Below are 288358 nucleotides of genomic sequence, written 5' to 3'. Positions count from 1 at the left end.
AGGATGGAGGAGACATCAGATGCCTGTCCTCTGATTTTGGGCAGAACTGAGACAGAACGACTATACTAGAAGCCCACTCAAAGGCAACACAGGCCCATCATGGCACTTCTTATTCCCACAGTGCCTTGAATTCCCACTCAAATGATTCTTCCCATAATGCTCTGCGTCCCTACTCAACCAATGAAAAGAGTCTGGGTGGTACAACAGAGGCTATGAAGCACAAAACCCATAGGAGATGATATGGAAGGAACCTTGTATTATAAAACCTTCCTCTGAGAGCATTCCATTGGCTTCCTCCTTGAGATCCCTCTTTTAGGTGAATCTTGCTACTTTCCCTTCCCTTTCCCTTTCCAAATAAACTTGCTCCATCAATCTTTTATTTTCCTGCACAGGAAAATATAGAGAAAGCATAGGGTCAAAGGCTTGAAGTTGCACAAAGAACAAAAGGAAATAAGAATAAAAAATGATGTAAAACAAGCATGAACACTTGTCAGAAACAAGACAAATTTTATCTCTGCAAGCAGAAAGTACATCCTGTACTCAGGGAAAAAAAATGTAAGAGAAATTACAAAACATTGAAGATACAGAAAGAATTTGGGTGGAGAGGTCATTCAAGTCCTGCAGTAACTGTCTAGCAATTGCAAAGCCCTGAGTTCAAACTCCAAAGCCACCAAAAAGAAAAAGAAAAAACTAAAGAAGGGATTTGAGATTTGTTGAGCTTCAAAGCAGAAGAAACAAGGAAAGTTCAGTTGCAGAAACCATGATGACATTTTGGGCAAGCATGGTCAACACACACCACAGTGGTCCTATAAGATCAACGTAGATGCTGAGGCTGTCAAATGGTAAAGTGTGATACTTCCCACACATTTATGGTGATTGTGTTGTAAACCAACCCACTGCACATGAATTATCATACTACATGATGCATATTAATGATGACAAATGACTATGTTACTGGCTTACGTATTTTCACTACACAATATTTCTTTTATTTTTTGGTAGTCCTAGCACTTGCTGGGCAAGTGCTTTTACCACTTGAGTCACACCCCCAGCCATTTTGGTCTTAGTTATTTTTTAAGATAGGATTTTGCTTTTGTTGGGGCTGGCCTCAGACCTTGACCCTCCCAATCTCTACCTCTGGAGTATCTGGGATTGCAGGTATGAGCCACAATGCCCATCCCATCCGTATTTTTTTTTTTCAAATTTTTATTATCAAACTGATGTACAGAGAGGTTACAGTTTCATACGTTAGGCATTAGATACACTTCTTGTACTGTTTGTTACCTTGTCCCTCATACCCTCCCTCCCCCCTCCCCCTTTCCCTTTCCCCCACTGAGGTATTCAGTTCACTTACACCAAACAGTTTTGCAAGTATTGCTTTTGTAGTTGTTTGTCTTTTTTTACCCTGTGTCTCTCAATTTTGGTATTCCCTTTCAACTTCCTAGTTCTAATACCAGTATACACGGTTTCCAGACCTTTGAAGAAGAGAACGCCCCTGCCCATCCGTATTTTTAAGTGTACTCCTACTTACAAAAAGAGAATTGTGTTGTGACCCAGTGTAACTCTGGCAGCAATCTGTGTATCTCATCACCTCAGGTCAGCCACATCTTCATTTTCTTTTTGGTAGTTGGAATTGAACCAAGGGCCCCAGGCATGTCAGGCAAAGCCCTCTATCACTTCAGCTCAATTCGCAACCCCACTATGTTTCTTGTTTGCATCAAGCAATCACATAGAGCCAGTCACTGATAAGGTCTCCTGCCTGTAATGCTAGTTATTCAGAATCTGAAATCTGGAGAATCTTGGTCCAAAGCCAGCCTGGGCAGAAAAGCCCACACTGAAAAGTCAGTGAGAAAATCCTGACACTTCCAGACAAATGAGGATGGTTAGTCACCTTGCATACCACTCTCAGGAAACTTGCATGAGGGAAAAATGAATGGGGGAAAAAAGACCTAGAGAAGACTCAGACTGAGAGATTAGCAATATAGAAGGCTATCTGGGTGCCATGGCTCACAATTGTAATACAAGCTGTTCAATGCAGCCCGAGTAGAAAAGCTTGCTAGACTCTATCTCCAATGTAGGGCTGGCGGGAAGGGAGAGAGGAAAGGATGAAAAGAGAGAAGAGGGTAAGTGGAGAGAGGAGGGCATGAGAAGAGAAGGGAGTGGATGGTGTGAGAATAGTCTTTTCTAACCAAGTGTATGGCTTAAAATTTCCTGCTTTGGTCTGGTGGCTTGGCTCCTGTTAAGGAAAAGAGGAAATGCTTTGGGATAAAGAAGGATTTTTGAAATGTAAGGTTTTGTCTTAAACTGTTTTTATTTTTCAAGATGGAATTAAGACATACTTAAGACTGTTCAAGAAACAGCAGAGGGTGCAGGTATATTTTGAGATTATATGTAAACTGTTAATCTTATTTCAAAATCACCATATATAAACACATTTTACTCTATTCAAACTAGCCAATCATGAACAGATTGTGAAGTTGAGCTCAATTAATTTGAGCAAAGGGGTAGGGCCTGTTTCATTAGGGATAAATAGGGGAGGGGCAGCTGCCTGCACTGTGTGCTTGTTTGTCAGATTTTTGGCTGATGATGTAACCTTCTGCAGAAGAAAATTTTACCTTTCTGAGACAATTCTTTATTTTTTGTGTCTACAGTTGTGACTTCAGTGGTTCTTGGAGAGCATATTTATAACAAAGGAACAGGAAGAAGGGGCAGCATGAAGTGGAGGGGAGGATGCAAGCTTTAGACTGGCAAGTATGGGACTAGACATACATTAAAAAATAATAATTCTACTTTTTCTGAAGTGGTTCCCTTGTTGAGATGGTATGTGCAAGCAGAAAAATGAACTAATTGGACAACTGTACACTGCCACACTTAGCAATGAAGGCAGAAAGCAACCTTTGGTGACTGCAGTTCTTGCTGAATGGTGGCTTCCATGTTGGTCAGGAGGCAAGGCAAGGTAAGGCCGGCTCTGTGTCTGACCTCAGCAGGCTGCGGGCTGTTCCCAGGAGCTGCTGGCCAGCAGCCTCATCTACCTGGACATGCGCCCACATTGTTATCCATTCCCTTTTCCATTCAAACCAAGACAAAATAAAATGTTCCAGACACCTGGCTCCTGTGCGCTTGAACTGACATCAGCAAACTTTTCCTGGCTCACTGCCCACCTGGGAGGAGTGGTGGATGGAGCAATGTCCACACACTGGGCCACAGAGGAGTCAGACAACACTGCTGAATGATCTGCTCTGAAGCCCAGCAGAATCATCTAGAAAAGCAACATTACAACATTAAATAGGCTAATAGATAACATATAACATAAATCATTGGGAGCAGGACCTCCTGACTTCTTCTTTCCCCAGAATTTGTTGTTTATACTGTTACTACATTTACATTGTTACAGCTGGTAAATCACAGGACAGGCCCAGTTATAATTTCCCCAGTTGTTTTAGTTTAGCTTTACACAAAAACCTGTTCAATGTTTATTCTCCCCTCTCTGGCCCTCTCTGCCGCTCCCCTCCCCTCCCCTCCCCTCCCCTCTCCTTCCTCTCTCAGGCCTGGCTGCTGTTGCTAGTCACTTAGATCTCAGCCTCTGGAGTAGCTAGGATCATAGGTATGAGTCATTAGTGTCCAGCTTATAGGAACTCTTTTTATTTTTTCTTTTTGTGCTGGTCCTGAGACTTGAACTCAGAACCTAAGTACTGTCCTGAAACTTCTTTTGCTCAAGGCTAGTACTCTTGAGCCACTTGTAGCTTTTTTGATAGTTTATTGGAGATAAGAGTCTCATGGACTTTCCTGCTCAGCATGGCTTTGAGCCATGATCCTTAGATCTCAGCCTCCTGAATAGCTAGGATTCCAGGTGTGAGTTGCCAGCACCCAGTTTATAGCCACTCTTGGCAGAGAAATCTCAACAGCTGGAGTTAGAGGCAGGGCTGGGTAGATTGTCAGCCAATGAGTCAAAGTGTGGGGTGCCAAGTTTGAGTCCCAGTCTCAGACCTAAAACAAAGAGAGGGAAAGGGAGAGGGAAGGAGAGAGAGAGAGACAGAGAGACAGAGAGAGACAGAGAGACAGAGAGACAGAGAGAGAGAGAGACAGAGAGAGAGAGAGAGAGAGAGAGAGGTCTCATCAGGAAATCCGAGGAACTCCAGCACCCTCTCTGATGAAAATGTATTTGTGAGGAGGAGAGGAGTAAAAGTGAAATACTCAAGCCACAGAGCATGCTATATCTCCAAACATTACTTTTCTTTCCTTGAGTTATTTCTTCTTATTTTGTACATGCAAACTCTAGTTGATGAAAACATGCCATTTTGCCCTAGTTGAAGAATACCATATAGACCAGAAAACACTGATCTTTGATTATTATCATATTATGAAATATTTGAAGTACAGAAGGAAAACTATCTGTTCTCTTTCAGAAAAATGTGATGGAAATAAGGAGAGAAATAATAAAAATAAGCAGTAACTAATATGATTAGAAAAGAAGAAATTAGGTCTGGATTTCAGAGAGCTATATCAATGGGTAATTAATCTGACAAAACAGATACTTAATACAATATCATCTTACTGAAACTACTTCAAAATTAAACCATATTACACTATATCTCTGTAAAGTGGTTAGACAGTCCATAAGCTAAAGGTATGGAGTTTGATGGATTCTTATAATCAAACCATTTGAAGATAAGAATGGAATTTTGTTATCAAATACAATTTCTTGGCTCTTGTCCTGTTACAGAGAGTTCTTAAATCGCCAAAGCAATTTGCACACTTAGTCAGCCTTCCTTCCTTCCTTCCTTCCTTCCTTCCTTCCTTCCTTCCTTCCTTCCTTCCTTCCTTCCTCTCTTCTTCCTTCCTTTCATGAGTCCCAGTAGTGGGGCTTAAACTCAGGACCTGAGTGCTCTTCCTAGTGTTTTTTTTTAAGGCTGGCAATCTACCATTTCAGCTACATTTCCACTTCTGGATTTTTGGTGAGTAATTGGAGACAATAGTCTCATGCTCTTCCTTTGAACCGTGATCCTGAGATCCTGAGTAGCTAATATCATAGGAGTGTGCCACTGGGGCCCAGCCACACTTAGTTTGTTTTTGTCAGTCATGGGGCTTCAACTCTGGGCCTGGATGCTGTCCCTGAGCTCTTCAGCTCAAGGCTAGCACTCTACCACTTTGAGCCACCATTTCAGCCACATTTCTACTTCTGTTTTTTGTTTTTTTGTTTGTTTTGTTTTGTTTTTTGCCAGTCCTGGGGCTTGGACTCAGAGTCTAAGCACTGTCCCTGGCATTATTTTGCTCAAGGCTAGCATTCTGCCACTTGAGCCACAGTGCCACTTCTGGCCGTTTTCCATACATGTGGTGCTGGGGAATTGAACCCATGGCTTCATGTATACGAGGCAAGCACTCTTGCCAGTAGGCCATATTCCCAGACCCATCCACTTCTGGTTTTCTGGTGGTTAATTGGAGATAAGAATCTCATGGACTTTCCTATTGGGCTGGCTTTGAACTATGATCCTCAGATCTCAGCCTCCTGAATAGCTGGGATTATAGGCATGAGTCACCAGCACCAGCCACACTTAGTTTTTATCAACTTAAAATTCACAATTTTGATACAGGAATCCCTTCTAAATTTCAAAACTTATAAACACTTTACAAAGCATACAAACAGAAACCATGTTGTGTAAAGCTCACAAGCCAACAGAAATACATTTATAAATGTAGTCATTTCAGAGAGCCTGACATAGTTTGGGGCATGATGCCCTTGATATCTGCTGTTCCCTTTCCTACAATGGTTCCCTGAGTGCTCAGTCTTTGTGCTTCCTCCAGGGTTAGGGAACCTGCATTCAACTGGACGATTACTCAAGTGAACACAGATCAAATCTGTTTCTAATTTGATCAGAGATTTCTGCAACAAATGATCCTTTCTCCTTGGTTGTTTTCTTTCCTGGAACATTCACAAAACTCACACAACCACCCCATTGACGTGTGTAGTAGAGAATAGCCTTCCCGTGTGTTCTTTACATCACACCTGTTATTAGTAGCCAGTTGACTGAAGATCAGGTTACTCATTTTGTAGAAATAAAGGCACATTTGTTTCAGAGTCATACTAAAGAACACTTAAAAAAATAAGGAGTTGGAATAAAGATCCCAAATGAAACCAGCAACTCTAGGATCTTTCTCTCTCTCTCTCTTTTTTTTAACTTAGGTTAAAAATCCCCTTTTCTGTTTCCAGATTAATTCCTATGCCAGATAACTTGGAAATTTCAAATAAACAGCTCCTTATACTTAAATATCATTCTAGAGTTTAGTGGACATTGTAAAGTACACAATGTCTCTTTCTAGATTGTCTTGTATGCTTGAGATGCTCAAGAAATGACATGGCCCCATTTGGATTTTCAGAACATCTACTCCACATGATGTTTAAATACCCTGTTTTCCACCCTTCTGTTGGTTGTCTGTCCTGGTTATAGGTTAAAAGTGTGACTCAGTGTATGGCAAGCTAATGCTTTAGAGCCTCATGTCTAGTAGGTGCATGTGCCTGTAAAGTCACAGAGTGACAGACACTCTCTGGAATACTATTGGTAGTCTGGGTTAATGACATTTTTAGAAGTATTTGGCTTGCCTGAGGGAGGAACTGGGGTAGTACAGGAACTGAAGACATTAGTAATAATCACTGGAATGTGTTCTGTACTTATACATTTCAGGCACCACCATATATCATTTTATATGTTTTACTCCATTTCTGTCATAACTTGTAAGGTAGGTATTATTTATCATAGTAATATATTAGAGTTGAGTGTATTGACAAACATGACCTCAACCTAATTTTAGGTTTCTTTTCTTTTGCTTGTCCTGGGGCTTGATCTCAGGGCATTGGCTCTGTCCTTGAGCTTCTCTGTGCTCAAGTCTAGTGCACGACCACTTGAGCCACATCACCACTTCTGCCTTTTCTATTTATGTGGTACTGAGGAATTGAACCCATGGCTTCATGCATGCTAGGCAAGCACTCTACCACTAAGTCACATTCCCAGCCCAACTCAGGTTTCTTCACAACAGGGATATTTTGTTCTTCTTTATTATATTTTGAAATTTAGAACAATGCTTGTGTCATAATCCTCAATAAATAAATATGTGAAAAAATGTGAGAAAGAGGAAGATGGCACCGCCATAGTAGGGAGGCACCCCAACTCGCTCCAACTGAATAGTGAGCTGGGAACTTCAGTACCCAACACCCCATCAAGAACACAGCAAAACCAGCAGCCAGAAGCAGTGGAGAAACACAGGAAACGAAAAAGAACAAAAAAAGAAGAGCCTATAACTGCAGGGAGCCAGAAAATCTCCAGGGTACCCTCCCCCCACCCACCGACCCTGGCCCGAACAGGGCCAGGCTGGGAAAGGGGACCCGGCAAACAAACTGACTGCCGAAAAGTCACACCAGGAGCGCAGAGTCCAGACAACAGGATTCCACGGACCCCAGGGGGAGCGCAGACTGATCGAGACAGACGGCGGCGACGGCAAGTTCAGGACCGCACAGCCGGGATCGGACATGAGCGGCGGGGAAACCGAGTGGCGCAGAAGAGGAGAGCCGGGACCGCCACGACCAAACGACTGATCGCCACACCCCAGCACCTCATCCCCGAAGGGCCAACAGCAGCGCGAGACACACACACACAATCCAGGACCAGTAAGTTCCCCATTACCCCCTCCCCCAACGAGAGACCACCTATCAGAGACCCAAACCCTACAAAGAAGCTAGAACTCCCTCCCGCCCCCTCCCCACCCCGAGGGAACAAAGAACCCCCAAATCAGGCCGCAAAAGGTCCCTTCAGACTCTGTGAGGACACAGGAGCTAGCAGGGGAGGGGCGGAGCAGCACCAAGGCAGCAGAGGAGCCTGAACTGGCCGCACTGGCCGCGCCCCCTTCCCAACAGGGGCCTGGGAACTGGCAGGCATTGGAAGCCTCGCCTGAGGCGCTTGGGCCTCGCAGACTTTTTCAACAAAAGTCACAGGCACTGGTGGGAAATACCAGCCCATCAGGGACACCTGGGCCTGATCACACGCCCCTCTCGCAGCGGAGGCACAGTCTGTGGGAGCCAACCCGCGCCTGGGCACTTGATCCCACTGGAGCCCACACATACCGCCCCCCACAGCAAACTCGCAGGAGGGCACAAACACAGCCCAACAACCCGGGGCTTGCTCTGGTAGGCGTAACCCACACAGGTGGGCAGGGCCCCCTGGTGGCAGTGCCTGCTCTGATAGGTGCACTCGCACAAGAGGGCAGAACCCCCTCCAGAGGCAGCGCCCACTCAGTTTGGCGCATTTCGCACAAGTGGGTGGGCTGCCCCTCAACAACACCGGCCCCGGAGCGGTCCACACAGGAGGGTGAACCGCCTGAGAGGTGAGCTCCTCTGACCAAGATACAGAGTGGGAAAAAAGAATCAAAGAAGAGAAAAGCCTCCACGCCATGCTGAATCAGCGACCAGCAACCCCCCACCAGGGGCACGCTAGGGTCAGCACAACACAGCAGCAGGACACTGTCCTGCAGAGAAAGACACAGAACCTACCCACCCCCAAGTGCAGGGGGAGTGACCATCTCAGCAACAACCGAGACGGTCACGCTCACCCATTGGGCAGTAAGGTTCAACAGCCAAACTCAAACCCAGAGCCAGGACACAAGTCTCCCACTGACGGACTAGCGGGAACCAGCACAAAGCCAAACCAGGGAAGCTAACCACAGATCTCCAGATGCGCAAATCACAAAGAAATATAACAAATTACATCAAAGGGCAAGCCAACTCGCCAGCTCCAAAAAGCAGCACGACTGAAGAGGAGATGGAGAATAAAAAATCAACTGAGGCTATGTTAGCAGAAGTGATGGAAAGCCTCAGAAACAAAATCAGAAAACAATTCCAGGAGTTTAGAGTGGAAGTCTCGAAGGACATCCAGGAAGCCAAGAAAGAAACGGAAGCAAAAATGGATACAGTGCAAACCTCCATTAAAGAAGACCTTAACATCCTGAGAGGTGAAATGCATGAAAAAATAGATTTAAAATACAACTCTTTAAAGGAAGAAATTTCCACGATCAGAGCTGATCTGGCAACCATAAATAGCACTTTGACATCCATAAACTCCGCACTTGAATCCACAGCACAAAGAATTGACCATATTGAATCCAGAATCTCTCTCGGACGATGATGCAGCCGATAAGAACCAGAAAATTACCACACACCAAGAAACGGTAAAGCTGCAGGGCAAACTAAGCTAGTGGACAAAGACAAGAGATATAATCTGCGCATAATTGGAATAGAAGAAGGAGCCGAATACCAGAGCAGAGGGCTTCAACATATTTTCAATAAAGTTATTGCAGAAAACTTCCCCAATCTCACAAGGGACCCCATCCAGGTAACTGAAGCCTACAGGACACCTGGCAGACCAGACCCCAGAAAAGCCACACCAAGGCACATAATATTCAAGACTTCAGATCTCAAGAATAAAGAGCAAATTTTGAATGCAGCCAAAGCGAAGAAAGAAATTTATTACAATGGGAAGAGGATCTGAATAACAGCAGACCTCTCCACACAAACCTACCACGCATGAAGAGAATGGAAGAACACCATCCAAGTTCTACAGGCCAACAATTGCCAACCTAGAATAAAATATCCAGCGAAGCTGGAGTTCATATTCGAGGGGAAAAACCAGATCTTTCCATGGCAAAGAGGATCTAAAGGAGTATGTGAATTAAAAACCAGCCCTACAGCGAATTCTAAGAGGGGAATCCCACCCAACAGAAATTGTACAGGACACACAGACAGAAACAGAAAGAAACTACAATAGCCAGAGCCCAACAGAAAGAGCAGCTCACTAAAGACAAGGAAAAAAAAAAGAGGAAAAACAGCTCAACAAGAAAATGGAAGGAGAAAAAACACTCTTATCCTTGATCTCTTTGAATATAAAAAGTATAAACTCTCCGATAAAGAGGAGCAGACTGGCAGAATGTATCCACAAACAAAAAGTTGCCATCTGTTGTCTACAGGAGACCCACCTTACAGCAAGGGATAAAAACAGGCTCCGAATAAAAGGATGGAGCAAGATCTTCCAAGCAAACGCACCTACCAAAACAGCAGGAGTAGCCATCCTGATCTCAGACAAGCTGGACTTCTCATTAAAATCAACTAAAAAAGACAAAGAAGGTCACTACATTTTAATACAAGGAAAAATCCAGAATCAAGACATCACGGTGATAAATGTATACTCACCGAACAAAAGAGGCCCTACATGTGTCAACCAAATTCTCACAGAACTACAGAACAAGATAGACCCAAACACAATCATAGTGGGTGACTTTAATACCCCACTCTCTCCAAGATACAGATCCAACACCCAGAGGATTAGCAAGGGAGCTGAGGACCTAAGTAACACCATATCCCAAATGGATCTGACAGATCTATACAGAATCTTCCACCCTACAGAGACCCAATACACCTTCTTCTCAGCAGCCCATGGATCATACTCCAAAATAGACCATGTCTTAGCCCACACAAAGAACCTCAGCAAATACGAAAGTATTGACGTCATCCCATGTATTATATCTGACTACAGTGGATTAAAGGTAACCCTCAATAACAACGGTTACCACAGAGGCTATACACATTCTTGGAGGCTAAACCCCACACTGTTATCCAACACTTGGGCCACAGACCAAATTAAAGATGAAATCAACGAATTCATAAGCCACAATGACAATGAAAATACATCACAAAGAAACCTATGGGACACAGCTAAGGCAGTACTGAGGGGCAAGATCATTGCCCTCAGCACTCACATTAAAAGAATGGAAGCAGAGCAGGTGAATAACCTCACGAAGAAACTAAAACAACTGGAGAAACAAGAAATGATTGAACCTAAAATGACTAGGAGGAGAGAGATCACAAATATTAAAGAAGAGATAAATCTGATTGAAAATAGAAAGACCATTCAACAAATAAATAAGACTAAAAGCTGGTTCTTTGAGAAAATAAATAAAATTGACAGACCCCTTGCAAGACTTACAAAGAAAAGAAGAGAAGAGACTCATATACATAAAATCAGGGACTCCACCGGAAAAATTACAAGTACACACGATATTCAAACAATCATAAGGAACTGTTTCCAGAACTTCTACTCACTAAAAAACAATAATTTTACAGAAATGGATCAATTCTTAGAGAAGTATAAACTGCCCAAACTGAACCAAGAAGAAATAAATCAACTAAATAAACTAATAACTTACAGCGAGATACAGGGGGTAATCAAGAACCTCCCAACAAAGAAAAGCCCAGGCCCAGATGGATTCACCAATGAATTCTAGAAAATCTTTAGTGAGGAACTAATACCAATATTCCTCAAACTCTTCTGTGAAATAGAAACAGAGGGAGAATTCCCAAACTCATTCTATGAAGCTAATATACTCATTCCCAAACCAGGCAAAGACCCAACAAAAAAAAAGAGAACTACAGACCAATATCATTAATGAACACAGACGCAAAGCTCCTCAATAAAATATTAGCTAACAGGATCCAGAAACTGATCAAGAAAATTATACATCATGACCAAGTAGGCTTCATCCCACAGTCACAAGGATGGTTCAACATTCGTAAATCCATCAATGTGATTCACCACATAAACAGAACTAAAATCAAGAATCACATTGTTATCTCAGTCGATGCCCAAAAAGCCTTTGACAAAATACAACCTCCATACTTATTAAAAGCTCTGGAGAGAACAGGAGTAGATGGAACATTCCTCAAAACAATAATACAACAGACCAACTACTAACATCATATTAAATGGAGAGAAACTTAAATCATTCCCCCTAAACTCAGGAACAAGACAAGGATGCCCACTCTCCCCACTTCTTTTCAACATAGTGCTGGAATCCCTAGCCATAGCAATAAGGCAAGAGAAGGACATCAAAGGGATCCACATTGGCAAGGAAGAAATCACGTTATCCCTATTCGCAGACGACATGATCTTATATCTGAAGGACCCAAAAAACTCAGTCCCCAAACTCCTACACCTAATAAACCATTTTGGCAAAGTAGCAGGATACAGAATCAATCCAGAAAAGTCAGCAGCTTTTCTATACACCAGCTTTGTACAAGCAGAAAAGGAAATTATGGAAACAATTCCATTTACAGTAGCTGAAAAAAGAATAAAGTACCTAGGGATCAACCTAACCAAGAACGTAACGGACCTATTTAATGAGAACTATAAAAATCTAAAAAGGGAAATCAAAGAAGACACAAGGAGATGGAAAGACCTCCCATGCTCATGGGTAGGCAGAATCAATATAGTGAAAATGGCCATATTGCCCAAATTGTTATACAAATTCAATGCAATCCCTATCAAAATCCCAGTTACATTCTTCACTGAAATAGAGAAAGCAATCCATAAATTCATATGGAACAGCAAAAGACCTAGAATAGCCAAAGCAATTCTAGGCAAAAAAAGCAGTGCCGGTGGTATCACAACATCAGACTTCAAGCTCTACTATAGGGCCATCATAACAAAAACAGCCTGGTATTGGTATAAAAACAGACCGGAAAACCAATCGATTAGAATTGAAGATCCAGAAATAAAACCTCACTCTTACAGTCAGCTGATATTTGACAAAGGAGCTAAAGACATACAATAGAATAAACATAGCCTCTTCAACTACTGGTGCTGGGAGAACTGGGCAGCCATATGCAGAAAACTCAAAGTAGACCCTAGCCTATCACCATGCACCAAGATCAACTCAAAATGGATCAAAGACCTCAATATCAGACCTGAATCCTTGAAATTACTGAAGGACAGAGTAGGAAAGACACTAGAACTTATAGGCACAGGAAGGAACTTCCTGAATATAGTCCCAGGGGCACAACAAATAGGGGAGAGACTTGACAAATGGGACTACTACAAATTAAAAAGTTTCTGCACAGCTAAGGACATAGCCACCAAAATAGAAAGACAGCCAACCATATAGAAAAGGATCTTTACCAGCACAGCAACAGACAAAGGCCTAATACCTGTCATCTACAGAGAACTTAAAAAACTAAGCCCCTCCAAGCCCAATAAACCAATTAGGAAATCGGCAAAGGAGCTAAAGAGAGACTTCACAAGAGAAGAGATAAAAATGCAAAGAAACATATGAGGAAATGGTTCAACATCCCTGGAAGTAAAGGAAATGCAAATAAAAACAACCCTGAGATACTACCTCACTCCATTTAGAATGGCCTATACTCTGAACTCAGGCAACAACAAATGCTGGAGGGGGTTCGGGGAAAGAGGAACCCTTCTCCATTGTTGGTGGGAGTGCAAATTAGTATAACCACTTTGGAGAACAGTATGGAGGTTTCTCAAAAAGCTCAATATAGACCAACCCTATGACCCAGCCATACCACTCCTAGGCATCTATCCTAAACAGCAAACCCCAAGATATCAAAAAGACATTTGTACTTCCATGTTTATCGCGGCACAATTCACAATAGCCAAAATATAGAAACAACCCAGATGCCCCTCCACAGATAAATGGATCCAAAAAATATGGTACTTATACACAATGGAATACTACATAGCGATTAGGAATGGTGAAATATTGGTATTCACAGGGAAATGGTCAGAAGTTGAACAAATTATGTTGAGCGAGACAAGCCTAGAACACAGAAAACAATGGGACATAATCTCCCTGAAATATGACGGTTAAGATGGGGTGATGGAGAGACAGTAGAGACCAGGTCTGTGAAACCAAAAACTGCTTGTCAAATGGTATTTCCCACAGGATTGGGTCAGCGACCCAAGATTATGTAACTAAAACCAAACAACTACTCAACATATAAAGGTCAAAAATTGACCTCTCAGTGGAATACAATAGCTCAAAAGCTATGTATGTACGTTCATGTAAGACTACTGTTGACATATTGTTTAATGTCGACATTATATTTAAAGCCCTAGGTGAATTTTCTTGGGCGTAGGCTACTGTATATGTTCTTGGTACATTGTGTATTGTAAATATGTCTACCTGACCTAGGGAAGGGAAAGAAAAACAGGGTGTAAGATATCAAAAGAAATGTACACACTGCCCTACTATGTAACTGTACCCTTTTTGCACAACACCTTGTCAAAAATTTTTTGTTTAATTAATAAATAAATTACAAAAAAAAGTTTCACTGGACTTTTCTGCCTGGTTGGCTTCAAAGTGTGATCCTCAGATCTCAGTCTCCTGAGTAGCTAGCACAAGAGACATAAGCCACTGGCATCTAGCTACCTCTGCAAAAAAAAAAGAAAAAAAATGTATTGATCACAGAGAAAGAGACAGGACAGGACCAAGCACTAATGGCTCATGCCTTTAATACAACCTCTCAAAAGACTGAGACTTGGAAGATTGTGATTCAAAGCCAGCATGGGTACAAAAGTCATCAAGATTCATTTCCAATTAATCAGGGAAATGCTGGACTGGTGTTGTGGCTCAAGTGGTAGAGCATCAGTGATGAGTAGGAAAGCCAAGAAGAGTACAAGAGCATGACGCCCTATATTCAACCCCCTAATACTGACATTTTCAATAAATGAGTAAAATAAACTTCCATTGGTTTACTTTTTTAATATTTGGTCATGAATTACTCACTTTTATTTTATTCTCATTAAAGCAAATTTAAAATGGAAATTAGGCCTTAAAAATGCCTGAGCAAAGCTCAGTATTGGTGGCTTACAACTCTAGTCATAGTTACTCAGAAGGCTGGGATTCAGAGGTTCAAGGTTCAAGGCCATCCTAGGCACAAAAGTCTATAATACTCCACCTCCAGGAAAGGGACACTGGCAGCAGGACCCCCTTCTTGTACAGTCAATTTCACTATTTTGTTTACTTTCAAGTAAATCTGCCCCTTCTACTTAAAAAAAACAGCACAGAACAAAAGAAAACAAAACAAAAACAAACAAACCTGGACAGAGTAATGGCTCAAATGGACAGGGGCCAGCTGAGCAAGCAAGATTGTAACCCTGATAGCTTCCTCTCCCATAGCTTTAGCATGCTCCCTTCCTAAGCTACACTAGGCCCATCTAGTAAGGGTAGTAAATAATTAGCCTCCACCCCCTCTTCCTTGAGATGGCACTTCTTTAGGGCAATTATGACCATATAAGGTAACAAGATCCCCTTAGTGTGACTTTCAGGCCTAGGCAGCTGCAGGACCCCTTATCTACCTACCATTTGGGTAGCAGCCATAAATCCTAGGCCGACATGATGAAGCCCATGGTCTCCAGGTCCACACCCAGGTCCCCGTCTACAAGACCTCCTAGGTTACATATGTCACCCCCAGACAATAGACAGTACTTCTTCTCACTTTTCCTGGTGAGAAGGGGTCTTGCCGGCCCCCTTTGCTAGCAATAAACTTTTCCTTTGTTCTTCTGTACCTGGATGTCTGCATGGTTTCTGGCAATGTCTAACATATTCTATCAAAGATGAACAAGGTTGTGGCCCTGAGTTGTAAAATCAATAGCATCAAAAAGGCTTCCTGAACTAACAAAAATATCTAAACCTTAAAATAGGCTTAAAAGAAAATAGAACACATACAATCTCTTATGTTGTGAAAGTTTGGGGCAATGGCTATTACCCTAATCTTATCAGTGTACATTGACTATTTGTGGCAAAATTCCATACTATACCCACAAATATGTATAACTACTATGCATCAAATATAGATGATATATATATATTTAAAACTTCCAACAAAAATATGTTACTAGGTAACTAAAGGAGCTGTAGTTCGCATAGAATGTAACACTTATATGATGATTAGTGGTAGCATGGAGCACCACTAAGTGTGAAGTTGAAACGTAGATTTTAAACATACAAGTTGGGTGCATTTTGAGGGCAGCATTGAATAAAAAAGTAGATAATCTCAAAAACAGTATATAATTTCACTGATATGATATTCTGAAGATGACAAAGTTATAGAGTTGGAGAAAAGTTTGGACAGCCTATCTATAAAATCTGACTGGTGGCTTGCTCACCCTTGTATCCTAATTTCTCAGGAGGCTGAGATCTGAAGATTGTGGTTTGAAGCCAGCCTGGACAAGAAAGCCCCTGAGACTCTTATCTCTCTAACTATCAAAACAAGCCAGAAGTGGAGCTGTGGCTCAAATAGTAGAGCACTAGCTTTGGGCAAAAACAAAACAAAACAAAAAAACACCTCAGAGACAATATCTAAGCCCTGAGTTCGAGCCACAGGACCAGCACACACACACACACACACACACACACACACACACACACACACACACACACACTTATCACAAGCTGAAGTAAACATGTTTCTTCTTGTTAGATCTGAACCATGGAAGCTAAAGATTTTATTCCATTCTGAGAAAACTGCAACAGAATTTTGTGAAACTGGGAAACTGAGACAGCATTGCAGAATTATAAAAAGATCAGTGTCTGATACATTTTAGTAATAAAAGCATTATAGCTTACCCCCTCCCCAAATCTAATTATAAACAGGAGCATGAGGGAGGTGTCTGTGTTCCTGGAATAGTTCTGTTCCTTGAATGCAATGGAAGCTACACAAATAGAGACATGAAAAAGTGGCCCACACTATACTAAAGTCAACTGTGTGGTTTTACATCACGTGATAATTATATTTGATGTAACCATTGGGAGAAACTGGGTGAAAAGTCTCCAGACTCTAGCACGTCAAATGATTGACCTCAGAATTCAAATGATTCAGAAAACCAGCCCAGGCATAGTAACTAATGAAGGTGACCTTCTATCAATGCAGGGTACTACCTATTGATATTAACGACATCTATCTGATGGTTTGCTCTGATGGGTAAGTCAGTAGTACTGAGAGAGAGAGATATTCTACCTGTTAGTCAGAACCTCAGCTGGCTAAAAAAATTAAAAAAAAGATGCCCCAGAAGAAGAAATTATCAGAGCAAAATTAAAACAGGGACCATTCTTGAAAAAAATCCTAAGCAAGCCAAGCCAACTAGGCCTTAAAAATACTGCTAACCTTGCCTAAACTACAAACATACATGAACCCTGGATCATTTCTGGCAGATGATTGCACTAGACAATGCAAACCAAGTTTGACCTTAGCCAGTCTTAAGGCGCTAACTACTTTGATTATGCAATCAGGGTTTTCACTGACAAAATTTGTAATTGCAACTAATCAAATAATTTATTTTTCTTCTGCATTGATCCCATAAATATCTACTCTTCATAATTTATCATAGGAATACTAAACTTTTAGTGTTCCTCAATTCCTAATGTTATTCTTACGTAAAGTCTTTAAAACATTACTGTGCCTTATTTTGCTTCTCAATATTCCCTATCATTTATTTGAACTTGTTAGCATTTCCCCCACCTTAGGTCCTCGGCCCCTCCCACTAGCCCCCAGCTCCACCTAGACCTGAACTCCTTGCCCTAGAAGTATAGTTGGCCGCTCCCACTCACCATCCAGACTTACCTGCCTCTCCTCTAGCCCTAGAGTTACACAAACTACCACCTGGATTAAGTGCAGATGCCATATTGTTCCCTATGGGAGATTTGGCCCCACTAATAAACATCCTTATAAACCTTCTTTTCCGCATTGTCCCCTGGGATGGCTGGGATGGGTTCTTTCAGAACTTGTTTTCAATGGTCAGTTATATCTTTCTACATGTGAAAACTGCTTATGTATTTGCTTAGGTTGAGACAGAATACATCATAACTTTCCATTAAAATTCATGCATATGTTTTCATAGGATGGCTTCCTAAAGCACTGGGGTTTATAGAAATGAGTTAGTCACCAGGAAAATACAGAATAGAAATTTAAACAATATGCGTGTTTCCTGGCTCAGGTGGCTCATGTCTATAATCCTAGCTACTCAGGAGACTGAGAGCTGAGGATTGATTGTGGTTGGAAGCCAGATCAGGCAGGAAAGTTGGTGAGAATTTCATCTTCAATAAACTACTAAAAAGCTGAAGTAGAGCTGTGGCTCAAGTGATAGACTGCTAGCTGTGAGCAAAAAAAAACTCAAAGACAGCACCCAGGCCCTGAGTTTAAGCTATAGGACTGACACCACCACCAACAACAAAAGGGCATGTTTCTGTAGATGATATGTTCCAGGGCTGAAATCATTTGTGAAGGAAGAAAAGAGGAAGACAGGATAGCTGCTTCTGGACTTGACCTTCTCCCTCATTCACATTCTCATTCTCTGTCTTTTCCTTTTCCTGTTTTCCTGAGGTGCAAAGAAGGCTCTAGACTGTGTCGTGCTGGAATGCTTAACCACTGGCTCTGTGAGAAAAAGAATGCCCTCATGTGTTGTGTTTGCTAATTTTCATGAAGCAAATATTTCTAGTATGCTGAATTCAAGGCATTAGCATTAGCATGATGTCCCTAAGTGGAGAATGGAGGGAAGGAAAAACTCAGTCACCCTTCCTTGGCAAGCCAGAGCCAGTTCCAGCTCATCACTGGCCCCAGGCTTTAGTAATCAGCCCTTTCCCTTATCTACATCCATTCTCTAGGGTAAGGTCCACCCCAGGAGGGTTCCATGCAGATGCCCCCATCTGTTTAAAGTCTCTGCCCAGTACCTGTGTTACCTAGGTAACTGGCATACTGAGAGGCAGCCACCTCCGCACACCTAGCCATACCTCCTGGTCCCTGCCCTAGGGACAGGGGTTGCCTCTTCTTTGTGGTCATGCATCATCTTGGCCACAGACCAGAAGTTCAGGAATAAACCTTTCTCTACTTCCTGAATGCCAGGCGGTGCTCTCCTTTATTGGCTACCTACTTTAATAAACCTTATACCTAGGTGATCTTACCAAGTTCCACACATTTGAATTCCAGCCCTAAGCTGAGCACTCCCCAAAGAGGTCCTGTGTCCAATCTATCCCATTTGCTCATTTCTGTGTCTAGCTGCCAACCAGATATCTTCATTCTAATGGATGTTTGAACTTTTACAAGAACAAATAAAAACTTCTCTTATTTATATATGTATTTATTTATTTAATGCTGGTACTGCGGCTTCAACTCAAGGTCTTGCACTCTTGTTTGATGGTTTTTTTCTCAAGCATAGTACTCTACCATTTTCAAAAATTATTTATTTTCAAAATTATTTATTTATGTATTTATTTATTTTAGCTGGTCCTGGGGCTTGAACTCTGGGCCTAGGTGCTGTCCCTGAACTCTTTATTTTTATTCTTATTTTTGCCTGTACCTGGCTTCTTTTTGCTCAAGGCTAGCACTCTACCTCTTGAGCCACGGAGCCACTTCTGGCTTTTTCTGTTTATTTGGTGCTAAGGAATCTAACCCAGGGCTTCATGCATGCTAGACAAGGACTCTACCTCTAAGCCACATTCCCAGCCCCTGTCCCTGACCTGTCACAGGGCCACTTATAGCTTTTTCTGAGTAGTTTATTAGGTATGAGTCTCCTAGACTGTCTTGCCCCAGCTAGCTTTGTACCTGGATCCTCAGATCTCAGCCCCCTGAGTAGCTAGGATTACAGGCATGAGGCACCAGTGTCAAGCAAAACTTTGTATTTTAAAATTGGTCTTGAGAAGCTGAACCAGGGACCTTAACACATGTGCTGTCCTTCCAACAAAAACACTCTCCCCCTCCTTTTTTCAAATATTGTTATTATTAAGGAGTTGTACAAAGCAGTTACAGCTCCATAAGCTAGGTAACAAGTACCATGCTTCCTTTGCTTTCCCCATTTTCCTCCTCCCGTCCCTGCCCACAAGTTGCATAGTTAATCTCTTACATAGTGTATATTGAATACAATGACTGCATTTGTTCACCATTCTTCCCTTCTGTGATCCTCTTTTGCTCCTTCCCTCCCCCCTCCCCCCTCTGCAAAAAAAAAGAGACAACAATAACAACACTTAGAAACATGTTTCCATTTCCTGGTATTCATTAGGATAAACAGTACTTAAGATGTTCAGGAGTTACCCCTTGGAGATTCTCCCCTAAGTGTATTCTCCTTTAGTCTGTTTATTTGTGTGTAAATTCATAGAGCTCTGTATAATATACCATGTCCAGTTGTATTTTGGATCTGGCTTCCACATATGAAAGAAAATATATGCCCTTTGCCTCTCCAAGCTTGGCTTACCTCACTTAACATGATTTGCTCTAGGTCCATCCATGGACCTAGAACAAATGACATAATATTATTCCGATGGATTAGTAAAATTCTGTTTGTGTATATGTGCCACATTTTTGATCCACTCATCTATTAACAAAACTGTGTGTGTGTGTATGTGCACTCACACTGGTATTGAAGCTTAAGCTCAGGGCCTGGGCACTGTGTTAGCTTTTTTTACTCAAAGTTGATGCTCTACCACTTGAGCCATAGCTCTACTGTTTGTTTGTTGTTGGTTAATTAGAGGTAAAAGTCTTCCAGAGTTTATTACTCAGTTTGGTTTTGAACTGTGATCCTCAGTTCTCAGCTTCTTGAATAACTGGAACAACAAGTGTGAGCCACCAGTGTCTGGCTCAAAACAATTCTCTGAATTTCACTGTTGCTTACCTCCAAGCCTTCTGCCACTCAATGGATGGTGTTGAACTTTATCCAGTTGCTCAATTCTAAGCTCTCAGAATCATCTTTGACTCCATGTCTCTCTACACTCTAAGGCCAGCTAGCTCTTTTGGAGATCTTATGAGTTTATTCATCTAAACCATATTACCATTAAGCCCTGCTGCATGACCAAAACAGGATGGGGGGGGGGGGAGGGGGGAATGAGGGAGGAGGTAACAAACAGTACAAGAAATGTATCCAGTGCCTAACATATGGAACTGTAACCTCTCTGTACATCAGATTGATAATAAAAAATTTAAAAAAAACAGGATCTGTTTCTTGTGTTCCTTTCTTTTCTTCCATCTGTCTGTCTACAGGTAGCTATATGAGCATTAAAACTGTACATCATCGAACTTCACTTCTTATTTAATCCCCCCAACTGCTTTTGATCACATTCTGAAAGAAAGTCAAATACTGCTACCTCCTCTAAGTCTCTACTGCTTCATTTAACTCTTACTAACAAACCAGCTTCAGCTTGTTTCAACCCCGCCATTTGCTGATCTTGTTCAAGCTTATTCCAGGTTCAAGACTCTTGCATTTTATACCTTCTGCTTGGAATTATCTCCCAAGCCTCTATTCCACATTCTGCTTAGTTGGCCTCAGTGGACTTCTTACTCAAAATGACCTCATAGGTGGAGTCCTCCTTGACTGCCTCCTCCCAATGCCTCCCTTGTCCCCCTCTTCCAATCTTGTACCTCTATCTTCATTCCACACTCATTTGTATTTCAAAGCTGTCCATCTGTGCTGCTATAATAAAATGCTATCCACAGGGAAATTTTTAAACAATTGACGTTTATTTCACTCTTGATTCTGGATACTGGGATGTCGAAGATTGAATGTCCCACCTCTGGTGAGGGCCTCCTTCCTATTTCATTGTCCCATGCTGGAAGAAAAAACAATGAGAAGTTCATTCTTTAACCAGGAACCCATTCCTGCAATAGCTTACCTAAGAGGGCAGAGCCCCCATAATCTATCACCTTTCAGCATAGTTTGCTCTCTGTGTTAAGTTTTCAACATACAAGCTTTGGGTGACACAATCACACATCACATGGTGCTTGTGTCTATTTATGTATTTACTGACTTTTCTCCATGAGATCAGATTTTTTTTTTTTTTTTTTTTTTTTGCCAGTCCCGGGGCTTGGACTCAGGGCCTGAGCACTATCCCTGGCTTCCTTTTTTGCTCAGGGCTAGCACTCTACCACTTGAGCCACAGCCCCACTTGTGGCTTTTTCTGTGTATGTGGTGTTGAGGAATTAAATCCAGGGCTTCATGCATGCGAGGCAAGCACTGTACTGCTAAGCCACATTCCCAGCCCGAGGTCAGCATTTTTCATGTAGAATGCTGTGTTCTCAACACCTGGAAGGGTGCTTTGGGTAGTGTGCATTACTGAGAATGACGTGATGAATGAATAAATACAATGAGAGCAAAATTATCTATTCCCATATATATAACTTACTGGCTGCATCAGAACTTAGTGAACTGTTCCTGTAAAACCTTCTCATTTCCAATAAAACCTTATTTATAAACAGGCCATAGGCCAGATTTTAGCCTTTGGGTCGCGTTGTGCAGGTCCTGGTTTAGATTAATCTGACTGTACCATCTGGATATTTCCATTAACATGACTTTACTACCCCTACTCTCTTCATTGCCATGACTTTTCCATTCCAGGAAACTTAGGATAATAAAAGCTGCACATTCCCTTGGAAAAACTTATTTCATGAACATGACACTGTCCAGTCTTTCACTGAATGATGTTGTGACAGTCTTTTCTCCAAGATTCTTCAAACCTGTGACTTCAAATCTCCAGGCTCCTGCATTAAAAGACTTGCCTTCACTCACACCCCAAATTCCCTGTTTCAGCATACTCTTCCCTGTGGTTAGAGTGGTTACCTGAGTGTGGTGAACAACTAACATCAGTATATCAAGCTAGAATTTTCTCTTTCCCTCCCTCCCTCTTTTTTTCCTCCCTTCCTTCTTTCCTTCCTTCCTTCTTCCTTCCTTCCTTCCCTTCTGTGATGATCCTGGATTTTATACTCAGAACCTGGGTGCTGTCCCTGGGTGCTCTTTTGCTCAAAGCTAGCACTTTACCACTTGAGCAACAGTTCTACTTCCAGCGTTTTGGTGGTTAATTGGAAATAAGAATCTCACAGACTTTTCTGTCCCAGCTGGCTCCAAACCACATTTCTTCGATCTCAGCCATTTTGAGTGGCTAGGGTTACATGCTTGAGCCAGTGGCTCAAGCCATCTGGCTTGCAGTCATCATTTTTTGCTCTTTTTCTTTAAAGGATTTATTATTTATTTATTTATTTATTCAACAAATACTAAAATCTTATCACACATATACCCTCATACAAGCTACTCTTGATAGAGGTATTTAAATAAAAAAATAAGCAACTTTATTCTATGTAAATAAAATTAAGTAACTTTTTCCTCCAACCATTAATGACTTTCATGCTTACTTTTGTGAACTTCAAAATATTATATCACCAAGGATTTTGGAAGGAAAGTAAAATTGTACTCATTAAAAATCAAAGCTAAATAAAACAACAACAACAACAACAACAACAAAAATCCCCACAAACAAAAAAAGGAAAATAAAAAAAAATCAAAGCTATGCCTGTGGTGATAGTGGTTCGTGGCTGTTAATCTTAGCTACTCAGGAGGCTGAGATCTGAAGATAATGGTTCGAAGCTAGCCTGGACAGGGTGAGACTGTTATCTCCAATTAACGCCAGAAAATTGAAACTAGGGGCTGGGAATGTAGCTTAGTGGTAGAGTGCTTGCTTAGCATGTATGAAGCCCTAGGTTTGATTCCTTAGTACCACATAAACAGAACAAGCCAGAAGTGGAAGCCAGAAGTGGCGCTGTGGCTCAAGTGTTAAAGCTCTATCCTTGAACACGAGAGGTTCAATGACAGAGCCCAGGCCCTGAGTTCAACCCCCAGGACCATCAAAAAAGAAAAGAAATGTACTCATTACTGTAACTGTAACCTCTTTGTATGTCACCTTTACAATAATTAAAAAAAAAAAAAAACTGGAAGTGGCACTGTGGCTCCAAGTGTTAGAGTGCTATCCTTGAGTGAAAAAGCTCAGGGCCTGTGCCCTAAGTTTAAGCCCTACTACTAACAAAAAACAAAAGAAAATAAAAGGTGTAGCCAGTGCCAGTGGCTAATGCCTGCAATCCTAGTTACTTAGGAGAGTGACATCTGAAGATTGCATTTCAAAGCCAGCCTAGACAGGAAAGTTCATGAGACTCTTATCTCCATTAATTACCAAAAAACCATAAGTAGAGCTGTGCCAAAAGACCATAAGGAGAGCTATGGCTCTATGGCACTAGCCTTGAGAGAGAATAAAAAGCTCAGAGACTGGCACAAAAATAAATGAATGAATGAATAAATAAAGTCTTCACTATGCACTAGTGGCTAATGCCTGTAATCCTAGTCACTTAGGAGGCTGAGACCCAAGGATGACAGTTCATAGCTAGCCCAGGCAGAAAATTATGTGAGACTCTTGTCTCCAATTAACCAGCAAAATGCTAGAGACATGGCTCAAGACTGACTGCTTTGTAAGCAGATGGTTTTGAGTTCAATCCCCACACATTACCTTGAGCTTTTCCTATCTCCTTGTCTCCAGTTTTCAAGTTCACTGAACCAGCAATCTATAATTCACATTGCATACAGCCAAAAGTTTTCTGGAGGAATGCCAGGCCTGGCTGAAACAGCAACCTTTTGACCATACTATTTGAGGGGAATGCAGCCCCTCTGCAATCATCACTTATAAAGTCTCTGGGATGTATTTGCACAAAAGGCTTATTGAGAGCTGACAGGTCTGGTACAACCATTTCTTTATTCCTATGGAGAGAGCATTAGCAAAAGCAGCCGATCTGCTTGTACTATTTCTGCAGAGTGACTGTTGCATGGGCTGTGCCCCAGTGACCAACTGAATTCCCTGATGGGTGGTGACACAGCATGGTCCTGGGCAGACAGGTCAAGGTCTGAGTCAGGGCTGACATCTCCCCACTGAGGCTAGTCACTGAGCCAAATGGGGCCTCCATGTCCATCCTCAGGAGGCTGTGGTCATCAGCCCAGAACACACTGATGAGATTGATGTATGGGTCAACATTCTTCACAAATGCCAGACATTGTTTCACCAAAGCAGTGGTGAGTTGTCATTTTGGCAGATTTATAAAAGATATCCTTCAAACTCCCCCCCCCCCCCACTATCCCAAAGGCTTCCTGATAGTGTCCAGGATTTCTTTTCTCCCCCTCCCCCTCCCCCCCCCCCCCCCCCCCCGTCAATCATGATGCCTGGGGGCTGTCTCTGAGCTCTTTTGCTCAAGGCTAGTCCTCTACTACTTTGAGCCACAGTGCCACTTCCAGTTTTCTGGTGGTTCAGAGGAGATAAGAGTCTCACAGACATTCCTGCCTGAGCTGGCTTTGAACCACTATCCTCAGATCCCAGCCTCTTGAGTAGTTAGGATTACAGGCGTGAGCCACCAGTGCAAGATTTCTATCCAAGGTAACACAAACTTTATTTGTTCTCTTGTTGTTTAAACTCCAAAAATGTAAGCACCTCCCAAAAGGTAGACTTCATTAAAGTAATCTGCCTTCTAACAGATGTGGTTTGTTAAATGCCTGCTTACTCTCAGGAGGAAACAGGTGTCTGGAGGATGGATATGAAAATAGTTACTGATGCTGGACACTAGTGGCTCACAGCTGTAATTCTAGCTACTCAGGAGGCTAAGGTCTGAGGACTGTGGTTCCAAACAGTCCTACACAGCAAAGTCCCAGAGATTCTTATTGCTAATTAACCAGCAAAAAGGCAGAAGTAGAGCTATGAATCAGGTAGTAGAGTGCCAGCCAGCTTTGAGTGAAAAAGCAGAACAGAAGTATGAGGCTCTGAGGTTAAGCCCTACTACTGAAAGCAAAGAAACAAAGAAAGAAAGAAGGGAAGGAAGGAAGAAAGAAAGAAAATAGTTACTAAGAATTGGAAGAAGCTATTTCTTAAAAATTAGGATGTCTACAGAATAATAGAATTGTAATAGCCTTGAAGATTTAAAGGATTAGTGCAGGTCTTTTTTTTTTCTTTCTTTTTTTTTTTTTTTTTTTCTGATCCTGGGGCTTGAACTCAGGGCCTGGGCACTGTCCCTGAGTTTTTTGGCTCAAAGCTAGTACTATACCACTCGAGTCAAAGCTCTACTACTGGCTTTTCAGTTGTTAATTGGAGATAAGAGTTTCACTGTCCTGTCTGGGCTGGCTTTGTACTGCAATCCTTAGATCTCATGTTTCTCAGTAGCTAGGAGCTACTGAGTAGGAGCCACTGATGTTGGTTCATGGGAGCTCCTTTTATAAAACAGAACTAAACTGTGCGTCAGCAGCTCAGGCCTGTGATCCTAGATACCCAGGAGCCTGAGATATGAAGATTATGGTTCAAAGCCATCCTGGGCAGGGAAGTTTTGAGACTTTTATCTCTAATTAAGCACCAAAAAAAGCTAGAAATGGAGCTGTGGCTCAAGTGGTAGAGTGCTAACCCTAAGCAAAAGAAGCTTAGGAAAAGTACCCAGGCCCTTGAGTTCAAGCCCCAGGACTGCCCCCCCCCACCAAAAAAAGAATAAATAAAACAACAACCTCAGAGCCTGTCAAAGGTAGAGTAGGGGCCAGAGCTTCAACTGCCTTCACAGGCTCAATGGACGTTCCACAAGTCAGCAGCCTCCCTCCCTGCCCCCGTGGCCATTCCTGGGCTCTGAAGAATAGTTTGAAGCTAAGCTTCTATATTATACAGCTCAGGCAAAGTGACCTCCTGAGAGAGAAATAGAGCCACTCTCCTTACCCAGTGCCCATGTTTTATGTAAGAATGAAATAAGGGCTGGGGATATAGCCTAGCGGCAAGAGTGCCTGCCTCGGATACACGAGGCCCTAGGTTCGATTCGCCAGCACCACATATACAGAAAACGGCCAGAAGTGGTGCTGTGGCTCAAGTGGCAGAGTGCTAGCCTTGAGCCGGAAGAAGCCAGGGACAGTGCTCAGGCCCTGAGTCCAAGGCCCAGGACTGGCAAAAAAAAAAAAAAAAAAAAAAAAAAAAAGAATGAAATAAAATAACAATCATGGACATTTATTAAGATCCTATTATATTCCCAACTCTTGGCTTCATTATGTGCATCATTTAATTTAATCTCTAAGACAACCCTGTGAGGTGGGTACTAGCTTCCTTCCAATTGTACTGATGAGGAAACTGAGGCTAAGAGAAGGTAAGAAACTTGCTAAGAAGGTCAAGCTGAGGCTGGTGTGGCTCTAGGGCAGGTACTTTCTTATTTTTAGCCAATACTGGGGTTTGACTCAAAGCCTTGCACTTGCTAGAGCAGGTACTCTAACCACTAGGCCACACATTCAGGCCTCTAGGCCTGATACTCTAAACCATATCTTATATTTCCTCTCATGATGCTGTTAAGGAAGAAAACTCTGATTTGTCTGTCTGCCCCCACCTTTTTTTCTTTTCTTACAATGTTAGCTAGAAATTCTGTAGATTATAGATGTAGATTTCTATACTGGTCTAAAGCATGGAATTATATTTTAAGAAAGGAAAGGAAGAGTCTGAATTAAAACTGAAAGTTCTTTGATGGGTGTAACACGAGTGAGTGAACACCCAGTCTCAGACAGAAGATGAGATTCTATTTTCCTCCTATGTGTTGCCAGCTCTGGGTCATTTTTTTTTCTTCCCAAATATAGCATACGTTTTTCTGAATAAATAAGTTGCCCTACTAAAATTAACAAAACAACCCACCTTAAGATCTGATACTCAGATGGAAGAACTACTTTGCAAAGCAGTCTTGTGTGTGGGTTTTTGTTTTAGTACAGAAAAAAAATCTAATAGCCATTTAGGTCATCATGGAAACTTTTAAGCAGTCTCTAACAGAAAGAGAAGGAAAGAAACCAAATGAATAAGAACATTCTTTCTTCCACTTAAAAAGGTTCCAGAGAGAAGTGCAAAATGCTTGATTGTCTCACTGGCAGGAAAATATAAACCATTTTTATATTAGTCACCAGCAAATGCATCACTCACTTGCTTTATCCAGCTACAAAATCACAAAATAATATTTTAGGGCTCTGAAAAGCCTGCTTAGAGATGAGCCAAACTCCCCTTGAGATAGAAAGACAGAAAAATGGAGCAAGGGACAGGCAGGTAGCTCACGTGGGCATTAGGGGTGTCTGTCTCATTCCTGCCCATTTGTGAGGACTCTTTGTATCTTGGAGACACCAGCACTTGTCTTTCACACTGTAAATGTTTTTGCTACTCTACTGTGTGTGTGTGTGTGTGTGTGTGTATGTCAGTTGATTTTGTACCTGACACACTTTCCAGATAAGTGGTTTTCATTTATTTATATTTACATGTGTCTCCTTTATTTTTTTTAAAGAAAATCCACTGAATTCCATTAAGTCCTTTCTCATCTCTAGACTGAGCATATCCTAGGATGCCTTCTTCTTCTTCCTCCTCCTCTTCCTCCTCCCCCTCTTTCTCCTCCTCCCCTTCCTCCTCTTCCTCCCCCTCCTCTCCCTCCTCCTCTTCCTCCCCCTCCTCCCCTTCCTTCTCCCCTCCCCCCTCCCCCTCCCCCTCCCCCTCCTCCTCCTCCTCCTCCTTGTCATTCATGGGTCTTTAACTTAAGAGCTGGGCAATGTCCCTAAGCTTTGTTGCTCAAGGCATCTACTCTACCACTTAGAGACACATCTCCACTTCTGGTTTCTGATGATTAATTGGAGATAAGAGTCACAGACTTCCCTGTCAAGGCTGGCTTTGAACTATAATCCTCAGACCTCAGCATCCTGAGTAGGTAGGATTACTGGAATGAGCCACGTGTGTCCAGCCCTTAAGTTTTCTTATGTTGTCTCTTTTTTGGGTGGTGTGGGGCAGTGGTGGGGCTTGAACTCAGAGCCTTGTGCTTGCTTGGGTGGCACTCTACCACTTGGGCACCACTTTGGACTGTTTGGGGTTTTGTGTTTGTTTTACTTTGTATTGGCCTGCGGATTGGTCCCAGAATCTATGTGTGGTCCCTTAGAATTTTCACTCAAGACTGACATTGTATGGAGCCATGGCTTCCCTTTTACCTGTGTTGGTTTTAGTTTGTTTCTCTTTTCTAAGTCCTACCTCACGGGAAATGTCTCCACCTCATAGCTTTTCACCAGAATGGGACTTTCTTTAAAATGGAAGGAGGAAATTAATTTTACCACTTAAAAATGGTATGCATTTTAAAAAGTGACATTTATTTTTTTTTAAAAGATGAAAAGTTCTCACTAGTCATATCTGTAAATGATATTGTTTCCTTTGCCTGGACCTTGCTCTTCTCTTTACTTCCAGGTGAGTCTTCAGGAATGGGATCAGAATCGGTGTGGCTTTAGCTTAGTCTCTACCTCAGTACAAATCTCAGGACAAAGATTCTATGCAAGGAATGGGATTCACGTGTCACGCTTTCTTACAAGATTGCATCGTAGGGCTGGGAATATGACCTAGCGGCAAGAGTGCTTGCTTCTTATACATGAAGCCCTGGGTTCGATTCCCCAGCACCACATATATAGAAAACGGCCAGAAGTGGTGCTGTGGCTCAAGTGGCGGAGTGCTAGCCTTAAGCAAAAAGAAACAAGGGACAGTGCTCAGGCCGAGTCCAAACCTCCGGAATGACAAAAAAAAAAAAAAAGATTGCATGGTCTTCCTAAAACCAAGGATGTTCTTCTACAGCCTATGTGCCAAAGTGCAAATTGATATTATTCCAGAAGTGTGATTTTTCAGACCTCATTCCAGTCTCATCAGTTATCCCGTGAGTCCATTGTACTGAGTGGATACTCTTGAGAGTTCCTTTATATGTGTAGCTGTCTGTTACTTTTGATTCCTCTTTTCAAAAGAAGAAGTAAGGCTAAAGTTTGGGGGGAAGGTAGAGTTAAAGTAAGAGATCTCTGTGCTAGCAAAAGCTGCAGGAACATTAAACGGAAGTGACCAACTGTAGCTGGCACTGGGCTCTGAGGTGAAGGGAAGTGGGAACACCTGGCTCATGAGAGTGAATGGAAGCCTCAGAAAGTGCTTGGGAGTGAGAAAAAATAGCATAGAAAACTGGAAAATAAAAACTGATGGCTGAATGTGAACCCACATAGTAGACCTATAGAAACAAAACCCAAGCAGGCAGTAAGAAAAAATGAATTTCTTACCATCAACATGCCTCCCTCCCGCCCCCCCCCCCCGCCGTAACACTGAGAAATCAGTACTATCACACATCTAAAAAAGAGGATGGATGAGAAAATATCAGTAGGTGGGCAAGTATTTTTGTGTTAGTACTTGGGCTTGAACTCATGGCCTCCTGCTCTCACTCAGCTTTGTCAGTCATAACTGGCACTCTACTACTTAAGCCATGCCTTCAGTTCTGGCTTTTTTTTAAAACTAGGTGATTGGAGATAAGAGTCTCTCAGACTTTTCTTATTTTTTAATTTTTAAATTGTTATTATAAAGGTGATATATAGAGGGCTTACAGTTACATATAGTTCCATAAATCAGGTAATGAGTACATTTGTTTTTGGGCAATGTCACCCCTTCCCTCGCTCTCTCTCCCATCAGCACTCAAAAATTGTGTGGTTCATTTTTAACAATGTGTCTAGTTGTTGTGCCAAGTCGCAAGACCACCCCCAAGAAGACCACCGAGATTCAGACACTCCGAAATGCAAAAGCAAGGCAAGGCTTTATTTAACGAGCTGCCAACTCGGGCCTCGTCCTACCCACTGACACAGCGGAAGTTAGGAGGAAGCCCTGAGCTGTGATTACACAGGGCTTATAAAGGCAAAAAACAAGGTTACAACAATCAGGTGTGCAAGCAAGATTAGGACACAGGTACAAATCTGATTGGCTCAGGGTTTAATTCTAAAATGGGGTTCACGTGTCTGGCACTTCATTTCCCCCTTTTTCTTTTTTGGTACCTTGGGAGCCAATCATGGCTCCATTCTGTCCATTTCAATGGCTTGCATATCTAGGGGATGATATAGAGGTAAGGCATGGGCCAGTAGGGCCCAATGTAGTAACCAAAGGGCCTGTCACTATTTCTTACAAGAATAGTCTCTGTACCTCTGTTTTGCATGCCTCTAGTTTATCCTGCCTCATCTTCCCAAAAACAACTCTGGTCCCTTGATTTTAAAGGGGGGCTGATGGGTGAAGATCATCCATCTTCTGTAACTTCTACAGGCTGACTCAGGGGCGTAGACCTTACCTAGCCAGGAACCTATAACCTTAGTCTCAGTCTAACTTTCTTTTCTTGAGGCGAAGGCAAAGCGGCTGAGTTGGGTGCTTGGAGACCTCCCATGTTCCATCACGGTAGTTGTCATCCAGGGCAAAGGGGTCGGCTGGCCTGGCGTGGAAGCAATAAACCCAAGTGGCGATGCTGTCTAGGGTCCTTTCCACCGTGGTTCTAAGGATTTCAGTCCCCTGGTCTGAATAAATGGGGGGTAGGGACAGAAGCAGAATCATATAATGCCTTAAGTTGGGGCCACATTCTTGTACACGAGCTGCAAATAATCGAGTTTACACAAAAATTCAGCATTATCCAAATCAGCAAGCAATTCAGTCTGAAGGCTAGGGATAATGGGCGGGGGGTACCCGTACATTATTTCAAAAGGAGTAAAGCCAAGCTGATAGGGAGAATTTCTTACTCTAAGCAGAGCAAAAGGAAGGAGTGACACCCAGTCTGTGCCAGTCTCTAAGGCCAGTTTAGTTAAGGTCTCTTTTAGAGTCCGATTCATTCTCTCTACCTGTCCTGAACTCTGGGGTCTATAAGCACAATGCAATTTCCAATCCATCCCCAGTATAGCGGCTATTCCCTGACTTACTTTTGAGACGAAAGCCTGCCCATTGTCTGACCCAATGGTGGATGGGAAGCCATACCTGGGTAGGATTTCTTTCAGGATCTTCTTAGCCACTACATTCGCAGTCTCATGCTTTGTTGGATAGGCTTCAACCCATCCTGAAAAGGTGTCTACAAAAACTAGCAAATATTTGTAATTTTTGTGAAATCTACTTCCCAATACATGCCTGGCCTATTCCCACAGAGGCGAGCTCCTTTAGTAATCTGTTGATTGGGGGCATTGGCAAGCTGACAGGTCTTGCAATTTTTAACAATATACCTTTGCAGGCCTTTAACAGATCTCAATAAGGACACAACCTCAGGTCTACAAGCTTTCTTTACTAAACAGATGAGCTTCACTGCCAGTCAGGGCTTTGAGTAAATGCGGGGGGTGAGATTTTAATCTATCCTCTCATTTGACAAACTTACCCTTACTAACCACTATCACAGATGACTGGCAAATTCCTGCCCAGTAGACAGACATGGGCATTGGAAAGGCATACTTATGAACTATTCTTCTAGGACTTCCCGGCTTTAACTTTTGAAAGGCCAACAGTAGTGACTCTAGGATCTGACACCATTTCTGCCATCCAAGCAGTGGCTTACTGCCTCTGGATGCTCCATCACTTTTGTCCCAGGAGGAGTGACTTTCCACTGGACTTGGACTCAGGGCCTGAGTGCTGTCCCTCAGCTCTCCAGCTCAAGACTAGCACCGTACCACTTTTGAGCTCCACACCACTCCGTTCCCAGCACTCTGCTGGCTGATAAGAGACAAGTCTCTCACAGGGACCTTTCTTTGCCCGGGCTGGCTTCGAACCGCAGATTCAGATCAATGAGTCTTATAAGGGGCCACTTTACTCCAATTATAAGTAACAAGGTGGTCCACACAGAAGTAGTTTTTAAGCATGCTCTCTTACCTGGAACTTATTAAGGGTCAGTATTAGATCTCGACAAACTTGTAGGAATCACCTGTGCTTCTCTGTGGGCCTGCTGGAAACTGTTACAAAAAACCTACAAAGAAGCTGGAATGGCAATTAAACATTTTGGTAGCCATAATTTTCCTTTTCTCACTTTGCAATAATTATTTAGGACAATTTTACTTCCAAATTTCTTATCTAGAAATGTATTCTTGATTTCCAAAGCCTTTTTAACACTAACACAACATTTTAGCTTTTATCTGCATCGGAAAAACTGAAGCTCACAGGCATTCTGAAACCAGGTGCCGCCCTTTGCTTATGCAGGTTTGACACAAAAGAGACTGTTAGACTTACAAACAACACAGAGATGACAGTGCAGCATGGTACAGGACAAGACAAATGAACAGCGCTGTTTTCTTACCTTCGGAGTCTGGGATCTCGGGGTCTCTGGGGCCATCCCGGACGAGCCCCCAAATGTTGTGCCAAGTCGCAAGACCACCCCCAAGAAGACCACCAAGATTCAGACACTCCGAAATGCAAAAGCAAGGCAAGGCTTTATTTAACGAGCTGCCAACTCGGGCCTCGTCCTACCCACCGACACAGCGGAGGTTAGGAGGAAGCCCCGAGCTGTGATTACACAGGGCTTATAAAGGCAAAGAACAAGGTTACAACAATCAGGTGTGCAAGCAAGATTAGGACACAGGTACAAATCTGATTGGCTCAGGGTTTAATTCTAAAATGGGATTCACGTGTCTGGCACTTCATAGTGAGTACTACTGCTGCATTTGTTCAGCCTTTGTCCCTCCATTTCTGTGCCCCCCTCCTTGCCCTCCCAAAGACAGATAAGGGAACAAACAAGAAAGAAAACAAAACAAAAACTGCAGGAAAGGCAAAAAAAAAAAACCAACAACTTTCATTTCCATTTCCTGGAGTTCATTTGGATAAACTATTTTATATGATCAGAGGCACATTGGCATTGTGACTAGAAAGTAACTAGAAGGCCTTTGTAGACTGTCAATTAGGTCATCTCCATCTACTTCTCACAACTTGTCATATTCAACATTGGAGCACTCCACCCTGACAAACTATCATGTCCTTGCTCTTCCACATACCTTGGACATCACCTTGTATGGACCACATCCAGATACAAAGGTCTTTCAAGTATTCCAAATACTTCTCACTCTTGAGGTTTACACCAGCTGTTCCCTCCCATGGAAGCTTCTTTCTATGTGTCACTCTTTCTATCTGCCCCTGGGATCCTTCCACTCTGATCTCTCCCTGCAGAATATGAGTTTCATAAACCAGAGACACTGTGATATGTGTAGAGGCTCACCATTGCATTGTTGCTGTCGAGAACCATGCCTGGCACACAGAAGACCCTCAATAAACACTGTTGGAAAGTGGATTTGTATGGGTATTTATGTGCCTCTCCATGATTGCACCGGTTTCATAATATGATGACAGTTTTTGTTTTTGTTGTTACTGTTGACGTGGGGCTTGAACTCAGGGCCTGGGTGCTGTCCCTGAGTTTTTTCACTCAAGGCTGGCACACTACCAATTTGAGCCACAGAGCCACTTCTGGTTTTCTGGAGGTTAATTGAAGATAAGAGTCTCATGAACTTCCTTGCTTGGGCAGATCTCAGCCTCCTGAGTAGGTAGGATTAAAGGCATGAGTCACCCGTGCCCAGCAGGATATTTTTAAAGTAGTGAAAGGTACTGGGTTTTATCAATAGCATTGCAAATGTATATTCATGTATGTGCACACACATGCATTCAGACAAAACACTGAAAGTACAAAGAGGATACAGGCTAGTTGGCTTGCTTGACAAACAGAAAGCTAAAATATGAGAGCACAAATCTCACAATTAACTCCCACCATCCTCTGAGCTTCTCACCATTGCCACTGATCCCTTCCATTGACCAAAGCCGGTTCCTGCAGGCTGAGTCTTCCAAGGGCTCCTTTCCTGAAACAGTATAATCATTGCCCTAATTTCATTTTCTTCTTCTGACATACTCTCTTTTCTCTCTGAGTTATGTTCCCTTCGGGTTTATCTCACATTCCAGGAGGCAAGCCTTGCCCATTGTCATCTCATGACAGGACCTGAGTCAGCTCCCAGACCTGAGATAATGATCAACCAATCACCAAGTGAGTGATCTAGGTTGTTGGACTGCACACACTTCCTGATTCCTGCTCTTATTCCTCTTCTTGTTACATGCTAGAGCTATTGGCAATACCCAGAGGGAAGAACTTAAGTTGCTAGCTCACTGTTCTTAGTGTTGGTCACATAAACATTTTCCATTCCTGTTTCACCACCATTTGTTTCTTGGTTGTTTGGATCTTTGGGGATGAGTGGTCAGGCCTGGACTTTTGGGGACCATCTGGAGCAATGTTTCTTGCCTAGGACATCAGGATCATAGGGAGGTGAACTATAAGTGACTACAAAAAAAAATATGACAATACCCCCATCAGATCCTTTTTATGATATCAAAGAATGAGTCAGTGGATACATAGGAAGAAGTAAAACAGTAAAGACTTAGTTGAAGAAAAAGATAAGCAGAGCTCTCACTAAATGAGAGGGGTTCCCAAGGAAGGGCACCTCAGGGGTGGTTTGCGCTAGGGTTAATAAGATGTCTCTAGGAGAGAGCTACATGACCTTCAAGATCTTTGGAAAGCTTTCAATCCATATGCATTCTCAAACCTAGTCACAGGCTCCATGAAGCCTGCATGAACTTCCCATTCATTGTTTAACTACTCTGACTGGATGCTCATTCTGGTGCACACTTCTGGAGTTCCAACAGTCTATCATTCAGGTGCAAATCTTCCAGGGATGATGGGCCATGACATGATGTCCAGGGGGCCACATGCTTGACTGGTCATGGCCATAGTGATGAGATGTGTAGGGGCCTATATGCAGGGGCCTGTGTACAGAACTGCTCCAGGCCATGGTGAGGGATGTAGAACTTTATAGATGGGGGCCTTTGTCCCCATTGCCTTGCCTGAGTCTTTTTTGTTTGTTTGTTTGCTTTCATAAAGGTTGAATCCAAGAGCTTGTACAGTGGTCATAGAGTGGCCCTGAAAAAAGCATGCTGGGAGAAGCAAGAAGAAATTTTTTTCACAAAGTCAGCTAAGTGTAAAAGAACAGAGGGTGTCTCTCGGGCAGGAAAAAAAAAAAGGGACTCAGGGAACTGAAAAAATTCAGAGAGGGGCTCAGTGAGGGGCAGAAGGAAAGGATCTAGGAATGAGACTGAGAAGGTCATTTCATAGAAGGCCTGGTTTACCATGCCAGGGAAAGAAATGACCTAAAGACACCAGGCATCTATGAAGGGCTCCCAGTGACTTTCCCTAAAGAGGAGGGCTCTTCCAAGGTTCCCATCATCCTTTGGTAGTGGTCAAGTACCTCCCTTCTTCTGGTCTAAAGAACAGATAGAAACAAATGCTACCTCTGTATCTTTTCTCTTTTTGATAGTCCTGGGGCTTGAACTCAGGGCCCGGGCAATATCCCTGAGCTTCTTTTGCTCAAGGCTAGCACTCTACCACTTGAGCCACAGCACCACCTCTGGCTTTTTCTGTTTATGTGACACTTAGGAATGGAACCCAGGGCTTTGTGCATGCTAAGCCATATTCCCAGCACCCTCTGTGTCTTTTGAAAGAAAGAATATTTGGAAATGTGGAACCAGTTGTAGTTGGGGAGGTAGCATTTGCTTGTAAAGTGTGGGGGGGTTTTGCCTCTAAATTATCCCCTGATAACACACACACACACACACACACACACACACACACACACACACACACAGAGCTAAGATCTTTTATTTATGCTTTCCCACTCAACACTCTCATTTAGTTCAAAGACTCTCATCAATAAGATTAGCTGAGCTATAGGATCTCATTTGATCCTGGGTAACATGGCATAGCATTGTTGTAAGGTGAATTCAGAGAAGCCAGGCTTTGAGAGGTTAAATCTTGGAGTCTTTATTTTAAAAAGCCAGAGACTGAATGAAAAGCCAGCAACTGCATGGTAGACTCCCAGAGAGGAAAGAAAGAACAAAAATAAATACCAATAAACCAAGTCAGCTCCAATGGAGAGCTAAAGTGGGATGCCATGATGACAGGAGACAAGTCAGGAGACAAGAGACAAGACAGAAACATGGACACATGGCATGGCATAATGTCACCTGAGCTGATCTGGGCCTATATAGGGTCAGGTCAGGGGTCAGGGTCACAGGAAGCTCCCAGTCCCAGGCACTGGACCAACAGGCTTAGTATCCTATCAGCCAAACTCCGGCCCCTGTTTCCAGGGATTCAGATACTCCCATCACCTGAGAGGTGCTTCACCTTCCCCCTGGCAGGAAGACAAGATGTCAGACCCTGCCAGTTACCATGTGACCAATATGGCACCCACCATACCTGACTTCCCCACTTCAGCATCTTGGACCATTTACAAGAGGAATAATTATAGAAAGCACGAAGGATGAATCTAATGGGAGAGTGTTCATTCTTTGAGACATGACAAGGAAGAGCTCTCTCAGCAAAAGCCTTCCTGACACCCATAAACCATCATAAAACAAGCAGGGTATAGTGAGGAGAATTATGAGTAAAGGAAGACTAAAGAAGTGCACAATCTTAGGTAAGTGGGAGGGGTCTACAAGGTAGTGCATAAATGGGTCTGCCAGGAGCCCAATAGGACTTCCTGACTTTTCTCTTGCTAAGAAAAACTATTGGTTCAGTATTGTGCTACCTGAAGTGAGAGTTTATTTATATCCACAGCACCAAAACTAGGCTTCAAAAATAAGCTAATGGATAATGACACTCAGCAAATACTGTTTTATAAAGAGATGAGGGAGTCAGGTGCCAGCAGCTCACACCTGGAATCCTAGCTTCTCAGAAAGCTGAGAAGCTGAAAGTAGAACTATGGCTCAAGTGGTAGAGCACCAGCTTTGTGAGAAAAAGCTAAGGGAAGGCACCCAGGCCCTGAATTCAAGGCCCAGTACCAGCACAAGTATAATGGAGTGATTTTTGTTTAGTGTATATTGTTTGCATCTATGGAATTAACATAATGTAACCTCCTTCTACTGTTAATGCATGCCAATAAAAATTGTAATAAAAAATAAGCTAATGGGAAGGTGTATAGGTCTGCCATGCTTTCTGGTCTTGGGCTCAGGCTCTGTTCCTGAGATTTTTTTTGGTGTTTTTTGTTTTTTGTTTTGTCCTGCCGGCTGGTTGTGGAGCTTGAACTCAGGGCCTTGGTGCTGTCCCTGAACCTTTTTTCTCAAAGGACTCTACTACTCTGAGACACAGCTCTACTTCCAGTTTTGGGGCGGTTAATTGGAGATAAGAGTCTCACAGATTTTCCTGCTTAAGCCGTCTTTGTACTGCCATCCTCAGATCTAAGCTACCAGCACTGGATTTGGTCTTGGCTTTTATTGCAACTCAAGTTATTAAGGAGAGAGCCAGGAAAAAAGTATTGCATTCAGGCTTATCTCTAAATGGGGAGCTATGGAAGGGGAAGGGGGGTCGGAATAAAGAATTTGTTGGCATAAAGCAAGTTAATAGCACAGGAGTGAAATCTTTTTTTTTTTGTCAGTCCTGGGGTTGAACTCGGGGAGCTGCTTCTTCTTCTTTTTTTCCCCCCTCAAGGCTAGCACTCTACCACTTGATCCACAGCACCACTTCTGGCCTTTTCTGTTTATGTTGTACTGAGCAGGGCTTCGTGCATTCTAGGCAAGCATTCTACCAATAGGCCAAACTCCTGGTCCCAAGAAAATTTTTAGTAGGTTTCATCCTCTGAGAATAATTCTTTGCCTTCAGTAACCATATATATATATATATATATATATATATATATATATATATATATACACATACATGCATATATATACATATACATATACATACACACACATATGCCTTTAAAAGTCACTTTTCCTCCTGTCCTTTCAGTCCTGCTAGTAGCATTCTACTGGGATAAAATTCTCCAAAGCCTTGATTTCTGGTGTAATTCAGAAGTCAAAGAGGTGAGAAGAAGGGCCTCCACAGGCATTTCCTGGATTCCATTCCTGACTTCTGCTGAGATGACTGATCAAATTCATTAATTAAACACCTAATCTCTTTGGAAAACCGGTATTTAGCTGAATCCTTGGCTTCGTTTTCACGGCAGGCTATGTGGACAGGCTGTATCTTCCTGACTTTGCTTGGAAATTATCTCAGTTAAGTAACCAAGTTCATTCCTTACCAGTTCTGCTTCCACAAAATACTTAGAAATCACATGAGAAAAATATTTCAGCCCCTTGTATAATAAAGGTCGACTTTACGTCTAGTGTCTAATAATGTTCCTCATTTCCAGTTGAGGCTCCACTAGAAGCACCTTTAACAGTTCTATTTCCTACCGCATTCTGTTTGCTATGATTTGTGCCTTGTCTAAAATGACAAGTAGAAGCTTTCTCTACAGCACTCCTCACTTCTCTTTGAGCTCTCATCAGAATTGCCCTTAATAACTGTATTTTCCCTTCCATCTAAAGGCAGTTTAGACTCCTACCATTGACTTCTTGAAAACCCTTATAGCCTCTATCCATTACTCAATTCCAAAGCCACTTCTACATTTGAGATGCTTGTTATAGCTCACTTCCCTGTACTAAAGTCTCTATTCATTTGCTAGGACTGCTTAGGGTGGCAAAGAAATGAAGATACAGAGAGACAAAGACATACAGAAAAGAAGAAAGATATAGAGAATAGAGAGAATAAAAGAGACAGAGAGATAGAGAAAATAAAAACTAACAAAGTTATTCTATTATAGTCCTGGAAGCTAGATACTAAGGTATCAGTAGAGCCACATCTTTCTTTCTAACTTCGGATGGTGACTGAAAATCTGGCATTTTCCCAATCCATGCCTCTGTATTCTCATGCCATTCTCTTGTTTGTGTGTTTTTACTCAAATTTCCCTCTTTTTGTAAGGACAATCATGTGGAATTAGTATGTACTCTAATGACCTTATCATAACTTGATTCTATCTAGACAGGCTCATTTTCCAAATAAAGGTCACATCATAGGTACTAGAAGTTTAAAAAATTAACATCTTTTTTGGGGGATATGTGTGTCTCAATTAATCCCATAACACTGGATGAATGACAGCCCATAGAAAAACTTGTGCAAATGCCAACTAGATCAAGATAGAATGTGCTTTTAAGACCCATTGGGCTCCCCAGGCGATTTCCAGTCAATGTCTTTCAGAGATAGCCTTCATTCTCAATACCATAGCAATACCATAGCACAGTTTTTACTTCAGTTACTGCCATGAAGGGCAGCTAATGAGAGCCAAAAAGAGAGAGAATTTTTCCAATAACCACTTAATCTAAGAATTTGATGAGGTGTTTCCATCATGACGGAAGAAGGGTTTGTGAGACGGGATTTTGGAGCAAGCATCAGCAGAGTCTATTTACAATGAAGCATTAGGAAAGACCAGTGACACCCAGAGCCCGTGGCTCACGCCTGTCATCCTAGCTACTCAGGAGGCTGAGATCTGAGGATTGCAGTTCGAAGCCATCCGGAGCAGGAAAGGCCATGAGATTCTTATCTCCAATTAACCAATTAAACTTCTAGAAAACTAGAAGTGGTGCTGTGTGGCTTAAGTGGTAGAGTAGTAGCCTTGAGGGAGAAAGCTCAGGGACAACACCAGGCTTTGAGAAGCTCCATGACCGAAAAAAAAAAAAAAAAAAAAAAAGACCAGTGTGAAGTCAAAGGCAGCCCTTTTCATTCTTTCTTCTCTTTCTCCCTTCCTTCCTTCCTTCTTTCTTTCTTTCTTTCTTTCTTTCTTTCTTTCTTTCTTTCTTTCTTTCTTTCTTTCTTTCTTTATCAGTCCTGGGGCTTGAACTCAGGGCCTGTCTTCTTTTTGTTCTGTCACTTGATCCACAGGGCCACTTTCAGCTTTTTCTATATATGTGGTGCTGAGGAATCAAACCCAGGGCTTCATGTATGCTAGGCAAGCACTCTACCACTAGACCACATTCCCAGTCCCTAGCCCTTTACTTCCAAGGCTGGATTCAGAACCATTTATGACACAGCTTCATTGGAACATCATTTTTTCTGAAGCCCATGGAAAGGCCAGGCACTGTGCTATTTCCTCTTACACGTCTCCTTTAATTTGATCACATTAAAAACCTTTTGGGACAAATATACTGTCTCCATCTAGACAGAATCATTGAGACTGGGAGTGTTTGTTCAAGAACTACCTAATCCCTAGTTAACAAAAGCCTTCACATTTTAGAAGTCTTTTGGGCTCTCATGCTAGTGTTGCGCTCAGCAAATATTTATTTAGTGAGTAGTTATTATAGACATAGCATGGAGAATTGTACACTAATGCCACGTCCATCCCTGCTCTCTGGGAATTAGCATTGCTTTAAGAAATCACAGGAAAGATACAATTTAAAATGATGTAGATAATGCAATGATAGAGGTCAGTACAAAGTTCTACAAAAGCACAGAAGAGGGGCCTGGGAATATGGCCTAGTGGTACTTGCCTCGTATACATAAAGCCCTGGATTTGATTCCTCAGCACCACATATATATGGAAAAAGCCAGAAGTGGTACTGTGGCTCAAGTGGTAGAGTGTTAGCCTTGAGCAAAAAAGGCTCAGGCCTTTGCTCAGGCTTTGAGTTCAAGCTCCACAACTGGCAAAACAAAACAAAACAACACCAACAAAAAAACACCAACAAAAAGCACAGAAGATAAATGTTGACCCACCTAGGTCTGTGTGTGTGTGTGTGTGTGTTTGTGTGCATGTGAGGGCGCCCTTGTGTGGGTACATGCACGTGGGTATGCATATCTTGGGGTTAAAAAATGAATGAATAGGAAATGTCAGGGGGAGAAGATGAGTAGAAACAGGGAGGCATGAAACATGAGGAAAATGAAGCAGATGGGACCGGCAGGCAGTTTGTAGCTGTAGATATTTCTAAGAGATAATAGCCAGGTACCTGAGGCTCATGCTTGTAATCCTGGCTACTCAAAAGGCTGAGGTTGGGGTTCAAAGTCAGCCCAGTCAAGAAAGTCTACCACAGGAGTACAATACCAGTATTGAGTGGAAAGCTAAGGAATACCACTCAGGTTCTGAGTTCAAGCCCTAGTATTGGCACACATGTGTTCATGCACACACACACATGTATATATACATACACACATATTCGGGGTGGGGCTGACTGTTTTGGCCTGTCTTCTACACTTAATCACTTTAAAATTTTTTAAATTACTTTTGTAAGTATCAGGAGTGTGTCTACAATATATATATATATATATATATACATATACATATATATAGATATACAGAGGGGTTATGATTATTTTAAAAAACGGTCAGGTAATGAGTATATTTCTTTGTGAACAGTGTCACTCCTTCCCTCATTCTCTCCCAGTTTTTCCCTCCTATCCCCACCCACAAATTGTATAGTTCATTTTCAACATAGAGCCCAGTGAGTATCACTGCCACATTTGTTCACCCTTGGTCCCACTCTTTCTGTACCCCCCCCCACCCCCCGCCTCAAAAACAAGACTTCTATGTTAGGATGAGAAAAGGCGTTTCCTGAGGAAGAAAATTTATTGCTCATGGCTTTCTTTTTGTTTAAAGATATTGCTTTTATGGCTGGCACAAGTGTTTGAATAAAAACTAAATGCCTTCAGGCAATGTAGCTCTCCAGTTCACCCCACTCCTTAATGCTCCATGTTCAAAAGGTGTCATCTGTGCTGGGGTATAATCCTTGAGTTTATAGTATCAGTGAAGATGAGGTACCGTTTCAGGGTTTTAGGCAATGAAGGGACATTGGTCACCTTGGAATTTTTGATCGATGTTTCTAGAAACGTTTGGAAGGATGCCTTAAACAGATGAGTCTAAGGCAGAGTCATCAAAATTAAAAGGTTAAAGAAATGCAAAATAGGGCTGGGAATACGGCTTAGTGGTAAAGTCCTTGCCTTGTATACATGAAGCCTGGTTCGATTCCTCAGCACCACATATATAGAAAAAGCCAGAAGTGGTGCTGTGGCTCAAGTGGTAGAGTGCTAGCCTTGAGCAAAAATAAGCCAGGGACAGTGCTCAGGCCCTGAGTCCAAGCCCCAGGACTGGCAAAAAAAAAACAAAAACACAAAAAACAAAAAAGAAAGAAAGAAAGAAAGAAATGCAAAATATAGTTACCACCTGAGCAATGGTCATCACTGAAAACAATTTAGAAGATAAAATCACCAGCAGTGAGTGAGTCACAGGGAGAGGAGGTGAGAGGTGGTTTTCCTTTCCTTTCTTCACAACTGTGTGTGTATTGCAATTGCTGCAGTGGCTCCAATTAAAGGGCACATCATCCTGGTGCACACAGATAGGGCCATGGAAAGAGGGGCAGATACTGTGAAACTAGGCAGGAAAAGAGACACTTTGTGCTCTCTAGGAGGGACATAATTTCTCAGTTTCTTTTAGCTAAATGTATACTAGTGTGGGGAGCTTGATAATCAATATCAAATTCAGCTGTAGGTAAATGCCATCTTGGGCTACTGCCATAGAGAGAAGTTGGTGCTAATGGTTATTAAATTTGTGTATTAAATTGTTTGTTTTGTAGTATTTACACATTGGGAGTTAGAAAGTCTATGACCTGATGTCAATTGTGGGACACACCTGGATCAGAAAGAGGAAGTCAACTAACTGGCCCCGCCTGTTTCTCAGTCCTGGGGCCACCTGTGGCTAAGATGGCACCTGATGCTGAACCCAGAGGCCGTTATTGGTCCCCGGCTCTTTCGCCCTTACGGGCAGCTCATGCCTCCCCTTACAGTCCCTAGATAGGTGCATGTACACCCCTCCCCTTCCTGCTGATCTTTGATCTGATTGGCTGTTGTGCCTTATATTAGTTACATGTGTTACCCCTCAATAAACGAGATCTTGTGCTGACTTGACTCCCAGATGCGTCTGATTGTCCTCTGGTGAGGAAGGGCTGGGTGCGGGCAGTCTGTCGACCCTTTCCTTCTTGGGGTGGGGGAGGGGGCTAAAAACCCCGACAGTCAATGGCTGGTGTCATGTCTTGGGCATAAGCAATAGCCACCAATGTCCTGAAATGCAGGACCAAACCAATACTCATGGAAGGGGCCCATCTGTCAGACGCAGATTAAAGGGCTACACTCGGGCTGGGGATATAGCCTAGTGGCAAGAGTGCCTGCCTCGGATACACGAGGCCCTAGGTTCGATTCCCCAGCACCACATATACAGAAAACGGCCAGAAGCGGCGCTGTGGCTCAAGTGGCAGAGTGCTAGCCTTGAGCGGGAAGAAGCCAGGGACAGTGCTCAGGCCCTGAGTCCAAGGCCCAGGACTGGCCAAAAAAAAAAAAAAAAAAAAAGGGCTACACTCCCCCATGGAAAACCTAAGGGGTTCAATGGCATTGCCACTGTTTCAGGATTCTCAGCAAAAATTTCAACAGCATCATAAGGATGGAGGGTAGGGGAGGGAGGGAGGGATGGAGATAGAGAGACAGCAAGAAGGAGAAAGCAAAAAAGAGAGAATAAGTGTATCTATTAGAATAAAATTTAATTATAAAAATAGATAATGGGATGCTCTGCTATGGCTTGCCTAAACCTGTACTAATTATTCCCAATAAGGGAGGCCATAGAGTCCATGTTTCTTTGGGTCTGGCTCACTTCACTTAGTATAACTTTTTCCAAGTCCTTCCATTTCCTTACAAATGGAACAATGTCATTCTTTCTGATAGAGGCATAAAATTCCATTCACAAGGCCCAATAGCTATACCCTTAGAAACACATAAGATGATGCTAAGTGAAATGAACTATGTCCTTCTTCCCATTAATCTGCCTACTGTAATTTATTTCATAGATTAAAATTACTGAAACTCAGAAGAAAAACAAATCTAAAACTTCTCTACATGTATTAAGGGGACCAGAAAAGAGAAGGAAGAAAAGAAGTGGGATGGATACTTGTAGGTGGTTGGATTCCAATGGGCTTTAGAGAACATGTGCTCCATTGTTTTCCTTGCCTCAGAGAGGAGAGGGGACCAGCATCATGAGATGGATGTTTGGGGAAGGAAGAAGAATAAACAGAAATGAAATGGGCAGAATATAGGGAAACAGGAAGGAAGGAAGAAGTGGTGCTCAAGAGGAGTAATGGCATGGATCCACCTACTTGTATCTTGTCCCCAGACCTTGGTGCTCTGTAGGAAGTGAGCCAGGGAAAGGCAGGCAGGCCTTATCAACCCACAGATGACCGTTCTTTCCACATGTTCTTTGGAAATCTAAGAGGATGGCTTTCTGGGTAATAGTATTTCCTTTAAAACAACAGCCTTGATTATCAGTAGACCTGCTTATCAAGTTTTATGTGTCCTAGGGTTTCCAGGGCATTGTGGGTGAGTTCTCAAAACCAAGGAACTAGGTGCTAATACTGTCTTTGTCTTGTAGACATTTTTTTTTCTTTTTTTTTTTTTTGGCCAGTCCTGGGCCTTGGACTCAGGGCCTGAGCACTGTCCCTGGCTTCTTCCCGCTCAAGGCTAGCACTCTGCCACTTGAGCCACAGCGCCGCTTCTGGCCGTTTTTCTGTATATGTGGTGCTGGGGAATTGAACCTAGGGCCTCGTGTATCCGAGGCAGGCACTCTTGCCACTAGGCTATATCCCCAGCCCCTCTTGTAGACATTTTGAGAGCAGTTAAAGTTGTCTAAGAGAAGACCTGAGAGTTGGATGTCATTATTTTGTAAGTTCATCTTTTTAATTAAAATTTTAAATTATTATTATAAAGGTGATGTACAGAGGATTTACAATTACGTAGATCCGATAATGAGTACATTTCTTTTTAGACAGTGTCACCCCTTTCTTTGCTCTCTCCAAGTTGTCTGTGTGTGTGTGTGTGTGTGTGTGTGTGTGTGTGCGCGCGCGCTGGTGGTGGTAGGGCTTGAACCCAGGGTCTAGGCACTGTCCCTGAGCTTCTTTGGCTCATGGCTACTGTCAAACCTATCAAACGGTAGAGCTACCATTTGAGCCACAGCACCACTTCCAGATTTTCTCAGTAATTTATCGGAGATAAGAGTCTCATGGACTTTCCTGCCCAGGCTGGCTTTGAACCACACTTCTCAGATCTCAGCCTCCTCAGTAGCTAGGGTTATAGGTATGAGCCAGCTGATCTCTCCCAGTTTTCCCCCTCCCTGCCCACAAATTGTACACATTATTTTCAATGCAATGTCTAGTGAGTGCTGGAGTTGTTCACCATTTTTTTCCTTTATTTCTGTGTGTAAGTCCATTTTATCTGTGGAGTGGAGTAGTGGGTGCTGAGGACAGAACTCAGAGTCTCACATACTAAGCTAATCAGACCTTGTAACATTGAATTACATCTTGAACTTCAGAAACAGGATTTGAACAAGAACTGGCTAACTACAGTGGGTATAAGGACAGGGTGAAGTTTCTCAGCTTAGATTCACTCAGGTCCAGGCCTGGGAATGTGGAACACAGAAAGCCAGGACACTCCCCCACCCCTTCCTCATACCACCACCACCTGTTGTACCTCAGGCTTATGCACATCACCAAGACATTGGCTTGGGAAACACAATTTCACTTTTTGATCCTTCTGAGTGTCTTGCTTTGGAAACCCAGCTGTCTCCTGATGCCATTGTCACATTCTCCATCTGGTGAGTTAGTTTGCTTTTTGTCTCCTCCTCTATCTCTGGGCCCTGAGGTCACCAGGCTACTCGATAGCACCTTGGCTGGAGAATCAATGGCTAAGGAAAGGAAAAGAAGGCAAACTTAGCTCAACTCCTGTTACCTGAGGCTGTTCACTGAAACCAGTGCCAACAAAGGGAGTCTTGTATTTCCCATGAATTTAAAATGTGCCTGTCACTCACAGCCACCAAAATGTCCTGAGCTGGTGATCCTACAAAGAATGTATCATTGTGTACACAGGGGAGATTTATACAGAAATATTTTTCAGCCTGTAGTTCATGCAGTAAAGTAGCCTCTATCAGCTAATTGGCTGTGGCTGCTGCTGCCACCTTTGCTCAGGGTAGAGGCGGGTAAAGGGGAGGAGTGAAGAGCGGTCTCCTCCCCTCTCCTCCCATTGCTTCTGCCCTGCTTCCTTACCCTTTTGACCCTCTGGTTGATTTTTCTGTATGTCCTTTCCAATTGTGCGAAGGGGACATGAAAGCTTGGCCTTAACCTTGAGATGTGGTAAAAGCACTAACAAATTGTAAGCAGCTACTAATTCAATATGGACTGACTCCTGACACCCTTGGTCATTGGCAAGCTGCCTCCTAGTAGGTTTCCTAATGAAGAGGATCAGGAGACTGTTTCCCAAAAGTCTCTCTGAAAAACTTACTTTTTTTTTCCCTTTGGCTAGTCCTGGGGCTTGATCTCTGAATTTGGGCATGTCTCCTGAGCTTCTTTTGCTCAAGGCTAGGGCTCTGATACCACTTGAGCCACAAGAGTCTCATGGACTTTCCTGCCTCAGGTGGCTTCGAACCATGATCCTCAGATCTCAGTGTCTTAAGTAGTTAGGATTACAGATGTGAACGATGGGCACCCTATTCTTGTCTTTTTACTCTCCTCTCCTCCCCTTCCCTCTCCTCTCCCCACAATACCTCCCCTTCTTTCCTTCCCCTTCCTTTCCTCCTCCCCTCTGCTCCTTTCCCCTTTCCCTCTCCTGCCATCCCATCCTCCCCTTCCTTTCCTATTCCTCCTTTCTTTCCCATTTTTTTTTTTGGTGTGGGGAAGGGGAGTAGGGGGTAAAGTTGTATAGACAGCTTTTCATTATGGATTACAGGCTAGCCTCAGATTTGCCATTTTCCTCCTCAGCTTCTCAAGTGCAGAGATTACAAATGTGTACCTCCATGTCCAGCTTTCTCTCTTTTACCTTTTGTATTTGTCTGTCTGTCTATCTCATCATCATCATCATCATCATCATCATCATCATCATCATCATCATCATCTTAACATCCACTGCACAGAAGGAGGGAATATTAAAAAAAATTACAAGCTCACTAGAGGGTTTCTTTAGCAAATGCAAGGCCCTGGGCTCAAACCTACTATGGCACAAAGCGAGAGTGTGTAGCAAATTATTTATGAAAAGAACATGCAAAGGATGCTTATCTTGGCTTGCAACACAGAGATGCAGTAGAGCTTTGACCACAGCTGAGGCCAAGTTTGTCTCAGCTAAGGGCTAGTTCTATTTTATTTTTGAGGTTGAAAGTGAAACAAGAAGATGCAAGTTCCTAATTTTGACTTGATTTCTTAGGTTATTCTTAGAAAACTGTCACAGTACAGATAATTAAAATTTCCACCTTCTTTTTTTTAATCTAAAGATTTTTCAGAGGAGGGTCATTATGATGTTTTTAACTTGTGAAGGGGGTCTTAACTAGGGACTGAACTCAGGATCACAAATGCTTTACCCCTGGAGCCACACCCCTACTCCTTAGTTTTCCCTCTTATAAAGAGAGAAAATTCTCAAATGGAGAAGAGAGAATACTTTTGTTACTCTGAAGCAGAGAAATACATTGAAAGAAGTAGCACATGGAAGAAATAAGATTCTGTTTTATGTTGACATGTAAGTTAACAAGGGTTCATCTTTTGGGGGCCTCTGCCCTAAAACCTGCCTTTAGTAGAAGAGCTTCTATTAAATTTTCTGATTTTTCTCTTGCCACAGAATTGAAACCTGAGATCCAAACAAACTTCACAAACAGGTTTTAAACAGCTAGCAAGCACAGCAAGCAACCAGTTACAAATGTCCTGAGGACTACAAGGGAAGGAAGAAGCTGGACCTGTGGGGCATATGTCTGCAATCCCAGCTATTTAACAGGCTGAAATCTGAGGAGTGAGGTTCAAAACCAGCCCAGCAGCAAAGTCCATGATACTTATTTTCAATTAACCAGCAAAAAACTGGAAGTGGAGCTGTGACTCAAGTGGTAGAGTACCAGCTTTGAGTGATAAAGCTGAAGGATAGCGCCTGAGTTCAAGTAGCAGTACTGGCATACACACATACCACAACACACACACACACACACACACACACACACACACACACACACACACACACACGAGGCAGGTGTAGCAGATCAGAGGAAACACCTCTGTGTGCCAGGGAGCAGCACCAGGAGGCAGCCTGTCAACTTCCTGGGGCCTGTAGTAGTTCTCATGCGACGCGCTAGCCTAGAGCTTCCCAAACTTCAGTACACTCACAAGCCACTGGTCTCAGGATCTTGGTAAGATGCGGATTTCTGATTCAACAGGTCTGGTGTGGGGACAGGGGAGCTGAAAATCTGTGTTTCTAACATGCTTCATGGGCTGTGACCTGTGTGTTATCAAAGCCCTGAACTGAGGTTAATGCTGCACTACCACCTGCTTGAAAGCCTTCCTTTTTCTTTCTCTTCCCTTTTCCCTATGCCTTGCCTTACCTTGCATTCCCTTCCCTTCCCCTCTTTCATGCTTTGGGATTAAAGCAAGAGGCTCCTCTTCATTTGTGCTAAGATGTATTCTGTCATTGATTTCCCAGTGCCTTTACATTTGAACCCATGTTTTGTAAGTAAAGGCTGATGGGACAGTAGTCAGCATGAGCCTTGGTGTGCAGTGCAGTATGAATGGGCATGTGTACTGTGTCCTGCCACACTATTTCCACAGACAATTGGAGATGCCTTCCTTCCCTCTGGGTACAAAATTCTGGTGGGAATTGAGCTTCTCTGAAAACCCATAAGTCCTTGTGTTGTGTGACTGTGTCTTAGGAAGGTTGGGGGTGCTGACCCCTGGAGAGGCAATGTGAACCAGGGGCACTACAATTGGTTCTGAACACAGGCAGGAGTAGGGATATTCTAGGAGAAACAAATAAACAAGGAAATGGTCATGCATAGCCCTTGTGAGTGATATTCTATATTAGCCAGCCCCTTATGCTGAAAATGTTGGCACAGATGGAAAGCCAAAGTCCACTTTTCATTCATATTCATCCATCAAGAAGCAGAAAGTTTGCTAGTAGAATTTGCTGGTAAAATGTGTGAACTAAACAACAACAAAAAACTGTTAAATTGTTTCATTTAGTGTTTCCATTGTTTTGGTAGGAACAATACGTATCAGTTACAACATGCAAATTATATCATTTCAATGATCCTATGTTGCCAATTAAATGTTCATATAGTTCATATTTAGAACCAATATTGCTTAAGATGGGTGTAGTGATGTATGTCTGTAATCCCAGCCTCTTGGGAAATGGAGGCAGGAGGATCACAAGGTTAAGACCAGTTTAGTTCACATAGCAAGACCCTGTCTCACAGAAAACAAGCAAGCGAGAGAGAAAGAGGGAGGGAGAAAAGGAGGGAAGGAAGAAATAAGGAAGTGGGAAAGGAAGGAAGGAGGGAAGGAAGGAAAAAGGGAAGGAAGGAAGGGCTGACATTGCTTGATTTAAAAAATGGGCAATAAATCTATACTAGTCATTTAAAACATTTCTCCAGGGTTGCAAGTGTGGCTCAAGAGTAGAAGAGAACTTGCCTAGCAAGTGCCAGGACTTAAGTTCAACACCCAGTACTATCCTCACCTCAAATATTTCTCTGTTTACAATGACATTAAATAGCCAGTGTGAAACACTGTGACTAGTAAGGCTGAAAAGATGTACTATCCTATTATTCTAATATATCTAGTGATATTTGTGTGTGTGTGTGTGTGTGTGTGTGTGTGTGTGTATGTATGTGTGGCAGGACTAGGGTTTGAACTCAGACCTCTTAGCTCTTTCACTCAAGGCTAGTACTCTACCACGTCCAGTGTCTCACAGACTTTCCTGCCTGGGGATGGCTTCAAACTGTGATCCCCAGATCACAGCCTCCTTTGTGTCCTGCTTTTTAAGCATGATTCTCATTTCTATTTTGTTCGGTGTCACGGGATTTCTGTAGCCAGCCCTATTTTTGGAAGCTGGTCCACAGACCACATTTGAGAAGTGAGACTTTAGAGCCACATTTTGAAGCCAGACAGAATTGGGTGCCAACTATAGGCTGAACTGTCTGTTGCTATGTCTGTTGGTTTTCTTATTTGTTTGTTTTGTTTTGATGTTTGTAATCTCTCACATTCTTTAAAGAATGGGAGTGGGAGAATGCAGTCAAGAATCCAATGTATATCCTACAAAACTAGGAAGAGGGAGGGAAAAGGTGTACCAGTAGGGGAATGATGGGTGAGAATATTTAAAGGAGTGACATTGATCAAGAGGCATTATATTCATAAACTGCTTTGTTAAATGGTGTTAAATGGCAGATCCTTTGTACAACTACTTAAAGATAATTTTAAAAATAAGGTTAAAAAAGGAATGTATGAAAGAAAGGCAAAGCATTATTGCTCTGGCTTATCAGCAATGATAATTGTCTGGGCTGGGAATATAGCCTAGTGGTAGAGTGCTTGCCTCATACACATGAAGCCCTGGGTTTGATTCCTCAGCACCACATACCTAGAAAAAAGCCAGAAGTGGCACTGTGGCTCAAGTGGCAGAGTGCTAGCCTTGAGCAAAAAGAAGCCAGGGACAGTGCTTAGGCCCGGAGTTCAAGCCCAGGACTGACAAAAAAATAATTGTCTAACTTGATCAGTAACATTTTTGTTCACATACTTCAGTCTCCTCATCTATACCAAAGGGATAATTCCTTCTAGACCAAACTTCAAAAGACAACTGGCTCCTTTACATTCTTTGCCCCTTGGGATGCCTCTAGAAGAGAAGAAAGGCTCCATTTGTCCTCTGTTGTAATTGGTGACACAAGAGTCTGTGCCTGAGGGTACTCACGTTAAAAACTGGAAGACTATCCCTTTAAACTAAAACCGTGCTTGCACAACCTGTACTACATAATCTCAACATTAACATTATATAGCCTAACTACTCAGAAAGCTGAGATCTGGTGGATCCAGTTTAAAATCCAGCTGGGGAAGAAAAGTTCTTGAGAACCTTCCTATCTCAACAGAAAAAAACAAAACAAAACAAACAAACCCAAAAAACTGAGCATGATGATATGAGCCTCTCCTGCCACCTATGGAAGGAAGAATTAAATAGAAGGGTTGGTGCTCAAACTGCTCAGGGTAAGAAGATCCTAATCTCAAAAAATACCAAATCAAGTGGAGTGTCAGTGGCTCATTGCTGTAATCCTAGCTATTAGGAGGCTGAGATCTGAGCGTCACAATTCAAAGCTAGTCCAGGCAGAAAAGTCTTTAAGATTCTTATCTCCAATAAACTTCTCCTTGAAAAGCTGGAAGCCAAACTCTGGCTCAAGAGGCAGGGTGCTGGCTTTGAGCAAAAAAGGCTAAGGGACTGCAACCAGGCCTTGGCATGTGTGTATCCATGTGCATTGTGCATCTGTGTGTGCATGCGCACACACACACACAGTAACCAGAGCAAAAAGAATTGAAGTCATTGTTCAAGAGGTGGAGAAATAAGGGTGAAGTCATGAGTTCCAAACCTCAGTACTATCAAATAAATAAAAATAACTTATTGGTGAATATTGAATTGTGCTAGGTTATATTTGTTTTTGTGTGTAAGCATTAAGACAGAAGGAACTTCATATTTATGCCAGTTGAAACTAGCCTGTTTGGGAAGTTAGGCTGCGCTTAATGTCTTATGTTTGCTGACATGGAACTTTAGAATAGTGATTCTCCTTTGACTTTTAATCTTATTCTCTGGAGCTCAGTGCAGGAGACTAGCCCAAAGCCCCACCCTGCTATAAGGAAGCAGGGCCATGGAGAAAGCTTAGCTTGCATTGTAACACACGCTCAATTTAAATATCAGTGGGATGGGCTAAAGTGCCAAGAAAAAATTCTACAGTAAGCTAGATACTTATTTTCAACTGTGTGTGTGTGTGTGTGTGTGTGTGTGTGTGTGTGTGTGTGTATTGAACTCAGGGCCTGAGCATTGTCTCTTAGTTTGTTCTCTCAAAGATGCTGTTCTACCACTTAAAACCACAGCTTCATTTCCAGCTTTGTGCTGGTTAATTGGGGATAAGAGTCTCATGGACTTTGCTGCTCAGGGTAGCTTTGAACCTCAATCCTTAGATCTCAGCATCCTGAGTAGCTGGGATTACAGACATGAGCTACTGGTGCCTAACTTCAATTGTTTTTTTTACTATGATATAACCAAATAGGTCCTGTTTTGCCTTTTCTTCAAGTAAAAATGATAAACTAATGTAACCCAAAACTTCCAGATATATGAATAATTTATAGCAAGAGATCTTTATAATAGTCATAAACTTAAAAAAATGTAGGAGCTGGGTGTCAGTGGCTCATACCTATAATCCTAGCTACTCAGGAAGCTGAGATCTGAGAATCTCAGTTTGAAGCCAGCAGGGGCAGGAAAGTCCCTGAGACTCATCTCCAATTTAACCATCAGAAAACCAGAAATGGTACTGTGGCTCAAAGTGGTACAGAGCTAATCTTGAGCAAGAAAGGTCAGGGACAGTGGCCAGGCCCTGAGTTCAAGTCCCATTACTGAGAAAAAAGAAAAAGAAAAAAGAAATGTGTGTGTGTGTGTGTATAGGGACTGAGGGTTCCACTCAGTGGTAGAGAGCATGCCTAGCATATAAAAGGCCTTGGCTTCCATCCCCAATACTAGAAAAAAAAGTGTAAGTGCATCTTTATATCCATATCTCTCTGTCTGTCCATCTCTTTAGAGAGATCACCTATATTTAAAAGATAAAAGAATGGATGAAGTGATAGAGCTTGAGCCATGAGCAAAGAAGCTGGTTGAGAACACAAAGATTTGAGTTCAAGCCCCAATACTGGCACCAGAAAATATAAACAAATAAATAATAAAAGAGTAAAGAATCTGTAATTTTCAAAGTGCATTAATATCTTTTTTGTTATTGCAAAGTTGTTGTACAGAGGGGTTACAGCAATCAGATAATAAGTAATGAGTACAATTCTTTTTGAGCCATGTCTCCCCTTCTGTCATTTTCTCCTCATCTTTCACATTACCACCCATATGGTACCCAGTTCATTTTACACCTAGTGTGTAGTGAATATCACAGTTGTATTTGTTCATCCTTGTTCTACATTTTATGTCCCCTCCATTGCCCTCCCAAATACAAACAGGACAAAAGGCAAAGAACACAAAAATAGAAACAATGGCAGCTAAAGAATGTCTCTTGTTTCCTTTTCTTGGAGTTTATGTCATAGAATATTATTTTATATGATCCTCTGTACATAGCCATTGAGCCTTTGTCTACCTCTCCTGTGCATAACCTCGGCTCTGTATGTTAATGATGAGGTCTTATATAATATATCATGTCCCAGCATTATTTATTTATTTTAGTCATCCTGTGTGTTAGCTTGTAGATTTATAGGCTCATTCTAGTTACCACAAATGAGGGAAACCATGCAGCCTATGTTTCTTTAGCTCTGGCTTACTTCACTTAATATACTTTTTTCCAAGTCTTTCCATTTCCTTACAAATGGTAAAATATCATTCTTTCTGATGGATGAGTAGAATTCCATTGTGTGTCTATACGTGTGTGTGTGTGTGTGTGTGTGTGTGTGTGTGTGTGTGTGATATTTTCTTCTGAGGGACATCTAGTTTAATTCCATATCTTGGCTATGGTAAACAATGCTGCAATAAACATGGTTGTGCTGGTGGCTTTAGTGTGGCCTGGTTTGTGTTCCATCAGATAAATGCCCATGAGTGGAACTGCTGGGTCATAAGGAAGCTCTATGTTTAGTCTTTTAAGTCTTTTATTTATTTATTTATTTATTTATTTATTTATTTATTTATTTATTTATTGCCAGTCCTGGGGCTTAGACTCAGGGCCTGAGCACTGTTCCTGGCTTCTTTTTGCTCAAGGCTAGCACTCTGCCACTTGAGCCACAGTGCCACTTCTGGCCATTTTCTGTATATGTGGTACTGGGGAATTGAACCCAGGGCCTCATGTATACAAGGCAAGCACTCTTGCCACTAGGCCATATCCCCAGCCCTCTTTTAAGTCTTTTAATTTGTAACCTTCAAAGTGTATTAAATACTTAATATTGTATTTTTTTTGTCAGTCATGGAGTATGAACTCAGGACCAAGGCGCTATCTTTAGGCTTTTTCGCTCAAGGATACCTCTCTACCACCTTGAGCCACAGCACCACTTCTGATTTCCTGGTGACGAATAAAAAATAAAAAAGTCTCATGAACTTCTTTTCCTCAGCTAGCTTCTAATCGTTTTCCTTGGATCTCGGCCTTCTGAGTAGCAAGGATTATACATGTGAGTCACCAGTGCCCAGCTAATATTTAATTATTTAATCTGAGAAACTTGAATCTTCTCCAAATTATTGTTTTTCCAAATACATGTAAAATGAGATTCTTTTTTAGCAGGTGGAGAAATGGAAGACCCTTTGCCACAAACACAGCATGGGATGCAATAAATGCCTAATGAAAAGGTCACTGGAGCCATCTGCTATGCCAACCCTGTGCTCCATCCTTGAGGATATCACTGTTAAGCCAATGTTTTTAATCATGACTCCTCTGGAGTTGCTCACCTAGATCATGATTCTGGAAAAACAATTTTAGCTCTCTATGCAAGGGGTGCAGGCTTAGAGAACAGGCTAAATCTAGAGGTTGGGAAGATTAATTTCTGTACTTAGTAATTGATTCATTAAAGCCACCTATTCCTCATTGTATCGATCTTTTAGTATATTTTCAATTATTGGTTGAAAGCTTGGCAAGATGTATTCCCTAAAAGGAATTACTATAGATAGTCCTTTGGATGAAGGCTTTGGTGTAGGTAGCAAAGTGTTCAGCTGACTATTGTTTACTGTAGCTGCGTCAGAAACCGAGCTTTTATCTGGTGCCCTGTTCTGCCTCCCTCTTGTCTTTGGGCTTCCCTAGGGGCTATTTATGTGGTCACTAGAGACTAATTAATAAGTTTTTTCATTTGGGTTTCCTGGTGACTGCAGAAGAGCCTATTGATATGGGAGCCAGGTGGGTAAAGGGAGGGAAGAATTCTAAAGCCCTAAGAGAAGGTTTTAGATTTGCTTGTGCCCATGAGCTGTGATCTTCACAAGTACCTTTCCCCATTGTTTCCCCTTTCCTGCCTTAGGTGTGATAGGCAGCCACAGATAACTCTTGAGGGAAGGTTTTATTGAAGAACAGAGTGATCTGAGCATATTTAAATGTAGCAGCCAGACATAGTGGCTCTTTCCTATAGTTCCAGCACTTAAGAGGCTGAGACAGGAGGATTAGGAATTCAAGGACAGACTTGGGTTATATAGAAAACCTTGTTTCAAATACATAACTACTTATACACACATATGTATATGTGTATGTTTATATACACATATACATACATACATACATACATACATGTGAATGGTTACTTTGCCTACTTCCAGTCAGAAACACTAGGAAACTTTTCTCTGATCTTTACTTTAAGAGCCTAGAAGGGCCTCTGGAAAAAATATTCAAGAAGAGTGTGAATTCCTTTTTATTTATTTTATTTTATTTTTTTTGGCCAGTCCTGGGCCTTGGACTCAGGGCCTGAGCACTCCCTGGCCTTGGCCCCCCCCCGCCCCCCCGCCCCCCCCCGCCCCCCCCCCCCCCCCCCCCCCCCGCCGCTCAAGGCTAGCACTCTGCCACCTGAGCCACAGCACCCCTTCTGGCCATTTTCCATATATGTGATGCTGGGGAATTGAACCGAGAGCTTCATGTGTAGGAGGCAAGCGCTCATTGCCACTAGGCCATATTCCCAGCCCCTCAATTCCTTTTTATAACTGCCCCATATTTGTTTGTTTCCTCCGTGTGTGTGTGTGTGTGTGTGTGTCTGTTTGTGTGTGTCTGTGTGTGCATGTGTGTGTCTGCGTGTGTACGTGTGTGTGTGTGTGTGTGTGTGTGTGTGTGTGTGTTGGTCCTGGGGCTTCAAGTGTGGGCCTCATGCTTTTGCTCAGTTTTCTTGCTCATGGTTGGTGCTCTACGACTTGGGCCATGCCTTCAGCCCAGCATTTTGTAAGCTCATTGGAGATAGAATCTTTCAGATTTCCCTGCCTGGTCTGGCTTCAAACTTCAATCCTCAGGTCTTGTCCTCCTGAGTAGCTAAGGATTACACACAATATATTACATGCCTAAGGCATAGCAGTATTAGACTCAGAGAAGGACAAGACAGCTGACTCTTATAGACATCTTAAAGGGATAGGGACCTGGCTTCTGTGCTGAAGGGAAGTGATCCAGCTTAGAGAAGGTGGAAGGAGGAAATCCACCGAAGGCCAATGTGGTTTTGCGAGGTACATGAAGTCTCTCCAATAATAAACTCCTGTGGTGACCCTATCACCTCTTTCTGTGGAAGGTGCTGTGCAGGCCATGACCTTATCTAACATTCTTCACTGAGCATCCTCCAAATCTAAGCCAAAGGGCCAGCACCCCAGTGTGCATATATATATATATGTATATATATATCTGTACAAATAGATCTCTAGATAGCTATAGATACAGATGTGTACATATATAGATGTATATCCCAGGCTAGCTTTCTATTTACTATATATCTATTTACTATAGATCCCAGGCTGGCTATCTCGCTGACTCTGCCTCCTGAATGTTGGGATTATACACCTCCTAGCTATGCTTGAGTCTCAGTTGGGAGACCAAAGGGGACAATTTAAGGATTTGTGGTGGCCACTTTCCACCTCTCTTCTGAGTATCATCAGGTTGTGTTCCTTTCATCTTGGAGAGGCTCGGGATGGTATAAATTGTCAGCATCCTAGAGGTCATGACCATTCTTCAAGGTGAAGCAGAGCAGAGTTGTAAACTTTCCCCCACAGGGATACCTGTTCTATCCACTGACAAATAGAACTTCGGGTCCTTCTGGTTTGTCACCAGATAATTTAGCACTCTGTACTGTTGTCTCTATTCTAGGCTAGAAAAATATTTTCAAAAAGAGGAAAAGATCAGCTGACATTATTTCCAAGAAAAGTCTGGAACAAATCTCAGATGTTGTGGATTAGTTATCTGTTTCTGAATAGCAAGTACTTGTGAACCTTGATGAATTAAGCTAAGAAATCCTTATTGCCTCAGTCTCAGGGAGTCAAGCATCAGCTGCGTAGGCTGTCTCAGTCTCTTACAGGGCTGAACTCAAAGTTTGGCTAGGTTCCATTTACCTCAAGACAAATCCTGGGGCGGCTCCATCTGTGTCCGCATTCATGTGTGTGGTTCCTGGCAAGCCTTGGGTTGGCTCTGGCAGTCGTCCTAGATAGCAGCTCCTTGTCACACAGGGACCAGCTCTCAATATGGCAGTTGGCTTCCAATGGGGCAGTGAGGGAGGAAGAGAGAGCAAACAAGCTAGAAATCACTGTTTTATAAGCTAATTTTGGAAGAGACATTTTATCACTTTCGCTGTTTTCTGTTTGCTAGAAGTGAGTCAGTAGGTCCAACCCACTCCAAAAAGAGAAATGCACAAGGACACGAACAACAGGAAGAGATCACTTGATGTCTTCTCCAAGGATTAAAAAATATATATTGTTATTATATAGGTGATATACAGAGGGGTTACAGTTACATAAGTCATGTAAAGAGTACATTTCCTTTTGAACAATGTCACCCCTTCCCTCACTCCCTCCTAGATTTTCCCTCCCAGCCTCACGGCCAAGTTGTATAGTTCATTTTCAATATAGTGTCCAGTGAGTACTATTGCTGCATTTGTTCACTCTTTGTCCCTCCATTTCTGTGCCATCCCTTATCCTCCCAAAGACAAACAAGCAAACAGAACAAAAAGAAAAGAAAATGAAAACAACAACAACAAAAAAGAAATAAACCTCTTCTTTTCATTTACTGGAGTTTGTTTCAATAAATATTTATTATGATCAGATGCACATAGGCATTGTGCTTTTCTGTTCCTCTCTAAAGAGGATCCTCTTTTGGTCTCACTGTGTGTGAATGTCTAGAGACATGTATAATTCCAGTGTAACTTACATCTAGCTTCCACATATGAGAGAAAAAAATGTACCATTTGTCTTTCTGAATTTGGCTTACCTCACTTAACATGATTTGTTCTAGGTTCATCCATTTCCCTGCAAATGGCATCATGTTCTTTCTAATGGCTGTGTGAAATTCCATTGCATATAAGTACCACATTTTTTGGATCCACTCATCTATTGGAGGACATCTGGGTTGTTTCTACCACTGGGCTATTGGAAAGAGTGAAGCAATGAGCATAGTTTTTCAAGTGTCTTTATGGTATCCTGGTTTGTGATCTCGGTAGATGTTCGGAGGCTTCTTGTCACAGATTTTTTTAAAATTTATTTATTAATTGAACACAAATTTTTTGACAAGGTGTTGTGCAAAAAGGGTACAGTTACATAGTAGGGCAGTGTGTACATTTCTTGTGATATCTTACTCCCTGTTTTTCTATCCCTTCTCTAGGTCAGGTAGACATATATACAATATACAATGTATCAAGAACATATACAGTAGCCACGTGGCCATGCCCAAGAAAGTTCGCCTAGGGCTTTAAATGTAATGTCGATATTAGACCATATGTCGACAGTAGTCTTATATGAACGTACATACATAGCTTTTGAGCTATTGTATTCCCCTGAGAGGTCAATTTTTGTCACAGATATTTTTGTGTGCGTCCTGATACTGGAGCTTGAATCAGGACCTTGAGTTCTTGTTTGGCTTTTTTGTTCAGGACTAGTAGTCTACCACTTGAGCTACACCTCCACTTCTGGCATTTTGGTGGTGGTGTCTCATAGACTTTTCTGCCTGGACTGGCTTTGAACTATAATCCTCAGAGCTCAGCCTCTTGAGTAGCTAGGATTTCTGATGTGAGCCATCAATTCCTGGCATCTGTCACAGATCTCATGTACATTTTATGTAGATTCTATGTAAAGTATATGAAGAGTTTATGTAAATTCGTCTCCAAATTTAGAGTATCGAGGCTCTTTGGTAGGAAGTATGTTTAGCTGGTGTCCCTAAGAGGCAAGAGAAAGAGTCAGAAAATGGGGGTCACTATTTTTGACAGCTTCTACTACCAAAGAGGAGGAAAAAAACTTCTAATTGTGACAGAAAGTATTTCTTAGTCCCTTTATGCTGCTATAACAAAACTACCACCGTGGGTAATTTATAAATAGTATAAATTTATTCCCGCCAACTGTGGTGGGGGACACCGGTAATCCCAGAATTTAGAAGAGTATTGTGAGCTCAAAGTCATTCTGGGCTACATAGCAAGACCTCATTAAATACAAAGGCAGAGACAGAGACGGGGGAAATTGGAGGGGAAAAGAGGGAGAGGAGGAGGAAAAGAAGAAGAAACAAAAGGAGAAGAAGAACTTGGTGAGAGGAAGAAAGAAATAAAGGGAGAAAAGGAGGGGGAAAGGTTGGAGGAGAGAAGAAAGAAAAGAAAGTAGGAAGGAAATTTACTTCTCACAGTTCTAGAGTCTGAGAAGTCCAAATCCAAGGTACTGGCATGTGTCAGTTGAGGGCCTTATTGCCGGTGCCCAGATGTTGAACATTGTGTGCTACAGTAGTGGAAGGCAGAAGGGCAAAAATATCTAGTACTAGTTGCCTTTAATATCAGGGCACTCCTCCCACTTGTGAGGATAGTCCTTCTAGCTTAATCACTTCCTGAAGGTGCATCTCTTAAACTTACCACATTTGACTTTAGGTTCCAACATAGAAATCTGCATGCAGAGGTGGAGGTGTGGTGAAGGAGTATGGGTATGCATTCAAATCATAGCAGATAGAAAAATCATGTAGTACTTCTTGTACCTGGATATTGTAAATGATTATTTCTGTAGTCTTTATCATCATCTAGAATAGATATTGCTGATTCCTTTCACAGAAGGAGAAACCAAAGCCAAAAGAAGTGAATGTATGTGTAGTGGGTTAGCATAGAAGAAGGAGCAGCCCTTGTGCCACATTTGGCTTCTATTTTACTGGGCTTATATATAAAATAAAAAGGAAATCTATTGCCTAAATACACTGGGGAAGTCCGGGGATTGAGGTGTAGAGTTGATTCTATCAGACTCAACATCGTCAGGAGGCACTTCTCCTTCACTGCTTGTGTCTATTCTCATTTGTGTCTTGATTTCCTGCTCCGTGTGCTGATGGGACTTTGTCAGCAAGTTTAGACTTATAACCTTCCAGATTCTAACAACCTTGGAAAGGTGCTCGCATTCACAAAAGCCCCTGACAAATCTCATTGTGTCTTTTGGCTTTGAGTTTGGCCCACATCCGTTTCATGTCACTGGAGGAAGAATGCTCCTTTGGCTACGCCTAGAATACAACCTCACTTGAATAGATAAGTGTTGTTATAGGAATAACTCCACCTGGCTCTAGGTCACACTGGAGATAATTTCTCTAGAAATGAATATAGTTCAGTATTGATAGAGTGGATTTCCACTAATAGAATACTTTCAGGAAATGAAGTCATGGCTCCAGTGGTAGGGTACTGGCCATGAGGGAAAAAGCTAAACAAGAGCAATGGACTCTGAGGTCAAGCCCCAGTACTGACACACATAAAAAAGTTGTTGGAAATAAACCAAGATTTAGTCTAAAGAATAAAGCAAACAAAACAACAACAACAACAAAAAGAGGCAATGGTGACTCATACCTGTAATCCTAACTACTCCTGAGGTTAAGATCTGAAAATTGTGATTCAAGGTCAGCCCAGGCAGAAAAGTCTGTGAGTCTTATCTTCAATTAATCATCAAAAAGCTAGAAGAGGAAGGAGGTGGAGTCTTAAGTGGTAGAGTAACGGTCTTGAGCACAAAAGCCAAATGAAAGTACAAGGCCCTGAGTTCAAGTCCCAGTACTGACACCCTAACAAGAAAGCAAAGAAAGAGACAGAGAGAGAAAAAAAAGAAAGAAGGAAGGGAGGGAGAGAGGGAGGAAGGTGGGATGGAAGGGGAGAAAGAAAGAAAGAAAGAAAGAAAGAAAGAAAGAAAGGAAAGAAAGAAAGAAAGAAAGAAAGAGAAAGAAAGAAAGAAAGAAAGAAAGAAAGAGAAAGAAAGAAAGAAAGAAAGAAAGAAAGAAAGAAAGAAAGAAAGAAGAAAGAAAGGAAGGGAAGGAAGGAAGGAAGGAAGAGAAGGAAGGAAGGAAGGAAGGGGGGAGGGAAGGAGGGAGGGAGGGGGAGAGAGAGAGAGAGAGAGAGAAAGAAAGAAAGAAAGAAAGAAAGAAAGAAAGAAAGAAAGAAAGAAAGAAAGAGAAATGATAATCCCAGAGTTGGGTTTTATGAAGGCTGTACCTCATATCTTCCATTTTTCTTTATCTTTTTTTTTTATGCCAGTCCTGGGGCTTGAACTTGGGGCCTAAGCACTGATTCTGAGCTTTTATGCTGTTTTTGCGCTCAAGGCTAGTGCTGTATCACTTTGAGCCACAGCTCCACTTTTGGCTCTGTGTGTGTGTGTGTGTGTGTGTGTGTGTGTGTGTGTGTGTGTGTGTCTAATTGGAGATAAGAGTTCCAGGAACTTTATTGCCTGGTCTGGCTTTGAACTGTGATCTTCAGATCTCTGCCTCCTGACTGCAAAGGATTACAGGCTTAAACCACTAGTGCTCAGGTTACCTCATCTTTTTTATATGAAATAAAAACGGTCCAAATTAGCTTTTGAACTAAAATGTGGGTGGACAGCTCTTTGAGATGTACTTGCATGCTACCATAGCCTAATTAGTTGTTCCTTGCCTTCTCCAAGTTTGAGAACAGAATGGGACTGGGAGAAGAAGAGCCCTGTAGTCTGAAATGCTGTGCTTGGCCATAGCTCAAGCAAACACAACTGGTTAAATGATGAGTTTACTCTGTTTGAAGTTATGTACATGCTCTCAGGAGCCAAGGACCCATAGAGGCCTCTTGTTCTCAAAACACCTCAAGGGACAAACAGAACAACAAATCGAGTGACTGAGTTTGTTACTGTGAAATTTTCTTGATTCAGTACTTATAGGCACAGGCAATAGTATTTGGAAGGAAACAGAAAAATATGATCTAGGATAGCTTATTAAATGCCAACCCTATTATAAACATTTCTAATTTTTTTTTTTTTGCTAGTCCTGGGCCTTGGACTCAGGGCCTGAGCACTGTCCCTGGCTTCTTTTTGCTCAAGGCTAGCAATCTGCCACTTGAGCCACAGCGCCACTTCTGGCCATTTTCTATATATGTGGTGCTTGGGAATGGAACCCAGGGCTTCATGTATATGAGGCAAGCACTCTTGCCACTAGGCCATATTCCCAGCCCTCTAATTTTTTTTGAGACAATGTTTCATTCTATAAATTTTGAATCCTCCAGCCCCTGTCTCCTAAGTGCTGGGATAATGGGTGTGCCCCAAAAGCCTAGCCTCAACTTTCAACCTAAAAATAATGTCTTCCAATTAGGTAAATAAAAAGTTATCACAACCAAAAGTTAATAAAACAAAAAAAGTAAAGAGAAAAGTTAGTAAAAACAAAACAAAAGATGACCTGCTTTACTAGTTTTGAGAAAATACAAATAAAAACAGGAATATCTTTTTCTTGTGGCCAGAATGGCCAAGATTTAAAAGTTTTCAAAGCTTTTAGAAGTCTTGAGCAATGAAAGACAAATGAGAGTACAAGGCTTTGAGTTCAAGTTCCAATACTGACACTCTCTGTCAACAAAAGAGAGAGAGGGCTGGGGATATAGCCTAGTGGCAAGAGTGCCTGCCTCGGATACACGAGGCCCTAGGTTCGATTCCCCAGCACCACATATACAGAAAACGGCCAGAAGCGGTGCTGTGGCTCAAGGGGCAGAGTGCTAGCCTTGAGCGGGAAGAAGCCAGGGACAGTGCTCAGGCCCTGAGTCCAAGGCCCAGGACTGGCCAAAAAAAAAAAACAAAAGAGAGAGAGGGATACATAATGAAGAAAGAAAGGGGGAAGGAAGGAAGGAAGGAAGGAAAGAAGGAAGGAAGGGAGGGAGGGAGGGAGGGAGGGAGGGAGGGAGGGAGGGAGGGAGGGAGGGAGGGAGGGAGGGAGGGAAGAAAACAGGAGATAGAAAAAAGAAAGAAACAAGAGAAGAAATAGAGTCTTGTTGGTGAGAAATGGCAAAGAGTCTATGCCCAAATTCTAGCTCATCTCTTTTTGACAGAGCCCCAACCTTAGCTTATAAAATGCAGACTTCTCAGCACAAATGAGCCTTAAACAAACATCAACCCAATTTCTAACAGCTCAAGACTATATCCCTAAAATGACCTCAGAGTCTCTTAAAATTCCTACCTAAGAAAGCTCAGGGTTGTCAAAAGAATCCACTGTTTATTCTAGCCAACACATGACCATAGCTCCCAGACCACCCTCTCTTAGAGCATTTACTAAAAGAAAGTTTAGAATTAGGGATCTTTCCTCATCTAGGGTGCTTGTGAAATGTCCTTCCAGTTCATAGTCAACTTGCCTACTTCTAGGGAACTATTGAAAAGAGTTTTGAATGTGGAAAGATGTTCAGAGCACATGATGCTATATAACATATCTATAGGTAGATGAAATAAAGATAAGGTACAGGGAGAAGTGAGAGAGAGAAATATACCTGAAAGATGTTAAGATGTTTTCCCCCAAATGTTTTGACACACAATGCTTGATTGAGTAGTACCTTTTACCTTCTTTTTTATACTTTCTGTTCTGTTGTATTCTTCCTCAAAGCAGAGAAAAAAAAAGAAGCAATTTTATTTTATATTGACCTAGTAGATCACAATAATAAATTGGGAAGATAGGGCTAGGTAGGTCATCTCTGTCTCTGCCTCCATTTCTTTTTTTTTTTTTTAATTTGATTTATTTATTTATTTATTTATTGTGTGTGTGTGTGTGTGTGTCTCCATTTCTTACCTTGTCCAGCTCTGTGATTTTGGAGAAACAAGTTCTAACCAAATGTTATTTGAGCTGCTATTCAGCTGCTAAAGGAGACTGATTTTCTTTCTTCTACTTCTCCATATTTTTTAATTTAAAAAATGGATTATGAATTACTGCTAATGATGAAAAAGAACCAATATAATACAAAATGTACTTATGGTATTTCTAAGAAAAGTACTAGCTAACCAGAATGGAGTTTTGGAAATTCTTTTTTATGATCAGAAAATAATTTTAAGCATGAAATGTCCAAATGCCTTTTATATTTAAAGTCAGTGGAAAGCCTTTCTCTTTAGAGTTTTATTGGCTGAAAAGCTGCTTAGGAGGCTCAGAGGGTGAGGCCGCGTTATTTTTTTATTTTTTACAAAGACTAATGGGATGGAGGTGACCCTTTTCAACAGATTGCTAAATAGAGGAGCTCCAAAGCTTGGGACTGCTAAGGGTTAAATTAACTCACTGTAAAGAGGCACTGCTTCATAATTGAGCTATCACCCAGAAGTGAGTCAAATTGAGAATGAAAAGAAACTAACTTCTGATCTTGGGTTTTTATTAAAATAAGCAAAAACTTTTTTTTCCCTCAAAGCTAACACTACCACTTGAGCACCACTTCTGGCTTTTTGGTGCTGAGTTGGAGGTAAGAGTATCATGGATTTTCCTGCCTAAGCTGGTTTTGAACTGTGATCCTCAAAGCTCAGTCTTCTGAGTAGCTAGGATTCTAGGAGTGAGCCCCTGGTGCCTGGCTAAAATGAGCAAAGTGTTTATTTTGGCTTGATTTAACTGTAAGCTGGTTTTCCATCACTTTATTTGCAAAAGGGTTTTGAGTAATGCATGTCCTGTCCTGAGACATTTTCTACAACCAGTTAACTTGATGGTATCTGCCCTGTCAGAGACAGGAGAATAAACATTGAATAAATGTTGGCTAATTGAATTGTTGAATGAATATGAAGTTCAGAAGTGAGTATCCCAGACAGTTTCTGCTAATGTGCCCACCAAGAGTTCTAATACCTATGGTTCAAAACTGTTTTGTTGTTGTTGTTCTGGTACTGGGGCTTGAAATGAGGGCTTTTACTTCTCACTTGGCTTTTTCATTCAAGGCTACTTGATCCACACCTGCACTTCTGGCTTTTTGCGGATAAGAATTTCATGGGCTTTTCTGTATGGGCTGGTTTGTAATTTTCAAATCTCAGCCTCTTGAATAGCTAGGATTATAGGCATGAGCCACCAGCACCCAGCAAGTTCAAAACTTCTTGAGAAAGATAGATTGTGCATATCTCTTTATGTTGGGCCATAAAGTTAGTTTACCTAAGGGCTCTGTTTCTGGGATGTGGGTGGAGACAGTAAAGAAAAGATGAAAGATGGGATACACAGCTTCTATTTGTCTAGGGAAAAACACTAGGGAAATGCTTCTCATTGAAGCACCTTCAACACATGTAAGGGATTGGTTGGAAAGGGCATTGCATTATATATGGCATGTGTTGTAATAAGAAAGAACCAGGCTGCTGGAAAGCATCCTTTCACAGAATTGCCCATGAATCATGTGCTTACATTATTTATTTATTTATTCATTCATTCATTTATTTATTTATTTATTTTGGCCAGTCCTAGGGCTTGGACTCAGGGCCTGAGCACTGTCCCTGGCTTCTTTTTGCTCAAGGCTAGCACTCTGCCACTTGAGCCACAGTGCCACTTCTGGCCGTTTTCTGTATATGTGGTGCTGGGGAATTGAACCCAGGGCTTCATGTATACAAGGTAAGCAATCTTGCCATTAGGCCATATCCTCAGCCCATGTGCTTACATTATTTACCTGGGGCATTTGATTCCATCTTATTTTTAGGTTATGGGGGGCAGCAGGAGGAGGACATGGAGTGGGGAGTCTTATTTGGTTGTTTAAAGAATGGAGCTAGGTAAATTGAGGGGAATCCATGGGGCTGGGAGAAATGGGGGAGAATAATGAAAGGGGTGACATTGATCAAGGTGCATTGTACTCACAAACTGACATGTTGAATGGAAACCCTCTTGCACAACAACTCAAAGATAATAACAATAATAAAACACTAGTCGGCTGGTGAAGACATCGATGTGATGTTGAGTTAGTATCAGAATTGGAAATTATGGTATGGATTCATGGGTTCCAACATACATACATATAGGAATAAATACAGATTTGAACATGTGCTTGTGTGTGTGTGTGTGTGTGTGTGTGTGTGTGTGTGTGTGTGTTCTCTAGAACTTTCTACGAAGAGTCCATGGAGCAATGACTTCCAGTTAACAAGGTATACACCAAGAACCTGGATCATGGTTTCCTGAAACCATTCTCCACTAAAAGGAACCAGAGCTTTGGAAAGAGATGGAGGATGCCAGGACTAGATTAGGGGGAAAAATACAAATGAAGTCTGGAACATCTTGTACTAGAGAGTAAAGAATTGTCAGAAGAGTGAGGAGAATATAGACTGAAGGGACTCTCATTGGGTAGACCACATTGAGTATGAAAAACAGCCCCATCAATAGAGTAATAAAATAAGATTCATGAGTTCACATTGATATAAATAAGTAAATACGTAAATAAATAAATAAATAAATAAATAAAATGTTTGGTGGGCTTATATACATGCATCTATGGCTTCTCCCTAACATAATTAATGATGGTTTCCCCTTTCACAGTGGGAAAGCCTTGGGAACATTACGTTAGTCAAGGGCTTGAAATGAACCTCAGTAGACTCTGAAACTCAAATCAGTTCCTAAATATGGTGCCGTAGATCAGTAACTTGATTCCAACAGTCAAATCCAAGCCAAGGAACATTCTGTAAATGAACAAACTGAGCAACTTGCATAAACATCATGGTTATATAAGGGCAAACAAATCATGACAGATTGAAGGTGGCTAAAGAGACACGGCAATTTATTGTGATAGGTGAGTCAGGACCAGGCCCTTTTGCTCTGAAGCTCTGCATGAAGGTAATAGGGGAGGCCTGACTGACATCTGAGAAGCCCAGGGTTGTGATTTTCTGGTTTTCATAGATGAAGAGAATGTTTCTATAGGAAACACTGACTAAATATTTGGAGGTAATGAGATGTCTTATAAACAGTCTCTACCCAGAATTTCAGGAGAAATAATTTCTTTTACTGTCAATGCATAGTTTTTCTTAGTCTTCTTGCTCCTCCTCCTCATTCTTCTATTTGTGATTGCTGGGTACTGAACTCAGGAATTCCTGTGTTAGGCAAGGAACTCTAGCCCTGCTTATATGTTTGATATTGTTATCAAATAAAAATAAAACCCCAGGCAAATTGAGCAGAGATAACAGATGAAATCTTTGGAAGGAGCTAGGGGAGAGTAATAGAGAGTAATACCATGGGTACCTCAAGATGAAAGAAATGTGTCTTTGGGAAGGAAATGAGATGACATGTTGACAGAAACCAAAGGTGGGGTTGGGAGGTTGATATGAGGATGTTGGCAGATTAACAGAGAGAAGGCTGGGTGAGTAGGAAGATGAAGAAGAGAGAGGGAGGGAGAGGGAGAAAACTAATATTAATTGAATGCTCTTTCTGTATTAGATTCTAGGCTGGACATTCAAGTCCCATCTAAGCATTGTGTAAACTGTTGAGATGAGAGGTTGACATTTTAAAAATATGGGTAAAGAACTCACACAGAGTCATGCATCTAGTAAACAGAATCAAGGTTCAAATCCTAATGTGTGTGCTAATCAAAGACAATGAGATAGTAGACAAAGGGTCTCTCAGCTTAAAGAGTTTAAAGTTTTTGGTTCCTAGAGATTCAGAGGGTACAGAGGCTGAGTGAGAAATGACCGTTTGACATGAAAATTGAACCCAAGAAATAAATAATGTGAAGGGAGGTGTTAATTGAAATCTTGAGGAGACAGAAGACTAAAGCAAAGCAAAGAGAACTATGGAGAAACAGTTTCACTAATAGGTGAAAGGATACAGAAGAAGTCAAAGAGGAATTCAAAGAAGGCGTTATGGTGTAGCAGGCAGACTTTGGATACATCCCTGTCATTTCTACCCCATGCAATATGGGGGCTTGCTCCCAATCATAGGATAGAACAAAAGTTAGGAAATATCACTTCTGTGATGATGTGACAAAAAAAATTATGCCTTCCAGTGTACTGGTCTTTCTCTCTACTCTGATTTTAATAAAACATCTTTCATGGTAGACATATTCATAGGCAAATCACTAAGTCTCTCAGCCCAATAATCACTAATGAATTGGATCCTCCTGTCAACCATCAGGTGAGACTGGCAGTGGATTCCATTCCAGTAAAACTTTGTCTTGTGAGAGACCTTGACCTAGACCATGACTACCCTTCTGAGAGGTTGAATCCAGCTGAAGTGTGCCTGGCTTTTCTGACCTGCAGAGGCTGAGATAATAAATAGGCATTGCTTAAGGCTGCTAGGTTATGACATGGAGTAGCTCTTCATTATTTATGGATTCCATATTTGCAGATTCACTTGCTACAAGTTATTTACCCCTCCCCCTCAATCAATCTTTCATAGTCATATGGACAGGTATAGAGCTAGTAAAAAATGTGAGTCCCCTGAGATACAAGCCCCGTGGATTTTGGACAGGGTGAGGCATGCCTTTTTTGCTTTAACTCTCATCCTATAAACAAGTGTCCTTTTCACAGTCCACTTAATTCTTTTTTTTCTTTGGCATTTCTGTGTTTTTTTTCCCTAGTGATTTCACTGTTTAAAATGGCCTCGAGCATGGCCACAAAATGTTGTGTAGTACCTTTAAAGGCAATAAGGCTGTGAAACCTCTTTTAGTTGTTGTCTGAATGTTGGGGCTGGAATGTAGGGTCTTGTGTGTGCTCACAACGCAATCCACTACTGGGCCACACTGCCAGCCCCTGTGATGTGTCTTCTATGTAGAACAGCTTTCTTCAGGCATGAGTTATATTCAGGATGTTGTTTGTAAATTCAGTGTTCACAAACTAACTATATATGTATATATATATATTTTATCATGTAATATAATACATGTATTAATACATGTATAACATATTACTACATAATACATAAAGTATATTTAACATATTACTATATAGGAAACGTGTTATATCTAATGTATATGTTACATATTACATGCTACATATATTATGTCACACATATGTTATGTTTTATACACATGGATACATAATATACATGTTATATATGTTATGAATAGATGTTATACATGATATATATAGAAGTTGTATATAATATATATTATGTTGCATATAATACATATAAGTTATATATGTTATATGCTATATAATATTACATGTGTTAATATTATATATCATATAGTATAGTTATATATATTAACATTATATCCAGTTATACATATGAAATTGGGTGTCTTTGAACAAAAGTACCCATAAACAAAGCTGGTGGAGATGTGGCCAGAGGGGGGTCATGGGAACTTTGCCTGTATTTCCTGTGGTAGCAATGCATCAGTATTCCTTTCTGTGTGCTCTTGGTAACCGTATAGGATGTGACTGCCATGGAGAATGAGAATCAACTGTAATTTGTTAATGTAGCAATTGATCATGAATACAGAGAAAAGAAGGTAATTGAGTCTATCCATCTCAGGAGGAAGAGTTTCACAAGGAAAGCATGACTAAGTGGTAAAGGGTTGTGGGTTCCTTATAGGAATAAGGCTAGAGATATAGTGAACAACAGTTATTCATGACTGATATCTAAGTGTCTTTTTTTCGTTTACTGGTTATTTGTTTAATTGTTATTATAAAGGTTATGTAGAGAGGGATTACTGTTTCATAAGTCAGGTAATATATACATTTATTTCTGGGCAATGTCACCCCTTCCGTTGCTTTCTCGCAAGTGAAATAATTTTATAGACTATTATTGTAACACACACGTACACACACACACACACGTTCCTAGGGTTTGAACTCAGGGCCTGGTACTTGATAGACACTCTACCACTTGAGCCATGCCCCAAGCAAAGATGGTTACATATTGAAAAGGAATTATTTCGCTTGGTTAAAGAGTTATGTGGGGTGAATCAATGAAACCATCTAGGAAAATCAGCTTCATAAGCAGTCTCCTTGCTCTGGAAGGCGGTGGCAATTTCAAAAGGGTTCAAAGACCCGTGAGTGTTCAGGATGATGTAACCAGGGCAGATTTCTGAAAGGCTGCCACACCCTGATTCAGACACACAGTGAAAATGGCACAAGAGAAAGCAAGAAGCCATAGATAGGAATAGCCCCTCGGGGACACAATGTGTCTTTACAAAGCTTTTCCATGATCCAGGCTTAAACAGCTGAAAAATTGGGCTATCTTCATTTAATATTTCTTTTTAAAGTTTAACCCAATAAAGGCTTCTTTGATTTTGAGGGTAAACTAAGCTCTCAATTCATCCCTCATCTCACACCTTAGTTAATCTAATAAATGTGTCAATTCCTAAAATCCACAAGGGTTTTGCCTAATACGTAGCTTTGTTTTGCATGTGTATATGTGTTTGCAAGTTATATAAATGACACTATGCTATAAATATTGGCTTGGTTTGAATTTTTTTCAAGTCTACCCTATGATTTAAATGTTACTCTAGGAATGTGTAATTTGTTACTTCTCACAACTGTGTGGTAAACCACAGTATATATCCACTGCATTTTACCCAGCCTTTCCCTTCGTCCTGGACACTTAGCCAGCCTCCAGTTTCTACTTTTGCCGGATAATTGCAGCACAATGAATCTAACTGTCCACTTTATTAAGTAATAGTCTTCATTTGACACCAAGTCCTTCTCAGCTTTCTCTTTTGGCTTCTTCTCTTCCTTGAGTACTGTCAATATCTACCTGAGTTCTCTCAGGCCTAGATCAAGAGAACATGTGAGAACTTACTCTCTGTAAAGCAACTTTTTTCTTTCTGTATGCGTGTGCTGGTCCTAGGGTTTGAACTCAGGGCCTTGAGACCTTTTGTGCTCAAGGCTAGCGCTCTGCCACTTGAGCCAGAGCTCCACTTCCAGTGTGTGTGTGTGGGGTGTGTGTGTGTGTGTGTGTGTGTGTGTGTGTGTGTGTGTGTAACTGGATGTCAGAGTCTCATGGACTTTACTGCCCTGTCTGGTTTCGAACTGCAATCCTCAGATATCAGTCTCCTGAGTAGCTAGGATTACAAGAATGAGTCACCGGCACCTGGCTCTAAAGCAACTTTTTATGTGGCTAATCTAACAACTGTCCAGGAAGCAGAAGTGAATATCTGTTTAAGCTTTTTCTTTTTTGTAAGCCAGTGGTGATTGCTGGCTCTGTTGTTGTGGAAAGGTTACAAAAGTTTAAAAAGTAAAACCAGGAAAATACAACTGAGATTAAAATGACATTGAATTTTTTTGTGTTGTTGTTCATTTGGTTTGGGTTTTGGTGTTGTTGTTTTTTTGTTTTTATTTTTGTTTTCCTGGCTAGGACCTTGCTAATGCTAATCATGCACTTTCCCAGTAAGCTACAGCTCCATCCCTGAATACATTTTAGTTTAAAATTAAATAGATTCATGGACAGGTATGGAGGCATGGGTAAACAGTGGCACAATGCTATGAAACATGGAGACATTTTTAAAGGGGAACTGTTTACCCACACCAAAAGAATAAACAATATATTTTGAGTACAAAGTGGATTAAATGCTGAGATATATGAAAGGCAAAAATAAAAAGAGAATAAAATCCAAATGACCCTAGGAAGGCTAAAATATACGCAGTTCTCTAATACGAAGTGCTACGGTAATGATGTCCAAATAAAAGTGCTGTAAAGGGGAGTCACAAAAAGATTCTTGCTGACTCAAAGAAAGCAAGCCATAACACATGGAATCCATTTTTATTGTTGAAGTATACAGAGAGGCTATATAGTCATATTGTGTAATTACATCTTTTTATATTTTGAATCTATACCATTTGAGGAGAATTTATTCACCAAAAAAGGCCTGATACTTTCATTCTGAGCAATCCCATACACAGTAGAAAAGTCTTTAAGTGTATAAAAAATGAATTTGTGCACATCCTAATGTTTCTAAGGAAGCAAACTACTGAGGCATTTTGATAAGTCAAGGTGGCAAACATAGTACCATAACTGAATCTTCAAAATGATATTTAATCATAAAGGCTAGGGGTGGTGACTTCCTGACACATCTCAGAGTACCCCTTAGATAGGAACTCTATAAAATATCATATGGCTTCAACAGGAACTCCAGGGTTTTCTTTCAGCTATTCCCCTCCAATATTCTCATTCCCAACAGCATTTTCCGGACAGACTCTTGTTCTTTCTCAAAATCATGACCTACCTGAAGAACACATGTCATTTTGAGTAAAACCAGTACTTTTGCTCCCAATGACCCTTTAGTTCCCTTAACTGCAAAATCTACAGGAAAAGTGCAAAGCAGTTCCCAGAAGTCTGAACCAAAGCAAGAATGCTTAGAATGCAAGAGTTCAATAGCTGAGTAATGTGGACGTTTACATCAAGGGATTATTTCCTCAGGATTTGCCTAGGATTCTACTTATTCAGATGGAATTTACATAGTAACTTTTGTCTAGCACATGCAATGAAAATTAATTTGTCCTTTAAAAGATAATAAAACAGCAAATGCCTAATGCTATTGGAATAGTTTTGTAGCCCACAAAACAGCCCAAACAAAATTATTAACTCAGTAAGATGCTTCTAATTTCTATGTGGAATAGCATATCACCTGATTAGTCTTCCATAAAATACAGGTGGCTCAAGTTCTAAAGAGAGTATGAATGATGAGATTGTTGCCATGTCTGGTTGTTGTAACAAGAGCCCTACACCAGCCCCTTATTTTTCAGGTTGGCACCACTAAGGTAAACACTAGGCCCCTTGCTACTTCATAGGTTCAAAACTGCTACAAGGATCATGTGATTCACCTTCCAACAAGGGATGCCACTGTGTATTATGGAAGTGAACAAAGCAGAATGTCGAGTAAGCCATACTTAAGACAACTCTGCCTAGTGGGTAGGCATCATTTGGGCTTCCAAAGGTAGATATGGGAGAAATGGGTTGGCCCTAGGGTCTTTCAGACTAACCCATGTTGAGAGGAAGATGATCCAAATGAACACAAACTTCCACGAGCTCCTGAACTAGAAGGGATCAAAAGGGTGTAAGAGATAACTATGGAGGCTTATGGAGGAACGACAGCTGAACCATTGCACTGTATAAGCAGAGGTGGCAGGTAGGTTGGAAATAGACATGAAACAAATGAAGTCACTTGTACAAAGATGTCTACTTCAAAGAGACTGAGGGCTCAAAGTATTCCAGACAGTTCTTTCCCATAAAGTCGTCATCATGATGAGCTTAGGGTGGTGATCCTCATTCTATTTTTAGATATACCAGCTTTACTGCAACAGGTTACACTGAAGACTAAAAATGGGTCCCAGAGTAAAGCAAGACTCATAGCAACACCAGGAAACTGCTCAAGAGGAACTTACAAGGAAGGCTTGGACTCTGTATCTGGCAAAATATGTCTGCCATGCCTTGGCACACTGAGGACTTCTCTTTCTTAGCCAGCCATGTATTTAATTTCACTGTTAATAGATTCAAATACTTGTTTTGACAAAAATAAATTAGTTGGCAGCCTCATTTGTCCATTTTGTTAGAGAGACTATAATACAAAGATGGGCAGAGTGGAAAAGGTGTATTTGGTACAACACAGATCAGCTACCTCTTGGGGAGATCATAAATGTTTTCACTTTGTGACTGTTGGGTCTGTTGTTTACTCAGCTCTGCACAGTAAGGAGAAAGTAGATGCAGGCAGTAAGAAAACAAATTGGTGTGACTGTGTTTCAACAACGTTCTATTTGTAGGTACTAAAATTGGAATAATCTGCTTGTGTCAGGGAATTATTTTTTAAGTTCTGTTTTTTCCCCCACCACAAATTTGAAAAATATCTTTGGCATTTAGCATAGTTTGCCAGCTTTTTGCTAGAGCCCTCCCCACTACCAGATTTGAAATCACTTCGGCATTTTAAAGAGCACGTGAAAACTATAAAGGAACTCTTTTAGGACGTATAGCATCTACTCACATTCCATTTTAAATCTGTGATCACATGATCGCTTTTAAATGCACATGGTAGGGACATTTAGATGACTGAAGGTTACTAAATTTTTTTTTGAGTATGCTACCTTAGATGTACACCTTGGACACTCAAAGTGTAACTTCTTCAGCTTAGTTTGTGGCCTAAGCAATGACTAAAGTATGCAACACTCCTCTTGAAGTTTATGCAATATAAAGATTGTCAACATTTGTTGGAGAAATGACTTCAATCATGATAATTAAAGTAAAAATGGATGTGAGTGAGGAATTCTTGGCCTTCCATTTGAGAAGTTAACTGAGTGGCCAAGAATAAAATGGGACCTTGATGGATGATGCATCTGATTTACAGCTGTTTTAAGTGGGCTTAACATTTTAAAAAGCAGAGCTACACAGGGATCAACTTTCCAGAACAAACCCTGTGTAGTATAAATCTAAACTGATTTATCAAGGAGAAATCCAGCTAATTTATAGCAACAAATCCACTTATATTTAACAGTAGATTGCAATTTTCCTAGTCGTAAACATCCGTCTAAGGAACCAAGTGTTACTGCACCAAGGGATGACAAAAATATTGAAAAGGAAGGTCCTACTTTTCCTGCTAAGGTTCAACTAAACTCTTTGAGGCACATAATTGGCAACATAGGAAAATGCACACAACTCCATAACACACATCAAGAGTAAACAATTTCTCTTCCTGTTTTTCCCCTAAGAAATTTAGAATGGCATTAGGCAGTGCAAGGTGGAGAAAAGTAACAGCAGCCTTGTCTCTTCCAGGTAGATAGACGTCAGCCAATCCAAAGTGAAAGGCGGCCTCTTCCTCCAGCCTCCAACTGACTAGGGCTTTTCTTTCAGCTTCAGGTCAATGCTGTGAAGGATGAAGAATAATAAAAGAGAGACAGAGACAGAGATTGGAGACAGAGACAGAGAAAGGGAGAGAGACAAACAGGAAGACAGAGACAGAGAGGGAGAGAGAAAGAGAGAGAGAGATGAAGCCAGAGAAACATCCAGTAATGTTTTGCTTCTTTCTGAAAATGAATCACCCATGTGTTTTTATACCAAATAAAAACAGGTATAATACCACCTTCCCCTAATTGCCAAGCTTTTATTTAAATATGGAATGGGTTTAGCTTTATAAACTTGGTTCCACAAGCGCACGCGCGCGCGCGTGTGTGTGTGTGTGTGTGTGAGAGAGAGAGAGAGAGAGAGAGAGTGTGTTTGTGTGTGTTGGTCCTGGGGCTTGAACGCAGGGCCTGGTTGCTTTCCCTGAGCTTTTTTTTGTATGGAAGGCTAGTGCTCTACCACTGGAGCCACAGCTCCACTTCTGGCTTTTTTTTTTTTTTGAATGGTGGTTAATTGGAGATAAGGATCACAGACTTTCTTTCCCATGTTGGCTGTGAACCACAATCCACAGATCTCAGCCTCCTAAGTAGCTAGGGATTGGAGGCATGAGCTACCAGCACCTGGCTTTTGTCTTTTCTTCTTTAAGTCACTGTCTTGTAATCAGGAGGAGGAGGGATTGAGTCCACATTTCACTTGATCTAGTTTAGAAAATGTTCCCCACCTGGTGCTCTTAGGAGCAGTAATAGTGAATGCTGCCTTTAATAACATATTCCTTTCTGAAAGCTGCTCCCCCCCACCCCCGCCACCCTCTGCCCTTGAGTAGACCCAGTATTTAATGAAACTTAAGCAAGAGGATAGAACCTGACTCTCTACCTTCCTAGGGTGACTCTATATGTGACTGTCACTTTCAAGAAGATTTGTTTTTCATTTTTCTGTATGTGTGCAGTGCGTGTGATTTCTAACTTCTTTTGCTGATAAATGAGGAAAAGCATTGCCACCTTTTGAAATACACCAAACGAATAAATTTATAATTTTTAAAAAAACCCACATAATTATTTCCTGTCAGTCATTGTCTGATATGGCTACATGGATTGGCAACTCTGGTGTCTGGTGTTCCTAGAGCCCAGCAGAACTGGCACACAGAGGAACCTGGAGGGTAATGTTAGCAGACAGATGCCTACAAGGTGACTGGCATCCTCTTGGGTGACAAGGTTGCCCATGTGCTCCATTTGGAAGCTGGAGGAAGCCAGGCATCAGTCTGTTCATCCTAGTCATTTAGGAGGCTGAGATCTGAGGATTGACATTCAATGCTAGCACAGGCAGACAAATCCATGAGGCTCTTATCTCCACAAAGGGAAACTGGACACAGTGATATATACCTGTAATCCTAGCAATAATGGGAAGCCTAAAGTATGAGCTCAAACACACAGGTAGGGAAGAGAAGGGGGAAAGACTCTGTCTCAAAAATAACCAGCAAAGGGCTGGGGATATAGCCTAGTGGCAAGAGTGCCTGCCTCGGATACACGAGGCCCTAGGTTCGATTCCCCAGCACCACATATACAGAAAACGGCCAGAAGCGGTGCTGTGGCTCAAGTGGCAGAGTGCTAGCCTTGAGCGGGAAGAAGCCAGGGACAGTGCTCAGGCCCTGAGTCCAAGGCCCAGGACTGGCAAAAAAAAAAAAAACAAAAACCCAGCAAAGCCAGGTACTGGTGGCTCATGCCTGTAATCCTAGCTACTCAGGAGGCTGAGATCTGAGGACCATGGTTTGAAGCCAGCCTGGGCAACAAAGTATGTTAGACTCTTATCTTCAATTAACAAAATTGTGTGTGTGTGTGTGTGTGTGTGTGTGTGTGACTCAAATGTTAGAGCTTATCCTTGAGGAAATAAGTTCAGAGATAGTGGCCAGGCCTTGAGTTCAAGCCCCAGGATTATAACTAAACAACCAATCAGCAAAACCCAGGCTGGAGGCATGACTCAAAATGTAGATCTCCAGCCTAGTAGTTATGAAGCTTTGACTTCAAATTCTAGGACCAAGGAGGAAAAAGAAGAAAAAAGCTTGGGGACAGCAGCTACTTAAGAAGTAGAGATTGGGAGGACTCTAGTTTGAGATGACTGGTACATATTTCCTTTCATTCTTGGCCTGACTGAGGCCCTTAGAAGAGTCTGTGCCCAGATTGCAGTTCATCCACTCAGTCCTAGCTACAGAAGGTATAAAAGGCTTCCACACAAAATTTTTCCTTGTCTCTGATAGCAATGTCCCTGGAGACAATGAAGCCCATCATTGTAATACTAAAGGGATCCAAATGTCCAGGCTGAAAGTCAGGACAAAAAGAAAACAATTGCCTACTTTTGCCTCTCATTTGTGATCTCATTGTCTTGCTTAGGATGCCCATGGGCCTGATAAAGGCTAAATGTGCTCTTCTCAAAAGAGGGAAGTAACATTAACAGTTCTTAGCATTCTCATTCTCCCATGCCCAACTCTGGAATGCAGCCCAACAAGAAAGCAAAGCTCAGCTGTCTTCCCAACCCAAATGGCCTTTGACCCCCCGGGAGGAACAGGCACACTAGGTAGGCAGAGGAGTGAGTAAGCCCAAAGATGTTTCAGCAATAAGGTCTTTCACAAATAAGACTTTCACAAACCTTAGCAACTGTCGGCCCTGCTAATTGTCAAATAGGTACTGTTTTACCATGAGAGGAAATACTGTATCATGTTTGCAAAATAAGGTGTTATGGACAGAGGGATTGAGATATGCTTGCTTTGCAGAATTTCCTGTGGCCATTTGCTTGAAGCAACTGTCACCTTCATTTCTAGAAGTTGGACAAGATTGACCATTAGAAAAATAGCAATATGAATTTAAAAATCCCCTTGCAAGTTGTGCAAACATTTTCAGTTGGGAGTTAGAGGAAGTTGTTCCAAAACTTAAGTTGTAAGGTCAACATGGCAACTGCACTTGTGTTCCAGGAAATGAAAGAGGTGGCATGACAACAGACACACGTCAATTTGATCTTTGCCTCTCTTTCATTTCCAGTACAAGAACAATGCTAAACTCTAGATCCACCTAGACTCCTTGAGTCTAGTTCAATGGTCTTGTTCTCTCTGGAAGCAAGTTAGTGACCATTTTCTTCCTGAAATGAACTTGGCCATTAAATTAATTCTACTTTTTTGGATAACTTTTGTCCCTAGAAAGGTGAGAGGCAGTATGACATTCTATACAGAGACTACCTCTTTCTCAAATAAGAATCATTGGCTCTTGATCTGAATAACCAAGGTTTAAATGCCTGGTCTGGTCCATTTTTATGGCTGTAAAACTCTGGACCAGCCAGATAATCTCTCCATTCTTCCTTATTTCACTTGTCATATATGTATGTATGTATATATATATAATTGTTATTAGAAAGATGATGTCCAGAGGCATTCGTCTTTGTTCATAAGCTTAGCGTGAGGTTTCAAATCAAGATAGTGCATTGTGAGCTTGTTACATAAGGTATGGCATGTGCTGAGAACTCGATACTGTAGATATACTGTAGATATTTCTCTTTCTAAAAGGATAGGAACTGTTCAATTAGATTATTCCATAAGTTGCATGTGGACTCCTAGAGCTTTGAAACAAGCATACCTCTCCCCTGTCCATTAGAATATGAAGTTCACATGACAGTTCAGCCTTCCCTAGTCCCAGCTGATGATGTCATCCAAGTGGAGCTGCTCTCTGATAGCCCCCATGTTCTCATATCAAACTCTCAATATATTATTTTTCTCCTCATTTTTTGAAATGGAAAAGACTTGGTTGTCTCTAGTGGAGATCATACATGAAATTATATTAAACTGGCATTATTTGGGCTTTTAAGTTTCTAATTTCAGGGGTAGAGCTGGCAAGGGCTGAACATCTAAGTCAAGTTTACTCAGTCCTGGACAGCATTTTTCTTCCCCAGCTCAGCCATACAATGCTTCAGGTTATTAGAGATGGTAAATTCTTACTCCTTCTCCATCGAAGACATTTCTGGATCATTGTAAAGGCAGCTAGCTCTGAATGCAAGGAAGAAACAGAAAATAGTCAACATTTCTCCATTTTCTAAGTTCACACTATTTGGAGGCATTTGGCACTATTTAAAGAGATCCCAAATTCACATCTGAATAGATGACACCACTAAGTTGTGACTCATTTTACACTGAGTTTTGAAATAGACAATATGTATGATTTTGAACTATAATCAGAAGATTAAAAATTCCAAAGTCTTCCAGTAATCTCCTCTCTCCCAGTCATTTACAACTCTCTGACTCAATGAACATAATATTGCAAATTTTTATTTGTACCCCAAATATGAAAATGTTTTACACACAAAGGAAAATCTTTCTTAAACTGCCTAATCTTGTCTACAAACAAACATAATTAACTTTTAGGTTTCATAAGAATGAGGATTTTCTAAGACAATAAAAGGAAGAAATAAGAAAGAATGCCAGTATCAGTTTTCTGTATTGTAGGAAAACAGACAAGACAATCCATAAAGCTTTTCAGGTACATCCTACCTGACAGGAACCCAAATTGGCTAAGTGCAGGAAAAAAGAAAGTTACCTCATCAGATAATGGAATAAAAGTTTCTCATGTGATTTATGCTTCTGTCTTAGTAATTGCTCTTGGGATGCCATTGTGGTGTCATTTCTCTGTTTGTAAATTTCAAGTTTCCTATATATCATTCTTAACTAATATTTCATATTTCAACATTAGCCCCTTTCACCCCCTTCTGGAATTTCTTTTACTGGTCCTGGGGCTTGAACTCAGAGCCTGGGCAATGTCCCCGAGTCTCTCTGTGCTCAAAGCTAGCACTCTACCATTTGAGCTATAGTGCCACTTCTGGCCTTTTCTGTTTATGTGGTACTGAGGAATTGAACCCAGGGCTTCAGGCATGCTAGGCAAGCACTGTACCATTAAGCCATATTCCTGGCGCTGTGGAAAATATTTTTATCATTGACAGGGATTCGGTGATACTTTTTAATGAAACTGGAGCTCTTTTTGTACTGTGAATAATTCCACCAGCTAATTTACCCATATAGAATTTGGGGGACTAAGGTGTGTTTTGTTGAAAATGGCAGGAAAGCTGGGCACTGAAGGCTCACACCTGTAATCCTAGCTACTCAGGAGGCTGAGATCTGAGAATTATGGTTCAAAAAGAAAGTCTGTGAGACTCTTGTCTCCAATTAATCACTAGAAAACTGGAAGTGGTGCTGTTGCTCAAAGTGGTAGAGCACTAGCCTTAAGCAAAAAAAAAAAAAAAAAAAAAAAAAAAAAAAAAAAAGCTCAGTCAGTGCCCAGGCCCTGCGTTCAAGGCCCACAACCGCCACCAACAAAAAAATGGAAGAAGGCTATTACCCTACCCTGAACCTCTACTCCCCATGCCTTTTGTTGGTGGTCTAGTATGTTTACAGTAAAAATTTGGCAACTTAATGTACAAGGACAGTCAAGTAATATTGATAGCATGCTAGAAAAAGCTTGAAAAGCTGAAATGGAATCAAGGAAGGGCACTCTTCCAAGACCAGCCTTTTGGCCTTTTAACTTTGATCCTTCCAAAGAAAAAAGCAATTTGCAAAGCATTTAACCCTGCCACTCCAAAGACAGCACATGCATTGTTTCCATTTGTAGAACAAGATTGGGTGTGGATTTTCTTTCCTGGTTCAGTTCTGAGGTTCCAAAGGAAAGACAAGTTGTGCCCAATACATGGTTTAAGTCTAGTGCCAAGCACTTTAAGTGATGGTGTATGCAGGGAGAGGAAGAATGTTTTTTAAACACTGTAGAAGTCAGGTGCAGGTGTAATCCTAGCTACTCAAGAGGCTGAGATCTGAAGATTGCAGTTCAAAACCAGCCTGAGTGGAAAAGTCTGTGAGGTTCTCATCTCCAATTAACCACGCAAAGCTAGAAGTCAGATGTTACCTAAGTGGAAGAGCATTTGTCTTGCATGGAAAACCAAGGAGTAGCATGAGTTCAAGCTCCAGTACCAACCCCAAAGAAAAAGGAAAAAGAGAGAGAGAGAGAGAGAGAGAGAGAGAGAGAGAGAGAGAGAGAGAGAGAGAGAGAGAGAGAGAACAACCAAAACACTGTAGGAACAGAGCTGCACAATGGAGAAGTTTGTTCTTTGAAGCCTTTCTTGAATATATATCTTTGGTCAGACCCAGTCTGAAGCTTTTTAATAGTCATGTAGGAAATCAGAACATATTTCATCTATCAATAGAAAGAATCTGGAGGTGTGCAGCTTCTAACCACAAATCTTTAGGGGTCTGGTTTTCTGTATCAAAAATCATCCTATAGAACCTGCCCTCGTATATATGTTACAGTAGCCACTTGCAAAGCTGAAAGAAAGATGGCTAAGTAGTTTGCAGATGCAATGTTAAGGGTCCTAATATTCGATATTCAATCTCTTGTAAAAGAAGTCCAGTGCTTTTTCCTTAAATGCAAATGTGAAAATAGTTTTCAATTTTACCATCAAAACAAGGAGTCAATCAAGGGAGGGTTCTTTAGGCAAACAGCTTAGGTACTGAATCTGAAGCCTAGAATTGCTAAGAACACAGGGTACTAGTGGTTTATGCCTATAATCCTAGCTGCTCAAGAGGCTGAGATCTGAAGATTATTATTTGAAACCAGCTGGGGCAGAAAAGTCTATGAGACTATTATTTCTAACCACTAAAAGGCTAGAAAAGAAGCTGTGGCTCAAGAGGTACAGCACCAACCTTGAGGGAAAAATAATCTAAGGAGCAATGCCTAGGCCCTGAATTCAAGCCTGAGTACTGGCACTAATAAATTAATAATAAACAAATGCAACTTGCTCAGGCATATTTGTTTTTATTCATCCCTTTTAAGTAGAAGGATCACAAAGGGTGGTCCAGAGAACTGAGCTTCAGCATCACTAAGAACTTGTTAGAGGCAGGTTGAAGCCCCACTCTAAACCTACAGCATCAGAAACTTTGTGAGTGAGGACTGAAGACTGAGTTTTCATGGCTGCTCCAGCGATTCTGATGTGCAATAGAGTTTTAAGAGCTGCTACTCAGTAGCAACAACCTTATTCTTAGGCAGTCCTTAATTAATGTGGCATAAACTTACCAGGCTGTAGCATGTACCAGGCATAAGCACTGTGTTTCCTTTAGAGAAAGGTCAAGATCTTTATGGACCTTCTGAACCACTTAGACATAGGGGTTTTAGGGGGAGCAGGGAAGGAAATAATGGATTTGAGAGAAAGAAGGGGATAGGTACTCAAGTATATCAAAAATAGTAATTGTTTTATTCTGGTAGCTAAACAGAAAGAATAATAGGTCTAAGGGGAGAAAATTTATTGAAAAAAAGCCAGACAATTATCAAAAGATGATGATCTGACTTGTGATAGATTTGACTGGAAAATTATGTTCCTTCTTGATCTGTCATTTTGTAAATAGACAATCTCATGAAGACATTGTTCCTAAAACAGTAAGTCTTCAAGAAACTCAAGGAGGCCTTTCTCTCTGGGAATCTCAAGGCACAAATCATTTTGCATGCAGATAAGTGTTGAAGGGATTCCTCATACCAACATTTGGTTCCTTGATTCCCAATATCTTCCTTCCACATCTTCTTATTTGTTAGAAATTAAGAAGATTTTGTTAGAACATATAAAGATCATGTATTTGCATTTTGTTGATCTGAATGTCAGTTTTCTTGAAAGGAAGAAACAAAATATAGTAATAGAAGACTATACTAACACTAAGCTTTCTAAAGAAAATCTTTCCTTTAACTTCTAATAAAAGATCTACATTGTCGGGCACCAGTGGCTCATTCCTGTAATTCTAGATGAGATCTGAGGATTGCAGTTCAATGCCAGCCCAGACAGAAAAGTCTCTGAGACTCCTAGCTCCAATTAACCATCAGAAAACCAGAAGCGGCATTGTAGCTCAAAGCCTTGAGTGCAAAAGCACAGAGACAGTGCCCAGGCCCTAAGTTCAAGCCCCATAACTGACAAAAAAAAAAATCCACATTATAGGCAAATAGTTTAATAGATTACCTGAAATAAAAAAAATAAGAATTTAGATTATTTCAATGAACGATTGGTTTCTGTAACTGAATCAGGAAACTTCATTATTTACAATGTATTTATTTAGAATTTATAGCCATTTGGACATTGTCCAGGCATTCTGCTTTTGTAAGAGACCCTTTGAAATTTATAATAGTGTAAGTGACATCTGAAATGGAGAAGAAGCTTAATGTACTTAACAGTTTCCAATAGTATTTGTGTTACTTTATATAGTGCCAGCAAATGTAAAGACATTTCAAGGTTCAAAGGGACCTTGAAAAAAGCAGAAAAGGAAATAACTAGGTATTCTTCCACAGCAATTCTAGCCTGACTTTCTCAGGATGGAGGTAAGCTTAACGATTTATGTCCAGCAGTGAAGCAAATACTTTCTGTCCAGTGTGAAAAATAACTCAGTATTTCAGTTTATTGTCCTACTGGACATTAGCCAGTTTTGTATCTACCCCAAAAATCTTACCCAAGCATCTTCAAATAATGATTTAAGCAAATTTTCTTTATGTGTTTTTGGCTATTAGCAGTCAAATCATGATCCAAAAATATCATGTAGAAAAGTCCAGAAATAACACACAATTTAAAACAACTTTTATTACAATATACCATAACTACTCTGTTTTGTTATTAATTATTATTGTTAAACAGCTACTCTGCCTAACTTATAAAATTTTATCTTGGGTATGTGTATACAAGAGAAGGCATAATATATACAAGATTTGGTACTATCTGGTCTTAGGCATCTATGGAATGTCTTACAAATCCCATGGGGCACGGGGGTGGGGGGAGGGATGGGGGCTGCTACAGATCTAGTTTCTCACAAATGCTCTTCTAATTGACTTTAACAACAGTGGTTGGTTCTCTCATTAAATAATTCATTGGATAACATCAATGTCATGTGTTCCTTCTTTTATGACTTTGGGGAACATCATACCTCAACAATAGTAAGCAGGGATTGTTTTTTCACTATCAAAAAACTTGAAAATGGTTAAATTTAGCAATATTTCCTTATCACTTAAAAATCAGGTGTTGTTTCACATCTTGAAATGCCATAAAATTGATTCTATGAAAACCTTCCCAATTTTTACCCACTTTCATTTCTCCTCAGAAGTACAACTTAGTGAAGCTCTGTTGTCTTAGTTTACCTAGAGATCATTGGGGCTGTACCCTCTATGTGGCAGGGCATTGTTTATGTTCTTTAGTCAGGGTACCTACAATTGTGTGTGCGTACACACACACACACACGCATATACATATGCACACATATGTGTGTGTATCTGTCTGGGTGTGTATATATAATTAAATAGTGACAAATGCTTTCTTCTAGATAACAAGGATCAAGGGGAACTAGATTAGAGTAAAATAAGAGAAATTACATTTACCACAGCAGAAAAGGGAATTTTTTTAAAGTGCAGAATAAAACAGCAGGCATGCAGATTCTCCCATTCATTCCTAAAATGCGAGCCAACACCATGCCAGCTGTTAAATGAATACCAGGTCTTACTTAGCTGCTTCCGATGCTTCCCTCAGTTCTTCATCCAGTCTGCATGAGCAAAAACCATCGGGGTAGAAAAGAAATACAAAAGAAGCAAGCAGAGCATGAGAGAGTCACCGAGCAAAGCAGAGCCAAACATAAGCGGCGCATATACACTTTGAAAAGCAATCCTTGGATGCATCAAAATACACTTGGCTAAATACGGTGTCATTTCCTGCCATCAGGTGTTCATCTGTGTTTGCTTTGCAAACGCCTTCCTAAAAGTAGATGTAAAAGTTTCAAAGGGATCAGGAACATGCAGGCTATTAATCCCCAAACATCCACATCCATGTGTTGAGAAAAGTTGAAGTTAGCTTGCAGCCTGGGTCAAGTCAGGGGTAGGATCTGGTTTAGTAGGTTTGAGTAGCAAACCAGGTTGACCTCAACAGCTTTACACACAGGACAAAGACGGGAAATGGTATACAGAAGACTGACACAACAACAATCTCTTGCTCTGGTAGCATGTTGAGGTCACCCAGGAATAAAACACTGGAGGATACACACACACACACACACACACACACACACACACACACACACACACACACGGGTTCCAGCATGATTAAAGATCAGGAGATTTTTTTTTTTTACCTCACATTTCTCTTAAATGATTTTTCTTCATCGTACCTTACAAGATAAAAAAAATGGATGCCATGAGGAAAAAGAACAAACGGATGGGGGCAATGACAGGTACATGTTTTAAAGGACAGTGATTCAGAGAGAAAAAGACAGAGACAGAGGCAGAGACAAAGAGACAGAGAGACTGAGACTATCCAAATTACAATCAAATGGGCTTTGGGAGAAAACTTCTTATTATTAAATATACTCAATAATTTGTAATTCATAAATACATAGTTAATCCTCATTGTTTGTGTATTTCATATTTGCACGTTTTCCTGCTTATGATGCAACACGTTTTTGGTCACTTGTGGCCATGTGCAGTATGATACTGAATTTGAGTTGACCCTCTGCAAGTCACCAACTAAAGTTACTTAAGGAAGTTCTCTCCATCGTTTTGCTACATGCTGTAAACAAATGTCCTTATTTAGTGACATGTTTTCATCATTTCTATATCCTTTGTGTTGACAATTTTGCATAGTGCTGAAATACTGCCAAATGATCTTTGTTTTGTTTTTATTTTTTCCCCATCCTGGGGCTTGAACTCGGCCTGGGCGCTGTCCTTGAGCCTCTTTGTGCTCAAGGCTAGTGCTCTACCACTTGAGCCACAGTACCATTTCCAGCTTTTTCTATGTAGTTTTTTGGAGATAAGAGTCTCACAGACTTTCCTGCCTAGGATGGCTTCAAACTGCCATCCTCAGATCTCAGCCTCCTGAGTAGCTAGGATTATAAGCGTGAGCCACAGGCACCTGGCTTATCTAGTGGTTTTAAGAGCAAGAAGGCTGTGAGTGCCTTACAATGAATGTATATATGTTAGATAAGATTTGTTTAGCCAGAGTATGAAGCTGTTGACTGCAAGTTCTGTGTTTATGGGCAACATTATGTACCAATAATGCTAGAAACAGAGACATACAAAAGCAAAGTTATATACTGAGTAGATAATAAAAACGTTTTAAGCAGAGGCTTATGGATCCTCATACTTTATTTCCCCTAGGAAATATAGTTTATCATTCACTAATTGAGGGTTCTCAGGGAATTTTTTTTTTTTTTTTTTTTTTTTTTTTTTTTTTTTTTTTGCCAGTCCTGGGCCTTGGACTCAGGGCCTGAGCACTGTCCCTGGCTTCCTTTTGCTCAAGGCTAGCACTCTGCCACTTGAGCTACAGTGCCACTTCTGGCCATTTTCTGTATATGTGGTGCTAGGGAATCGAACCCAGGGCCTAATGTATACAAGGCAAGCTCTCTTGCCACTAGGCCATATCCCCAGCCCCTCAGGGAATTTTTTTTAATGTAATTGCCACAAATACTGGGACCCAACAGAATCAATGATTATAAATCTGATCCAAAGTTTTGTATCATGGAAGCCCTCTAGTGACAGGGCTGATAGTAACAGCCCAGCTGATATTGGTTCTGAGAAGCAGGCTTTTTTTTTTTTTTAAATATTATTCAGTAACAGAAAGAAGTTATCACTTGTAATTGGAAAATGGCAGAATGTGAACATTACGCAATGAGATCCAGTAGTGAAAATGCAGAAAGGACATCACTTGGAGATAGATTACAGAAGCTACAAGAAAACAGACATGGGAGGTGGGCACAAATATCCATTAAGCTACACTCCTTCTTCCAGATGAAAATCACTACAGAACAAACTCTTCCTCTTGAAGTAGCTTGTCCAGAAGAACTCATGTGGGAAGATGAATAAAAAGTGGCCTGGATATGTTTAATTTCTCAATTAATATTCCCCATGTTTTGGTAATTCTCCACAACAATATGGCCATACACAATATGTTTAGATGGCCATCTTGGAGCCAGGAGGCTTCCAGAATGCTTTTTTGTACAGATTCTCCTTCAGTCCTCAAAGCCACCTCATGACATATGAATTACCTTTCCAGTTTACAGATACAGAAGCTGAGCCTCAGAGAAGATTCACAGGTTGCCTGAAATCAGTCATTGAAACTGAAATCAGTCATTGAAAAGTAGGAGGGCAAGGTTCAAGTCCAATCATCAGTGGCTTCTTTCATCCTGTTGTCCTGACCACACTGTGGGAGGATTTCTGTGTTTACCTGGGAAGTGACAAGTGCTCATTCCTCTGGGACAATGTCCTTGTTTTCTTTTGCAAAGTAGGAAGTCAGCTTTTTTTTTTATTATTATTTAAAATGTAGGAGTGGATTCAGGAGATGGAGTACATGTTTTTGGGGCATAGGCCAGAGTCATCAGGTGTACAATTGAGGGAACTCCAAAATGGGAGTTACTCTGCGATTTCAATGACACAGAGCTCCCATCTGCCCGGCATAATATTTCTGTGTGTCTCTCCTTTTGTTTTTAGAATGACAAGTTTTTGTGGGAATCCTAATTGGGGAATCCATTTTATTATCTTGTAGAAGATATGAAAAACGTGTATCTGTGTGTGTTTCTATGAGCTAATGGTTAAGTCCTTTTCTATTCTAATCAAATAGAAAACCCAGACCCAGTGGGAGGGAAAAAAAGAGCATGATATGAGGAAAACAAATGGTTCTTGACAACACTGTCCTAGTTAGGAATGCTCAATGTTTATTCTGCAGTGTTTCTACTTCAACTTCCCGGTTCCATTTTTGGAACATAACCCAGATCTTCTTCACTCATATTTACCTCTCCTGGGTGGCAGCATTACCCTGTACTGCTTCCTAACCAGCCCTCCCACCACTCGTCAAACATCTCACTAACCTTGCACCTGCAGGGAATCATGGGAAGAAAAAACAAACCAAAGATTTAGAAGAAAATAGAGACAAATTATTTCGTCAAAATAGAGACAAAATAATTTCTATTTTCCAAGGGCCACACAGACTGATTACTTCACATAGTAGACAATAAAAAAAGAACCTTAAATTATTTGTGAATTTCTGCAGAGTAGGGGTCCCAAGTAACAGCAATGTTGGCTAATCTCAAAGATAGGCTTTTTTCCAAAGAAGAAGCAAAATGTAAGGTAACAAAAGGAAAAATGAGTGATTTCCAAGAGAAGATTGTACAAAAAGAAGAGCTGGAAAAGAAAAACAAACAAACAAACAGTAATCTTTAGGTTGTAAAATAATGAGCTATGTTTACTGGGTATTTGATATTTGTTTTAAAAATAAGATACCAAATCTCCACTATTCTAGAAGGGAATTCTTTTTTATTCCAATATGTACTATTTCTTAACAAATCTGCAAAACCATGAGACTTACTTGACGATGCTTTCAGGAATGTGAATGCAATCCATAGGGATCAGCCCGCTGAGTTCCGACAAGCTACTGACGTATTTGATTTTACTACTGAATTTTGAACTAAGGAAATGGGGGAAAAAAGTTCATATCACTCTTTTGCCATTGCTCTTGTTTCATTCTTAAATTAATAAATAAAAATTGTATAGATTTGTAGCTAGGTTCTGGTGGTTCATGCTTGTAATCCTAGCTACTCAGGAGGCTGAGATCAGAGGACCACTGTTCACAGCCAGCCTAGGCAGGAAAAGTCTATGAGGCTCTTATCTACCATTACACACCAAAAAAACCAGATGTGGCACTCTGGCTCAAGTGGTAGAGTACTATATGTGAACAAAGAATCTCAGGTACAGTGCCTGGGTCCTGAATTCAAGCCCCAGGACCAGCGTGTGTATGCACACACACACACAAAATGGTAGAGATTTGTTGTACACATTATAATGTTTTGAAATATGTACAGTATTGTAGAATGTCTAGATTGAAGTAGTTCACATGTATACACTACCTTATAGACTTTTTCATGCTAGTACATTTAAAAATCTACTTTTTTTCTGTGTGTGTGTGTGTGTGTTTGTGTGTGTGTGTGTGTGTGTGCCTGAGGCTTGAGTTAAGGGACTGGGAGTTGTTCCTGTGCTGCTTCTCTCTCCCACTTCCTCCTCCTTTTGGTCCTCCTCCTTTTCCTTCTTCTTTTATGCTCAAGGCTAGTGCTCTACCACTTGAGCCACAGCTCTACGTCTGGCTTTTGGGTGGTTAACTGGAGATAAAAGCCTCATGGACTTTCCTGCCTTGGCTGCCTGCAAACCTTGATCATCAGATCTCAGCCTCCTGAGTAGCTAGGAGTACAGATGTCAGCTCTTTTTTTGAGAATATAGTACTATACATCATTATTAATTTTATATCCTTTGACTATTTCTCCAACCCCATCCTCTGGTAATCATAGCCACCCATCTACTCTCTACTTATGTGTTCAAGTCTTTTGGATTCCACAGGTAGCTCTCCCTTGCTACCCACGGGGGATTGGTCCTAAGGTCCTCACAGATGTTAAAATCCAAAGCGGCTCAAATTCTTTACATAAAAATGGTCTAGTATATTCAAAGAGCTTATATTTATCTTCCTATATACTCTAAGTCATCTGTAGATTACTTTTAACACTCCATATAATTTAAATGCCACATAAATACTGTTATGCTCTACTACTATTTAAGGAAAAATGACAAAAGAAACGTTTGTGCACGTTTAGAGATTTTTTGTTTGTTTGTTGAACCTATGGATGCAGAACTCATAGGTGCATAGGGCTGTTTATAAGGAAAATCATATGACATTTGGCCCACCAGCGCTTTAGTGGTTTATATAAGTTAACATATAGGGGCTAGGAATATGGCCTAGTGGCAAGAGTGCTTGCCTCATATACACGAAGCCCTAGGTTCGATTCCCCAGCACCACATATATAGAAAATGGCCAGAAGTGGCGCTGTGGCTCAAGTGGCAGAGTGCTAGCCTTGAGCAAAAGAGAGGCCAGGGACATTGCTCAAGCCCTGGGTCCAAGGCCCAGGACTGGCAAAAAAATAAGTAAAAATAAATTAATTAATTAACTAATTAACATATATTTCTTATCACAGCCTAGTAAAACAGTGCTTTTTGGAAAAAAAAAAAAAACTTCATTATTTCTGAACACTTTATATCTTCTTGACCACCCAGCAAACCTTGTCTGAGCCCCATGCGTTTAGGTATTACTCAGATAGTACTCATTTTAAGGATAAAGAAGCTAAGCTAGGAGCTGGTGCCTCACACCTGTAATTCTAGCTATCAGAAGGCTGATATCTGAGGATCAAGATTCAAAGCTAGCCCAGGCACAGGAAAGTCTGTGAGATTCTTATCTCCAATTAACCATCAAAAAGCCAGAACTGGAGCTGTGGTTCAAGCAGCAGAGCGCCAACCTTGAGCAAAAAGGCTTAAGGACAATGCTTATGCCCTAAGTTCAAGCCAGGGTATGTGCACATGCATGTAAACACACACACACACACACACACACACACACACACACACACACACAGACACCTGGCAGCTAGAGCCTCATGGCTAAAAAGTGGAAGAACCTTGATAAACCAAGCAAATTCCAGAGTCTACACTCTAACACACCATGTACACCTTACACTGTTTCTTGACATTCTTTGACTGGGTTTTGTGGTTTACTTGATTTTTTGCTTGTTTTGTAATTAAAAACAAATTTTATGCATTCTTCCAGAATCTACCAAGGTGGGTATTACATATATATGTATGTATATATACATATATATATACATAAATATATTTGATTTCATCTGATTGTTCTAGTTTTATATATATATATATATATATATTTTTTTTTTTTTTTTTAGCTTTTCTGTTCTTTTAGTTGGAAAGTTCATTCCAAAGAGTCAAATATTCAGAACCATGCTTCAGTCATCAGATTTGGGTTCACACAGTTTGCCACAGTTTTAGATGTGTGTGAATGCAGAGACAGCAAGTTATTGATGAAACCTTTAAGCTCCTGTTTTCTTTTTCTCTAGGGAACTGGTAATTATTGAAGGAAGAATTTGACCCTATCTGTAATGATGGGAAGCCCTTCTGAAGGATGCATTTTCTTATCTGTGCAACTGAAAACTCAATTTTAGAAACTTATCACTCCATGTGAAAGGGAATTTGCTTAAAGGGACGTCACATTCTTGTATGATCTCAAAGATTGCTGGGCTTAGCTGAGCTATGTACCAACAATACTGCCTATGTGTGGTCAACTATTGTGTCTTCTAATCAGAAGCTTGTTCAAGGTTTGTGTTATCTATACCTCTATTTTTAATATCTCACTTATGGTTTGACTTCGGCCTGTGGCTTGTGACTCGTGAACCAACTTCCTGTCCATAGGTCACTTCTATCCTGGATAGAAGTGATAAGTCTAGCCTGGTAAGTCCCAAGTCAATACACATTATTAATGTCCTTTCTTCCTAGAGTTTTTAACTTCAACTCAGGTTTGGAAAAATAGTGAATGAATGAGAAGGAGGAAGAAGTGGCACAAAAGAAATGATCCTTCATTCATTTACTAGCACTTAATAGTTCTCCAATGAAGCATTTTCTCTCCTTTGTGTGTATGTGGGGGCAGGGGGAAGAGAGAGACAGAGCAAGAGGAGAAAAAGTGAGTCTTGGGGCTTGAACTCAGGGCCTCAGTACTATTTCTGACCTTTTTTGTTCACTTGAGCTATAGCTCCTCTTCTATCACAGCTCCTCTATCTTTTTGGTAGTTAATTGGAGATAGAGTTTCATAGACTTTCTTGCCTGTGTTGGCTTCAAACCCCAATCCTCAGATCTCAGCCTCCTGAGTAGCTAGAATTATAGGTGAGAGCCTCAGTGTCCAGCATTCTTAGAGCATTTCTACTAGTCCTTTTTCTACTTGGATTTCTCTCCTTCCTATTTTTATCTAGCCAGTCCTAGGGATCTTTCAAAGTTTTCCTGGAACATTAACTCTCCTGAAAGCTCTCTTAACACAGACCCTCAGTCTACTTTCCACTTTACCCCCAAACCTAGCTCACTTTGAGTTATCACACTTCCCCAAATGCTCTAGTTATACCTGGTACAATAATTGCTTAGTAGCCTGCCTGTATCCATAGCTGGGTTTGAGCTCCTAAGTTGCAACAGCTACTGATATGTGTAATTTTTTACCCACTAGCATCCACCCCACAACTTGGCTCTATAAGTAACTCATTTTTAAAAATCAATTTTCCATATACTTTCATTATGAATGTTTCCTTTATCTATTAAAAAATCTATAATAAGACCATAGAATACAGTAATTGCTTAACATGTGTTCTTTAGCTGTGTACATTTCGTTTGTTTTGCGGTACTGAGGTTGGACTTAGGGTGTCAGGCTTGCTAGGATGGCGGTCTACCACTTGAGCCATGCCTCTCGGTCCAATGCATGTCCTCTACCACTTGAGCAAAGTACCACGTCCAACTTGTCTGTTTATGTGGTGCTGAGGAATGGAACCCAGGGCTTCATGCATGCTAGGCAAGCACTTTACCACTAAGCCACATTCCCAACCCCAATTCATAATACTTTTTAAAAAGAAATTTAACATATTTTGTCAAACAGTTAATTTTTGTCGTGAAAAATGTGTTGAATCCTGTTACTTTATCATTGCAAATAGGGAATGAATATCTTAGATAAACAGAACTGTATACTGAATAAACAAGCCCTAAATTCAAGCACCAGGACCAGCACAAAATGCAGTCTCTATCTATCTATCTATCTATCTATCTATCTATCTATCTATCTATCTATCTGCGTGTGCGCATATATATGTATTTTTTTCTCAAAATGGTTACTCAGAGTCTATAACTCAAGCTTAATGACATTCAATTTTTTCAGAAGAAATGTCACAATCAAGGCTCTTGTTTTCATCTTTCGTTAGTAATTTCTTTTTTTTCTCTTTTTTAAATAAATGTACATTAATTATCCAAATTGACAGTTATATCACATTGTGATATTTTCATAGATGCATATAATATACTTTGATCAAAATCACTCCCTCTATTCTCATTCTCTCTCTCTCTCTCTCTCTCACTCTCTCTCTCTCTCTCTCTTTCTTTCTCTCTCTCTCTCTCTCTGTGCCAGTCCTGAGACTTAAATTCAGGGCCTGGGTACTGTTCCCTGAGGTTCTTTTGCTCAAGGTTAGTGCTCTACCACTTGAGCCACAGCTCAATTTCTGGCTTTTTCTGGCTGGAGATAAACAAATAAATAGAAGGTTGTTAAGAATATGAAATTGAAGCTCAGTCTCTTGAGTAGGAGTATAGGTATGAGCCACTGGAACTTGCCTTAGAGATTCTTGATAACATAGTCTAAAGTATCTTCTAAGAAAGATAGGGGCAAAACAAATTCTTCTAGATGATCTTAACTTAGAAATTCTGGCTTGTAAGACAACTTGAATATTTATAAAACCTGCAACCATACTTTTACCACTTAGAACCGTACCTTATAAAAAATTGTGTCACAGCTAGGATTGTTCTGATAAAACAGGAAGGATAGACAATGATAAATGATTTCAAAATCAATTTCAAATTAAAAAACAGAGTCTCATGTTTTTTCTGCTTGGGCTGGTTTGAACCACTCTCCTCATATCTCAGCCTCCTCAGTAGCTGGGCATCAGTTATCCAGCTCCTCCTTAACTTTTTTTTTTTTTTTTTGGTCAGTCCTGGGGCTTGGACTCAGGGCCTGAGCACTGTCCCTGGCTTCTTATTTAGCTCAAGGCTAGCACTCTACCACTTGAACCACAGCACCCCTTCTGGCTTTTTCTATGTATGTGGTGCTGAGGAATCAAACCATGGGCTTCATGCATACAAGGCAAGCACTCTACCACTAGGCCATATTCCCAGCCCCTCCTCAACTCTTCTAAAAACAGTTTTAAGGTGTCATTATTCTAGTTTCATTTATACATATGAATGCCTTCCACTGTGTCCTACCCCAAACAGATCCTCAACCTATGCTACACTCATGTTCTTCTTCTTTGGCTAGTTTTTCTTTTCCGATCTAATTGCTTTACTTCTTTATTTCTGCAAAATAAAATAATCACCTTAAAAACTATTGCCTAACTGGGCACTCATGGCTCATGCCTGTAATCCTAGCTATTCAGGAGGCTGAGATCTGCGGATCATAGTTTAAAGCCAGCTCTGGCAAGAAAGACCACGAGACTCTTATCTGTAATTAACCACCAGAAAACCAGAAATAGTCCTGTGACTCTAGGTGGTAGAGTGCTAACGTTGAGTGAAAATGCTCATGGACAGTGCCTAGGCCCTAAATTCAAGCCCCACAACCAACACACACACACACACACACACACACACACACACACACACACACAATAACAACAATAAGAACAACCAAAAGCTACTGTCGATTCTTTCTTTGTGGCATAGGCATCTTACCACTCCATATTCCATGTTAATGGGAAGTGATTTAGAAGATTCACTTTATAACAACCAGGGGAAGAATTCATTTTGAAATAATTCTCACGCTTAATTTAGGGATTTGAAAATATTTTTGGAGACTGTATGATTCTGTAGCCCTAGTCTTCTAAATGCTGGGATTATAGCCTATGCCACCACACCTGGCTAGTAAGGATTTTGAGGTGTTTTGGTTTTTTTTTTCCTTCTTTCTCTTCTTATCTCCTCCTTTTATATCTTTTCTCCTCCTTCTTCTTGCTATTACAGGAGTTTGAACTCAGGGCCTCATGCTTGCTTGCTCACCATCTCTCTATCATTTGAGCCATACCTCCAACCCAGTTTTTTGCTGGTCATTTTTGTAAATAGAGTCTTGTGGATTTTACTACCTGGCCTGCCTTCAAACCATGATATGCTGGATCTCAGCCTCCTGAGTAGGATTATAGGTATGAGTCACTGGAACATACCTTAGAGATTCTTGATTAAATAGTCCAAAGTATCTTCTAAGAAAGATAGGGGCAAAATAAATTCTTCTAAATGATCTTAACTTAGAAATTCTGGCTTGTAAGATAACTTGCACATATATAAAACTGCTACCATACTTTTACCACACTTAGAACAATACCTTATAAAAGGTCGTGTCACAGCTAGGATTGTTCTGATAAACCAGGAAGGATGAACAATGATGAATGATTTCAAATTCTTGCGCAACCTATTTTGAAAAGAGAAAAATGATGAATACCATGAAGTAATTTTTCAGTGGGAATGAAAAATACATCCCCAAATAAGAATGCACATAGTTTTAGAAAATTCTAGGAAAGCTACTGTTTTCTCATGAGAAGTTATAAAATGGCTACAAATGATTTTTAAAAATTGCTTTGCAAGAAACAATTTGAAACTTGGGTGATTCAAACCTCATTTTCCTATAGGAATAAACATGAGTATATTTAATAACATAATTATTAAATGATTATAATATGAAATTCAATAAAGATGAGAGCATATTAAAATATTATATATCATATAATATACATATAATATTTATTATTAATGTAAATATAATATAAGGGACTATTTAATAAATATAAGAGAGGGAAGCTTTTGCAGTACATAAATTTATAACCATAATTTTGCTGTGGATGCCTACCAATTTTTGTTAGTATTATCTTTCTTATTTTAAAAATGATACATTCTTAATAACAATTTAGACAACTTATTTGATCATACTAAGCCTTGATTTATCCTTCTGTATAAAGAAAATTTATCATTTTAGAAATTGTTGATTTTTCAAACATATTCCCAGCTTTAGCAATGTGATTTTTATTAACGTTTTGATAATAAAACAGAGCTTTGGATAGAGGGTGGACTCAGGGCCAATGTATACTGGGGAATAACTCTACCTCTTGGACCCACACCCCCAGCTCTTTTCACATCAGTTTGTTTTTCAGATAGGGTCTTACACTTTTGTCTAGACTAGCCTTGGACCCTGAAGCTTCTATCTCTTCCTTCCCAGGAGCTGGAATCAGAGGTGTTTACCACCACATGTCGCTCATAGAATGGACTAGTTAGATATAATAGGGTCCTTTTATTTTGTTATACCAGTTTGCCTATGTATGGCAGTAAGTGCTTTGTTCTATAAAATCAATATGAGCAGAGGTACAGTATCTTGAGAAAAGGATACAAAAAGTATTATATTACATGGGCTAGTGATTGCTTTGCATTGATAAAAAAATGTTGAAATAAGAGCATAAGCATTGTGCAAATTTCCACTGTCCCTATGCACATAAATAGCACTCAGGTCAGATGAGACCATTAAAGAATCATGGGTATTTGGGTTTGTCCACTCAGGTTGTATCCACTCAAGTGGCCACAGCATACGCATAGTTTAGAAGGAGCTGGTTGGCCAGATTCAAGGAGATATTCAGCAAAATGTGGGGGAACTTTGGAGCATCAAGTGACAGTACATGTGTGTAGGTGTGTGTGTTTACATGCCAGTACTAGGGCTTGAACATAGGGATACACACTCTTGCTTAGCTTTTTTACTCAAAGCTGGTGCTCTACCACTGAAGCCACACCTCCACTTCTAGCTATATGCTGGTTAACTGGAGATAAGTCTGTAGAGTTCAGCCTTCTCAGATGCTAAGAACTTCTTACTAGTTGTATAACATATTATTTCAAATATGCATTATTTAATGTCCTTAAACTATGGCTGCATTTTTGGTGGACTAAAAGGGTGAAAGATGGAGGCAGATACTGAGGAATCTAAAATAGTGATTAAATAAAGGAGCCCAGATACCGCCTGTCAATCATCTGGTAGCACTTCTTCATCCAGCCCAGCCCTGGCATCTTCCGTCTTGGGGTGGCACCATTCAAGTACACGATCATATAGTCTTCAGCTACCATCAACTCTAAAGTGCTTATCACATATCTGATCACAGAAAGGAAGAAAATATTTTCAATTCCCACATGAAAACATCCATCCTACTTATAATTATGTAGTATTTAAATTACAGGGTGAATGACATTTAACAAATAGTTATGCATATCTCTCTAACTCAACAATAAAGCAGTTACCCGATGTCATTTCTCAGAGAGTGAATATTGTTCATTTATTTTATAATTATCTAAGGAGAGTGTGTGTGTGTGTGTGTGTGTGTGTGTGTGTGTGTGTGTTTGCCAGTCTTGGGGCTTGAACTCAGGGCCTGGACACTATCCCTTAGCCTTTTCACTCAAGGCTAGTGCACTACCACTTGAACCATAGCCCCACTTCTGGCTTTTTGGTGGTTAATTGGAGACAAGAGTCTCACAGACTTTCCTGTCTGGGCTGTTTTTGAACCTCACTCCTCAGATTTTAGCTTCCTGCGTAGCTAGGTTTACAGGAGTGAACCATGGGGGCCTAGCTTACTCAAGTTTTTAAAAAGCAGTTACTCAGAAGAATATGTAAGCTAAAACTTGACTTTAAAAAATGCCAACAAGAGGGGCTGGGGATATAGCCTAGTGGCAAGAGTGCCTGCCTCGGATACACGAGGCCCTAGGTTCGATTCCTCAGCACCACATATACAGAAAACGGCCAGAAGCGGCGCTGTGGCTCAAGTGGCAGAGTGCTAGCCTTGAGCGGGAAGAAGCCAGGGACAGTGCTCAGGCCCTGAGTCCAAGGCCCAGGACTGGCCAAAAACAAAAACAAAAACAACAACAAAAAAAAAATGCCAACAAGAGCATCAAACATTAAGAGTAAATCACCCTGAACCTGGGTAGATGCCAGAGAAATCAGATTATCACAGCCCACAAAGAAAATGCTATCAGGGAACAAAAACAATACTATGCCCCAAGGAAATGTTATAAAAGTTTTCAATGCAGGCCAAGTTTTATTCATTTCATTTTCCATCAATTCTACCAACAGAGTTTCGTCGAAAGTTTTAGCTTTTTAAGCAACTCCCCATGGCAGAAAGTTTTCGACTCTTTATCACACACTTAGATTATCCTACATCAAACTATTTCCCAAAGACATTAATTCAGAATCGTAAGTGTCACTCACAGGAAAAGATTTTCCATGACATAGTGGTAATCTGCCCGACTGCTGTCTGGCAGAAAACAGGCGGCAAACACAATGATGGCATTTAGACCGTCCCCATAGTATCCTGGTGGACAAACAGAAAGACATTTGTAACCAACTGAAAGCTGTCACAAGAGAATATCAAACCTAAAAGATAAATCTGAAGCCTTGGGAGAGTGAGTGTTAGATATAATAGACACATCATAAAATGAATATAGTATACTGAATGCAGGTCTCTTAGCAATTAATATGTTCCATGGTTTGACTTACTCAGATGATGATACTTGTGTATACAGTATACATATATACATATATACACACATATACCCATGCATATATATCATACACACATATGTATAGGATGATTCATGTCCAGTACATAGATGTGTTAATATCAACTTATCAAAGAAGGCAAAACTGTGTGTGTGCATGCTTGCTGCTACTCTCAGCTCAAAGCAACACTTTTGAACTATGAGTCTCTAATTTATGCAATACTAATGTGTGTGTGTGTGTGCGTGTGCGCGCACGCGCACGCACGTGCTACTCCTGGGGCTTGAACTCAGGTCCTGGGCACTGTCCCTGAGCTTTTTGTTCAAGACTAGTGCTCTGCCACTTGAGCCACAGCTCGCTTTCCATCTTCTTGGTAGATAATTGTAGATAAAAGTCATACAGACTTTCCTGCGTGGGCTGGCTTCAAACTGCGATCCTCAGATCTCAGCCTCCTGAATAGCTATTATAGATGTGAGCCACCTGTGCCTGATGCTAGTTAATTTATTTTTAATTTATTTTTCTTTACTCTGATGGTTCTGTTTGAACCTCTTAGCTATTTTTAGTTTTAAACATTAGTTAATTGGGACAATTTGGACACTGAACTGCGATATAATCACTGACCCACACACTCCAGTGACCACATGCCAGTGTAAAACCCTTTGTTTTGACTTTGAGGTCTAGTCACTTGCCTGTAGTGTCCCTGGGATCTCTAGATTTGAGGACAGTGCAAAAGACACAGAGATAAAATTTAGCCAGGCCTAGAACAACTGAGCAAAGAATTCACAGCCTAGACTCTTAGAGAAAGAGTCATATTCAACAAAGCACTACCTAAATGATTTTTGTTAGGAAAAGATGTACCTCGTGGGGGTGGGGGGGGCTTTTGCAATTTACTTCCTAGTAAGAAGTGCAAGTGATGTTAAGAAAACAAGAGCTGGGCAATGCAGGGATGTGTGGCCATAAAACTCCAAGGCCTGAGGAACCTCCCCGAGTCAGATCAAAACATGAGTCCTACCTTCTGAAGACTCTGACATGATTTCAGTATTGTTCTATCTTTAAACAAACTCTGCTCCATTAGCACTCATCTTTAAACTATGTGGTAGGTAGTTATCAAATTTCACGAGTAAGTGTACATAATAAGACATATCTTTGACACAAGAAATGGCTCATATTTTCATTTGGGGGGAGTACTTGGGACTGGACCTGGGTCTGGAAAAAGCATACCACATTCAACCACAGTGGTATGCCTCCAGTCCTTATTATTTAAAAAAAAAAAATTCATTTTGCTGGGTGCCAGTGGCACATGCCTGTAATCCTAGCTACTCAGGAGGCTGAGATCTGAGGATTGTAGTTCAAAGCCAGCCTAGGCAGGAAAGTACACAAGACTCTTATTTCCAATTAACCACCAAAAAGCAGGTTGTAGAGCTGTGGCTCAAAGAAGTAGACCACTAGCCTTCAGCACAAAAAAAAATCAGGGACAATGCCCAGGCCCCGAGTTCAAATTTGCACAAAACAATAACAAAATATTCTCACTTAAGAAACTGTAATTTGGGGCTGGGAATATGGCCTAGTGGCAAGAGTGCTCGCCTCGTATACATGAAGCCCTGGGTTCGATTCCCTGGCACCACATATATAGAAAATTGCCAGAAGTGGCGCTGTGGCTCAAGTGGCAGAGTGCTATCCTTGAGCAAAAAGAAGCCAGACATGGTCATGCTCAGGCCCCGAGTCCAAACCCAGCACTGGCAAAAATAAAAAATAAAAAAATAAACTGTAATTTGTATTCTATTTGAGACTTCAGAATCATTAACTTGAATCATTAATCAAGAATTCTGAGCCTTCCCAGAACTCAACGTGTTTTCTGGTTTCAGAATTGTTACTCCCTTTGATGATTGCAGGGTGGTATAATGCTAGACAGGCATAGATTTTGTTGAAGTTAATTGCTTGAAAAGCAGGGGTGTTTTTTTGTTTTATTTTGGTTTTTGTTTTTCTGTTTTTGTCAGTTGTGGGGCCTGAACTCAGGTTCTGAGTGCAGTTTCAGAGTTCTTTCACTCAAGGCTAGCACTCTACCACACTTTGATCCATGGCTATACTTGCTGAGAAGCAGTTTAATAACACGCGTTCTACAAAGACAAGAGAGTACACCACCACAAACAAGATAGAGGAAGAGGGAAGCCAACCAAAATAAATCCAAATGTGAACCTATAAGTACTGCTAATTTGAAGTTTCTCTATGCAGTGTTTATACCACTCAGTCTAGGAGATGCCACCCACATTGCACAACCTCTTAGCACACTTATGAGAGAACATTGAGGCAGCCTTTTATGCATTTATTTTACTTTACCCATCTTTTACAATAGGTGGGTATTTGTCAATGTCTCTATAGAGAGCAAATATGAAGGAAAAAACAGACGGCTATTCTGTGTGTGTGTGTGTGTGTGTGTGTGTGTGTGTGTGTGTGTGTGTGACTGCACATGCACTCACACGTGCTGGGATGTACATGTGTACTGGGGCTTGAACTTAGGGCCTGGGCACTCTCTGAGATTTGGTGCTCAAGGCTGGTGCTCTGTCACTTGAGCCATAGATTCATTTCTTTTGTTGGTAACTGGAGATGAGAGTCTCATAGTTTTTCTGCCTGGGTTGGCTTTGAACCACCATCTTTAGATCTCAGCCTCTTGAGTAGCTACGATTTCACGCTCCTGGCTGTAATATTTTACCATTAACTTTTTTTTTTTTTTTTTGCCAGTCCTGGGGCTTGAACTCAGGGCCCGAGTACTGTCCCTGGCTTCTTTTTGCTCAAGGCTAGCACTCTACCACTTGAGCTACAGCATCACTTCTGGCTTTTTCTATATATATGTGGTGCTGAGGAATCAAACCCAGGGCATCAACTCTACCAGTAGGCCATATTCCCAGCCCCCATAAAAAAATTCTTGTTCCACTCAACAACTTCTTTTCTGAGACTTCACAACTTAGTGGAGATGAACAAAAAAAAATAGAAGAGTTAGCTAACACCATGAGGAAATGCAATTCATTGAGCCCAATAAGAAGAGAACCATTCATTTAATGGCAAAAGACATATCATGAATCTAGTCTCAATATCAGCAAAAAGACATCTTTCTCAATGGAGCTGACGAGCTACAAAGTGTCAGAAAAATTTCAAGCTCAGGACCACTAAGGTCCTTAACTGGGTTTTAATTCTTAAGATTTTTCTTTTTCTTTTCTTTTCTTTTCTTTTCTTTCTTTTTTTTTTTTTTTTGTGGTCATTGAGCTTGAATTCTGGGCCTGGGTGCTGTCCCTGAGCTCTTCAGCTTAAGGGGAGCTCTTTACCACTTAAGCACAATCACTTCTAGTTTTCTGGTGGTTAACTGGAGATAAGAGTCTCACAGACGTTCCTGCTTGGGTTGATCTTGAACCTCCATCCTCAAATCTTAGCCTCTTGAGTAGCTAGGATAACTGGCATGAGCCACCAGTGCCTGGCCTGAAGATTTTTCTTTTTAAAGGAACTTTACAACCAGTACTTCAGAGGACATCTTAAATATCATATAATTACTATGCACACTTAGGACAGCAATATTTCATTCTCTAGCATTCATGTCACTAAAGGAATATTTGGGGATGAAATAACTACCCCCATAGAGATTGTCCAAGCAAGCAATGTCTCTTCATATAAAAATTGCTGAGATTTACAAATAAAAATGGCTCTTGGTACTTTTGGGTAGACATACTTTAAGAAGAGCCTGAATGAAATAGAAGGAAGAAGAAGAAAGAATTGAAGAAAGAAAACACACAAAAAAGGATGGCTGCATAATTTTTTTCCCTCCTAAACAACCCAGGACATAGTTGTCACTATGGACATGCAACAGTTTGTAATTGCTGGCCCCGTGAAATAACTAGAATGAAGAGGACTTTTTGCATTTTGTTCCCAAGTCTTTTCTACAGTCAGTAAACCCCTAAAAGATGGAGCCTATTCAGCTGACGTTCCATGCTGGCAATAGCATAATGCATAGAGAGTATGGCCTTTCCAAGATTTATTTTCTACCAGCCTCTCTTTCCTTACTATGCAGGAAGTGCACATAGGGGTATGTGTGTATGTGCACTAGGGTATGCAAACAATCCCACCATGGAATTTTCGAGGGCCCACTGAAGCAATGATGACCAGCCTTACCTGAGGTGGCACAGAAAGCCATGGAAAGGAATGACACACAAGTGTGCTGGCCAGCAAACGTAATGGACAGAGAAGGAAAGATGCCACAGTCGCAACAAAACACAAACACACACACACCAGCCAGCAACTCTTCTCATTCTTTCCAGGATCATTTATTTGTCCAGCAACAATGGAGAGAAGATTACCTGAGTCTCCTAGAATAAAACGAGACAAGTAAAAAAAAAAAAAAAAAACAAGAAAGAAAGAAAGGAAACTTCTTGTTAACATTCTTTGGTCTGATTTTCCTTGGTTATTCAAATGTGCTCTTTGTTTTAAGTTCCAAAAAGCCAATTCTGGCCTAGACTTGACCCCATGCTATCAGTGTTGGCTGAGCAAAACCACCACCAGTGCTTTTTCCTTTTTTTTTTTTTTTAATACAGCAGATGGCAGAGACTTTGCTCCCAGATGACAGGATGTAAACAGTGGCATTGCAATGGTTTCATTTGACTGAGAAAGTCATTGAGACTCAGAAATGGTAAATGACATACCAAGGTCAGAGACCAGGAAGGGGCAACATCAGGCCTTGAACCTACACTTCTACCTGTGGACAAGGTTTCTGGCAACAGTTCACAAAAGCTGAAGATTGAATTCTTTGTTCAAACCCAGCCATGAAAGACAGCATCTGACTTGGAAGCCAACTTGTGCGATTCTTCACATCACTCCTACCTTACAGCTTACCGCACAGAACACTGTCCAACCAGCACTTCCTATGGGCTTGATGGGATAAACAACCTCACAGCAAAATATAAAGCACCAGATAAAACTTGTCTATGAGGAATCTGTTGTTGTTTTGTTGTTTTGGTGTCAGTGCCTGCGAGTTGTCCCTGAGCTGTTTTTGCTAAAAAGTAGTATTTTACCACTTGATACACAGCTCCATTTCTGGCTTTTTTTTAAAAGTAGTTTATTGGGGATTGGATTCTCACAGATATTCCTTCCCAGGGCTGCTTCAAACAGCTATCCTCAGATCTCAGCTTTCTGAGTAGCTAGGATTATAGGCGTGAGCCATCAGTGCCCAGCTTAGAGTCTGCTTTTTCAAATGCTTATCAGAAGCCAGTTTGACAAACCCAATAGCTTGGCAACTAAGATAGTCTTATAAAAGCCCAAGAAAGGAAGTGGTGCTGTGGCTCGAGTGGTAGAGCGCTATAGTCTTGAGCTGAAGTGCTCAGGTTCAGTGCTCAGGCCCGGAGTTCAAGCCCCATGGCCAACCAACCAACCAACCAACAAACAAAAAACCAAGAAAGTGGTACTGTATAAGGTTCCCATAGGGACAACAAAGCTTTGGCAAATTCAGAAGTAACATCGGAGTGATCTTTACCTACAGAGCACAAAAGCTGTCCAGCGTGTAGGACGAGCTGGTGTCTTGCTAACATGCCGAGTGGTGCAGCCAGAGGCGCATTCATGCAGCTCAGTGCCTGGAGAAGGTGAGGCAGAGCCAGGAAGAGGAGAGGCAGCCTTCTCTTTAAATCCAACTGGACAATCACACAGACAAAAGCCAAGCTCCAGACAAACAATGGAGAGGACAAAGCCAGGGAAGGGAAGGCAGGGATGGAGCTCAACAAATCTAGGTTATTCTGAGGTTCAGCTGGATTTTCACTGAAACAGACAGGCAGAAGACTGGCTTTTTCTGACCACTAATGCATTGATGATAATCATTCTATCCTGATTTGGGGGACAGGCCTTGCTCCATCCACCCAACCCCCTGGATTTCACTGCACTTGACAAAACTAGTAGGAGACTCTTCTGAAGTAGTGAGAGATAATTTCCCCTCATAATAGTAAAACTGTGGGCTTGCCATCTTTAACAAGAGGATTCTAACTGTTGAAGAATAAAAATGTATGTGTCACTGAGTAATCTAGATTTATTTTAACAGACGTTTCTGCATTTTCTGTACATTTTAGTGTAATTGCAGGCTACTTTTGGTCAGCCTTTCTTTTATTTGTTTTTATTTCCCCAAAGCAAGCAATCTAAAAATATCCAATGCATGGTAAAAGGAGGAGTGACCCATTATGAAGACTTTGGGGAGGGTTCCATTGGGTTGTGGTTGGATCATGGTTTTTGTCTTAACAAAAGAGTTGATTCTGTGATTAGTTATCTATCACTCTCAGCAAGATTTAGCTTCTCTTAAGAGGAACTATCAGCAAGAGAGGCTATATGGCCATTTCAGGTCACATAGTCAAAAGTTATAAAGAAAGGTCAATGGCCCAAGGCTCCAGCTGGCCTTGTCTATCATGGTCAGCTCCCTGGATGGTTCCATACCCTAGATGGGAGGTGGTAATCTATGGGGTACAGAGTGAAGGATCTGTGGGTGGAGGGATGTTTGACCGTGGTAACGAAACACATGCTACTAGTTTAATGCAGTGCTAAGATTCTTTATTTCCCTGTCCTTATTAAGGAAGAGAGGAAGTTGAAAGCAAGAATTGTCTTGTCAGCTTGCACTTTTTTTCTGGGACAGCTGGGTATTTAAACAGGTGTCTGAGGACTGCAGGAAAGAAATGCATGCAGCAGAAAAATCAACATGCCACTGATGCTTTCTGAAGTCGACAATGTTCAGTGTGTTGCTTGTTTACATCTGACTTTTTGGGAGTCCCCAATTAATCAAGGCTCCATATGTTTCTGGAGTCCCCAAGAAAGTACTGGAAATATCATTCCCTGCACCATCTCCTTCACACAGCAGGTAGTAGCTTTGGTTGGGTTGGAAGCTTTTAGGCATAGATGTAATGTAGCTTATAGAAAAGAAAATTATATGAAGGGAAACTAATGACCAGATTGAGTCTACAAAGTGATCCTAAAGCTTCTGAAGAGGATTCAAAAGTTATTTTGTGATTAGTAGCTTCCTGGAGTAGGGGGATCTTCCTACAGCATGGTAGTATGTACTCTATCAATTATCTAGTTGAAGCCCTCAACCTATTGATAGGAATTCCAGATGGACAATATTTACATGGGACAACTATAGCTTCTGAGAAATTTACCCAGAAAGTTGTAGCTGTCAGATATAGGCTTTGAAAAGCACTTTTACTTTTAAACATGGGAAAGGTTTTTTTCACCTAGGTAGGTTTTCAAATTTCTCAAGGAGAATGAAGTAACATATGGAACTCTCAATTGACATAACCGTAACATAAGGTCTTTGAGATACCAAACTGAACCTAGTTGAGGTTTCCAATTAAATAATATGGCACCTCCTTCCCTCCCTCCCTCTGTCTTTTCCTCCCTCCCTATTTCCTGGGCCCAACCAGAGCTTGAGTACCTCCATGAGAAATGACTCTCCTGTAGGGCTCAATAACCTTCATGTCAATTCGCTGTTCTTGCTCTCCAATCACCACCGTCCTCCATAGCCGGTTGTCTTCCCGCTCCTCTTCAGCTGTATATTCTGGAATAGACTCTGACTCTTGGCCAGAGTCTTTGTTGGCCATGGGATCTTCTGGAAATGAAGCACATAGGGCTGAAGGAGCAAGACCTCCAAAGCTGAACAACTAAATGACTCAATTACAAGTTACCTCCAGATAGAACCAACCAAATGGAGTTCCTTCCTGTGTGACTCTGTTTGTTTGCCAGTCCTGGGGCTTGAACTCTAGGTGTGGGTTACTGTCCCTGAGCTTTTGTGCTTTGAGTACAATTCTACCACTTAAGCCACAGCTCAAACCTCCAGCTCTTTGTGACTAATTGGAGGTAGGAGTCTCATGGACTTTCCTGCCTGGGCTGGCTTTGAACTATGATCCTCAGATCCCAGCCTCTTGAGTAGCTAGGATTACAGGTATAAGCCATTGGCACCCAGGCTGTGTGTGACTAGAGCCCAACATCATCCTGACAACATATGGTCTACTCTATGAAGTCTTATTTATTGATGGCTTGAGCAGTCAAATCTATTGCTAGGGCCATTCTGAAGTAGGATAGTAAGGCTAGAGATCTTTTGTGTCAGCAGTGGGTCAGTATGGGTGAAGTTGCTGCCAATTGGTCCTGGATCAGGCAGGTGAAAACTGCAGGTCTTTTTTTTCCCCTTGAGACTGGGATCCTCAAATTTTGTAGGTGACACTTTTGTTCATTGGCTGGCACTCTAGCACCTGAGCCATGCCTCCAACCCATGCAGGTCTTTATGATGGAATGAAAGGCTATTTATCAAGTCCAGATAATCTTGGTTGTGTTGCACTTCATCTGATTGCTTTTAGGGCTTTGAGCTTAGTGTCTTGATGATGCTACTAGCTTCTGCTCTAGGATTTTCACACCATTGAACTTTGTATGTTTGGACAAGAATTTTATATACTTAGTGTACCAAAACATACAACAGAAAGTTTTTTGCAGTAAATGTGGGTCAGAAATCTTAAAAAAAATTTAAATTTGTGGGTTCATAAAGCCAGAGAAAATCCCACTGAACATTCTTTAGGAAGAAAATTTCTCTTGGACCTCCAAAAATAATGAGTTTTTTTTCTTGTTCTTTTATTTTTACAAAAATAAGTAGTACTTGTTTCTATTTTCACTAGAAAAGTTTGGTTCTTCTTTCAGTGGTCAAGTAAATTGAAGGGAAATGTTATTTATGATCTTCACAATAATTCAGAGATATTATCATTCTTGTTTTTCCATTTATAGAAAGGAGACCTTTGCATTGCACTGTACTTGTTCTTCTCCTATGGCATTGTGGTAAAAATAATTGCAATATTTTCTTAAAATTATCTACCACCCTGTTCCAGGTATAGTCATAGCCAGCAAGATGAACATAAGATAAAAACGGACTCCAATTCTGGGGCTTGAAATAAAGGCTTTGAGCTCTTGCTTATTAGCATTTTCACTCACAGGTGGTCCTCTCTCACTTGAGCCACACCTCTCCTTCTAGCTTTCTTTTTTTCCATTTTAAAAAATTAATCCATATGTAGATACATATAAATACAGACACAGATACAGATACACATATAGATACAGCTGATGTTGGTTATGTGGGTTCAATTCAGGGCCCCGGACACTGTCCCTGAACTCGTTTGCTCAAGGCTAGTGCTCTACCACTTTGAGACACAGCTCCATTTCCTACTTGTAGCTTTTTGCTGGTTAACTGGAGATAGTCTTTCAGATTTGTCTACTGGGCTGACTTTGAACCTCGATCCTCATTTCTCAGCCTCCTGAGTAGCTAGAGTTATAAGCATGAGTCATCAATGCCTGGCCCATTCTTATTTACTTTATAAAGAGCTAAGTCCTTTGGGGTAAGGATCTGTGCCCAAGTTGCCTTTAATACCTATCTCCACCAACACACTCCACACCGAGCTTGGAAGCCTACTCATAATATTCAAAGCACTGGGAAGTAACTGGGTAAATAGAAGAAAGCATGGACAAGCTTCTGAAAATGTAGCTAATCTGTAAGTGAGTCATGGCATAGCGATTACATCCCAAAAGATTCTTGAATACCTCATTACCTAAGACTTAGAATAGGAAAATGAGGCTCCACTGGGAAGCAATCCTAGCCTATCTTGCCAATACCAACAGCTACCAACCACCTACAGAGCCTGGCCCATGCTGATTCCTTGTCTTCTCAGCAGTGCTTGGCAGCTTATTACGGACAGACTCAGCAACTCTGGCTTGCACTCAAGCACTATGTCACATGCACAAATCTATCCATGTGTCTTGAATCCCTTCCTGCTTCTTTTTTGCTGCTGGAGTTAGGAATCCAAGATGCTAATAGGACCCTTCCAGGGACCCCATTTCACATTTTGTCCCTGTACCCTCAGAACTGGGCTTTAGTGTTTGTCTTCTGGCACTCATGTACACACACATCCTTGCGTGCAATAAACCAACCCCTGTACCATGCTGTTACTCTCTGGTTTGCCCTAGTTTAACTCTGGTGATTTCTATGGGGTGAGAGTCAGTGTGTTTTATTTTAGTTTTCCCTGCATGCTTTTATTGAAACTGCTTCACTAAAAAATTTTTCTAGGACCAGGCGCCAGTGGCTCATGCCTATAATCCTTTGCTACTTGGGAGGCTGAGATCTGAGGATCGTGGTTTGAAGCCAGCCAGGGAAGGAAAATCTGGGAGATTCTTATCTCCAATTAATTACCAAAAAAAGAAAAGAAAAGAAAAAAAGCCAGAAGTGGAGTTGTGGCTCAAAGGGGTAGAGAGCTAACCTTGAGCAAAAAAGCTTAGGGCCTTGAGTTCCAGGTTCAGGGCTTGCACACACACATACACTTCTATACAAGCACACATACACTTCTATACAACATTTTAATAATTCTGGTTGTAAAAGTAAAATATACACCATACAAAAATAGTCAGTGGATCTTTTGTGCTGGTACTGGGGCTTGAACTCAGGTCCTCTCACTCTTGCTTAGCTTTTCCATTCAAGGATAGTGCTCCACCATTTGAGCCACAGCTCTACTTCTGTCTTTTTGGTGGTTAATTGGAGATAAAAGTGTTGTGGAATTTCCTGGCTGGGCTGGATTTAATCTACAATCATCAGATCTCAGCTTCGTGAAGTTTATAAATGTGAACCACTAGTGCCTGGCTTAGTCAATTGATCTTTGACAAATGATCCAAGGTAGAACAACGGAACCAAGAAAGTCTTTTCAACAAATGGTACTCATTTCTGTATGTCTCAGAAACCTGCACCTCTTAAAAAGTAGTCCCCAACGCTGAATACTGATGGCTCATGCCTGTAATAGTTGCTCAGGAGGCTGAGATTTGAGGAGGTGGTTCAAAGCCAGCTCAGGAAAATCCAGTAAGACTCTCACCTCCAATTAACCAGCAAAAAGCTGGAAGTGGAGCCGTGTCTCAAGTAGTAAAAGCACTGGCCTTTAGCAAAAAAAAACTAAAGGACAGGGCCCAGGTCCTGAGTTTAAACCTCAGCACACACACACACACACACACACACACACACACACACACAGCCCCCAAGAATTTCATTTTGCTGGTAACTTTTAGGTTATCACTCCCACAATGATGAAATATAGTCTTATTTATTTATTTATTATTTTTTAATTAGGGTCTTGCTAAGTAGACCAGGATGACCTTGAATTCCGGACCTTCTTGGCCTCAGCCTCTTGCATGCTGTGAATAGAAGCATGTGTCACCACACTGGACTGGAAGTTTAGTTTGACTTTCTTTTGTTATTGTTTTGCTTCAGTAAGTATCACACAGCTATATCTTCTCATGTGTGCCTATATTGAGGTAGGGTGGCTTTTTAGCAATGGAATGCTAGATCGGAGTTTACTTGTTTTTCTTTCTTTCTTATGCTATACTGGGGTTCAAACTTGTAGAACTTCATGCTTGTTAAGCAGATGTTCTGTCACTTGAACCACACCCCCAGACCTTTTTGCTGTATTTTTCAAATAGGATCTTATGGGCAGCCTGACTTGGACTGAGATCCTGCCACATATACTTCTGTGTTTCAGAAGGAAGATATACACCACTATACCCAGCTTTTTGTTAGGTAAGGTGGAGTCATGCAAACTTTTTGCCAGGGCTGGCCTTGAATTTTTTTTTTTCTATCATGGAATTTGAACTGTCCCTGAGCTCTTTTGCTCAAGGCTAGTGATCTACCACTTTGAGCCACAGCTCCATTTCTGGTTTTCTGGTGGTTGACTGGAGATAAAAGTCTCATGGATTTTCCTACCTGGGCTGGCTTTGAACCATGATCCTCAGATCTCAGTCTCCTTAGGATCTAGGATTACAGGCATGAGCCTCCAAAGCTGGGCTGGCCTTGGATTTTAATCCTCCTGATCGCTGCCTCCTGAATATCTAGAATTACCAATGTGAGTCACTCCACCTAGCCTACTGTTACTTCTTTAAGCAGTATTGCTATAAAAGTTTGAGGCTGGCTTGTTTTTAATGTTTTTATTTTTAGTGAAGTGTTATTCCTAATGTTTCCAAATGTGGGAATTGGAAAGTTGTTCTTTCTCCTTCTTTCCCTCTGACTCATACAAATTGGGGAAAGGGGGGAGCTGAGTTATTCAAGAGTAAAGGATAGGGCTGGGGATATAGCCTAGTGGCAAGAGTGCCTGCCTCGGATACACGAGGCCCTAGGTTCGATTCCCCAGCACCACATATACAGAAAACGGCCAGAAGCGGCGCTGTGGCTCAAGTGGCAGAGTGCTAGCCTTGAGCGGGAAGAAGCCAGGGACAGTGCTCGGGCCCTGAGTCCAAGGCCCAGGACTGGCCAAAAAAAAAAAAAAAAAAGAGTAAAGGATAGTACCACAGATGTGGCTGAGTGGTAGAGTGCTTGCCTAGTATAGTCAATGCTCTGGTTCAATCCCTAGCACCCACCATTAAAAACAAAAACAAACACACAAAGAACTAGGTTATATTGACTTCTTTTTTAAGGTTTTCACTTCTATCAAGAATATAAGCTAATAAGAAATAAAGATAGCTTTACTCACTCCCTTAGTGAATGTTATCCTGCTGATCTTAATAATTATTCTGCTATAACTACAAATTATCATCTTGCCAGCCTTTATTTTCTGACTATTTGCAAATATTCAGCTGTCATTTAACTCTCTATTCCCAAATGAATTATTTTTCAGTATCATATCCTCTTTACAAGGAAATGGCTTGTTTCTTTTTTTTCAATGATATGCTTTCTCCCGGCAACTGCAGATCACAATTAAACCCACTTACATAAGAAGTCAACTTGAACTTTGCTTTTGATCTTTCTGAGATGAATTAGCACACAAGCTCGCCAATGTTCTGTGTATCAGAGACCACAATGGAGAATCCATTCTTTTTTTTTTTTTTTTTTTTGCCAGTCCTAGGCGGTGAACTCAGGGCCTGAGCACTGTCCCTGGCTTCTTTTTTGCTCAAGGCTAGCACTCCGCCACTTGAGCCACAGCGCCACTTCTGGCCATTTTCTGTATATGTGGTGCTGAGGAATAGAACCCAGGGCCTCATGTATACAAGGCAAGCACTCTTGCCACGAGGCCATATTCCCAACCCCAGAATCCATTCTTGATGCTTATTATGGACTAACTAGAGATGTGATCACTATGAAAATACATTTATGAGGGGGTTGGCTTTCTATATTATAATAGTACCCAGACAATGTGAGTACCATAGACGATTTGGTTGAAGATATATTATGCATAAAGACTTCAAAATTCTTTTGGTGACAAACAGCAAGCAGGAAATTAATTTGAGAGAAAAATCTCAACATACAAAAATATCAAGCAAGTTAGGTATTGGTGGCTCACACTTGAAATCCTACCTACTCAGGAGGCTGGCATCTGGGGATCTTGGTTCAAAGCCAGCCCTGGCAGAAAAGTCCATAAGACTCTTATCTCCAATTAACCAGCAAAAAGCCAGAAGTAGAGCTGGGGTTCAAGTGGTAGAATGCTAGCCTTGAGCAAATAAAGCCCTCAAGGACAGTATCCAGGCCCTGAGTTCAAGCCCCAGGATTCACACACACACACACACACACACACACACACACACACTCACACAATATTCTTCCAGACATTAAGAACCTTGAATAAAACATAGTAAGCTTAACACTTGATTAGGTTACATGGTGCAGAATTAAATGAAACAAGACTGTAGGCTGTGGGAATACAAAATACTACAAATAAGGACATTAAATGAAGAGATGTCCTAATTATCTGGAAGTAATGTTGGAGTGCTTTATCAACTCAGAAGACTTCCATTAATGATCAATTCTAGAAACAGTAGTATCTATGGAATCAGTAAGTATCTCTTATATTATTCAGAGCAAATTAGTATTTCCTATAATATTTTTATTGGAAATATGCAGGTGAGAACTCTTTATCATTTTTCCTTTTCCCTTGTATAAGCAAAGCCTTTGCTGAAATCTGATTTATGGTTAAAAAAAAAAGAAAAATGTATTACTTTATGCTTGGCTTGAACAGCAGAAAGAGGTCATCACTTTTTCCCTAGCTTTTGGATATTTTTAAATTCCTAGAATGGATACCATCAAGCATTCAAAACAAAACAAAACTGATTTAATATGAAAGTGCTTCTCTATTGCCCTACTTTTCTGATAGCTTTCATACATTGTAAATATCAAAGGAAATCAAGCTTCAGTTATACCCATATTTTAAATTGCATTTCCCAACCATTTTGGACACAACTAACAGAGATAATTGCTTGGAAGTGAAGTTCAATTTAACATCTTTGGAACTCGAGATGAATGGTTTTTTTCCCCATGACCTTGGCCACTGAATAAAACATGCAAATGACAAGATCTCTCTTGCTTTGCTTCCGTCTGTACAGTGGAGGTGCTCACAGTGTCAAAGAAGCAGGATCACAGGGAATGGAAATGGTAAATGTGAGAACGAGCTAACACATTTAGTGTATGGATTCAACCCAAACCTAGCAAAAGGCCCTGGTTTTTCCATTGTCACTATATTTATAGAGAAGCAATACAGGTCAGGAGTCATGACATTTCCTAGTTTGTGTGTCAGGTCTGCCATTTACTGCCCATGTAACCTTAGGCAAATCACATGACCTCCCTATGCCCCATATAAAATGGGGAAATTTTATAAAAGGGACATGAGAATAAAATAGTTTTACTTCTCTGTACAACACCTTGATTGATAGTAATAAAATTGTATTTAAAAAACAGGTCTACCTCTAAAACACTTAGGACGAATCATATGCACTTATTTCATGTCTCAGAGCGTTATATTCTGTCCTTGTCTATCTCTGTTTCTTTACAAACAGAGCTCCACAGAAATACCTTTGTGTTTTCATGTTTTTTGCTTCACTGCTTGTTTATTTAGAATAGTGTCTCTGAATACACTTTTCAGTGGAAAATCAAGGTGAAGCTTAGAATCAAACTTACATTGAAATCTAGTCCCTGGAGATTAAGACCTAGAAAGAGGAGGTGTGGCCATTAAACTGTCTCTTTCCACATAACTGTGTCAACACAATGAAAAGTCGTGTCAGCAAGTGGCAGCTTTAATTACCAGCTTGCTCAGCTACCACCACTTTTGCTTGACAGTTTTACTATTTATAAAAATAAAAGGTTCACATGTGGTGACAAAGCAATCCACAGCAACAGGGAAGAGATGGGGTGGAAGGGGAGCAGCAGCTGGGCCAGGCCACAGCTGTCTTCTGGGAAATGTTAAGTCCATGGGAGTGCTGAGGGCAGCCAGAATGGATAGAGGAGCAGGGTGGGGCTGGGATGGATGGGCAGCCAGGGAAGCAGAGGCAAGTAGAAACTCAAAACCTTTTTTTCTTTTCATCTTTATTATAAAGTATAGAATCAGATATCCAGATAATTGGACTTGATCTTCTTTATCTTTGGGCTCAAAATTGAACCAAAGGCAGATAGGAAACATGAGGGTGGGGATGGGAGGGGGTTGGTGTTAAATCTGTACTGAATATGCATAGAAGTTTTAACCTTTCTATCATTATTCCCTGAACAATATGGCTGTTTACACAACATTTACCCCATACTAGATACTATAGTTAATCTAAAGATGAGTTAAAGTACATGCAGTGCTAGCATAAGGCCTGGCCTACAGTATGACAAAAGACAAAAGAGCAACAGTTAGAAATGAGCAACCTCTGTTCATACTATGAGATAGAGAGATGATTGTCTACACTGCCTGTCCTCGACACCTAGGACAGAGATACAAACAGAAAGAAGCCAGTGACACAAAAATAAGACACTTATTTGTTAAGTTGGCTAGCCTCAAGCTCAGTGACTTACCATGACCAGTGTAGTCAAAAGAATCTGCTTCGTCAGGGGTGTCAAGTTCATCAACATTGATGTCGATTTCATCTGGACTGTCCAGGTTATCATCAGAGAGAATAGAACCTTCACTTTGGTCCAGAGAGAGATTGATATTTGGCGCTGTGAGTTTGATTCTCCGAGGATGTGTGCCATTGAGATCCAGAGAATTAGGTGGTTCTATGTGAAAACAATAGCCACGTTATTAGACTACATACATGGCTTCCAGCTGAGGTGTGGACCCCACTGAAAATCTCTACTACAAAGTAGGAGCTGTAGTACAAAAAAAAAAATCAAGTAAGTCACAATTAAACACTTCAAATTTCTTTTGAGCATGCACTGGGGTTAAACACTCCTGGTATAAGGGTGTTTTTGGTGTATAGGAAGGGCTGTTGTTTTGCATACTAGGGATCGAACCCAGGACCTTGCACATGTTAGCCAAGCCCTCTACCACTAAGCTACATCTTTCACCCCAATCTGGTTTTGTTTAAAAGGATATTGAGTCAGGTGCTGATGGCTCACACCTGTAATCCTAGTTTCCTAATCAGGAAGCTGAGAACTGAGGATCGTGGTTCAAAGTCAGCCCAGGTAGGAAAGTCTGTGAGACTCTTGCTTCCAATTAACCATCAGAAAACTGGAAGTGGTGGTGTGGCTCAAAGTGGTATAGCACTAACCTGGAGCAAGAAAGCTCAAGGACAGAGCCCAGGCCCCAAGGTCAAGCCCTATGGACCACCATCAACAACAACAAAAAAGGATATTAAGCATTCTTTATATTACATTTTAAATTTTAAATATTCTAATTATTATGCATAAATTCAGTACACTCAGACATTACTCAGAGTTTAGTATCATGATATATGGTAGCAATTCCCCTAGACTAAAACACAGGCAGATAAAGCTAAAGTCCAAGAGCTCAAGCAACCCAAAGTAGGGAACATAAATATTCAAGTCGTCTCTGAAATGAACTAAACTGAGCCTGACACCTTTTTCCTCACATTTTTTCCCCCTCTTCACTTTTATCACTGTGATCACACATCGAGTGCAGAGAAAATGGTCCTCTTGGTGAAAAATGAAAATGTTTGCATGCAGAATAGCACAGAGGAAATGAGCAAATGCTTCTCTCACCGGGCCTCATGTCTGCAGAGCTGGGACTCAGCGCTCCCTCCTCAAAGGAGAGGTCCATTCCTACATCATCTGACAGGGGTCTGGAGAAAAGAGAAGAAAAAGAGTACATGGAAAATTGTATGGACTCAATTTTCACTGAGACGAAACCCTGAAGATTCTATAACATTTCTAGTGCAATTGAGATGGCCCAAATACAGATAGTGAGTCCATTTTAAATGACCTCACATTAAGATAGTTTCTGTAGTAACCACAAATGAAAACCAAGAACACCAGTTTTACCTGTGTACTCCACTTCCCCTACCGGCACATGTAAGTAAATGCATTTCAAGTAAAACTGGAGAAGACAGAAATGCAAGCACTTAACAAGCAGTAGAATTTGGAAGTATAGTTAGTATGTCTTTTAATATATATATACAAACATATATACACATGTGTGATATAATATATATGTGTGTATATTATGTATGAACATGTATGTTTGTATATGTCTTATATGTGATATAAAAATCTTTTCTATGTATGTATGCATATATGTACATATCTATGTATATGAATACATATGAACACACATGTGTATACATGTATGTATACAAATGTGTACATATACATTATAATGCATATGCACATATCTCCCCCTATGTAAATCTAGTACATCAGCTGCCATGGGAGAGGACAGCATATACTGCTAAGCCTACTTTTTAAGTTTCTAAATTAGGGACCTACCACCTTTTCCTTCAGCTCTTTAAAGATTAGAGAACAAACATGAAATGCCTTCTCCTTGCTTCCTGAGGAGCCTTGAGCTAATGCTGTTGTTTTCCTATTCTCTGGAGGTTTAAATGCTCACCATGGGCATGTATTGGTAAAGATGGCTCTGGTGACAATTTGCCATCTCTTGTCTCTACTCAGTGATGGCCTCAGGTTCATTTGCATGAGGTTACTTGGTAAGACACATGCAGAGAATAGGACAAGGTGGAGAAAATCCCGACCAAATCATATGTTCTTCTAGTAAACTGATCACTGTAGACCATGAGTTTCTCCTGATTTTTTTTTTTTTTTTGTCATTCTAGGGTTCAGGGCCTCCCACTTGCTCAGTTTGCTTCTTTGACTGACAGTCTACCACTAGAGCCATACCTCCATCCCAGCTGGTTAATTGAAGATGAAGTCTTGTGGACTTTTCTGCCTAAGCTGGCTTTGAACCATGATCCTTCTGGATCTCAGTCTCCTGAGTAGCTTAGAACCACAGACATGAGTCCCCCAATACCCAGCTATCTTCACTTATTTTTATTCCATGCCTCTTCAGTAAATCCTTAATGATCGTGGCTGGTGTTTTTCTTCTTGTTAGCTCTTATGTAATTTCAACCATCTAGGGTGATTCCTCATGATGTAGGCACTAACCTAAATTTGAACATGCTAACTTTATATTGTGAAGTTCTACATTTAGTTCTTCTCTTTCTCTGTCTCGTGAATCTTTTCTCAGTGTATGTCTGGTTCTGCCAGTTTTAGTTTGACCAACTTCTCAAAGATGCAAGTCAAATACTTTTGATATAAAAAAGCTACTGTGGTAATATAATAAACTATGTGTCTAGTGATAACTGCACTTGCTTTGTTTATTCATCAAATTATGTATTGAGTGTCTAAGTGCTGAGAATACAGAGGAACAAAGCAGACCTTCCTTCCTTTTCCTCATAGTGGAACTGAAATGATGAAGTTGAAATGTGAAAGTCAGAACTGCTTCCATGAAGAGAAGTGTCTGTGTCTTATCTGCCTACTCTACAGGACCCTTCAAGACCAGAGGACCCGGGAGTATTATGGTTTGGATCTTTAATGTCCCTAAAGGCTCCATATGCTCAAGACATGATCACCAGCCTATGAAGCTACTGGGAGGTGGTGGGGAATAGTGGGAAGAAGTGAATTAATTAACTACATGACCTTGAAAGGGGTATCAAAACAGTAGCACCCCCTTCCCCCTTCTTTGCCCCCCAAGTTGCTGAGTGAACAGGTGCCATGATATTTTGCCTCACCACAGGGACATGACCTGAAACCTGAAACTATAAACCAGAATTCTTTCCTCCTTGTAAGCTGATGATTGCAGGTATTTTGTCATAGCAACAGAGGCCTAACAGAGGGATTTCTTTTCTCTCTACAGTGTAGATGGCTTTACCACTGTGTGGTCTTACAACGAAACCTGTACCTTAGCAGTGATCCAGTGAAAAGTCTGAGAGTGTGCCTCAGGGGTAGAATATTTGCCTAAAGCCCCAATTCCAACCACAGTGCACACAAACATACACATGAGTAAGTAAGGAATCAGCATGGAAGTAAGGCAATAATACATTAGCAGGAACAAACAGCCTTTGCCATATAGGACTATGCTGTGTTTACTAGGCGAGGGGACTCAACTGCTCAGCAGTAGAGATGGTGAAGTAAGCAAAGAAAAAGCTGGGGCTAAACCCAGTCCTGAAAGACCTGGAACTCAGAGATGTGACAGTTTCTCATGTTACAGCAGTTTGTCAGGTGTTTGTTGTTTTGTTGGTGTTTTTTTGTGTGTTTTTTTTTACATTACCCTACTCTACCTAATGTGACTGAGAGCAGCTGAATTTCAAACCTTTAGTTCTGATACATACAATGAGCTATATGGCAAGTTATTTCATCTTTTTTCCTGCCTCAGTTTCCTCATCAATTAAAAGAAAGTAAGACATTCCTGAACTTAAGCACTGAAAGAAAATGATCATCTAATATTGTAGCTGTTTGCTTCCTCCATTGGATGTGAAGCATCCTGAGGGCAGGAATCATCCCTGTCTGATTCAGTATCCAGCACTCAGTACAAGCAAGTTCCTAATAACATATGTAGAACTGAAGGACTGCACTTGAAAGAATTTAGATGCACTATGTGTCATTCCTCTAGTCTTCTGCCTAAAAGTCAATCTTAATGAAACAAAGACATCAGATTCCTACTGCCTTGACAGAATACATAAAAGTCCATGACTTATCCTCAAAGTAAACAGGACAGTGATTTATATGAACAGATAAAATCAGCATCAACTTCATAGGTTTAAAAAAAATTTCTGAGTTAGAGGCCACATTGTGGAATAACCACAGGAATCCTAGATATGAGATCAGGGCTCTGAGTTACAATCAATCCCCCTATTAATACTGCTTAAATCTAAGGTTGGCCAACTGTTTTTTGTGATTTTTCAAGTGGAAATAATAAACACCCAATAGTGAAGTGATTATGGAGAAGAAATCTGATACATAGCAAAAGCCATTGCCTGAGTTTCAGTATCCTCAGTCTTCCCTCACACAAATTACCATGGTCACCATGAGTTAGGCATTTGCCCAGATAAGACATCATTTCACAGCTGCACAAATCTGAACATGCCTGGACATCCCCCCCATCCCCTCCATCTGAGGCACTGATGATCGAAAATGGAGCCATTGCTGCTCAGTATTCCTTTCAGCACAAAACAGACACCCTGTGAAGAAGGTGCTGGAAAGCTAGTGGTGGCAGTCCCTGGGGGAAGAAAAGGGCTAAAGGCTATGACTCTCTCACAAACATGTGGATATCAGCAAAGAATATGGAGGCTGGTAGGAAACGCTAAGGATGAAGCAAATCTTAGCCAGAATAGCCTAGAAACAAATCTGAGAGAAATCCCAGTCATACTTTTTGAAACTACTTCAAAAACATGCATACATTATGCTCATAAATATTTGTAGAAATGAAGTGGCCAGATAAAACAAGGTAGCTGGCAGTGTGGTGAGACAATAGTTTCATGAGCATGCTGGAAAGTCCTGAGGCTAGGTTGTTTGTCTTTTCTACCTCACCTGTAACACATATTTATTTTGGAGCTTTCTATCTACAGAATGGAGCAAAACAGAGCCAAGTGTAGGGGATGTAGACACAAGCCTGACTCTACTATGGCTGTACTAGTGACATGTCTCCATCTAGAGGACATGCCAGAATGGTTTTATGACTTCTTTGCTGGATAGTGTTGTAATAAGTGAATGGATGAGGTGACACATCATGTTGCCTTAGTGGCTAGGAATATACCACTTGCATGTGCTCCCAGTCCCCATGAGGAACAGAGGCTCCAACTAAAGCTCACTGGCTATGTGAGTAAGAAATGAATTTTTGTCCTGTATGTTTATGAGACATACTATTATCTGCCAGAGGTGAGAAATGTCCAGCCATATGAGGTCTGAGCAGTCACTTGGTTCTTGATGGAACAGACACATATGTTTCTCATTGGCTTCTAGTGGCCATCTGCCTGTATGGATAATTTCATGTGCCCAAGGTGTTATAAGTGTCCAAATGGCCCTTGACAGAATAAAGTTTGTCCACCCCTGGTATGCTGTTAGCTTTAATTATTTGCTTCACAGCGAATATCTTACTCACATTATGGTCAAGAGTTTATATCCCAATTTTGATAATCCCTTGCCTAACATTCTCAATTGAGTGCTATGTTGATGTCTTTCAGTCTAGGTTGCTAAAGAGGATCAAAGCTCAGAAAGGCATTGAATGCTTTCAAATAGTCAATGAATGAAACCTTTATGGTTTCGGTGAGAGTTGTCGATTGCTTGTTCAGTTTACTTATTATTTTTCCTTGAAATTGGCATTTGATTTATTTATTTAAATTTCTTTTTCTGAACTTCAAAAGGCTGTACAGAAGGGTTACAATTTAACGTGTCCATCTGAGTGTCCAGTGCTTCTTGATCAGAGCAACCCTTCCCATCATTCTCCCTTATCCCTCTGTTCCCTCTCCCTTGTTTCATTTGTCACTTGATTTCAGTAAAATTACTTTGAAGGAGAGGATGATATACTACTGTCCATAGACACTTAAATCGCATACCTAAAATAAATGGTCACATAAATTTAATAAAAATAACTATTAGCTTTGAGAGAGAAAGAGAGAGTAAGAGAGAACACCCTGGGATCTCTATAGCTTTCTCTCTGCCAAGAGTGAAGAGAGAGGAAGGCGTCTACATTGTGGCTGGCAAATGCAATGCCCTGAACAGTTGTCTCCATGTCCATAGCTTCAGTGCTTGTGGCTTTGGTTAGCAGCAGCCAACTACAATCTGAAAATACTCAATTGATCATTCCAGAAATAAGTAATGTGTGAGTTTTAAAGAACTGTAGTTATTGATGCTGATCAATCAAAAAACCCATGGGAAATGGAGTATCCAAAGGTAACAAACACATTTCCAGGCTCTCATACACAGAAGCTAGATCTAAAACATACCAAGATGTGATAAATCACACAGCGAGACCAAAGGAGGGTACTACTGGGGGAGGAGGACAAAAGTACAATGCCTATGTGCCTGTGCTCATATAAAATATTATCCAATAAGCTCCAAGAAAATGGAAACAAGATTTTTTTTTCTTTTCTTTTTGTTCATGTATCTGTCTTTGGGGGAGGAAGATGATAATAGGGGCACAGAAATGGAGGGACAAAAGGTGAACAAATGCAGCAGTGGTACTCGCTAGATACTTCATGGAAAATGAACTATACAACTTGTAGGCAGGGATGGGGGGAAAATGGCAAAAGAGCATGGGAAGGGATGACATTGTCCAAAAAGAAAACAGACTCTATCTGACTTAAGGTAACTGCAGCCCCACTGTACATCACCTTTAATAACAATTTAAAAATTAAAAATAAATAAAACATATAAGAAGAAATCCAGGGAAATTCCCAGGTATCACAAATGGTATTGTTAAGAAGATATTGAGAAGGTAGCATATAGGATTTCCAGACTGGACACAGGCCTTAGTGTCTCACAGCAGATGTGACCTCTAGGGTCTGGACATAAGCCATAAAACATGAACTGCTAAACAAGGCCCTGGTCCTTAAGAAACTATTCCCCTTGAAGGAAAGAAACATCAAAATGGTGAGACAAAGGATAAAAGGCAAACCAATCCAATAGCCATACTCACAAGATGATATGTTGGAAATTAACTGTACAACTCAGGGTGGGGGGAATTGGGAAGGAGGAAAGATTGGAGAAAAATGAAGGAGATAACAAGTTTGACAAGAAATGTACTCACTACCTTTACATATGTAACTGAACCCCTCTGTATATCACTTTGACAATAAATTACATTTTACAAAAAGATTAATTTGAAAGAAAATGTAGTGACTAAAGAATAATTTTTTTTAAATCAGTGGTGTATTAAACCACAATATTGAGATATGGGGTTGTCATAGCAGGTAATATCATTTAGACCTTAAGTAGCCATGCTTCTTCAAAAAAGAGACTTGGAGGCTTATGCTTATGGTCCCAGCTTTTCTGGAGGTGGAAGAGATAGGAACTTAGTAAGGTTGAGTGCCAGTGACTCATGTTTGTAATCCTAGCTACTCAGGAGGGTGAAATCTGAGGATTATGGTTTGACGCCAGCCTGGGCATGAAAGTTCATGAGACTTTTATCTCCAAAAACTGATTAAAAAGGCTGGAAATGGAGCTATAGCTCAAGTGATAGAGCTCTAGCCTTGAGCAAAAAGGCTCATGGACAGCACCCAGGCCCTGAGTTCAAGCCCCAGGACTGGTGTGCATACACACACAGACACACATGTACACACACACGCAAATTAATAAGTGTGTCACACCCATAAACCTAGCTTCTCAAGAGGCTGAGATCTGAGAATCACAGTTAGAAGTCTGACCAGGCAGATAAACCTGAGAGAGACTCTTGTCTCGAATTAACCAGTAGAAAAATGTGGAGACATGACAAGTGATAAAGCAATAGCTATTAGCAAAAAAGTTGAGCAAGAACTTGAAACTCTGAGTTCAAGCCCCAGTACCAACACATAAATTTTAAAATTAATTTTTAGAAAATAAACTGAATTTGCTAACAGTGCCACTCAACTAATTAATTAAGTCAGAAAAGAAACAGTGCTGTTAGGTGTCTTGATACTATTTATACTAACTCAGATGTGGCCCCTTAAGAGTCATGAATGCTATCCAGTGAAGATCATCCATGTAAATGGAAGACTCCAGTGTGAGACTGGATCCCACATAAGATGGTATAGAATTCTTAATAAAGAAGGCCAACAAAAGCATGACCACTGGCCTGACCACACAAAGCATGACCTATAAACACAAAACTTTTCTAAGTAGTCCAAGGTTCACTTGTTGTCCCCAGAAGAGTACAAATCAAGGCCTGTTTCTGTTTTACACTTGTGCACATCTGAATGTGGAGAAATTTGATTGCTGTAGGATTTTCTTTGCCTGAGGCCATGTTCTTTTTAATCCGAGGTGAACAGCCAAGCAGGTAGTGGCACAGACATTTCTAGATATTTATGTTTCCTGACAGGTACTACCACAGTAGCAGCCAGCCCCTTTTTAGGAGGTATAATCATTCTTCCAAAATTGACTCCTGAAGAACAGAGTTCAGAAGATGTAGGATAAGCAGGTCAAGACAGGCAGTTAGTTATTTAGATATATTTTGTCAACATGACTAAATAAATAGAAAGTTCCTTTGTGTCAGAATTACTCAAATTCTCCTGGCTTCCTCCTATGTTAAGTATGATAAGCAGGTCTGATAAAGTTACTTTGTCTAAAAATATGGATTAAAAAAAAAAAGACTTCCCCTTTCTTTGTTAAGTACATAAATTAGCTTAGAGGTTGGAAGATTGCCAGTTTGGATTCTGGTCTGATAAAGTAGCTGTGACCTATAAGGGAACAAACAGTACAGGGCCTGGAAGTTCTCGGAGTACTTATCACATTGCTCAAGGCAGGAGGCCAGCCAGACTTGAAAGGATTCCCACTGAGCTCCCAAAGCTGATACCAAGGACCAGAGGTCACACAACAGGAAACAGAGGTCCCACAACAGGAAGCAGGGGTCAAGCTCTTGAAATCCTGCTCTGGGCCACAGTTTGCTACCAACCCCACCCCCAGAGCTGATCAGCATTGTGGCCAGAAAGAGTCCTAGCAGAAGCCAGCTGGACAGGAGAGACAAGGCAGGATGGACAGAGGGAAAGGAAAGGACAGCAAAGAAGAGGGAGCCAAGCAGCCAGCATTCACCCAAATACCACCTTCACTAGGCAACTCACAATGTCCTACAAATGTCAGATAGGGAGTTCACAGAGGCAGGGACTCAATGCAAGCTTTGTTTTGGGGGTAGGGGGGCATTGAATGAAAAAAATCTGCAAGTTGAGGAAACTTACTTTCTACCCTCGAATGACCACCAAAAAAGTTCCTGAATTCAACATAAATGGTTTGGTTTTTGTTTCTCTAAGTGTCAGTTCTAGAACTTGAACTCATGACCAGGACACTGTCCCTTAGGTTTTTTTTGCTCAAAGCTAGTGCTCTACCACTTGAGTCACAGCTCCACTCTGGCTTTTGCTGATTAACTGGAGATAAGAGTCTCAAGGACTTCCCTCTCCAGGATGACTTTGAACAGTGATCCTTAGATCTCAGCCTCTTAAGTAGCTAGGATTACAAGCATGAGCTACCAGCACCCAACTCATAAGAAAACTTATGTACATAGTTCTTTACAATGACTCTTATAAACACTAAAATTTAAGGAATATTGAGAAGAAAAGACTGAATTTATTTTGTGTTTTAGATGATAATTAAATATTTTGTTACGAATGTAGGTTTGGGATTACATGAGAAACTATACCTCTGGCTGATGAGGGCACCTAATAAGAGACTGTAAAGCCAGACACCAGTGGCACACTCCTGTTATCTAGCCAGTCAGAAGGTTGAAATCTGAGATAATGGTTCGAAGCCAGCACAGGCAAGAAAGTTTATGAGACTTATCTCCAATTAGGTACCAAAATTCCAGAAGTTAAGCTGTGGCTAAAATAGCAGAGCGCTAGCCTTACGCACACAGGTCGGGGACACAGCCCCTAGAACTAGCACTATGACAACAACAACAATAAACCCTACGCCAGAACCACCTACCTACTTTACTCTTTAATTTCTGACTCACAAAGTAAGAACTGGGAGATAATAAATACATGTTGTCTTAAGCTGCTAAGTATGGAATATTTTACTGCATTGGTTGGCTAACTAATCTGTTCCTTATCCTTGTGATTTTTCTATAAATCACTATGTCAGACTGTCACTCATTCTTACTGTTCTTTCTTTCCAATCAGGTTTGTATGGTGGTCCCATAGATTGACATCATCCTCTCCCATAATGCTTTCATTTACTCTTGGAGAAATCTTTCCACCTTTATGTGTTCTGATCTTACTCCCTCTTCCTAAATTGCTAACTAAATCTGCTACCCTATTCTTTAAAGCCTTACAATATTCTCGCGGCCTCTAGGAAAAGAGTCCTGGCTCTAGAGCAGGCTCATGAGGCCTTCAAGACCTGGCCTTCAAGACCTAGCCTCCATTCTCAGCCTCCTCTCTCATTTCCTATTCCCTACTTAGCTCTGTGACCTCTACATAACTCACTTAGCCACCTCAGTCTCCAGATTTCACCCCAAACCAGGATTATCTTTAATTTCCCACAGCACCCTGAGCTAAGCTTGCATACATGCCTTTTCACATTCTGGTAGGAATCTATAGGATTTCAGGTTTCAAATCTGTCGTTTCAGGTTTCTGAAACGACAGATTTGAAACTGACCTGCCTCATCCTGTCCACACATTCCAGAAAGACCCCCACCCCCCGCCCCGCAGCATGGAGCAAGCACAAGACCAGCTCATTGCAGAAACACATAGCTATTGAACACACACACACATTTGGAGGTGTGAAGTACCCTGCTCATGTAGAATGGACTTGCTAGAATACTGAGCCATATATTGAATCTGGACCCTATTTGAGTGGGAGGTGTAACTTCAAGATAAGACTCACACTTAGCATATGTGAACCCTAAAGTTCAATCGCAAGCATGAACAAAACAGAACAAAAATTTTCTTCCAACAAATTATTCCTTTAAAAAAATATTTCAGGCTAGGAATGTGGCTTAGTGGTAGAGTGCTTGCCTCAGTACCATAAAAACAAAAAAGGCTGGAAGTGGTGCTGTGGCTCAAGTGGTAAAGTGCTAGCCTTGTGAAAAAGCAGTTCAGAGATAGTGCCCAGGCCCTGAGTTTAAGCTCCAGGACTGGCAAAAAAAAAAAAAAATTCAGCTTTATATTTTTTTTCAAACAGGGTCTTATGATGTCACCTCCGCTGGCCACTGGCCTCAAACTCACCATGGGCCTGCCTCAGCCCCTGAGATTATTAGCATGCACCACCACAACCAACTCTCAACAAATTACTTTGGATTATAAGGTAGCTTTTCTTCCAAATAAAACTTGGGGATATTCAGTCACCTATACGGAAGTGTTTTACAAAGAAATAATGCTTCTGAGCCTAATTCACTCAGCTCATCCAGTGAAGCATTGATTATGTCTCCTGCCTCAGAAATAAAAGCTATTAGAGAGACCTGGGAGTTAGTTTGGGTAAGAACAAATGAGGCTTTTAGGAGGGGAGGGAGAACAGCTGTGGATTATCATTATTCTTCAGAATGGAAGATAGTCTTCAGTGCTCGGGCAACCACTTCTATAGGATCCCCCAGAGCCCACCGAGGTCTCCCACAGACCCCATGCCCTTTGTACCCCCACCTCATCGGCTCAGCACCAACTGGGATTTATCCCACGTAAAGACCAGTTGACAGCTGCCTCCAAGCCCTACCTTCCTGTTGGAGAAATCCCACCCAGTCACAGGGAGGCCCTTCCTTCCCCAAGGCAAGGGACGATGGCTGTGCTGCCAAAGTTCTACTTCCTTCCCCTTAGGAGGTTAAGACTGTAGTTACCAAAATGCCCTGGACAATCTGGCTCTAAAATACGAGCAGCAAGAGCACTTGTGGATCTTCTTTAACAGCTGTTCTAACAGGCCTATGTGCTGACCCATGAGGCATGAGAGGTGACTTAGGTCTGTCACTGATCCAGAGTTTTCTGTAAAGATCCAGATATAAACTATTCTAGGCTTTGTGTGCATTACACTCTTGCAAGCTGGTTTAAGCAAGATTAACTTATTTTCTTACAATTTTGGAGGCTAGGTCAAAATCAAGATTTTGGTAGAATTATTTTATTCCAAGGCCTTTCTCCTTGATTTATAGATCCATTTTTGGTTATATGTACTTCTTTTGTGAATTCAGTATTCAAGAGTTTTCCTATTTTCTTTCATTGGGTTGTTAGTATGAACTTCATATGTAGGAAGAAGCCTGGGCTGGCTTTGAACTGTGATCCTCAGATCTCAGCCACCTGAGTAGCTAGAATTACAGGCATGAGCCACTGTCAGGCACCTGGCTGTTGTTGTTTTTTATGGTGCTGGGGATGGAACCCGGGACCTTGAGCACTGTGGGCAAGTGCTCTATCTCTGAGCCACATCTGAACCCACCACTGTTTTTGGTGGGATCTCTTTTTTTTTTTTTTTTGGCCAGTCCTGGGGCTTGGACTCAGGGCCTGAGCACTGTCCCTGGCTTCTTCTTGCTCAAGGCTAGCACTCTGCCACTTGAGCCACAGCGCCACTTGTGGCCGTTTTCTGTATATATGTGGTGCTGAGGAATTGAACCCAGGGCCTCATGTATATGAGGCAAGCACTCTTGCCACTAGGCCATATCCCCAGCCCCTTGGTGGGATCTCTTTAAGGCACTCTTTTCTGTCCTGTTTCATAGGTGAAGAAAGCAGGTGAGACTGGTCCAGATGAGCATGCTGCCAGCTCCTGGGGAGCAGATGGCACTGTGCATTCCAGCTCACTATTCACACTTTGGGGCTGAACATTGCTTGTGGACTATGGAAGGGTACATGCACAGTGCTCTGTCTCTTTGGTAATAAAAGCATTCCATTTTTATTTGCTGGACCTCTTTCTTACCAGGTCAATTGTTCTTTTTCTTCTTTCCTCTAACATTTAATCCCTTTATCTTTTCAGTCACACACAGTCACTGCTGGTGGGTCACCTCTTGGACATTAAGTCATCACCTCTGGACCTTAGTTTTTCCTGGAGATCAGGAAATGGCAAGATCCCAGAAGATTTCCAGAATCTACCTGCATCAGTTCCCAATAACTGCAGTTCCCCAAGAGCTGACAGGACTGAGAGGTGCAGACAGGACAAACAGAGTGGCAATTCAGACCTGGGTTCCCCAATGTCTAGGGTATATGCAAGGCAACAAAAGAGGCTAGGGTGATATATTTAAACCATCACTTCCCAAAGTCCACACCCAGAGGACCAGTTCCATGGACCTGTGCCAAGAGCTCTGTGCAAAGTATGTGTGGAAAACTCCCCACAAGGCACCCTCCCCTGTCATATGACCCTGTCATATACCCTGGAGTGGTCTGGAGAAAATATAAGTCTGTTTGAATTTTCCTTCTCATTTTGACCAAGTAATCTTTTTTCCTTATATTTTCTTTTTCTCTTCCTTCTCTCTCTCCTCCTTTTCTTTCTCCTCTTTCTTCCTCCTCAATTTTCCTCTCTTTTCTTTGTATGTATGTGTGTGTGCACGTACGCGCATGTATGCATCCATGTCTGTGTGTGTGTGTGTGTGTATGTGTGTACTGGTACTAGGGCTTGAACTCAGGACCTGAGTTCTGTCCCTTAGCTTTTTCACTCAAGGCTGGTGCTCTATTACTTGAACTACACCATTACTTCTGGCCTTTTAATAGTTAATTGGTGTAAATCTCACAGACTTACCTGGCTGGGCAGGCTTCAACCCTTAATCCTCAGATCTCAGCCTCCTGAATAGCTAAGATTATAGGCATCAATTACCAGTCTCCAACATTATTATTGCTTTTACTATAAATATTCTTAAGAGATTTGGGGACAAGCTAAATATCTACTTATTTATGAATCTGGAAAGTGAATGCACAACTCAGAAGTGATGCTTAAGACTCATCACTGAAACCTGAAAAACAATGTGTGGAAGTTGAGGGCCTGTCACCAACCATACAACAGTCAGCATTTCCTGATATACCCACAATCAAATTTGTGAAATGTTTATTATAGCTGAATTGTCTCCCCTAGTATCTCAAAATATGAGGGTATACAGTCATAGGTTTTTTTCCAGAGGTAATCAAGTTACAGTGAGTTCATTAGGATGGGCTCTAATCTAATATTATACGTATTCTGATTAGAGGAGGAAAGTTGTACACACACAAAAGGAAGGAAGACTATGAGAAGACTTGAGGATAAGGCAGCCATTTGTAAACCAAGGAATGGGGGTCTTAGAGAAAACCAACCTTGGAAACATCTTAATCTCTAAATTCTGGCCTCCACTCTCTGAGAAAATGAATTTCTATTGTTCAAGTCAGCCTATCTGTGATACTTTGTTATGGGAGTCCCAACAAATGAATATAGCATTTGTTTGCTCAGCATAGCTCAGTTCAAGAAGAACTTCTATTCTGGAAGAAGGGTAGTAGTCCTTCAGATTATGTCTTCTACCAGAAAGCCCTTCTACTGCTATGAGAGAAAGAGAGAGAGAGAGAGAGAGAGTGTGTGTGTGTGGTAGGGCCCTGAAGGCTAAGAGGAAACCCTTGTATGTACCCTGCATCATGGTGTAATCATATTCAACCAAGCTAATTTCACAAGACTTGATTAATGTCATACTCTCCCGAGGGTAGATTTGGTAATCACTGCTATGCTAACCTCAATGGGAGAACTGACTCATTTAGCCTTTTCTCATTGGTATATCTTTGATATATAAATTTGGACTCTTAGCATAGTTGCTTTTAAATCCCTGTTGTTCACAGCATTACTGTACTTCATAGGATTCTATGATTTCATCTTACACAGCATTCATTATTCTGCTTACTAGGTCACTGAGGGGAGAAAAATATTAGTATTGGGTGTAAACTTAATAGCCTAAATCCTTGGTCAAGCACAAGTGGCTCATACCTGTAAACTACTTATTCACAAGGCTGAGATATGAGGATCAAGGTCCAAAGCCACCCTGGACAGTCAAACCATAGAGACTCTTATCTTCAATTAACCAGCAAAAGCCAGAAATAGAAGTGTGGTTCAAGTGACAGAGTGCCATGCTATCCTTGAGCAGAAAAAGCCAAGCAAGAGCACAAGGCTCTGTGCTCAAGTCCCAGTACAGACACACAAAATGCTCTGAGCAATAAACTTAGTAGCCTAAGGACCACCATATACCCCTCAAGCTAGTGGGAAACAAGCATAAGCTAAAAGTCTGGCAAAGAGGTGAAATTTTTCATAAAAGACTCATTATAGGAAATCCTGTTTTTCTGCCCTTATAGCAAAGACATGTGGTTTGATTACCTCGAAACTTAAGTGTAATACACAAACTTCCTGATGGCCCACTCTGCGATGAATCAACTCTATTCCAAGCTTGTTGTCTCTTTGTTGTCAATGCTGATCAATTAGCTCAGCTTTCCTTTCATCTTCATTTTACCTGTCCTTTTGATCTCCCTCCTACTCTGCTGCTCTCTTAGATCTAAGTTTAGTTTTACAAAGAGCTTCCTTCCAATTTCATCAGCTTTCCTGAGTATTTCCTAAAGTTGGATGACATCATAAAAAAAAGAAATTTACTCATTACCTAACTTAAGTAATTGTAAACCCTCTGTATATCACTGTTATAACAACAATTTCAAATCATAGTAATAAATGAACAAATAAACGTAAAAATATAATTGTTGACTGGTGACATTTTTATTCCTTAGTTAATTCTCCTGCTTTCTGGGCCAGGATGGCTTTAAAATGGGACGTCCTCTGGGTGCTGGGGTTCACACCTGTAATCCTCAGTACTCAGGAGGCTGGGATCAGATCATTGTTTGAAGCCAGCCCAGACAGATAAGTCCCTGGGACTCTTATCCCCAATTAACCACCAAAAAAAAAAAAAAAGCAGAAGTGGAGCTATAGTTCAAGTGATAGAGTAATAGTCACGAGCAAAAATGCTCAGAGATAGCACCCAGGTGCTGAGTTCAAGGCTAAGAGCCAATAATAAACTACCAAAAAGACAGAAGCAGAGCTGGCTCAAGTGGTGGAGTGTAATCTTGAACAAAAGAAACTCAGGAACAGCACCCAGGCCCTGAGTTCAAGCCCCAGGTCTTCCATATTGGGGTTGGACAACACTACATCCTGTTTTGTGGATGCTGTGGAAAATACGTATTTTCAGTTGGGGGACTGGAAGACATTTTGAAATACCTTCATCTTCAGCCAAATCATTGGATCATCAATCTGCTTAGGGTTTCCAAATCATTTTCCCAGAGCTTTGACAGATGTAGCTTCTGGGACTACATAAAAAGTATTAAATGAGCTGGGTGCTAGTGGCTTATGCCTATAATCCTCGCTACTCAAGAGGCTGAGATCTGAGGATTGCAGTTTGAAGCCAGCCCAGGCAAGAAAGTCAGTGAGACTCTTCTTTCCAAAAACTACCAAGAAAACCAGAAGTAGAGCTGTGGCTCAAGTGGTAGAGTGCTATCCTTGAGCAAAAGAAACTTAGGGATAGCACCCACATCCTGAATTCAAGCCCCAGGATCAGCAAAACAAACAAACACACTAAAACAATAAAAAGCAAGTATTCAACCAGTCTGGGAGAGGTATTATGAAATAAATGAATCTCTGTCTTCAGAGAATCTAAAATACAGGAGGAAAAAAAAAAACACCATGAGCAGTAAACAGTGGCATTTCAGACATGGAAGTACTTCCTCCAGCTGCAACAAAGAGAGGCCATCAAATTGAAAGTATGCAGACAACAGGCAGTACTCACTCTTGCAGGTAAACCAAGGATGTAGTAAGGTAGGTGATATGCAAGCTTTCCTTTCTCCCTACTTTCTCTCTCCAGCCCCCATGTCCACAATCAATACTCATACTGTTTTTACAACCCATGAGTCAGAATCTCTAGAGCTTGTTGTGGACAGCATTTTGTCTAATCCTTGTCTTCAAATTGGGTGTTTTCTATCCCTCTCTGCAAGATATGAACCACACACTGCCAAAGAAGACAGCCAGAGGATAATATCACTCTTTATACTCATCCCGGTAGTCACAATACAGTAAATACAAAGATTTGGAGAATTGTGGTCTTGGCAGAAGTATAATTCAGAGAGCAGAGGTCACTGAACTCTGATGAACTATAACTTAAGGCTGATCATAACACAGCTTTTCACTTTTGATGAATTCCACTGCCAAATTTGGTTTCATCCTGTTTTGATGGCAAAGAGGATTTAATACTTTCTATAATTTCTTTTATATATATATTTTTTTATTATCAAACTGAATTACAGAGAGGTTACAGTTTCATACATTAGGCATTGGATACATTTCTTGTACTGTTACCTCGTCCCTCATTCCTCCCTCTTCCTCCCCCTTTTCCTTCCCCCCCCCATGAGTTGTTCAGTTCAAACAGTTTTGCAAGTATTGCTTTTGTAGTTGTTTGTCTTTTTTTACCCTGTGTCTCTCAATTTTGGTATTCACTTCCAATTTCCTAGTTCTAATACCAGTATACCCAGTTTCCAATATACTCAGATAAGATACAGAGAAAGTGTAGGTACAACCACAGGAAGGTGATACAAGAAGATCATCAATAATAGAGGCCACAGTTACATATGGCATGTTGAAAGTAGTTACATCTGTGATATAACAATCGTTTCCATAACATGGAGTTCATTTCACTTAGCACTATCCTATGTGTTCGTAAGGGTATAGCTATTGGGCTCCTGTGACCCTCTGCTGTGACTAGCCTAAACCTGTGCTAATTATTCCCTATAAGGGAGACCATAGAGTCCATGTTTCTTTGGGTCTGGCTCACTTCACTTAGTATAACTTTTTCCAAGTCCTTCCATTTCCTTACAAATGGGGCAATGTCATTCTTTCTGATAGAGGCATAAAATTCCATTGTGTATATGTACCACATTTTCCTGATCCATTCTTCTACTGAGGGGCATCTGGGTTGGTTCCAGATTCTAGCTATGACAAATTGTGCTGTGATGAATATTGTTGTGCTAGTGGTTATAGTGTGCTTATGTTTGTGGTGTTTTGGATAGATACCCAAAAGTGGGGCTGCTGGGTCATAGGGGAGTTCTATGTTTAGCCTTCTGAGGAATCTCCATACTGCTTGCCAGAGTGGCTGAACCAGTTTACATTCCCACCAACAATGAAGCAGGGTTCCCTTTTGGCCACATCCCCTCCAACAGTTGTTATTGTTAGTTTTCTTCATATATGACATTCTTACTGGGGTGAGATGGAATCTCAATGTTGTTTTGATTTGCATTTCTTTTATGGCCAGTGATGTAGAGCACTTTTTCATATGTCTCTTGGCCATTCTCATTTCCTCATCAGAGACGTCTCTTTTTAAGTCTCTAGCCCACTTGATGAGGGGACTATTGGTTCTTTGTGGTTTTGATTTGGAGGAAGGTAATTTTTTTAGTTCTGCATATATTTTAGATATGAGGTCTTTGTCCATTGAATGGCCAGTAAAGATCTTCTCCCAATCTGTGGGGTTTCTGTTTATCTTGCGAGCTATGTCCTTTGCAGTGCAGAAGCTCTGCAGTTTCATACAGTCCCATTTGCCTAACCTTTGTTTAATTTTCTACAATTTTTATATTAACGTCTATTAAGAAACTCACCAAAGCTGGGTGCTGGTGGCTTAGGCCTGTAATCCTAACTACTCAGGAAACTAAGATCTGAAGACTACAGTTCAAAGGCAGCTGGGCAGGAAAGTCGGTGAGACTCTTAATCTCCCATTAACCACCTAAAAACTGGAGGTGGCACTGTGGCTTAAAGTGGTAGAGCACTAGCCATGAACAAAAAAGATCAGGGACAGTCCCTAGGCCCAGAGTTCAATCCCCACAACCAATCAAAATAATAATAATAACAATAATAGTTTTTTGTTTGTTTGTTTTTTGGCCAGTCCTGGGCCTTGAACTCAGGGCCTGAGCACTGTCCCTGGCTTCTTTTTGCTCAAGGCTAGCACTCTGCCATTTAAGCCACAGCGCCACTTCTGGCCATTTTCTGTATATGTGGTGCTGGGGAATCGAACCCAGGGCCTCATGTATACAAGGCAAGCACTCTTGCCACTAGGCCATATCCCCAGCCCCACAATAATAGTTTTTATAAGAAACTCATCAAGGCTGGAAATTTTGTCAGAATAAATGAAACAATGCCCTGTTTTTCTCCAGGTACCTTCTCACTAGATTTTCATCTTCTACTGTCAAGCACTGGATTTGTTCAAATCTTTCCACCTCAAACACAGCTCCAGCCTTGATTACATTTCAGATGGCTACCCTCTTCCCATCTTCACTTCTTTGTCTTGATCACCATGACTAGTTCATTGCCAATCACAAAACTCAGCTCAAAATAACACTGGCTTCTACCACCAACATAGTACATTTCATCAAACTATTTTGATCCATCCTCATGGCTCTCAACCATTTAGATCAAGCCATCCTTAGCTTCTTCATTTGCTCTAGACTTTATGCAAAATCACATTTTCTTACTCTCTAAGTCCAACTGTTAGCCCTCCTGACAGTAGTTAGGTTTAGCATATTCACTCCAGTTGAAATGCTACCTCTTTCTATTGTCTCTACCTTTTCTATTAATCTTATGTTTACTCCTCTACAACAAAGAAGTAGAACAACTCTCTACCTTAAATTACCTGGAGTTCTTTGGTTCTATTACTGATTTCACTCTACTTTCGGAAAGCAATTTGTCACCAGGGGCTGGTAGCTCATGCCTGTAATCCTAGCTATACTGGAAGCTGAGATCTAAGGCTTGCAGTTCAAAAAGCCAGCCAGATAAGAGAGTCCATGAAACTTTTTTCTCCAATAAACTACCAAAAATCCAGAAGTAGAGCTGTGGGTCAAGTGGTAGAGTCCTAACCTTGAGCAAAAGAAGCTCAGGGACAGTGCCCAAGCCCCAAGTTCAAGCCCCCGTAGACACACACACACACACACACACACACACACACACACACACACACAGAGTGATTTTACTTCTTCTTCGCTACAGTGAAGTCAGAGATTGCACCTTAATGGTAGGTAACACAGGCAATATCACAGGCAATCTTAAGGGACAGCATTAAAATAAATGCCCAAGTTCTGAGAATGGAATTGTGTTTTATTTTCTCCGGATGCAAGCAAGTGTAAAGGTTGTAAAGGAATTAGGAAATGCCACCTTATCCTGAAAATAGAAGTGTGACAGACTGTTGTTGAAAGCCTTGAGACATTTAAATGCATGGACTAGATTTTGCTAAGAGCTTGTGGGAGGCCCTGAGCTGTGAGAAAATAGCACAAGTGAGGACCACTAGCTTCAAGCCCAGGTCAGCTACTGATGGAGTGATCTTTGGCCAATTATTTACTACATCTAGAGCTCCTTTTCTTGCCTGTAATTTGAAATGAATTCTAAGCCTGAAGCTGGTGGCTCATGCCTGTAATCCTAGCTTCTTACATCTGTAATCCTAGTTACTCAAGAGGCTGAGATCTGAAGATCTCAGTTCAAAACAAGCCCAGGCAGACAAACCCAAGAGACTCTGATTTCTAATTAACCACCAAAAAGCTGGAAGTGGAGATGTGGTTCAAGTGGTAGAATGCCAGCCTTGAAAGGAAAAGGCAATCAAGAATGTGAGGCCCTGAGTTCAAGCCCCGGTACCAGCAAACACACACACACACACACACACACACACACACACACACACACACACACGATTATATAATTTTTTTTCAGTTTTTATTACTTTAGCAGTTGAACCTTAGGATGCAAAAACAATCAATAAGTAAGTTGCTACCAGAATAAGATAGATTCAACTTTGGCAGTGGCCTTCAAATGGTAATGAAGCTTTGACATGGGGGGCAAGTGAGATGTTCTCCAAGTTCTTCTAAACCCCTCTTTGCCCCTACCCACCACTACAACACAATTCCTGTTAACATTAACCCAAAGATTTGACATAACAAACAAGGGCAAGCAATCCTAGGCCAGCCAAGGGAACAAACGCAGGCTTTCATTTGCTGTAAGTGACCCCAGTCTTTCGTATTGTGATTTGAGTACCTCAACCTATATACAAACCACATGCATGCGCGTGCGTACGCACGTGCACACACACACACACACACACACACACGTCTTCTAGCCAGTTAAGAAATGTAGAGCTTATATAGAACCAGAAAGTATTTTATCCTTCACACAAAAGTAGCGTCTAGTGAAGACATAAATCTTTTCAGCAGTACAAAGTCATTAAAGAAAAAAAAGAATATTCTACCAGGCACTGGTGGCTCATATCTATAATTCTAGCTTCTCAGGATCTGAGGATCATAGTTCAAAGCCATCCCAGACAGGAAAGTCTATGAGTTTCTTACCTCCAATTAACCAGAAAAAAGCCAGAAGTGAAACTATAGCTCATTTCTGTGTTAGAGCAAAGCCTTCCCGAGAGAAAGGTAAGGGAAAATGCCCTGGCCCCAAATTCAAGCCCTAGTATCAGCTCTCACATATGTGCACACACACACACACACACACACACACACACACACACACACACACAAAGAAAAACAAAATTCAAAGAGACAAGACAGTTAACTAGACTTTTTTTTTTTGGCCAGTCCTGGGGCTTGGACTCAGGGCCTGAGCACTGTCCCTGGCTTCTTTTTGCTCAAGGCTATCACTCTGCCACTTGAGCCACAGCGCCACTTGTGGCCGTTTTCTGTATATATGTGGTGCTGAGGAATTGAACCCAGGGCCTCATGTATATGAGGCAAGCACTCTTGCCACAAGGCCATATCCCCAGCCCCTTAATTAGACTTCTTAACAGTGGGTTGGAGACTGTGGCGTCTTTAAGCACCTAAGGGACTTTAGACCTTAGGGAGAAGATAAAGGGTAACTTTGCATTACAAAGCTCAATCTCTGGGGGATGTTCCGGTGTGGAGAGTTTGCTGACCACAGCCACAACTACTTTATTTGTCTTTGAGTTGTAAAGCAAGGTCTAAGCATTGTTAGAGTACAGAGTTTTCATCACACCACAAGTGCCTGATTTGCCTAGGGAGACATTTCTATTAAAAGCAGTAGAGTTTTTCTCCCAGATAAGAAATTTTTCATCAATCAAAAGAAATTCCATGGACTACTCTTTTTGTTTCTCAGCTGAATCTAGACTTTTCTATTCTGTGAAGATGAGCAATTGTGAGGTTCAATTTGATGAAAGCCTATTAAATGAAGATTTTGAAATGATTAATTGGGAAGTAGGTAGCTCACCTTTTTCTCTATAGGAGGTGGGGGCGGAGCAGCCATTTGGTTGTAATACATGCATAGCAGTTACCTATGCTGAAACCATGTTGAGTTCATATCAAAGTGGGGGCAGTTCATTGAATGAGGTTTGCTCCTTTATATCATGTCTAGTACTCTGCTCTCAGGCAGAATCTTTAACTCACTTCTGCCAGACAGGAGTCTACTTGGTATTCTAGTTTCCACCAAGGAATATAGCAATCTGTGCATTGAAATCTTGATCAAAACGAGTCAGGTGGTGATTGTTTTGAATTCCTTGGGTAAGTTAGTTTCTCAGTGAACTGTTGGTACTCTTTCTGCCTGGATTTCGAGAAGACAAAGACAACAATGTATATCTCACTGTTGAGGATGACTTATTTCTGCAGCTTAGCAAGCAGGTGAGATTCAAAGGTGACTAAATTCATTAGAAAAATAAGACAAGTGGACATTACTGGTTTCAACAATTTTCATAGATAGAAAGATAGATATATAGCTATATCTAGATATATAACAGAATACCTATATACATATATAACAGTATATATATATACATATATATATATATATATATATATATATATATCAGAGCACACACACTACCAGGACTGCTTATCAAGTCCTCCAGATTAGACATTGCAAATACTCATCAAGGCAATTGTCCAAACCAGTTTCAAAATTGTCATTTCCTTGGATTTTTCTATCTCCATTTTTGCTCTTAGACATAAAAGCGGGGGAAATGACTTCAGCTAAGCAGAATGGTGTAATTGCTAATTACCTGATGTCCAGAGGCGCCAGAGCCCTTCGGTGAGAATCAGTATCCACGAAGCGCAGCGGCGGGGAGCAGAAAGTCCCCAAGTCCCGAGGGCCCGGCCCGGCTTCGGCCTCCTCTCAATGCCTGTCCTCCCCCTCCAACTTCCCAGCAGCGACAGGCCAGGCTTGCAGATGGACACCCTCCAAGCAACCTGACCCGCACCGCACCGGACTCCCTGCAAGCCCAACCTACCGAGTGAGGACCACCCCGAGCCTGGCTAGCCCGAGGGCGAGAGGGATGCGCCGGCTTTGCCCCTCAACATCTCCCTGCTGCAGCCGCTAACTGCAAGTGCAGATTCGCCTCCATTTTCTGGTCACATGGTCCCTGGCACATCTAAATAAGGATGATCACCTGCCTCCCGGATCTCCCGGCCGCCAGCCTGCCCCTGCTGGGGACCCAGCGCCCGCTGGGCGGGGCTGCCTTTGGGGAATAGAAAACACTCTCAGCATCTCAGTCAAACAGTCAGAAAAAAAAAGTCTCCTTGGTTTTAAGTGCAAGCTCCAGAGAATAGATGCCAGCCCTGCTCCCTCAGTGAGCTTGCAAGGGATTTAGTCCTCATAAACACACACACACACACACACACACACACACACACACACACACACACACACACACACACACACTGCAGCATCACCACACATTCACATAAGAAGGCATTGTTGTTTTCATCTAATGAACAATGTCTAAAATAATAATATAATTGACTAGGGATGTATAGTCTACACAAAAAGAAGCTGGGCACTAATGGCTCACACTTGGAATCTTACCTACTCCAGAGGCTGAGATATGAGGATCGTGGTTCAAAGCCAGCCTAATGAACTACACAGGAGTCAAAGCAAAATTGTGGCTCAAAGTGTTAGAGCACCAGCCTTGAGTGAGAAAGCTAAGGGATAAAAACCTAGGCCCCGAGTTCAAGTCCCAGTCCCAGCATACACACATAATATACATACAGACACACACATCCAATTAAAGGTTCTAGAGAAAGTTAGGATGCTAGACCATGATCCAGACAGCTATGGCTTAAGCATGTGGATTCCAGAAGCAGAAGGGTCAGGTTTGAATCTAATTTTACACTGACAAGCGAGTTTGGATGAGGTAACTCAGACTGCCTTTTCACAAAATGGATAATAATAATGCTACTCAAAATTTTCAGATAAGCTAGATAAATTGAGTGAAAATAATCTTGCGACAAATGTTTGCTATTTCTAAAAACTCTGATATAATTAAGACAAATGAAATAGTAAAGAAATAGCTGCATAATAGAAAGAAACATAATAGGAAGTTTTAGGCCAAGTACTAATTAGAGATTAAAAAAAAAGTTGTGCAGGTCCTAAGGCTTGAATTCAGGGCGTGAACACTGCCCCCTGAGCTTCTTTCCTCAAGTCTAGTACTCTACTACTTGAGTCAGAGAGAGAGAGAGAGAGAGAGAGAGAGAGAGAGAGAGAGAGAGAGAGAGAGAGAGTACTGAAGCTTGAACTCATGGTCTCCTGCTCTTGCTTGTCTTTTTCACTCAAGGCTGATGCTTTATCATTGAGCTATACATCTATTCCTCTATTTCTGGCTCTTTTTTTTGCTGATTATTTGGGGATAAGAGTCTCATGGACTCTTCTGCCTAGGATGGCTTGAATGGAGATCCTCAGATCTCAGTGTCCTGAGTAGCTAGCCTCCAATGCCTGGATTCTCATGTGGTTTTGATTTTATTTTTCCAGTCCTGGGGCTTGAACTCAGGGCCTGGGAACTGTTCCTGAGCTTCTTTTGCTCAAGGTGAGAATACTACCACTTGAGCCACAGCGCCACTTACAACATTTTCTGTGTATGTGGTACTGAAGAATGGAACCCAGAGCTTCATGCATGGTAGGCAAGCACTCTACCCCTAAGCCATGAGGAAAGGACAGGGAGGTAGGAAAAGTTCACCAGTAATTTCCAGTAAGAATACCTCAGGCTGGCTGTGCCTCTCCCAGTAGTAGTTTGTCCTTCCTCTCACGATGGCCCTTTCTACCCTGAATTCTTGAAATTTGTGTTCTGGATTCTGATAATCACTTCCTTGCCAGGCCTAGGTAATACTGTATCTGGACCATTACACTATTCCTGTGCCATCCTCACACTCCACTGCCATCTTTGTAAATATTTCCTTGCTTATATATTTCAGGAATATTCCTATGCAGAATGTCATCCCTTTCCTGTTGTGTCCCTGATATATTCATTCATCCTGCTTTTTTTAGAAAGTCATACATACTTCCAGCCTTCCTCAAATACCATCCATTTTCATAGATGGCTGTCTTGTGTGGAAGCTCTAACACTAATGTTGACATTTCAAAGTTCCAGCCAATGACACATCTTAGATATTGTCACAAATGAGAAGACAACATAATACAATTGGGTTGCTTTGTAGGTGTTCCTGCTACAGGATAACTGAATTGTTCAGCCCATCAGCACGCAGGGCTCTTTCTTGCTCTAAAATCCCTTACTACAAAATATTATATCTACAAATACTTGGAAAATGAAAGTGAATTCTTTCAGGGCTTTGGCTCTCTCACTTCCATCTGACCTCTGGCCACTGGACCTGCCTTCACACAGCCCTGAGGGGGAGCTAGCCAACAGTAGCTCACAAAGGTTTGCTGTGGCAGTGAGGATGTATTTTGGGCATCAGAAGAAGTCAGTGGGCGAGGTCAGAGGTATGGCTCAGGTGGTAGGGTGTGTGTCAATGAATGTAAAGCATCTGATACAGATTTTGAATCCTTGGTCTCAGACAAAAAGAAAAGAACTCAGTGGGTGGCAAGACTGAAGTGTCAGGGGCAAGTATTTTATTGGGAACTTTGACTGTTAAACTTTATGTGCCCTTCAATGCAGCAATGGGAGAATAAGATAAATTCATCAAGAGCAAAGGTGTAGTTTATTTAAGTCTTCACCACATTCTTTTTTTTTTTTTTTGGCCAGTCCTGGGCCTTGGACTCCGGGCCTGAGCACTGTCCCTGGCTTCTTCCCGCTCAAGGCTAGCACTCCGCCACTTGAGCCACAGCGCCGCTTCTGGCCGTTTTCTGTATATGTGGTGCTGGGGAATCGAACCTAGGGCCTCGTGTATCCGAGGCAGGCACTCTTGCCACTAGGCTATATCCCCAGCCCCTCACCACATTCTTGTTTCTGGAAAGTATTAGCAGTTCATTTCTTAAATCAGTTTGCTTACCATGCTTGCTCTATCTCAAAATACAATTGGGTGGAACAAAGGAAATAAGAGATTTTTTAAAAATTGCAAGCACTTATTGAAAGTTTGCTCTGAATAGAATTAATCAGCAATGCAAAGCTGGGGGAACCTGAGACAGAGAAGAAAACACACAGAGAGACACATAGGGAAACACAGAAACAGACAGAGAGAGAGAGAGAGAGAGAAAGGGGGGAGAGGGAGTGGGAGAGGAAGAGACAGAGACAGACAGAGAGAGAAGAATTTAACTGCAAGGGCTTTTGATGAGATTTCATTATTACCACCAATTTACCAAACATAATACATCAAATGATCAACTGTAAGTACAATAAGAAATTAACACAGCATTAGAACTGTTTGGGTCTTCCATGTTTTGTTCAAGAAAATGAAAAAAAAAACAGTAAATAAACAAAGGAAACCTGGACTTTATGAAATGTTATAGTACCTGTGAGCAAGGGTAGATGTGTGGAGCTCGGACAGCATTTCAAAAAAGTGGTTTAAGGCCCAACCTGGCCAGGGAGCATATAAGACTTTTATTTCTGACTAACCAGCAAAAAGCCAGAGGTGGAGCAATGGTGTAGTATCAGCTTCAAGCAAAAAAAATCTGAGGGAGAGCACCCAGGCCCTGAGTTCAAGCCCTAGTACACACACACACACACACACACACACACACACGCACGCACGCACGCACGCGCACAAGGCTCATCAGCTCAAAGAGACAAATAATAGCTCAGCTCTTCTGAGTTCATCTTAATCAACATTAAGAGTCTTTGGTTACTTCTTCATTTGTTTTTCATTTTCCACATCTAGGTGGAAAAAAGAACCAGCTCCTGAACAAAAGTCATATACAGAAAAGGCTTGATTTCTGAAGGCCTCGTGAAACACATATGAAGGTTTAATGATGTCACTCACTGGGGAAAAGTACTCTCAATATCCTAATCAGACAGGAAATAAAAGGGGTAATTTGAAAACACAGACTACATACAAGTAGCCACAGAGGTAGGCAGTGTAGAATATGAAATATATGGTTTGAAAGTAATGTGTGTGTGTGTGTGTGTGTGTGTGTGTGTGTGTGTGTGTGTGTGTGTGCCAGACCTGGGTCTTGAATTCAGGGCCTGGGTGCTGTCCCTGAATTTTTGACTCTAGCACTTAAGCCATAGCTCTACTTCTGGCTGGTTCATTGGAGATAAGAGTCTCATGGACCTTCCTGCCTGGATTGGCTTCAAATTGCAATTTTCAGATCTCAGCCTCCTGAGTAGCTAGGATTACAGGCATAAGTCACCAACACATGGCTTGAAGGTCATTTTCATTTTACACAAAGCAGACTTGAAAAATGACTTGAAGGTCATTTTTAGTTGAGGTGAGCGTCTTACCTCCCAGAGCCAGTAAACAAGGTATATGTGCATATATGAATATATGTATGTACTCTTACATACTCAATTTTGACATAAAATTCTCCAAAAGATTACACAATAAGAACTGTCCATTTTCTTAGTCCTCTTGGGAATTATTTCCTTTCCTGGTCTTAGGCAGCTATTTTCTTGTCCCAGATCTGTGGAATGCCAGCATATTTGTATATCAATGGTCACAACTCTGTCATTTGGATGGCCAGTTTAAGATTTCTAATGGCTTGATATTTTCTTAGCATATTATTTGAGCTTCTGACTGCATTTGATGATGATTCCTGTATCAACTTGGCAAGCTTATGGTGCTTAGTTCTTTGGCCTAACTCCTGGATGTTGCTGAATAGGTACTTTTTTGTTGAAATGACTATCAGTGAAATCAGCAGACTGAGTAAAGCGAATTACCCTGCTCCATGCAGGCAGGCCTCATCTGGTCAGTGTGAGAACATCATAAGAGAGAAGTCTGCAGTTTCTTAAAGAAAGAATTCTCGTCAACATTGAAACGTTAGACACTTGTCTAACTCTCCAGCCTGCCCTGCTGCCCTCAGAATTTGGGCTCCATTTAATATTGACTTTTTCCTGACTTTCTGTGTAACATATGAACATACACACATATGTTTTGTTCCTCTGGCAAATCCTGACTAATTTAACACCATTATTCCTTTCTTTACACATCCTTCTTTTAACTAACTGTTTATGGACTAGGGATATGCTTGCTTACCATTCGTTAGGACCTGGATTCAATTCTCAGGATCAAAAGAGAAAAGAGGAAGAGAAAAAGAAAGACAGAACAAGAATAGGAAAAGGAATGGAAAAGAGAAAGATAATTCCTACAGAGACCTTAGTCACTGCTCTATAGCACATGATCATAAACAGTAGTTTCTTATATTTAAACTAACATTGGTCATTCACTATTGTGACCATCACCAATGTCTCAGTCCTTAATTAAAGTTTAACTCCTAGAAGACTATGATTGACAACAGTGTTTCCTGAATTTAAACTCAGAGTCTCATGCTTGTTAACAAGGCAAGCACTCCACTAATTAAGCCAATTAGGCCATAACTTTCAGATCTTTTCTTTGGGGGTGGGGGAGCTTTACTTATTTTTTGGATGTGTCTCACACTTTTGGCTAGGTCTGGCCTTGGACCAAGATCTTCCTATCTCTTGACTCCCACGTAGTTGGGACTATAGATATGCACCACCGTATGTCTAGTTTGCTTTTTGAGATAGGTTCTTGGCTAATGCTTTTCCCAGCCTGGCCTTGAACTGCCTTCTAAGTAGCTAGAATTATGACATGAGTCAACACACCCAGCCCTATTAGGTGTCACACTTAAGTGTGTCAGAATCATGGGAATTGCTTAAGTAAAGCTGGCTGGCTCTACCCCAGAGTTCCTGATTCCAGAGGAAGGTCAAGGTGTTGATCCTTTGCATTTCTAATAAGAGCTCAGGTGATATTGATACCTAATTTCCTGAAGGCAGTTAGAGAACTACTGGTTTTTTTTTTTTAGTTTTTTTTGGGGGGTGGGGGGTACTTGGTGCTCAGAGATTGATGCAAGGCCTCGGCATGCTAGGCAAGTGCTCTACCATTGAACTATACACCCAGCCCTGAAGCACTGTTTTAGACAACTCTGTATTCTTCCCAAAATTAATCTAAAGGAAATCTTTCACATATATTCAGAGTACATTATCTATGCAAAAGGACTAGCAATGGCAGTGGGATAGTCTCATTACCCACAGAGACTGGGTGGAAAGAGATAAGCAAAGAAATCCTGTTGAAAGAGAAGGTGCTTGTGGCACAACTGAAGACTGATTGTCATCTGTTGGGCTTCAGGGGCATGTGCCAAATAGAGACAAGAAGCCAAATAATATCTCAGCCATCTCCTGGCTGCTGGGAGCTCTTCCCTCAATCCACAGCAATGCCAGCAGGGCTGCAAGGATCCATCTGCTACTCTCTTTCTGATAACGGATGTTGGGTCTCTCTGCAAGGAAATAACTTGACAGAAAAAAGAAGGATTAGGCCAACAGAACCTGTCTGCATTTCTGAGGCTTCTTTTGACTCCTCTTGGCACTTCAATATCCTTCCACATTCCAGTATCCCTTCTCACACTCCTGCTGTTCCTTGTATTTTTGTCTGCTCCTTTCATGGGAGAATGTAATTTGCGATGTCAAAGCTCTTTTGGAGGAATCTTGTTCCACCCAACTTATATTCATGAAATTGAGTACTGCAGTAATGTTTGAATTGTCTAGCCAAGCCTCTAATTTTCTAGATGAAGAAATATAAACTGGGAATAATCCTAAAATACATAATTAGCAACCAGGCCCAGAATATAGATTCTTTGACACACCTTGGGTGTATACAGTCCTTTATACTTTCAGAAATGGAGTAGGGAAAAAACCCACCACATCTATCTTCTACTACATTTTAAAGAAAAGAGATGAATTCTGTCATTACAAAATTTATCTCATAGAGAAATGAGGATTTGAATTTCGGGGGGGTGGGGGAAGGAGGTCAGTCATAGGGCTTGAACTCGGGACCTGGACACTGTCCCTGATCTCTTCTGTTCAAGGCTAGCACTCTACCAGTTTGAGCCACAGTGCCACTTTCAGTTTTCTGGTGGTTAACTGGAGACAAGAGTCTCAAGGACTTTCCTGTCTGGGATGACTTTGAATTGCGACCCTCAAATCTCAGCCTCCTGAGTAGCTAGGCTTATAGATGTGAGCCACCAGCACTCAGCTTCTAAATATTTTCAGCAAAGTAACTAATCCATAAAGTCAGTAATGGAAACCTGACACTTGCCGTGTCTCTTGGCCACCCACCCAAAAATAGGGTACAGAGCAGATTTTCAGCAAATATATGGTGAGTGAATGAATGAATGAATAATGGAATCACTGATTTGATAAATGGCTTGCCAATTTCTCAGCCAACTATGATTTTGACCTTGTTGTATATCCTAACCAGAAAGTTAGATGCTATATAAAACTAGAAAATGCTTTGTCTAGAAGACAGGCAAGTGTGTCTTGTCAGAAAAGTGCAAACTTTAGAGGTGGGAAGCTTTTACGCATAGTGTTTACTCTGGTGAGCTAAGGAAGTTACAGAAACTTTTTGAGCCTTAGGTTCTCTCTATCATCCTAGGGTTTTGTTTTTTTTTTTTTTTTGGTGTGTGTGTGTGTGTGTGTGTGTGTGTGTGTGTGTGTGTGTGTGTGTGTGTTTACCAGTTATAGGGCTTAAACTCAGAGCCTGAATGCAATCCTTGAGCTTTTGTGTTCAAGGCCAACGCTGTACCACTTGAGCCACAACTCTATTTCTCTATTTCTGGCATTTATAGTGCTTAATTGGAGATGAGTCTCAGACTTTTCTGCCCTGGCCTGGCTTCAAACTGTGATCCTTAGATCACAGTCTCCTAAGTAGCTAGGTTTACAGGCATAAGCCACTGGTGCCTGGTTCATCCCACCTTTCTTTCTTTCTTTCTTTCTTTCTTTCTTTCTTTCTTTCTTTCTTTCTTTCTTTCTTTCTTTCTTCCTTCCTTTCTTCCTTCCTTCCTTTCTTTCTTTCTTTTTCTTTCTTTCTTTCTTTCTTTCTCTCTCTCTTTCTCTCTCTTTTTCACTCTCTCTTCTTTATCTTCCAGCATATAAGGATTAAATGAGGAAGTGTGTACAAATTGCTTTTCACACAGTAGGAGCTGAGTTAATGTTAATGCCTCTAGTTTCCTGTTTCAAAGTTATATAGGAACCAAAGTGGGTGGAGTAGAGTCAGGAAGATATGAAAGAATAGCTCTATTTTTTGCTTAAAAACATACACACAAATCATCACTTTGGTTATAGTTCTCTGGCAGCTGCTTTTACTGATAATATGTCTTGCAATAAATATAACCAAATGTGTTCTTCATATTCCATAATTCCTCATCATTTCTAAGTAAAATGCTTCTCCAGAAAATGAGTAATAAATCTAGTATTTGCTTACCCATCTGTTCTCGGTTGCCCAGTTACTGGTTCAAAGAACTCTGTCTCCTCCACTTCCAGTTCAGGGATCTTGTTTTTCTGAGAAGGCTGTGGTGAAAGCATTTCCCATTCATTGTCATGGCTGACCACCTGCAATAGAACTTCATCTGGGCTGGCCTGACCCAGGCTCTTGCTCTTCCCTGGTTGGCTGCCCTGGTTGCTGACTTCCTCTAGTGCTAAAGACTCTAGAGGCTTCATTTCTCCCAGAGTCTGCATGTGGAGGCTCTTGCCCAAACTAGGATCAAAAATCTGCTCTATAGTCTTGCCAGACAGTGCAGGCTCTGAGTCACCAACCTCACTATGGCCCAAGACCATCCAACTCTGGTCTTGTGCAGGGCTCTTGAGAGATGACCTCTCATTCTCTTTAGAAGACATGGACTCTAGTGTAAAGGAGGCTGGCTGACACGTGTCTGCGATGCTTGCTAATTGTGATCCTGCCAGCCCCGTTTCTTCAGAACCTATGTGCAAGTTTTCTAGTTTGGATGTGTTTTCATGTGCCTCATAGTCCTCTGCTTCCAGGAGTGAGTGTTGGTCATGGCTTACAAGAATATAATCCACGTGGGGTGACAGATGCTCTTCATTCTTTTCTGTGCATCGTTCTTTGTATTCTGATGTTATCTCCTCAGGCTCTGTGGTGGGAATTGTCATTTCTTTGGACTCTAATACTTCATTGCTGACAGCTGGAAATGGAAAGGGAAAGTGAAAAGGGAAAAACCAACGCTCAATGAACACATATGTAATTTGTGATCCTTTTTTTAAAAGCTATTTATTTTTGTATGCCAGTACTGGAGCTTGAATTTAGAGCCTTACACCCTTTTTGTTGTTTTGTTTTGTTTCAGCAAGGCAAAATTTACTTCTGTGCAGAAGGGTATGCCATCAGCCAAAAATCTGGAAAGCAAACACACAGAGCAGGCAGGCTGCTCCCTACTTATCACTCAAAGCATGCACTCTACTGCTTGGGCCACTCCTTTCCTTTCAGTTCTTCCTCTTCCTTTTCCTTTACCCTTTCATCTTCTCTTTCTCCTTCCTCCTCTCCTTCTTTTTTCTTCTCTTCTGGTTAAATGGAGATGATTCTAGTGGCGTTTTCTGCCCAGGCTAACTTCAAACCTATATCCTCAGAGCTCAGCCTCTTGAGTAGCTAGCATTACAGGTGTGAGCCATTGGCACCTGGTTATGATCTGTGATCTTTGCAAACATTCATCTAAAAAAAAAAAGACAATTTACCTGGGCACTGGTGGCTCACACCATCCCTGGCAAGTGTTCAAAGCCAGCCCCAGCAGGAAAGTCTGTGAGACTCTCAATTCCAATGAAGCTCTCCAAATGCCAGAAATAGAGCTGTGGCTCAAGTGGTAGAGTGGTAACCTTGAGTAAGAGAAGCTGAGGGATAGCACCAAGGCTCTGAGTTTAAGCCCCAGAACCATTTTAAAAAAAAGGCAATTTGATAAATGTTTTGATTTGCAAAGCTGTTTGATTTTCACATGCCTGACCAGGGATAGATATTAAATATCCCTGATTAAATTTTAGTGTACAGAACATGGCTATGCATGCATTTAAAAAATACAGTTCTCTCTTCTTACCTTAGTAGGAAGAGAGTGTTCTACTAATGAATGCAGAGTTTGAACAAAGCAAGTTTCTTGGGGATGGTTTCTTACCATTTGGTGGTCCCATGTCTCCACCTGCTGGTGAATCAGAATTATCTGTTTCAATATCCCAGTCAATATTTGATGGGGATGACTCTGTGTTGGAACCTGTTCTTGCTACAGGCAAAGAAATGAAGGCAGGATCTTCATGAATATGCAGCACAACGCGCTGGTGTTCAGCCTGCCTGCTTTTGACCTCAGTGTGTCTTCCCTCATTCTGATCGGGAAGGGCAGAAAGCAACATCTCAGCTGCCTCACTCCCCAGAGACACATTCTCTGGAGATCCAGCTTCCTCCATTGTCTCAGGCCTGTGGCGAGGTTCTGTGAGGTAGGATAAGTCAAAGGGAGGTGTATAAGGAGCCAGCGATTGCTTCAGACCATCTTCCTCCAAGAGAGGGTCGCCGCCATAGTGGAAGTGTTCAGGTTCTTTCATTAAGTCCTCATCGATAGTCTGGCCCATGATGTCATACTCAAAATCACCCCATGAGGCTTCAGAAGAGCAGATATCCTGCTTTCCTGCATCCCCATCCACTGGTGTTTCCAGGTGGCCTTCTGATAATGTCAACTTACTCATGTCATCTATTGTTCCCGTAGAAGTGTTGAGACCTGAGGCATCACTGAAACTGTGGTCATAGGCAGCCTCGCTCACATCCAGGCAGATGTTTGAGGCCAGCAAGGTGTCAGCAACTGCAACAGGACTCTCAGGAGCCAAAGGCTCCTCCCCAGCAAATGAGGCTCTTGCATCTGTCTGACTTTCAGGAGAAAAGTCCTCTGCTGCCCAAGAGCTGTGGCCTTCCTCAGTTGGAACCTGATCAGTCACAAAAATGTCAGTTCCCACATTTTCAATCCTTGGGATTGTTCTGTCAACAAGTTCCAAAATTGGTGCTGTGTCTGGCATGGCTTCTTCTCCTGATATTTTCAAACCTGCATTGTCTTCCTTACTCATTTCAGAAGGCTCTAGAGAACCTGCACTAAAGGCTGGCTGCAATGAGTCACTTACGTGTGCTTGGTTACTGATCAGAGGCAGAGGGATTGCCTTTTCACAATAGCATTCTGAATTGTTTGGGAAGGATTCCTGCCCAGATTCTGGCTTGGGCTCTTCATTTCTCTTTTGCTCTGTGCAACAAAACTCACTGGATTCTACCTCAGGTCCCATGTGGACACTGATGTGCAGTTCTGCCTCTTGCTTTACTTCAGAATTGTGACATATGTCAGGGCTGTTGGAAGCCTGAGAACTGCCATCCTGGTCGCAGTGAGTGAGTATATCAGGATTCTCCCCATCAGCTTTGACAGTGAAGGGCTGCTTGACATCCACCCACAAGTCAGGTGAAGCTGAGGCCAGCCGCCTACCCTGGTGGAAGTTACCATGTAAAATATCTGGGGCAAATGTACCTTGGGGACCCTCAGTATGAACAGGGCTATTCCATTCAGAGCCTGGTTTTCTCATCAACTCTGAGGGGAATCTAACATCAGAATGATTTTCTGTGGCAATATTCGAGGGTGTCATTTCACTGAGATACTTTCCTTGTTCCCACCAATTTGCTCCTTGGCACTCACTAGTTGAAACATTAGATACCACACGTTCATTTTCATCCATATGAGTAAATGCTGGGTCTTTCTGTTCCCAGACAGATAACATGGTATTCTGACATGGTTCTTGGGTGTGGGTTTCAGAAGGGAGCTCATCCCCAGCAGATGACATGAAGGTTTGCTCTCTGAAATCCTTTTCTTTAACTTGATCCAATATTACAAGCTGACTAAATTGATTAGCATCTGGGTCAGGCTGCTTTGGTTGAATGTTCCAGAGTTCTTCATGGGAATTGTCTCCAGGACTAGCCAGGAAGGGTGACTGAAATTTATCACTGAAAGGATTGGTATTGTATGTTTCCATGGATTCAGTATCACTTCTAATGGGTTCTCCCCAAGGACCCACATCTTGGTAGATTGAAGAATTCATCTCTACCCCACAGCTGGAGTCAGATGGGTTCCCTTCCAATGCACTCTCAATGGTTCTGCCTTCCGGTGGAGGGGCATTCCACCACTCCTGATTCTCAGCTGAGAAGCCAAGCATTTCCAGTTTAGAATCAACTGCGTTGTTTGGCTCACTTCTGGGAGGTATTTGCCACACATCATCTCCTGTCTTTACTGTAGATGGGGAAGAGCCCGTCTCCTTCTTTGCTGCAGTGATCTGTACATCAGGCTCAGAGTGTGGCGACTCATTCCACTGAACAGGGCTGCTCTGTTGATTGTTACAGAATGGGTTTGTGTTCTCCTTCTCTATTGGTTCTGAACTGCTTATGTAATCAGAAAACTCCTCAGACTTGGGAGCCTCTGCTGCTAAAAACTTAGATTCATTCATTGAATCCCAAGTTCTGGATGCACTCTGAGTGACTTGAGTATCAGTCAAATGGATGTCCTTCTCTACTGGCTCTTCATGGCCTACACTATCATCCTTAGAATCTGAGCTTGCGGACGTGACTCTGGCATCTTCTGGCTGTGCAATGTCACATTCATCTCTCTCCTGATGACTCATGATGGGATTTCTTTCCTGATACACACTTGAATATTCAGAATATTTTCCTGTTTCTGGGCTGGATAAAGAGGATAAGGAATCACCATCTACTGATTCAGTCCAAATCTCTGTAAATTTGGAAACCATGTGACCAAAGTTACTTTCAGAGTTATCCATTCTGTTTTCCTCTAAGTCTATCATTTCAGAAATGTCTTTTTCTTGACCCTCAATGATACTGAGTTCAGAGTCTGGGCAGATTTGTTCACTACTATCTTGATTCTCTACCTGATGCTCAGTATTAAGTCCCTGACCCCAGGAAGACAGAGCAGCTAAAGAATCATTTAGGTCAGGACTCGATGTACTTGAGTGAGTACGCTCACTAGAAACGCTGTCTCTGTCCCGATTTCCAGTCAAACTGGCTCGTGGCAGGCTTCTTGCGATACTGTCACCATCAAGATTCTTCATAATCTCAGAATCTATGTGATTGTCCCTTAGTTCACCATCCACAGGGCTGTCACAAACATCAAGGCTTTGAGGACACTCATGAGGATATTCCTTGTTCACGCTTTCTGTTTCTAGAATATTACATTCCTCAGTTTCCTTCACATCATGTTCAGATAAAGATGCATTTTTTGTTATTTCCCTATCACCAGAAGCTTCAGTAGTTTCAAGTGAATTTCTGTGATTCATGAGGGGCTCTTTATAGGCCTCATTTGTCTGAAATTTTCCAGTAGACATCTCTATTTGGGTATCGCAACAGAAGCTATCATAAGACACTTTCTCATAGCACAAATCTTCCTCTGCTTCCTCAGCCTGAGGACTACAATTAACTGAAAGAGACCTGATTTTGCCTGATTCGGTGCAGGTTTCTTGAGGTTCAGAGTTAACTGGAGAAAAGAGTGTCTGATCACCAGACCCTTTTCCAGAAACCTCCAAGTCACTCTTCAGCCTTGAGCCTATTACTTCCTCTTTATCCAGGGGCTCTGGGCTAGAGGGTCCCAGGGCTTCATCCTCTCCCTCACTTTGTCCATAGCTATGAACTACCCAGGGATCTGCATGTGAAAAATGTCCTGGATTCTCAAGCCTGGTTGTCAAGGACGTGGCATCAGCTTGGACAGTCCCTGTCCACGTGTTTTGGTTGTCAGATGGAGGAGGTGTAAGTGGAGGTGACTCGCTGATCCCAGAGGCATCTCCCAAATTTGGGATATGACTGTCTTTCCCATCTGAGGAATGATTGGGACTTTCAGGAGGAACATTGCTTTGTGCTGAATCCATAACACCTGCTGGGTCTGGTGATCTGAGTGATGACATGTCTTTATTGCTCATGACAGAATCCCATATATTGTTGGCAATGAACTGCCCACTCTTCTCACTCAGTGGGTAACATTCATTGGATGCAGGGTCCCTGGGGTGCTCCCCAGAGGTAGGAAGGTCCCAGTCTACCTGGTTTGCTTCCTGGTATTCTGTGCCCCAGGGTTCTAGCTGTTTCACTGAAAACCGGGTCTCTGGTTCTGTACTTTCCCCCATATAGCTCTCTGTTTGACCATCATTGGAAATTGCCACTCCCCCACTACAGTCATCCCAGTCCAACTCATTGTCCATGTCTGAAATGGTAGCCGTCGACTGTGTGTCCTCCAGAATGACTCTATTCCATGTGTCGAGGCTGTCAGGGGCTGCCTGCCTGGAGTTGGTGCTGCTGTTCAGAAGTGAGAGCTGGCGGTTGGCTTCATTGTACAGCTGCATCATGCTGGGGTTATCGTAACTGGATGGGCTGCTTTCCTCATCTTCCTCCAGGAAGACAGTTTTAGTGTCTGTGTGCTCCTCCGTCTTGAATGAATCTTTATCTGAGTCACCAATGGCATTTCCCTGGCAGCTGTCATCTACCTGAGGCAAAGCCCACATATCCAGGTTCCCAGGACCAGAACTGATTCGATTTCTTGGTGCCTGCTGTGGGGACATTGCAGGGACTTGAGCCTCCTCGGTGGGACAGTGGACATCTTCTGACTCATATGCTTCCTCCTTAGCACATGGCTTGTTTTCAGTTTCTTTGTCATCCCCAGCAAATGTTGGTGATGTGTAAGAGTCAGAAGTGGAATAGTTGGTGTCCAAAGGGGATGGCACAGAATCCTCTCCTACATTGGAGGCACTGTAATCAGAGCATTTATAGGAGAAGAAGGAATCTTCCCAAGGAGCCAGAGTATCTGAACTGCCTTTCTTACCACTCTCCTCAAAAAGGTTCCAGGAATCTACTGTCTTATATACCTTTTCCCTAGCTAGAGAATCCACCATGCCATTCTGATCTTCCCTTAGAGGCTTCAAATTATTCCACGTTTGTTCCAGGTTAGAAGTGGAATTTCCAGACACACAGACATTATCCCTGGAGTCATTGTTTTTCCTGCCCCATACTTTGGGAGCTGTGACATTATTTGCCTCACTTGGTGGAGTGTGGAGTAGATCCTCTGAAGAAAAAGAAAATCCACTTTTGGCCATTGCCCACTCACTGGGATCCCTCACCGAAGGTGTCTCCACAGTGGTTGGGTGAATATTCCAGGTATTTTTTAAAGACTCAGGATCGGCTTCTTTATCAAATGCACTCCAGGCAGGGAATGACATGGCAGCTGTGGGGCCAGTAGCATCGATTGGATTTCCCCAAGGCTCAGGCATGGCTGTGGGGGACCGACCAGAATGCCACAGGGCAGCGAAGTCTTCAATCAGGTGGTTTGTTCCCTCAGGAGAAGCCTGTGGCAAATGTGACTTCTCAGTGCTCAGGTTCTCCAGTGGTCCAGTTTCTTCCTCCTGGTCTTGAGTATCCTTGCTCCCTGGTTCATGCTGAGCAAATTCAGATTCCCAGGGATCTGACCCTGGGAATTCAAGATTCTGTGGTTGAAATACAGTATCGGAGGCTCTCCGATCAACTGGAGTAGGCTTATGGTCTTTCCATGATTCAGGACTCTGGAAGACAGATTCTTGTTCACTGGAACTCCAGGCATCTGCAACATTTTTAGAGTCAATGTCCAAACCACCCCACCAGCTGCTACAGCGGGTACGGGTCTGCGGTGGCATCAGGTGTCCTGCGTCCATGGTTTTTTGAGTTACATCTTCTGTATAGAGGGAGGTGGGCTCTTCTGTGGATGGTGAGTTTTCCACAAAGCTATTCATAGGAGTTGGTGGGATCCTCCTTCCCATGTTTTTCAACCTGTCTGAGGAAGGTGATTCATCTTCCATAAAACCTGTAATGCTCAAATCTCTTTCAGAGTTATCCCCAAGGCTTTCTTGTCTCTGAACAAACTCCTCATCAAATTCAACCAGGCCATCTTTACCCGACTCTGGCAAAAGGAAACCAGAGGAATAATTGGATACGTGGATCCCCATCTCATCGAGTTCTTTAGGCCCAGCAGGGAGCTGTTCTTCTGAGGAATCACTGTTGGGGAAGTCTTCTTCTGGGGAATAGTCTGCAGAATGTGATGATGGTTGAGATTGCTCAGAAGCCATGGGTGCTGGGTCAAAGTGGAAGAGGTCAAAGTGTTCATTGTGTTCTCCAGACCGTGCATGCTCTTCCACAACGGCTCCTTCAGGGATGGGGCTGTAAGAGTCGAAACCTGGGAGTAGACTGTGGTGACCAACACCTTCTCCCACTGGGCTATCATCACTGAGGAACACAGAACTTTCTTTGGATGAACGGCTGCTCCTAATGGTTGCCAGACCGCTATCTGGGCTTACAAGGTCGACATTGACATCCACTTGAGCTTGGTTGGAATCACTGAGATCTGGAGGGTTTTCTATGAAATTCACTGAGCTGGGTTGTGGCTCTATGTCTGAACCATACAATTCCATAATCCCAGAAGAGCCCTGGGAGAGGGGGGCACTTCCTGCCACTGCTTCTGTGGAGGAAGTCCGGCTATTGGAGACCATCTCCAGACATCTCCTATTGATGACTTCCTTGATGAGGAGAACCACCTGATCGCAAGTCACAGAAGGGTCCTCCTGCTGGTACACTAGGATCTCATCACAGCCGCATTCAAAGGGTTCCAATTCCAGGCAAGGATTCTGACACTCTTCCAGCTCACAGCAAATCTGTGGGGGAGGCACAGGTGATGGGTAAGCACTCAGGTAGACTTTGCACTTTGCAATTTGTCTTTCTAGGCTGGTGTTCAACTGTTGAGTCATACCTTCACCTCTACAATTTGTCTTTTTTTCCATATGAAATTAATTTTGTGTTCATCTAAAATGTGATCCCAGACAATTGAGAACTGAGACTGTAAAACACAGCCCTATGTAATATATCACAAACCTTTCCTCTAATTTTATCACACTATCTTCTTTAACTCAGACTCCAGCTGTTCAATTTGACTAGATTAACGCCTCTCCTAGGTGTAATAAAATCTTCCAACAGCAATGAAACTCAAGTCGACAAAACACCAGAGGTCATGCTAGTTGCTGAGTAGAAGTTGGGGTAGAAGTTTGGAAGAAGGGGAAAGGGGCGGGCTGTAGGTCTGCTGTAGGTGCTCCTAGTTTCCTAAGGCAAAGGAGAAAGTAGAAGAGATAAAGGAGCTAGCAGGACTGAGCTCTTTCATCAGAATTCAGGACCTTTCTGTATCTTCTTGAACCAGGTAACATAGATCTGGAGACCTGAACAGATGAAGCTACCTGGCGACAGAGGGACATGACTAAAGATGGGAGGTGCAAAGCAAGAACTAGGCTGCAACTCTTCGATGTTTAGAAAATATAAGATGTGTTTGGCCACACTGGGTCTTTGAAATGGTCCATCAGGATTAGTAGAGGTAAAAATATTGATAATTAATATTAATAATTACCACAGAGCTCATGAAAATAATCATGATAATAGCCAACATTGTTTGAGAGCTTTTCTGTGATGTGTTAAATTATAAGGGTTTGACAATCATTAGCTCTTTCAATCCTTATGATAAATTCCATTTTTATCTTTTTTTTTTTTAATGCTGGTGCTTTGGCTTGAACACAAGACCTGGACACTGTCTCTGTGCTTTTTCACTCAAGGCTAAAAAGGTACAGCTCCATTTCCAGCTTTTTTATTTGTAGCTTATTTGAGATAAAAGTCTCACAGACTTTCTTTGGACTGGCTTTGAACCATGATTCTTGGATCTCATCCTCCTGAGTAGCTACGATTACAGGTGTGAGCCATCAGTGCCTGATTTATCCCTAATTTTTACTTAATTTCCTAGGCTTTGGTAGAAAGATACAGTTATCAACCTGGAGGATCCAACTAACTACACAGGACACATCTTTGCACACAGAGAAAGACTTAATATTTACTAAAGCATCAGATTATCTGTTACCAAACACTAGGTACCAAAGGGTATTGAAAATATACCCTGTTAGTTATTACAGGGGAGCAGCCCCAGGAGAAAAAGCACATGAAGGAAGACTCGTATTTACTGGGTGGTGGAGGTCAGATGATTTTCATTAGGGCCACCTTTTCAGACTGGAAGGGAAACAGTCAAGGGGTTCTGCTATGGTTTTGGGTGTATTATGATCTCAGTGCATTTTCTGAAGTTTGGTGTGCTGGAAGCTTGTTCCCCAGCATGATGTGACTGAAAAAGTGAGGGGGGTCCCCCTTCAGAAGGGATTACAAAAGTTTTGTGGGACTAGATTAGCTCTCATGAGATTTTTTTGAGGGGAGGGGGTTGTTAGGGTGGTGGGATTAAATTTAGGACCTTACTCTTGATTGCTAGGCAGACCTTTTACTTCAGTTGTTTTTCAGATAGTCTCATTTTTGTAAACCTTGGACCACAATCTTCCTACTGGTAGAAAAACTGTCTTTTCTATCAGAGTGTGTTGCTTAAAAGTTCTGCTTTAGCCTGGTGGCTGGGCTCTTAAGGGAAAGAGGAACTGCTTTAGGGCAAGGAAGGATTTTTGAAATGTAAGGTTTTGTCTTATCGTGGTTTCTTTTCAAGACAGAATTAAGACACATCTCAGATCAAGAAATTGCAGAGGGTGAGGGTTTATTTTTAAATTTATTTTTATTATAAAGGTGTTATAAAGAGGGGTTACAGCTACACCGAGGGTGAGGGTTTATTTTGAGATTCTTTGTGTACTGTTAATCTTATTTCAAAGTTACCTTCTGTAAATACACTTAACCCTATTCAAACTAGCCACTCATGAACAGATTGTGAACCTGAAATCAACCAATTTGAGCAGAGGGGCGGGGCCTGCTGCATTAGCCATAAATTGGGAAGCAGCCTGCCAGCATTGTGTGCTTGCTTGCCAGAGTTTTGGCTGTTGGTGCAACCTTCTGCAGAAGTAAATTTTACCTTGCTAAGGTAATTCTTGATTTTCATATCTATTAGTATGACTCCAAGGGTTCTTGGAGAGCATATTTACCACACTGTTTCCTGCATAATTAGAATGACAGAGGTATATCAGCATACCCAACCTTTATTTATGGGGTTGGAACTCAAGGCTTGAGCACTGTCCCTGAGATTTTGTGCTCCAGGCTAGTGCTCTACCACTTTGAGCCACAGCTCCACTCACAGTTTTGGGTTGGTTAATTGGAGTTAAGGGTCTCAGGGACTTTTCTTTACAAGCTGGCTTTGAATTACAATCCTCAGGTCTCAGCCTACTGAGTAGCTAGGATTACAGGAGCCACCAGTGCCTGCTAATCCTCCCATTTTCTTCTTTCTTTCTTTCTTTCTTTCTTTCTTTCTTTCTTTCTTTCTTTCTTTCTTTCTCTCTTTTCTTTTCTCTTTCTTTCTTCTTCTTTCTTCCTTTCCTTCCTTCCTTCCTTCCTTCCTTCCTTCCTTCCTTCCTTCCTTCCTTCCTTCCTTCCTTCCTTCTTTCTTTCTTTCTTTCTTTCTTTCTTTCTTTCTTTCTTTCTTTCTTTCTTTCTTTCTTTCTTTCTTTCTTTCTTCCTTTTTTTCTTTTTTTGTTGATCATGGGGCTTGAACTCTAGGCCTGGGCATTTTCCCTAAACTCTTCAGCTCAAGGCTAGTGCTCTACACTTTGAGCCACAGAGCCACTTCTGGTTTTCTGGTGGTTAATTGGAGAAAGAGTTTCACAGACTTTCCTGCCCAGGCTGGCTTTGAACCATGACCCTCAGATCTCAGCCTCTTGAGTAGCCAGGATTATAAGCATGAGCCACTGGCACCCCGCTAATCCTCCAACTTTCTACTTCCTGAGTAGCTGGGATGATAGACATGAGCCTCCATGTTCACCCGGGAGAATGGATTGTTATAAAGCAAGTTCAGCAATCTCGTTGCTCTCCTGCTTCCTTTTATTATGTGTTCTCTTCTGCACATATTCCTGCCATTGTGATGTCATCTGCTATAAGGTCTTTACCAGAGCCAAGCACATGCCAATGCCATGCTCTTGAATCTCTAGACCCTAGGTGAAAAACAAACTTCTTTTCTTCATAAAGTACCCAATCTAAAGTATTTTGTATCATAACATAAAATGGACTGATATAAGCTGTTTTAAAAGTAACAACATCCAATATACCCAATACCCCAACATTTCCTAAAACTTGGAACCTAAAGACTCTATCTCTTATCTGGGCCAATTTCTTCTAAGCTGTCAATCTGTTCCTGTCTCACCAGAAGTTAGGGTACAGTGAAAAGGGCTAGAGTCAGAAAATGGGCTTACCTGACTGCATAGCTCCAGGTTTTGAGAATACACCGCAATCTGCCGTCGTGGCTGCTGCTCCTCTGACAAGTAGCTGGCGAACAAGATCAGCACATCAAAACCGAACTTGTCTGTGAATGCTTTCAAATCACTGGCAACATTGCTGTGTAACAGACAGCTCTGAAATGACAGGACGTTGGACATCAGTGTCAGACCACTTTGCCTGTGGTAATTGTGCCAAATCAGTCCTATCATGGCTTAGGGAAGAGATTTAGTACTAGAGGCAAGTGAACTTAACTCTTAGTTTCAAAAAAGCTTGTAAACTTGCATATGTTGTGGCTTAAAATATTGCCCAGTGCTTGTAATCCTAACTACAGAGGAAGCTAACATATGAGGATCATGGTTCGAAGCCATCCTGGGCAGGAAGGGCTGTGGGACTCTTAATTCCAATAAAACTACACACACACACACACACACACACACACACACACACACTAATTAAAATATACTTTACTTACTGTATTTTTTTCCAAGATCAAGAAAGAGGACATTTTTGACAATATTATTAATACTCTGGACATGGAACAACTGTCTTAACTTTTTTCCCAAAATATTCATTCAAATCTTATCAAAACAGTTACCTTTCTTACCATATGTTAGAACTGTGTAAGACGTTTCTGCTAACTGTAACCAGAGGGAGGTACTATCTTTTCTTATATAATTTTCTTTTCTAACACGTAGAAATTCCTAAGGGTGGATTTAGCTGAATTTACTGAGTAATGTTACTCAGTTCTGGCATAGAAGTCTGGGAGAATATTGTAAGAGTTGGGATGGCAGATCTACTTGCTGTATGTGGCAGCTATGAAGACATAAATGAGCTCTGGGAAGGACCCAGTCATGTGGCTTACATAACTCAAAGAAAATGTTGCTGTGATAACTTGTATTGACTGCAATGAGAGCCATTTGGTCTGCAAGACCATCTCTCTTCCTTCAAGAAGTCAAGTCAAGAGCATATGTGAGCAGCCCCTGGTGTAATACCTGACATAAGCTAGTTGCTCAAGAACTGTTTGTAAAATGATGGAGAAACACAAAATCAACCCATGCTGCACAATCCTCTGTCACAGTTCACTCACAGTATCCAGGGATTCCTCATTTATAGATTCAACCAATTGGCGATTGCATATATTCAGGGAAAAAATGTACCTGTACTGTGTAAGCATAGACTTCTTTCTTGCCATCCTTCTCTAAACCACATAATACAGCAACTATGTGGAACTACTTTTACATCATCATATTAGGTATTATTACTTCACCTATAGAGGATTTACAGAACACAAGAGGATGTGGTAGGTTATATGCAAATACAATCATATTTATATACAAGTATTGGATGTCGGCAGATTTTAATATTCAAAGGGGATCTTGAAACTACACAGATCCTGAGCATATATATGATGTATATATAATATATGCTATGTATATAAAATGCATGTATATGTATGCATATATGTATATATAGTATATATAATAATATAATGTACTATAATAGTAATATACTATGTATATATAGTATATATAATAGGTATATGTATATACTATGTATATATAATAGTAATATAATATGCTATAATAATATATGTATATATAGTGTATATAATAGGTATAAGTATATATGCCATGAATATAAAGTATATATAGCCATGCCTATTATACATACTATATATACATAAATTATACATATATGGTTAATAGTGAATGTGTAGATAAATACATATATATAGTAAATATAGTCATGAATATCATCAATCTATAGTCTATTGTATTATCAGTGAAAAACATCATGATGTGCACTCAAGGGATTTAGAGAATAGTATACATTTCTATTATATATTACCATAATAATCAGAATGATATATACTGCTGTTGCTGGTAAAATAGTACAACAAGGGAGAAATATAACACAGGAAATGGAGGTAAAATAGCCCTCCTCACATAAGCACTGGGTTAAAAGCTAAACCATGCCATGCATGCAGTTGAAGACTTTCCATGACCATGTGAGTGTCTGCAACTTGTAGCTTCTTGAATCTTGTGATTTGGGCATTTGGGCTTGGCCTATTTGCCAATGGTCTCAATTGCCATAAAATATGTGTACTTTGGAATTCTGCTAAGTTGAATCTCAGAGTCTATAAGTTCTCTGAGAAGGTACTAGGGCCCCTTGGCAGGTAAAAAGGCAGGTTGGTCACCAGACTCCATGACTCAAAGAGTTTTTGCTACCTATTCCATGGTAGTCAGGATCATTAAGCATCTTATGAGGTCATTTTACCTTTTACAAATAGTTTCACACAGCAATCCACAAACATATCAAGTGTGTTGGGATGAACACCAAATTTACCAACATGGCACTGAAGTTAGTAATACTCCTGTACAATGACTTTTGGAAGCATGTATCCTAAAAAGTATACTGTGAGCTTTTATGCTTTTAATTTATTCTCCAAATTTCATCCTACCAATCGTTAAGGAGATATTTTTTTTTTCAAACTAAGTGTTCTATCCACACTAGAAGCAGATACTTAAAGAGTAGTTTCATTTATTCAGAAGTAATTAATACACAATAGACATTCAATAGATAAAATATTTCAAATTACCATGGCTGATTAAGAACTTTACTGCTGGAGCTGGGGATATGGCCTAGTGGCAAGAGTGCTTGCCTCGTATACATGAGGCCCTGGGTTCGATTCCCCAGCACCACATATACAGAAAACGGCCAGAAGTGGCGCTGTGGCTCAAGTGGCAGAGTGCTAGCCTTGAGCAAAAAGAAGCCAGGGACAGTGCTCAGGCCCTGAGTCCAAGCCCCAGGACTGGCCAAAAAAAAAGAACTTTATTGCTGGCTGGAGGTATGGCTCAAGGAGTAGAGCATCTGCCTCCTGAGTTCAATCCCCAGTTCCACAAAAGGCTGAACTTTTGGCCACTATACATTCCAAAAGAAAACTTAGTTAAAACCAGGTGCCTGTGGCTGATGCCTGTAAATTTTAGCTACTCATAAGGCTGAGATCTGAGGATTGTGGTTCAAAACTAGCCCTGGCAGGAAAGTATGTGAGAGTCTTATCTCCAATGAACCACCAGAAAACCAGAAGTGGAGCTGTGCCTCAAAGTGATAGAGCACTAGCCTTGAGAGAAAAAGCTCATGGACATTGCCCAGGCCCTGAGAGTTCAAGTCTCATGATCAACAGAAAAAGCAAAACAACAAAAAACAAAAACATAAACAAACAAACAAAAACCTTGGTCTCTAAGAAGAATAGGAATAGGAGGACAGCCACTGGCTACACATGTCTTTAGTAACTGAAGGCTTTGGCATGGGAAGCCCTACGATTATCCTTTTCAAATATCTTTTCATTGTATAATTAACTCTCTTGCCGATACATTTACAAATGCTTGCAAGAAGACATTCATGTTGAAGAGATTTTCAGCCAGTAAAAATTATCATTCCACTCCTGGATGAATGACTCAAAGAAGAGAACACAGATTTTACATGCATATGAACACAAGATGAAAATACAGAAGAATCATTATTATTCACAGCCTGACTCAGAGACCATTAGCCATTTTAAAATACTGTCCTTATCCCTAGCCTGCTTGGATCCCTCCTTGGTGTTCTTGAGTTGAACTCAAGGCCAGGACACTGGCTGTGTCAGGCATCTTGTCAGAAATCCCATCTCCGACCAGCCTTAGGCCTACTGAAGCCAATCTGCTTATCCCAGATGACTGCATGCACACTGAAATCAGTGAAATACTACTTTGTTGACTGACAGATTTTCCTGCAAACCAGTAGTCTGGGCTTGGACCCCTGAGGTGGGACTTGTGCTGACCATGCCCTTCTCTCATTGGCTTTAGCACGAAAGTGCCATGGGGTGTGTTGTATGCTTCTGGGTACGTTGCTAGGGATTTTTATTTGGCAGGTTGAACATGAAAGAATCTGTATTTTCATTTTGTTCCTCAAGTGATTCTTAAAATCTGGTTGACTGAAATCTTTAAGTTCAAACAGAGCATTAAAGATAAAATTGAAAAGTTCTGTGAAACATTTAACAGAGACTCTAAAACAAAATGCTTCCTCTTTTTCTCCAGAAACAAAGATCATCAACAACAATGCCCTTTGTACCGTAATAAATTTGTTCATGCCAGATTCCATGCTACTGACTGGCCTTAGGATAATGTCGAGTTTCACATTGGAAATAGAACTCAACAAGGGAATGAGTGAGAATCTTCAGGAATTCAAGAGGCACAGTCTGTTTGTTCTGCTTTTATGCCGGTGCTGTTTGCATAGGAGATAATTTATTATTGTCTTCTAGCTATGCAGGGAGTCATGTGCTTGTGATGGTTCTTATGTTGCTGACAAGCTAGGCTGGCCCTGAATAAACAGCACTTCATCATCAACACAACCCAACTGTAGACACAGGTTGGCATTTTCTCCCCCCATCTGCCTTCTACCTGATAAATTACTGTTTTAGTTACATGTATACAAATACGATTTGTTAATCTGCTCAAATGTTTCCTAAATGTTTCCCCCACCTGGAATTAAAATTATATACATACATATGTATTTTCCCTTCAATATGCTAAGGGTTTGGAGATGGCCTTCCCTTTATATTACCACCTCCCTCACTTCTTCCTCTGTCCGCAGGCATAACACCCTCTCCACATTTAGGAGTCCAGCCTATAATCACTGAGAGGGATTTAGAAAGTTTTCTTTTTTTTTTTTAACTCACCATTATAAATTGGACTAGATTGGCAATAATATTAAATGAATCTCGCCATTTAGAGAAAATGGCAATTGCCCTATCATAGCCCTTTGTTACCCACATTTCCAAAAATTCAATCCTCAAAAACTTCGGAGGCCATGATTCTTTCTTGCCTGAGTAATTCCTATTGTTAGTGTAGGAAAGGTTGGAAATATGGGGAGAAAAAGGCTTTGCTCTTTCCTGGCCCAAATTAAGATGTTGATTTCAAGAGCCCTAAGAAACCATGACTCCAGGCAAGAAATCAGAAATGATGCAGCTCTAGTACTTGAACTAACATAAGGCAAGAGACTGAGATATGGCCTCTGTTTACAGGATTTGTAGTTGAAAACATATAGGCAAACACAGTGGAAAATTTCATTCTCACAAAATCCTATTTTACTTCTTACTTCACTGCAATGAAAAGTGCAGTCTTTCAAGTAAGTTATAGGCTGGTGGCTTCCATGTATCACCTGACATGAAAGTATGCTTGTCACCAGAGAACACATGAGGGCTTCTCTCACTTCCCAGCAGATTCTCAGGTCCTTGGGATTCATAGTCATAAAAAGCATTTCAGGATGTCTTCATGAAAAGGAGACTCTCATTGGGTGAAAAAGTTCTAAGCCAGGATTTATTTTTAATAAAATGAGGTTAAAGCAGAGAGCAATGTGGGAAGAGAAAAGCATTTCTGGCTCCCTATGCAGAAAATGCAAGTTAAAGACTTGAAAAGGCAGTTTCAAAATGTAGCCTTTATCCTTTCTAAACTGGGAAAATAAAGATGGTTAGGTAAGTCTAGCAATCCTGAGTCCTGATTTCTTAGGTAATGGTTCTGGGTGGGTGAGGCCTGCCCAAAATCCAGGTAACATCCTTCAAGACTTTCTTTTGCAAAAAAAAAAAAAAAAAAAAAAAGACTTTCTTTTGCTACACCTGGCTTTTCTTCTTTGATTCTTCACTCATTCATGAACAGTGCTAAGATTTTTTTTGTTACCATTTCTTGAATAAAAGCTGATTTAGGGGCTGGGAATATGACCTAGTGGTAAGAGTGTTTGCCTCATACATGAAGCCCTGGGTTCAATTCCCCAGCACCACCTATACAGAAAACAGCCAGAAGTGGCCCTGTGGCTCAAGTGGCAGAGTGCTAGCCTTGAGTAGGAAAAAAGAAAAAGAAAAAAAAGAAGCCAGGGACAGTGCTCAGGCCCTGAATCTAAGCCCCAGGACTGGCAAAAAAAAAAAAAAAAAAAAAAAAAACTGCAAAAAAAGCTGATTTAGATGGCCACTCCTCTAATCTAATATTGTAATTTATCTTTAAAAAGAAACTAGAGTGAGAGAGGAGCTTATCTTCTTTTCCAGCTTGCTTCTTGACTATAACTTCTGAGTCTGGCCCTTTTGATATTTGTTAAGAACAATAAAATATAATTTCCCTGCCTAGCCTCAATCTATCTAGCCTCAATCTAAAGAATGTCTCCTGAACATCCAAGTACTTAATTTTATGTTTCTTAATTTGGCAATCTTGAAGTTTGAACTCGGGTTCTTAAAGCTTCCTAAGCAGGTACTCTACCACTAGGGCTATTCTGCCAGTTCTAGCTGAGTACTTAAATGAAAAACTCTCTGCGTACTGGTAGCTCACCCCTGTAATCCTACCTATTCAGGAGGCTGAGATCTGAGGATTGAAGTTTACCAGCTCTAGCAAGAAAGTCCAAAAAACTCATATCTCTAGTTAACTACCATAAAAGCCAGAAGTACAGCTGTAGCTCAAGTGGTAGAGCGCTAGCCTTGAGCACACAAAAGCTGAGGGACAACATCCAGGCCTTGGTTTAAGCCCCAGGACCAGCACAAAAAGAAAAAGAAATACACATTTCTCTTTCACCATGCTGATATGCTCATTGTCTTCTCAGCCCTATCCTTCTGCTAAAACTGCATTTTTCAAAGGTACCAATCACTTCCATGTTTCCAAGTCCCAAACCAACTTTCCTGTTCATATCTACCTGATGTGCTAGTGAATTGCACTTCACTTGCCTGACATCACTCTCCTTGGTTTCTTGTAACTCACTGGCCACCCCTTAGCCATATTTGTGGACTTTCTTTGTGCTCTTTCTTAATGCACCGCTAAATACTCATCAGGACCGTTTCTCAGCTTCTTTCCCTGCTCTCCTTACAATCTCCTTGGTGAGCTCATCCAATCATAGGTCTTAAAACCTTCTGCCAACCAGTGGCCTTGGGATTTACTTCCACCTGGATTCTCTCCAAGTCTAGCCACAGTGATTGTCTCCATGTAAATATCTAACCAGCCTCTCAAATACAGCTGAGGCCTACCCAGCTTATTCCATACTGTATCATTAAATGGTACTCCCACCCCCACAATTACTCAGGCCAGGATTCTAAGGACTTAACTATTGATAATTAAGAATTACTGTTTTCCCCTCACTCCTTACCTAATCCATTAGCAAATCCTAGTAACTTTGTCATTCAAATATACCTCAAATCAAAATCCTTCTCTCTTTTCTGTCTCCACTGCTGTCCTAGACACATGTACCATGATCTCTTCTCTGAACTAAGTGACAGCTTCTCATCAGGTCTGCTGGGCCACTCTTTTCTCCAAAGGTCAGTTCACCATACAATAACAAGAGAAAATTTTTTTTTAAAAAGTAAATTGAATAATGACACTCTCTTAACTTACTTCAAGTTCTTACTACTACCTAGCATTGTTTTAGTTTCCCTACCTAGGAGGAGAAATTCATGAGAATAAGAGTTTGAATAAATCAATGAGAAAAAAGTAGACCTAACAAGAGAGAAGAATACTTATGAAACACAAAAGAAAACACAAATAGCTACTACATATCTGGAATCACTAATCAAAGAAATTCTTTAATAATAAAATGTTTACTTTGTCTTTTCTTAGCCTTGGTAAATATGTCCAAATAGGCACTCTCATACATATTTTAGAAACATATTTCTTTTTTTTGCCAGTCCTGGGGCTTGGACTCAGGGCCTGAACACTGTCCCTGGCTTCTTTTTGCTCAAGGCTAGCACTCTGCCACTTGAGCCACAGCGCCACTTCTGGCCATTTTCTGTATATGTGGTGCTGGGGAATCGAACCCAGGGCCTCATGTATATGAGGCAGGCACTCTTGCCACTAGGCCATATCCCCAGCCCAGAAACATATTTCTAAAGAAATAATTGATATGAAGTATATGGACAAAGCCATTAATGTGATTACCACTTTAAAAACTAAAACGTGGAAATAAGAATCTATATGCCCAACAACTGAGAAATGGGTAAGTCAAGTTAGGCAAGACATTTGCAAATAAGTGCCATTATTCCCAACATGAAAGAACAGGCTTATTTAATGAATTCTGGAGGACAGAGAGACCTAGAAACAGAGCCCACCGATCCATAACTATGTAAGCACTGTAGATAGCATGGATTGCTGAGTTACTCAAATTTAAGAGTACGGTTTGACATTTATACTCTGCATGGATTTATTTCTAGACTGTGGGTTACTTTTTTAATATACCAAGATGTAAGGAAAGTGCTGAGGTTTGTATACTAATGTTCTGACTGAAGCCTTTATGATTTATGCTACCAAAATTCTATTATGATGTTTAAAATATTCAGCAATAACAAAGTCTGATAATTTTGACAGGAAAATGATTTATGAGAGCACAAAATGCATAAATTAAGAGAATTTATTTATTCTGTTTTTCATATATTCTTTAATTGGCAAGCAAAGATACTTTCAACTTTTTTTCTGAGACATCTTTTTTTTTTTACAGTCTTTTCTTATCTTTATAAGATAGTGAGGATATCTTAGTGGTCAAAAACCTTCACTGGGTCTATAAAAATGATGATATACATTGTATTTTAAAAATAGAGTTAGTGAATATTTTGATTATAGCTAGAGAGAGTTTTTGTGAAAATTAAAGGGGCTACAATGAGTTAATGTATAATATATACATATAGAAATGTAATTTTATTAATTCATTCCTTGCTTTAAAGCACTAACTAGTTTGTTGACTTAAATCAATATAATATTGCCTAACATAATTAGCATTACTTCTATGTTAAGCATACAGAAGCATGAAGTTACGTTGGTTTACATGATTTCCATCATAAGATGAATCCCTGTGAAGTCTGTAACACTGCCTCTTTCCTGTATTGAGGAAATGGAATCATCAGGCGGTTGAGTGCTAATATCCCACAGCTCATAGGCATGGGAAATGGGACACAACACAGGGTAGTTTTTCATTACCTTTAAGTAGTTGTGCAAAGGGATTTCAAATCAATGTAACACGTTGAATTGATTAGTGTCACCCCTTCCATGGTTCCTAACATTTAGTGTGCACATGTGAAAATGGAACTGGGTAACTTGAGAGAGTGGATGGGGCTGGGAGAGAATCAGAAAGAATTATGGAAGGGGTGACATTGATTTGAGGCCATGTTGAACTCCTATGTTACCCCAAAATTAAACCATTCTTCAAGATTACTCATTCAGTTTCTAATTTAGTTGTTTCTTTAAAAAAAAAAATTGTCCATTATGGGGATTGGCTGCTCCTGAGCTTCTTCGCTCAAGGCCAATGCTCTACCACTTTGAGCCACAGTTCCACTTCCAGTTTTCTGGTGGTTAATTGGAGATAAGAGTTTCATGGACTTTCCTACCTGGGCTGGCTTTGAATGCAATCTTTAGATCTCAGCCTACTGTGTAGTTAGGACAACAGGTATGAGCCACTAGTGCCTTGCCTTCAGCTTCTAATTTAATAAGTAGTTTTTTTGATACTCCATTTCCATGTGCTGAGTGCAGATTCTTTCTCTCCCCATGCACGGCAAACAGCATTCTTGGTTTGGCAACTGTTGATGATAAGGCCCTGCTTAAAGTTAGCAGACCAGAAACTGCTATGCTGTATAGTCAGTTTCCAGGCTTTTACTTATAAAATTAAAATATGGGATTAGGCTGAATATATATATATATATAATATACATGTGTGTATGTATATATACATATGTATACACACACATACACACACATCAGCACCCACAATTGGAAACTCAAAGAAGCTTCCAAAAAGAAGAATGCTATGGTATTTTTATAGCAATAAATCCTCCGGAAAATGTGAATTTGAATGTGTAACCTAGATGAACCAAAGTGGCAGATATGTCATAATAATTGCTTACTCAGAATCTTGCTCTGGTAGCTCAAACCCACAAACAATGGAACAACCCCACTTTATCATTCAGTGTATAAAAATCTCTTATAAACACACTTCTCTTCTGCTCAAAAGCCACAGAACAGCAGGAATTAGGATTTGTGGAAGGGAGTAAGGAGAGTAAGAGGATTTTTTTTCTCTGCCAACATGGGCTTTCTTGGAGGGTGGGGCCTCCTGTTCTAAGCAGATACTCTACTATTTGAGCCACACATACCCCAGCCCACAGACAACTATCTCAATAGAAGTCCACAAGAGTGAGACCTTCCCTTTAAGACACAATTGTCAAAGTAATTTATCTTTGATACATTAACCCTTATTAGGCTCTCACTTGTGTTGAAGAACTCAAGAATAAAATAAATAAAATACCAGCTTTCAAGTAATGGAACAAGTATTTACTACTTCCCATAACTGTATTATTACAAAAGGGGTTTGAGGAGGAGAAAAGAGGAGACAGAAAGGGAGAAACAGAAAGAGTAGCTGAGAAATAATTCACCCCAAAGCACAGGTTCAAATTAAGAATTTCTTTAGAAATGAGCTAGTGTTAGGCCAACTTGAAATGAGGTACTGGGACTTGATATGGAGCAGGGTAGATGTGGTCCTTATGAGAGGTGACCCTGGAAACGGGTGCTGGAATATAGTATGTCAGGGAAAAGTGATCCTCATAGACTCTTACCAGAGGCTAGAAGTACAGTGAATACTTAGATGAGTGGAGATTCACAGCCAATTAAAAACAGGTAAGTCATTATCTCATTAATTGGTTCAGCCTGATTTATGTTTTTCTTTAAGGATATATGCATAATGATCAGCATTTTCTGCTGTAGTATAGATGTGGGGTGTGTGTGTGTGTGTGTGTGTGTGTGTGTGTGTGCATGTGTGTGTATGTGTGTGTGTATGTGTGTGTGTACAAGTACTGGGGCTTAAATGCAAAAGCCTCAAGCTTCTACTTGGCTTTTTGGCTGGCACTCTACCACTTGAACCATACCTACATTTCTGGCTTTTTTTTTTTAATTAAAGAGTCTCATGGACTTCTTGGCCTGGACCAGATTGAATTGATCCTCAGATCTCAGCCTCCTGAGTAACTAGGATTACATGTGAGCCACTGGTGCCTGGCTATAGTGTGGATTTAAGGACACAGTGAGGCTGATGATTGGTCTCCTTAACTGTTTTCTTTTCTGTTTATGTGTATTTCTATGGGACTAAATAACAGAGAATGTATGTAAAAGAAAATCCATATCCTATGCATGCTTTATTTATTTATTTGCTTACTGGTTTGTTTACTTGTTTGTGTGCTAGTACTGAGTAGAACCCTGGGCCTAATGCTCTCTCTTGCCTTTTTCACTCAAGACTGTCTCACTACCACTTGAACCACATCTCTACATCCAGAGTCTTGCTGGCTAACTGGAGATGAGTCTCATAGACTTTCCTGCCTGGACTTGCTCTAAGCCTCTTGAATAAGATTAGAGGTATGAGCCACTAGTGCCTAGCTATGTCTTATTTTTGAAATACACCGTAGAATTTGGACCACAATCTAACCATCAAATAAAAATAATAATAACAAATTATTTCCATAATTCTGTGTAGATGTAAAAAAAAAAAATCCCTGTTGGCCTGTTGGCTGATTTTGAGTCCTGAATCTGAACACTCCTGGCTTGATTTATTTTCTTTTACAAAAATAAATCAACTTGTTTGATGACAATTTCAAGAAAGTGGGAGACCTTCCTTCTGCTCTGGCTTTTCCTTCTTGATGGATAGAGACCACCAAGCAAGTCTCCAGAATGCCTGTAGCCCATGGACAACTCACACTTTCGATGCTTTGAAGCTATGTCAATATTAACCTGCCCAAATGAAGATCAGACTGGCTCCTTTGTTCCTCCCGCTTCTCACATGGGGAGCACAATATGGCTCTTGTCAGAGGTGCTTTATCATTTGGGCTCAAGGAAACTGTCAGTTTGGGATTCGTTCTTCATGGGCAGATATCCCGATGGGTCTAATGAGGCCTTTATGCTGACAACTCATTTGCTAAAAATACCCAACCATTACCAAGTTCAAGTGGGGAATATGGGTGTGTCCCTTTCACTTTTAGCCCAAGCAATGTCAGTAATTCATTATTTTTGAAGTTAAAATAAATCTATCCATCAAGATCCACACCTGTCACTGCCCACCCATGTGTCCTTGCTTTGGAGGCACTTGCTCATGGATAAACTTTATGTCATTCCTAAATTGGAATCTAATAGGGTAAACACCAATCTCACAGCACGCATGCAGAGCCAACAGTTGTGTGTGCCATTTGTTGCAATTGAAGCTAATTACCAGAAACCCCCCTCCTGAAGACAGATAACTCTGGGGTTCGTGGCTTCAATTTCCTTTGGAAAAGTCTTGTGTGGGAGGACTCTGAGGAGTTCTTTTTCAGGTAAGGACTGTTGAGTGGATTTCTCTTGGCCACAACTCACAGGAACATAAATTCTCACTGGCTTACATGAAGAAAGATAGAGAATTCTTACAGAAGCCTGTGAAGAACGGGGTTCTTCTGTGAAGAACGGGGGCACAGAGGTTGCTGGGTATGTGGGAGTCACTTGCTTCTCCACCTTCTGGCTTTAATTGCTTTTCTGCCACCAATTGACATCTTCCACAAAGTGGGAAATAGGTGTCTTTGGAGTCACAGACTAGGTGCCAGTTTATTCCTTTTTGGTTGAGTGAGAACCCTGGGGAGAGAACTCCAGCTGTTCTCACTGGAGTTGGGTGCCTAGTCCTGAGGTCAAACAACTGAGGTGGTCAGGAAAGATCACAAAGTACAGAAATAGCATCATTGTGATGTATAGTGAAATAAGAATCACTTCCTGAGAGAAGAGAGTTGCACTCATCGACCCATAAGTGGGCACTTAGACACCAAGCACAAAGTTCTTTCTTTCATTCTGACTGTCTGTCTGTCTCTGTCTCTGTTTGTGTGTCTGTCTGTCTCTGTCTCTGTCTCTCTTCTCTTTCATATACATAACATGTACACCTTGTAAGTTGTCAAATCCCATTTTATTTCCAGTCAGTCAAGCCCAGTCACAAGGAGAATCATGATTCTTGGAAGAAACATTTAGTGAGGTAACTCTCATTATTCATGATATCTTAGGCCCTAATTTAAAAGGGTATTATAAAGAGGAGCAATGAGACGCATCTATGAAAGTGTTAAGCCTAGAAAATTAAAATTATTCTTCAACTAAAAATATACTTCATAATCAGATATAAAAAAAGTAAAACGTACTCTTCTCCTTTCCAGTCATTGTAAGGGAATCCCATGCTGGCTCTTGAAGCTTTCTGAAGCTCAAATCTCCACCACAACCTGCAATGCCTGTGGCTTATGACTTGTGATGCAGGATGGATAGCTACAGCCCATGCCTTCAAGGCAGAAAGTCCTGCAGCTCACTCTGGCAGAACAACAGTACTATTCAATAGATATTTTAAACAAGAGTTATTTATGGAAGGGCTCGAAGCAAGCCAAATCCAGAAAATGAAATAAAAATTCATTACAAGTGAACAAACAAATAATCTCTATGAGCAAGCTCTCATCACCCTGGCCCTGGGCTGAAGGCTAGTGATTCTGGGCTCCAGGGGGCTGCTCAGCCCATGGCAGGGTATGGAGGAGAATTCCTGGCCTCTAACCTTGGGTGCCAGTGACAACCCTCCTTCCCTACTGGTGGCTATCAACTGAATCCAGGCTTTGGCAAACATGCAGTTAAGATCCACTGCCTTGGAGAATAAGAGAGTTGTGTGAACTTAAAAGACAACAAGCCATACGCACACTTTTGTAGAAATTTAACTATACAGAGTAAGATACATGGTTAATTCTGCCTGGCTTAAGGATGAGGACAGCTATAAAAATAAATCAGAGAAAAGCAGCTCCATAAATACTTTGTACTTGTTTATCAAATACTTCCTGTTTCCAAGGTGGCAAACATATAAGATTTTCATCAATTGTCTTTTAGTTTAGACTGGCAGGCTTACAAATTACTAACTGGAGTTTGATTCTATTAAAAAAAGAAGGGAGCTTGATGGTTGGTTTTTGTTTTTGTTTTTCAAGAGCCAGGATTTTAATAAAACATCTACTTCTTACTTCAGAGACATGAAGTTTGCATAGGTATTTTTCCTAGAGTGTGTTTTTTTTTTTTTTCCTAGAAAAGTTTTATCATTCCAAATCAGTATGGGTAAACAGAGCATTTTTAAAACACTAAGATTATTTCAAGAACTTGGCCTGGGCTCTGTCCCTTAGCATTATTTACTCAAGGCTGACATTTTACCTCTTGCACTACCACTCCACTTTTGGCTTTTTGTTGGTTAATTGGAATAAGAATCACATAGACTTTCCTGCCCAGGCTAGCTTCCAACCTTAACCCTCAGAGCTCAGACTCCCAAGTAGCTAGGAGTCACAGGCATGAGCCACTGGCATCCAGCTCTTAAGCACTAAATTCTGTATTTAGGATTTCAAAAAATGCGTAAACCTATTTCTTAACCCCAAGTAACCTAAATGTGGTGAATCACCAAGTATCACAGAGCACTTGGGAAGTTCAAGTGCTTAGTGAGTAGGTGTCATCTTTTCCTGGTAACCTAGGCTATGGAGAGAGATTAATCAAAAATCCTTTTTCTGTGGCTTAGTTATTTTAGCCCATGTATCTTTATCACTGATTTTCAGCCTTGGCTGTTGTTGGGGTCAGCTGTGCCTTTAAGAGGCCACTGCTGGCCTTGGCCTGTCTCCTCCCCTCTTCTTCCGCCTTTAACAGGAAGATAAGCCCCTACTCCTGGGGGGGAGCACGTGTGCAATGGCAGGGGTACCCCAGAAACCCAATCCTTGGGGGGGCTGGGCCTCCGCCCACAAGGGAAGTCCCTTGACATCACTTGAGGGACAGCTCTCATGGCCAATCTGTTCTCCCTCTCTTGTACCCGCCTTTGGGGTATATCTATGCCTCCTCATTTGAATAAAAATAGAATCGTCCTGGAGAATCGTCCCAGAGACGGTCTCCGAGACCCCACACGCCCGTGTCTTCCTTGGGCTGTCGGGCAAGGGGTTCTCGCGACCACTCACCGAACCGAGGCACCCGGGACCCCACTCCTGCGTCTAAACCCTACAGGCCAGGGGGACGTGAGAGAATGAGTATGGATCCCCGACAGAAGAGATAGATAAGCCCAGGACCCCTCCCCACGTGGATGGGGAGGAGTAGAGCGAAGCCCGGCAATGTGGAGCCCAACAGGCTGTATTTTGCAACAGCTCAATGAGCTGGTAAAAACAAAACCAAAACAATAAAAACTCCAAGAACAACAACAAAACAGGTACCCAGAACCCATTTATGAGATTTACATGAAAAATGGTTGAAGAGCCACCTGCAAGACTGGTGACCTATGGCTGGAATTGTAGCTGTGCAGGCTTGGGAGGACTGCTATTTGAGGTCAGCCTGTGCAGGTCAGCTTGGTCTCAGGCAAGCTTAAGACTCCATTTCAGCAGAAAAAACGGGGCATAGTGGTTTGTGTGTGCCTGTGAGCCCAGTTATGGCAGGAAGTGTGACTAGAAGGATCAAGATGTAGGCCTGACTGTAAAAAAGCAAGATTCTGTCTCAAAAATCAAAAGCAACCAGAGCCAAAAGGGTTAGAGGCAAGGCTTAAGCAGTAAGCACCAAGTCCTGAGGTAAAATCCCAGTACTGCAATACATAAATTAACACAGAGGCAAATTAAATAATATAAAATAACGTGAAGTCGAGGAATTAGTCTATTTTCCAGAATTGCTTTTATTGCTCTCAAGTACAAGAAGAGCTAAGGTATATTTTCAACGTGGGTTGTCTAGACAGTTTCAACATTGGTGTTTTGTTTGTTTGTTTTGTTTTATTTGTTTTTTCTGTTGTGGTCTTGAACTCAGGGCTTGGGTGCTGTCCCAGAGCTCTTTAGCTCAAGGTTAGCACTTTACCACTTTGGGCCACAGCCCCACTTTCGGTTTTTGAGTGGTTAACTGGAGATAAGAGTCTCTCAGGGACTTGCCTGCTTTGGCTGGCTTCGAACTGAAGTAGCTAGGATTATAGATGCAAGCCACCATTTCTATTTTCTATGTATCTAGTCACTGAGAAAAACTGATATTCCAAAAATTTAGTTCAGTTTTTTGTTTTTCAATTTTTTATTGTTATTATAAAGATGATGCACAGAGGGATTAAAATTGCACAACTCAGGTAAAGGGTACCTTTCTTTTTGAATAATGTCATCCCTGGTTGACAGTTGGCTTTTGTTTGTTTTTCTTTTTGGTTGGTCATGGGGCTTGAACTCAGCACCTGGGCACTATCTCTTAGCTCTTTTACTCAAGGCTGGTAGTCTACCACTTGAGCCACAGTTTTACTCCTGGCTTTTATTGGTGGTTAATTGGAGATAAGAGTCTCAGATTTGTCTGTTGGGACTGGCTTTGAACTGTGATCTTCAGATGCCAATCTCTCAAGTAGCTATGATTTCAGGCATGAGCCACTAGCACATGGCTAAAAATTTTTATTTCTGGCTGTGCATCAGTAGTTCACACCTGTAACCCTAGCTACTCAGGAGGCTGAGGTATAAGGATCACAATTCAAAAGCAGCCTGGGCATGAAGGGCTATGAGATTCTTATTTTAAACTCCCCAAAAAGCCAGAATTGAAGCTGTGGCTCAAGTGGTAGGTGGAGTGCGAGACTTGAGCAAAAAAGCTCAGGATAGTGTCTAGGCCCTCAGTTCAAGGCCCAGGAAAGGTGTATATATACACAGACACACATGTATCCTCCTAATTATCATTTTATTAACACAAAGTAAAAACTTAGAAAAGTGAGCAACAATGTATATTATTCATACCCTCATGTTTATAGCTGTATCAATATCATCTGAGAACATATTTTCACTGAGAACAGGTTTCCTTTCATTCTGTTGAGTCTTTCCCAAGAATTAATCTTAAAAATAAGCATCATATGTATTCCTGTTTCATCCATTTGTTTGAAATTGTATGATTATATTAACTAGTCTGAACAGGTTTGGGAGCAAACACAGCTGATGGTTGGTAAACATTGACTTTGTTCTCAGGGTGTGCTCACACCTGCGCATTCATAGCTAGCTCCCAGCACATAGTGGAGGTCATCAGTCAGACTGCTCCACTGCTCCGCCTAGTGGAGAATGTGTTCATCTGGACCTATTAGGGGAAGATCAATGGAGAGAATGTGACTGTCAGAAGGAGCGCACTCTTACTGGCAAGAATAAGGATTTCCAATCCCAAGGTAAATTAAGCAAAGCTGCTCTAATTTTACTATATAAGTCACTCTAGATGCTAGGTAAAATGCTGATTCAATAGGTCAGTTTCCTGAGGTCTTGGTTTTTTATGTGAATTTAAAATTTTCATAGTCTGTTGCCTTTTGCTTAACTCTAACTTGAGAATCAAGGACCTACTAACATTTTCTTCTTTGTTTTTTGGTTTTGGTTGGTTGTGGGCTTGAACTCAGGGGCTGGGCACTGTCTCTGAGTCTTTCTTGGTGATTAACTGGTGGTAAGACTTTCACAGACTCTCCTGCCTGAGATTGGCTTCAAAGGACAATCCTCAGATCTCAGCCCCCTGAGTAGCTAGGATTACAGGCGTGAGCCACCAGCATCCAGCTATTTTCTCACTTCTTGTGCAGCTGTAAAGATAGGCAATCCACAGTCTCCAATTGTTAGGCCCACTTAAATAGAGAATGAATAGTGTCTGGGTTGTGTGGTTTGTCTGTGTCTGGTTTTTCCTGGGGCTTGAGACATCACATTAGTGATGTTGAGAAAGCATCCATCTTGGCTGGCTCCCACACATCTCTTGCAGACAGCTCCATCTGAGATGGATGGAATGAGGCAGAAGTGACCACTGAACCTTGAGCCAGGAGCCATGATTTAGAAAACCTTTATCTGTCGTTTTCATCTGTCTCCCTGATGGTCCTTCAGTATTCTTAATTCTTGTTTCTGTGATCCTAAAAGACCACCCATAATGCTGATATGTCCACAATGTGCCTACAAGTCTGCATAGGAACAATTTTCTCCTATTCAAAGATTTCTCCTGAGCACACTATTTACTCCTGGTCATTCAGATACTGAGCAGAAATATGCACAAGGAAATGTAGCAGACATGATTGCAAAATGAGACACATAAGTGAACCACATTCTTCAGTTTGGAGGTGCAGTTTTTCCACTTTGTCTGGAAAAATCCCGGCTAGGTTATGGTTGCTAATGCTGAAACACAGCATCCCTTCTAACACATCTCTCCAAACGCTGCCCTCCCTTCCCCCCTCCACCCGCTGCTCAGCTTTTTCCTCCTCTTGGAGTTACATCTTTTTTTCCCCCCTTTTTATTATTATCTTTAGGTAGTTGTACAAAGGGAGTTGCTGTTTAACAAAGCTGTTTATGAATATAATATATCTTGATCAATGTCACCCCTTTTAACATCTTCACTTATCTCTCTCAGCTTACCCAACCCTTTCCTCAGTCTTCTTAATTTTGTAGGATATACATTCAATTCTTGCCTGTATTTTGCCTTTCATTTCTTCATTCATCTACCTCTTTCTCTTTGTCCCCACCCCCAACATCACTTGATTACCCACTTCCTGGTGTTTTATAATACTGAACTATGATTTTGCCTTTCTAAGGAATTACACATTGGAGACCCCCCTTCAATCTATGTATTTCAGTTAATACATTTGTACAGACTTGCATACCACCCAATGTATTTACTTTTGAATTTGGAGTGACATCTTTTAACTTCTACTTTCTCTAAGCTTTACAATCATGCCTGTCTGAACTGTATGCTATAACTTGGGGTGTGAATAATTACCCACTACTTGGTGAAAAGAGGCCATAGATTAGGTGATTTCTGTGCCCTCTTCTTACCAAGCTGTTAAGAGTATCTAAAAGAATCTATAGTCCAACAAAAATGGTCAGTAACCAGCAGTATTTCTGATAGCCTAGATAAAACACACTCTTTCAAGTTTTAAGGCCAATGTCTGACATGACATATAAACAAGTAGCCCTGGGTATTTTAACAACTGAAGAATGACCTTTCCACTGAGGCCAAGGAGATGAGATTCCTGGGTACTTTCTGTACTAGCCTGGCCCTCTGCTTAGTTACAGGGAAAAGAAAAGCTCTACAGAAATAAGTCGTGTTTTACCTGACAACACTGCAACCAACAACCGACCAAACACCCCACAGTGGAACTACAGGATGATGAGAACTGGAAAATTCCTGTCACGTACTGATAGAGGAATTGTCAGAGAATGCATTGTGCCTTTCACAGCCTTGGTGATACACATGGAAACAAACCTACTGCATAGCTGGATGCAGAAACTCTCAGTTCACACAACAGTGAGCACAAGTTGATAATGGTAATAAATGACTAAGGCACAGGTTTGTATATTTACCCTACCATGTTTTGTTACTAGAGTGTATTTCTTCTACTAAAAAAAGTTACTGGCAAATAGTATTCCCTATGAAGATGTTCCAGCAATCTTGTGCATCTTGTGTTAACTGCTGCTCTGTTAGTCTGTCTCTGTATCTGTCTTCTCTCTCTTTCTTTCTTCTCCTTGTTATCTCTCTATGTCTCTGTCTGTCTGTCTGTCTCAACAAGGTCTCACTGTGCAGATCAGGCTCATGTTGAACTAATGATTCTCATAATTTGGCTCCTGGCCCCACAAGTGCTGGGATTACAGGCATGGGCCACCACACTTAGAATGACTCATCTACACTCCTCAGCCAAGTACATTATGATGCTTGTACAATGGCATCACTTCATGAGGCAGTTCTTGGGGCATGTACCTGTCATTAAGTGGCACATGGACTTTATTTCTCAAGATATCATTGACCTTCTTCTCTGCCATTTATATTTGTGCTTTTTTTTTTTAAACTTCTGACAATAACTAGAAAACCTGACTGGTTGGGGAACAAGACTTAGGGTTCTATCTGCTGCAGAAGACTACTCTTCTTCATAAGAAGCCATAGGTACCACTCATTTCTCCCACATCACTGTTTGCAGCCTACCTAGTGCATCCCCACTACCCACTACACAATAGTTAAGAAACCAGAAGCTGCATCTGTAAGAACTAAAACTGTACTGTTGAGCAACAGAGCTTGTTCCTAGCCAGAAATCCTCCCCAAACCACAGAGTGTGTATTTTCACAAGTAGATGAGGTAGAATCTGAAGTGATTAAAATTCTTACAATATTTTAGTACCAACTACAGGAGGATATTGTGGAGGCAGAGATTGGAAAGATCATGGTTCCAAGCCAGCCTGGGCAAAAAAGCTAGTGACAGTCCATCTTAACAAATAAAAGAGCATAGAGGCATGTTCCTTTATTGTAGCCCTACACACCCAAGACTGCTGTGGAAAAAAGCACAAGACACTGTTTGAAAAATAATATAAAGAAAAAAAAGGGCTGAAGGTGTGGCTCAAGTGGTAGACCACTTCCAGGCACAAAGCCCTAAGTTCAAAACCAGAATGAAAGGAAAATTTTTGAAGGAAAATGGTCTCTATATGCTTATTTTCAGAAATAATGTAAACACCATGTTTTTGGTGTGTGCAAAAAAAAAAAAACCCACCATATATTTAAGAGACAGTAGTCAAATTGTCATTTGATGGTGCCTTATGTCATAGATAATTTCCAGTCTGGTACCTAAAAGAAAGGAAGTTCCAGTGTTAACCACTAGAAAGAAAACAAAGTCAACAGGAAGTAAAAAAAGTTATGAATGCTGGGTAGTCCATTTGGATGCTGAAACAAAATACTATAAAGTGAGTAGCTCACAAAGACCAGAAATGTATTACTTTCAGTTCTGGAACATAGGAAGTTTATGATCAAGATACTGACAGATTCTGTGTTTGGTTCACAGGCTGCCATCTTTCCTCTGTGTCTTCACATGGTAGGCAAGAACGCCTCCCAGGCTTCTTTCATAAGGGCACTAATCTTGATCATGAGGGTTCCATCCACCTGGCCTGATGATCTCCAAAAGGCCCCATCTACTAATACAATTACTATAGAATTAGTATTTCAAAGTATGAAATGTCCCTTCCTGAGTCTCAGTTGAGAAGGTCCTTCTTCAGTTCTTCAGTTGTTAAAACATCCAGACCCACAGTAAGTAGGTTGAAAAAAAAGCTTTTTTTTTTTTTTTTTTTTTGGTCTGGTCCTGGGACTTAAACTAAGGGCCTGGGCACTGTCCCTGGGCTTCTACCACTTGAGCCAGTACTCCTGGATTTTTTTCTGATGGTTTATCAGAGATAACAGTCTCACAGACTCTCCTGCAGGGGCTGGCTTTGAACCACAATCCTCAAATCTCAGCCTCCTGAGTAGTTAGGATTACAGGCGTGAGCCACCAGCTCCCCACACGAGCATTTCTTTTACTATGACTAGATTCCTGGGCTTTCTAGCATTTCATTCTCTGATTACAGTAAAAGAAATATTCACAGCATCATCTACTAGTCCAATATATGTACTGAAAGCCATATGCTTTCCTATTCACACCGACCAGTTGGTCCCCCAGGGGAGAGCTCCACTCTCTGGGGAAAAGGAATGAGGTAGAAAGTAGAGGGTTTACCCCTATTTCCATTCTCACAGAGTTCACCTGTCATCAGCAACAGTCAAGGACTTTCCTGTGCACCCTTTCCTGGGGAGATAAAACTTAGAAATGTGCTCATTCATAGTCTTGCTGTAAATAGTCATCTTGGGGTGTGTGTGTGTGTGTGTGTGTGTGTGTGTGTGTGTGTGTGTGTGTGTACACATGCGCACATGCACATTGTGCCTTCTCTACCTTATTTAAAGGTAAGTGTCTATAAGTATACAGTCAGATGGATGACTATAGGAATTATTAAGCTTTGGCATTTGGTCGCTCCATGAAAGTGCTCCTGCACTTTCATGAGAGAGGTACAGATGAGCATTCAAAGCAAGCTCAGTATTGAATCACTGGCAGCTTCTGACTCTTCCCCTAACATCAGCAAAGGCAGATTCTCATCTACACACTTCCGGGGAGCAGCCCACAAGGGTGTAGAGTTCAAGACCGTACAAAACATATTCCAGATTTCATACTCTGCAATTGCACTAGTAGCAATCTACTTTAGCAACACAGCTTCAGGTACAAATTTACATGCAATAATTCACACTCTATCAAATGAATCCCAGGCAAACAGAGTAATGCAAAAACATATTTCCTGCTGTCAAGAAAATTTCTGGCAAAATTAATCAACCATTCATCCATTCAGGCTCTTTGCATACCCTTTTGTCAAAGAGGGAATGCTAAGAGATTTCTTTTCTCTTCCATGCACTCATTTCAATGAATTGAAGAATTCATCAAGCTTGAGTTGATTTATTGAACTGTCTCTTAGCTCAGCAGTACAACTACAGCAAATGAACTGATAACCAGAAGTGATTTGATTCAATAATATCTGATTTACTTAACTCTTTATAATTCCAGATTTAACTTATTTTTTAATTCCTAAAACAGCACACATTTGTTGAATAAAAGCTGCATACCTGAGTGCATTATTTAGTGTTCTCATAACAGTGGCTTACAACATAGAGCTTCTAAAACTTTCCTTCAAGAGAGCTTTAAAAATAAATTCAAATTCAGGCACTGGTGACTCATGCCTATAGTCCTAGCTACTCAGGAGGCTGAGATGTGAGGCTTACAATTTAGAGCCAGCCAGGGCAGAAAAGTTCATGATACCCTTATCTTCAAATAACTACCAAAAAGCTAGAAGTGGAACAGTGGCTCAAGTGGTAGGATGCTAGCCTTGAGTGAAAGAGCTCAGAGATCAAACCCCAGGACTGGCACTCCCCATCCCCCCAAAAAAACCCAAAGATATAAACACCCATTTAAATTAAGTAGTTTCTATTCTTAAAAATAATTGGTTTAAAAACCTACAGCCATTTTCTAATGTAAACTGTTGGTTCCAGAGGTAAATGTTTAACATGAATAATGTGTGATGGGTCCCTTCAGCTTAAAGCCTTAAAGACACCTAAGCTACGTATTTTTTTAATTTATTTTAACCAATTTTCTTAGTCAATTTTAATCAATTAATTTAAATCATTCTACCAGGTAAGGGCAGGGTATTTAAGGCATAAACATTAGAAAGAAACCAAGTAGATTGTTTAAACATGGGTTTTGGCATCCAAGCTTGTCCACTGGGCCCTACAGAGCCCATTTATCACACATCAGCTTTGCATTTTTTCTTTGTAAAGATGTATGACCTTTGCCTATTAGATTTCATTAACAGGGCCCCATACAAAGCTCCTTTGCACATGGTAGGAGAGAGAGCGGAGCATCCTCCCCCTGAAGGATTTGCGAGAACAAGCTCATCTTCAATCTTTGTCCCTGGGAGGCACTTTTAACACCTGCCAACCACAGCACAATCATCAGAAAAACATTTAGAGATTTATCTTCGGGCTGGTAATTATAAGAGATAATTTGTTTGGAGTATGGATAAAGTTGGTCTAGCATAAACAAACTAGAGGCTCAAATTACATGATGAACATCATTAACTATTGATTTAACCACTGCGGACCCACAAGCTCCTTGGTACCCTCTGAAGATGGCAGGTTCCTAAGGGGCCACCTAGGGCCCAAAAGTTCATGAGAGGTGAGGATGAGTTATAGAGTTATGAGTTATGAGTACTAGAGTTATCATGGTTTCCATTGTTTTCCTTTCATTGAACATCTGAATCTAGGTAAACTCTGTCTAGAACTCTGAATTACCAGAGTGGCAAACAGAAGTGAAGGAAGTCAAGTACCAAATCAACACAAGGAAATGAAGGTGTGGCTCAAGAGCCAACTTGGAGCAAAAAAAAAGCTAAGAGATTGCACCCAGGTTCTGAGGTCAAGCCCAAGCATGAAGTAGAGTACTCAGCAACAAGAGGAAAGATCTCATGGACAAATAACATAGTAGAGGTGAGACTCCATACTGGAAGATACAAGTACAAGATTCCTGGTTTGGATACCAGCAGAATCGAACACAGCTCTGTCTTGACCAGGTTATCTCAACAACTATGAACAGCTACAGCCTCAAGTTCTCACTTGAAGTCTCTGTCTGTACATCTTATAACATTATTAACATTCTTTAATGCCATCATTAATAAGGATGAGGTGCCAAACTCCACTGAACCTATCCCAAATAGAGATCTTGCATATCTTCTCAGAAATCCTTGGCACCAAATGATGTTATTGAAATGAACTCCAAGAAATGGAACAAGAAGTTCTTTTAAAATTTTACTTTTTGTGGTTTTTTTTCTGTTTTTCCTCTTTTGTCACTGTTTTTTATTTCTGTACCTCTTATCTTGTATGTAAGTTTATCTGATTTGGGGAGGGCTAGGGGAAGCACAGAAATTGTGGGACTAATTGTGAACCAATTCAGCATTGATACTCAATAGACACACTGTTGGAAATTAACTATACAACTTGTAGAGGAGGGGGATCGGAATGGGAAAAACTAGAAGAAAACGAGGGAGGGGTGATACTGTTCAAAAGAAATGCATGCATTACCTGACTTCTGAAACTGTAACCCCTCTGTACATCACAGTTACTATAAAAATAAATGAATAAAATAAGTTGGGGTTACAAGTATAAAACAAAACAACAACAAAAAGAAATCCTTGGCACCATGGCAACAGGTCTTGTTGCTCAGAATATTTTTCTTTGACAAAAAGAAAATGGTGGGCTGGGGATATAGCCTAGTGGCAAGAGTGCCTGCCTCGGATACACGAGGCCCTAGGTTTAATTCCCCAGCACCACATATACAGAAAACGGCCAGAAGCGGCGCTGTGGCTCAAGTGGCAGAGTGCTAGCCTTGAGCGGGAAGAAGCCAGGGACAGTGCTCAGGCCCTGAGTCCAAGGCCCAGGACTGGCCAAAAAAAAAAAAAAAAAAGAAAATGGTATTTATAATGTAAGTTATATAAGCTCCCAGTGGGTCCAAGGCAGCCCCTCTAAGAAACACAAATATTTTTAAAATTAAATTTTATTGACAAGGTGATGTACAGAGGGGTTACAGTTATATAATAAGGTAGTGAGTACTTTTCTTGTCTTATTTGTTATACCCTCCCTCATTTTTCTTTCCCTTCCCTAGTTCAGATAAGCATGTATACAATATCCAGTGTACCAAAATCATATATAGTGACCATAGGCGGTATGCCAAAGGAAATTCACCTAGTACATTAAACATAATGACAACAATAAAAATCCTTCTATTTCCATCTCTTGGAGTTCATTTTGCTTAGCCTTATCTTATATAATCATATGTACATAGGTGTTAAGCTATTGTGATCCTCTGATAGGTCTACCCTAGACCTTTTTATGTTTATTTAGTAATTGTTCGGTTTTAGAGACATACTGTAATGTCACTGACCAAAACATGTGGAAATACCATTTGAAAAGAAGTTTGCCATTTTACAGACATGGTCTCTACTGTTCCCCCACCCCCAACAACCACATATTAGGGAGACCATGCACCTTTGTTCTCTGTGTTCTAGGCTTGTCTCACTCAACATTATGAGGAACACAAATATCAATGTGACAACATGTATTTAAAAGGTCATGTGGGGGCTGGGAATGTGGCTTTGTGGTAGAGTGCTTGCCTAGTATGCATGAAGCCCTGGATTCGATTCCTCAGCACCTCATAAACAGAAAAATCTGGAAGTGGAGCTGTGGCTCAAGTGGTACAGTGCTAGCTCTGAGCAAAAGGAAGCCACGGACAGTGCTCAAGCCCTGAGTGAAAACCCCAGGACTGGCAAAAAAAAAAAAAAAAGGTCATGTCATTGATCTCCCCAACACACACACACACACACACACACACACACACACACACACATACACACACACACACTTCATTTCTAAGTAGAGCATCAAAAAGAATTATAATGAAATTTCATTCATATGAACTCTGCCAATCAATTCAAATGGTCTGTTGTCCAGACTTCGCATTTATTGGCACTTGTACACTGTAAGAGGACTATCACTTAAGAATGAATAAAAACACAATGTATCTAATTATGCATTTCAATACTTAATCTGTAAGCAAACATTTGATAGAAATCTGTCTTAGCAAGTGGTCAAGACAGACAGTACATAGCAGGCATCTGTTAGGTGCTTCAAGGTTGGCTTACTTGTTTTCAGTGCTGAGGACTGAATCCATAGCCTTCTATGTATTAGTCACGTGCTCTACCATTGAGTGACATCCCTAGTCCAATTCAAGTGTTTGTGTTTCTGATATTTAGAAAACTCCTGTCTTTAATGGAAAAATAATCTCTAATTTGCATCTAATTTATATTGGTTTCTCTGGCATTTATTTAAATTAGTGAGGTTTGAAATTGCTACCAAATGACTTTTAGGGAGGGAAAAATGATGAAAGGGGTAATTCTGATTACAATGCAGTATATACACAAATGGATATGTTAAAGAGTATTCCCATTGTACAATCATTTGAAGATCAAAAAAAGAAAATTAAAAAAACTATTCTTTGTAATTACATTCAAATTTAAAAAGTAATTGATGTGTATGAGCCAGAAAGTTACAGTAATGATAATACATTTTTAATTATACACAAATATGGCTAAAAAATTAACTTGTTTAGCCATTATTATTAGTTAAGTTTTTAGATCAAATATTCTACCAGTAATACTTCTCAGATACCTTAGGATAATCAGTTACTTTATTGCATTAGGGTCTTTCCCAAAGTACCAAGATATAGTTTACATAAGCACAACAATGAAATAGATGCTAGCTAGTGCTAGTAAATCCACAAACTATAACAGTCTAAAAAGTATGAGTAGAGATTTAATATTTGGCAAAATGGTATTTCAACCCTAGTGGTAAATGGGTGTCCTAGTCAGTAAATGGCCTGTACATAATTGATACACATCTGAAGAAACAATGCTGAATTATATTCAAGGTAGGCTCAAGATCTAAACATAAAAAAGTTAAAGAATAAACTCTTTGAAGAAAATTAAGTAGTTTATATAATCCTGTACATGGATTATTAAAAATATCTTAAATATTACCATAGCTTATTAAGAACACTAACAAAAACTTAGAGATCATGAAAGGAAAGAAACATGTTTAAAATATAGAAACTCTGTGGTAGTATAGCATAAATAAACTGAAAATTTAAGTGATATACTTGGCAGATCATCTGAAGTGTTTTTGACAATCAAATATTGTTCAGTATTACACATGCCTATAATCCTAGCTACTCCAGAGGTTGGTGGGATCTGAGGTTCAAAGCCAGTCCAGGCAAGAAAGACTATGAGACTCTTATCTCCAATAAACTACCCCACCAGAAAGCTGGAAGTAAAGGTGTGGCTCTAGAAGTAGAGCACTGGCCTTGAGCAAAAAAAGTTCAAGGGTAGTGCCCAACTCCTGAGTTCAAGCCCCAGAACCAATACTATGTATGTATGTTTGAATGTGTGTGTATATGTGCATATATACATACATATATACATATATGTCCACATATATATGTATATGTATATATATACACAATTAAGAAAAAGCCAACAATTCAGCTGAAAAGTAAACAAAAGAGATAAACATGCAATCAAGAGAATAAAAATTCACAAGGCTAGTAAATACATACAAAATTTATCCTCATAAGTAAACAAGAAACAGCTTAAACACCACCAAGATACAATTTTTACAGCTAGATATATAAGATTTCAAAGGGAGAAAATATCTGGAGTTGCTAAGGATTCACAAAAGTAGTTCTCATAAAATTTAATAAAAACAAGAAAAGAAAAGTAATTCTCGCAAATACAGCTGTATGGGTAAGTGCCACAACAAATCATACACCATTGATATTAAAATTAACTGCAATTTATGAATCAACCAGTCAGTGGGTTTTATTTGCGGTGGGGGGGGGGGTTGTGTCGGTCATAGGATTTGAACTCTGGGCTTGAGGGCTGGCCCTGAACTCCTCAGCTTAAGGCTAGTACTCTACCACTTTGAGCTACAGTTCACTTCCAGTTTTCTGGTGGTTAATTAGAGATAAGAGTCTCATGGACTTTCATGCTTAGGCTGGTTTTGAACTGCGATCCTCAGATCTCAGCCTCCTGAGTAGCTAGAATTACAGGTGTGAGCCACTGGCACCCAGCTCAGTCAGTGGTTTTGAGAAAGTGTTTTATAAACAAAAGTAACACACGAAAATATATATGCGTAAGCTGGGAACTCGTGGCTCACTCCTGTAATTCTAACTGCTCAGAAGGCTAAGATATAAGGATTCTGATTTGAAGCCAGCTCAGGTGGACAAATCCAGAGAGACTCTTACCTCCAATTAACTAAAAATAAAAAATAAAAAGTGGAGATGTAGCACAAGTGGTGAAGCATCAGCCTTGAGCAAAAAGCTAAGCAAGAGTTTTGCCTGGCATATTGAGAGGATGATCTTATATAACTACATATTCCATAGTTCCACGTGTATTTTCACATCCATCTCTATCTATATGCAGTTCTGTACACATAATGAACAATCTTTGTTCCCTTCAGGGAAAGTAGTTGAAGGTACATGGGTAAAGATTTTGAAAGAGGTACATTTCCCCAATTGACAATTTTGTATCATTTTTCTTAATGAAACAAGCATGCATTATATTTTGAAATCATTTAAAAACATCTGACAAGGGAGAGAGAGGGACTAATACAAGCTCTGAGCCTGTCTTTGTTTTCTACTGTAAAGAGCCTGGATGACATTCTCAAGTTTGTCTAAGCACACTAATAGGCAAGAGCAGTTACCAGAGAAACGGAAGCACCTTCAGCCACTCATTTGTTAAACAGTCAGTTCCTTCTGAAGGAAACGCAAGTCCTTATCTACCCCAACAAGAAAACACACCACAAATGTATCTCCTATGCTAACCTCAGGAGGCTATGTTATCATCATCCTTTATTCAGTTAACACACACCCTTGTAAGATTTAGACAGTCCAAGATCAAAACAATATAGGACGTTAAAGCAGAATCCTTCCAGAAGAGAGTGAGACCACAGAAGACTTCTTGTAGTGGATGGACATTAGGCCCCATTGGGGAATCATAAAAGGGACTGTTTTTGTCTACACCTGGGGGTGCTATCTGTTTCTGCCTCAATAGTACCCACCTCCCACCTGCCCACTTGCATACTTAGGCTTCTTTGTTTTTGTACCAGTATTTGGGCTTGAACTCAGGGCCTGATATTCCTGCTCTCAACTTGGCTTTTTCACTTAAGGCTGTCATGTGAGCTGCACCTGCACTTCTAGCTTTCTTTTTTTTTAAATAACTAGCTGGAGATAAGAATCTCACAGTCTGGCTTTGAACCTCAGTCCTCAAATCTTAGACTCCTGAATAGTTTTGATTACAGGTGTGAGCCCCCAGCACTTGGTGCACCCTCAGTCTTAAGTCAAAGCAAATCATCCCACTCCAAATCTTGGAAGTAAGGTGAAATAGGAACTTGGTGAAACTGTAAATCTGGTTTACAAAGTTGTATCCTAGCCTTGACCTCTGAGTTCCTCCAGTGTCCCCCAAAACATTCTACCAGCCTCTCTTCCCTTCCTGATGCTACTCCCACCCCTGCTAGGAGCTCTTACTTGCTTATTTATACTCCTTGTGAAAGAAGCTTTGATCCTCAAGTTTCATCCCAAGGTAGCTTGTAGCTCTCAGCACACATTCACCACAGCAGAGTATCTCTCATCTGCCTGGGCATTATACCTATCTGTCTTGGACTTCATTGGCAGAGGATGCTGCCCATTATTCTGTGGTCTGGTGAGCCTCTTTAGTTGGCTTCTCCAAGCTGGGTTAGCCATTGCTCTCTAGGAGGTCAGAGTTCAAGCCCTTGACTTGGCCCACCAAATGGCCTTGCAATAACTATCAGTGAGCCATATTTTGGGTTGTATCCATACCATCTGGCAAAGAAGACAGAAAACAATGGTAGGTTCTTACTGCTTTTATCCAGCACCTTTTCTCTCCTACTGGAAGAGACTCTTCTCACAAGAGCCATGAGGATGGGCAAATGACCCAAGTTAGATTAAGCATAGTACCTCATTGGGCTGTGCAAGAGACATTGCACAGGCTGTACTGTGACTGACATCTGAAGCAGGTGGCAGTCTTGTGAAACTGAGCCCTAAATCTGTACACTCTGATGCTAATGGTGGGTAGAGGGTGTTAGAACAGAATCAGCTCGTAGGACTTGCTGGGGTCTTTTGGAGAATTGTTTCTGATTCAACGTCTGGAATTAGAAGTATTGTGGTATGTAACAGTAAGAAACTCCAGTGTGTTTTAGATCTCAGAGAGGGCAAAGCATGAGAGAAAGTGCATGTTAAGTAATGTGAGTCGGTGAAACTCTACCTTTTTTTTCCCCTAAGCATGAGTTTTCTGTCATTAAAACCAAAGCCAGCCTGATCTTATAATGCAAAAAAATATTTATTGAACTTTCAGTGTGACAGGCAGGAATTGTAAAACATTCTTTAACATAGCTTAATTTATTTTTCACGATAATGCAATCATCTTGCTCATTTTCCAGGTGAGGATGTTGAATCTCAGAGGAGACCTAGCCTTTCCCTTATCCAGGCAGTCAGTAGAAAAGCCCCCATTTATGCTCACCTGGGTTGGGCTCCAAAGTCTCTGTCCTCTAATCTCTGAGCTGGATCCCATATGTGTGGAAACAATTCTTTCAGTGGGAGAAAATCCACTAACACCTTAGTAAATGCAATTTTTTTGTGTGCCAGTATTGGAGCTTGAACTCAGGGCCTAGGTACTATCCTTGAGCACTTTGCTCAAGGGTAGCATGATACCACTTGGGGAAAAGTTTGTTTTTGTTTTTGTTTTGGAAATAAGAGTCTCATGGACTTTCCTGCTTAGGTTGGCTTCAAACTGGGATCCTCAGATCTCAGCCTTCTGAGTAGCTATGATTACAGGTGTGAGCCACCAGCACCCAGCTAATAACTACATTTTTTGAAGGGACTTTTCCGGAGGCATTACTTAAGGATTGCCTCTGGCCAGTTCTTCTTTTGGAATTCCACTCCATCTTCCTTAATCCTCACCACCCTCACTCATCATCTGCACTTCTGCCTTCTAGGAATTTTGGACAATGTTCTGACATTTCCAGTCACTATGAAGACATTTTTTTAAAAGAATGAGAATGATTTGAGGCACTGAACAAACAAGCCTTAGGGAAGAGAGAGTTCTTTTTATCCACTTTTTTCAACCAAACTCCAAGTTCCTACCATATTGTCAAATTGGTCCAGAGTCTAAAGATACACACTTGACAATCAGGTCCTTGAGTGAGACCTCCAGGTTGATGGGAGGAGATGGGCAAGAAAGACAAGCGGGCAAGCTAGCTAAGAGGATGCATTGCATATGCCTGAGAAGGGATGGCAAGTCTGGCCTGGACATCTTTAGAGACAGAAGGTAGATGAGTAATTTCCAGTGGGTAAAGAAGTGTTGTTGCGTGTGACTATGGCTTGTGACTTTGGGCTGTAAGGGTTCTTTGGAGGTAATGAAAAGGCTCTAAACAATAGCACTAAAAATATTGAATTGGGGGGTCCCAAGCCAGTGGATCACTTCTGTAATACTAGCTACTCAGGAGGTGAGATCTGAGGATTGTGGTTGGAAGCTAGCCCAGGCAAGAAAGTCTGTGAGACTCTTATTTCCAACCAACCACCAGAAAACTGCAAGTGGCCCTGTGGCTCAAAGTGGTAGAGTGCTAGATTTGAGTGAAAAAGCTCAGGGACATCTCTCATGCCCTGAGTTTAAGTACCACGACTGATCAAAAAATAAAATAATAAAAACTAAAAAATTGAATTATGTAGCTTTAATAGTGAATCCTTAAAAAAAAAGTGAACCCTATGGCATATAAACTATATCCAATTTTGTGTTGTTGGTGGTGGTAGTTGTTTTTGTTTTGGTGCTTGAACTGGGTTCTGAGGTTTTTTGCTCAAGGTTAGCACTCTACCACTTGAGCCACATCTCTACTTCTAGCTTTTTTTTAAGAGTTTAATTGGAGATAAGAGCCTTATGGACTTTCCTGCCCCAGCTGGTTTTGAACCATGATCATCAGATCTCAGCTTCCTAAGTAGCTAGGATTTATAGGCATGAGCCACCGGCTTTGTATCCAGTTTTGTTTTCTGTCGTGGGGCTGGAATTCAGAGTTTGGGTGCTGTCCCTGAGCTTTTTTGCTCAAGGCTAGTGCTCTACCACTTTGAGCCACAGCATCACTTCCAGTTTTCTTGTGGTTAATTGGAGATAAGAGTCCCACATACTTTCTTGTCCTGGGCTGACTTTGAACCATGATCCTCAGGTCTCAGCCTCCTGAGTAGCCAGGATTACAGAGATGAGCCACCAGCACCTGGTTGTATCCACTTTCTGACACTCTCAAAATCCTCATAATTTCTGTAATAAGAACATCTTTTCTGGTGTTTGGTCTTTGACCTGCCTCTGATATACAGTTCCTATGTCCCTTGGAATTTTCTGAGGGAAAGGACAATCTCTGTTCCAAAAAGGTACTCTTTCAGGTTCCTGCACAGTGCTCATAGAACTTCCGATTGGTAAATGTAGCCATGTGCCAGGAGGATAGTGCACCCCAGCTCCATGTGGGAAAGAAGCTTTGGTGCCCAAGATACTTCTCACTTCAGCCTACAAGTCTCTTCATTTGGCTAACCTCTATCAATATCTTTAATTACTTAAATTATTTCCCTGAAGTTAGTGAGTTTTTCTAACAAATTATGGAACTCAAGGAGTGGGGACGGGGCAGTGTTCATAGGAACCTCTGATTTATAATTGGTTTATCAGATGCACAGTTGATAACTTGGTATTATACTGGTCACCTGAGAATTAGGGAAGTTTGTAGGGCTGGGTTTATGGGGTCTGCATTAACTCTAGGTCATGTCAGCATTAAATCGAAGGACAATGGATTGATACTGCAGAAAACGGAAGAAATTGCTTGGTGTGGACACACACAAACACACACACACATACACACACACACACACACACACACACACACACACACACACACACAAAACCATACCTTTGGTAGCTGAAAGTGCCAAGTAAAGAAGAAAACCAACTCCCCCCCTACATAAGGGCCCCATGACTTTCCCTATTGGAGCCACAGCTTGCAAGGATCTGGGAATGTAGACTGGCCCTAAGTGTGAAACAAAAGACATGGAAACTTACTGTTACTTATTGAACTAGACAGGAGACAAATATGAAAATTATGGAAAGACATGATGAGTGCTTAACAGGAGAGCCTTGTTTTGTCAATTTGCTAAGCTTTTTTGGCTCTGCTTATTAGACCATCTAAACCTAGACCTGGTACATAGTTACAATGCAAAAGAGGATGAACTTCCCTTTTCACAGATAGCCTCGTGTCATGCACTGCGAAACAGTCTGCATGGATATAAACAGCTGTTCTTCGCAAGAATGCTGGCTATTCTTCATTGACATATGGCAGGGGCTCCCTGGGAGTATGCGTGTGTGGATGCCACACACATTTGCACATGCACACACATGTGTGCACACACATATATGTATATACATTAGTAGGCTCAATAACAATGTTACTCATGAACAAAGTGACTGAACTCTGGTCTCGGAAGTAAGGCCTGGCATCAACAGCATACTTGTCTGTATTACGTCTGTGACCCATGAGAGCACAAACATTGTGCATAGTTGCTGGGAATAGAAATACTTGCTGTTCTATGTCTCATGTTTATACAGAGTAAAAGATAATTAAATTTGTCACAGTCAGATCATAAAATGATGGTTGTGAATTCTTTATTTTTTAATTGGTACAGGGGCTTGAACTCAGGCCAATGCTCATTTTTTTTCTGTTCACAGCTGGTGCTCTACCACTCGAGCCACACCTCCACCACTTCTGGATTTTTTTCTGTCTAATTAGAGAGAATAGTCTCATGGATTTGTCTGTCGGGGCTGACTTGGCTACAACCTGGACTCTCAGCTCCCTCAGTAACTAGACTATAGTCATGAGCCACCAGCACCCAAGTAAATGTTGAATGTTTCTATCTGGTTTGGATCATCACATTTGAAAAAATCTTTCACAGAAAATATTACTGGAAATTCTTATTGATGATGCCGAAGTATGTAATCTTGGCTGGACAGTTGCTGTGGTAAAAAGAATATAAGGATCTCCAGATCATTACTTCTTCTTCTTCTTCCTCCTCCTCCTCCTCCTCCTCCTCCTCCTCCTCCTCCTCCTCCTCCTCCTCCTCCTCCTCCTCCTCCTCCTCCTCCTTCTTCTTCCTTCTTCTTCCTTCTCATCTTCCCCCTCCTTCCTTCCTCCTCTTCCCCGCCCTTCTTCTTTTGCCAAACTTTACAAAGTAGAAAGCTAGTAGTGGTTGTTTAAAGTAGTAGAGTTCACTTAAATGTGCACTATATAATATGGATCTCAAGGAAAGAAACCACACAATTTACACACATTCATTGAAATTTCTTTTCCCCTAGACAAGTAGATGACTTAAATTATTTGTCCATGGAATCACAGACTTTTGTGAAAGAAAATTTGAATGTCAAGTTTGAAATGGGCTATTAGTTCAACCACTGACTTAATTACATAAATTTTCTTCAGCCTCACTCCAACAAGTTGTCATGATGCCTGGCACTGAACAGTTCCTCATAGAAAAGACCTTTGACTACCTGAGATGCTCATTCCATCTTTGAGTAGGATATTAGAAAGTCATTTCCTTGTATCGAGGCTACATTGTGTCCTTTCCCCACAGGCTTTGAGTTTCTGGAATAGAAGGTAGATAAGGAATATTCTCACTCACAGTGAATATTTGAGTGCCTCTAACATCGCTCTGCTCTAAGCATAGTTATATCAATTGACTGATTTCTCAAATATCCATGTAGATATTCATATTACCTTTAATCTACATTGTTAAAGTTAATATTACCTTTAATCTACATAGGTGAGAGACTGAGGCACAGAGGAGTTAAATAACATTCCTAGGATCACATACTTTAAAAGTAATGGGTCCAGGAAATACCATCAGGCATATTGACTCCAGAGCCCATTTCTATGCTTTAGTAACCCTCAAACTGGGAGTAACCCAATATTTGAGAGCATGTAAAAGGTCACTGTTCTCTGTGATACTTCTAATAGAAAAAAGATAATTTCTTTGAACATCATCTAGTGATAAGATATTAAATGACCAGTCCAACATTGAAGAAAGTATTTCTTTTAAAAGATATGTTTTAAAACATTTTTTCTACCAAACCTACAAAATTATAATAGAGCAAGAGTCATCTGTGTATTTGAACCTGCCCTCTCTCTTTTCTGCCATAAAATAAACAAGATTCCTGGGTTGTTGTTTTTTTTATCATAACAGGGGGCCTTATGTGGTTGATGCATTTTGAAAATTGACCCCCATGTCTTCTCCTGTGTACCTCTTCCCAGACAGTATGGTTCAAACAATGGTGCTGGAAGGGACAGGGGTAGGCAACTTTTAAAAGTTGCCTAAATGATACCAATATAGACCGAGGGGGCTGAGAACTACGGGTATAATGACAGCCATGTTTCAGATTGAAAATCTGTAAAAAAGCACATGGCTTGTGAGACACAAAAGGTAGAACCAGAACTCAAGTTTTATGATGACAATCCAGAATTGTTTCCAACAAGCATTTTTGCCAGTCTCTCTTTTTTATCCTTAATCATAAAAAAAAAGACTTTGTCAGATACAGATTACACATGCCTATATCCCACCATTCAGGGGGATGAGGCAGGACGATCACGAGTTGAAGACTAGCTTAGGCTACATAGACAACACCTGTCTAAAAGCCATTGATGGCAACTTTCAGCACCAGCTGATCCCACCAAAATACATCAGGGTGATAGGCCTGTCTCTGAGACCTTAACGCAGCCCCTTCCTCCTTTCCCTCTTGTTCATGAATTAAAATATCTCAGGACATCTGGGAGCCGGTGGCTCATGTGTGTAATCTTGCTTATTCAAGAGACTGAGACCTGGGGATCTTGGTTCAAAGTCAGACTGGGCAGGAAAGTCTGTGCGACTCTTTAGTGAAGCAGCAAAAAGCTGAAAGTAGAGCTGTGGCTCAAGTGGTAGACTTACCCCAAAAAAGGTCAGGGATAGCACCCAGGCCCTGAGTTCAAGCCCCAGGATTGGTACACACACACACACACGTGTGTGTGTGCGCACATATACGTGCATATATATGTGCTATATATGTATATACATGTATGTATACATATATGTATATATATTTGTGTATGTATATATATTATATATATGTATATATATATTCCTGAACAGTCCAACCTAATTCCATATCCAAATCAACTATATACTACAGACTTTACTTGTGTATATAGCAAGCATGAGCATCTTTTTGTGTGTGTGTGTGTATCATGAGACTTGAACTTGGGGCCTGGGCACTGTCCCTGAGCTCTTTCGCTCAAGGCCAGCACTCTATTACTTTGAGCCACAGTTCCACTTCTGATTTTTAAGTGGTTAATTGGAGATAAGAGTCTCACACAGAGCTGGGAATAAGGCCTAGTGGCAAGAGTGCTTGCCTCATATACATGAAGCCCTGGGTTCGATTCCTCAGCATCACATGTATAGAAAATGGCCAGAAGAGGCGCTGTGGCTCAAGTGGCAAAGTGCTAGCCTTGAGCAAAAAGAAGCCAGGGACGGTGCTCAGGCCCTGAGTTCAAGCTCCAGGCCTGGCCAAAAAAAAAAAAAAATGTCTCACAGATACTTTTCTGCCTGGCTTGGCTTGGAACCTCAATCCTCATATCTCAGCCTCCTAAGTACCTAGGATTACATGTGAGAGCCACCAGAGCCCAACATTAGCATCATTTTAAAAATAGTTTTTCCATAGGTGATTCGAACATTAATTCAAGCTTTTTTTTTTTTTTTTTGGCCAGTCCTGGGCCTTGGACTCTGGGCCTGAGCACTGTCCCTGGCTTCTTTTTGCTCAAGGCTAGCACTCTGCCACTTGAGCCACAGCGCCACTTCTGGCCATTTTCTGTATATGTGGTGCTAGGGAATTGAACCCAGGGCCTCATGTATATGAGGCAGGCACTCTTGCCACTAGGCCATATCCCCCAGCCCTAATTCAAGCTTTTGATGGATTTTGCAGACCGGTCGTTTGTCCTTTTTTTTTTTTTTTTTTTTTTTTTTTAACTTTAGGCTCTTGTAGAACGGCTTGATAGTTTATGTTCTTGCTTTCCATTTGGCCAATACATGGGACCTTTTTTATAAATGCATTACTTCTAGTCTCAAAATTCTACTGAAGATGTACATCTTGCCTTCTCCCTGCTTTTTTTGTATCATTGCTCAGGTAGCTTTTAAATTCACCTTGCTTTGTCAAACAGATATTTATTGAAGATTCTTTGTGTTCCCTGACCTTGGTTTATTTTTTTTCAAGGCACTTTGTAATGCCTGAAACCCTCTGTTTATGTGTTTGCAGTCTATGTCTCCTACCACCCATAGAATGCTACATCCAGAGGCCATGGGCTTTGTCATATTTTTAGTGTCCTTAATTCCCAGCAGTGGCTGGTCCAGGGCAAGGTGCTCAATGGATACTTACTGGATGGCTAAAGAAATGTGAGAATGAGGGGCTAGGAATATGGCCTAGTGGCAAGAGTGCTTGCCTCATATATGTGAAGCCCTGGGTTCAATTCCTCAGCACCACATATATAGAAAACGGCCAGAAGTGGCGCTGTGGCTCAAGTGGCAGAGTGCTAGCCTTGAGCAAAAAGAAGCCAGGGATAGTGCTCAGGCCCTGAGTCCAAGGCTCAGGACTGGCCAAAAAAAAAAAAAAAAAAAAAAATAGAAATGAGAGAATGAATAAGTGAATACAAAGATGGATGGATGGATGGATGGATGGATGGATGTTTAAGAAGATACCATGTGCCAGGCTCTGGATATCAAAAATATTGATTTTTCTTCCCCCAAAGGATTTGTACTCCTAATGCAGCTAAGCATAAAAGATGTTAGACGGCCTCAAGGATGTGTGGACCAAACATTCAAAAGCGGAGTGACAGAACAGAAAAGCCTGCCCATCTTGATTTAATTTACCGTGGTCATGTCTCCTCTAATCTGCATGAAAAACCTATCCTTACCTCCTGGATCACAGAGAAACCGTGAGCTGGGCACGGCTGGGCCCTGGATGCTCTCCTCCTTGGATAAATAACCTCCTAGGAGCGAATGCCTGTGCACTCGGGCCACATGGCAGTGCGCCCGGCTTCTCCGCCGCTACTTGCACCTATGAGCAAGCACTGGCTTCTCGCTCTAAGGTCGGAACGCCTCCCCCCACAGTGGGAACAGCTGCACTCCCATTGCCAACCCCTGCGTTTTTCAAAATCTCATTAGATATGGAATGCTTTTGGCCAAGCTGTGTCCTGAGGGCACCAAGGCCTCCGTGGAGAACTCTTAAGCATAGAGGGGGAAAAAATGGGGTTATTTCTTAAATGTGGGAAATAGAGGATCCACTTAAATCTCGTAAATATTTGTCATGGAAACAAAACGGATGTTCCACACTAAATATGAGAGGTCTGCACCCCCGTAGGGGTGGGAAGGGTGTCTCCAGGCTTAATATTTTCTCCCCAGTGATATATTTCAACCCCAGTATCTGCAGCATTTCTCAGGCCTGGATCAGCTAGTGCATGTAAACTGTATAATCGATATTAATCTCCTACAATGTCACCCTTACTGCATATCAATCTGCATACATTCTACCACAAAACTTTCCAAAGAAATGCTATTCAGAGCAAATGATGCATCAAATTCAAACAGGCCATCAAGATTGCTAATGGATTTTAATAACAGCCATTACTGCATAATAGTATTTTCCCAACAGCTGTTTGTTGATACAGTTCCTTCGTTTACAGGACCTTTATGTCCAATCCCAGGAGATAGCCCGCCATTCATTTATAATCATTTGGTTCCACCTACAAACAAATGCTACTTTATTTGCATTTGGAGACTGTGAATGGTCTACAGATTTGACCCACTCCAACCTCATTCAATGAAACCAGCAGAGAATATTACAAGCTAGATTAATTAGTTAATATTTAGATGTAGTAACTACTGCTGGAATAATAAAGACTGGCAACTGGTAAGCTCAAAGAGGAGCTTTCCTCAAGTAGAGGCTATATTTGGAGTCTCCTTGGTTGCAGAAATCTGCCTTAAAAATTTTCACTCCCTTGTAACAGGCCTTAACTAAAATTTACATTGAAAACCGAAATGGAAGGACCCACTGCCATTCTGTCTCTGATTTTACTGAACAAAGCCAATAAATCAGTATCAAATTGAAAGGCTCTATTAGTAATAATAGTTGTTACAATGGCTAAGAGAAGGAAGAATTTCTTATTTAAGCCCAGAGCTTTTCTTCTTATGAAAGTGTCCCGATTGAAACACTAAAAATAGGGGCTGGGAATCTGGCCTAGTGGCAAGAGTGTTTGTGTCGTATACATGAGGCCCTGGGTTCGATTCCTCAGCACCACATATACAGAAAATGGCCAGAAGTGGCACTGTGGCTCAAGTGGCAGATTGCTAGCCTTGAGCAAAAAAGAAGCCAGGGACAGTGCTTAGGCCCTGAGTTCACGGCCTAAGACTGGCAAAAACAAAACAAAAAAAAAAAAAACACTAAAAATAAATATCAGTGTGTGAACTTACAAAGAATTGCTAAGGAATGCATTTAAAATGTAGATTCCTTGGCCCTCCTGTCAGGAATTTGAGGTAGAGCCTGGGAATTCACATTTCAACACTCTTTCCACAGGATTCTGATGCAGTCAGCTATGGATCATATGTTGAGAAAAATCCAAGGAAAATGTATTTGTTTATACATTAGGTTCTCCCAAAATAGTATAGTTTTAAGCTTTAATATCTCCAGAAGTTTATATGCCAAAAGCTTACATAAAATACCATTTTCACTCCTTTTGCTTGTATTTAGTTTTGTGAAATTTTTAAGGGATTGGGAAGTTTGGGAGATATAGCTCAGACTTGACTTTAAATTTTCAATCCTTCATCCTCAGCCTTCCCCAAACTGGGATTACAAGTGTGCCCCACCATGCTTAGCAAAAACATTTTTAATAATAATTTTTTTCTTTCAATCAGGAGACTGACATGTAGAATTCAGCATATTTTTATTCAAAAACCTACAAGGCTAAATATATGTAAAGGAAGTGAAAATAATTACACCTAGATGTTGTTCTTTATAAATTTATAGTATGCATACCTCTAGCACTATCAGTGTGGAAAAGTACATTGAAACTTTAGGGATGCAGTATATAGAACTTAACTCAGAGGGAGTGGAGTCTCCTTGCCACTAATGGCTTGATATTCAGAGGGATTCAGGTGAGCAGCACTTGGAACTTGAAGCCTACGAGGTGTTTTAAGTCCCAGAGTTGCAGAAGTAACAAGTAGGGGAAATATTTGCTATGTGCACAAGAGTGTTTGGGAAGGGTTCAGGCATCTTATGCCCACTGGAAAGTCCACAAAAGTACTTACATCTTTATTATCTCACTTAATCCTTTCATGCTATCCATCTCAGACCATCTACTTACATGGTAGTCTTATTTCCACTACTGAAATTATGTGATATCAAGGCAGGAAAGATTAGGGAAAATGAGCCATGATAATATAGCAGCCAGGAATTAAAAACCCAGCTTAAAACAAGTGTAGAAGACTGGTCTTCTTTCTTTTGTCTGACACATTGTTTCTCTAGTTCTCACTTTAGGTACTCTAGGTCATATTTTAGGACTTTCCAAGCCTATTAGAATTACCTAAACATTCTTCCTGATATGTTTACCTAGCACCAGTCCTTCTACAAGCTGCACTTAATCTTCCTCTTGCCATGACTTTAGTCCCCAAAGCAATAGATCACAATATTTCACATCCTACTTCTCCATCTTCATTTCCTATTGTGCCTTTCCAGATAAATACCCTGGCTCCCTAAACATACTTTAGCTTTACTGCATCTGTACCTAGCAAGAAACATGAACACATCAAGATTCGACAGACTTGATTGTACTTGATGTAACTGAAATTCAGCAAATGGAATAAAATCCTCTTGTTCAAAAACAAATATAAACCAAGAGCTTCATGTGGAAAGTTTAGGCCTTCCTTCCATGACCAACGTAGGTTCTACTTTCTGCATGATTGCTGCTTAGCCTTTTCTCAAGAGAAGCTGAATCTTTGAAGAAAGGCTGCTGATATTGTATATGTAACACATATGTTGTTTGGCAAAATGGTGTCTGTCTTAAAACACTGAAAAAAATTAATCTTACATGTCATCTTAAGCCTTAGTGGCCTCTAAACCACCCAAATGAGGAAGAGGCATGGTCTGTTTAATATGTGGGAACTGTCATCTGTAGACCTGAACTATGTAGATTATTTATTATTTTTTAATAGTTGTATGAAACAATTGCTACTTAACAAAGCAGTTTATGAGTACAATGCATCTTAATCAGTGTCACTCCTTTTAATATGTTCACACCCCTGCATAGAATTTTATACTTGAGTATCAAAGATCAGGGACAAAAGATTGCTTTTCTTTTTTTCTTTAAAAAATTTTTCTCATCACTAGGTGGCTCTGAATTTCCACTGGAAAATAAGTTCTTAGAAAACATTGACAGACATGCCCATTATGTGTTTAACCAAGTAATTCAACAGTACCTATTTTAGTCATTTCTGCCTAGAGAACATTAATCAAAGTTTACCATAACTCCACAAACTCCAAATGACAGTGTATTTGTACATCAAGCTTTATATGAAATTGTGGCTATTGTAATAGTTACAGGTAAAAAGTTTAAGTGATTCATAAACTATGCTCCATTTTATATCATATGATAATTAAATAAATTGTGTCAATCAAAATTAAAAGAAGACTTTAAATATTGCTATATAACTTAAATTATTTATAATCTTTCTTAAGTATACATTAACCACTCCCTTTGGAGCAAACTGTGAGATCATCTTTAAAGCTTGACAACTTTTAAATTGAAAGAATTATTAGAAGAAGAACATTATGGCCAATTTGGAAACCACTATCCTTTGTTGCTAGGAAATGCAATTTATTGTCCTCAATTCTATTTTAGCCATTCAAAATCCTGGACTTAAATTCCTTAAGAACTTAAGGTATCTCAAAGTTTTTAATACCAATATTTTGTGTGTGCCTGTGCACGTGCATGTGTGTGTGCACACACATGCACATACATTCCAGTCCTAGTGATTGAACTCAGGGCCTAAGAGTGCTCCCTTACCTTTCTTTACTCAAGGCTAGCAATCTACATCATGAGCCACAACTCCACTTCTAGCTTTTTGGTGGTTGACTGGACACATGTGAAGCACCAGAACCCAATTATCAATATTCTTTATTATCATCAAAAGTCTGCTACTATAAGAAGTCAACCTAAGTCAGCTCTACATCAGCTAACAATCCTAGAGCTGCAGTGCAGAGAAGGAGCAACTGCAACCAGAAATAGCGTATAAATGGTTCAAGTGATAGCTAGGCACGGCACAAGACCCTGAACATAATAATCCCCAGTACCACAGAAAAAGAAATAAAGAGAAAAGAACAAAAGAACATCCACAAAGAGAGACAAATGAGGGAGAGCTGGAAGCACAGCAGCCCACTCTCCCCAGCAACTGCAGGGCACAGAGGTGAACACCATTCCAGAGCCTCCTAATCGATTTGTCACCTGCATGTCAGTCATCAGCCACAGTGCTCCGTGGTGTACTACCTGGGGTCACAGAGACAGACCAGGACTGGGGAAACTCAGGCCACAGCTTCCTGACACAAGTAGATGCAGTAGACATGGGGCCTAATGGGAAGTAGAATCAAGCAGCACACACAAGGCCCTAGCTCAGGTGCTTTCTGAAACTGAACAAAATCAAAATAATGTGTGTGTGTGTGTGTGTGTGTGTGTGTGTGTGTGTGTTGGTATTGGGGCTTGAACTCAGGGCCTGAGCAGTATCCCTTAGCATTTTCCCTCAAGGTTGGCACTCTATCACTTGAGTCACAATACCATTTCTGGCTTTTTGGTAGTTAATTGAAGGTAAGAAGTCTCATAGAACTACCTGCCCAAGCTGGCTCTGAACTGTGATTCTCAGATCTTAGCCTCCTGAGTAGCTAGGATTCCAGGTTCAAAGTGATTGTTAAAAACTACTTTGAGGGCTGGGGATATAGCCTAGTGGCAAGAGTGCCTGCCTCGGATACACGAGGCCCTAGGTTCGATTCCCCAGCACCACATATACAGAAAAACGGCCAGAAGCGGCGCTGTGGCTCAAGTGGCAGAGTGCTAGCCTTGAGCGGGAAGAAGCCAGGGACAGTGCTCAGGCCCTGAGTCCAAGGCCCAGGACTGGCCAAAAAAAAAAAAAACTACTTTGAAGCCCTGGCTGGCCTTGGTGCAATTTCTTGTGGGTATTCCAAATTTAGTTCTCTCTTATTTACTTGTCTTTTATTTTTCCTCTGTACTTCATGGTATTTATAGCGTGGCCATCTTTTACATATTCAACATATACCTTCAGGGGAGACAGAATGTATTTTGTAAAAAAATAAAATTTAATAAAAACAACTCTTTAACAGGTGCTAGTGGCTCATGCCTGTAATACTAGCTACTCAGGAGGCTTAGATCTGAGGATTAAGGTTTGAAGCCAGCACAGGCAGGAAAATCTGTGAGACTCTTACCTATAAATAACTTCCTCAAAAAATTGTGGAGAGCTGTAGCTCAAGTGGTAGAGTTTTGGCCTTGTGCAAAAAAAGAAGCTCATGGACAGTGTCTAGGCCTTCAGTTCAAGCCCCAGGATTAGCACAGTTCATGTATGTGCACACAAGCACACACACACACACACACAATTATTATGCAGTCGATAGTGATAATGCATTATTATGTATTATAAATAAAATACATTATATATTCCTAAGCAGAGGGAGATTTTTATAGTGAGTAGGGGATAGCAGTATGGCTCAAGTAGTAAATAATCGATCTAGAAAGTCTGATGCTCTGAGTTCAAACCCCAGTACCATCAAACAACCAGAATATAGCAAGTAGAAGGTTTAAAATAAGGATGGGAATTTCCAATTTCCAATTTCTGTTTCACACAGATAACTTAGGCAGAGAGTGGACAACAGACAGGAAGAAACAGGGAAGCCAGTTAGATGATCACCATGAGTGAAGTGAGCAGCTGAGGCTTTTTGGATCAAACAAGCCATTTGTTTGGTTTCTAGGAGATCCTTCTCCCTCTGCTAAAATGTAATTTCTCAGGGTCTAGAGTAAAGCCTGGGATGTGGGCAAAACACTTGCTGATGGTTGTTGAATGAATTTCCCTAGAGGGAGAAATTGTACCTGATGTGGGGGCCGGGAGAAGGCAGGGGAAAAGTTAAAAGTTCTGGGTAGGACATGTGAAATTTGAGCTACCTATAAAAAATAGAAATGCCAAGTAGGTGAGTTAGAGATATAAGTCTTTTTGAACCCAGTGGTAGATTATGCGGTCACTGACATACAATCATACGAAGTGACAGAAAAGCTGATGAGCTGGAATGAAGCTGGTATCTCCAATATTTAGAAGTTAAACTTAAGGAAAGAGAAGACAAAAGAATCCTCCAGGAGGTGAAAGGAACCCAGGGAAATGGATTCAAGGAAGAGGAAATCAGCCAGGCGTGGTGGCACTTGGCTATAATCCCAGTACTCGGGAGGCTCACAAACTTGAGCCTAGCCTGTCAAAAAAACAAAACAAAAAAACCCCTGCTATTTTTGTTAAAGGAGAGAGTAGGTAATTGTTTTGAATGTTGCTAAAAATATGAAAATAGATAAATAATAATGGAGGTCACAAATAACTGATAAGAGAAGTCTAAATCAAACAGTGGAATTATAAACCTGCCTGGAATAGACAGGCAAGGAGTGCTTGAGGAAGTAGAGATGACATTATAAATAGTTCTCTCTTACAAAAAAAAAATAAAGTGAATGGTTTTAATAGAGTTTTTTGTTGTTGCTTTTTAAGGTGGATGTTTTGATTCTGGTGGTACTGGAATTTGAACTCAGGGCCTTATGTTTGCTAGGCTGATACTTTTTTCATGTAAGTCATGTGCCCTGCCCTATAAATGGCCCTTACATTTGCATTTCTAGCAATTATCACACTGTTTGACTGAATGGTTGCTTAATGTTTCTTGCTTGAGTAAGTGAAAGAATAACCATCTATCTGTCCATCCATCCATCTAGCAGGCTGGGTTTTCAGTTGTAGAAAGCAAAGCCAGATCTAATGAGAAGATATTTGGATCAGGAATTAGAAGATAGAATCTTGTTTCCACAGTCACTGTTCAGCTTTCTAAACTGGGACAAGAGAATACGTTGACTTTCCTTCCATGTCAAATGCAGAAGTTCAACTAGATGACCTCAAAACCCCTGCTTTAAAACCCTTAGCCCAACATTTACCCTGTAGAGATTGTAAGTGCCAGAATAAACGCACCAATGTGTAAGTAATGTCATTCTTGGTTTTTACAAATTAGCTTCAAGCCAAAGAGCTAAAAGTTCCAAGGGATACCATATGTTCACACCCCAGGCAAAGCCTTTCAGAGTAAGACTGATGCCAGCACAGAGTGGGTGGCTGTGTGCTTTGTGGGGAGAATATATTACTAATGGTCACTGGAGGAAAAGGAATCAACTTGCTCCTTCCTTGTGAATTTTTTCTGGCATTAAGGATGCTTATCTTTCTTTTACTTGAAACAATGATAGTATTAGAATCTGCATAGAAACCAAAGAATATTCCAATTCTTTTAGCCACAGTAAGCTTTGTAAGCAACTGGATCATGTTCCTAAACATCTCCTGAACATGCTTTGGGCAATCTTGTTTCCAGTCACATGGTGTGGTCCCCATGGACCTCCTTCATTTCCTCTTGGACTCACTTCCGTCACCCTCAGACCCTTCTTGCCCTTCCCTGGGTGTGTTAGTCATGCTCTTGCTAGAAAGCTTGAGGGTCAGCCACTTCTTCAGCTCAGATGTCTCACACCTGCCTTCTCAGACAGGAAGTCAGACATCACTTCCTGTGTGAGGCTTTGCTCTTGGACATGCTATGTACTGAACACACACACACACACACACACACACACACACACACACACACACACACACACACACTCACCTAGCCTTATCACCTATATGTCAATCAAGTTTCTACCCCCAGTCAGCACTTCTAGGTTCTCTCTCAGGTCTTTATCTTTGCTGCTTTGTAAAAAAAATCTCAGAAATGCAGGTGTGGCTCAAGAGATAGCACACTAGCTGAGGAAGCTGAGACATTGAGTTCAATCTCTAGCAACTCATGAACAAAAAAGAAAAGCTCCTTTTGTGAGAAAGGCCACACTCAGAGCCTGTAGCTAAACTGATGCCACGATTTTCCTGCCTTTCATTTCATTTTTATTTCTCTATTGCTTTGAGATAAGGTCCCACTACATAGTCTCGTCTGGCTTTGAACTTGTGTTCCTTCTGCTTCTGTTTTCCAAGTACTAGGATTAGAGGATGTACCACCATACCCAGCTTCACAAACTACCTATGAACTCTTTGCTTGCCATTGTCAAGCTTCCTTGGCAACAAAACGGTCACTTTCTGAGCAGACACTGGTGTCCCCTATAGATGGAAGTAGCAGAATGATACTGTTTTTAAGCTATTGTTTCAGAGATGTTCTCTAATGTGGACTTCAGTTCTATAATCACAATATTCACATTAATTTTTTTAAAGATCAGTAGTGATTTGGGGGCCAGTAATCACAGCCATACTCAGTTGAAGCACAACTTATCACTTGCCACAGGTCATACACAGTCTCAGAACTCTGAGAACTGTTAGCCTTCAAACTCCAACCAACTCTTGATAGTTTGGGAGGTTTTGAACTTAGAGCCTCCTGCTTACTAGGGAAATACTCTACTACTGGAGCCACACCCCAGCCAATGCCAACTCTTAGAGAACCAAGGGGAACCTTCTGTGACTTCGCAAAAAGTATCTCCTCAGAGGAAGGCAAACTATAACTTTTTACTAGGTAAATTATACTTAGGCAGCTACACAAGGATTTAAAAAACGAAATGGCTACCTGGTCATCAATGGCTCACACCTGTAATCCTAGCTACTCAGGAGAATGAGATCTGAGAATTGTGGTTCAAAGCCAGCCCAGGCAGAAAAGTTTATGAGACTTTTATCTCTAACCCCTGAAAAGCCAGAAGTAGAGATGTGACTCGAGTGCTAGAGCACTAAGTGCCTTGAGCAAAGAATCGCTCAGGAACAGAGCTTGGGCCCTGAGTTCAAGCACCAGAACACACACACACACACACACACACACACACACGAAGTGGCTTTAGCCACATATGAAAAGCCCAAGGTCATTTTCCTCTCCTTGAACTGCAAGAGTACCTAGCAGCTCAAACCTTTCCACCTGGGAAAAGGAAAAATTTATATTAAGATAGAAAAATGAGAGTATATAAGAAATAGAATTTATTAAATTAAAATTCATTACAATTGCTTGAAGCTCATACTTACTTGCCAAATTAGCTTCACCAAAGTGATCTTTTGTTGTTACTGCTGGAATGCATTGGTTTAAGAACAACAACTTTGAGTTACTACATATACTGATTAAGAAGGAACGAAATAAATAGCTTGTGTTACCCTCAATATTCTCCCAAAATATCAGAATGAAGAGCAGGAAAAAAGATGGATTAATGCTGGGCAATCTATGCTTTATTCATGCTATCTGCCTTTCTAAGTACACTCATGCTACAGTCATGTCACATGCAAACTAATACATCTTATATAAATATGTGCACTAATAATGTCAAAATCTTTTCTTCCCAGTGCCTATGTTACAACTAGGAAGAAGAATTTCACAAGGAAACATACTTAGAATACCCCATGTGTTAATTAATTTCAGTAATAAATAACCCCATAGAGAAAAGGTGTGAAATACTTGATGGGATAATGCCAGTAGGAAAACGGAACTCACAAAGAGAAGAGGCAAGTGAAAACCAAAGGGGGGGAAAAAAACTGTTAGAAGACAGTAGATCTATTTTAAGTCTGCAGGGCTAAAAAGGGACAGATATTTTTTAATTTAATTGGATGGTTTCAAGAAAAACAAAGAAAGAAAACCAATTAGATCATCTACTTAAAAACTTGGGCAGAGGAGAGAGGAAAAAACAATAGTTTTAATTCCTTAAAGCAAAACAAATTAAGATTAAAAAAAGAGAAAAGTTACAAGTAGAGGAGCAAATGGAATCTAGCACTGTTGGGTGGTTAGTGTAGAGGTTGCACATGTTAGGGACAGAGAAATATGACTTCAAATCTGCTACCAGCATAAATTACTTTTTATTACTGAGTCTCAATTTCTCTAGAATTTCTACTGACTAGGGGAGAAAGAGGGAGAGAGAGAGACAGAAACAGAGACAGAGAGTGACAATGACACTGACAGGAGAGGGACATGAGAAAAGGATAAATTCCATTACATTCTTGGGTACTATGATCACTCATTGAGTTATGAAAAACAGTATTTCAAGTCACTCAATGGAAGACAAAGTTCTCCCTGTCCCTCACCAAACTGAACTGAGAAGGACATCACAGAAAATGTGGGGAAAACTGACTCATTCATTGAATACCTATGCAAAAGAGGCCAAAAGAGGGAGACTTAAATTACTGGGTTACAGGTGAGAATACCCAGAATGTATCTCTTTGCAGTGACAAGAGTAGTAACAGTGTGAAAACTATGTTTTATATTTTCAGGTATGCTCTTACTTTTTGCCTGAGGCCAGCTTGGGACCCCAAGGTTTCTACTTCTCTTCTTGGTGGGTAGGGAGGATTTCATGAGAACACTACTAGATGTGAGATGGCATCTCACTTTTTTCTTGGGTGCCCTCAAACTTTGATCCTCTTTTGTTGTTAGTGGTGGTGGTCATTGGGCTTGAATTGAGCATGTGGGTGCTGTCCCTGAGCTATTTTACTCAAGGCTGGTGCTCTACCATTTTTAGCCACAGCACCACTTCTGGTTTGTGATTGGTCACATACTTTCCTTCCTCTGCTGGCTTTGAACCATGATCCTCAGATCTCGACTTCCTAAGTAGTTAGGATTACAGGTGTGAACCACCAGTGCCCAGCTTGATCCTTTTAATTTGACCAACTGTGCCCAGCCAAGAGTGGGTGGTATAAAAAAGCTTTTGCAAATGGAGTCCAAACTTGTGATTTCAGACCACTGTTCATCACTGTATCTAGTTTTGTTACCTGCAGTAATTCTTCCCATTTTGATGTAGATTCCCTTTCTCATTATGATCACACACAAAGGGCCTAGATATTGTTTCCACTAGGCTAAGCTTCTAGGTACGGTTGAACTTTTCCTCTTGAGTCCAGTCCCAACATCTGCCTAGCACTGCTATCCAAATGGCTTCTTTTTGGGCCCTTCTTTTCTCTCCTAACTCACAGTCTTTGGCTTTGCACAGGGCTAATAGCTGAACATGTGGGAAGGAGAGAAGTGAGGGAGGATAGAGAAGGGAGAAAATGCAAGCTGCTTCCAGGCATCTAGGGCTGCCAAGATCCAAAGGTAAAAAGGGATTCAAGGTTCACAAGGGAGCAAGGGAGCAAAAGACTCTCAGATTTAGAATGGAGGCTTTTCCATACCACCTTGTTCCTCACAATGGAAAAAATAGTGACCACAGAAATGGCAAAATACTGGGCTGGGAATAACTTGCCTAACATTCATGAAACCTTGGTTCCATTCCTCAGTACCACACACACAGAAAAAAACCACAGTGGCATTGTGGCTCAAGTGCTAGAATGCTAGCCAAGAAGCTTAGGGACAGTGCCTAGTCCCTGAGTTCAAGCCCCAAGACTGGCAAAAAAAAAATAATAAAAGAAAAGCCCCACTTTTGGGCATCTACCAAAAGATTACAAGGAACACCACACCAAAGCTACCAGCACAACTATGTTCATCACAGCACAATTTGTCATCATTAAAAAATACGGAACCAACCCAGATGCCCCTCAGTAGATGAGTGGATTAAGAAAACGTGGTACATATACACAATGGCATTCTATGCCTCTATCAGAAAGAATGATACTTCCCCATTTGTAAGAAAATGGAAGGATTTGGAAAAAATCATACTAAGTGAAATGAGCCAGACCCAAAGAAACATATACTCTATAGTGTCCCTCATTAGGAATAATTAGTACATGTCTAGTATTATCCTAGCAGAAGCTCACAATAGCTCAATAGCCATGTACATATGAACACATAAGATGATGCTAAATGAAATGAACTTCAAGTTATGGAAACAAGTGGTTTATCACTGCTGTTGTTATTTTCAACATACCATATGAAATAATGTCCTTTTTCTTTTGCCTTTCTTTCCCATGGTTTAACCCCTGATGTCACTGTAACTTATTTTAGTACCCTGGATATTGTATATATGTGTATTGGAACTAGGGAATGGAAAGTCAAAATTTAGAGACAAAGGATAAAAAGACAAACCATTCCAAAAGCAATACTTACAAAACCATTTGGTGTAAGACAACCGTACAACTCTTGGGCGGGGAAGGGGAATGGGGAGGGGGTAATAAGGGATGAGGTAACAAGTTGGATAAGAAATGTATGCACTGTCTTACATATGAAACTGTAACCCCTCTGTACATCACTTTGACAATAAAGAAAAAAGAGAAAAACAATAAAAAAGAATGAAAGAAAAAGAAGAAAGAGAGAGAATGGAAGAAAGGAAGGAAGGAAAGAAATGGCAGAATGCGGAAAATTGTAGTGGGTAGAACATTCACCAGCTCTTCCACCCAGCCTTGTAGGCCATTCACTGGAATGTGATACCCATAATTCACAGTGCTGAGCCAAGCACATGGAAAGCATTCCTTACCATTTGCTGGTTGCAAAATAAATGGATTTTGGAAACCAGGACTCCCTCCCTTATTCCCAAATGCGTACATTTATTCAAACCACTACATTTTTATGGAGTCCCTACTTCATGCAAGGCATTCTCTTGACTCTAGAGATATGGAAACGAACAGAGAAAACTTTCTGCTGTCATGAAACTTGCATTTCAATGTCAGGAAAACATAAAATGTACATCAACAAATAAATATGTCATGTGGGATCATTAAAAAAAAGCAAACCCATAGGACAAGGATGATAAAGAACATCAGGAAAAAGAGAGTAGTGAAGTGAGCCAGACCCAAAGAAACATAGACTCTATGGTGTCCCTCATTAGGAATAATTAGTACAGAAGACCACAATAGATCAATAGCCATGTACATATGAACATATAATATGATGCTAAATGAAATGAACTTCAAGTTATGGAAACAAGTGGTTTATCACTTGCTGTTGTTATTTTCAACTTACCATGTGAAACAATGTCCTTTTTCTTTTGTCTTTCTTTCCCATGGTTTAACCCCTGATGTCACTGTAACTGATTTTAGTACCCTGGATATTGTATATATGTGTATTGGAACTAAGGAAGGGAAAGGGAATGCCAAAGAAGTGAAATAGGTTGAAGGTATTAATTATGTATTTGGAGAAACAGCCAAGTGAGAGGCCTTCTTAGGCTATTTCGTGCTGCTGTAACCAATAGCCATTAACAATGAACAGAAATTTCTTGGCTCACAGATATTGTCCAGTGTCAAGGTATCAGCAACTAGAGAGCCACACATGGTGGAATGCATCTCCTGTTAGAGGGGCAAGGAGAGGGAAATAGAGAGTAGGTAGGGTGAACTTATACCTGCAATGCACCCACTCCTATGATGATAGCCTTAGTCCATTTATGACAGCAGAGCCATGATGATGTAAACACAAGGTTTATCCTCTAATGCCCTCAAAAACTCCATATTTCAAATGACTTTCTTGGGTGAGAAACACTCAAGCATAGCAGAGAGGCAAGTGCAAGGTCCCTTAGGCAAAAGGACACTTGGCGTGCCTAGGAGTGGCCTGGAGGTGTAGAATGGAGTGGTCTATAGAAGACATTTATAGAAAGAGTGGTTGTCAATGGATTGAGGGAATCCTTGCCACTCAGCTCTTTCAGAGATGATCAGCATGTTTGCTGAAGGACAGAGAAATGAGATAGGGCACAATTTAACTCACGTTGAATGTCGTTGATACTCCCCCCCCCTCCCCACCCCCTCCCCTTCTTCTTAACAACTCAAGTTGTTTTCTCATTTGAGCCTCAACAAAGCAAACTGTTCAGATAAATTTCTGGCTCTAGGCAATGGCTGAGCACCACAACTGAGCATTTCCTTCCCAGATGATTCCTTAAGTTTGCTAGATGTACCATTGGTTAAATTAAAGAAATGAATTTTCAATATTCTTTCACAGACTCTTTATCTCACTTCTGAAGATATAATTTTATATGACAAAAATAAGGTATCTGATTTGGTGAGAAAACAAGATCCATGTTGATTTAAACTTCCTGGATAGGTAATATTTATGGTCATAGGACATGATTTAAAATGAGCACAGGTAATTAAGTGGGTAGTGGAAAGGGGGAAGAGTGGAGATTTTCGTGATAGTATCTCAGTGTTCCTTTAGTCATTTGATGAAGGATTGAAAATCAGTAGTTATTTCCGTAATCCAACCTGCAGAATTAGGATTCTTGGGGAAATGACTGAGATTAAACAATTTCTTCCAAACCAAAATTCTATTTTGAGATATGTCAAAACAAAGACATTCAAGAAAAATAATCTATAGAATATAGCTATTTTATACGGGACAGACTTTTATATCAACATCTGGCTACTTTCACTCTCCATGTGCTTTATCTAGGAGAAAAGTTTTAGTCTTGTATTTATTCCTGTGGAAGGAAAATCCTCACAATTTGAACTTCATAAGGACTGTATTCAACTATTAGGTAAAGAAACCTTCATGACATGAATCTGAAACATTGTCCCTGGCACTCATAAATACTCCGCTGTATTGTCTGAAATGACTTATCTCAGTCCTGACTGTGGGCTCAGATTTGCTGTACAGTTCATCAACTTCTCAGCATGATGGATAATAATGTTTCATTTACATCGCTAATTGCCAAGCCATGGTTCCTGCAACCTTTAACCCGTATGCTTTATCCCATTATCACCATATGTCAATATAATTGCATTTAACATTCCAAGTGATAAACTTTGTTCTATGCTGAGAAATATTTTTCACAAAGAAATCATGTGAAGGCTTCCTATAAAAATGTAGGTCTATTACATGAAATGATAGTAGTTTCTTGTAACTAGTAAAATCCATTTTGGGGCAGGACCCTAGCTCTAGGGTAGAAAAAAAAGAATAGTATTTTCTTTAAAAAGTATCTTCATCATCTCTTAATTCAACAAAATCATAGAGAGTCTCAGACAAGTAAACATTGAAAGCCCATGTACTAACTCATAAAATATTTTCTAAAACTAGTTACTGATAGCTACATGATCCAATCATATGCTTCTAGGTTTATTTGTTTTTTCAGACAATAAATCCATAATGAATTAACCTGTCCTTTCTCTTCCAATTCAGAATTTAACAAATTTACAGAGAAGAGTGAAAAACATCAAAAACTCAAAACCTAATCTGGTAGAAAAACTGAGACACTATTTGGTCTGTCCACCTGTCTTCTGATTCAGTTAAAGTTAACCATGAAAATGAAAGCTATAACAAAAAGTGGGTTCTTCTGAACTATGGCTGGTGCTCCCACAAAGGTAGCCCATGCAGTCAGCTCTCCAGTGGAATCCAGAGTCACACATCTGATGATTTCCCTGGGGCTACCTGGATGGCTTGCCTGCCTTGATCTCTAGTGCCTCCCATCTTGGTATATAATCCAGAGCTTTGAGAATACCTTTATAACTCTATGACATTTTTCTTCCCTAAGCCCAATAGACAATCCATCCACAAATCCCATATATACAGCTCAAAACATTTGTCCATTACATCTTCTCCTCTTCCCATCCTACTTTGAGCCATTGTCACCCTTCCGTGATCTATGATGATGGTGTCTAAACTGTCACTATTTTTGGTTCTACCTGCATTCTATGGATTCTTTGCCACAATTCTGTATTTATAATGGTGTATTGTACTTAGAATGAGTCCCAAGGTACTTTTGCTAGCCAGTGAGGCTGTGCACTGTCTGACCACCACCTCCCCAGCCACGACACCTCCTCTCCCATAATCAATGCAACCCATTCAGTACCTCAGGATCCTCTTTGTTTGCTGAATGCATTAATCGATTTCCTGGTTCAGAGCCTTTGCACTGCTGTTCTCCTTGCTGGGAAGATTGGCTCCCTAGTTTTGTCCTAGCCTAGTATTACATACCCTCGACTTAGAAGTTTACAATCACTTTCTCAAGGAAACTGTATACAACTTCCCCACCCAGTGTCAAGTAGGTTGTATATTCCATTCTCATAACAGCATCTAGCCATTTCTAACAAAGCATTTAACTTATTTGAAATGTATATTTGTGTGATTGTTTGCTTATTGTCCAGCTCTTCCACTGTATGCAGATCTACTAAGGGATTAGAAGTGTGTGTATTTGATTTCAATATATTTCTAGTGTCCAGTACCCAGCTCAGAGAATTGAGAAATTAATAGTTAATGTCTTCCTCTTTTGCCATTCACCCTACCAGACCCTGATTTCCTATAACCAATGAGAAGAACAAAGGGAATGGAGTCTGGGGTTTGGATGTGTATAGCCAAAATACTCAGTGGTGCAGAGAGTAGTGGGAAAGCCTAGAAGAGCCTCGGGCCTCTGGGAGGAGAAGGGACACAACTTCCAGAGAGGAGAGAATGAGTGGAAGATTGCCCTCTGCTGAAAGCTGTGCTCTGCACCTTTGGTAACCTCTGAGGGGCAGCACAGTGGCTGTTGGCAAGCTTGAGCTCTGGGGCACAGCTCTTTTAGTTCTGTATCTATAGGTCCTTAGGACAGTTTTTATTTCTTGTGCCTAACTTTCTTAATCTGGAAAAATGGAAACAACTGGATGGTATCTCCTCTGTAGAGTTAAGAGGACTAAGAGTTACTTTTGGTAAAAGACCAGGTATAAGTACTTCTATGTACGTACTTGCTCATGTAAAAATAAAATTTCATAGTCATAAAGATGAAAGCTTCATTTCATGACATTTTCTTGGATATGGCTGCTTTAAATCCTAATGAATTACAGCACACAGATTCAGAATCTTCATCAATACCAAAGTCAATAATCACAAAGATGGCAAGCTCAGACTACTAGCAGTGATACACTCTGGATTGTTATTGACTCTACTATTTCTCTAAGTGACCAGAGCAGCAAAGACTGCTGGACATTTTGATTGTTGGGGAAAGTTTGCTGTTGTTGTTTTTATGGGTTAAGGAAAAGGCCAGAAAGCAGGATTCCTAGCTAACTTTTAACTGTGGGGCTCTTCTACCTAGCCCTGTGCCATCTGTGATTTAGCTGGCTCTTAAAGTGTTGCATGTGAATTAGACAAGCTGTAGTATGTTTTAGTCCATACAAATTATGTGTCAGATTTCTTTGGTTTCCTTTTAAAATGGTCAAAGGAAATGTGTGACTAAGCCACAATGTAGAGTATTGATGGATATCAACTGTATCCAATTATGTATTTCTTTTTTTAAAACTATATATTTCTTAACCAGCAGTCATGTGACCTGCAATCTCTGTCAAGGGATGCTCCAAAGGGTGGCATGCACCAAGGCCTGGTATGGGTCACCAGTGACGTCACACAGTATACTTCATTTGCTTCTGCTAACAATTCAATAAAGGAGGTACCGACATTCTACATGCCAAGTAAAGAAACAGTAGGAGAGAGAACCAGAGAAGCCCACAAACCTAGAACACTGTGTATATGTCCCAACTCAAGTTCTGAGCTTGTTGATATCTGTCATCTGCCACTTCTAAGAGTAGTATCCATTCCCAGGAGGGAAACTAGAGAGGCATGTGAGTTTACCCTCTGAGGCCACACATGGTGCAGCTGAGATATATGTTGTTACTGGAAACAGAAAAGGAAAGCACAATGTCTTAATAGTAATGTGCTTGGCACAAATCCATTTAAATGCTCCCTGCACATATAGCCACAAAAGGAAGTACAGATCAACATTGAACACCTGATTTACAAAATAAGACTGAGCACCTAATTGCATATTTGTATAGACAAATGGGTAGATAGATCGACAGAAAGGTCCATTAGACTCTTATAAGAAAAAGCCAGAAGTGGCACTGTGGCTCAAGAGGTAGAGTGCTAGCCTTGAGCAAAAGAAGTTCAGAGACAGTGCCTAGGCCCTGAGTTCAAGCCCCAGTACTGGCATCAAAAAAAAAAAAAAAGAGAAAGGAAGGAAGGAAAAAAAAAAGAGAGAGGGGGGAGGGAAGGAGGGAGGAAGGAAGGAAAGGAAGGAAGGAAGGAAGGAAGGAAGGAAGGAAGGAAGGAAGGAAGGAAGGAAGAATTTCCATGCTTCTTAGAGAGTAAGTAGAGAAATAGATACTATTGTGGTTGTTTACTTGAAAATGATTAAAACTTGAAATGAAGTCTTTTAGTGACCCATTGCCACTGAGTGAGAAATAGGCAAGGAAGTCCTTCCTGCATTTATGTGTGTGTGCTGGTACTGGGGCTTAAACTCTGTGCCTGGGTGCTGTCCTGTAGCTTTATTGTTCAAGGCTGACATTCTACCACTTCAGTCACAGCCCCATATTTTTGGTGGATACTTGGAGATAAGAGTCCCATGAACTTTCTAGCCCAAAGTTAGCTTTGAACCATGATCCTCAGTTCTCAGTCTCCTGAATAGCTAGGATTGTTGTTATAGCTAGGATTTTGTGATTGTGTTGACATTGAGTTAGACTAACAGGACAAAATTGGTCAGAAGGTCCAAATTCTGATCCAGCTTCTGACCCTAAGTTATTGTGATCAAGTCATTTCATGTTTCCCAATGTTCATTTCTTAACCTGCAAAATAAAGCCATTGTAATATATCACATCTAAGGTTCCTTCTGGTCAAACATTCTTTACATATTTAGCCGTATTAATATTAATTTCTAATATTTAATTCTAGATCTGAACTGTAGCTTGTCCACATTGGAAGTAAAACATTTCCTGTTTCATTCAAAGACTTTTTATGTTGTTACTCAATATTTTGTTAACCTTTTCTTTCAGCAATGTGTTCACTGGCCTGGGTCATGGGCAACAGGCAAAAAAGTCTCAAGATGTTTCCAAGAGTGTTTTGGGTATCTCACAACATATTGATTATGGAGTAAATGATCTGGTAACTATTACTCTAAGTGCTCATATTGAATTCATTTTCCTGTGCCCATTTAGAACTAATATCACCAGATTAATGTATTTTTATATTTATCTTGGAAGAACTCAAAGTTATAAGCAACTACAGGAATTAAATTATATAGTCTATATTTCAGTCCAAAGATGACTGTGTCCTTATATAACCTCCTCCTATTTCATTCCAGCATAGAGTTTGATACTTCTCCTTGTACTAAGGCTCCTTCACAGGACCATTTTCTCACTATTGCTACCTTCATCTGCCATCCTCCTGATGTCTCCACATATCAAACAAAACCATTATGACTTGTAAATTCTCTAGACATGCAGGCGAACCTGACTGCTCTTAAGTAGTTGCACAAAGGGGTTTCAATTCAACATGTCAGTTTGTGAGTTCAGTGCATCTTCATGAACATCTCCCCTTTTATCAGTCTCCATCTCCTAATGTGTGTGTGTGTGTGTGTGTGTGTGTGTGTGTGTGTGTGTGTGTGTGTGTGTTGGGGCTTGAAATTAGGGCCCTGGGTGCTGTCTCTCAACTTTTTTTGCTCAAGGCTACAATGCTACAATTTGAGGCACAGCTCTGCTTCCATCTTTTTGCTGGTTAATTGGAGAGAAGATTCTTAGGGACTTTGCTGTCTATGCTGGCTTCAAACATGAATCTTGAGGTCTCAACCTTCTGGGTATCCAGGATTCCAAGTGCAAGCGACCAGCACCCAGCTTATCTCCTAAAACTTGACCAAAATAAAGTTTAGAATAGATTATCAGACTTTGTACAAAAGAGATGTGTATGAGATTCATATCACATAAAGAACTAGTAATATAAATTAGAATTGATTATAATAGTTTAGATAAATGTAATGAGGTGCAGGAAACCCTGTTTCTGGGGCTTACCCCCAAGCACAGCAGGAAACCTTACGTTATCATGACTAATATATTTCCATTTTCTCTACCCAACATCAAACAAGATCCCTGAAGGTAATCTCTATTTCGTGGTGAGTGTAAATATCAACCTTGAGATATCTCTGATACCTTAGATTAGTGGGTACCCTTGTGAACCTCTGTAAGGGTTCCTCCTGCCATGATCACATTTACAAAGAATACTCAGCACCAGTTGTGAAGCACTGTAGCTGTGTGTGTGGATGTGTGAGAGTGCATGCCAGAGAGAGAGGGCCTCTCTCTCTTTGACCCATTATTACAGATTTCAAAACAAGCATGTTTTCAAATGGCGCTATGAGCTGCCAATGATGTATCACCACCCTATCTCATTATTCTCCACTAAATGCGATAATAATGTGATCTGTTAACATAAAAAAGTTTGACTTCACAAAAGCAGCTGGAAATGGACAGCCACAATATGCATAAATCGAAGTCCTACTACCATCGGCTGCATACTGCTCGACACACATTGTTAGAAGCACCTCGCATCTGCGGGTTCTTGTAAGCAAAATAGTTGCATTAGGTCTCAGCTGGGGCTGTGCACCAGGCATCGGGGAATATTCAATGCACAGCAGAAGCCTGAATTTGAATGTCCTCATCTTTTAGGAGTCATTTACCAGGTTGGGAGAAGATTCAGACAGCTCAGGTGCAGCCACAGAAGTTATCGACCTTCCATCTTCCTTTGTTCATTGACTGTCCAATGAATGAGTGCCATCAGTGAGTCAATACTTATAGAGACAACAAAGAACTCCAAATGATAGCCACATCTGACTTGGAACTGTTAAGTTTAAGCTCACAATGACAAAAAAGAAACAGGATGCAAGAAAACTGAGCAACCATTGCCCCTATCTCTGAGCCGTGACCAACAAGAGAACTCAACACAAGTCTCAGGCCATCTGAATTAAGTTTTTGAAGCCAATGTGTGAATTTAAGTCTTATATTAATAACACTGGCTCCTGGACATCTTCAGCATCTTTTAGTGTCGTGTCAATTTTCTAGAGATTGCTTCCACGTCTGTATCTTTTCTCCCAACACATAACTCACAAAGCACCTCTCCATTCTGCTGTTTTTTCTTACTCCAATGGAACATCAAGTCTTTTATTTATTTTTTTTCCTACCATTAACCCCGAGCATCCAGATCCTTAGCCATTATGTAGAGAGAGGCATTGTCTATTTACCTGTATTAACTTATATGAACTTTGGATATTTAAAAATTCAAATGATTCCAAATCACACTCATAATGATCTTCTCTCTCCTCCACCTCTTAGACTTCCATACCGCCCTTTTTTACTGATGGCAGTAACAGCATGATGCCCAGTGCAGTCATGCAAATTAGAAACCCAGTGACTGCGCATGCACAGCAGCTGAAGCCAGGATGACTGATTATGCTGTGAGGATAGAAGATTCTCTCCTGGGCCTTCATGGTTTCTTCAGGACATGATTTGAGCTATTCAAAGCCCCCAGGGTCCTCTGGGCCTTCCCTCCTTAACCCCTTCCACTCTGCCTTCTCTGTTTTATTCCCTTTAGAATCAGTTGAGTATCATTGCATCCTTATTACCAACTATAAGTTCTGATTATTTTCCATAGTTATTATTATTCCTTTTCTCTCTTAATATTTCCTTCTTTCTGTGGTACAAAGGTCTGCCCATATCACACACTCATTCATCCCTTTTTCTGTAATTAGAGACATTGCTTTGGCTCTGATTTTAGCAACTCCAGCCTGCCTAATGATGACAATAGCCTCCACAATGTTGCCACACTACAAACCTCTCCTCTCTGTTCTAGTTTTCACTGCCTACCAAGAAACACATGAATAAAAAGACCCACCTACTGGCCAAGAGACACATGAAGAAATAAAACACTTATAATCCATCTCAACCCAGTTAGAATGGCCATCATCAAGAATACAAATAATAACAGATAGTGGCACAGATATGGGCAAAAAGGGAGCCTGAATACACTGTTGTTAGGAATGCAAACTAGTACAACCACTCTGGAAAACAGTATGGAGGTTCCTCTAAAAACTAAACATAGAACTACCCTATGATCTAGCAATTCCACTTCTGGGTATTTATCCAAAAGATTACAAACCAGGATACAGTAAAGCCATCTGTACAACCATAATCATTGAAACACTATAGGCAAGGCACAAAATCAGCCCAGATGTCCCTCAATGGACAGTATATATACACAATAGTATATATACACAATGTAGTATATATACACAATAGAATTTTACTCATTCATTAGAAAGAATGATATTGTGCTATTTGTAAAGAAATGGAAAGACTTGACCAAAAAATAATGTTAAGGAAAGTAAGTCAATCCCAGAAAGACAAACAATGTATGTTTTCTTTCATATGTGGAAGCTGGAAACAATATATAAATATACACTTTGGGATGGTATCCAAGGGTACACAAGTGTATTAACCGAAATATGGCAGATTCAGGGAAGAATGCAAATTATGTAATTCTTAGAAAGGCTAATGAATAGTCTGACCAAATAAATATGAGGAACTGAGTGGTTGAAAGTAAGGGTGTGGGATTAAGGAAAGGGGAGGTAGACAAATGAAGAGAGAGAATAGAGTCATAAAATTCAATACATATTCTACAAAATTAACAAAATTGAGACAGGGAGTGGGGTTTGGAGGGATGGGAAGAATGATGAAAAGGGTGACATTGATCAAGGTTCATCATAGCCAGGCTCCAGTGGCTCATGCCTGTAATCCTAGCTACTCAGAAGGCTGAGATCTGAGGATCCTGGTTCCAAGCCAGCCTAGGCAGAAAAGTCCCTGTGAAACTCTTATCTCCAATTAACCACTCAAAAACTGGAAGTGCAGCTGTGGCTCAAAGTGGTAGAGCACTAACCTTGAGAAAAAGAACTCAAGGACAGCACTCAGGCACTAGTTGAAGCCCCACAATGGACAAAAACAAAAAAGATTCATTGTGGCAACTCTTTTGTACAATGCTTTAATGATTAAAACAAGAAAGAAAAAGGCCCATCTAATAACAGGACACCCAAGGCCCTTCACAGCCCAGCTTCACTTTACCCTTTCTCCTCTGACCACAACTTTTCACTCTCCCTGTGCTACAGTAACAGCCAGATTCTGAACATCTCCAGTCTCCAATGTTTCCTTCCACCCATGGCCTCTGTGTTCACATCAAAAATATTCTCTGTATAAATGCTCCTTTTTTTTCTTGATCCCCTTGATCCTTCAAGGATATGCTTGTGCCCTTCTCTGATTTTATTTATTTATTTACATTTATTTATTTAGGCACTATAGGAGATTGAACTCAGGACTTTGCACTTGCTGAGCTAGTACTCTACCACTTGATCCAAGCCTCTACCCCTCTTTGTATTGGTTATTTTTGACTTAGTGCCTCACTTGATGCCACAGCCAGTCTTGGCCACAATCCTCTTCCTTGTGCTTCCCTGTGCTATTGGGTATGACAGGTGCCAGCCACTGTGCCCAGCCACTGATTGAGATGGAGTTTCCAAAACTTTTTTTTTTATCAGAGCTGACCTCAATTGCAATTCTCCAATCTCTACATCCTAAGTAGAGAGGATTATAGGCTTCAGACTTATCTCCCCCCATCTCGATTTTCCTTTATCATTGAGGTACTGAGATTTGAACTCAAGGCATTGCACTTGGGAGGCAGGTGCTCTAGTGCCTAAACTGTGCCTCTAACCCTTTTTTCTCTGGTTACTTTTGAAATAGACTCTCACTTTTAACCTGGGCCAGCCAAGGCTTTGATTCTCCTAACTATACTTGCTGCCATATCTGGGATAACAGGCAGTTGAAATAGGGTCTCATGAATATTTTGCATGAGCCAGCCCAACAAAACCCTGAATAGTTAGGATTTGTGATCCACTAACTCTATCTAAGTCCTCCTCTGATTTTATAATGATATGCATTTGGCTGTAGAAGCTTTGAAGTTGATGGGTCGCTTTTTTATGAATTTTTTTCTAAAAACATAGAACTTCTTCAATAATCATTCCTCTTGTTTTGCTGAAAATCTGAATCAAAACAGCAGCAAAAAATCAGTAAATACAGGTAGGCATTGGAGACTCATGGTTGTAATCCTAGCTACTCAGGAGGCTGAGAGCTGAAAGACTGAAAGACTGAAAGCCATCCTGGGGGCAGAAAAGTACAGGAGACTCTTATCTACTAACCAGAAAGACCCTAGAAGTGGAATTGTGGCTCAAGTGGCAGAGTGCCAGCCTTGAACATAAAAGCCAAGCAAGGATGTGAGGACCTATGTTCAGGGCCTAGCACTGGCACCCCTCTCCCACAAATAAATAAATAAAATCACCAAATGTAAATTCACCACACAGATGTATTTCCATTCCCAGGGGCTAGTGGTTCATACCTGTAATCCTAGATACTCAGGAGGCTAAGATCGGAGGATCGAAGTTCACAGCCAGCCCAGGCAGAAAAGTTCATGAGACTCTAATCAACAATTAAACATCAAAGAATGTCCATTATCAGGAAAACTAACAATAACAAATGCTGGAGGGGATGTAGCCAAAAGGGAACCCTACTTCATTGTTGGTGGAAATGTAAACTGGTTCAACCACTCTGGAAAGCAGTATGGAGATTCCTTAGAAGGCTCAACATGAAGCTCCCCTACAACCCAGCAGGCCCACTCTTGGGCATCTACCCAAAGATTACAAACAAGAACACACTAAAGCCACCAGCACAACAGTGTTCACCACACCACAATTTGTCATTGCCAAAATATAGAACCAACCCCGATGCCCCTCAGTAGATGAGTGGAACAGGAAAATGTGGTACATATACACAATGGAATTGTATGCCTCCATCAGAAAGAATGACATTGCCCCATTCGTAAGGAAACGGAAGGACTTGGAAAAAATTATACTAAGTGAAATGAGCCAGACCCAAAGAAACATGGACTCTATGGTTTCCCTCATAGGGAGTAATTAGCACAGGTTTAGGCTAGTCACAGCAGAGGATCACAAGAGCCCAATAGCTATGCCCTTATGAACACATAAGATGATGCTAAGTGAAATGAACACCATGTTATAGAAATGAGTATTATATCACTGTTGTAATTACTTTCAACATGCAATGTGAAAGGGTAGCTTTTTTTGTTGTTGTCGATGATCCTCTTGTACCCCCTTCCTGTGGTTGTCCCCGTGCTATCACTGTATCTCATCTGAGTTCCCTGGATATTGTTTATATTGGTATTAGAACTAGGGAAGTGAAAGAGAATATCAAAATCGAGAGATAAAGGATTAAAAAGACAAATGACTCCAAAAGCAATACTTACAAAACCATTTGGTATAAACCAACTGAACAACTCATGAGGGGGAGAGGGCAAGGGGGAGGAGAGGGGGGGAGGGAGGAATGAGGGAGGAGGTAACAAATTGTACAAGAAATGTACCCACTGCCTGATATATGAAACTGTAACCCCTCTGTACATCACGTTGACAATAAATAATTATTTTAAAAATAATTTAAAAAATTAAACATCAAAAAAGCCAGAAGTGCATCTGTGACTCAAGTGATAGAGCGCTAACCTTAAACAAAAATGCTTTCAGACAGTACCCAGGCCCTTAGTTCAAGCCCAAGGACGGGCACAAAAACATAACAGAAGAAAAGGAGCAGATGGATAGAGCTAGCATATGTAAATACTTGATTTTTTAAATATTAAAATTGCTTTTATATCCATATATTTTGATTCCAGTACATAATCATTGTACACCCTTCACCTTAAACTTCCAAACCATTCCTTTCCTTTTTTACAACCCCTAAGATGCCTTGTATCACATAGTCCCATACGTGAATTTGGAGCCTGACTTCCTGGGCTGGAAATCTCCTCAACTTCCTAGCCTAGTGCCCTTGGGGAAAAACAGAGTCTGCCTCATGTGTGAGAGGAGGGTTTTGATGACAGATGGTGATAGTGTGCAATGTGCATTAAACAAATGTACAGGTGCACTTAGAACCACACCTGACTGGACATAAGCATTTGTGATCTGTTGGGTACCACTGCTAGTTCAATTTGAAGATACGGGCAGATCAACAAGCTGAATAAGGCTACTTTTGGTGCTAGAGGTAGAAAGGACACACATTTTAGAATAAGAAAGAGAAAAGCTCAAGTTTTCAAGGACAGATGAGCTATCAAGTTTATTGGTATGTACGTATGTGCATACATACATACATATATTCATACTTACATACATACATACATATATACATAGTTCACACTCAAGTTCATCTAAATGAGTTCATTCTCAAATCCAAGTTATTGTATTGAAATCTCTAGGAATGATAATCCTCAAAATGGAGTTTAGGTAGTTAGTGACCTGTGAACAGTGCCTGGCTAGGAAGAGGATCACTGTGTTTATTTCCCAGAGGAAGACCCAAAGCAGGCTGAATGAGAGCTCAAAGCTTCCTCCATTCTCATATTTTCAGATGGACAAGGGCCATTCTTGTATGCATCACAGCTTTCAAGTACATTGCCATCTTCAGCCAATATACAAATGAGGAAAGTTCACCTTCCAATGAATCTCTTCCCTCTTGTTGGGTTTTATTTTTTTTACCTTCACTCCCATTTTCCCAAGAAACCTCACAATTCCATACAGCAGAACAATTCCTATTATTCCCATTCTGAGAAGAAAAGTGACTCAAAAAGGCTTTTGACTTGTTAAAGTTCACAGTCCTAATAAGTGACAGAGCCAGGACTCATTGTTGAGGTTTTTTGCTTCTCACCCAGTGGCCTTCCTACATAACCACTTCCCAAACCAGAATCTCTGCTTTATTTTATTTTGTGCCAATCCTAGAGCTTGAATGCACTGTCCCCAAGCTTCTTTTGCTCAATGCTAGCAATCTATCACTTGAGCCACAGCGCCACTTCCAGCTTTTTGGTAGTTTATTGGAGATAAAAGTCTCATGGAGGGCTGGGAATATGGCCTAGTGGCAAGAATGCTTGCCTCGTATGAAGCCCTGGGTTCGATTCCCCAGCACCACATATACCGAAAACGGCCAGAAGTGGCGCTGTGGCTCAAGTGGCAGAGTGCTACCCCTGAGCAAAAAGAAGCCAGGGACAGTGCTCAGGCCCTAAGTCCAAGGCTCAGGACTGGCCAAAAAAAAAAAAAAAAAAGTCTCATGGATTTTCTTGTTCAGTCTGGCTTTGAACCATGATCCTGAAATTTCAGCCACCTGATTGGCAAAAGTCTCTTTTTTATTGTGTCAAATCTCAAGGAAGAAAGCATATCTACCCTTTGAGATGGATTAGATGAATACAAGTTTTTTTATTCTGGAAGGCTCCACTGTGGATGCTTCCCTTTGCAAAGGGAAATTACTGTACCAGACAGAAATATTCACAAGAGAAAATACTGAGATACACAGCTTCACTAAATAGCAGACTTGGGTGTCCACCTGGGAGCAAGGTAGAAAACACTTGAAACACCACCAAGAGTACCTATGAGGTTTTACCACTTGCTCATGGCTGGAAGACCTTTGTTCTGGTCAGAAGAGACTCTGCTTTACAACTGAATAACCTCTCCTACCTGAGTTGCTTCTCATCCCTTTCTTTTCACATCCTGGTTGTCAAGGATGATTGACAATCAAGGAGTATTATCTACAAGTCTTCACTAAGCCACTCTGTGAGGCCAAAGGCCACTCCAGGGATAAGTTTCCTGGATGATACTTAAGGCACAGATTCTCAGGAGAAGGAAACAATATCCTCAGATATATGCATACTTCCTTCCCCGATCATGCACTGGGATTGAAAGGCTAAGATAGGTCAATCACCTGTAGTTCACACCTGTAATCCTAGCTACTCAGGAGGCTGAGATCTGAGGATCAAGGTTCAAAGCCAACCCAGAAAAGTCCCCTGAAGACCCTGCTATCACTGTATCTGATCTTAATACCCTGGATACTGCATATACATGTATTACAACTAGGGAAGGGAAAGGGAATATCAAAATCGAAAGACAAGGGATAAAAAGACAAACCATTCCAAAAGCAATACTTACAAAACCATTTGGTGTAAACCAACTGTACAATTCATGGTGTGGGGAGAGGGAGGCAGGGGAAAAATGAGGGAGGAGGTAACAAGTTGGATAAGAAACATACTCACAGTTTCACATATAAATCTGTAACCCCTCTGTACTTCACTTTGACAATAAAGAAGAAGAAGAAAAAACTCATCTACAACTAATCACTCAAAAACTGGAAGTGGTGCTGTGGTTTAAAGTGGTAGAGGAATAGCCTTGAACAAAAGAGCTCAGGGAAGCTTCCCAGGCCAAGAGTTCAAGTCTCATAACTGACTAAAAAAAAAGAAGGCAGCTAAGACAGTAGGAATAGAATCACTCCTTCCACAATTAAGTCTTGGGGAGTTGCAGTATGGATTTCTAGATAGGCCAGTGGAGATCTGGGTTGTTGGGAGGACTTGATAACATTATCTGAAGATATTGTTATCTTTCATTCCTTGAAGCCTACTCTCCCCTTTCTAGGCCCCTGTGTCCATAGTCCACAGCCAGCCTCACTCTCAGATGGTTAGATCTAAGGGTGGAGTCATCTTGAGAGAGCAGCTAGCAAAAGGTGGTTAGATCTAAAGGCGGAGTCATCTTGAGAGAGCAGCTTGAAGAAAACCATGTCTTTTTCTTTTTTTTTTTTTTATGACTAGGTGATGTCCAGGCCAAGCACAGTTTGCAGTTTATTAAGTGGTGGTACGTCAACTACAGAACACTGCCAAAGTTCTCGCTATCCTGTTCCCTGGTTTCAATGGGGAAATGGTCACACCAGTCAAATATCAACCCATGGAATACATGTCTGACACCTGTGTCCTCAGCTCTAACGCATAGGCCATGGGGAACTTCAGAGTTCTCTCCAGGTCTCCAGCACACACTGATCATGTTAATATTCTGGTATCCATCAGCAGCAACCCATTTCAACCCATTTCCCACCTTGTCAGGAAAGCTATAGTTAAACTAGAAGGTGGGGGGTGGGAAGAAAACATTCCACAACAGCTTTTATAAAAAGAAAATTGAGAAAGTCTAGTTTTCTCCCCAGCTCACTGGGTGCTCCTCTCTGTTGATATGGGAGCACAAATAAACAGGCCACAAATTTGGGGATGAAGAGGGTTTTGTCATAAATGATCTGAATAGAGACACAACTTCCCTTTCCTTGATTTCAACTTTCTCTAGCTTGCTTGCTCGCTCTCTTTCTCTCTCTCTTGCTTTCGCTCTCGCTCTTGCTCTCTCTTGTCCTAGGGCTTGAACTCTGGGTCTGGGCACTGTCCCTAAGCCCTGTTTGCTCAAGGCTAGCCCTCTACAGCTTAAGCCCCAGTGCCATTTCCAGCTTTTTCTGTAATTAATTGGAGATAAGAGTCTCATGGACTTTCCTGCCTGGGCTGTGATCCTTAGATCTCAGCCTCCTCAATAGTTAGGATTGCAGGCATGACCCACCGACCCACTCATTCATTGGTGCCTGGAAACTTTCCCTAACACTTTCAAATACAGGAGACGGTGAGACCTCAAGGACCTAAACAGGGACTGGGGGTGCTGGAAAAAAAAAAAAAAGCCAAAATGTTACCGTGCCTGAACCTAGCTTTGAACTCTTGGAGAGCTGTTTGTCATCCAATTCTGGTTGATTGTAAATAGAAATTTCACCTATAGAATAATGGGATCTAAATTTAGGATCAGTCGTCTTCAATGACTGGGCAATCCAGAGGTGTGTTGCCAAATTTTGATCAATATTCCTATCTGCCACATTGAGCACACAGATTGTTACTAGAGATCCCAAGTGGAATATTGAACATGGAAGAACAGGTTCAGAATGAGGGGAGGGAGGGTATGTATAACTGTATAAGTTGCTCCAAATGAAAACAAAGGAGGTATCATAGTACACTACTCCAGAGAAAGAATGTGTGTTTATTATATTAAAGAATCTGGATGCATGAGTATATTAAAACAGGGCAATGAAAGATCTACTGCAATTAGCAGAAAAAGCAAAAGAATTATATGATGGCGGTAGATACCTTTATAGGTCTCACAAAAGTCTGTTTTGTTTGGTAACAATTCTGTTTAAATTGATATTGACTATGTAGCATTGTGTGTAATTTGTTGATAGTCAAATATGACATGTACAAAAAATTACATTAGAAAGCTGAACAACCACAGTGTCTCTTGTAAGGGGACTGATCTGGGATTTGTAACAGTGATTGGAAACACAAAGCACTGGGGATTTGAATCACAGAATCTCTTTCTATCAGAGACATGATTGATCATTTATTTGGAAACAGAAAAGTGAAATGCAAATGAGGTGATTTTTAATTGTCATTTATAGATGCTAAGTCCTAATATCTGACTTGCTTTATTATCTTTGTATGGACAAGTAGGTAATACAATCATTTAAAATTTTAAATATCCAAATTTATTTTCCAGTTCTTGTTGTTTTGTTTTGCCTTTATTTGTCACATTGAAATGTTGTTGAAATGCTACCCTGCAAAACTTTGTGAATTTTAAACTTCTCTAGCAAAATTTCAGAAAAGGAAGATGTGGCACTGTATTCTTGGACCTAGAATTCACCTCTGCAGCCAGGCCTTCTCTTCTGCTCACCTAGGCTGATGTAGAGCTAGGAAGATCTTTCTCCCAAGTGAAGGATTGTGTGCACACAATATTAAGGAGTGGAAACAAACACTGAATAACATATGAATAATGTACAAGATCTATTTTACACTTAGCATTTTTCAAAAAACACCTCCTGCTGCTAAAGCCCATGCCCCATAAACATCTCCAGTAAAGCAGTGATAAAAGCAAGAATAACAACCCCAGAATGATAAATAGAAGTCAAAAAATAAGGAGTGCTTGCCTTCTCAGTCAAATACAGAAGTTACAGGCACTTGCTCACTGTCACCTCCTTGTAAGTGATTACAACACAGTCCTTTATTTTGTGCCAGAAACAAATATGAGTGAAATCTACTAACCATGGTCTCATTCTTATCTACTAATAAAAAGTGATAAATAGTGATAATTTGACACATGATGGTAGTACATTGAGGTTGTTTAAAAAGGAAATATTGGTGGCAGGCAAATATTGCAAGTTTTTGCCCTGAAAATAACAGCTAAAATAAAACTGGTAGGGAAAGATCTTAGAAGAATATATTTTATTTCATAGTCTACACTTAGGATATGAATTAAACCTATAAAATTTAGCACAGAGATGCAACAACTCAATCTCCCTTAGCTGATTATTAATGAAAAATAATTTTAAAAATTCTGCATCTTTAATTTCTTAAAGTGATGCTTTCTTTTCTAAGAGTGGTTTTTATTGCACAACCATCAAAACTTTACCTCTGAGAGGTCTATCATTTAAAATATGTTGTCAAAACCATTTGGAATAATTCCTCACTCAACTCTAAAAACACAATGAAGCCATGTTTTAAGTCTTGACGGATTTTAATTTACTATTTCTATTTTCATTGTTAAGAAAAAAAACAAAGAAAACAAAAACTACCATGACAATTTCTAAGGGAAACCTCTTAGGGTTCCTCTCTTGAGATGCAGTAATACATACTATCAAAGAGCTTAATATGATACAAAATATCTCCTGACATCTTCTCTCTGTAGCTGTCTATGTGGTAAGAGAAACTCCAGTACAAAGTAAAGCAGCAAAACTCCTGGGTCCGTGGGAGCCATCAGTGCTTTGGAGATGCTGTTCAAAATCTGACCTAGGGCATCAATAAAGCAAGGAAGACATGGACTCTTTTGATGGCGCATAAGCGTTATGTCATTAACTGAGCTTGTAGCAGCCTTTTCTTATAAGGTGACAAATTAACCATATGGCTACCTCGCAGATGACAAAACTAAAATATATTCAACTCCGTGGGGTAAATATACCCACAGGCAAATCTAATATACTGACATTTTTAATACTAATTGAAGCTGATTGATTTACGTATTCTACGTTCTCAACTCTCCAAAATGAGGTATTTAATGTTTTATTTTTAAACACAATTAAAAAATAATATATAAATATATACATACTGCAAATGTAATACAGATAACAAATTCATTTAAGCCCATTTATGCACATTAGTAACACACCATGTGGCAGAAAGAGTAGGACTACAAGAAGACCCCTTGGCGATTTATTTTATATTAAATCCCTAATGGCCTCTCCTTATCTTTGCAAAAATGTGCACAAAAGTCCAGGCTATGCAGCCATTGAAATGAATGGTTATTTATTTGCTAAACGAGAACCCTATGTTTAATGTTCCTTAGACATAAGGTAGTCTGGAAAAGTCGAATTCCTACAGCTCCATACATCATTTATTTTACATAGCCCTACTTCTCACAACAGGCAGCAGGGAAATATCTCTGAACAGCATTGGGAGTTGCTGAGATTTTTTTTTGTTTCAATTCCATTACTAGAAGATTAAATGTTAACATGTTTACTTGCTTCTTTAGCAACAAAAACAAATTGATGTGCCATTCCAGTGCCTGGCACAACAGACATGAATACAAAATAGGAGAAAGTTTGCAGATCTCAAAACCTAAAATCCAACAATGGATGATTCATGAAAGTTCCAACTTGCAAATAAACCTCAATTAATGGCCAAAGGGGGGAAAAAAGCTTTAGTTTTTTTGGGGGGGGAGGGGAGAAGAGGGGGACAGGACAGTGGAAATAATAATAGAGAGTTCTAATAGTATGTTTCTACTCTTTCAAAGAAGAAAGCTTCATTTTTCCCTTTGTGTATAGTAATATGTCAAAAATATAGAAAGAATGATATTGTATCATTTGTAAAGAAATGCAAAGACCTGGAAAAAATTAAGTGAAATAAATCTGGTCCAGAGAGACAAAAATTGCATATTTGTTTCCTTATATGTGGATGCAAGATTGCACTTATAAACTTGTAAGTAAATACATTGGGTTATATGCAAATGTATTAACTGAAATACAGCAGGTTAAAGAGAGAACTCAAATAATGTAATTCCTTAGAAAGGCAAAGTCAAAGGTGAACAAAATAAGCACTGGGAAGTGGGTAGTTGAAAGGGGTGGGGTGGGGTCAAGAGGAAAGGAGTGAGCAAGTGAGGCTGGGGAAATGCAGTCAAGAATTCAATGTATAAGGCAAGGGAGGGAAGAGGTGGGTAGAAAGGGATGGGTGAGAATGTTGAAAAGGGTGACTTTGATCAAGATGCACTGTATTCATAAACTGCTTCATTAAATGGAAACCCCTTTTGGCAGTCACTAAAATATAAGGTTACAAAAAGAAAGAAAAGAATATAGCCCCAAACTTGGTGCTGTGTAAAATAGTTTGTATCATTCTTGCTGATACAGACACAGTTTCCCACTGAGGTATTTCCCATGGAATCACGCTATTTCAGGTTCACATCATTAAAATGCTGTTGTGCCAGGCAGATTCCCAGGAGAGAGGAGCACAAACTTTCTCTCCATAGTTCTTCCATCAGAGTTCTGATACTTCCAAGCAGAGTTCTGCTTCCGCTATAGCTCCTCCAGTCCTCCCTCTTCCTTTCTTTTCTTTTTCTCTTTGTGTGCTGGTACTAAGGGCTTGATTTTTTTTCACTCAAGGCTGCTGTCATTCTACCCCTGGTACCACACTTCCACTTCCAGCTTCCAGCTGGAATTGGAAGATTCGAGTTTTTATGTTGGAGGTAAGAGTCTCTCAAACTTTATTTCTTGGGCTGGCTTTGAACTGCTGTCCTTCTATATCAGCCTATTACAGACAGGAGTCACTAGTACCTGGAACACAATATTAAGTCAAAGCAGATCATCAAACCACAAACCTTGCCAAACAACAACTACTTGGCATTCCCTCTACTCAATAATAAAGAAGTAGGCGTACAAACTCACAAAATATCATATATTGCGAAAAGGAATAATTATATTTTGACTTAAAGGTTCAAATTGCAGAGTAGCTGAAACAGATTGATACTCTTCTTTTTCTGTGGTGGTGGTGAGGTACTGGGGTTTGAACTTAGGGCCCATGCCTTCTTGCAGGGGCTGTACCACTCTTACAATGCTTTCTTGCAATGGTATTTTGAGATAAAGTCTTACTTTTTTCCCAAACCTAGGCTATTTTCTGCTTTCCCTTACAGCTAGGATGATAGATGTTTACTACCAGGGCAGATTCTCCCATTGAGATGGAGTCTTGCAAAATTTTTGAGAGGGGCCTGGGCTGGCCTCCAACAGTGGTCCTCCCAGTCTCAGCCTCCCATGCAGCTGAGGTAACAGCTATGAAACACAGCACCCAGAGGATGCTATTGAACATCCTTTTTATGGTAAGCAATAGTCCCAAACCCTCAATTTAAAAAAAAAAATGGACACAGAGAAAGGAGGGGCCATGCTTCACACTTCCTCACACTCAGGGAATCCAGAATTTGGAACAGGGGAGGCCTCCGGTATTGCACTTTGAGGTAGACTACTTAAATAGTTGAGGGGAATTAATGGACAACTTTCCACTCACAGGGAAGGAGGGCAGATGAACAAATGCACTGAAAACAATTGAGCACATACTGAAATCTGGTGGTTCTAACTCCGTTAGAAGAATCATATAGGTTTTTCTTCTTTTGTTTTGCTTAAATTCCTAACCTGAGGGGGAAAATGTATGATGCGTATATTGCCTTTGTGATCCAACAAGGACTATAACATAGTTTGAAAGTTGGAAATTTTACACAGCTCATTTATATGGGGGGGAGGGGGGGGTGGTTAGTTGGAGAGAAGTATCTCACAGACTTTCCTGCTCAGACTGCCTTTTGTTATAAATATTCTCTCCAAGAACCACTGGAGTCACAAGGAAAAATATGAAAATAAATAATTGTGTCAGCAAGGCAAAATTTGCTTCTGCACAGAAAGGTGTGTCATCAACCAAAAATTACACTGAGCAGACAGGCTGCTCGGGATGTTTGTCCCTAATGCAGCAGGCCCCACCCCTCTGCTCAGATTGGCTGAGCTCAGGTTCACAAACTGCTGGACATTGGCTAGTCTAAATAGGGTAAAATGTATTTACATAAGGTGATTTTGAAATAAAACTAACAGTTCACAATTAATCTCAAAATATACCCACACCCTCTGCAATTTCTTAAACATTCTAGAGCATATTGTAATTCCATCTTGAAAAGAAACCAGTTTAAGACAAAACCTTACATTTCAAAAATCTTTGTTGTTATTGTTGTTGTTGTTGGTAGTGGTGGTTGTGGGGCTTGATCTCTGGACCTGGGCACTGTCCCTGAGCCTCTGTGCTCAAGGTTAATATTCTACCACTTGAGCCACAACTCCACTGCCTGTTTCGGAGTGCTTAGTTAGAGATAAGAATCTCAAGGGGACTTTTCTGCCCAGGCTGGCTTCAAACTACAGTCCCTAGATCTCTGCCTCCAGAGTAGCTAGGATTACAGGTATGAGCCACCAGCACCCAGCTTCAAAAATCCTTTCTTATCCCAGAGCAGTTCCTCTTTTCCTTAACAGGAGCCAAGTCACCAGGCCAAAGCAGGAAGCTTTAAGCAACATACTTCAATAGAAAAGGAAGTTTTTCTCTAGCTTTGAACCATAACCCTTAGATCTCAAGCTTCCTGAGTAGCTAGGATTACAGTCATGTGCTACAAGCAGCCTTCTAAATCTCATTTTGTATGAGTGTGTCATGCTAGGGTACTACATGTGAATATATGCATAGAAAGTGCCTTCTGGGTTTGTGCATTCCCTCCCACTCCTCTCCAGTGCTATGGTTCTGACCCTGGGGTTCCCCAGTGGCCCCAGTCATATTAACCCTCATCTGCAGTTGGACCTCTCAACCACTTTCCAGCTCCTCTTATGCTTGTCATTATTCTTGCTCCTCTCTTTCACCAAGCTTTCTCCACTGCTTGTGCATTCTATTCTGTGTTCTGTATTCCCTATGACTTTGGCTCACTCTCAATCAACACATGAAGAAAAAATCAGTCTTATCTCTCAGATGGATCAAGTAGAAGAAATCAGCCTAAAGCTTTTATTTCCTTTTGTCAAATTCCTTTCCTTTTTGTTTTTGTTTTGTTTTGTGCTGGTAGTGAGGCTTTAACTCCAAGATGCAAGATCTTAGCCTTTTCTTGTCAAGGCTGGTGCTCTACCACTTGAGCCACACATCTACTTCTAGATTTTTACTGGTTGAATGGAAATAAATGTCTCATAGACTCTCCTGCATGGCTCAGCTTCAGATATTTATCCTCATATTGAGATCTTCACAGTCTCAGCCTCCTGAGTAGCTAGGGTTACAGGCATGAACTACTTGAGTCTAGACCAATACTTTTCTACTGACTTGGACCCCACATTTCTACCAATCAGCCAAAGACATTCAGCCCTGTCTCTGTTGCTCCCTCACTATGTTTCAAACAGTCCTGATTATAAGTGATATTGCTCTGTGATGCCTATTATTCTCCTGTTTGTACTCTCCTCAGTCTTTGTTCAGTGTATCCCACTGCATTACAGTCCCCAGACCTAACTCTGGATTAGACCCATGCTATTCCATTGATGTGTCTCCTTCCTTCTTGGGACTCATACTTCCCAGTACCTGGAATGTTCTTTTCTCATCACCACACCTTGTATACCCCTCCCCTAACACGTCTGTCTATGTAGCCAACTTCTCCCTTAATAGTTCAGTTTCATGTCATCTCATGGGAGAAGGTTCTGGTCTGCTTGCTGCCCCTCCCAAGTCATTCTTCATGCTTTCTTGGTGTCCTATATTGGCCACGAGAATCCATTGGGATGACCAAATGTTTGTAATCTTATTTAGAGGACAAAAACTATTGCATGACAGGGCATAGTTCATAATGTAGGCACATTAGAAACCTACTTGATAAATGGTAAGTGCCAGGTGCTGTTGGCTCACATCTATAATCCTGGCTACTCAGGAGGCTGATAGCTGGGACCACAGTTTGAGGACAGTCCCAGAAGATAAATCCACAACCCTATCTCCAATTAACTAACAACAACAATAACAACAACAACAACAACAAAAACAGAAGTAGAGTGTGGCTCAATGGTAAGAGTGCCACCTGTGAGCAAAAAAGGCAAATGAGAACTCAAGGCCAGGAGGTTAAGCTCCAGAACCCACAAAAAAATAAATATATATATGTACATATACATATATATACATACATATATATACACATATATACTTCACTATATATAAATATATACATACACACACACACACACACACACACACATATAGTGAAGCCAGGTACTAGTGGCTCATGGCTGTAATTCTAGCTACTCAAGAGGCTGAGATCTGAGGGTCACAGTTTGAAGTCAGCCCCGGCAGGAAGGGCCATGAGACTCTTATCTCCAATGAACTACTCAGAAAACAGCAGAAGTGGTGGTGCTGTGACTTATAACCTTCAACACAAAGAGGCTCAGGGACAGGATCCAGGCCCTGAGTTCAAGCCCCAGAACCAGCAAAAAAAAAAAAAAAGACAAATGACTGTTGATGAGCAACTAAGTAGATGAATGCAGTGAGTTTATGGATTTGGGTCCTCCTCGTCTTTCAGTTCAGATGTCCTAAGACATACTAGCAATGGATGGGCTACTGGCTGAGCTAGGGTACTAATGTCTCAGCTGTTAGTTGAGCTGTGTCTAACTGTCTCCTTGTTTGGCTATTTGCACAGGTAGGGACAAAATGATGATTTTACTTTTTTTATTATGAAAAGAAAGCACACATAAAGACTAGAACCGTGAGGAACCACCCACAGGTTTATCTGGTGTGAAGAGTTGTAAAGAAATTAAAAACTGGATTTTGTAACAGTATCATAAGAAACCAAATGGTTAGAAACTAAACTGTTGGAAGGCAAACCATAGACACTACCACAGAATTTAATGAATCACCTTTGTTCTAGAAGAATCTTTTAAAGTTCATTTATAATATTGGCATAATAATAGGTATATTACAAAGAGTGGTCACAGATTCATTGAGAAGACAGGAACAAAAATGTAAGGTCGATACATATTGTATGGTAAGTACTCAATGTATGCTGACTATTACACTTATTTCCTACAATTTTAATTATTCAAGTCATTAGTGAGCCATGCTATGAATACAGCAAGCATTAAATTATTCCTTCGAAGGAAACAGAGTCAATAATTCTGTTCTAGAAACGGAGACAATAATTCTGTTCTATCATCCTGTTTTTATTTAAATTACCAATTACCACTAGGGGGCACCATGGACCCATTTCTTCTTCAGCAGCCAGCTCAAGCACCCAAGTCTATTCCAGATCCTCTCAATCATTTCTTTGTTTCTTACTAGTTCCCTGACTTGTCACTCTTTAGTATAAATTATAGTATAAATTATTTTATTTCGACGCGGACTAAAAAATATTCTTTGTTACTTGAGAACTTCTGAGCCTTTGCGTGTGGGAGAGGAGGAGAGCTAACATACATGTACCAAACAGTTTTCTTTTACAGTGATTTCTCAGCCAAGACAAGAGGGAACTTCTTACTACTTTTCTATGGCAACTGGGTACACAATAGTAATTAACCATTAAAATAATGCATTTCCCCCACAGAATGTTGCAGAAAAATTAATTTAAACCAAGGTCAGCAAATCAGCACAATAACTCTGAAGTCAGGAGACAGAAAATAAATGAGAGGAAAGGTAAGCAACAACTGCTATTAAAAGTAACTCCAGGCAGCTAAAACGGGTCTAACTACATTCCTAAAAACATAATTAGCCAAATCCTTTCAAAAATTAAGCCATCAAAATGACATTATAGTATACTTAAAAAATGTATTTACAGAGTAAAAGAGCAGCCATCCTTGCATACCGCTATGTCCTGAGGGGTTCCTTTCTCATGAGAAAAGATGCAGCAGAGAAGTAGATGCTGTGTTGTGAAGAAGCTTCAAATTGTCACAGATACATTCTGGGCAATACTATTTTTTAATTAATTCAGTGGTGCTCAAGTTGAGAATGACTAACTCGATTGTTTTCTACTTTCTTTGTCATCTTATGGGATGATCAAAATAACTAGAACAATGGCTTGCTAAGACTTCCCCAAGTATGAACAGATATTGAAGAGTGATGAATGACAAGAGAAGTGCTGAGCTGGGCACTAGTGGCTCACACCTGTAATCCTAGCTACTCAGGAGGCTGAGATCTGAGGATCCTGGCTCAGAGCCAGTGTGGGAAGTAAAGTTGGTGAGATTCTTATCTCCAGTTAGCCACCCAAAAAATCAGAAGTGAAGCTGTGGCTCAAGAGCCTTGAGTAAAAATGCTAAGAGACAGAACTCAGACCCTGAGTTCAAGCAGAGAGAGAGAAAGAGACAGAGAGATGAGACAGAGAGACAAGACAGAAAGAGAGACAGAGAGAAAGATTGTTGAATTTTGCTAGTGTTACACAGCTTATTCTGAAAAGTAGCATGTGATATTTTACTTCCTACATGAGTAAATGGCCAACTCTCTCTTCTCACTAAAGGATGCCAATAAAATAGACTTAACATCTTATTGTTTTTGAACATCTGGAAGTATATTTTTCTATAAGGTGCAGTGATACGTGAATTTATTCGAAATGTTTATATGTCCATTTTCCCAATAGCAATGCAGAAGAGAGGGCCCAAATGAAACAGGTAGTAGAAATTCCTATTAAAAGGCATGCCTCAGACATCATGATAATACATGGTGAGCCTTTCTATTGCACCTCCGCCCCACTGCTGGTGCTGGGGATGGAACTCAGAGCCTCCCATTTGCTACACAGCTGCTGGACTGCTTGACTTTTTAAAGAAACCTATACACTAGCAAATTTAATCAAACCTGGGCCACAAAGACGGGAGCAGTTATTTATGGAAAGAAGTAGCTGGGTATATGGAGAAGAGAGAAGTTGTGCAAGTCCTACTAAGGAGGAGAGATAGGATGATGTTGAAGTTCAAATATTTAAATGATTTTTTAAGAAGTAAAGATGCAAAGATAAAGAGGACAAAAGTCTTGAGCATGGAGAAAAAGAGTTCCAACAAGACTGGCTCAGGGTTTCTAGGTTGTCGTTAGAGCAATGACTGGCACCTTAACTAGCCCTGAGTGGGCTCAGACTCAGCTGCACCTACCAGCGTCATGTCCAAACACAGGATGGTGGTCCTGGCTCTCCATTGGACAAAGGAAGGCTATCTCTAGATCACAGTTTTCTCACCTCCAAGATGGTGCTTATTGCAGATGCAGGCTGATAATTCTCCAACCTTGCTCTTTTTTCCTTGGGCATATAAGGAACTAGACTACATTTCTCAGGTCTTACTAAATGTAGCTCTATGACTAAGCCAGTGAAACAGGCGAAGTGGCCATTGGAAGATCCCAATGGAATGTGTGCGCCCTCCATTCTTAGTCCTCCAAGCCCTTTCGACTCTCTTCAGATCAGGTGGATACAGCCACCAGGGCCATTTGGGGAGTGGCACATTGAAAATGGTCTCAGGCTTACTTCCCTTCCCCCTCTCCTCACCTTGCTGGAACACTGGATGGGACTGCTGAACAAGCTTCTAAGAGTTAGGTTTATTTGTTCTTTCTGTTGTTGTAAGTGTATGTGTGTGTGTGTGTGTGTTGTGTGTGTGTGTGTGTGTGCAGTAATAAGGCAGGTCCTAGGCAGTGCCCCTTATCTTTTTGTTTCTGTTGTTGTAAGTGTGTGTGTGTGTGTGTGTGTGTGTGTGTGTGTGTGCAGTAATAAGGCAGGTCCTAGGCAGTGCCCCTTATCTTTTTGTTTCTGTTGTTGTAAGTGTGTGTGTGTGTGTGTGTGTGTGTGTGTGTGTGCAGTAATAAGGCAGGTCCTAGGCAGTGCCCCTTATCTTTTTGTTTCTCTCAAAGTTGACACTCTACCATTTGAACTATGGCTCTACTTCCAGATTTTCGTTGGTTAATTAGAAATAAGAGTTTCATAGATTTCCTGCCCAAGCTAGCTTTGAAATATGATCCTCAAATCTTAGTATCTTAAGTAGCTAGAATTGCAGGCATGAGCTGCTATTGCCTAGATTTTGCTTATTTGTTATAACTGCTGGGACCACCTCAACCAATCCAGGGGCAATATGGCAGCTGTGTCTCCTGGGACTGCTGGAAGGATTGAGTTTGTGCTTGTAAGTTCTTATTGTACTTCTCCACATTTGTACTTTCTTCTCCACAGTGTGTTCTCCTACTGTAACAAAGAAAAGCTGACACAACTGGACCCAAAAGGAAGGGAAGTCACTTACAATGTAGTGAGGAAGGTGTGGACATATTTCCACTGGTTGTGAAAAACGACTTTGCTACTTACACTTCAGTGCAAGTGCTTAGCATTCTCCAAAAAAAGAGAAGACAATCAAAACCAGCATGTACTCCCCCAAAGAGACTATGCATTTAAACTTTTCTCATAAAGTAGGCAAGTAAAAGCATTTTATTCTTGACCTCTGAAAAAACTCCAAGCTCAAACAATGAGAAATCAGAAGTCCATTTCAGACTGTTGTGCTCCATCTTAAACCCCCAATGACCATGGGTCATTTGTGCCCCAAGGCCTGAGTATGGTTCTCTTGTGTTGGGGAGGAGTTGAATGGTGATCATGCAAATTCATGTTGGTCTGTGCTCTTCATACTAATAGAAAATGCTGGATGTTCTCCTAGTAGGAAGTATTCCTGGATGCAGCATGACTAGTGGGCTATGTGGGGTGCAAAGTGAGTCAGAGATCTGACTGGCGTGCAGGGCAGGGCAGTGGTTTTTTCCCTTCCAGGTTTCCTCCTCCATGAGGAGGCCCCGGCTGAACACAGGCCAGAAAGAAAACAGATCTGAACAGTTCTTGGGAATTCAAGCTCCAAATGTAGACAAAACTTTAAGTGGAAAATCCTCACTCTTCTCACTGATGGGAAATGGATTTGAAATCAAAACACGTAGTGGTGGAAGATGAAATACACCTAGCAGGCAACAGGTTTATATAGATAGCCTTAATATCAGTGTCATTCTTGGATGTGGTCTGGAATATTTCATCCTAGTTTATGTTGAATAATGTCTCCCTAAAATTCATATGCTGAAATTGTGTGTGTGTTTGTGTGTGTGTGTGTGTGTGTGTGTGTGTGTGTGTGTAGGAGAGAGAGACAGAGAGACAGAGACATCTTAGGGCTTGAACTCAGGGTCTGGGCACTATCCCTGAACTTTTTGCTCAAGGCTAGTGCTCTACCTTCTACACCACAGCTCCCTTTCTAGGTTATTTTTTGTTTGTTTGTTTTGGTGCTTATTGGAGATAAGCATTTCACAGACTTTCCTGCCCAGGCTGACTTCTAGCCATGATCCTCAGATCTCAACCTTCTGAGTAGCTAGGATTACAAGTGTGAGCCACTGGCACCCAGCTTTCTTACGCTGAAATCTTAACTATTAGTACCTTAGAGTATGACTGTATTAGGAAATAGAATTGTTGCAGATGTAATAAATTGAGATCATTATATAGGCTTTCATCTGCTCTGATTGATGTTTCTAACAATGGCAGGTGTTTGGGCACAGAGATGCATATGGAGAGAAAAAAATTACTGAAGATGAAGGCAGAGGTCAAGATGAAACTTGTATGAGCCACAATCTTGCCACTTTCAGAAGAAAGGAAACTTGTAACATCTTAGCCCACTAGCAATACATTTCTGTTAAGACTCACCATTCGTGACACTTCATTATGGCAACCTTAGCAAACTAAAGTAATACCTATATAAGAATAAATCACAGGACCACACTGACCACATGATCAAGGCAGTGCTTCATTATCATCCTTCCTGAGTAGTGGCATCAGTGGTGTATAGTCTTGAGAGTTACTTAGGAGGTGTAATTATATTTGAGGTCAGCAAAAGAGCCACTAATGTGGTGCTGCTACCAGCTCCCCTGTTTGTTTCTGTGGCATGATATTAGAATGTGAGGATGTGTTCTTTCTTCTCAACATCTTAGTGTACTGTTCTAACAAGGAGTAAATGAGGCCTAAGAAATACAATCATGAGCTGGACACTGGTGGCCCATGCCTGTAATCCTAGCTACTCAGGAGGCTGAGATCTGAGGATCGCAGTTCAAAACCAGCCTAGGGAAGGAAAAGTCTGTAAGATGCTTATTTCCAATTTACCACTTTAAAACTGGAAGTAGACTTGTGGCATAAAGTGGCAGAGTGCTAGCCTTGAGCAAAAAAGCTCACAGTACCCAGACCCTGAGTTCAAGCCCCACAATTGACCAAAAAAAAAAAAAAAAGTGCAATCATTACCAGCTCTACTGGCAAAGGAAGAACAGCAAAATATGTTCCAATTGTGTTTTGTCATCAATGAATTCTCTTCTGATAGTCAAATCAACAAGCAATGAATAAAAAGAGAACAAAGGTTTGAGGCCATGATGCTCAAGCAATGCAATAGACAGTGATGTGGGAAGTGCATTTGCACAATGTATGTACTGTACTCAGATTCACCATGGCCTGCACACCATATGACATAGGGTTGTAGTATGTGTTCCTTAGTCCTATCTTCCCACAGTCTTCTTGGTGCCCTTCTGATTTCACATATGGCCTTTGCTTCCCTCGTTCTCCAAGTCTCATCCACTCTAACCTCAGACATAGAAACACCAAGCTCCTTCATGATCATCATCATTTACTGTGTGGTTCTATCCATAAGCAAAACTCCTCAAGCTTGCTAAGGCTATAGTAGTCATATGGGACAGAATCCACAATGTAAATGAGAGACAAAGGGCTTGAAGCTTCCTTCCAAATCAGGTGGAGGGCTAGAGTTTACCTTTCTTCTGAAAGCAATGGTTCCCACCTCACAAGCAGTGGTTCTTCTGCAGGACATGTGGTATGTAGCACAGGTGATGGATCTTTCCATCCAAGCGAGCTAATTGGACCACCAGGTAAATAGAGGGCATGACACACACAAGTGTGGGATTACAGCATTGAGAAGGGCTGCTGAAAACATATAGAATTCCTTGTCCTTTTTTTGCTGGTATGTGACAGAACTTTTAGTTTCAACAGGTGAATATTTTCCTAGCTCCATTTTTTGGACAGCTGGATGAGTGATACTACTCAGAAACACATGGGCCTTAAAAAAAGTCTATTAAATGTTAGCTTCCAGTGGTAGTTGTCTGAAAGAAAGTAATTGGAAGAAATCAGAGTACATTGTCATAGCTATCTAGGTAGTCATGATTTATTTAAATTCAAAAAGAAATAGAAAAATCAGCTCCCCGAGGGGCACACTGAAAATATCAATATGTACTAACTAATTTGTACACACTAAGCATCTACTATGTCCCTAGCACTGCGTCAGAAAACTGAAGAAAGACCAATAAAAATGGTAGCACTGTTAGCTTCAATTAACTTGAAATACTGTTTAATTAGGACTCTATCTGCAAAAATGTTCAAACTCAGTGGAAGACAGATAGAGATTTAAGACCTACGTTGGACACCTAGACCAATTTTTTTTTTTTTTTTGCCAGTTTGGGCCTTAAACTCAGGGCCTGAGCACTGTCCCTGCTTCTTTTTTGCTCAAGGATAGCACTCTGCCACTTGAGCCACAGTGCCACTTCTGGCCATTTTCTATATATGTGGTGCTGAGGAATCGAACCCAGGGCTTCATGTATAGGAGGCAAGCACTCTTACCACTAGGCCATATTCCCAACCCCTAGACCAAATTTTATAAAGGTTTGGAGACTGGTAGTAAAACCTGGCGATTTTTTTTTGTCTCCTCTTTTGCTCGTTCATTTGTCGTTGTTTTTGGTCCATTGTGGGGCTTGAATTCCGAGCCTGGGCACTGTCCCTGAGCTCTCAGCTCAAGGTTAGTACTCTATCACTTGAGTCACAGTGCCACTTCCGGTTTTCTAATGATTAATTGGGGATAAGAGTCTCCTGGACTTTCTTGCCCAGGCTGGCTTTGAACCATGATCCTCAGATCTCAGCCTCCCGAGTAGCTAGGATTAAGGTTGTAAGCCACTGGCACCCAGCATTTGGTTGCTTTTCTAACTAGGATCTTCTTTCTCACTAGGTAACCCATACTAGCCTTGAACTCAATCCTCCTGCCTCAGCCTTGCAAGTACTAGGATTACAAGTATGGGCCATCATTCCTGGATACAAATGGAGAATTTCTAAAAGTCATCATGAAATATCTAAGTTGACCCTGCCTCCTTTAGAGGACAGGCAAGACTAAGAAAAGCATAGGTGCTATGTAGATTTCTTTAAGAATGTATCTAGATTGGCTGGGTGCTGGTTATTAAAGGCTGTAATCCCAGCTACTCAAGAAGCAGACATCTGATAACAGCAGCTCAAACCCAGCCCTGGCAGGAAAGTCCATGAGACTCTTATCTACAGTTAACTACCAGGAAACCAGCAGTTGAGCTTGATAGAGTACTATCTTTGAGAAAAGAGTTCAGGGACAGCGTCCAGGCCCTAAGTTAAAGCCCCACAACTGCACCCCCCAAAAATCTAGATTGAGTGAGTAATTGTATAACTGTTTGAAAACACACAAAACAAAGTGGGCATTATTACTATTATTATTATTTTGTCCATTGTGGGTGTTAGCTACCCCTGAACCTCCTTATGCTCAGTTGTAGGGCTAGCACTCTACCACTTAAGCCACAGCACCACTTCCAGTTTTTGAATGGTTATTTGGAGATAAGAGTCTTATGGGGACTTATGATCCTCAGATCTCAGCCTCCTCAGTAGCTAGAATTGCAGGTGAGAGCCATCTGCACCTTTATTTTTTTTAAGTAAGGTGAATAGAACTGAGAAAGGAAAGAACTGCAGGAATATAATCAAACATGAGTAGGGGCTGGGAAAAACCCCACTGCACCACAGGATAATCTAAGGAGAAAAGCAACGTCTGCCTCTAACATGCCAAATTTTCCCCAACTGACAGATGTGATATATGTATTTTCTATTTCAAAAAAGATGTACCATCTTACTAAAAAATACTTTCCACATTTTCAGTCACTTTTGGCACCCTCACTATGCAAAGATGCATATCTCTCCTCCACCTGATTATATTTTAAACTCTACCCTCTGTACATACACAAATGCCCTTTATTCTCCCTGAACTCTTCCAGAGACATACTTAATCACCTGATTAATTACTGGACCTCTATGTAAATTGATGTCAAGATTAAGACGACTGTTTTATCACTAATTCTGCTGGATAACAGTCACTGTTTAACATGTCTGACAAAGTCATTTGTATACCCTCATCATATAAATTAAGGTACATTAAGGCTACAATAAGCCTATAATATGAATAGCTTTAAAATAATTTGAAAACTACTGACAGTTTCCTAAGCAATTACAAGATGTTCTCTCTTAATTTAGAAAGGAATTCCAAACAAGGCATTTAAAGTCTAATAAGATGCCATTAAATGAAGGGGGACAGGGGAGGGGGAAAGATAAAGAAAACCCTAAGGCTTGAACTAGTAGAAATGATTCTCAGAGCTACTGACCCTTGTAAGATCCATGTTTCCTTGAGTATCTAGACACAAAGCAGATTTCTAATTGAAGGTGATTATCTAGTTACTACATCCCAAATTGCACAAATCTCTTGTACCAATTCACACTAACCACTAATTATATGGAGCATTTATCAATCTGAAAGTCTATAGAAGCTGCTGAGTCAATCTACCAACTACATACAATAAAGATGAACACTAGAAACTGGGAGACACTGTGTATTGTCTCCTGCTCCTCATGTAGCTCCATGAGATGAATTACGGGGTTGATCAACTCAGAATAAATTCACAATGAAATCACAGAATAAAGTTCTGGTCTTGCTTTTGTGTTTTCTGAGGTATAAATGCCAATAGGTCTGTCAGTCATCCCAAAGAAATACACTCATGGGTACAGTTGCCATCACCACAAGAGAGAAAAAGAACAGCAACATACACTTCTCAAAACAAATTCTAATACAGCAAATTTTATCTCCCGACACTTGACTCATGAGCTTCATGCCTCTACCCAAAGTGGGAAGGCACAGTGGGAAAATACAGCAGTCAAGAATATGCAGACTTCTGCAAAGACACAAATGTACTTCTATAAAATAGAATTCCCATTAGTTGGGTTAATAAAGATGAACACTCCAGTCATTGAAAACTCCCCGAGTTAACAAAAGATAATTTACTAAGGAATGACATCAAGGTGAGTCATTTGTTGAACAGATTGAAAGGTAGTTTCTTACCAATATTTGAGTTGTCTTCATTGATCAGCACCCTGTGATCCCTACAACAACTTGCAAAATCCAAAGGAAAACTTATTTGTACAGAAAAAAATACAGAAGTGAACCTAATCATATACATGAAAATTACTGGCAAAATAGATGATATACACAGGCTTATGTGGGTGTTTGTGTTTTAGATTTTGGTTTGCTGAGGCGAGTGAAGTAACTCTCATCTTGAGAATCAGTCAAGGTTTGGTTGTTTTCCATTGTCTTAGCATAACAACAATAACCTGTGCTCCAGGTCAAATCTGTCACAAAGAAAGAAACAGCGAAAGACTAATATGCATATAGAGAAGCCAGTCGGACATGCACATCCTTACCTCCAGGGTCATGCTCACAGTACTAATGGCCACCTTGATTTCTCCATCTGTCAGTTCCTTTAGATCTTTCAACAGTATTTGTTCAATATTTAAACCTGTGGACAATAGGGTAAATTTTATGTTAGGCTTAGAGAACAAATTTTTTACTACCGATGAGTTAAACAACTCATTTTATTAATGTCAATACCTCTAGTATCATTTTTATCAACAAACCTACACAGGCAATGATCACATTTGTGGCAATGTTTATAGTAGTTAAGATTCTCCACACAAAAAACGAATTTACCTCTCATGATGTAAAAGAGGCTCATGACTGTCAGAACACTTCATTAGAGGGATGTGGGCAGTCTAAACAAAAAGAAAAGGGACAGTGTGGCTCACACCTGTAATCCTAGCCACTCAGGAAGCCAAGATCTGAGGATCAATGCCTAGGTAGGAAAGGCCATGGAACTCTTATCTCCAATTAACCAACAAAAAGCCAGAAGTGAAGTTGTGGCTTAAGTGGTAGAGTGCCAGCCTAGAGTGAAAAAGCTAAGGGACAGTGCCCAGGCCCTGAGTTCAAGCCTAGTACTAGTACCAAAAACCAAAAAAGGAAGGCATACAGACTAGTTAGGGACAAGAAAGGAAGGGCAGAGAAACCTGGGAATGCAGAAAAGTTGTGGGCCAGAAGAACATGGCAGAGCAGTAAGAAATCAAGGGAATTATGTCACAGCTTAACTCTCTTTCCCTACTCCCAATTCCTCAATGTGGTTGACTCCTTCTAGTGGCCAAAACCTGACCAGAAACTAGGGTCAACAGAACGCAGAAGATTAGTATTGAGCTATGGGTCAAGTGGTAGGGTGCTCATTTAGTAAGCTTGCCTGAGTTCAAGCCCTAGTACTGTCAAATAAGTAAATACTCAAAAAAGAACCCAGAGAAAGGGGGAGGAAGAAGGGGAATGAGGGAGGAGGTAACAAACAGTACAAGAAATGTATCCAATGCCTAACATATGAAACTGTAACCTCCCTGAACATCACTTTGATAATAAATAAGAAAAAAATTTAAAAAAAGAACCTAGAAACTCAAAAAAAAAAAGAACCCAGAACTTAGTCAGAGGAAGACTTTAAGTTAAAGTCCCTGGACCTCCAAGAAAAAAAGCATCCAGAAAATAAAATACTCAGGGGTGGTCACCAGAGGCCCAGAGAGGAAAGGAATAGGTGGAGTTAGGAAATCTAAAGAAAACTTAGCTTGTCAAATAATACCAATCAAAGCCAAAATTTGTTTTCAGGATGCATTTAGGTGAACTCTTGTATTTTACAATATCTAGTACAGCTTTATTCAGAGTATACTTTATAGCCAGGTACAGGTGGCTCACACTTGTAAGCATAGCTACTCAGGAGGCTCAGATCTAAGGATCGCAGTTCAAAATCAGAGCAGGCAGGAAAGTCTGCAAGACTCTTATCTCCAATTGGTCAACAAAAAAGCCACAAATGGAGCTGTTGTTCAAGTTCCAGAGCACTAGCATTGAACAAAGAAGTTCAGGGACAAAGCCTAAGCCTGAGTTCAAGCCCCAGGATGGTCATAAAAGGAAGAGAGAGAGAGAGAGAGAGAGAGAGAGAGAGAGAGAGAGAGAGAGAGAGAGAGAGAGAGAGAGAGAGACCACAGCTCCACTTCTGGAGAGAAAAGTCTCACAGACTTTCTTGCCAGAGCTGGTATGACAGTAATGGCTTTGAATTATCTGATTGATGAAAGAAATAATCTAGAAGGAATAAATTATCCAGAACACCCACATAGTTGTAGTCATCCAGCCAAAATTCTTCAATGAATCTATCACAGGCAAACAGGCCAATGCTTGGCTTGACATTTAATGCAGACACTATATCATTAGGGATGATGAGGCCTGTTTTCTCAGAGGAAGATTTACCCAGCACAGCACATGCGCCCTTCCCAGATGCTTCTACCACAGTGTCCACTGCCCACCCTACCTATGTCAATCCTACACTGTCAATCACAGCCCCCTAGGGTCACAGACAGGTACTTTTTGACTTGAAGATTGCAAGGGCACACACTTTCTTACTGCAGGTTAGGGATTTATAGAATAGACAGTGACATGAGAAGGCCGGTAGAGTTTTGAAGACGGATGACAGAATAGATGTCATTGCACAGCTGTATACACACCTGCATCCACACTGAAAGTGTTTAATAGCCAGCAGAAAAAGCATATTTGTAGTATCTGTCGAATTCTGTGGTATCATTATTCCCAGGCATGTGCCACTATGCACCGCCAGAGTCACTCACCTTGAGCACTGAACTGGGTCTCCTGCAGGACACTGATGATGTCCTCTCGTGGTGGCAAGTTGGGGAACTGTTCTTCCAAGATGGAAAGAATCTCTTCCTGCTTCTCCGAGACCTGATCGGGATCCATGGTCATCCACTTGAAAAGGATGCTGCCTGAAAGGCATCAAACAAAATGCCCCTGACTGAACCTTTCTGCCATCCAGGATAGAGATAGGAAAATTAATTCTCTACAGTGTTTGTTTGTTGCCTTAGATTGTGTCTCATGCTTTTCTCTAGGCCTGGCTGGCTGGTGATCCTCCCACCTATAGTCACAGAAAATGGACAATCATTTGTTTTATTTACTTTTTAATAGTTTCATTTTTGTTGTTTTTGTGTGTTGAAAGACACAGCTTCAATTCTGGCATTTTGCTGCTTGTTTGGAGATTAGAGTGGCAAGATATTTCCAGATCTCAGGCCTCCTGAGTAGCTAGGATTACAAGCCTCAACCACCAACACCGACTAAGTGTTACTTTTTTTTTTGGCCAGTCCTGGGCCTTGGACTCAGGGCCTGAGCACTGTCCCTGGCTTCTTCCCCCTCAAGGCTAGCACTCTGCCACTTGAGCCACAGCGCCGCTTCTGGCCATTTTCTGTATATGTGGTGCTGGGGAATCGAACCTAGGGCCTCGTGTATCCGAGGCAGGCACTCTTGCCACTAGGCTATATCCCCAGCCCCAAGTGTTACATTTTTAATCTAGAGAATGTATTGATTTTTAACAGACATGGGACACTTTTAAACATTGTTCTTAAATGTTTTCTGTTTCTGGTACAAGTATATCATTCTTTAATACACTTATACTTTTATTGGAACTATTTTCCATGCTCCTTTTTAGTCTCCTGTCCCAATTTTCAGTCTGACACCTACCCCATGACCCAATGCCCCCATGACCTCAAGGAATTATTTTTCAGTTGTTTCCATCTTCCAGTGTTTTGTTTGTTTTTTAACTGGTCCTGGCACTTGTCCATGAGCTTCTTTGCTCAAGGCTAGAATTCTACCCTTGAGCCCTAGCTCCACTGCTGGATTTTTGGTGGTTAACTGGAGGTAAGAGTCTCATGATTTTTCCTGTGATCTTCAGATTTCAGACTCCTGAGTTGCTAGGACTATAGGCATAAGCCACTGGGAGTGGCTCATTACCCAGTTTTTATTAGCATCAACAAATTATGGGATTTTCACCATGATCACATATGCGTACAATATACCACAGACTCACTCCCACCCACACTCTTCCTCATCTCTCCCCGCCCCCACTATTTTCAAACGAATCTCAACAAGCTTCACAACTCCAATTTTACACATGTACATGAAAGCATGTGTCCATATTTACTTTCTTTTCCTTTCCACTTGCTTTCTCCCCTCCCACTAGTACATTCTCCAGGAAGGACACATTTCACCTTTCTAATATTCATTTTTGTTAAAGTGCATGTTAATTGTTCACAGGGGCTTATCCATGATATATCACACATGCATGTACTATTCAAGGCAAAGACAAAACAACCCAAATTTTGGGATCAATAATAATAGTATACAGTTTACAAGAACAGACCTCAAAGACAATATCCTGGTTAGGAAAAAATGTATATGGTAGGGAAGACAAACTCAGGATTTTTTTTTGTTATTGTTGCTGTTTTTGGTCAGTTGTGGGGTTTGAACTCTGGACCTAGTCCCTATCTCTGAGCTCTTTAGGTCAAGGCTAGCGTTCTACCACTCTGAGCCACAGCGCCACTTCCAGTTTTCTGGTGGTGTATTGGAGATGAGTCTCATGGACTTTGCTGCTTAGGCTGGCTTTGAACTGCAATCCTCAGATCTCAGCCTCCTGAGTAGCAAGATAACAGACATGAGCCACTGGCACCTGGCTCAAACTCAGTTTTTGAGCACCTTTCAAAAACTACCTACCTTAAGGTAGCTCTGTAATAGCCCATTGCAAGAAAACTCACTTCCTCTCTGTTCCCTGAGTAACAGCCCTTATAATGACCTGCTGTTTCTTTCTGAACGGCAAGTACAAGTTTGCCAAGGGTCATTCTCCTGATATGTATTCACTGGAGCCAGCATGTTTGGATGAAACTGGGAAATGTTATGAGAAAGACTGAACCATTCAGAGACACCACTAGAGTTAGGTTGATAGCTCTGATTGAGGACACCAATAGTCTTTAGGGTAGAAATTCAGTGGTAGAACTAATGACTGTCATGTCATTTGGCATACCTCCTGTAAAGACTGTATTTGAGACAAAATGAGAGAACCCAGCAAGCCCCTATAACCTGGAATGTTACAATTTTGCTTAATTTTGAGTATCAGTGGATTTTTCACTTGGTATTTTGGATAATGATTGCCTTGGTCTTGGCTGTGATTGCTGCCTCTCACATTATTCCAAACATGGGTCCTACATAGGTAATAATAAATCAGAAGATTTGACTAGATTTGAGGGAAAAAACAAGGAACTGTTTGGTAGATAGGGATTAAAAAAAATGATGGACATAACATGTGGCCCATCATGGTGCTTTTTGTTTCCATAATTCTGTGGTCTTCTGCTCAAATGCTTCTTTTCCCCATAATGCTGTGAGTTCCTGCTCAAATACTTCTTCCCACAATGCCCTGTGAGCTGGCTCAACCAATGAAAAGAGTTGTGGTGGTGCATGCACAAGCCATCAAGCAATCAGCCCAAAGCTAAAGGTAGGAGACATGGCTGGAGTGCTGTACTTTAAAAACCACCTTCTGACAGGATTCCATTTGGGATTTACAGTCAAATTAACAAGCCATATTTCTTTGATAAGGGATCTTATTGTTAAAATACATGAAAAAAAGAAATTCAATACTTAATATTAATCTTACAAAATGTGGCATTAAACAATCCTGCAGAATAACTGAGTGAAAAGAAACTTCTGATACTGCCTATGTGTTAAGTCTGACTTGGCAGTAATTAAAAGGACAATGAATACTAACATTGGTAGGGAAACTCAGAAAGATGTTCCCCATACACTGAGTTGTTTTTGATTGAAGAGAAAGGCTGCGATCCAACTTTATCCTAGGACTCATTTATATGGCAAATTTTCCTGCACTCATATTAGAAAACCATTAACTGCATAGTTGAGTATCAGTATCTCTATAAACAGCACCCACAGACACCTGTCAGCACATTCAAACCTATCTTTTAGTGAGTGTTGACTTAAAATCTAGCAAAAAAAATTTTTTTGGTTGCTATTTTATTTTTTTTCTGAATAAATACTTATTTATTGTCAAAGTGATATACAGAGGGGTTACAGTTACAATCTAGCAAATTTTTTTTAAAAATGAAGGAATTACTTAAACCCATAACTTGAACCCCAAAGTATTCCAGATCATAAGTTAGCAGGAGAGGTATAGAATGGACAGTGGGCATTTAAAAAAGCAACTACAATAAAACAGTAATAAGAATTTAGTTCTGTTAGAACATCTCCCCAATATTCTTTGTTCAAAGGAATGAGGATGAGAAGAGCCTTTTGCCAAAAGCAATTTTGGTTCATTAAATAAACCTGATCTTCCAGAGCCATGTTGGTAAAACATTGAGTAAAGGCATGTTTTGTATGATGAATACTCAGCAGAAAAAGAATAAATTTACTTAGCATCATCTTAGGTGTTCATAAGGGAATAGCTATTGGGCCTTGTGATGCTCTGCTATGAGTTGCCTAAACCTGTACTAATTATTCCCAATAAGAGAGACCATAGAGTCCATGTTTCTTTGGGTCTGGCTGAAATGAACTCCATGTTATGGAGACAATTGTTATATCACAGTTGTAACTACTTTCAACGTCCCATGTGTATCTGTAGCTTCTATTATTGATGATGTTCTTGTATCACCTTCCTGTGGTTGTACCTACACTATCTCTGTAGTCTTATCTGAGTATATTGGAAACCATGTATACTGGTATTGGAACTAGGAAATTGAAAGGGAATACCAATATTGAGAGACACAGGGTAAAAAAAGACAAACAACTACAATAGCAATTCTTGCAAAACTGTTTGGTGTAAGTGAACTGAACACCTTAGGGGGGGAAAGGGTAAGGGGGAGGGGGGAGGGGGGTATGAGGGACAAGGTAACAAACAGTACAAGAAATGTATCCAATGCCTAACGTATGAAACTGTAACCTCTCTACATCAGTTTGATAATAAAAATTTGGAAAAAAAAATAAAAATAAAATTAAAAAAGAATAAATTTAAACCTCATTGTTTCATCTGGAATTATTGTTTTCTTGTATAGAAAAAAAATGAAAGAACAAGTAACTAAGAAAGGGAGACAAAAAGGAGAAAAAACAGGACAATAGCTCACATTTTTATCTGAAAAGGTATACAAATAAGCATGTTGTTCAAATGGATGCAGTTATAAATGTAAAAATGCTTATTTTTATACAGTAAGAGAAATGACTCAGAGGTTGAAGGATCATTTTGGTTTATAAAAACAGAAATACTCATTGTGTTCCTTGCCTCCAATAGCTTGAAGCAGGCCATGCAGTTCCCTCTGGACTTTGTAACCATTTGGGGAGAAAGATGACTCAGGCTTTGGGCAAGGGGAAAGGGGAACTTGGCTCCATTCCTTTCCTATTTGACCTCCTTAAAAGGATCTCTGAGCTATTAATGCAGGCTACTAAAATAGCAAGCCACTCTTTACTAAAGGTCAAACGGAATTACCAATAGAAAAGAGAGAGTGTGCTTTTTAAGTGATTTTACCACTTAATCTTAAACTAAGAACAACTGCTGTTATCTCAGCCTTTCCTCTCCTGTCAGCTGTCAAGTCAGTACACAAACAAACAGGAAAGGCCATTTGAGCCTAGTGTAGTCTTCATGCAAGAATGCCTGGTGATCAGGTGGCTGAAATCTCCTTGCCAGATGGTTCCTGGAAACACCACACACACACACACACACACACACACACACACACACACACACACACACTGTGATGATTCGGCAGTTTAATGGATTTTAGAGTTGGCAGTGACCCTAGTAAACCCCTCTGGGGAAATAAAAGAATATAGAAGAATACAGCCTGCTGGATCTATAACTGTTTGCTTTTGGCACAAATCCAGGCACAACCAAGCACCAACTGTAGACCATGATACAGTAGGATGTGACTTTTGGATGTGAAAAATGTTAGAAAATAGTAGAAAACTCTTCATGTTAGACAAGAAGAGTAAGAAGAGAACGAGGTGGATGGCAAAAAGGAAGAGAAAGAACGATACCACAGAAACAGGTAGAAGGAAAAAAGAAGCTAAAAGACAAACATTTCTATAAAAATGAAGGTAATTTGTGGTCTCTTCTGCATGAGCACTTCATTTTATTACACAAAAAATAGAAAGTGGTGCCAAATCAGAATGTGGCTTTACAGAGGGAAATGGATGCTAATGATTTGTATTTGTTGAAATTTCAACATTTGTGAAGTCCAGCCTTCTAAAAGAGACTTAGCCATTTTAAGAAGTTTTAGTTTAAGAAACCATGTCCTGGGATTGGGAGCATGGCTCTGGTGATAGAGTGCCAGCCTTGAGTGAAAATATCACATACTGAGTTTGAATCCTCATCTCAGAAGAAAGGAAGGAGGGAAGGAAGGAGGGAGGGAGGAAGGAAGGAAGGAAGGAAGGAAGGAAGGAAGGAAGGAAGGAAGGAAGGAAGGAAGGAAGGAAGGAAGGAAGGAGGGAGGGAGAAAGAGAGGGAGAGGGAGAGAGAGAAAGAGAGAAAGGAAGGAAGAAGGAAGGAAGGAAGGAAGGAAGGAGGGAGGGAGAAAGAGAGGGAGAGAGAGAAAGAGAGAAAGGAAGGAAGAAGGAAGGAAAGAAGGAAGAGGAAGGAAGGAGAAAGAGAGGGGGGAGAAAGAGAAAAGAGAAAGAGGAAGGAAGGAGGGAGGAAGGAAAGAAGGAAGAAGAAGGAAGGAAGAGAGGGAGGGAATGAAGGAGGGAGAGGGGGAAGAAGAAAGGAAGGAAGAGAGAAAGAAAGAGAAAAGAAAGAGAGAAGACAAAGAAAAAGAAAGAGAGAGAAAGGGAGAGTGGGAGGGAAGGAGGGAGGAAGAGAGAGAAACAACATCCTTTTCTCACCAGAAGCATGCTGAAGGGAAATAGAAACAATACCCTACTGTGGTAAAATATTTAAGAAAAACAAAAGAGATTTAGCAGAGCTGAAGATCAGCGGCCTGGGAAACAAGATTGCCAAAGATGCTCTGAGAGCCAAGAAGCCACAGTTTATCCACAGAGATCAGCACTGTCACCCGGCAATAGAACTGACACATGAATGACTGGGAGGGTGAGGAACTCTGGCCATTTCTCGGTATCTGCAGAACTGAATTACTCTTTGTCATCTGGATCACAGGCACCAATGTCCAAAAGGCAAGGCAACTTCTTGCCCTTCAGCAGCTCTCCAGCAGCACCTTTGTGAAACCCAAATAGGTTGCAGTTAGCCTACTGAGCACTGACCAGCTCTCTCAAATCTTCCATGCAAGAAAGAATAACAAAATGATAATTAAATGATAGAAGAATCAGCCATGCAAGTAAATCCTATGATTACTATTCATAGTCTAAGGACAAGGAAAGTATGTGCCATGACTCCATTTGTGGAAGGTACAAAATCAGTCAAAAGCCATGGAATGTTACAGATATAAACACAGAGGTAATGGAAACAAAAAAAAAACACAACAAATTATACTCCATGACAAATAGAATGCTTGCTGGCTTAACTAGGAGAAGAGACAGGGCAAGGAAGCCTTCTTGCTCTATTTCTTTACTGGGGTAACTGTTTAAGAGGTGCTTTCTTTGTGATGATCTATTGAGCTGTGTGTTTGCAGTTTTATAGACATATTTTATGTACTTTGCTCCACAAAAGTTTAAAATAATACACATAACTTCTAAAATTATATATCCATAATGATAAGAAAAAGTTGAAAATTAGAACAAATCCTTGAATAATACAAATGCAAATTGTATAAGGTTTTCTAATAGCTTAAAAATGATTAAAAGGAAGGGTTTATTACTGGAAAGCTCAATGTTCAATTGTAGGCATGAAGACTGTAAGGAGGATGGGCTGAAAAAGAACAGAAATTAAAATGTCATCATAGCTGGTAGCTGGTGGTTCATGCCTATAATACTAGCTACTCAGGAGGCTGAGATCTGAGGATCACAGTTCAAAGCCAGCCTGAGCAGCAAAGGCTGTGAGACTCTTATCTCCAATTAACCACCAGAAAACTAGAAATAGAGCTGTGGCTCAACATGATGGTGTGCTAGTTTTGAAATAAAAAAGCTCTGGGACAGTGCCAAGGCCCTGAGTTCAAGCCCCACAGTCAACAATAATAACAAAAACAAAAACTGTCATCATATTATGAAACCAGTGCAGTCATAGAGTAGCACATAAACACCTGTACAAATTCACCTTCCAACAGTGTTTATTGAGGGTCTTCTGTGTGCCAGTCATGGTTCTCGACAGCAGCAATGCAATGGTGAACCTCTGCACATATCACAGTGTCTCTGGTTTATGAAATTCCTATTCTGCAGGGAGAGATCAGAGCGGGAGGATCCGAGGGGCAGATAGAAAGAGTGACATATAGAAAGAAGCTTCCATGGGAGGGAACAGCTGGTGTAAACCTCAAGAGTGATAAGCATTTGGAATACTTGAAAGACCTTTGTATCTGAATGAGGTCCATACAAGGTGATGTCCAAGGAATGCAGAGGAGCAATGACATGATAGTTTGTAAGGGTGGAGTGCTCCAACATTGAATATAACAAGTTGTGAGAAGTGGATGGAGATGACCTAATTGACAGTCTACAAAGGCCTTCTGGTTACTTTCTAAGCAACAGATTTTATGGAAGAAATAGGAGAAAGTCAGGCAGTAGTGAACGTAGCCAAGGAGAGACAAAATGGTGGCTTGGATTGAGTCATTAATAGTGATTATAGAAAATGTAGATGGAATCCAGTCTTGTTCTTGATGCATAGCCGGCAGATCAATGTGCAGGGTAAGGAAAGAAAAGAATCAAGTGTCAAATCAAGAATCAACTCTTGGAACTGGGTGGTGGGCACAGGCTTTTAATGATATAGGGACACAAAAAGCAATATGGGTTTAGAGATTCAGAGACATGGCCTATGGGCCATTAGCCATGGGCCATGTTGATTGAGGTAGGGTGTGATTTAGTCACCTGGGCAGTGGATAAGAGTCTGGAATTCACATCCTGGAGATATTATATAAAGTCTTGGAAATAAGTAATATCACCCAAAGATGTATGTAGGCCAAAAAAGAACTTATTTAGCCATAGTAAATTCAGATGTTAGGGTTCAAAGGTTAAAATAATATATTCTGAGGGTCAACTTACGATGCTCTTGAAGACTCTTCTAAGTCTTAGCCATAAATATCTAATTGTATGACATCTGAAAATAGGCATTTCTAAAAGTTTCCTATGACATCATTAGGCATAAAAGTGTTGCATTCTTTAAAAACTTAAAGACTTATGAAAATGCATGAATATAGGTTCTAGAAAAGAATTTCAACTTAATGATTAGAGTATCCCCAAATAGTATCTCAGGTTTGTTTATAAAGAAGGACTGTTCAGGAAGAAAACTACTTATGTTATGAAGCCAAAGGATGCTAAAATTACTTACAGGAATGCAGGAAACATTTTTTTCTAGATGTAGTATTGTAATGTGATCAGAAGACTATGAAATCTACATTTAAATTTGATGAATACAGTAAAATTCCACTTAATTCTTTTCTTCTATGTATTAAGGATTTAGGAAAATTTTAAAAGTCCATCTAGTTCCCCAGAATGCTTTGACATCTGAGCATTGGGGTCACCTTTTTAAAGTCATACTCCATGGATCAGCATCCTTTAGTTCTGTCCTGCCACTCCACATACATACATATGCACATGTACACACACACACACACACACACACACACACACGAGTATATATTCATATACTCTGGCTAACTGTCTTCAGGGACTTTTGGTACAAGTTTAGGATCTTCATCACCTCACTTTCCAGCTCTTAAGCACCAGGAAGTGATGTCTATATCTTGTTAGCTTCCCAGTGTTACCTCAAGCCAGCCTCATGAGAGATTTCTGGTGTCAAGAAACTCAAGTTCCTTAACCATAGCTCTCTTTCTTGGTTGCTCTGCAAGCCAAATGGTCTGCCTCTCCTTTGATTCCCCAAATCCTCTCATCATCACAACAAAGTTGTGTCTGTACCCATGTATTACAATTTCTTATTCTTTTACTATTCATAAAAAGTCATAGTATGGGGTGTTCATTGACTACTTTCTTGCCTTCTGAACATCACATTTACTTTTCAATAATAAACCAAACTCCTCAGTTTGCAAGCTATTTAAACAAATTCTCTCTATAGTGCTTGTCTGTTCCACACATTTACCACCACTTCCCTCTCAGTCGCGATCCCCAATTATGTTTATCTTCCTTCTGGTCTACAAATAAAGAGAAGAGGAGGAGGAGATGTAGTAAAATCCTCAATGTATATTCTATACAACTAAGAAATGAGGGAAGAGGTGGGTTGGGAGGCATAGGTGGGAATGTTGAAAGCAGTTACATTGATCAAGATGCATCGTACTTATAAACTGCTTTATAGAATGGCAACGCCTTTGTACAACTACCTAAAGAAAATCACAACATTTTTAAAAAGAAGTAATTCTTTCCACTTAGGTATTCATTGAAGGCATCATCTTCCATGGCACAATTTTACAGATGTTCATTTTGACATAAAGGTATTTAGGCAGGTTTCCTGTGTTCGTTAGTTTTTAAATCTTTAGAGGAACTAAATAACCCTTGGATCTTCTCTTTTCTTTATGTGATGGAAATAGAGGAGGCATAAGAAAGGGGCCTTAGAGGAGTGGAATCAATGAATTCTTGGTCTTCCTTCTTTTTAAATGCTTATAGTCTGATTCCTCATGGTTTTTTTCAGTTTAGCTTACTGGGTTAAGCACTTCTGAGAACAATCTGTGTTTCATATGAGACAAGAACAACTTTCATGGTGACGCTGGGCCAGCAAATCGGACTCACAATTTCTCATTTGAGAGCCACTTGTTGGAACCAGTGAACTCCACTGACAGAGATGGAAATCAGTAGCACAAAGTAATTCCTCCAAATCTGTGGGCCTCCCAGAGATACTAGATTCTGTGGTGTTCACATCCCATCTACAATACAGCACCATATTTGTATGTAACCTACAAAATCCCCCATGTTCCTAAAATCATCTCTAGGCTACTGATAACACCTAGTACAATGGATATGCTATGTAAATAGTTGATACACTGAATTATTTAGGGAATAATGACAAGAAATAAAAAGATCTGGACACATCCGGTACAGACAGATTTAAAAATTAGTTTCAATCTAAGATAGTTTGCTTCCATTGATATAAAACCCAGGGTTCCAAAACAATAGATGGTAGCACAGTTGTGTCTCTCCCATGCTTAAGACAGGCCAAAGAATACTTTCCAAGATGGAGGAATGAAAGGAGGTAATACTTGATTGTGAAAGACTCCACCTAATATGAGATAAAAGATGTGTATCTTGCTGTCCAAACAGTATTATATAAATCAAGCATGTATAGGTATCCAGAGATATCTCAAGGTAAAATGTGGAATTCTGGCCTCAACTACACTGTTGAAGGGCAAGAATCACCTCTGGAAGCTATTAAAAAGGCAGAGGAGCAATTCCAGCTCTCCAACAGGAGTGCAGCAGATCCATTTAATATTCTTGTCTAGCGAAACAGCACTGGCCCTCCCTGCCTATTTTTAAATGCACATTTTTAATATTCAATATAATGCTACTCTTTAACAAACTCTTTACTCCCTGCCTCTCTGATGAAGCTTCCTGGGGTCTTTAAAGGGATTGTTAAGCCAAGAATGGATCGTACTCATTCTGCTTGAGCAGGTTGAGAGCCACTCCATTAGGCCTCTCAGTATTTAATAGAAAGAGCCATTGCTCACCTCTGAGGAGATGAGCCAGCTGCTCAGTGATGAGCTCCGGAGCCTCCCGGAGCAGTTCTTTCAGCACGAGGGAAGAGGAAGGCTCTTGCAGCTCCACCTCCCCATCCTTCTGCTCCACGGGGTTGATGACTTTGACAACTGCTGATTCCAAAGTTTTGTCTTCACTGTAAAGCAAGGGCAAGAGAGGGTGAGAAAGAGCTAGGCCATATTTTCTGGGTTTTGGAACGATTAACACCCTCATTTCCTCTCAATGGTCAAAAAGATATTAAACTCTCATGACTCTGAAGCACAGACCTTATTCTGGGGGAGGGGGGAGGTAGGTGTGTGTTTGTGTGTATGCATGCAAGTAGTGGGACTTGAACTTAGGATGCTGTGCTCTCACATAGCTTTTTCCACTCAAGGCTTATGTTCTACCACTAGAGCCACAGATCAACTTCTGGCACTGGTTAATTGGAGATAAGAGTCTCATGGACTTTTCTGTCTGCACTGGCTTCAAATTTCAATCCTTAGATATCAGTCTCCTGAGCAGTCAGGATTACAAGTGTGAGCCACCAGCTCAGAACTTATTCTATGTCTTTTCACATTTCAACTATTCAAGAATCTTAGGATATTTTCATACCATAGCAACTCTGACACTTGTTTTGCAGTTGGGAAATGGTGACAGCTAATGCTTAATGGGACTTCCACCGTACGCTAGGTGCTATTATAAATATTTAAGTATGTTTTATCTTATGCTGTACAAATAACCCTATGACATCAGTTCTAGCAAGGTAAGTTCTAATAAGATCTCCATTTTGCAAATGGGGAAACTGTGGCACAAAGAAGTTAAGAAATGTGCTCACAGTCACAAGATTACTAAACAAACTAGTAACCTGACAATCTGGTTACTTGCATACTCAGTTAAGTGCTATAATAAAATAAAATAAAATGCAACTGAGCGTGTTGGCTTTTACCATTACTTTGTATATGAGTTTAAAATGGCTTTTCATGAAAGTAGGAAGAAAAATCTAGATAGTATGACTTTCTGTCAAAAATGAATGACTGGGGCTGGGAATATGGCTTAGGGATAGAGTGCTTGCCTTGCACGCACAAAGCCCTGAGTTCAATTCCTCAGCACTACATACATAGAAAAAGCCAAAGGTAGTGCTGTGGCTCAAGTGGTAGAGTGTTAGCTTTGAGCAAAAAGAAGCCAAGGATGGTGCTTAGGCCCTGAGTTCAAGACCCAGGACTGGCAAAACAAACGACAACAACAACAAAGAATGATTAACCATGAAGGTATTAAGAAATCTCAATTTATTTTTGAAAAGCATCCTTCCAAAAGAACCTCACAGCTGGAATTTACAACCTCAATGTTAGCATAACTTTTTTGTATAACTTATATGGGTATATACATCTATTTTTTTTTACTATCTTTAAACTGTTACACAGATTTTAACTCAACATGTCAGTTTATGAGTACCATGTATCTTGATCAATGTCATTCCTCTCATCCTTTCCATCCTTCCAACCCCACTCCATCCCCTCAAGTTAATTTGCTCCATTTTTATATTTGTATGTTAAATATGATCATTTCTATTACTATTATTATTATTATTATACTTTTTGTTGGTTGTGGGGCTTGAACTCACAGCCTGGGCATTATCCCTGAGCTTTTCTGCTCAAGGCTAGCACTCTACCACTTTGAGTCACAGTTCCACTTCCAGTTTTCTGGTGGTTAATTGGAGATAAGAGTCTCACAGACTTTCCTGCCCAGGATGGCTTTGAACCATGATCCTCATATCTCAGTGTCCTGAATAGTTAAGATTATAGGTGATGGCCACCAGCGCCTGGATATACATTAAATATTATGACTGTGTTTCCCATCCTTCTTCCCTCCATTCATCTGTTCCCCTTGAACCTTACTCTCCCTCTGACAAAGTTAATTTTGTCAGTATTTGTTTTGTTAACCTGCAACTTAGTTGTTCAAATGAGTTAAGCCATTGGAATCCTCCTCTGCATACAACATACTCTAGTCAATGTGTGTGTGTGTGTGTGTGTGTGTGTGTGTGTGTGTGTGTATAGCATAGCCTTTTCCATTTCATTTGGGAACAAAGCTCTTCCCTGGCTCTCCACTGGCACACATGTTCTATACTTCACTAGCCCAGCTTCTGGCATTCTCCTTATCCAAACCTACCTGCAAGAGCTGGTTTGAAAAAGTTAATATATGTATTTAGCCAATTGTCTGATAATTTTAAGTAGCCGTGCTATGAGATTGGTAGTCATTTGAACGGTTTGCAGAGGTCCACATGTAAAAGCTTGGTTCCCAAGGCGAAGCTCTGAGGAAGTGCTGGGAAACTTTAAGAGGAGGGGTGGAGTGGGAGGTCCTTCAGTCATTGAGGGCATGACAGGACTCAGTCTCTGTTCCTGGCATCAGATGTGACCATTTTGCTTTTACGCTTGCTCATGTGCCAGCCTCACACAGCCCACACTAAGGGGACGAATCCTGAGCCAAAATAAACTTCCTTAGTTTATATGTATCTTTGTCGGGATTTTTTCTTACAGTGAAAGAAAACTGGCAGATAGAACTGATAAATGAAGTCAGTCAAAAAGCTATCAAGCCTAGCACCAGTGACGCATGCCTATAATCCTATCTGAGGATTGCAAACCAAAGCCAGCCCAGGCAGTTAAGACTGTGAAACGCATGTCCAATTAACCAGCAAAATCCAGAAGTGGAGTTGTGGTACAAGTGGCAGACACTAACTTTGAATGAAAAAGGTAAGGCACAACACCCAGAACAAGTGCAAGCTTGCACGGATGCACGCACACACACAACCACTTCTAGCCTCTTGTCAACAACTGAATAAATATGATTCAGTTGAACAATTTGGATAAATATCATTCAAAAGAATTTCATTTGTGGGCTGGGGATATGGCCTAGTGGCAAAGAGTGCTTGCCTCATATACATGAAGCCCTGGGTTCAATTCCCTAGCACCACATATACAAAAAACGGCCAGGAGTGGAGCTGTGGCTCAATTGGCAGAGTGCTAGCCTTGAGCAAAAAGAAGCCAGGGACAGTGCTCAGGCCCTGAGTCCAAGCCCCAGGACTGGCAATCAATTAATCAATCAATCAATAAAATAAAATAAAATTAAAAAAAAAGAATTTCATTTGTTCCAACTATCAGAGATAAAAATACTCCAATAGTTTGTTTTCAAACTTCTTTAAAATTAGATGACTGATACTATGATGTAATACCATGTATACTTAAATATACTTCCTGAAAATTACATTAAAAATTAAGTAAAATTTTGGCAAACTGTGCAGGAAAACTAACATGGCAGAGTAGAGTGTTGAACTGGTGACCCTTCATTGAACAGCAGTAGAGAATGTATCCCAAAAGCCCTTGTGAAAGTCCCTGAAGGCAGATGTCTTATTCCTTCCTCTCAGTATCCCTTCTTACTTTGTGTACATGGGGGAGGGGGTATGATAGTCATGGGGCTTGAACTCAGTCTGGGCACTGTCCCTAAACTTTTATGCTCAAGGCTAGAGCTCTACCAGTTGATCCACCACTCAACTTCTAGCTTTTAGGTTGTTAATTAGGGATAAAAACTGCATGGACTTTTCTGCCTGGGCTGGCAGATCTCAGCCTCCTGAGTAGCTTGGATTATAGGCATGAGCAACCATTGCCTCTCTGAGTAGCTTTCGATTCTGCATCAGTTAGCTACTCTTCAGTGCTCATTGAAAGAGGTAGGAGGTCCAGTTCTAATTTGAGCTGCTACCAACTGCATATGGGATTTTGGACAAGCCACTTATGACACTCACTAGGTCTTGGGTTTTCTATCCATAAAGTAAACTGTTTGAGCTACATGAATTATGAAACAAAATCTACTCCCCCTCTTTTTAGTACAAAATAAACTAATAGATTATTTTCAAGGCCCGTCTCTACAGATTCTTTTACTATTTCTCTTCTGAGATGTCTTTAAATGTCAGTTTCTTTAGATCAAGTTTATCTAGTGTTTCATTTTAATTTCATTACATACTTTAGCATCAATACATAGGAATCTTGTGTGATTACAAGAAATTGTTGGGTGACATCAATCAAAATACATTGATTTACAAACTAATTTGTTGAATGGTAACCCCTTTGTAAAGGTACTTCAAATAAAAACATAATATTTTTAAAGATATTGTTTAAAATGCTTTAAAACTACAATTTTCGACAATGTTATAGAATTTTTCACTTAAAGAAGACATATTTCAAATGTAAGAGTAAAAACATAAGAGTTGGCACAGCCCATATTTGCTCACAAAAGAAGGAAAAAGAACTCCTTTTTTTCTGCTGGGCACTGGTGGCTCACTCCTGTAATCCCAGCTACACAGGAGGCTGAGATCTGAGGATCGTGGTTCAAACTGTCCGGGGTAGGGTTGGGAATATGGCCTAGTGGCAAGAGTGCTTGCCTCTTATACATGAAGCCCTGGGTTTGATTCCCCAGCACCACGTATATAGAAAATGGCCAGAAGTGGCGCTGTGACTCAAGTGGTAGAGTGCTAGCCTTGAGCAAAAAGAAGCCAGGGACAGTGCTCAGGCCATGAGTCCAAGGCCCAGGACTGGCAAAAACAAAAACAAAAAACAAAAAAAACCACCAAACTGTTCTGGGAAGGAAAGTCCATGAGACTCTTATCTCCATTTAATCACCAGCACTGGAAGTGATGCTGTGGCTCCAATTGGTAGAGCACTAGGCTTGAACAAAAAAAAGCTCAAGGACAGTACCCAGGCCCTTTTTCTCCCATCATCCTCTGCATTAAATGCATTTCCCAGAAGACCCTTCCTTAAGGGACCAAAGCAACGAGCCTTCCTTACCTTGCAAGCACATTGCCTCCAACAAGTGTCATAGACAATTTCCCTTCATCATTTAGCTGATGCAGATTAATTTCATCTCGGAAGATGTGGAATGATTCAGAGATACTCAGCTCTTCTAAAATAAACCTGGTTTCAGTGAAGTAGTTGAAGTCAGTTCTTGGGATGTTCAGCACTGGCAAACATAGAATGCCAGGGGGACTGACCTACCAAGAGAGAAGAGGAGAGAGGAGATGCAGTTCTTCCCTCCCCAAAATGAAAGCCCATTACAGACAAACCTTTCACTTTCCCAAAAGCATCTAGCAATCTCGACTCAGAGGTGTCATCTGTGACCCAGCGTTATTACAATGAGGACTTGAAAGTATGAAAAGCCCTGTGGGCCAGTGAAGACTCATTTAGGAACCAGATTTGCCTTTTCTAGCACTAAAAAAGTCAGGGCCTTGCTGGGTTATGGTGGCTCATGCCTATAATTCTAGCTACTCAGGAGGCTGTGATCTGAGGATTATGGTTCAAAGCGAGCCAGGGTGGGCAAGTTTGTGTGACTCTTATTGCCAATAAAGTACCAAGAAATGGAAATGGAGCTGTGGCTCAAATGCTAGACTGCTAGCCTTGAACAAAAGAAGCACAGGGACAGTGCCTAGGCCCTGACTTCAAATCTCAGGACTGGCACCAGAGAAGGAGGAGGAGGAAGAAGAGGGGGAGAAGGACAGAGGGAGAGAGGGAGAGAGAGAGAGCGAGAGAGAGAGAGAGGAGAGAGGGAGGGAGGGAAGGAGGGAAGAAAGAAGGAAGGAAGGAAGGAAGGAAGGAAGGAAGGAAGGAAGGAAGGAAAGGTGGGAGGGAGGGAGGGAGGGAGGGAGAAGAAGCAGCTATTGCTGCCACTAAGTGCCAGTGGCTCACACCTGTAATCCTAACTACTCAGGAGGCTGTGATCTGAGGATCAAGATTTGAAGCCAGCTCAAGGCAAGAAACTCCACTAGACTCTCTCTTTAAAAAAAAAAAACTTTTTTACAATTTAATTTTGCTGTCAAAGTGATGTACAGAGGGGTTACATTATATACATGAGGTAGTGAGTACATTTCCTGTCATTCTTGTTACCCCACCCTCATTTCTCTCCCACCTTCCCTCCCTCCCCAGTTCTCCACCCCACCCTGAGTTGTACAATTCATTTCCAACATATTGTCTTGTGAGTGTCACTGTTGTACTAGTTCACCTTTTATCCATTAGACTTTTATCTCTAAGTACCAAAAACCCTGAAGTGGAGGTGTAGCTTAACTTGGTAAAGTGTCATCCTGAGTGAAAAAGCTAAGGAAGGGTGTCCAGGTCCTGAATTCAAGCTCCAGTACTGGCCCCCACACAAAAAATAAAATTAAAAAAAGAGGAGGAGAGAGGCTGGGAATATGGCCTAGTGGCAAGAGTGCTTGTCTTGTATACATGAAGCCATGGGTTCGATTCCCCGCACCACATATATAGAAAATGGCCAGAAGTGGCGCTGTGGCTCAAGTGGCAGAGTGCTAGCCTTGAGCAAAAAGAAGCCAGCGGCAGTGCTCAGGCCCTGAGTCTAAGCCCCAGGACTGGCAAAAAAAAAAAAAAAAAGAGCAGGAAATAGACAAAGAAGAGGAAGAAGGAGGAGGAGGAAGAGGAAGGAAGGAAGAAGAGGAGGAGGAGAAGGAGGACGGTGGTGGTGGAGGAGAAAAGGCTGGAAGTGGTGCTCAAGTGATAGAGTGCTAGCTTTGAGCAAAAGAAGCTCAAAGACAGCACTTGTCCCTGAATTCAAGCCCCAGGACTGGCAAAAAGAAAAGACATTGTAGCTGCTATTGGTTGCATAATAATGATTATAAAATATTCTAGGGGTGTACTGGAGCATGAACTTGGGACTTTATACTTTCACTTAGCTTTTTCCTTCATTGCTGGTACTCTACAGCTTGAGATATGCCTCTGCTTCCAGCTTTTTGCAGGTTACTTGGAGATAAATTCTGGTGGATTTGTCTGCCTGGGTTGGCTTTGAACCACAATCCTTAGATCTCAGCCTCCTGAGTAGCCATAATTACAAGTCATTTACATTCAAAGTTTCGTAAAAACACATATGCCACTATCAGTTTAAAAATTAGTCCAGTTCACTCTACGTTCTCTGGACAAATAATATTTTTCTCCTATAGGAGTATTTAAAAAGTTACTAAGATTAGTGTTAATATGCATATTCTAACATGAGCACATTTATCTCCTCATACCAATTAATTTCCCTTGTAAAGTTCAAGAAATTTTAAGATAAATTTTATATAAAGCCCACATGTAGAGATGGAAATATTTCCATCATCATTTTTGTCTGCTACTGCCCTAAAGCAGTGCTGACCACCCACTGCTCATTCTGCATGATGGGGCTTTGTGAGAATTTAACTATCTCTAGAGCAGCCCTCCTGTCAGGGGCTCAGGTTCCAACAGAAATTAGAATAAAACAAACCAGACTCTGGAAAATTTAAAACAATGGTGTGATACTCTTGGAAATACCACCCAAACATCTAAAACATACATTTTAAAATAAGCTTTTAAGGCAATAAAGCCCATTCATATAAGCTGATGGATTTTATAGAAGGGAAAATTTAAAATGATTTCTTGATAGAGTTTTCCCACTTCGATGGGTGTGTTTGTGCTTCATGGAATAGAAAGCTTCTCCCTCAAGGGAGATTAGCACTTACTGAGAATGACCTTGCAGAGCAAACTCAGGGAAAAGTGCAAAACTCAACAAGGATTTCCAGAATGAAGATGAGACAAGCAATACTTCTGTGTCTGAAAATTCTAGCCAATAAGCTTTCCTTTCTGCTTCATGGAGTGTTCACACAACTTACTCTGCAAATATTTTTCTCCAAATGCAAGGCTATAGAGAAAAGTTATAGAATAAATAAATTTTGATCATTTATTTTTCTTTTGTTAATTCTTTCCATTCCCATAAAAATCAACTATTATAATTTTTACTTGAAACACTAACTGTATTAAAACAAATTTAATGAAGAGAATCAATAAAGAATGCTTAGAATAATACTTAACATATCAGAATTACTCAGTAAACATGAATTGATTAATAAGTTATAATATTTTATTCTCTGCAACAATAAGCCAGGATATGAATATTTAAGTTAATGGCTTTTTCCCCCTATAAAATGCTTGTTCTTTTTTGTGTTTGTTCCAGGGCTGGGGCTTGAACTTAGGTTCTCACTCTCTTGTGTGACTTTTTCATATGAGGCTGGCACTCTACCACTTGAGCCACAGCTCTAATTCTGGCTTTTGGCTGGCCAAAAAGATAAAGATAAGAGCCTCAGGAACTTTTCTGCCCCAGCTGACTTTGAACTATGATTCTCAGATCTCAGCCTCTTGAGTAGCCAGGATCACACATGTGAGCCACCAGTGTCAGGCAGAAAATGTTTGTTCCTAAAAGTTATACAACAGTTTAAGTATAAAAGGTAGAATCCTTTTCCTCTCACCTTGTCTAGAAAGTAAGCATATGTAAATGCAGAAATGAGAGAGTCCAAGTCACATGATTTTGGTCCGATAACCACATGGACTTTCTCCAAGCGTTTGCTTCGATCCTGAAACAGATTCAAATAATTAGCATTTAACTCACAAAACCTATTAAAGTAAACTCTGTCTACATTCATATCAAATGGAAGAAAGTCAGGAATTTATCACATTTGATATATTACCATAAAAACCGTACAACGTGTTTAACATTCTAAGATTTTGTGCAAACCAAATAAATTAGAAAGATAGTGTCATTATGATTCTACAACTTTCTTTGACATAGGCAGAGAGAGAGAGAGAGAGAGAGAGAGAGAGAGAGAGAGAGAGAGAGACTGAGAGAAATATGGACAGACAGAACTAAGAGCCTAGGCATGCTATCCCTTAGCTTTTGCATTCATGGCTGGAGCTCTGCCATTTGAGCCACAGCTCCACATCTGGTAATTAATTGAAGATAAGGGTCTCATAAACTTTTCTGCCCAGGCTGACTCCATACGACAGTTCTCAGATCTCAGCCTCCTAAATAACTAGGATTATAGGCATGAGCCATCAAGAACCAACAGAGTCATTTTTTTAAGTGAAAGATTTTGTTCTAAAGAGCAGTTGTATAGAATTCTACCACTGTTTTATTTTATGACATTCTTCTTAATTTAAGAAACACTGTGACTTTTTTTTTTTTCAAATATTCTCAGCATGCAGCCTAACCAAATGAATACACAATCTGGTAAGAATTTATGTTTTCATGTCACATTTTGCATGACAGGACATAAACTCTCTATATTATATTCTATTACTTAGTAAATGAAGCTCATAATACTTCCTTTGCTCAGAAAAGAAAAGGATATGAGTAGTATCACTGGTCAAAATCTACAAATTACCGTCATTTCTCTTAAAAATTATACATAGTCACTCCTCTGGAAGTGAACACAGAGTAGTTTTTTTTCTAGTTAACTCAACAATTAATTAAAATTTCTTTGTGAAAGACTGACATCATTTTGAAATTTCCAGAGAACTAATTTCTTCTAGAATATTTCACTGTAAAATTGTCCAATACAGGTAATTTTAATGTAAATTAATATCTGTGTAGTATATCACACACAACACTGTTACCCTCCCATTTCTTCAGTGTTTTTAATCTCTGTTTGGGACAGACTAGAAAGCCACCTTAGTTATAATACTACTCCAAAAAGATATCGAAAAGGGTAGACTTATTATGACTTTTTTTTTCTTGGCCAACATTGAGGTTTAAACACTGTGCCTGAACTTGCACAGCTTGCTTGTTTGGCTTGTATTCTACCACTTGATGCATGCCCCCCCCCGCCTTGCTTTTGGCTGGTTATCTTAGAGATGGAGTTTGATAGATTTCTCTGCCTAGGCTGACTTTTTACCATAATCCTCTAGCTTTCATCTTCTTGGATAGCTAAGATTACAGGCATGAGACACTAGGGTGAGGCTCAACATAACTGTTTTTAACAACAAAACCTTACTGTTCTATCATGTCCAGAACAAAGCTAAAGCACTGCTGAATAACCTACTAGGTATTTTACAGATTAACCTAAAAATTGGTTGGTATGTGTATGGAATTGCCGGTATCAGAGTAACTAAGTTAGTTAAAATGTTAGATCTGGGCCTAAAGGAAAAAAAAATTGAATGTTGAAGGTGGCTGGGTTAGAGTCTCTTACCACAAAGCAGAAGCATCCTTGTTATCTGATATACATAACCACTGTATGATATTGCTAAATCAAAATTTAAAATACTGAGATACTGATCCTTAGCAAAATATGATTTAAAGTGTGGCATCAAGTCAAGATAATTGTGACCCTTTTCCCCTCAGCATCACAGAACCTAGTTCCTGGGCCTTCCTAATTCTCAGACTCTTTCTTGAACTTCATAAACACCCATCTGGCTCCCTGGCAGAGTATCCATCCTCTGGGAGTTCAAGCCTTTAAGGCTCAGCACTCAAAGTCAAGGGAGTCAAATATTCCAGGGACATCTAGTAAGAAATTTAAAGGCCATCTCACTCCATTATAACACAAACGCATGCATTAGGAAATCACATTACTGTAAATGCTGCTCTTCTGAGAAGCTCCCAGATCTAAGTAGACATTACCTCATTTCTCCTCCCAAATCTTGTGAGACAGTAAGAGCAGCAACACATTTTTATAGGTCAAAGGAGTCTGTCCTGTGGCCAGGGTTGTTTCCAGAACCTCCAGCCAGGGAACAGTAAGCCCAATTGCTCTGCTGGGATTTAACCATTCCACGATGCCATAATGACTTCAGTGTCCTCTTTGGAAATGCCCATGGGAATTGAGGGGGAAGAGAGCATGCTAAATATTCATGCTAAGCACAGCCAGCTTCAGGCTGCTAGAGCACCTGACCTATTTCATGTTGTACCCAGGTTTTTATCATTCCCACCCAGAGATAGCTCTGTGCTCAGTCCTCCTCTTTCTCTAAAGAAAAGAAGTGTGTATACCCTGGTGTAGGTCAGAGCCATAGCACACTGAAATGGCAAACACTGAGGCTTGGGCCTGGGGCCACGTGTCTCTCAGCCCATTCTCTCCTTTCTCTTCTGCCTGTTTTATCTCACATATCAAATTCTCCCACAGTCCTGGTGTCTTCTAATGCCCTCTATCCACATCTACCAATCCTAATCAGTTCTTCAGCTCCCAGATTCTCACACTCTCTTCCTATCTCCAGTTCCCCCACCATCAAAGCCTGTCAGCCTCATTGTCCAGGCTCTACCTGGGCACTCGCTGCCTAGCTGTCTCTCAATGGTCAATTGCAGTGGAGAACATCTGCTCCTGAGACCACCTGGCCTAAGGCATTACCTGCCAAACCAACGTGCTTTTACTGCAGAGAAACTTCGAGAAATCATATTACCATCTGAAAGTTATGGTAGAAATTTCATCCTGGTTGAGAATGATGGGCCATACAGTAAGGACATCTCCTGGCAATGAGCCTTAAAACTGATGTCATAGGCTCAAAAAACTGTAGATACTTCTAAGTCCCATTCCTACAAGTAGCCATCAGGGAGAAAGAGGTGTAGGGCCATAGAAGCAGGACAGCACAGAGTCCATGTTCACACACCAGTATCTGCTTAGAGGAAGAAAATATGAACTGAGCCATGTAGATCTTCCCTGTACACGAGCCCAAGGAATGAGGGCTCACCTCACTCTGCTTCCTACCACACATGAACAACCTTGGCTGTGCAAGCAGAGAGAGCACAGGGGTCAAACCAAGACACAAGAGACTGGGGATTGAGCTGGCAATATGGCTTAGTGGTAGAGTACTTGCCTAGCATGCATAATACCCTGAGTTTGATCCCTCAGTACCACATACACAAAAAAAGCCGCAAGTGGTTCTGTGGCTCAAGCAGTAGAGTGCTAGCCTAGAGCAAAAGTAACTCAGGAATAGAGCCTAGGCCCTGAATTCAAGTCCCATTACTGCCCCTTCCCCCCACCCCACCCCCCAAAAAAGAAAAGAGATAGGATACTGACTCCAATGGTCAGGGACAAGTCACAAGAAGTCACTTTGGAGCTGGGCCACTCTGCAGCAATGGCCCCACCTATGGGGGCAGTAGCAAAACTGTTTCACTGAACCCAGAAGAGAGTCTGACCCCCAAAGTTGTTCTGCACATGTTCTAGCAGGATTGCGGCCATTTCCTTTCTCCTGCACAGACCCAGAGACTCACCCATGTCCATCTTATTTTGTTATCAGGGAGTTTTCCATTTAAATCTATCAGCAGCAGAGACAGTGGAGTAGGATTGCTGAGTGTATTCATCCACTCTCATCACCAGCCACCAAGCCTTAAAGTTCTTCTTCCACCAGCATAAAATTATGTCATTCACAGAAAAATGGATGGAATTGCAGATCACCATGTTGAGAGAAATAAGCCAGGCTCAGAAAGACAAGTATCAACTTTCTCTTACATGTAGAATCTAGACCTCCAAGGGGGAGGAGAATTTTTGGTCCTGTTCCTGGAAGGATGAATCTGCTTCTGAATAGTCAATATCACTTAATGTCACTTTCTCCAAGGGATATGACTATTTTCAGAAAGTCAATCCTCAGTTACCTCAAGTAGTCTGAGTCACAGGCAAAGACCAGCATCCCAGGCAAATCCTTGGTAACTTTACTGCTTTGGCCAATTGCACTTGCTGTGTTCATCATTTCCCAACATTCAATCTTTTTTGTAGGGTGGTGGGGAGAACCAGTCCTGGGGCTTGAACTTGGGGTCTGAGTGCTGTCCTTGAGCTTTGCTCACACAAAAGCAGGGTGCTGGGGTGAGTCATACTCAGAAAGTGATGCTTGAATAAAACCCTGAAGTCAGAGAGTAGAACTTAACAATGTCTCAGGCCGAGAGGACAGCAAGGCCCTGAGCTAAGAAAATGTCCACCATATGCAAAAAGAATTGCTGCCTACTGCATTTGTTTTCTACACAAGGCTTTTTAAGATCATCATAGATCTGTGAAGTAAATACTCTTTCTCCAATATCAACACAAGCACAGCAAGCAAAAAGGAATTTCAGATAAACCAACAAAAAAGATTTACTGTCAATGCCTGAATTCAGCACTCCTCTAGCCCAACTCAAACTAGGATATCGATAATTGGATGGAATAAATAACTAAGCCATTTTGCCATCTAGATGCACTGTCAAATGCATTGACAGAGTCGTCCAATAACCAATGTATAAAAGAAAACATATTGAACATATCACTATTCCCAATCTCAATGCTTTCAGAGTGTAATCCTATATACCAGTGAGCTGAGATTTCTTCTTGACATGAATTTCCTAGCACTTAAAAACCCAGAAAAAATGCCTACATGTTCACATTCCACTGTTCATTAAAGGAAGTTGCACTGTTAGGTAAAAACACTTTCAAATTTATCCATAAAAAACAGAATTGATGAGAAAGAGGGCTTCCAGGGCCAGAAGTACCCTCAGATCCTGCCTCAAAACTCCAGCCTTGCAGAAAGTTCCTCTTGCACTAACTCCTGTAGTAAACGCTTTAATCACCCAGCCTGGCAGTAGTCATGATATGATTTTTCAATACATCCTCCTTGTTGAGTTTTCTTTAAAATTCCATGAAGTTTTTTTCAAAAATACTTAACTAAAATTTATTTCATTTCAAAAATATTATAAGCTGGTTTCTAGTGACTCGTGTCCATAATCCTAGCCACTTAGGAGGCTGAAAATGGGAGGATCATGGTTCAAATCCAGCCTCTCCCTTCTCAATCTATCACTGTGCATAGAGATGCATGTCTGTCATCCCAAACTGTGTAAAGATTGAGGCTGGGAAGGTTGTAGTACCAAACTAGCATGGGTAGAAAAGCCTACAGGACCTTTTGTACACCCTAATGTCACCATTATACTATTTACTATAATCTATTGCTCTAAAGGTTGAGGCAAGAGAGTTAGAGTTCAAGGCTAGACTGGGCTATACAATGAGAAGTCTCCAAAGGGCAGGTATAGATGTGTTCGAAAGTATATGAGTTAATGTAAGTGCGTTATTTTTTGAATGAATATTTCATTATCTTTTTTAAAAATGTATTTATTGTCAAAGTGATGTACACAGGGGTTGCAGTTTCATACATAAGGCAGTGAGTACATTTCTTATCCAACTTGTTACCTCCTCCCTCATTTTCCTCCCATCTTCCTCCCTCTCCATTCCCCCCTATGAGTTGTACAGTTGGTTTACAGCATATAGTTTTGTAAGTATTGCTGTTGCATTGGTTCATCTTTTATCCTTTGTCTCTCCATTTTGATATTCCCCTTCCCTTCCCTAGTTCCAATAAATGTATATACAATACCCAGGGTTGTGCATTACTTTTAAAATGCTGCTATCAGTTGTTACCTTTGCTTTGGTAATTTTGTCATATTGTATCTGACTTACTGTGATGGCATTTATTTCTTATCAAAAACAAAAATAGAGACTAGAGAATAAAATGCAAAGATTTCAGTTGGGAGAGGGTGTCCCATGTTCTGAAGACCGCCAATGGAGTAGTTGGCATTTCTTTCTTTGCTTTTTTAACTTTTTTTTTTTGGGGGGGGGGGTCAGGCACTCTCCCTGAGCTTTTTCTGCTCAAGGCTAGCACTCTGCCACTTTGAGCCACAGCACTACTTCTGGTTTTCTGGTGATTAATTGGAGATAAGAGTCTCGTGGACTTTCTTGCCTGGGCTGGCTTCAAACCATGATACTAAGATTTCCTGGGTATCATGGAGTTACAGGCATGTGCCACCACCACCCACCTGCTTTTTAAACTTTAGTTTGCTACAATGTCCTTTGTTCCCAGCACCACTCTCTGTCTGAGTCCCAGACTTCTCCCAAGCAATGAGAAGGTCAGATTCAGAAGTTCTCCAGACCATCTTCCAGGCAAGGCCAGTGTCAAGAGAGGCATCCTGTTTGCCAAACAGATTTTATCCTATTCAGAGCCAATGTGGGGCTTCAAGCCTTCCGTTTGCAGGCTCAGATTTGCTCTGGGGATCTCCACAGCTCTCCCTGGTTCTTACATCAAGCCTGTAGCTTGATGTGTTTCACCTCCCACCTTTCCTTTCCTAAGTACAGGATTAGTGTGGATCCAGTGCCAACAGGGTGGTAGAGACACATCAAGTTCCTCCTGTCCATCTCCAGAGTCTGACTCACAAACATGGCAGCCATACATGCAGGGTGTATCCTGGGGAGGAACTGGGCTCTTGTCTGCATCACCTCACAGCCAGTGTTCTGGAACCAGGACCTGGCACTGACTCGGAGTTAGTAAGTAGACAAGGGGAACACTGGGCTCAATTGCCCCTCCTCTAGGCCTCACCTTCTTTGGACATAGCATTCTATGAATTTGGGAGCCTCCTTTTCTTCTCCTTTCTTCCTTTTTTTTTAATAATTAGGGAGGAGGTATTAAGGTTATGTGATTTGCTTCCGTGTGAGGTAAGGAATTCTCCAATTTGTGTGTGCATGCGTGCATGTGTGTGTACGCATTTTTTTTCCAGGAGTTTGAACACAAGGCCTCAGGCTCTCATGCTTGAGAGCTGACATGATACTGCTAAACATCTCCAGCCTTGTTTTTAGGATAGGGACTTCCTCCCAGATGGGTCCCCTCCTGAGCTATGGCTCACCTATTTCTAGGCTACATAGTGTCTCTGTGTGTGTGTGTGTGTGTGTGTGTGTATGTGTGTGTTTGTGAAAGAGGGAGAGAGAGAGAGAGAGAGAGAGAGAGAGAGAGAGAGAAAGACAAAGAGACAGAGAGAGAATTTTTAGAAGAAAAATAGGTGTCCATCCAAAAACAAATTTTCCATGATATTGCCAAATAGGATACCCAGGCCCACTAGCCACCTGATCTAGAACCATTTTAATAATTAAATAATAATAAAGCCACCCATACTGGTACATACTCATAATCCCAGCTACTTAGTAGGCTGAGGCAGAAGAACTGTGATTTTTCAGACCAGTCTAGGTTACATAGGAAGCACCACTTAAAAAGAAATATTTTTAATAGCTAATATTAAAAAAAAAACAGTAAGTGATTAGGAGATTGTAATAGGTTTCTCCTGAGAGCTGTATCTCAGGTCACTGGTACAGGCAAAAGCATTTACCAGAATCTGCAAATTAAGGGCACAGGCATTTTATATTTAATTTTCTCATAAATGTCATACTTTCATTGGTGGCATAGTGGATGAGTACAAATAAATTAGGAAAAGACAAAAGGCTTTCAAAGGTAAGATTGAAATGGACTATGAGGTAATTTAATTGCCTCACTGCCTGATAAAACTGAAACTTAGCCAACTCATATGAATTCATGTTGTACATAGCTATGTCCTCACTATTATTAATGTGATCACAGAAAGATAAAACAAACTCTCCAGTCTTCACAGTGTATTGAACTATTATTGTTAGTAGGTAAAATATGATGCTAACATTTGATTTGTATTTTTTATGATTTCTTAAAATGAGCGCTTTAGATTGACCCCAAGATATTTCTGTCTTCACATTTTTTCTGCTACATTTTGGGATGCTTATCCTACTATCATTTGTCAATAAACTATTAAGATATTATAGCCAGGTACTAGTGACTCACACCTGTAATCCTAGCTACTCAGGAGGCTGAGATCTGAGGATCCAGGTTCGAAGCCAGCCTGGAGAAGGAAAGTCCATGAGACTCTTACCTCCAATCAACTACCAGAAAACCAGAAGTGGCACTGTGGCTCAAGTGGTAGAGCACTAGACTTGAGCGAATAAAAAAAATCTCAAGGGGGGCTGGGGATATAGCCTAGTGGCAAGAGTGCCTGCCTCGGATACACGAGGCCCTAGGTTCGATTCCCCAGCACCACATATACAGAAAACGGCCAGAAGCGGCGCTATGGCTCAAGTGGCAGAGTGCTAGCCTTGAGCGGGAAGAAGCCAGGGACAGTGCTCAGGCCCTGAGTCCAAGGCCCAGGACTGGCCAAAAAAAAAAAAAAAAAAAAAAAAAAAATCTCAAGGACAATACCCAGGCCCTGAGTTCAAGCCCCATGATTGACAAAAGAAGTATATAAACATATATGTGTATATGCATATATACTCACATAATAAATATGGGCAGTGTTAATAAGATACTTTGTTCCCTGGCCTTGTATATCTATGGAAAAACCTGCTCAGTAGCCTACATTAAATATGCAATAAGCATATTATGCACTATTCAATGTGGCATTATCATTCCAAACACTAAAGATCAAGGCACACACACTGTGCCATGTTTTTCCTAATCCATCAGCTCTGCTGTTGGACAATGTTGCAATATCACTTTCTAGACTCAATGTGCCTACATCTCCTAGTACTTGATTAAAATATATATGGCTCATGTCTGTAATGCACGCTACTCAGGCAGTAGAGATCTGGTGATTGCAGTTGGAAGCCAGCCTGGGAAGGAAAGTTCATGAGATTCCAGTTAATCACCAAAAGACCAGAAGTAAAACTGTGATTCAAGTGGCAGAACACTAACCTTGAGCAAAAGTACGAAGGGATAGCATGCCAAGACCCTGAGTTCAATCCCCAGTGCGAACACACACATAAATGCATTTACTCCTATTTTTACCTCATATCAAATGGCAAAATAACTGAACACTAAGATGTTAAAGATCATAAGTAGTTGTTCTTAAACATATAGTGAAATTTGGGTAGGACAATAACACCAGAAATAATGACAAATGATTTATAAAACAATGGAACAACACGCTTTCATATTTGTACTATCTTGCCATTTAAAGGACAATATATTTAACATGCAAAAAGTTCCCACATATCATTTTTTTAAAAAGATAAACAATGCAATGAAATAACATGTAAAGGACATAGATGGGTAATTAATAGAAGAAATGAATGTAAGAAACCTCATCAGTATTCATGGAGTACAAATAAGATCAGAAATACAACGTAGGGTTCTCTCACTCTCTCACTCTCCTTTTTCCTCTCTCCCTTTTTCTCTTGCCCATAAGATTGTCAAGAAATTGTGTTTTAGAATGAGGTGGGTGTGGGACTTTTGTACAAAATAGCCTGTACACCAAGTTCCAGAACTTTCTCTCATGAGTCTGGGTTAAAATCAGAATCTTTTAACTTGCAGCCCCTTCTGTGGCCTGCTACTTGACAGCCCGCCACTCAGTGGCACAGGTTGCTCTAGTTACTTTAATTATTTTTGCTCAGATTAGAAAGTCTGGAGCTAATTAGTCAGGTCTTCTGCCCCCACAAACAAGCCAAGATGAACCCACAAAGCTTTTCCCAGAAGCTTTGATTTTCTGCAGTCAGCGTTCTATTGTCACAGGAAGATCTATTGCTTTAATACTCACGAGTGTAAATGTCTGTATTTGGAAGAGACGTCAGGCTGGTGACACGGCACACCTGGTGTGTCTGAAACCCACTCAAACATGACAGTAATGAACAGATAGGCTGCTTGAAGCAAGAGCGAGGACAAGGTGGTTTTATGTACCATGCACTTATGCAGTTCACAAGGAGATGTACAAGGGATGCGCGGAGCAATTACTGTACTTTGCAAATATGACAGTTTTAATGATGCCATTATTTATTACATTGTGTATTTTTCAGTGATGGAAGAACTTTCACCTTGTGCATGACCTCTAATGTTCTCTCTCTCTCTCTCTCTCTCTCACACACACACACACACACACACACACACACATACTCCAATGCATGGTTTAATATTTTATAAACGTTAAAAAAACTAAACAGTATTTGGCATGCAGTAGTTACTTAGTCAATGGGCTTATTGAAAAAATTCATATTCTTTCCATAGGCAGCTTAGTAGGATGGAGATAGAGGTGAAGATAGAGAAATGCATGTACATGTAAATTCTGAATTATTCCATTGGTATTTCAAATGTATAAACATGTTCACATTAGTTAAGTCTTAAGTTCTCGTAACATCCTTTCTCAATGGAAATTATCATCCTTTCTACTTTGGAATTATATGATTTTATTATTCTAACAAACAAGCCATTTTCCAGTTACCCTAAAATTTTCCCTTTGTCTGTTGTCTCTTATTAAAAAAATTGCCTGGAGTCTTCAAATGGAACTCCTCAATTAGAAACATTTTAATATTATCAATCTGAATTTGTTTGTCAAGCTTAAATCTGAATAATCACCTGAATAGATTATAGAAAAATACCCTTAATACAGAAAATTTCAAGCAAGTTTTTCTTCCTTGATAGTCTAAGTAAATCACCTTTAAAAATCCACTAAATTAGAAGATTTTGTTTTTCATTTTTCTTAATTTTTGGACTGTCAATAAAAAAGACATATCTAAAAACTGAAAAGTAAAATTTCTTTGGGATTGGGAATGTGGCCTAGTGATAGAATGCTTGCCTCGCATCCATAAAGCCCTGGGTTCGATTCCTCAGCAACACATATCCAGAAGAACCTGGAAGTGGTGCTGTGGCTCAAATGGTAGAATGCTAGCCTTGAGAAGAAAAAACAAGCCAGGGACAGTGCCTAGGCCCTGAGTTGAAGCCCCAGGACTGGCAAAAAAAAAAAAAAATTCTTAGTATTAGGGGATTTAATAATACAGAGTAAAATGCACCAGAATACCTAAATCTTTCTTTATAACAAGCATCTGTAAGGTAGAGGACATCAACCTTTACATTTTTTCACCTATCTTGTAAGCCTTCATTTATCTGGGCTAGTAGCTATGTTTAATAATGAGCGATGTAAAATCAGAATTATAGATGAACAATTTTCTATTTTATTTTCCTTATGATAAAACTCTTTCTCATTTTAACCTAACATTTCGGCCTTATAACTGTGTGAGCCCCCTGCATGGCAGGAGAGGGGGGAGGGACTTTTTTTCTTATAAGAGCCATTTAGATATTTATAACATTATTTATAAACCAAAATTATCAGTATAAGCAGATGGACCTCAGGAAGTCAATATGTGTCTATGCTGTCTTATACCAAATTATTTCACAGGCCTTAGGTAGCCCTTGGGCTGAATACTTTCCACCCCTATAAAGTCTTTCCCCTCATGTAGAAACAATAATTGTATTATAAATACTTGTTAATTGCCCTCCAAGTAGAAAATTTAGGCTACCGAATTTGTAATACGAGGACTCGATGGAGTCATATTTTAGCAGTGATCCTGAACTAGTGTAAGGAAGTGTTCCTTTTCTTTGGCTGTGGACCAAGGTCCTGCCCTATGCTCTCTTCCCTAGCTTGTCCCCTGCCCCTACCCCAGAATCCTGTAGCAGCTAAAATTCCATAGATTACATTAATATAATTTTGTTGGTATGCTAGGTACTAGAGCTTAGACTCAAGGCCTCTCTTTCTCTCTCCCTTAGCTTTTTGCTTCAAGGCTGGTATCCTACTCCTTGAGCCACACTTCTAGTTCTGTATATTGCTGGAGGAAATAAGAGTCTTGAAGATTTGTCTGCTTCAAACCATAATCCTCAGATTTCAAACTTCTGAGTAGCATGGATTACAGGTGTGAGCCACCAACAACATCTGGCTCAAAAGTAACTTTAATTTGCTCATGATTTAAGTCACTCTTCAAAGTTTTACAGTAGAAAGAAGAAAGAATAAATACTTTAAAAAGCAAACCCTGCTGGATTCTGGTGGCCCATGCCTATAATCCTAGTTACTTAGGAAGCTAAGATTTGAGGACCAAAGTTCAAAGCCAGCCAGGAAAGCCCATGAGACTCTTCCAGGCAAGAATGCCCATGAGAATCTTTTCTCCAACTAACCACCAAGATGCTGGAAATGCAGCTGACTCAAGTGATAGATAACTAGCCTTGAGCAAACTAGTTCAGGAACACAGAACCCCCAGGCCCCGAGCATATATTCATTCTCTCTCTCTCTCTCTCTCTCTCTCTCTCTCTCTCTCTCTCTCTCTCTCTCTCTCCCTCCCTCCCTTACTCCCTCTCTCTGTGTGTCTCTGTCTCTGTCTCTGTCTCTGTCTCTGTGTCTCTGTGTCTCTGTCTCTGTCTCTGTCTGTCTCTCTCTCTCTCTCTCTCTCTCTCTCTCTCTCTCTCTCTCTCTCTCTCTCTCACACACACACACACACACACACAAAGATCTGAGCCAATCTTTGATGACTGACTTCTGGATGTGGTGGGAAGGAGGTACTGATAGTAAAATATGGAGTAACAGCAAGAAAGAGAGCAGCACATGGCAAGCTTGGGACCAGCAAGCAGGGAGATTGTCCTTTTCATTGCCTGAATGTGGTAAAGGTCAGCTCACTAGAAACAGTGAAAGAAGAGAAACTAGTTAACAACAAAGTTGACAGGAATCCACAACTATCCCAACTATAGGAGCTGCCATTCACATAGAACAGGATGAGGGATGAGGCTATCAGGTGAGCTCTAGTCTAAAACAAGACTGTCCCTATATTAAAAAAGAAATTTGAACACACACACACAGATGATGAAGTGGTCCATGTACAAGCCAAGTCATGTCCTATCCTCAAGGGTGAGGTTCTGGTATATATTCTGCCTTAGCCCCTTCAGAAGGAGCACAGCCAAGCCAGCACTTTAATCTTAAACTTCTAGCCTCCAGAACTGAGCAATAGTACCTTTCTGTTCTCTAAGCTACTTGGGTTTTAGTAGTTTGTTAGTGCAGCCCTAGAAAACTGAAGTAGTAGAATGTACATCACCAATGGCACACAGTGAAAATTCTTTTCATTTTTGTATATGCTTCGAAATTTCCATAATAAAAAAGATTCTCAAAGAAGGCTTGTGTGTAGTCTCAGAAACACCAATAATTCAGCAGCACTCATCCACATTCCTCCCAGAGGAAACTGCCCAAGGATCAGAGTAGATATCCAAAGTACAGCTGGTTGCTTCTTCTGTCCATGAATCTAATTTCACATCTGTAATCCCACTGCATGGAATTGTGGGTAAATCTCGCAAACAAGGCACCAGAGAGTTCTACTGTACCTCTTGGCTCTTGTGGACTCCCAACAGTACATCCTACTCTCTCAGGCATAATTGAAGGCGGCCTCACAGTGCCTTCGAAACTGCACAGGAGATGAGGCAGAGGAAGCTGATTGCACAGAACAAACCCATGATAAAATCTCTTATGAATTAATTTTCTTTCCCCTTGTAAATGAGTTACTGTATTACACCAGGTTGATAGCATTTAACATTCCATGGGTAGGTTAAGAAAAAGTACAACCATAAAGTATGATAAATAACCTCATGGTCATATTTAAGGCTAAATAAACCCAGGCCACCACATATACTAAAACACAAGGTAACAAAAGCAGTCAGCATTTTCCATACCATATGCTTCTGAATGCTAGTCTGCAGGGAACCAATTAAAACTATGGAATCCTTATAATACAGACATGGAACAACACAGAGCAACTTATCTTGTCACTGTGGCACTTGCTCATTCATCTATTAGAGCAATGTACTACTGAGTTAGACACACAAATAAATGTTAATTCTGAATACCAAATGGCAATATCAGCACTTGAGGTATCTGCTTTGGTAGGGAATTATTATTTCTCCAAAAAGTCTTATGTGTAGTCATATTAAATACCCAAAACCCAATTATTAGAAGAAATACTTGTTCAGGGGCTAGGTCTGATTTATCAACTGTTCCACTGGGAAAAATAATAGCAATGATAATAATAGTCTAAGAAATTCACAACCTCTTAAGTAGAATGAGAAAGCATGCCAGGAAGTACATGTCTGTTCCGCTGGGGGTGCTATCTTTGTTGCTGCAGGAAAGATGTACAAATGACCCATCATCAACCATTTAGTGGGAACTCTATACAACCATTCAGTTGGAACTCTACACAAAGTTTCTTAAGTTTCTCTTACACCAAAAAAAAAAGAAAGAAAATTAGAACTGTGAAAAAATTGAGAAAGATTAAATCTAGCATCTGTTCTTAAATGAAATAGATAAGAGACAGTGAACATAACCCCTGCCATTACAGGAGCTTCATTTGACATCGTTGCTTAATTTAGACTTTACATTTGAAGGATCCAGTACATAAATTATAATATGATGATTCTAAACTAACATAAAATATGCTAGGAAATGCAGGATCAAACAGTGTTCCTAAATCAACAGAGATATGTGAAATATAAAAAAGAGACAATGGAAAAGAGAAAGAACTTACAGCTGACAAAGTCCAACTGCTATCACAAGATGCAATCAGAAAAGGAAAAAGGCAGTGCCAGAGTACCTGGGGACTGCAAGAACAACAAATTAGCAGAAAGGTATCAATAACAAATTTTATTTGCTTATTTTTATTTTATTTTGGGGAGTCAGTCATGGGGCTTGAACTCAAAGCCTTGGTTGGCATGGTTGCTTTGCTTTTTCGCTCAAGGTTAGTGCTCTATTACTTTGAGCTACAGCGCCACTTCCGGTTTTCTGGAGGTTAATTAGAGATGAGTCTCTTGGACTTTCTCCTGCCCAGGATGGCTTCGAACCATGATCCTCTGATCTCAGCCTGCTAAGTGGCTAGGATTACAGGCATGAGCACCCAGTTTTCATTTATTTTAACTTAATTTTTTTACTTCAAAATTAGTAACAAATTTTAAAATGTCAGCTCCCCATGTACATACCTAGTTTCTTGTCATTGACCCCACTGTAGTTGTCTGTTATGTATGTAATTTTTTAAATCTGATCTCTTAGGCCTCTCTCAGCCTCTCCCTACACACCTCTATCCGTCTCAGCCTCACAGAGGCATCTGTTGCCTTCCACGCTTGCACATTTTTCATCATCCAAGTCTTCGCTGGCTAGCCCCTCAACCTTGAATTTCTGTCTGATTATCTGCCCAATGTACTGTGACTGCTTTAGGGAATGGAATTCAGAGCCTTGTGCAAGTTGATTAGCCCTATACCATTAGCTAAATCCCATCCCAGCCACTCTTCTTTAAAGTTTGAAGCTACTCCAGGCAACATGTTTGAAAGGCCCCATATCAAACCACTAGCCCAGGTGTGGTGGCACACATCTCTAAACCTAGCTAATGGAAGGCTAAAATCAGAAGATCTGGTTTTCAGGCCAGCTTGGGCATAAAAAGTTCCACAAGACCCCATCTCCACAGAAAAAGTTGAGCATGGTGGCACATGTCTGTCATCCCAACTACCTAGGAAGCATGAATGAAAGATCGTGGGCCTAATTGTCCAGGCTGAAGAGTGAGACCTTATCTCCAAAGTAAGCAGAGCAAAAAGAGATGGAGGGATGGCTCAAGCAGTAGAGCACATGTCTATACAAATGAGACAGCCTGAGTTCAAATCTCAGTACTATACACACACACACACACACACACACACACACACACACACACACACACACACTTTTTGCTTTCCTTTGCTACATCTGATTGGCTAGATCTAATGTTGGGCCAACATGGCTATGCTTTGGGCAAACTGTCCATGTGACTCCAACACGTAGAACTTAAGAGCCATGCCTCTATTAACAGTAGAAATTTCTATTTCCCACATTTCCACAGGTCTGCTTACAAAACCAGTTAGTATAGTGGGGACTCAGTCTATCACAGGGAGACAGTCTAGGATAAACAAAGATAATGGGCAAATGGAAATAAAGATATATACAATTGATACTTAGAATTCAAATCTCTTTGGATTTCAGTGAAGGGAATTACAGAGCACCATCAAAGATATTCTTGCTGAGGAACAGGGTGTTCTGTTTAGAAACAGGATACACTGCTGAGGAATTTAAAAGTGTTTCACCTCTGTTACCCACACTGCCATGGAGACTGGGAACAGATTTCTTGCTCTGGGATTCTTCAAGATTTTTCCACAGCAGGCAATGAATGGTATTGATTACATAGAAAAAAGTGGCTTTCAACTTGCCTTTCTTTCCCTTCATGTGCCACCCAGTCTCACACCCAGACACACATAGCACATTTGGTGTCGCTGGTGGATGGAGTGAGACCAATAACATCTCACCATTTTTAGTGGAACTAACAAAGATCGTTAATGCCTGCCATTCATTCTAGCTCTTGTTTCAACATTGCTACTGGTATCCACAGACACCACTGTACACATGAGCTTAAAAATAACCATTGGATCTTAGAAGTGACTTAAACCCAAGAGGAAATTTTATATATAATTACCCCCAATGCCTGCCATCTCTAGAATCCCAGTGACTCTAGAGAAACACTAATCAAACTGCATTACATGTGATACTTTTAGGCAAGGAATTTAATGCAGGTTGACACATTTGAACGAAAGTTGTCTCCTCAGGATGCTGTAAGGTACATAAAGCTTGCTGGAAAAGAGGCAGGAGACATGGAGTCGTGAGCCTAACTCTTCTACTAACTACCTGTGAGACCATGATCTCCACATGCCTGTCTCCTCAGCCTCAGATTCTTTATCTCATGTCTGAAGTAATGAGGCCCAAATCAGATGATCATTTAGATCCCTTTCAGCTTTAATGCTCTAGAATAGTGTGCAAAAGAAGTTGAGGTAAAGAAGACAGATCCCAGAAGTAAGCTCATTTTAAAGAAAAACCTAGCCAGCGCCAGTTGCTCAGACCTACAATCCTAGCTACTCAGGAGGCTGAGATCTAAGGATTGCGGTTCGAAGCCAGCCTGGGCAGGAAAGTCTGTGAGACTCTCATCTCCAATAAACTACTCAGAAAAAGCCAGAAGTGATGGAGCGCTAGCCTTGAGTACAAATAAACTCAGGGACAGTGCCCAGGCCCTGAGTTCAAGCCCCAGAACTGGCATAAAGAAAGAAGGAAGGAGGGAAGGAGAGAGGGAGGGGAAAAAAGAACACAATTTTTGTTTCTTTAAAAAATGAAAAGAATGATTTTTCTTTCTTTTTTTTTTTTTTGACCAGTCCTGGGGCTTGGACTCAGGGTCTGAGCACTGTCCCTGGCTTCTTTTTGCTCAAGGCTAGCACTCTGCCACTTGAGCCACAGCGCCACTTCTGGTCATTTTCTAGATATGTGGTGCTGGAGAATCGAACCCAGGGCTTCATGTATACGAGGCGAGCTCTCTTGCCACTAGGCCATATTCCCAGCCCCTTAAAGGAATGATTTTTCAAAGACTGCAATCCCAGGTATTTGTGTACTCACCACTTTCTTCTCTTTCCTTTCCTTTTTGTTTTTCTTTTGTGCTGGTTCTAGGGCTTGAACTCAGGGCCTAGGTGCTGTTCCTGGGCTTATCTTTCTCAAGACTAGCACTCTATGACTTGATCCACAGCTCCATTTCCAGCTTTTTGGTAACTTACTGAAGACAAGAGTCACAAAGGGACTTTTTTGTCCTGGCTGGCCTTGAACTATGATCCTCAGATCTCAGCCTCTTGAGTAGCTAGGATTACAGGTGTGAACCATCAGCACCTGGCTTCTTTTTCTTCTTTTCTTTTTGGCAGTACCAGAATTTCTATTCAAGATTTTTGCACTTGCTAAGAAAGTGCTCTGTCACTTGAGTAATGTCCCCAGCCTTTTTGCTTTCAGTTTGCTTTTCACATAGAGGCTCATGCTTTTGCCTAGGGTCAGCCTCAAACCATGATATTCCTCCCCTCCATAGTGTGAGTAATAGGAATGTCCTCCATGTCCTGCTGTACACTCTCAGATGGCCTGTTAGTTACACCTTCAGCCATACTGCCCCAAAGCAACCTCCCTTAGCTGTTGGCTGTCTTCAGATGTGTTCAACTCATATTTCAGAAACAGTGATCCTCTGCTGTGACTAGCCTAAACCTGTGCTAATTATTCCCTATGAGGGAAACCATAGAGTCCATGTTTCTTTGGATTTGGCTCACTTCACTTAGTATAATTTTTTTCCAAGTCCTTCCATTTCCTTACGAATGGGGAAATGTCATTCTTTCTGATAGAGGCATAAAATTCCATTGTGTATATGTACCACATTTTCCTGATCCATTCATCTACTGAGGGGCATCTGGGTTGGTTCCATATTTTAGCTATGACAAATTGTGCTGTGATGAACATTGTTGTGCTGGTAGCTTTAGTGTGTTCTTGTTTGTAATCTTTTGGGTAGATGCCCAAAAGTGGGGCTGCTGGGTCGTAGGGAAGCTCTATGTTTAGCCTTCTGAGGAATCTCCATACCGCTTTCCAGAGTGGTTGAACAAGTTTACATTCCTACCAACAATGAAGTAGGGTACCCTTTTGGCCACCTCCCCTCCAACATGTGAAACTGAAGCTTCTTTTGTTGATGATCCTCTTGTATCCCCTTCCTGTGGTTGTCCCCGTGCTATCACTGTATCCCATCTGAGTACCCTGGATACTGTATATATTTGTATTAGAACTAGGGAAGTGAAAGGGAATATCAAAATCAAGAGACAATGGATAAAAAGACAAATGATTCCAAAAGCAATACTGCAAAACCATTTGGTGTAAACCAACTGAACAACTCATGGGGGGAGAGGGAAAGGGGGAAGGGGAAGGGGATGAGGGCGGAGGTAACTAATAGTACAAGAAATGTACCCATGGCCTTACATATGAAACTTTAACCCCTCTGTATATCACTTTGACAATAAGTAAGTAATCATCTAAAAAAAAAAAAAAAAAGAAACAGTGAATCTACTTAGGAAGGTGAGATGAGATCTGAGAACTGCAGTTCACAACCAGCCTGGGAAGGCAAATCTAAAAGACTCTTATCTCCATTTAACCAGCAAAAGGCCAAAACTGAAGGCATGGCTCAAGTGGTAGAGTACCAACCATGAGCAAAAATGCTGAGAAACAGTGAGAACCTGACTTCAAGCCCCAGGATCAGGAAGGAGGGAAGGAAGGGAGGGAGGGAGGGAGGGAGGGAGGGAGGGAGGGAGGGAGGGAGGGAGGGAGGGAGGGAGGGAGGGAGGGATAATGAAACATTAAAGTATAGTAACAAAGTATGAATGAATTATCTGTCATTTAAAGAAAGTAATTTTTCTTAGTCATAAATAATGTAAACCTCATGCTTTTCTTCCCATGGACAGGTAACTGCTACCTTTTAGAATATTACTTTCAGCCTCGGGGGTTTGCAGAGAAAATTTCTCTCACAATACACTTGGCCAGGATGGAAACTAAAATCTACTCAGGTACAGACATTGTGACCCTCAGTGGGGAAGATGTAGAATGTGTTCTCCAAAGGAATTGGGGGGATTAATAGTGATGTTGCTATTGATAGATTCTTGGGCTGATCAGGCTGTTTAGCAAAGTGGTTAGGATCAATAGCCACATCAGCAAGATACTGAAGGTTCTGCTGATTCCTTAGAAATTGTGCTCTTGGAGGGGCGGGGGACAGCACTGTGGTCAATCCATTAGCATTGGTCCTTAAGGCCATTAGAAAGTCAAGGTATTGATGGCTCTGAGTACAAGAATGCAGACTCACTTCAAGGGCATAGGGTCATTCACGGAATCAAGAGGTTTTTGTTGTTTGTGCCAATCTGTCCCTGAGCTTTTATCCTCAAGACTAGCACTCTATCACTTGAGCCACAGCTCTACTTCTGGCTTTTTGCTGGCTAATGGGAGATAAGAGTCTCACAAATTGTCTTGTCCAGGCTGGTTCTGAACCATGATCCTCAGATCTCAGCCCCCCAGGTAGCTAAGATTACAGGATTCTTTTTAAAGATAGCTGAAGAGAAGAAGGAAAGGGAAGGGCAGGTGGGACACTGTACTCCTTAGGTACATAGGCACCTAAGAGACTACAGGCAGTGATTTTTAAAGGAAGAGACAATGTCATGAGCAAAAAGGAGACCCAGGATGTTCTGCAATGGCCTCATTGGTTTGATTTGTGTCATTCACTGTCAAATTTCTAACTGTAAAATAATTTTTTAAGTTATTTACCACCACAAATGAGCTATTATGCAGAGTGAGCTATTATACAGAGTTCTCAAATCCCCGGACTTCTATTCATCATTTTCTGAGTCATGTAGCATAGGCCAACCTCTTTAGAAAGGTTTTAAGGAGCACTGCAGGAATTTGGGGGTAAGATTATCAAATGGCCTTTCTTGCCCTGCTATGAGTTACTATAACAGAATATCTGATACTGGATTACTTATAAATTAAAGAAGTTTACTTGGGCTCATAGTTTCTGGAAGCTAGAAAAATCCAAAATTTGATGGCTACATTTGGCAAGAATCTGGTGCTGTTTCATAACATGGAAGAAGTCAAACCAGCAAGGAGGCAGGTAAAGAAAAACGAGGGAGAGAGTTGTTTCTTAACACCCACTCTCACAGTGACTAATTCAATCCAATGAGAGCAAGAACTCACTTGCTATGATAAGAATTAACCCAGTCCAGTGGGAAATGCATTAATCCCTCTTAATGACCTAAATAACTCCTTCAGGTCTCACCTCCTGCCACTGCCCACAATGGTGATCAAAATTGAGCATGAGTTTTGAAAGGAAAAACAATATTCAAACCATAATATGGTCATTAGTGGTTTCCTTCCTTTACAACCTGCAAAACTGAAACAGACCAAACATTCATTCTTACAGGTTTAATTGATTTCCTAACAGGTGCCTTTAGAATTACAGCATTTTAAAAGCTTTCTTCTAAAATTACTTTTTTAAGGTCATCTACTTTTCCTGCTTAATCTCAATGGTTTCTGGGTCTCTTCCTCGCTTTCTCCTCTTCTGAATCTAGTCTACTCTGTGTCACAGTTGTTTCCTCATTCATGGAATCTGCCATCTTTCCTCCCTCCCTCTGTCTGGGAAACTGAATTTGCTCTTCTGATTCCTTAGCCCTTGCTCCTTGTTTTTCACCCTAAGGCTTGGGTTCATATGACAGGATGTGAGACAGAGCAACAGTGCAAGCCTGGAGCCACACAGTGGTTCTTAGCCCACTTATGGCACCAACCTGTTCTTCTTTACTCATTTGTGAAACCTGATCCCTAGGGCCAAGCTATCGACTTCCCAACAGAACCCTCCTATCTCTTTTCTCTCTCCTTTTCTGGAAAATTTTAGCAAGCTATGCAACTGTCTGTGGAATTGTCCTCACTTACACAGGCCCAGAATACATTGGGGACAGGGCGGGGTGGAGTGGTGGAGTACTTGCCTGGCATGTACAAGGCCATGGAACCAAACTCTAGCACCACAAAGAAAGAAAGAAAGAAAGAAAGAAAGAAAGAAAGAAAGAAAGAAAGAAAGAAAGAAAGAAAGAAAGAAAGAAAGAAAGAAAGAAAGAAAGAAAGAAAGAAAGAAAGAAAGATGCACTGTGGCCAACTAACAAACCAGGAAGATCATTAAAGAACTTATAAAGGACTATCATTCCAATAACCAAAGGGGTAAGCACACAATTTATAGAATAACTTGCCAAACAATATTATGGTGGTCAGTTTTACCAAGAAGCCAGAAATTTAAACCCTTACTTCCTGTGTGTTAATTTGTATTGTGTTTACAAGTAAACCTAACCACGTAAGTGTGATGGTCTAATAACTCTAAAATTGGGGGGTATGGAATCCTCAATATGTTTGCAGAGGTTCAGATACCAAAGAAATCATCATCATCATCATCATCATCATCATCATCATCATCATCCACCATCACCATCATCACAATCATCACAATCATCATGAGTACACATTCAAGTTTTTTTTATTATGTGACAAAGTATGTGAGTTTTTCATGTATTACTTAATTTAATCCTCAAAATCACCTACAAGGGGAATTCTATTGTAATATCTCCCCCTCACTCCCATTTTTTTGATGGTATTTACTGTAGTCTTGGACTCAGGGCCTTGCTTTTTTCTTTTTTTAATAATTACTACTTATTGTCAAAGTGATGTACAGAGGGGTTACAGTTTCATACGTAAGGCAATGGGTACATTTCTTGGACAATTTGTTACCTCCTCCCTCATTTCCCCCCTTCCCCCTACCTCTTTCCCTCTCCCCCCATGAGTTGTTCAGTTGGTTTACACCAAATGGTTTTGTAAGTATTGCTTTTGGAGTCATTTGTCTTTTTATCCTTTATCTCTCGATTTTGATCTTCTCTTTCCTTTCCCTAGTTCTAATACCAGTATATGTAGTATCCAGGGTACTCAGATGAGATACAGTGATAGCGCGGGGACAACTACAGGAAGGGGATACAAGAGGATCATCAATAACAACAAAAAAAAGCTACCCTTTCACATGGCATGTTGAAAGTAATTACAACAGTGATATATCACTCGTTTCCATAACATAGAGTTCATTTCACTTAGCATTATCTTATGCATTCATGGGGCATAACTATTAGGCTCTTGTGATCCTCTGCTGTGACTAGCCTAAACCTGTGCTAATTATTCCCTATGAGGGAGACCATAGAATCCATGTTTCTTTGGGTCTGGCTCACTTCACTTAGTATAATTTTTTACAAGTCCTTCCATTTCCTTACAAATGGGACAATGTCATTCTTTCTGATAGAGGCATAAAATTCCATTCCTGATCCATTCGTCTACTGAGGGGCATCTGGGTTGGTTCCATATTTTAGCTATGACAAATTGTGCTAAGATGAACATTGTTGTGCTAGTGGCTTTAGTGTGTTCTTGTTTGTAATATTTTGGGTAGATGTCCAAGAGTGGGGCTGCTGGATCATAGGGGAACTCTAGGTTTAGCCTTCTGAGGAATCTCCATACTGCTTTCCAGAGTGGTTGAACAAGTTTACATTCCCACCAACAATGAAATAGGGTTCCCTTTTGGCCACATCCCCTCCAGCATTAGTTATTGTTAGTTTTCCTGATAATGGACATTCTTACTGGGGTGAGGTGGAATCTCAATGTTGTTTTGATTTGCATTTCTTTTATGGCCAGTGATGTAGAGCATTTTTTCATGTGTCTCTTGGCCATTCTCATTTCCTCTTCAGAGAAGTCTCTTTTTAAGTCTTTAGCCCACTTGTTGAGTGGGCCGTTAGCGCCTTGCTCTTGCTAGGCAACTACTCTAACACTTGAGCCACACTTCCAGCCCATTTCGCTTTAGTTATTTTTCAGATAGTGTCTTGCACTTTTGTCCAGATTGGCCTCCCATCTACAATCCTCCTATTTATTCCCTCTCCTATACATAGGGTTACAGATGGGCACCACCATGCCCAACTTGCTATTGAGATTAGATCTCACTGAATCTTTGTATCTCTGTTTTCTAAGTCACTGGGAATGTAGATACGAATCACCATACCTAACCTGTTATTCCAATTTATGTATGAAAAAAAGAAGGCACCGAGAATTAGGATTTTCCTAGGCACTCTTCTTCCATAAATGGTCTCCTGATGATCTACAAAAATGAATCCAGCTTCCCCAAATCCCTAATTTGGGATGAAGATGCAGCCTGAAGTCATAGGAACTGTATCCAAGGAAACAACCCCTGCCCAACCCTCACCCTAAAGCATGAGGGAAGTCTAAACAGCTTTGAGA

At 40.8% G+C, this 288358-nt stretch overlaps 1 protein-coding gene across 1 annotated transcript; it reads right to left on the bottom strand.

Annotated features, from left to right (window-relative positions):
* Positions 1–71865: 71865 nt before the first annotated feature.
* On the bottom strand, positions 71866–265466 carry Prune2 (prune homolog 2 with BCH domain). Its single transcript, XM_048347319.1, has 19 exons — positions 265461–265466; positions 264549–264653; positions 261076–261278; positions 256237–256400; positions 245260–245412; positions 242983–243077; positions 157436–157594; positions 147319–153892; positions 145629–146346; positions 115132–115211; positions 113986–114186; positions 105595–105768; positions 102497–102505; positions 97866–97968; positions 96627–96758; positions 94956–95042; positions 88332–88430; positions 78925–78972; positions 71866–74973 (listed from the first exon to the last, which is right to left on the bottom strand). The coding sequence occupies exons 1-19, from the start codon at positions 265464–265466 to the stop codon at positions 74943–74945; spliced, it is 9141 nt and encodes a 3046-aa protein (XP_048203276.1). The 3' UTR covers positions 71866–74942.
* Between the last annotated feature and the right edge of the window lie 22892 nt (positions 265467–288358).

This window comes from Perognathus longimembris, chromosome 1 (assembly GCF_023159225.1).
Source record: "Perognathus longimembris pacificus isolate PPM17 chromosome 1, ASM2315922v1, whole genome shotgun sequence".
NCBI lineage: Eukaryota > Metazoa > Chordata > Mammalia > Rodentia > Heteromyidae > Perognathus > Perognathus longimembris.
Note: the sequence above shows the minus strand (reverse complement) of the source record. Positions and strands in the feature narration are given on the sequence as shown.

Coding starts and splice junctions, on each gene's coding strand:
- Prune2 (XM_048347319.1), bottom strand. Junction 245,413..256,236: donor GCTGGCTCATCTCCTCAGAG/GTGAGCAATGGC, acceptor GATGCCTTTCAG/GCAGCATCCTTTTCAAGTGG. Junction 78,973..88,331: donor ATTCCTGAAAGCATCGTCAA/GTAAGTCTCATG, acceptor CCTTGCATTCAG/AGCTAGCTGCCTTTACAATG.